Below are 254288 nucleotides of genomic sequence, written 5' to 3' on the forward strand. Positions count from 1 at the left end.
GTGTGAGTCAATGTGACACAGTGAAACTAAATTACTCAGTCCAACAACACAATTAAATTTCCAAACTCTGCTAGACCCTATACCTGTGAGTCACTGTCTGTATTTCAGATTCGTTTGGAGATTCCAGAAGGTTGTAACAAGGATTAACAATGTTAGATGAATCTTCCTGCATAGCTTGCAAGTTAAATTACTATATCTGTAGATATTAAAAAAAATAAAAAATAAAAAACTGACAGAAAAATGGCACCGTCCTAAAAAATAAAAAAATAAAAAAAAAAAAAATTGACTCGCAGGCATCACAGCTGCAGGTGTCACAGGTATTTTTACATCTGCACTTTCACAGAAACATGATTCAATCCCCCCATACACAATTTTTCCTGAGGTAGTAAATAGGTGCATTTGTTTTTGACTTCAGCTGACTTTGACTGATGTTAAATCAAATAAGAACAGCCAGTGACTGCAGGGGTGGAGCCTAAAACGACTGCCATTAAGTGGAACAAATGTTGCTTCCTGTCGCGTTAGTGAGCTCACAACAATGGTCACATTTTAGGCCAATACACTAATAGAAAAACACCGAACCTTTACAAGCGACACACACTTTCCATATAGCTTTTTAATTAGGTGTGTACATCAACATATTAAACTGTCTTGTAATAGTCTTGCAGAATAGGAAGAGCTTAACGCCGGTAATCTTACAATCCCTGATGTAATTATGCTCCAGTGTACACTATTGTTGCATTTCATTGTTCGGCAGTGTGCTGATTTGTGCCTCCTGGTGACATCTGAACCTGGTTTCCCGGCCTATAAAAGTGAGTTCCTGTTACTTTTGCAGTGTCCTTGGTTTGGCTGGTTTTGTTTCTCACACCTTCTCCCTCTTCTCTCTTTCAGGCACACTGACAGTCACGTGAAGACTGCTGCAGTAGCTCTTTTCCACTCATGACTTCAATACACCTTGTAACATCTACACACTATTACTCCTCATGCACACCTTACATTACTGTTTTCTACCATGGATGTATCAAAGAACACTTAAAAAGCCTGCTATTTCAATTGATTAATTTAGATTAGAATTTTAATTTGGTATTTTCTCAATTTTTTGCTACAATTTGCATTTTGCTTTTTCACGTTTTCAAGTTCCTGTGTACATGTATGAAGTTCTACAAAACAATACCTGATGAAACGGGGCCACTGTAGGAATTGTGATGATATTATTAGGCTAGAACTGAGTTTATAGGCAAACCAATGGGACCGTGAGTAATAATTGCATTTAAATGTCTTATTTCCCTAAGCCTTATTTAAAATCATACAGAATGTGGTAGTGATGTTGCATCTGGTAATATGTGTTGGCTTTAGGTTTTATAAAATTTTTTTTAGCATGGAGCAGCTACACATTTCTCAAGTTTAGATATTTTAAAGGGTATTACCACAAAATTATACTGACTGAAATAACACAGTTTGCTTGTGTTGCAAATACATCAAGCTAAAGAGGACATCTTCGAAATCCCAACTTTTCCTAAACAAACCATAGTGACGTAGTAGATGTGGGCGGGGCTGCACCACCAAATTCCGCTTTCCAGCGCGTTGCAGCAGGTGCTTAAATCATTCGTCAACCACACTGCGCTGCATGAAGTTTAAAGATCTCATTGATGAAACGAAAGTGAAACTGTATTGGTCAAGTTAGATTGATTGAACGGCCATCCAGCCAATCACAGCCATTTGACCAACCCTCCAGGCCAGGGAAGAGTAAACATCCGACGTACGGTAAAGTTTGTGCATTAAGACCCGGAGCTTCTGTCACTATCGGTCCGCTGTGACAGCAGATTCTGGAATGACAGAACAGAGGTATGAAACGGCAATGTGGAGAGATTTCTTCCCTCACTTTGTATTGTTATGTGATGTGTCAGCTACATTAATTATTGAACATAAAATCCACAGTGATTACAAATCCAAGCCAGGTGGCAAACAAACTGAATGCAAGGTGAAGGGGGTTGGCATAATGTAGCTGGATAGCATTTTCATAGCTACATACCAGGTTCAAGTCTGAATGCCCCTACTTTTGAGCACTACTATTGCACACTCAGTTTGCAATGTCTGGTTTCAGAAAGCTGCAGGCTAGCAGTGTGGCGCGGACCATGGGAACACAATGAGTTTGAACCTGTTTAACATTGTCATTGTCATTTCTGTTGCAAGTTATGAGGAAATGCACAAGAGGTAAAGGCACAAGAAGACTCTTGAAGGCTCTTGTTTAGGGCAGGCAATCATATCGGGCATCAACCTCAAAGACAGAGGATGAAGTAAATGTTGCACAGGTGAGCAGTCAAATATAATTAATTTTAAGGTTTGCCCTGAACTTGTAGTTATCACTGTGGACATGTTAGAGACGGTTGTAGGGTTAAGGCTGAAGGTGCAGGGGTTGCTTTGCTCATGTCTGACACACTTACAATCACTGGCCCATCTGTGACTTTATTATTCCACTATAATGGCTTCATTTTCAAGTAAAAATGATGTCTGTGGGATGGATCTCTAACTCAGCATCTCCCAACAAGAAATTATATTAACATAAATGCATTGTCTAAAATAATTAGAACGTAATGGGACTTCAATCTCTGTGTGTCAGGCTATTAAACAGCCAGTGTAAGTGGTGTCACTTTCCAAGGTGGTACCACCATAATGCTACAAGTGTGCTTGCCTGCTATACAGCCCTAAATACGGAGCACTACAACCTCACTCCATATTCATAAAGTCAACAACTTCTGGAAAGATGAGAAAGCTCAACTGGTACTTGTAGAAGGAGCAGTACAGCACATGAGAATGTACCTGTTTCACACCGGTTTTACCCAATAATGAGCACTTATGGCTTTCAGACATACTGTAAGCCAGACACTTGTTCTCCACTGCTGTGGCACCAACACAAAATAATGGAAGATGTATGCACCAGTTACCATAGCAACAGACCACCAATCTAGGACAGCAACCTGGGATGAAAGAAGGAAGGGGGAGGGGAAGGGGGCAGGGGGCTCAATCAGGTCATGCCTTATTGACCACTGGGGTAGTAGGAGGAGAGGGTCGTCCTGCTAATAAGCATGTTTCTAATGCTGCTGCGCTTCCTCAAGATCAATGGCCTACCTCAAACACAGGCCTGAAGTTTCCACTCAGACTCCATATGAATGAAGGAGCTCCTGCAGTATCAAACACAACACTGCCTATGTTTGTCACCAGATATCTACTTCATACAGTGTGCAGTGTAGAAAGTTCAACCTTACACCTCTGGGGATGATGTCAGTATAGAGCATCATAAGGTCAACATTGCACCTCATGATCAGAAACATCACACAGGTAATAAGAGGTAATAGGTGAAAGTAAATAACAAGATATACCACAACAATAGGATCTATCATGAGCAGAGAATGTCAGCCAATCTACCGATAGACATGGGAAACACTTTCAGAGTGTCTGTGTGCTACCTCCTTGTGTGCAACCCCATTGTTGTAACAGATGGGTGCTGCTGTGAGCATCTCAGAAAGCCTGTGTGGTTCTATTTAGTATGCCAAGACGTACAAGATACAGTGATGCACTTTTTCCACTCTCCCCTTGGCTGGGTTTATGGGTGGAAAAGCATTCAGCTAAGCCGCCCAACTGCCCCACAAACATTTTTTTTTTTAAAAAGAACACCTGATGTTTTTAGACACAGAGCTGACTGAACAAGACAGCCAGTCAATCCTTTTTTTCCTCAGCACATTGGACAGTCCATCTATTCTGCATTATAGCCTGTAATGGATAAATGAGAACACTTTCTCTGGAACATCCACACTTCTGAAAGGGGCCAGCCTTCACTTTGCGACCAAGGTCAAGCCTATAAATCCCATTAGTGGACAAAGCCTGTGTGAAATAGACAGAGGCTGCTATCATGGTGGTATTCATAGAAATTGAAATTGACTGTGCACTTTGTAAAAGCCAAACTTCACCAAAAATTTCGCAAGGTGTGTGCAATGAATTACATTCTGAAAATGGATCAGTGGATGGATAATTTCAAGTCTTTCTGCTACTCATTTCATTAATCTTTAAGCCCCATGGAACATATTGTTGAACTGATTCTGTAGGAATGTTGAACAGATTAGAAAGTAGGTATGTTTCTGTAGGTGATACAGTTTCTATAATGCTGCTTACGTCACGCCAAACCAGCAGTGTTAAAGAGAGCACTTTGTGTAACCCATTTGGACTTTGTCTGAGGCTGATGGGAATGTCATTGTTTTTGCCGATGTTTAGTCCATAAACCAAAGTATTGAAAAAAATTAAAATGTAACAGATAAGAAATCACTAAAGCTGTTAAATGTTTCCACCAAATGCCGATTTGGCTAATGGTTGAGATATTTAACTTGGAACCATAAATATCAAACCAAATTTTAGTTGACAATTAATTATCATACAAAAAATGTGATTAACAGTTTGTATTTTATGTTCATTTTGTGCTACTATTGTAGATACAGTCTAATCATCCTGAATACACCTCATATACACATACAACTAATGAAGAAGAGCCATTTGGCCATCATGCATATCTATACCAAATTTACCGCCAATCAACCCAATAGTTGTTGAAATGTTTATAATGAAATAGCAGATAGTTTCAGATATTTTTGAAATAGTTTGGACACAAATAGGCCACACAACATTGTCCTTCCTCATGCCTTGGTTAAAGCATGGCTAAAAATACCCACTCAAGCAATTACACTTGGCCATTTTAGGGCCTCGCAATGTCAATGACTTTGTGTTTAAAATACATTCAGGTGACTTTTGTCTGTAATTAAAGTGGTTTGTATTTCATTGCAACCAGAGGTCCTCTACCAACGTATGTTCACACTTTAAGAGTCCTCAGAATGCAGGCTGTTGGTGTGACATTGGAGGGACGGAAATATGAGGAAAGCTGCTCAACCATGCTGTGAGTTGGTTTACATACAATTAATGAAAGCTGGTGGCATTTTAACTTAGCTATTAACTAATCAAAGCAAGCATGACAATGAATAATTCATAAAAACTACAGATCTCCCAGAACAACCAAATGATGTGTAATTAAAATGTAGCTTTTTTTTAGAAGTGTAAAAGTGTACTGTTGTTAAGTGCTGAAAGGAAATACCTGTATTTATAATAACATACTTATTCTGTCATCATGAATACATGTTGACATCTTGTTCCATAAAAATCTAATTAATCATTTATCATGTTGAGATCACTCCCAATGTCTTGTTGTGAGAAGAAATAAGATGACAACAGAGTTGTGAGATACAGTTCTTGCGATCATAGAGAAACTTCATGCTCACTACCATTCTCCTCCATATCATTGATTTATTATTTTCAGATACTTTCCATCTTTATACTTTCATCAGTAAATAGATCTGATTTCCATTTCTGTGTCGTCGCAAATCAGTCAGCATTGTCACATAACTGCAGAAGTGACAGGACCACTGTGTAGGAGCTCATTAAGACAGAATCCAGCCTGTGGCTGAAATGATTTGATGCATGAGCAGCATGTCAAGAGGGGAGGCGTGTGTCTGTGTGAGCAGTTTCTGTGAGCTATTGTCAGAGTGTTTGATAAGGTAGGTGCTGATGAATTGTGGGACAGAGGTAGCTCACTTCTGATGTGGATGGAAGCGGTGACACTTCCTGACCTTCATTTCCAAAGCTTCTCTTTTCAGGAGTTTCAGTTTATGCTTTAAATGTGGGTTTCGGTTCACATAAGCCTGCTTAATCAAATAATCTAATATAAATTACAACAATTCGTATCTCAGCTGTGAAAATTGTTAGCTTCCCAACCCTGTGTGTGGAGATGATCATGATAATCACATTGAATTTAACAGGTAGATCTTATTGGATGAAGTTGCTATAGAGCTTCTTTACTCTATGTAAAAACCAAATTCTCAAATTCCTCAAAAGATTTGCAAAATATAATCAGCCCTCAATTAATATTCTTCTAAAGACTTGGCTATTAAAAACAATATCCACAAAACAGGAGAAACCAAAAGTGAATAATGAATACTATGGTTTTCTTTAAAAAAAAAAATAGCTAGCATGTTAAACTACCAAGTACCGACTTGTTTTGGATTTAAATCTGAATAACGTGCTTTTTGATCTCCTGATGGCTCTACAATAAGCTGCAAACATAACATCATGTATCACATAAATTTGGCTACCTCTATTGAATCCAGCAGATATTTTTCTGCACTTCAGCTAAATGCATATTCTGATATTCACTCTACTTTTTGTTCTATTTTGGTCTTCACTAGCTCCTGAGGGCAATATCTTTCTCTTTAGCTGCTAAATATTCCACCATGTTCAATAGCTTGTTTCCAACTTTAATTGTCTTTTGTTTGGTGCCAGTAAGGTTGCACATGGTGGGTGTATCTGAACTGTTTTGCTGAGAAGAGCTACGTGCTGTGGGTGGTAGAAGTTGATGATAGCGGTACGACAGAGACATACCATTAAAGTTGTAGGCCATAAAATCAAAATAAGTTGAGAGATAATAAGATGTGCTATGGAACTGCGGAGTAACGTCTGAAATGAATCATTGTAATCGGACCTACTGTTAATATACAATTAGTGCTGTTTTGAAGTTGTGCTGCAGTCAAATTGATTTATAAATTCATGAAGACAACCCAGGACAATGATATATAAAGTATAGCAATCACAGGTCATGAAATCAAGCTATTACATGGTCTGCTGTATAAAACAACGCTACAACTCTTGACCCAAACTGTTTCAATCAAGAAACACCACAGGATATTGTTCTTTTTGTCCTACCAGTGCAAACTGATTTGGAACCCCTGAATGGTTGTACTTGCTGTAATAATAAGTGAAAGCCTTTAGAAGTTTGATTGCTTTTGTGCTTGACCTCACAGCCATCCTTATTTCCAAAACACTGTCCCAGCAGAGGTGCAGTAAATATTTTGTTTTCTTTCTCACGTAAAGTTTATTTTGTGCTAATTAATTTGGACATGGGCTGAACAAAGTCACCTTGGTCCTGTCAATATTGTCTTCACAATTTAATTTTCCTGCCTAATTACTAAGGGAGGTAAATACAAAAAAAAAATCTGTCATTCTCGGCACTAAATGGAACAGTCATTAAGCTCACTGGTCTCATGGGCTGACTGTCTTTACTGTGACCTCAAGCTGTAAAAATTATGAGAGCAGAGTTATTTCATGTCATAATTGCTCTAAAACATAATAATTTGGGCAAGGGCAGTGCTGTTTTGAGTCTGATGTGTTTAGTATGTGTGATTTATTTGCTGATCTTATTAGCTGATTATGGATTGCAATTTTATTTTACTTCTACTCTGCTTTTGAAAATGTCCTGCAGTTTCTACATCGCCCCAAGATGGAAAGAAAGATTGATTTATTATATTTTTTTACATCTTTTACAAACTTTACATAATTCAAAACAACAATTTATGGCAATAAAATCCATCAGTCTCAGTTTGGGAATTTCTGATGATAAACATCTTAAATGCAAAAACCGACAGTATCTACAGAGGCAGACATGATGAAATGTGTAAGAGTTGCTCATGAAACACATTACAGCACATTCTGAATAAAAGGAATGAAGTGCAGAATAGTATTTACTTTTATATTACCACATACCACTTGAAAATATTCTATAAAATATCCTCTCTTTAGATAATCCTCATAGATAAATCTATTAATTATAATGCCACACTGATTCAGAGTCAGACAAAATGCATGTAGGTTATTGCATGGGTCTGTTCGCCTAAAGAGAGAAAAAATAATGTTCATCTTAGTTGAAAAAGTTTCCATGACAGTGTTCCAGTACACCATCTGCACAGCTGCAGATTGCACTAACCTACCAAACAGAAGGTTAATGTGGAACTGGGCCACATCTTTTGTTCCCGGGCCACAAATAGACTGGCTGATGTTCAGTCACAGAGCCTTTGACTCCCATTCCACTCTGAAATCTCCAAATGCCTTCTCATTGTTAGCCTATCTAATTATACTCTTCTATGTAAGCAGGTCTTTTTTTTTTTTTTTTTTTTTATAGAGATTGTAGAAATGACTTTAGACTCTAATATTAAAGGAACAATGATAGTTTGTGAAAACCACCTTTTTATATAAAGGTCTCTAATTGTATCAGATTAACATTGTTCACCGCCTGAAGCACCATCTGACTGGGACCTCTCAAAGTAATTACACTGGATTAGCCTTTGTCTACATGCTAAATCCCTAAACATGTGACGTGCCCAACATGATAGTCATTTTGTTCAATATTCAGTTAAACATGCTCTCAATAGCAGCCCACTCAGTAACTGATTGGGTTGCTGTTATATACAGCATTTGGCCTCTGAATACTATCACATACAGTATTTGGAAATTATTTGGTCAGAAAGTTATATTTACATTCACTGTTTCTCTCTAAAAATGCATCCTGTACAGTATATTATAGAGGTCTAATAAAAGTGGTCAGCGCATTTTTTTTTTCTTCCATGAAAAGTTCTGATTTTTAAAAGCATTTTTACAACATTATGTTCATAATCATATATGATTGCTTGGTTGCATTCTTCTTTTTTCCTCTATGATATTGTAATTCTTACAGTTTTACCACAACAAATAGAAGCACTATCCCAATAACAAAGTATTATTGTGAAAAGGAAATTCAGCAGTTCATTATTGCTATTAAATACAATTACTGGTGACTTTATTATACACTGTAGATATTATAATTTTTTCACAAATTATAAATTGGGTGCACATGTTACATGGGATTATACCAACATTACACCTTCTTTTCAAATTAGTGGAACTAACCTTTATTTTGCAGCTTGTTAGTGTGATGACTCCTCGTTTGGCTGCTAGCCTGGCTGCTTGTCTTGGTGTTTTGTGTTGCGGAGACAGTAGATGTAGCCGAGTCGTGGCTTATTGGGAACATTTAGTGCTCACTTGTTCCACAGGAGAGAAAAAGGGGCAATGTCTGTTCCCTATGCTGCACTCATGCATGCCGACACGGCTGTCTTGCTGACAGCCACACCTCATTTTGACACTTGTGGTTTGTGTTCGTTTCAAGTAAATTAATTGTTTCTTTGTTTACATCACTGTGCAACCTCTAGTCATTTGTCATGGTTCCTGAGCTGGTGATAACATTATCAAGAGAAGATTTCAGCAGATGCTTCATTTTGACACCTTATGTGTGTCAATGATTCCCTCAAGAAAGCTATTTCCTTCAAAATACAATCTGGTTTAGCAGTTAATTCCCTGGACTAGCTGCTCAACACTAGGTATCAACATTGAGAGACTGATAGCATTGAAATGTGCCCTAGAAGAAGGGGAGTAAACATGAATATCAAAGCCACTGCATTTTTCTTTATCACTTGAAAGAGAATCGCTGCAGGATTTTTGTCTTTTACATGGTATGTGAATGTGGCAGCAGTTATGTGGAGATTTGAGTAAGACAACTTTGGAGACATTTTCATTTTGGCTTAATCACAGGAACAGAATACAAAACACAACTGAAAATCATTTGCTGCTGACACAAAGAAAGTCTTAAACCTCAGAAAGCAAAGTAAATCCAGTTCAATAACATACTTCTTATCCAATTGACTCTCTGGGTGGAGCTCATACAGAGGAAACCTACAATTTCCCTGAGTAGGCATTTTAAACTCACTGCTTTCATACAGTGGGTTTATGATGACTACACCACGATAGATCAGTTTCATGATGTGACATTGTTTTGGTAAACGTTTGATTAACTTTATGCACAAAACTGAGTTGGTTAGATTTAGTCAGAATGCATGGGATGCTAACGGACTGACAGAACAGCTAGTCAACTAAAATTAACCTTACAAAACTTGGATTCCCCCAACAGAAAGTGATGCAAACTTGGGTGGCAAGCTAGCCAACATAGCTGGACAGCAACCGCAGGAGTACTTATGACCATTTCAGATGTGTTTTCTGGCAAACTTGCGAATATCAACCTGAGATTCGAGGTAGTGGCTGAACCATTATCAAAGTGGGCTGACTTTGCTTGTGATCAAAAACTAGCGAGGTGAAATTAATACTGGTATACTAGGTAAACAGGTATCACAAGTTGATGGTGTGTGATGTAGTGGCATAGAATTGTATGCACTTTTCATGAGAGGGATCGTAGCTAGTCAACCCAAGTTATATAATGCCAGAAAAGGACATTGGGGCGTACTGTGGCTCATATTCATATTCTTCTTCTTACAAGTCTGTGTTCAATCAAGATGATTTGTGAGGTTTGCTACTATAGTCTGACTTGCTCTGTTATGACCATTTGTCAATGGTTGGTATTTTAGCAAACTTTAGACAGATTGTTGAAGCGATGTTTGCGGTTGCACTCTGTTTTAGCTTTAGCAAATGCCGTTAGCCTGTCATTTTGGTGGTAACGGTGGTTATTGCTCAGCAGACAGTATTGGTTGCACATTAAAACCATGTTGCTTCAAATGCAATTCGTATATTGATTTGGTTGTCATTTGTGGTAGATCACTTCCAATTATGAAATGGTTGTCTTTTCAAAAAAACCACCTCAGGCATTGATTGAGTGTGCAGCAGTGGCCATTGCAGCCCATTTTGTCTTAGATGTTTAAGGATTAAAGGAAACAGTTTTCATTATCTAAAAACTCTGGCCAAGAGGGGATCAACACTGCAATTGAAAAGTTGGGGGGGCCTTCTCTCACGTCAAACTAAACTTTCAGCTCCATTAAGTGTGTTGGGAGTGTTGAGAAGGCACAGAGATTGATTACTACAGGAGCTGCGTTTTCCATTAACACTATCTACCCCTTTGTGGGTTTCGGCCACAGGAATACAGTTTTGATAAATGTTGTATGCAGGGTTGTAGACTCAGAGGGCGTGTTGTATACCCTCCTGCGGGATAAATGGCATTTTTGACAATTTCTTTAAGTTAATTCTGCCCAGTGGTTCCTACACATTTATGAGAAATGCCTCTTCTCTTAACCCTGGAGAAACGCTAAAACAAGCAGCTCACAAGCCTCCCTGGGATTGTTTTATTTCTAAAGTGAGTGCTCTTTAAAACCTGGCAACCATTCAGTAAGAGATACATTCTCTGAACTGTATTGATATGAAGTGTTATCTAAAATACAGCTATGATGTGCTGCAAAAAACTTTTTTTTTTTTAATTCTTTAATATTTGAGTGTTCTTCTCAAATACTATAAACTCTAGAAACAGTGGAGTTTTCATTTCAAGACTACAGGCAATAAAAAGCAGAGAGTTGGAGCTCTCAGGGTGCACAATGTTGGTTCTTAAAGTTTACAAGGGGAAATCTTCTACTAAAGGGCTGTCTGGAGGGTCTATAGCTGTGATGAGTAATGTATGAACTGTATGTCTTGCTTTGTTCTGATGGAAAGACAGCAGCAATTAGACAGGTCTTTGCAGCAGAGAGTAGACGAGAGGGAAACCTATGACTAGCTCAGGCGGCTAGACGACGTGTAAATATATCAATAAATAAAAACATGCTAGATTTTAAATAGAAAATCCTTTACAACGTTAACAAAGAATCAGATATGGCTGGAAATATTGAGGACTTAAAAGAAAGAAAAAAAACAGGTCAATAACGCCTTCAAAATTTGCTTATCAGTAAAATATCTTTCCTCTCCATCCTTGTCATTAAACACTGATGGAGTTTCCCTACACTACATAAATAACCATTGATTCCCCAGTGATGAGCTGGGTAGCCAATGGATGCTTTTATTGATCTACTTTTTAATGAGAAGCCCATTTTTCTTTCGATCAGTCAATATGAGTGAAGGTGCATTGAGAGAAAGAGGGAACATCCTTTAAGCCTTGCTGCACCTTCAAGGGTGCAAGTCTTTCCCTGAGTTTAGATTGCACCAGGTCATCAGAAATCTTATTTGGCAAAGAATGACTGACAGAGTTGGAACTCTGCAGCCAGCATTGTGGGAGATAATGCAAAGAAGGCTATTAACATCTGACTTTCTTCAGAAGGGGATGATTAATTGAATAAATACATAGTAATGTAACACATATCTAGTAGACTACTGGCAAAAGGGAAGTAAAAGAAGAACTTCGCTGTCTTCAGAGAGAACAGACTGACAACAGATTTAAAAAAAAGCATCAGACTTAATTTTCTCTTCAATTATTCTTACTTTTTCTTTCTTAAATTGTGTCATCACATTAAATATTGTTCCCATAAAATCAGACATAGCCTTGAGGTTGTTCCTTCAGTTTTGTTGTATATCCTTTTTATTTTGCCTGAAGCATTTCCTATTGAGAACTTTTACAATTGATGCTTAAATCTTTTTCATGATTACAGGCTGATTGAATACCTGAAGTTTCTCTTGTATACAACAGTAATTGATGTCCCTGAGCAACATAGGCTTTCTGCGACTTATTGTCTTCCAACTCAGAGAATAAATAGAGCACCTATAAATAAGCAGACAAAGCTGGCATTCAAGACAGGTTGAATACAGATCTGACTCCCAAAGAGAATCCAGACTGAGTGGAGCCCACGTTCTTACTCGTGTCTCCCTCAGTCTCGGAGGGAGCTCATCTAGAACAGGCCCAAGGCACAGAGTAAGACCTGTGATTGATGCTGTTTGAAGTTTTACATTCAAACGGTGTGCACCTTAACCTTGATTAAGTCCTGTTAGTACTGAGTGGGGAAAAAAAGCTACAGTCGTGTAGAATTTACAGCGATGGAAAAAGATTGGTGTGCAGTGCTTGAAGGCTTTACGTTGGCAGTCACGGAAGATATCTTTTGGTGCCAGGCATGAGGAAATAACTGCTGCTGGTAGTTTCAGACGTTACACATCCTAGTTATGTTATTAATTATTCATGACTGTTTGGCAAAGCTCCAAAGCATGCAACTACACCCAGTAGAGCATTTTTCTGTATTTTTGGGTCACCAAGTCCAGTCCTCTCAGTGTTTGCATTCAAGTCTCATGTCAACTTGAGTCTTGAGACATTTAGGCCTCAAGTATGGGACCAGCTTGGACTGGAAGCATGTGGAAGTTCAGAAATCAACAAATTGCTTCTTGTTTGCTGCATAAACTGAAATGTAAACTTTTTTTTTTCTTTAAATTATATACACTTATGTTTGATAATTAATAGTTAATGCACAAATTGTCATTTATCTTCTTGACTATGATTAAAAAAAGAAAAATGCAACAGAATACATTTGAAGATATTGCCTCAGAGCATTTCTGATATATCACTTTCACAAAAGGTGATGGATGAAAGGATAATCCAAAAGAATAATGGTTACTGCTATCGCCAGCTCAGAGCTATGACAATACTCAAACAATTTAAATTCACTTTTGACAAGAAGAGTCTGTAAACCATGCCTCACAAAGAACAAGAATGCAGAAGTCCAACCATCAAGAATATGTGATTTGCAAAGTAATCTCATAGTGTTTAGATGTTTGTCAGTCTACAGTTATATAGAGATAATTAGGTACCGTGGCCACTCTAAAAGGTACTCAGCTAAGACTTCTAAGGCTCAAAGCAAAATGCGCATTGAGGTAATAAAGAAGCTGAGAGTAACAGCTAAAGGCTCAAAGAAACCATTGGAGGTGGTTAACATCTCTGTTCATGAGTCTACCATATACAAATCAGGGTTGTATGAAGCAAATATATCTGTGAGGCTGATACTTTTCACACCACAACTGTACTGAGGAAATATTTTGCAGACTGATGAAACTCTGGCTGAATTGTTTGGGAATGACATGCAGCACAGGTGGCTGCATACAAACATGAAATCAGTATCTTAAAATAGAAGAAAGGTGCAGAAGCTTTATGATTTGGGCATGCTTTGCTTTGGACACGGGGCTACCCATTCAAAGATCATTGGACATTTTGAATTGACTACAACTCAGACAACCCCATGAAACCTCCTCAATGTATAGAAAGCTGTGATAAGATCATCTTTGCTATGGATAGAGAGTCTGTTGCCCCTGGTGGTTTCTTCCTGTTAAAAGGAGGTTTTTCCTCCCCACTGTTGCCTAGTGCTTGCTCATGGGCAAAATGTTGGATTTCTCTCTGTAATACTAAAAGGTTTTGATCTTATATGCAAAATTCTTCCTCTTGGCACACAATTTGTCACCCATCTAAACTGTCCAATCAGTTTCCTGTCTGATGTTTTTAGCCTGAAGCTACAGTCCTTTCAGATTCCCAACTGTCTTGTTTTCCAAATATACATATGGGCAATAGCGCCAGCTGATTAAAGAGACCAGGTCCATATAATGTCAACAAGCATGGCTGAACGTGTATATTTTAGCGTAACAATTCAATATTGACTGCTGGTTGGAACTAAATCCCTAAGAGAGAAATCTTTCACACCAGGTGCATACAGAGCAGGATCCCTGTGGATGATTTAAAGGCTGATTGTGCTGTGTGTGAAATATGGGCGTCGTTAGTTTCACTGAACGAACATCATGAGAGTTTTTCAGAACAAAAGGAAAACGGAAAATTATGAAGAGACATTCCACCACACCATGGATAGAAAGAGGACACAAACTAGCCCCCGGAATCCCAAGAAGCTGTCACATTAATGCAGTACACTCAGACAAAATGTTCAGTGCTCGTAATTCTCTGGCCTCTCTGGTTTCAAAGGGCTGAAGTGAGAGGAAAAACTGTAAAGGATGTCCTTTAAGAGCATGCAATCACCAAAGAGTTTTATGTGGAAACTTGCACCAGAAGCATCAGATTCAGTCGTTTTGATCTTGTGAGCTATGTTCCTGTGCGGCTATGTGTGCTCTTCGCTTGTGTGTGTGCATGAGTCTGTGAATCTCTGGAAGATGATAAGCCAGGGATTTAGGCCACGGTTTTCTAGGTTATACCTAAAAGCCACCTGTCTGTCTAAAACACAGTCAGATGATTTAAAATATTAGTACACAAATAAGTGCTCATGTGACTGGGGACAAAATCTGTCTTTGTCTCTTTTTCTCTCTTTCTATGTATCAACCCAAAAATCAAAATAACTTGCTTTTCTCAAAATTATAAGCCAGCGCTTTCTTCTGACTGTTGCTATCTCACCATTAAATCCATATTTGGGAATAATTCTTTCAATTTCTCAGACATGCAGGATTAACGCCCACTATGCTCTTTTTAAACTACCTCTTTCTGCTGTCAGAAATCCAGCAATTAAAATCCTGCAGGCCTTTAAAGAGACATCGCTAAATGAGCCCATCAGAGGCTTCTGTGGCAGCATGTTGAGGGATTAACGTAATGTGACTGCTATCTGTCTCTTGCTTTGCACTTAATTTAAATTTAGACTAATTCACAGTGATCTATATTTTTAATTTTTATGTGAAAGCGGAACTTCCATCTTTCACTTGTAGCACAAAGCTAATGATAACTTCACGGTTGACTATTTCAAACTGCTTTTTAAGGGTTTATCATTCTAAGTTTTGAGTTCGGTATTGATTATAAGTGTACGATTGACAGAAAACACTATGATAAAAGCAAAGACGAACTTTTAGTCACTCAAGATGCCTCAACAGTAGTAATGGAGGACATTTTAAATTGGCACATGGAGTTTATATTGTTTTAATTAAAAGTGATATTCTCCATGATTTTTTTTTTTAAGGAGGGAGCACCTCACCAACACTGAATCAGTGTTACTACAGAAAAGTTTGAGAAGCAAAGAATGGGTTTTATTATCAAAACACTAGACACAAAAAAAATAGTCTGAGGTTTCTACTGTAATAACAGAGGACTCTGAGTCACAGTGGAAGTGTTTTCTTCTACCCTGTACATTTATTGGGTTTATTGTTCTTTTTCTTATTACGGTCTCTTTGCAGAAGATGCTAATTTTATGCCATGTTATGCCATGCTGTGTTTTGGATGCCACAATACATTATGTGCTGGCACAATCCACCAGAACAAAGGCCAACCACAGACACAATGCCTTCTGTTGCTTTTAACAGGATTTATTTGCATGCACAGACTCAGACACACTCTCACACAATGATCTAACATAATCCACAATCAAACACTGAAACCACAGGAACAATTCCTTATGGTGCAAATTAATTATTGGTGAAAGAGTAGCATCAAGCCTTTTAAAAACCTATCATGTTTCATCCACCATTGTCTTTCCACTAGTGTATTTATTTATATATATATATATGTATATAAAGCTAGATTCTTCTTGAAAATCCATCCTTTTTTTTTCCAGGAGCCTGGGAGCTGTTTAGACCATGCACAGTAAACATGATTGACCTCTGTAGTTAAGGAAAAAACACTCGACACCAGGATTTGCAATGCAAATTTTCTCCACATTATCCAGTGACACAACTGTGAAGGACACCCACAATCAGTGTAAACTGATTAAAATTGTATTCACACTCCCCTCATTTATTTTGCCTTTGGTTGGCATCTCACAGCACCCTGGTCAATTGTTGCCATCACCTCAGCCACTGAGAGCACTTTAAAAGCCTTGTCACTTTAATTCAACTGCATTGATAAAATTCCAATTTGTTTTCATAATTAATGTTTACAGAGCATCACCATTTAAACCTCACATATGTAATATACCTTACAAATCACAGAAATAAATCAGTTTTTCCTACTGTTCAATTGTTTGGAAATTCTCCAGGATAGGAGAGATATTAATATTCTATTACAGACCAAGAAGCACTGCATGAATGTCAAGGTGAGCACATGGGCAATTGACATTCACATTTAGATTTAGGGAATTCGCAATAGATTAAAGAGAGGCTGGCGTGATTTGCAGCTCACTTTCAGACCTGCATGCAATGCAGCAGGAAGCTTCTCTCAGAGCAAACAGCAAAAATGTCTCTGAGCTGCCAAAAAGGCTCTTGAAGTTCACTCTTTCACATTCTTAAAGACAACCGCTACAACAGTCAATCAAATGGTTGTGCAGTGCTCCTCTTTTTTTTTATGTTTCCATGACCCAGCTCTGGTTAGGTCAGGTGTGTGTTTATTTTTATAGCAGTAACTGAGGCAAGTGAGGCCTGCAGTTCTTTGGATGTTGTTGTGGGGTCTTTTGTGACCTCTCGGATGAGTCGTCGCTGCGCTCTCGGGGTAATTTTGGTCAGCCGGCCACTCCTGGGAAGGTTCACCACTGTTCCATGTTTTCTCCATTTGTGGATAATGGCTCTCACTGTGGTTCGCTGGAGTCCCAAAGCTTTAGAAATGGCTTTATAACCTTTTCCAGACTGATAGATCTCAATTACTTTCTTTCTCATTTGTTCCTGAATTTCTTTGGATCTCGGCATGATGTCTATCTTTTGAGGATCTTTTGGTCTACTTCACTTTGTCAGGCAGGTCCTATTTAAGTGATTTCTTGATTGAGAACAGGTGTGGCAGTAATCACGCCAGGGTGTGGCTAGAGAAATGGAACTCAGGTGTGATAAACCACAGTTAAGTTATGTTTTAACAGGAGGGGACAAACACTTTTTCACACAGGGCCATGTGGGTTTGGATTTTTTTTTTTCTCCCTTAATAATAAAAACCTTCATTTAAAAACTGCATTTTATGTTTACTTGTGTTATCTTTGGCTAATATTTAAATTTGTTTGATGATCTGAAACATTTAAGTGTGACAGACATGCAAAAAAATTGGAAGTCAGGAAGGGGGCAAACACTTTTTCACACCACTGTAAATATCATCCTTATTAATAATTTGGCCAAGCTAGCTCCACGGGGTGACTGATTAACTTCAGGAAAACATTGCTTTGCACCTTGCACTTCTGTCAATGTGTATATGCATAAAGTAAAGGGAGACCAATATAATTAGTAGGAACTATGTGGTTATTGTGGCTTTTAATAAGCAGTAATTATGCACTGCTAATGTGTGACTACATAGCAGAACAGAGAGTTCACATTTCATTAGATGCAAGAAACCTTAAGTATGAGTTAATGAAGAGAAACAATGTGGCTTTTTTTCTGATAATTTACCAAGAAACCAAAACCTCAGAAAATAAGGAAAAGTGATTCTTATAGAAAACAGTGATATGAATGTTCTTCTTCGTTTCTTTTATTAGCTTTCCCATAACAATACATTACATGGAGTTTTTTAACCCTCGTGTTGTCCTCGGGTCAAAATGACCCGCAGCTGTGTTCAACCAAGTTCTATTTTATTTCTATATTTTTATATTTTTTGGGATCATTGGTCATCATTCTTTAAAGAAACCCTCACAGCCTCCTTGTCACCAATGATCCCAAAAAATATGAAAATAAAATAGCTTTCCCACACAGGTCATTGTTCACTATATGGATAGGATAGAAAAGAAATGGTAAGAGGCAAAATGAAAATGAGGTTTTATGCAGCTATATGCCTTCAAAATAATTTTTTTTTTTTTTTATTATTGACAGAGTATGGTTCTAAATATTAGATATAATTACACATTTCATGGATTTTTGTGTAATATAAATCCTAAATATATCTAACAAATATTAAAATACAAACTCTGACCATTTGAGATACATTTTGAGAAATATGGAAAACTACCAAATTAAAAGCACTGGAAAAAAAGTGTTTTTAATAACAGGATAGACAAATGTAGCTTTGATTAAAAGTCCAAAAATATGAAGGCTACGTGTTACTTTGTTTGCTCTTGTGACTCTCGGTTGTCTTCAGAGCAGCTGATGTATAACTGATATGGTATTTCCAGGGTCAGATTAAAGGCGTCATATTTCCACCCATAATGTGGTGCAATGTTTGTTTTGTGACTGACATATTTGAGTCTAACATCCTCAGACTGATGTGGCACTTCACTGACCCTCCAGACACTTCATCAGATGAGAAGCTCTTACCCCTGTCAATACAAAGCCCTCAAATGAAGAGCTATATAAATAGGTTTTGAAGAAGCTGTGTCATCCGCACTAAAAATTATGTGGTCAGACTGGCACACACACACACACACACACACACACACACACACACACACACACACACACACACACACACACACACACACACACACACACACACACACACACACACACACACACACACACTTACCCACACAGTCGTGTCTCCATCGGAGGACATTACATTGACTTGCATTCATTCCCTGGAAACATCCTCCAACCCAAATCATAAACCATGGCATCTGCTTAAAATTTCATGATTTACATTATAGGAACTTTTGTCCCATGAGAAAGACAAGTCTTCAAATGATTTAGGTCCCCATAACATTATTCATTACTGTAGGTCCCCCCCCCCCCCGCATACACACACTTTGTCTGGTTTCTCATATTGCAAACTGTCTTTCTTAAATCATTCAAGTCATCTTCTACCCACAGTCACAGAACATTGATCATTGTGTTGATTTAAGTCCAGGCCACTTTTTGAGACAGGATATCAATTCTAGCCTCTATTTTAGACTTTGAGAATTGATTCATCCATTGAGTCAAAGGGTGTGCTCCTTACCTCTTCTTTCTTGTCTCATCTAGCAGACCCTAGGACACAACCTCATTGTTCACTTATCACTCACAGGCAACTATGTGGGTCAGGGTTACTTACTCGAGCTGTTTGGTTGCCTCGAACGCCACCTGATCTTTACAGTGGACTTTGGGAAATAATATGCTTCTGCAAGTGTAATTTGAGCAGAGCGTCCCCTGCAGCTTGTTACCAGTAACCCTGTAAGACTGTAGGATGCAGAAATGAAAAATAAGCAACTGCAGACGAAGTACTCAGGATCTTCCTGCTCTCCTCTAACCTGTGACCTACTTTAATTTGGACAGAAAACGATACTGCTTCTTTGGTTGGACTGTTTATACGAGTTTGACATGTTCGAGAAACTTCAAGGCTGGGGAACAGTATGTTGCACATGGTTACATCACAAATGTCAATATAGAACCTGAAAATGAAGGCTTTAAACCAAACTATATCTTTGGACTAAAGTGGTTTTGTGATGTGATTTAGCGATAACTCAAGAGTTTATGTTAATGGTGAGTGGTTGAATATTTGAATACATCCCAGTTAAATTCTCTGGTTCACATGAATTAATGCCAGAATAAGATTTATTAACTATGCGCAAAGGTCCATGTTTGTTGACTTTTAATTGTTTGTTTTTTCATCAAATATGTACATATTTCAAATGAACTTCCAGGTCCTGATAAGAACAATGTTCCTTGTTGTCAGTGCTGCTGAATCATCAAATTCTACAAAGCACTGCTGTTCAAAAATGGGTATTCATCAAAATACCTGTTTATATGTGTTTTTGTTCTCCTAAAGCGTTTTTGTTTCCTTTTTGTGAGGCAAAGGCATGACATTGAGATTGATGCCCTCTAGTGTAATGTTGGGTCTAAGATACGCTTTGCTGTTATACTAGGTTGAACTAATATAACTAAACATTAAGAGTTCATAATGAACTCATGATACCAGGATCCCAGACCCACATATATATATTTTATTTACTTCTGGTACCTTGTGATTGATGTTTCTGTTACCATTGATGCTCTGGAGAACATTAGTCACTGTTGTACTGTGGGTCACTCTTCATCTAATTACAAGTTGCCGGGAACGTGATCCTTTAAGTGTTTACACATACAGTGCATGCACTTATGGGTGCACACATCCTCATGCTTGGATTGAAGCTCACACACATACGCTCACAGACACAAGAAGAGGGTGTCATGTTAGGTCCCTGAGCAGCCGTAGTGTGTCTCTTGGGGGTTTCACTAGAGGGCAGAAGTTTCCCTAATTACAGTTTACAGAGCAGACGGTACACAGGCCATACATTCTCTTAATGGTTTGAGAAATGCTCAGAAAATCCAGGCAAACTTTAAAAAAAAGTTTTCTCATGAACTAAGAGGTCTAAGTTAGTTAGAATTTTAGTTAGTTGTGTTTACAATATTGAATAGAAGGGCTTAGCTTTGATTTAAAGGACTGTGGTTTAGTGTTGTATCACACTGTGAAAAAAGAAATCAGTGAATAAAAAAGACACTATGGAAGTTTAAGAGATTGCCAAGAAGAAGGAAAAGCTGAAAGCACAAGGTCAAAGAAAAAACAACCAAAAGAGATTGGAAAAGATCAAAAGCGCAAAGATAATCAAAGCATTCATTGTCAAAAAAACATAAAGAAACAAGAGAATCAATGTTGAAACCAACAAGTCTTGGAGGACATAAAAGAGGCCAAAAGGGATTCAAACTAAATTAGATTCATGTAAAGCAAGAATAGCACGGGAGTAAAAAGGTCTGTGAACATGATATTTAAGTATGGTGGTGACAAAAAGACCTTTCAAGTATCACAAGTCACTAAAACCACTTGGACAAATTCTCTACCAATTCAATACCAATCCATACACCCACGTGAAGATTGGGAAAAGCATATTGATTGACCATATAATTCAATCCCTCTGCCAGAAATTGGCACTTGATGAGATATCCAGTTAATACAATGGATAAGGAGATGATGAAGAGTCATACCACTTGACAGTTTATTTATGGAGCACACTTTAACAGCAAATGTTGGCCAAAATGCTGGGCAGCAGCTCAGGATGAAATTCCAATGAAAATGATATATGGTGATAGGGCTAAAAAAAAATATATATGGGCAGATGTGGATGACAAAGGAATTACTGCTGTATTTGAGACATGTGGGGGTGGAATAATGGCTGAGGCCAATCTGTGAAATGTTATTTTGAAAACAAAATATCTTTAAAATAATGTTTTATTTTAAAGGGAGGCCAGGACAGTATTGCTTTTTGGATCTTGATAGCAGAGAGGGTCTTTCTTGCTGCACACAAAGCCAAAGTAATCAAGATACAAAATGATGAAAGTGATGTGAAACAATAGACTATTTTTTTCGGCAGTCATTTTGACTCATTATTGCAGGTAAAGCAGAGGCAAATTCAAAAGAAACAGCTTGTTTTATAGTTAAATATGTGGATGTTTAATGCTATAGAATGTTGCTAAAACCTCTAAATGAAGTTTAAGGACTGACTATTGAGGACCTCTGTGTTACTGTTGTGTAGCTTTGTATGTGGAGGTTTTGGCCATGTAGAATTAGAAGCAAAGTGTATCAACTTTCCTTGTTGTACAAGGGACATACACAGCTGAGGTTTCAGCACTCATGGTTAGTGAGCCACAGGAAATTTAAGGACCCAGTGAGTGGACACAACATCTATTGACTGTTACTGTTACCTACATCTGTAAAAACAACATGACTCCAAATATCAATGGAAGGTTGTATTAGCTCCAGCTATCAAGGTGATTAAACTACATTTAGCTACATCCTCTCCAGTTGACTTATTCACGTTTCCAGCTGATGAAAATAAAGGAAACTTCATCATTTTTCTATGGCAGCACAGAGCTTCAATCCAGTTATTTGAGTCTAATATAATCTTGCTGCTAAACTTTGAAAAGTGCTTGTATTTTCAAACAGTACGTGATCATGGGTGATGCGGGCTGTAAACTTATAAATCCCCCAAAAAAGAGGAGGACAATGCTGCTCACCTTTTCACTGCTAGTCTTGCATGTACTCCCTTTATATCATTCTGCTATAGGGGGACAAAACCTTTGTTGCTTGTTTGTATTTCTTCAAATCTTTAAACCAATAACAATAATCTTGGGCAGTAAGCCCATGCAGCAATGTTAAAATGGCAAAAAAAAAAACCTGAAAAGAACCAAGCAGGTCTCCTGTAATTCATAATCCAAATCTTTGCCCAAACTTTCATTTTCAGCTTGTAGGTCGCTACTCGAGGATTGGCGTTGTTGTTTCTTGTTGGCGACAGGGGTTTGAAAGCAGCAGCACACAGATAGTGGAATGAAAGGTGAATGCCGACTGAAACAATCATCCAATGGCAGGTTTATACCCACAATCTACCTCCTAACTCTACATTGCTAACTCCGGTAAAATCCAAGATTAGAAATATTCAGAAATGCCACACAATGGATATGCTACTTGTGAAGAAGCCTTTTTTTTTTTTTTTTTTTTTCCAGTGTGACCTGTTACCAGGAATAAAGTAATTCTGATATTTTTTCCATGATGTCATTCTGACATATGCACTTACACTGAATTTTTGATTGGGTTTCTTGTTCTGTGCTGAAAGTTTCACTTCCCTTCATACTGGTTAAATCCAGCTTTTGATGTCTTATGTGTGTCGCCTGCAAAAAGAACCAATTAACTGTCATAGTGAAGTCGATTTCTGAAAATCATCACCTTCACCTGACTATTAGATTATAACCAATGTGCTGACTGACAACTGACAACGCATCTTAGCTGAAGCAAAGTGATATGGAAATGGGTTCCATTGTTCTCTGTCTACAGGTGATGTTACATGCACCAAATCAATACAATTAATTTGTCAGATGTGTGCAGGCTTTATGGGCTTTAAAGGGCTGACAAAGACTTGCATCTCAGTTCTAAATTGTAATCTGACATCTATGTCTCAGGGAAATATTACCTCATATAAATGTCAAACCTGCACTTCCTCCCATTTATTAGGTGCCCATCTTGTTTGTTTGGCCATTAGCCAGTGCATTAAAACAGTACTGAGTGAATTTCTATTTGTCTGTGAGTGAAAGTCAGATGCAAAACATTATCAGACAATAAATACCAACATTATTGAGTCCATTATGTTTTTTTTATATATATATATAAATGGATGTGTTTGTTTCCAGTGTTCACTGAACCTATTTGGTTTCTTCTCAATATGAACATTATATTTCCTTTTTTTGTCATGTCTATACTTTACATAAAATAATTTGACGGCCTCATTGAAATACTTCACTGTGGCAAAATAATATCAAGCTTCATTTGTCAAGGAAATGTGTTGTACTACTGAGCGTGCAATCTGCAGAGATGAGACACAGAAGGCTTATTTATCTAAACCATGGAAGGATTCTTTCAGATCTAATTTCCATTAGGTCTTACATTTCTACATTTTTATTCTGCTGTTGCTTTTGACTTGTTCTTTTCTTATCCCATGCTGAAACTAATTGTTCTTTCCTGTGGTTGCTGAGGAAAAATTGACTTTTGGCAGAGCCATCAATACATAAAGATACACGCAAATCTTGAAAAAATTCAGTGAAGGGTTTTAAGCAGAGCCAATTTGGACTTTATTGGATTTTACGACGAGGGTTTTTATCAGGGGACCTGAATGTGAACCCTCCTTGGACCCATTTTATGGACCTGCCTCCAATGTTATCATACAGGAAACATAAATTCATGGATTGGAATAACCAACTCCGTGTGCATGGATGGAAAAAATACTCGTTTACTTTATTTTAATAAAAGTACCATTCCTTTTTGCAAAGAGAAATATGTAAAAATAACACTTACATATGTTACATACATATGTTGCTCTTTTATTCTCCATGCATTTATATGCCACCATTGCATCTCATTATCTTTATGCCTTTTCTCTCTTGTAGTTTTGTTTATGTTTATTTATGTCTCTGTTGTTCTCCTCGCTGCTGTAGTTTTGTATTTGCTTTTGGAGGTTTTCTTGTTCTGGAGCTGCATACTTCTCATTTGCGGTTACTGCCCCCACCAACTTACCTAGTAATTGTTTTCTGTTGTTTCTCTATGCTGTTCTTTTCTGTCCCTGCACTCCCCTCAACCCAACCAGTTAGTCAGATAGTCGTCCACCTCTGAGCCTGCTTTTGTCTGAGGTTTTTTTCCTGTTAAAATGGAGTTTGTCCTTCCAGTTATTACTCATGGAAATTTTTGAATTGTTCCCTCTATAAAGTTATAAGCTATTGTTGTAAGGTAATTACCATGTTCAGTGCCCTGAGTTGACTTGTGTTGTGATTTTGCCCTATATAAATTGAATTGAATTTAACCCAAACCATGACCTTTTCCTAAGACATATCTTAGGCATATCTCTAATATTCCAAAGGGCACCTTGCCAGAATGACATTAATTGACATTCTGTGTTGAAAATGTGTTGCTAGTCTAGTTTTTCCCAGTTTTTGGATCATGCCCCCTTTCAACAGCATTTCATAAAAAATGCAGAAGTTTCTAGGGAGCACCGTAATTCTTTAATAAACCATTTGAGCAGGGCTCTACATTTCAAAACATTTTACTTTTAGAGTGAAATAGGCACCAAATATATATATATATATATATATGTTTCTTTGACTAATCTGACAGAAAGTCAGCAGCAGGTGAGTACAGCAGCCAGAGTTCCTGCTTCTCCTGCTGTCTCACCTCAGATTGACCCTGCACATCTCCAATCATCACTATGTTCTCTATGAGCAAACAGACTCACACATATACCCCCCCCCCCCTACTCCACACATGCATAAATATCTGCTGCTGTGTCAGTTGACAGGACTTGTAATCTGATTCCCCAGTTCCTGAAGGCATCAAAGTGCAGGCCACTGTCCACCGTCCTGCCACTGATAAAACATGGCTGACTCCCCGTGTCGTCACAGGGCAGCGCTCAGAAAAGACAGCACAGCATCACGGATTCAGTTACACCACCTCCACCTCTCTGTCAGCCTCCCCTACGAGCCAGCTCCTACTTCAAATGATGATTCAGTGGGAGAAAGAGGCCTCTGCTTAGTTTGGGAGGGGAGGCTACAAGAATTATTCCCTATCGGACATTCACTTTGCTCCCAGGCTGCAGAACCAAATGAATTATTTATACTCAGCACTGGCTATAAACAACATTTCTTACCTGCTGTCTTTATCGTGCTTTTTGAGGTGTTGTAAGGACTTCTGTTGATGTAAGCAGATACAGGACCATATTCCTCCCGTCACCAGTTTCAGGTATTCTATCTTGATATTAAGAAAGAGAAAGGAATGCTATGGTGTACTCTTCATGACAAATTTAATGAATAGCCTTTTTTTTTGTGACCATGCAGACATGAGGAGCCCTTTAATTCAATTCAATTGTATTTATATGTTGCCAAATAATAGCCCCGATATAGAACCAGGTGGGCAGCCATCTGCTTTTTTGGGGGGGTCGCCATCGAGAGAAGCTGCAATCAATACAATACACAATAGATACAATACAGTGCAGACAGACAGTTCAATAAATACAGTACAATACAGGGTGGATACTTTACAGTATAGAGAGACAATACAGTACAATACAGCACAGACAGACAATACAATCAATACATTACACAATAAATACAATACCATACACAATAAACATTGGGAAGGTTGATGGGGCCAGTAACCGACTATAGTGAATAGAACGGGGGTCTCAAACTTTTTTTCCTCTGAGAGCTGCTTTGACAAAAGGAAAGCGTCCGAGACTTACTCATATCTAATAACATTTATTCACATAGTTGAGCTCCACCCAAACCAGCTTAATATGGTTCTTTTATGTGGACAATAACAAATTTGATACTCTTCACACATATTTTATATCACAACAGCTAATATTCAACAGCTTGTGCATGCTATATAGCTCTGGTGCCGCTGTTTCAGTCCAGGCAAAAATATTGCATTTGTGTTTGTTACCTAATTTTATGAGCACCCGTTTCTTTCCAGGTCAGTTTGAGAGTCTCCGCTGCATTTTCCAGATGTGTTGCAGGTCACTGGTCAGATCTCTGTGTGTTTCAGGGCAGAGCTCTACTGCACTGAAACAGTGCAAAATAGACACAGGTGAAATAAAGTGGACAGGTTAAAAAAGAAAGAAATAAAAAATAAAGAAATTGATTGCCAAATATACCTGGGCAGCCTGTGGGAAACACTGCATATTCTTGGAACCTTCGGCAATGTTCTCAGAATGGAGTTGCGGGCTACTCGTAGTTTGAGAGCTACTAGTTATAGACCCCTGGAATAGTTTAATAGAAACCCCTATTAATCATCATTAGGTAATTAGAAGGATAAACAACCACATTAAATGATCAATGTTAGATACCAATATCAATAAAATATTAATGTTAAAGGAAACAAGAAAACAACATGCAGTAGTAACATAGCAAAGGGACAGCTCAGGGTCGATTTAGCCTCCCCTATTATAACTTTATCTAAAAGGAATTTTTAATTCTAATCTTAAAAGTCGAGAGCTTGTCTGCCTGCCGAACCTAAACATGGGAGCTGCTTCCACATGAGAGGAGCCTGAGAGCTAAACGCTCTGCCTCCCAATCTACTTTTAATAACTCTAGAAACCATAAGCAAGCCTGCACTCTAGGGACTAAACATTCTGCTTGGATAATAGAGTACTAAGAGATTTTTAATATAAGATGGAGTTAAATTAAAGGCCTTTGTATCTTAGAGGTAGATAGTATTGTATAAATCTACTCTCAGTTTAACAACGTAGGGAAGCTAAAATAGGGTAAATATGTTCTTGTACCACTTGTGGGCTTGTGTTCCTGCATTGCATAATGTATTTCACGTTAACCTGTGGTTGTTTGCTTGGCTGCAGGATGATAATACATTTTGCATGTCTCCATTCTAATGAGCAGTTGACAGTCAGTCATTATAAAATCCTATCAGGAAATGTTGTGGTGTTTGTCAGATGATCAAAACTTGATAGTAATTCCCTGATGGCTGTGGGGACCACAGCAGTCAGGATACAACGTGATTGTCAACCTGATTGGTACCTGATTGGTACCTGATAGAACGATCAACAGTGGTCTTGTGGGACTGAATGGCAATTAGCAACTAGCAGGAAAATATATCGGATTATAATTGCATGCATTCAGTAAGCATAAACTGCAGAGTATTTAGTTTTTTAACCAGAAGGCTGCTCAGTTAGTGTCTCCAGATAGAATGGATAACATAACAGGTTTTTGATTAAGGCTTTTTTCTTTTCTTTTTTTTACCTCTTTCTTTAGATAAATATTGTCGGTGAGCATAAACATGTTTAATGCTGAGAGGGTGCACACACCAATTTGCAAAGCTCTTTGTTATCTGCACTGCTTGACAAAATCAGGTTTGTAAAGCCTGACAATCTAATTGTCGCTTGTTGTGCTGAATAAGATGATAATGCCCTGTCATGCATACAGTACAATCATTTGTGACAATAGTATTAATATCAACCTGTTTCTGTCCATAGCAATAATCCAGAAAATCACCAATGTTCACTTCATTGTGAACAACTTAACTGGATATGTTGATATGTGATACATGGAATTATTGTAGGGTAATCACTGCAATCAAACCGCCTGGTGGAAACAAACGCCTGGATAATTCAAGGTCATCTCTCATTTTAGACTCAGATTATAAACATTTCCATTGTGGGCCGTCAGATGGAAGTAATCTTGTAAACCCATGCTGAGTTGAATCCATACTGTTTTAAAGATTAATGAAGATCTTCATACATCATACTGTATCTGCCCTAGTTACTGGTTTAATAAGTCATCAGCTGATATGATTAATTGTCTGAAGAATAAATAGTTTCAGCAATGATAGAAAGTAAATTGTGAAAAAGAATAATGTGAATGTAAATTTGCCATTTACTGTGTAAATGGAAATTACATTCAATAGGAATCCCAAAACAGGAAATGACCACGTCAGAATGATAAATGTCAAGCTGACAATAATAACCACATCTATTTAAAGACTCTACACTACTTCATAAAGTTAGGTTTGACTCTTCATCGCACTAAAGTGCAGCAGCATCCAAGCGCATGATGTGAACTTCAGTTATTAATCAGGTTCAATGTCCATGAAAATGTAATTCTTGAATTTTGACTCGATTGCTCTCTCAAAGAAAAACACAGATGCTCTTTGCAGGCACTGAACAGCATAGTAAGCAGGAGGGTGAACTTTTGTGGGAGGAAAATATTGACATTAGCTGAATAATTTTGGCAGAAGTACAGGTCAGCCTGTTAGAGGCACCGCTGGGATTAGACTTTCGCTTAGTTGTCATTGAAAATGTCTGCACATACTGCTGAGGACAGACAAGTGTTTCCCTTAAAGCAACAGAAGGATATTTACAGAGTACTTCCAGGCAGGACTTTATCCCTGAGGATCTCATGAAACTTTGGTCAACTTGTCATGGAACTGTCAGAAATAACAGCTAAAAACGGCATAATGTCAGCAGCAATAAAAAAAAGTTATAATAGCCAAATCAGAACGTGACTTCAACTGAGAAATTTTCTTCCATTATGTGAGGGCCAATCATGTTCCAGAGACTGTTCCCGTTGTGTGCAAACAGAGCATGGTACTGTGATGTGCACAGAGCAGGGAGTACCAATGATTTGTGCACAGTTGAGATTTTATCATTGACCGGAAACTTGACCAGAAAACACGCATCAAACTTTGGGGATGCAACTTTTTCAGTCCCCTGTTAAAATGCAAATGCCACTTAAAACACCTCACTCAGCTAATTGTGCATCATTGCTGTCATTTTCCTGCTGCATTGTAATTTCCTGAGTTTGACACAACATTTGACATTGAAATGAAAACTGAGCCCATGAAATAATAGACTACAAAAGAACATGTTTAGTTGGTCTTAAGATGCATGCTCGCTGCGTGACTCTTTGTATGGTAACACCTGTATCTTAGCCTGTCAGTCCACCACTTTCATTCATTTTTAGTCAGTTCATTGTCATTGTAAGAATACAACGAAAATAAGTTGGCAACTCAAGATCAGCAGCAATGAACAAGATAAAAACAGATAAAACTAAGATAAAAAATAAGTGTAATAAATAGATACAAAATAAGACGCAGTCAGCAGCAGCTTTAAAGTGCAAGGCAGTGCATTGTAAAAGTGTCCGTTTTTGCAGTGTAAAAGTTTTTATTGCACATCACTTGTCTTTAGCAGCATTGTCAGGTGTGAGTAAGGGGAAGGGAGGGCGGTGGTGATGGAGGCAGCAGCTCTGGGGAAAAAGCTGTTCCTCAGCCTGTTAGTCCGGCTTTTGATGTGCTGTATCGCTTTCCTAATGGCAGGGGAACAAACAGAGAGTGACCTGGGAGTGTAATGTCTTTGCAGATGCTGCTGGCTCTCTTCTGTAGTCTGTATTCAGACTGAAATATCTTGAATTGTTTCAATTGCCATGAAATTGCTATAAATGTCTACGGTCCACAGAAGATGAATGACTTTAAGGACCCCCTGACTTATATCTGTTGCCACCATGAGGTTGACTTTTGCATTCTTAGAATGATTTTTCAACAACTATTGGATGGATAACTTTCAAAATTGTTGCATTTTGTCCCTTAACTTTTCATCCGGTTCCATCATCCGGTTAAAGTTTAATGTGTTCAGTTTATGAAAAAAAAACAAGTGGCAGCCCAATATGATGTCACCCATCTTTTTGTGAACTGCTGTTTTGAAACCTTGGGTCTGGCATTTTGGCTGTCGCAATGTATGTTAACAAGCTGGGGATGAGCAAGGGCTGGGAGTGACTGAGAACCCAGGGACACTATGGCCATCTACTTATAACGGGAACCCAACTGCACTTCAGATGTGTCAATCAAACCCAGCACGTCATCAAACATACCTCTGTTTGAGGCCTAATATGGAATTCATGATGTAATTGTTTCCAGAAGGACCACCAGAACATTAATTAGAAGAAGTGAGTTTTGCTCATGACATTATATTGACCTGTGGAAATTTTTTTTATTGACTTTGTATTTTTATGAGAAGTTGATGCTTTTTCAATGGTAGTCTATTGGAGCCAGAAGTATATTGGAACCAGACACTAGTGACCCTCAGTGGTATTGCACTTTTAAGCACGTCCACACTGGTTTCACTTTTCTGACCTGAAGATTACTACCATACAGTCTATAAAAAAAAAAACTGAGGACATTTCCATTAGCTTCTGTTATAGTTTCTATTTAGTGCTTATTATTAAATGTTGTCATGCTAACATGCTAAACTAAAATGATAACCATGTGATCGTGAGCATGTCAGCATGCTAGCTTTTAGTTCAAAACACTACTGTCCAAGTACAGCCTTGCAGAGCTGCTAGCATGGCAAGTCTTATTCATCTTTAAATATATAATTAATTATTTTTGACAGCTGTTATTAGTCAGATGTGTAAAAATAATTGCAAGTAGTATAGCAGAAATATGACTGAATTAATGTGGGTGAAACTTAATGAAAAATCCTGAGCACTTTGTTAACTAAAATTGATATTGAAGCTAAAAGACTAATACCTGCAGCCAGGCATGTAATCACTGGCGATTCACTGAGACTTGGTCAATATCCCAAACACAGTCGTCTTGTCCATTCAAAGCAACTGCATCAGAGTCTCAGTCCCTTGATGATAAATCAGCTCTGTCCATCATCAGAAGGTGAAATCAGACCAGACCGAGAGACAATGACTCGTACATGTCTGCTCTGAAATAATATGTTTTATGATAATGAATCACCGTGCTTTGTGGCTGCAATTGCTGTCACGTTTGTCAGTGTCTCATTTCAATCTAGCACTATGTTTGTGCACTGTTATCCTGAAGGGGAAGACCTACCCTGACAGGACGAAACCAGTGCACTCCCCTTTAAAGATGGCGGCTGACCCCACACTGATTTAAGATGACATGTTGGTATCATGTTTGAATTCCTCCAGGATTCAGGTAAGCAGGGGTAACCTTTTTTAGTTTGGTGTTTCATAATGGAATTCTGATGGAAGAATGCAGCTTTGAATTCTGTCTGGAATTCTCTCTTCACATTCCTCCATATCTTAAATTTGACCCAGCTAGTGGTGCAGAAAGCAAACGTTGCTGTCCAACATACAAGCTATGGCTGGAAAAGAAATACATCAAAATGACAAATCAAATTAAGCAGAACAAAGTCAGGAAAAAAGCAGCACTTAAAAAAAAAAAATCACTAAACTCTCTTTTTTTAAAACTATGGATTGCTGCATTTCTTTGTAACTTTGTTTTGGAGAATATAGATACTGATATTTTTTTATGAAGTAAGAGCTCCAAAACGGATTTCAGTGCAGTAGATGCCCACCTGTTTCCTTATTTATACAAAACTACCTCCAATTTTATTTATTATACTAAGGTAGATTCAATTCTATGAATTGTTAAAGAATACAGCTTATATCAGAGAAAGCATTTTCAAATGATACCATGATATGAGGGAGATGATATGATTTAAAACTAAATCAAATTAAATTATTTGAGTTCATAATTAGCAATCAGTCAGAGCTGACAGATGGGCCTGTTTAGCCGCTAAGTGCGACAAATGTGAACATGACCTTGTCATGTGAAAACTGATTTCCTGCAAACCAGGAATCTCTGGCTGATGGATGATAATAGGGAAATGCTGAGTTATGCTGAGTCCTCCAGAAAATATATACAGATGAGTGACTTTACAACAACCGGAAGTGTTAAAGTGGGTGACCTACAGCTCTTTGTCCATACAAGTATTCGGACTCAGCACACTGTTGCCCTCTCTTCAGCGGCTTTCATTTGTCAGAGGGGAGAATTTTACACCACATCCGGTAAAGGTTTGTATCCTTCTCATAAAACGACCTAACTCCTGCCTTATGGCCTTCGCTCTCATATTGAGTCTGTGCAGGTAATTCACCCAGTGGGCCTCCTGATGAAACAATTCACTGCTCCGACATGAAACTATCAAAACCCAGACACAGTTTTAAACATTGTCTTTGTTCACCATGAAATGTGTGATTATATGACCTGATAGAAAAATATGTAATACGACTCAGCAGAATATGGAAATAAATAAGTACATTTCTCCTTGAATCTGGAGCACATTGCATTCATCAAAGGAGAAAAAAAACCTCTATCTTCAATTATCACATTATAATTTCCTGCTAAAAACTAATAACTATGACCTGCCATGTCATAATGACAATACATTTTTCTTCATCTCATCTTGAGCTATCTTGTACTGAGAAGACGATCTGTCAGTTTTCATCATGCAGTAAGAATGGCTTTTATCTGCACAATGACTGAAGATTCCCTTTCAGCTTTACTGATATCATAGCAATGATATATCTTTATAAAACTTAAAGCCCTAAAAGCCTTTTTTAATTATCTTTTTATACTGTGATCAGTATACTCTGTACTTCTGACTGCCAGTCAGTAATTAGAATATTTAAATAGTATTATAACCATACATTTTCAAATCACATCTCGATTGTCCTGTTAAGGTCTAATTTGAGTTTCTGAAGATTAAATTGTTAATAGATAATAACTTTTTTCTCTCTCCAAACTTTTAACTTTAACTTTGATTGTTGCATATTTAGTCATTTATATTAAATATCATACACAAACAATAGGTAAATGCCTTAAATCAAGGCAGAAATATTTGTTGCCTTTAAGATATTTTTTTCTGTGGACTTTGTGAGGTGTACAAATAAAAGAAAAGCTCTTTTACTTCGTTCACAGGGTAAATTTTAGTTGATAGATTTCATTTTCTTTGCAACATTCTAGGATTTGTCTTATTCTAGCCTATCATTGAAATACATGGCATTTTAACCCCTAAAACTGTATGTGTAAAACTTGTGCGAAAGATAATGGATATGTGTTTATTTGTCCTCCTCCCGTATGGCCTAAGAATGGGAGAAATGCCTTGTAATGAAGTAACAAATACTCCAACCTTCTCTTTGCATATTTGGGTGTCTTACATCAGCAGGACCGAGCAGAGTGTTTTGTTCTCCCCACGTGAGCGTTTGTGCTTGCCACGGAGCTAACATTCACAGTGAGCCAGAGGCCTTTCTGGAAAAGAGACACCAGTCTTTCTCTGCATTAAAGCTCATTGAAAGTAACTCAAAACCATAGACTGCGTCAGAGATAGGAAACAGATGGGATGGCAGCAGGAGGTGAAAGACAGAGTTTAAAAAAGAGCAAAACTTCTGCTCTTTAAAGTTGAACTGCTCTCATGCAACTATGCAGCAGTGTCTGGGTGATCTGGAAGAAGTCTCACCTTTAACAATTGTCAAAAGACAAACCTCTTGATCTTGAGAATAAAACAGGCAATCATTCAAATTAGGTGAAGTTGAAACAGTCAATGAAAGTGGAACATGGAGGTGTAGGTGTGTGATGAGAGAGGGAGGAAGGTGAAGAGACAGTAATATAGGCACGGTTTCACAAAGATGCTTTATACTGGTCTATATTGTTAACAAGTCTACATAGGTTTGACGAATCAGAGAAAAATGTAGACGGAATTATCGTTCTGTCGAGCAGAGGTAGTGAAAAAGAAACACTTTGGTGTGGTGTTCAGGAGCAGCTGCAGGTTCCTCAGAGCCTTCATTTGTAAATTCTTCACACCGGAGGCCCTGCCCCTTCCTGGAAAGTGTTCAGCATTTCACATTTCATTTTTGGGACGTTTTGAGTGCATCATCCTGGTACCTGCAGTGCACTGCATGTTTCTGTACTTGACAGTGTGAATGCACTTATGCACTCAAAATAGTGAGTGTAGTGTACAGGTACGCCATTTGGAACGCAGCATTGGTCTCCAGGTCTGAAAAGTCAGATCAATGCGGAAGTACGCTCAAGTTCATACCACAGATGACCATTAGGAACTGGCTCCATAAAACTTCTGGCTTCAATAGACTCCCATTCAGAAACGTCAAACTTCTCGGTCTTTAATCAGTAATTATTTTTCCAGAAGTTATTAGGGTGTCATTCATTAAATCCACTTCTGCTGATCACTGTTCTGGTGTTTTGTTTTTTTTGTTTTTTAATAATTCAATAATTTGTTAGCCATTAGGCCTTAAAGAAAGGTATGTTTGAGAGCCTGCCTGGTTTGACTGACATGTCTGTGGTGTAGTTCAAACTGCAAGCTAATTGGATTTTATTCTCAAATCAGATCTTTAGGACAGACAACCGTTATTTGCAAGTGAACAGATCGGATTTAGTGTATGCAGACATCACCAACATATCTGTGTGGTTGTTATGTTAACGATGTACACGCAGCTACGCTGTTGATGTGACTTTTCGACACGACAGTTGTTCTTGTCCTCCACAGTGGCAAAATCTACACTTTCTACTAACGTTCTGCTAGCGGTGGCATAGGTTCTGCTCACTCTGTCAATCTGAAAATGACGTCATCCTTTGACACAAGAAATCCGATCTTAGCCACCAGAGTGTCTAGACTGATACGCATCTGTAGAAATCTGATAGGAATTGATTTCAAACCACCCCAAATGTGGTTTGGATCTGAATTGCAAAAATCTCACTTCTTGTGTTATTTTTTGCTGCTCGCTCTTCCCCAATTAGTCCAAATATATGCCTGGCTTCTGGCTGCAAAAAAACAAGATTGAAACAGCCAAAATGCCAGACTCTCTGCCTGAAAAAAATTCAATTTATAAACCGCTGGGATGACTTACGTTGGGTTGTCACTTTGTGTGTACCCCATTCATTGGCCTATATCTTCAGCACCCTTTTCATTCTGCTGATACGCTTCTCCTGTAGTTCTCCTCTGACTTTAAAGAAGTTTTTCTATTGAGTGTTTCCTTCTTTGCATCATGCACCATGATTTTGAAAGTCTTTGATGCTCATATCAGCAGTGGGACTTGCACTGTTTACTGCTGTTGCCATTTTTCACCTAAATCTTTTCATCACTGAATTTTCCAAGTAAAATCTATTCATAACTGTTAAATTCTTCCAGGGGGCAGATGGTTTCTTCATGTGTTAGCGGTTTTGGGATTTCAGAACAAATTAATCATCTTCAGCCAAAATATGGTAGCTTGGAACTAATCAGCATTTTGTAACATATCATTGTATCCCGAGGTTTCCTAGACGAATGTCTCACTCCAAGTCTTTGTTTGTGAAGCCGATCCCTGAGCATGATCTGATAAGACAGGTCAGGCTTGATTTAGGGTTCTTTTACCAGCACTCATACAGCAGTGATGAGCTAAAAATGGTGTCACTCAATGTTCAGTGAGGGAGATTATTTTCAAAGAAGGAAACTGGAAGTTTAACTGCCTCTCTACTTTTCCTTAGATGACTGAAATTTTTTGAAGCTAAAGAAGGACGGTAGCATGCTGAGAACTGAGAGGAGATGGTGACAGGAAAGATATGTTCAGTGTCTAACAGAGGAACGGTGAAGGGAGATTCAAACAAATCTCTTGTAACAGTGGTGCATCTATGTGTTTTGTGTGTGTGTGTGTGTGTGTGTGTGTGTGTGTGTGTGTGTGTGTGTGTGTGTGTGTGTGTGTGTGTGTGTGTGTGTGTGTGTGTGTGTGTGTGTGTGTGTGTGTGTGTGTGTGTGTGTGTGTGTGTGTGTGTGTGTGTGTGTGTGTGTGTTTGTTTGTTTGTGTGCGCGCTTGTGTGCTTATGTGCTTGTGTGCAGAAGGAAAGAAAGTGATTTTGATGAATGTGTCCTGACGGATGGTGTAACCCCCCTAAGCCTGCCTCGACTTCCTCTCCAGCTCTCCTGTCATGGCTGAATATCGAGGTCAAACCACCTTTCATGTGTTCCACACTGCAAGGGCACAACACTGAGAACAACGAAGCACTGCGTACCCTGGGAATGCAGCTGCTTTCCTTTATTTCACTCATTTAATCGCCAATTTCTTCAAAAAAAGTTGAAATAAAAAAATAATAATAATCTTCGACATATTCCAGTTTTAGTGAATTTAGATTACCAACAGGTGCATGCAAAACTTTTGGTCTCACAGAATTCTGAAATGATGACCTCCCCCGTTAATTATACCCTCAATACGAGCCCAATTTGAAAAACAACAAAACAATGTTAAAGTGTGCAGGCCCTTTAAGTTTGACCTTAATTGCACCAGTGGCATCTGTGATCTGTAGTTTAATCACAGTCTGACAAGTTGTTGTTAAGATATTGCCCATGTTTCAAGTCTGACAGACAGAACTTGGTCCTGCGGTCGGTCCCCTCGTGTCCTCTCTCATCTGTCATCCCGTGGGGGAAACACCGATCAGCAACAGGACGGAGGTGGGAGGTGTTAACAGTGAAGCGCAGCCTTAGGGCTTCAGTTAACAGGTTTTCTTCTCGATGTCATTTAATCTCATTCCCCTGGCAGCTGTGTGAATTTTCCCTTGAACGTGGGAAAATAACAGATTGTCTTAGTTTCTGAAAAATGTGTCGAGGGAGACGCTTTACAGAAGAACAGCCGTATCATTTAGAGTTACGGCCAATTTACATGTCTGCGTCTATTACATTTCCCTCATTACATTTCCTAATTGCAATGTCTGAGTTTTAGGCTTGTATGGATATTTTCAGCATTTTAATTCAATACTGTCAAATATGGTTTAAACTTCTGTCATGTCACCAAAACTCGAAATGTATTTCCATTTCCATGCTACTTTATAGGCCTACTAATGAAGTATAAAGTAGCATGAAATACAATAAATACTAATATACTAACTATTTACTAATATATACAAATATATAGATAACTGAATGTGCAATTTTGACATGCAAGTACTGTACCTTGTAATGCGTATTTACATTTCCTACTATTTTATACCTCTCCTCGCTGCATTTCAGAGGCTAATATTGTACTTTTTACTTGTACATTTAAATGCTTTATAATAGAAGCATATTATAAACTCAGATGTTCATGCAGTACAGTAGACTGGTGTAGTTTAAACAACATGACAGTATATAAAATAATTAAAATGAGGTTCTCTTCAACAGCTGCCGCAGTAAAATGCTGTTTATTATTGCATCCACATGGAGAAGTTCCCGGGCCAGCGGCCTTTCTGTGTGGAGTTTGTATGTTCTCCCTGTGCCTGTGTGGGTTTTCTCCTGGTACTCCAGCTTCCTCTCACTATCTAAAAACATGCATGTCAGGTTAATTGGTGATTCTACAAAATTGCCCTTAGGTGTGAATGAGAGCGTGAGTGGTCTTTGCTTCTGTCTGTCTATATGTGTTGGCACTGTGATGGACTGGCGACCTGTCCAGGTTCAAATCTGCTGTCTAAACAAACCTGAGTGCAGTTCGACTGCTGTCAGTTTGGTCACAGAGCTAGGGACAGAAGCAGCCTCTGATTTTTTTTAATTTGTATTATTATTCTCAAACTTGTTACCTTGAAGTGACATCACACACAGAAGCACATATACTTTTTGCTGAATTTATGCAGCTCCTTCTGGAAATACAAAAGGCTCCAACTTGTTATTCCTGTGCTGAAGCAGGCTATATACCAACACATATAAACAGACATGGATGTATGAAATTGGCGGTGTATCTATTTAGGTGGCCCATACAAGCGCTCAGTAATTTTTCCACCACTGTCTGCGTACATCATGGGTCCCCATGGAAACCTGGGATCAGAAAAAAGTGCAGAGAAAGTTTTAAAAATTGCAAATTGAGTTATGTTGGTGACAGTTATCTTCTCTATCTATCTATTTATTGCTGTAAATGGCTTCCTTATGTGCAGACTGAATATTTGTCTGTGGTGTAAAAAAAACTGTGCACAGGCTTTTTTGTTGTTCTGTACGGTTATAATAAGCATCGTGTTGCTCTCAGGCAGGGATTGCATTGTTAATCCTGCCCTTTACACAAACTGATTCATCCAGCTTGTTACTAATGTACACCTTTAAAAAGAAAAAAAGCTTTAAACCTGATGGGTGAAGTAGTCAGAAGCCAGAAATCCATCTCGGACAAATGATGGGATTAGAAAACATAAATTGAGATTAATGTATTCATTTACATATATTCAAATGTAAAAAGGTTCTGTCTGTTCACTCAGTGATGAAACAGTGATGGGATTTGTACACAGTGGGTTTTTGTTTTTGTTGGAAGAAAGACTGAACTAACATGCTGTTGGCACTTCAACAAAAATGCTGCAGCTGAGGTATTGTGTTATGTCACTGGCTTTGAGTATTGGTGGGGTTCCACACAAGGTATTGATATTGGTTCAAAGAAGGAAAAAAAAAACAGGTGTGAATGCTGGCCAATAATAGACATCGCTTCGAAAACCAAAGCTGCTACCTCAGGGTGTGATTTACTTCCAATGTTCTCTCTTTTTATTACTTTACTTACACAACTGTGTCACTCTTATCTGCAGGATTCAAACCTCTCTGTGTCTGGCCGAGGAAATATATAAATCTGAGCCTGTGAAGGACAGGTCGGAGTGCCCTGATGGAGCTGCACCCCATCAGATGTGAGTAACCAAAAAGTCCCCTATTTTGGGGACCTGCATTTCCTGTCATCCCCCTCACTCTCTGTTTCTCTGCCAACACTTCCTGTCACTCTCTGCTGTCGAAATGTACATCGCAGGCAGAATACAAAAAAGAGGTGGGTTTGCATATACGTTTAAAATGAAAGTTAAAAAACCTGCAAAGTTTGTTTACTTGTAAAATCTGGTTGAGGAAGATACCAGCGCACTCTGTTCCTCTCAGCATGACGGCATTTTATTAGACAAATGATGACACACGTCACTGTTTTAAAGGACAGCAGTATACATTCAGATCAGGTCATCTGTACAGTACAAAGATAAGAGAGGTGTGGGAGAGGTGATGTATGACATCCTGGTGGCCTCACGTGTGTGTAGACTTTCCATAGCAACTATTCCTTGAGGTGACACTGTAGCCTTATAATGTCTGAGTTATTTAATCACTTCTTGAAGTCTTTGGTCATTTAGGACAGCCTTGATTATTTCTTCTTTTTTTTTCATACAGTAAGCTTTGACTGGTTGATAAAGCAGAACCATTACATTTGTTTTGGCCTCAATGAGAAACAAAAGATCACAGAAAGTGTAACCGTTTTTATAGTTAAATGCTTCTGCTCATTTTTAGTTGCAATTTTTTGCTCACTCCATGTCTTTAGAGCATTAGATTGCGCACTTTTGCACCAAGTTTTACTCCTTCAAGGCCGGTGGCTATTTACTGAAAGTCTAAATCAAAGGGAGTCACAGACCGTGCGGTGAAGAGCAAGTGTGCTGGAGGAGTCACTCAGGTATGTGCAGTGGCGAAACCCTTTAATTAATTTTGGCATCATTTAACTTCAACTCACATTCCTTTCGTGTCTCAAAACTCTTCTGTTAAATAAACTATAAGGCGCTGAAATGACTGCATTTGACTATCTTGCTCACACTGTCTGTAAGGCTGCCCTCAGTTTTCATACTCAGTGGAAAGGCGGGCACTGGATACACATGAGGTTTTTAAGCAGCAAAGAGTTTCCTTTATGAAAACTCTGATTTTTTACAAACATTTTCCACCCAAGTGGATGGACACTGACACTGATGCTCCAAGTAAAGCCTTTGAGTAAACAACAACTTCAGCAACACTGAACCTTTGAACAAAGGAACACAGACTTCACTTGTCATGTAAATAAACACCTACACATTACTTTTTTCAGAACAGGACAACATTATCACATCTCATTTGACAAAGCGGTGGCAGAGGGGCCTAGTGGCTACAGAGACGTGTGCCCTGCGGTAGTCTCCATCAGCAGGTCATTATAAGGCCTGCACCCCCTGCAAGGGCCGCTGTTCAGTAGTTCAAAGAACCCTGACCTATGTGCTCCCTGTGGAGAGGAGCTTCTGGGACAAAGGAGCTGAATGAACAATGACATTTATCAATACATCCAATTAAGCACGGGGAGACACTAAGTGTGGAATCAATGTAATCCATTGGGTGTGAATGGTGACAGCCTGTCAAGACTGATGTCTGCCTCGCAGTCCTCCAAGTCACAAACAGAGTCAGTGGCGTTTTCATTGTTGTGAGAAAACTGTGAAATCCTGTCAAAAGTCTCCTCATGCTCAATACATTCAACCACGTTGGGGATCATGTTGACATAAGCGTTTGCGATTTCCTTGTGGATGAGGGTATCTTGGTTATAAGAGACCAGCTCGTTGCTGATGTTAACAGTTTCCACGGGTGTGTTGGAACAGAAATTGCGACAGCCCAAGAGGCTGGCGAAGGCCTTCCTAAACTCTGCGTTGAACGCGTAAATGATGGGATTCAGGGAGGAGTTGGTCCAGCCGAACCACACGAAGACGTCAAAGGTCGTCTCGCTGACGCACGGCAGACCTGCGTCCCGGTCTGTTGCTGGCCTGTCGCAGAACGGGACCATACAGTTTAGAACGAAGAAAGGTAACCAGCAACACACAAAGACACCCATAATCACCGACAGCGTTTTGAACACTTTGGTTTCCCGTTTAATCGACGTCTTCAAGGTGTTGTGGTGTTGGTACTCTATTCGGTTGGTCCTGCAACTTTGCGCGTGCTCCGCCGCTCTCTCCAGGGACGCTATTCTTCTAATTTGTATTTGTGCAATCCGATATATTCTGGTGTATGTTACAATCATAATCGCCACGGGAATATAGAAACTTATCAATGAGGAGGATATAGCATACTCTCTACTCAGGCTGGAGTCGCAGTTTTCCTCTACCTGCCGACTCGTGGAGGAGTTGTGCGCCCCAGCCATGTCGTCAGCGCTGGCTTTGTGCCAGTTTAGCTGGACCGGTATGAATGAAATGAGCACAGACAACGTCCAAGTTATACTAATCATAACAAAGGCAACTCGCTGGGTCATTTTCCTCTCGTAGCGGAAGGGGCTCGAAATGGCCCAGTATCTATCCACGCTGATAACGCAGAGGTTGAGGATGGAGGCAGTGGAACACATAATATCAAAAGCGACCCAAACATTGCAGAAAGTGCCAAACGGCCAATACCCAGCTACTTCTGCCACAGCTTTCCAGGGCATTACCAGGACGGCCACGAATAAATCCGATAGAGCCAGGGAGACGACGAAAATGTTGGTCACTTTGGTCCGCAGGTGCCGAAAGCGCAGCACCGCGGAGCACACCAAAATGTTCCCCAGCAGGGTCCATAGGATGAGCAGGGACAGCAGACAGCCCGTCACCGTACGCACCACCATGTCCTTCCTCCCGTCGATTGTTGCCTCCGTTTCGGTGCTGTTCCACATATTCTCTCCAAGGGGTGCCGGCACAGAGTCTATCTCCTGCACCGATGAGAGATACTTTGCTGGGTTCTCCATTTGCCTCTTCAGGTAAAACTGCATTCCATTGCTCTTTGCGCCGGGACGGGCTCAGTTATCAGCCGGTCGCCGTAATGTCCCCGGTGACCCGCTCGGCTGGCACTCTGATGTTGAGTGCAAAACAGACGGGAAGAGAGAATTGAGTGCGTTAAAACTGAGCCGAGCGACGTGCCAGGTGCGCTGAGGGGCTGAAAAGCAGTACGCAGTGGCGAGCGCATGTTGCAATGTTGTCGGTACGGTCGTCTGACCTGGCTGCCTCTGTGAATCTCTGTCCAAGATATCCTGAGTGCGGTCTGGTAGAGGAGGTAGTCCGTACCCTGCAGCCTTAACACACACTAACTTAACCAGGGCTGGGCGCATACACCACCACTTCCCCTTGGTGCGTGGCGTTGCACACAACAGTGCACTGCGTTAGGAAAGAGGGGAGAGAAAGCCTTCAGTAATTTGAAGGTTTTCGTTGGTGCATACTCCAAAATTCGCGAAATTAAACACTTAAAATGAGCCGAGAGCTGTCTTCCAGCAGTGGCATATTCCCTGATGTGGTGTTACCAACGTGCATTTAGGATCTATTGTGGGTTGTAGACTCACCCAGCTATTTGACACAATGCAGGAATCAAGTGGAGGTTCTGTAGGAGTAAAACTGTCACATGCAGAAGTGACACTAACAGAGCTGTCCATGGTGCTGAACAAGCAGTTTGAGGCATATTGTATTTCATAGACCCTTCAAAAACAGAAACTCCTATCTGTCTATCTATCTGTTTGTCTGTATATCTGTCTGTCTGTATGTCTCATAAAACTACTTCAGGACTGTTTTATTGCCCGGAAGAAGGAATGAGCGCGGGTTTGACTCATACTTTTATTACCAGCGCCATCATCTACCACATGTACCCCTTATACCAACCCTCAAACGCTCCGAACAGATCTCCAGACTGATAGGAACACTGCAGGTTGTTTGCCCTCCATCGACCGACTGTAGGTCGTAGCTCACCCACTTTTCAGAGCCTACACAGGTGTCACATTCACACTCTCAGCGGCACGTTAAAAGGGCAGCTCCGCGCGTTCTGCGTCGCTGTGTCTGTGCAGGCAGCAGCATCAGCAGCAGTTTCCGGTTTTGAAACGTCATGGATATTTTTAGATGTGTCTGCGTGCCTGTCAAATCGTTGTGACACTACGTTAAAATAATCCCCCGACGACCGATGCCAAATTCTCTGGAGTAGCTTCACCCATAATCCCATGTCAGGGGGCAACCTGTGTCAAGACACAACGTTTAGTTCTTTACGCACAGATGTCACCACAGCCGGTGAATAAAAATGGAAAATCTGCTGCTAAATTCCAAATAATTAATATTCATCATTCAAAATGTCACAGCGGCATGTTTTTTTCGGTTATATTTTAACTTTATTAGTAGTAGTAATAGTAGTAGTAGTAGTAGTAGTTTGTTCTTGTTTTTGTTCTGTGGCTAAAGGTTTTATGTGTTAAAATGTATTTGTATGATTTTAGAAAGTATTTTGTAAGAAGCACGTATTTAAAAAAGATATCGTGCCGCAGTAATTCTACCGAGGCCAGTAGTGCAGGAGCTTTTGGAGTGCCCTCAAGTCTTTAAAACATAAATATGTGGCGCCATCCTGTGGAGCAAAGGTCTACTACAAATGCAGGCTATTCAGAAGTGAACAGAGTCTCATTAGCAAGTATCATTAGAGGAGATAACTTGTGAGATACAAAATGTCCTGTATATGAAAAAAAAAAAAAAAAAGGAAAACTATTCTTTATTTCAATGGATAAATTCATCACTATTGTACACACAATTTCTTATCAGCACCATTTATTTGGAATTTCACAAAATCATATCACAGTGTCTGAATGATTTCGATCAGCATTACAGTATTTACAAAGATGATCATAATATTGCAATCTGAAAAACAAAATAAACACAAGGATTTTATCACAACTTGGCACATATTGAGAACACATACAGAGGATAGCACCAGGTTGAGAACCTGCTGGACGTCTGACTGAAACTATACATTGATTTGATATAAACTTGTACAGTACAACTATCTATCTGTGCTTTATATATATTTAAAAAAAATAAACAAGTGTTGTCACAGACTGTGATGGTTTTTGATGCTGGTCCTTCAGGTGTAAACATCAGTCTCCGGTGCAACATAATTGATATTGGTGTAAATCTGGCAATGTCCTGATATTCAGTGTTATCATGGGAGAAAAAGGAACACAGTTTGTTACAATTCTTATCTCACCTTGCCATTTTCAATATAGAAAATGCTACCCAGCAAAATCCAAGTTATATAAGTTTCCATGAGCTCAACAGACAGAGAATCTGCATGCAAGAGGACACAGATGAACCTTGAATGATGGAGACCCAAGTTCTGAGAACTAAAGTCCAACATAAAGATGATTTAACATATAGTGCTAATATTGTCACTGGCCTTGTAGCTCCACTAATGTACTTGAACTACTAAGAGAAGTAAATGAGAACCTTATCCATATACAGTATGCACATTTTAAAAAGGCAGATAAAATATGGGTCAAGTGGTACATCAGTGTACTTGTGGCTTTGTTAAATACAGTACTATTACCTTATTAGATAAAGAGACTAACAGGTGTTTCAGTGGCTTCACTGTCGTATTTTCAGAAATGGTAATCAAGTCAGTACTCTACTCTATACTTTCAGTCACTCACATGAAACAGTACAAAATCTTCATCTCTGATAAAACATATAGGCCTCTATTGTACATAATCCACCAGTTAGAAAACCTACTGAAATGTGACTACAGAACAAAGAGTACAGAGGGCTCTTTCTAAATTCATGAGACAAGGATTCTTTTCATCACCATCTTTAATAATCCTCACGTTATACAAGGTAATTCTTCAAAGAACGCAGGCTAATAGATTCCTCATCCTCTGTAATCCCCACACTGAGGGAGCAACATTTTGTTTGTCTCCACGGCTTGCTTTCAAGTCTGTCAGAGTGTGACCCAAACTGCCTCCTGAACGGTTGACCTGCGCTGTGAGACACTCTTGGGAGCTGGTGGTGACAAGTGTTCCTGTGGATGTTATCTGGCATAGTCAGTCAGCTGCTATTCTGTCAGACTCGGCGGAAAACCTCGAACAGGGAGGCAACAGAGTGCATGCGGTAGAAAAGGTTCAAAGGAATGGCGAAATTGAGAACTGTGGTCCATATGCTGAAGCCAAAAGTCTCCTGTTCCAGCCCGTTGTCGTATTGTGGCCTGCAGCCAAAGGCAGGAAGGATCCACAGCTGAAAGAATGAAAGAAAGAAACTTAATTAGTTGAACCTGAAGTCACTGATTTTCAGCCACTTGGGGGCAGTACAACAAGCTGTAAACACAGCATTGACATTTCACTACTGAATGAAGTTGTGGCTAACATCCAGCAGAGATGGTGCAACATTAGCATTCTTTTGGAGTTGTGTTTGGTAATTACATCTAATATCCTTTCTTCTTTTAGCTACGGTTTGGTTTCAGGCAGTTCTGTGGGAAATACCCCTTTCTTCAGTGACTTAATGCTACACTATATTCACCCAATAGTGACTAACTTTGTCTGCCTGTTGTTTGATTTCAGGCAGGTAGTGTTTTGTGTAATTTAGAGGTTTATAATTGGAAACAACACTGACTAAGCTGAAAGATGCTAAAACACTTCGTAGGACTGAGGGGAACTAAAAAAAAATGTGATGGAAGTTTTCTTTGGGTTTATCATTATTTGATCTATTGTTATTACAAAATTATGGATAAAAGCATCTTGAAAAAAATCAGATGTTTCTGCTTCTGGTAAAAAAAATATGTTTAGAAAAAACCTCAACATTAACTTGAAATTTAGATAATTATTTTTTCAGGTATGCCTTTAGGTAATTATGCACCAACTAACTGCAGCTCCCATGCCTATTTGCACCTATATCCACCAAATTTGGTAGACATGAGCATCATACCTAGAGCTACAGAAAACTCTCTTGTAATCAAATTGTTTGAAATCATTGATTGCCTTCTATATGAATTGCATTCATTCATGTTTAATTACTTTCATTTTGAATCATCAGTAACTCTTCAAACACTCACCGAAATGTTGCACATTATCAGTAAAACGGCGATGTTCTTCAGGATCTGCCTCTTTATATTTGGGGGCTCCACCACTTTGTTTCCCACTGGCAGCGGCACCTCAGAATGTTTCCGTGGACACCTGAACACCTGTCCACTCTCCTCCTGTTCGTTCTCCATGGTGGCACAGGCCCGGTCCGGATTCTCATAAGCTTGGTTGATGATGCCGTTGTACGGTGGAGCCAGAGAGGAAGTCACGGAGAAAATTTCTGGAGTGGCTGGTAACTCTGGGTCCTCCCTCTCTCCGTTCTCTTGCTGGCGATAAAGGGACTCTATGATGAAGAGGTTCTGGACGTACTTCTCCAACACAATGAGCAGAGAGTAGATGAGGTTGGTCCAGCGGTAAGGAGGGCTGCTGTGGGTACTTAACACAGCCACTATGCTGCACCATGACATGAACCAGGAGCCAATCGAAGATCCAAACAGCAGCTCTGTGTCCAACTGTCTCGACGGGTTCTTGGAGGTGTCCAGCGGCATGTGGTTGGCTCGGTATATGAGTAGACCTGACGCGCCGGCAATGCACATGACCACCAGCATGACAATGCCATAAATGTAGAACATGGAAATAGCCGACTGACGTATTTTGAGGGAGTCCTCTACATGGGTAATGTAGACCACCAGTATCCCGATAGTGCTGGCCAGTGCAAGGAGACCCAGGATGGGGCCCAAGGTCAAGCCCTGGGTTTTGGTAGCCAGCCTTTTCCGGTTTGTAGAGAGGTCAATGGTGCGTCCGATGTTCTTCCACATGACGAAAAGCAAGGCGGAGACAAAGATGTGGTACTCGATGTTAAAGGGGTAGAGATAGTAGAGGCTGCTGGAGAACATGGAGCACGTACTGGTGGTGCAGTTACAGTCCGGCTCTGAGTGCTCTGAAAAACAAATGTTTTTCAAAATATGTGCAAATGTGTTGAGATATATGAATAATAATTATGACACTAACCATAAAAACAATTCTTACAATGCTGTACATTAGCACTATTTTTAGGACAACAACCAAATCACACACATCTATCAGGACATAATACTGGCAGGAAAAGTTTTACATTCTGTAATGATTAGAGTCAACACAAGTATATAATAGAATAAATAAACAGTGCATATTTAATAGACTAATAATCTAATCTGACAGGTTTAACTAATTTACACACTCAACGTCAAACACGTTGCTATTTAGAGCACAAGTCAAAGAGTAACATACTACACTTAGACAGCATTGAATGTGTCTGGACCTATCTAATCAGATTATAACTATTAAAAACAGTAGGGTGTTCCCCATAAATTGGGCCCTAACTATGAAAGTTTTGAAAAAAGGTGGGAAGCAAAATTCAACTACTGAACAATGCAATCCTATTTATACAATTATACACCATCTCTTCTGGAAACTGTTTATTGCAATTAGCATCAGACATGTCTTTGCAGTAATATATACTAAAGCCAGAAAAAAAACTTGATTTCTAAGATTACATTGAACAAACAAAAGATGCTACTTATTTTAAAAGGTTAAGCCTCTTAACCGTTGTGGGCTACCTGTTTGGCCACTTCTCCATTGACCTTATTTCAAATATTTCTTGATTTGTAATGCAAATTCCAGTATTTTTTTAAGCGGTGCGCCTATAAATCATTTTTATAATATCTGTTGCACTTTGTTTTTTAATAAAGATAATGGCCAACTTAATGCAGCACAACACTCCAATATAACTTCCTAAATTGCCCCTTGGTGGTCGGTATTCATTAGCCATATTGTATTAATTTGATATTTTGCTCATTAACTGAACACCGGCATGCATCTTGAATTTTGAATGCACTTTTCATAATTACTCACTCCTAAAGTCAACCACAACACACTGTGGTTATGATGTTGCCCTCTCGAGATCATCTTAACAAAACCCTGCCGTGTGCCCCCCCCTCAACTCACCTCCCACTGGCCCTCACTCCCAAGGGCCACCATTATGGTCCTGCACCCTTTAATTAAAACGGGAACAACAGTCAGGGTGCAGCCAGCCTCACAGTCAGCCGGATATGAGGAGGAGCAGCCGAACCCCCCAACCCTAGGCTTAGATGTATCAGTTACTGTAATTGCAGCACCCTTGGGACTAAGCAGCCTGGGGACAAAGCCGTCTGAGGTCAAGCGGGGGGTTGCCAAAGACGGTGATGGTGGCTGAAGTGTGGGGAAAGGGCCGGGGAGGGGGCCTCAGCGCCAGCAACACTGCGTGTCTCCTGAAACCTAATAGAGAGACATTCGACACAAACAAGACCCGCTGGGCGGCCGAGCTAACCTCCCTTCCCCTCGCAAACCCTCCTCTCTTTCCTTTTTCTTTCATCCATTGAAGCGAGCTCTCAAGTGGACTATTGTACTTTTCTTCTAGGAGCAAGCTAGCAATCGACCCTCAGCCCTTACCTATAGTGAGGTTTCCGTAGCCCAGGGCAGAGAGTCTTCTCTTATGGTTGTTCAAGAAGTGCTCGGCCTCTGACATCACACCGTTGCACCACAGGAGGAGGTTGGTAAAGACCGCGTGGATTACACCAAATCTGAGGAGACAAACAGTTGAAAACAAGTTGGATATGCAGTCATCTGATAGCATGCAAAAGTGTCAGGATTCACTTATATCGATGTGCATGTTTGGAGATTTAATGTTTTACACATTGTTTAGTTGCTAGTCAGAAGTTTTCATGGTGATGGTATCAAAGCTATTTAATATTTATGAAAAATTAAGTATTGTTAAATGATAATAGTAATAACAACACATTTCACATACCTCTCAAATGTCTCAAAGCTCTTGATGACATCTTTGATGTGAAACCAGAGAAAGTGCACCTGAAGAAAATCCCAAAATAACTCACAAAAGCTTAAAAAGCTTGAAGACAAACCATAGTTTATAAGGGAAATATTTATAGTAAAGGGACTTAAACAACTAATTATTAATTAGTTGTTTAAGTCCCTTTACTATAAATATTTCCCTTGTCAGTTACACTCAAATAACATGGACAATGATAGGACTATATTGTTGCAGCAACTCTGTACTTGCATTAACAACAAAGAGCACATTATTCAAAGACCTTAAGTGGCGCGCAGGAGGGGAAAAAGACACGGTTTCTAACGCTGCTGCACTTTTTTGAAATTAAACTGGGGTTGTAAACTTACCTGTGCTATGGTGTGAGTTGCATGGATGACAGGATATACCCCGAGCACAGCCGACACACACGACTGATAGCCAACATAATACCCGATTCGGAAAGCGTCCATAATCAGTGAAAGGAGTGCAAGGAGAGTCAAACCACCTGGCAAGAAAAAGAAACAAAGAGCAGGTTATTAATTGTACCAATTAAAGGAAATAATTCAAACGTTTCATCAGCTAAACAAATTAATTTTCAGGTTCTCTTGAAGTTGCTAAATAAAAACACTTTGATCTACTAACGATTATGGCTTTGGATGGTGACATGCTTAAAGAAATAAAGCGCTGTATTTTACAAACAAATTAAAAAGCATATCATGCGTATTTTAGGCATTTTCTTCGGTAATCTCACCAACTCACCTCTTATCCAGCATGTTGTGGCGTGGACATCTTTCTCAGTCCGCGTGTTCTTCTGCCTGTCCCGCACCAGGATGTACCACATCATCCAGATCAGCTGGAGGATCATGAGGCAGGTGGCAAAGGCCAGCAGGTGCTCTTCCTTGACAGAGGGATCATGGTGCGCAATGGCCAGCATCAGCGCCGCCCCGATCAGCAGTAAATTGGTCCCGTACTGACCGCTGAGGATCTCCGCGTTCTTCCTCGGGTACTCCCGTGACAAAGTGAGTTTAAGTTTGGTGAAAATCTTCTTGTCGTGCTCGGAGCTGGACGACGACGAGGAACTATGGCAATACTTGTTCAAACACATAATATCCAGGCCGCTGTGTTCCACCATGGTGGGAGTCATGTGTAAAAACCGCAGTGCTGAGAGAAGAGTAAAGTCAAAGCCGTGCGCTATAAGTGCATTTGAGGGAGGCCAGGTGCGTAACCTGTTTCTACAAGGTGGGGATTCAGACGGATAGGTACCGTGCCAAGCATGCATTCAATCTTCAAGGTCCGGCTCAGTGGTCACGCACAGTTTCAATGTCCAGCCTTGCTGAGGATGGGCTTGATAGATGCCATTGTCATCTTGTAACCCTGAAACTGAAATATCTGGTCGTGTAATAGGCTCGCTGAGTCACTGAAAATAGGAGATTGCGTTTCAGTCTGTGGTGAACCCAGACCCTTGTCCTCTTGAAACTCCCATATGTTTCAAAGAAATAGTTGAACTTGCTGTGCCAACCATTCAGTGCGTAAAGAAGCAAACTTTCCAAGTCCAGGGTTATCCTCAATAACAAAAAAAAGGGAGCTTCGCCCAAATCCAGCTCTTCAGTGCAGCTGCCAGACAGTCTTTCCAAGTCTGCTGAAATCCTTTCAGGGTGGCTATCGGGTGTTAAGCGTACATGCTTGGATGAGATGAAAGAGAAGATGCCATTTCACAAACCTGCGATTTTCGCAAACTGCATGGAGGTGACCTGGTGTGACAGTGCATCAAATCCAAGTGTCACCAACTTAAGTCCTCATGTCACCACTTGAGGGGAAGGTGTAGAGGTTAAAAACTTTACCTTCAAGTTGGGGGGGAAAAGAGAAGAATCAAATTTCAGTGGTCAAATTCATAATGGCTTTTTGTGAATGGATGTCGAGAGGAGACCATGACCATCGGCACAGAGACCTCTTATGGACATGACCATTTAATCTCCTACTCACCACAAGCGGATGTGCCCAATCAGCATAACAATAGGAGGACTGCTCAAAGTAGATTGAGAGCTGGTTGATATGGTGTGACGGGGCGGTATTGTATTAAGGACCATTTAAACATTAACATCTCATAAAAAAAAAATAAGTAACTTCTATTTTTTAAACTATCTCTTTAAAAACGTAGACACAACTAGTGAACTGGTTCATAATAGCATCCACTTTAGGAGCTTGTTCACATCCTCAGCCTTAAAAACATGTTTTAAAACATTTTTAAACTGCACAGTGGTGCAGTGGTTAGCATTGTCGCCTCACAGCAAAAAGGCTCCGGGTTCGAATCCGGTCCTGGGCCTTTCTGTGAGGAGTTTGCATGTTCTCCCTGTGCTTGCGTGGGTTCTCTCCGGGTGCTCTGGCTTCCTCCAAAAACATGCACCTCTCCAGCTCCTCCTGCCCACATGCCTAAGTGCATTGAGCAAGACACTGAACCCTAAATTGCTCCCGATGGTGTACCATCGGTATGTTGTAAGTCGCTTTGGATAAAAGCGTCAGCTTAATGTAAAGAAACACCTCACTGACAGGTTAAGGGTAAATGCTCCTCACACAGAAATCTGGTTGTTTAATAGCGTGGAAAATAAATGACAATTCGTTTGACTCTTAACTTTGAACAGATGTCATGTTGTTTTGATATCAATTTCCAAAACATTTAAGCTACTTTGATCCATTTAAATATCAGCTCCACAAAACTACAACCAACAGCGATGCAACACTTACATAGTTTATTTTGTATTCTACCAGTTTAACAACTTCTCTCACATTTAATTACATTTAATAATCCAAACTTTCAATCTATTTCTTTTTCCTTATTTGAGCGCATGGCACATGGAAGAAACTGAGCGCCGCTGTGGATTGTGCATAAACATGTGATTTTTGATTAACAGTAGACGAGAAATAACCTCCAAAAAAAACCTCTGTCTGTCTTTTGCCATGATGAAAGACTCATTAACCAATAGCGAGTAATTCTTCACAATAACGTCACGACTGAAAGGATGGTCAAATTACGCCCCATTTCAACACCATGCGCTATTGATTTCTCGTTCATTGATACCAGCACGATAAAACAAAGAGTAAGACCTATTCATTATCAGCACACCATAATTGGTTTAATTGATTACATCTGAGCAGTATGATTGAATTTGTAAGTGCTTAAGTTTGCACTCCAGGAACATCACAACAACACATCGAATTGACTCTGAGTGCCTGTGTGGGAGCAAATCAATAGCAATGTGATTCACTGTAAAAAGCTTTAATTAGATAAATTAAAGATCAATTAAAGATAAAAGATCAAGCTGAGGTTCTTGAACGAGGCTAGTGGGCTACAGCTACTTTACACTGAATTGATAAGTTGTTGGAGATTTGAGAAACCCAATAATAATTGTATGAATTATGATGCAATATCATGGGTTAAAGAACACAAGAAAATGAATAAATTTAGCTCTACTTAGATTAGATACAAGAGCCAATAACAAAACGTATTAAATGATATAACACACTGAAAGATGCCAAACAAACAAAGAAACAGCATCATTCCTACCTTTGACATGTACTCAAGTACATTTTCTTGAGAAATATGTGCTTCCACGTGAGGAACATTTAAAATCCAGGACTTGGAGTGATATAGTATTTATTGTGTATGGTAAAAAAAATCTTAATCCCCTACTTTGTCCTCTGCTGACATGACCTTTGCATATATAGTAAACAAACCCGATGAATAAATCATTGTGAAGGTTAACTTTTTCTAATGTATTTCTTAAGTTTTCTACGTGCAAATTCTAAAATGAACATGTGTACCATCAACATCTCTCTTAGGTTGTAAAAAACTGAATAGTATAAGATTAACAAAGGGTTGTTCATTTGTATTAGCGTTTTTCTGGTGTATAAATCGGTGAGTCTATTATATTTAGGTTAAATGTATTGTCAAGAATAATAGGACAGGTGAAAGGAAAAAAAAAACAACTTAAGTACCAATTTGGTCACCTGTGTTGGCCCTAATCTTGGTTTTAAGCAAGTTTTAGTTAGTCTCACTTGTTTGTATTGTGCGCTGCTGTATTTATCTATCTTGTTGCTATAACTGCCTTAAGAAAGTGCAACATTCACTGAAATTAGTCCAAAAAAAGTTTATTGAAGAAAAAAATACATTGTATAGTAGCAGACTTCTTTACATTCGTCAAACATTAGTCACATTAAAATCAGTTCTTGGACGCAGACCTATTGGTGACATGTGTGAGAGTTCCAGAAGGAGTTGGTAGCTGTGGGAAAAGCATTGCCACCCCATGTCTGGTGTTTGGTCCTAGATAGTGGAGACAGAAGGACAGCGTCAGAGGACGGTGATGGAGCTGATTGATGAGAACTTTAAATTGAAGTTGTGGTGGGGCCAGGGAGCCACTGGAGGCTCTTAAAAACAGAGCTGATGACACAACAGTGACCCAATAGTGCCGACCTGCCAGAGCCAAAACCACCAATACGAGCTGTCAACTGCCGTGTTGTCCCAGTGAGTGAGTCTGATATTTACTGATATTTATATATATATATATATATCCACAGTTTTGAATCAAATTGAATGCAATTCAAAACAAAGACATTTTGTGTAAATTAAAATCATCATAGCAGTTAAAAACAAAGAAACAGCATCATTCCTACCTTTGACATTTATCCAAGCAAAGAGATGATCATGACCACGCCCATGAACTGAGTAAATAGGATGAGTGGAGTGAAGAAGGACCACACTGGCCACAATGCAATGTTAAAGCTGCAGAAGAAACATTGACAAGCACATCAGTAATGCTCAGCTTTTTTTTAAATATGAATGGCATGCAGGTGCCCCTACATGTTGTTAAAGTCGCTGCACAGCAAGAATGTGAGAGAATAAATACATGGTCCATCCTTAAATATTCTGCTCATATACTGCTAACAGAACAAGTATTTAGAAGTGGTGAGAAGCTTACAAACACACAAGTTTACACATTCGAAGAAGCTCAACTTGGCACTCTTCATTGGGCAGCATCCAAATTTACAATCTGTTTGCATTTGACAACTTCCCACTCTCCTCTAAACAGTGTCTCCATTCAGCCATGTAAACAAGACCAGTTCATATGAAAGCCGATTCATCATTTAAACAGGGCGGATTAGTAGATCACAGGACAAAGAAAGCTAAGTGGCCTGTTAATCAACGTAACCATTAAGACATTAAGACTAGGGAGGCTGTAGCTCAGTTGGTAGAGCTGGGTTGCACACTAATCAGAAGGTTGGTGGTTCAATCCCCAGCTCCTCCTGTCCTAAGCTTAAGTGTCCTTGAGCAAGACACTGAACCCTAAAATTGCTCCTAATGTTGTACCATCGGTGTGTTGTAAGTCGCTTTGGATAAAAGCGTCAGCTAAATGTAAAAGACTTGAGACGTAAGAGGTCAAATATACAACAGGAATAATTCATCAGTTCAGAAACTAACAAGGCAATTTTAACTTGCATTTTTTTAAGTGATAAAGCCATTAGCAGTCATGATTCCTGCCTTCAACTCATCATCAGCCACAGACAATCCTATAACCATATAATGAATAGTGGCAGCTATAATTTAGGTTAATATACACACCTATTTAGAGGTGACTCTTACCTGATCCGTCTGTCATGATCTTCACTGATACACAAAGAATGGATGGATAATACATCTTTTTAAGCTAAAGAGTTTGGCTGGTGCAATATATCAGACCAGCAAATATTCTTTATACTGTACATTGTCAATGACAAGTCAAGTATTTACATCTTATTTATGCCTGAGATAAACAAAGTAAAAGCATGAGGCAATTTAGTGTGAGTGATCTTTGTAAGAACATAAGAAAAACATATATTTCACACATTTTTAAGTGAGTTTTAAACATTACATGGCCTTTGTTTAAGTATTGCTAATTACATATTAAAGTGAGAGAGATGTAAATCAGCTGCAGCCTGTACTCGTCCATGGGGTTCTTAAAAGACACTTATTAAGGCAATCTAACCTGGGTGAGGTACAATTGAGCTTTAAAATAGTTTTTTTCCAGGACTGATTACCAGTGACCATTTTTGTGTCAGACCTCTATGAATGGTATGTATTAACATCTGATAACAGGGAATCTGTCACTCAAAACAAAATGCTATTATTGACAGATTATTTGTGAATCATACTTCACCGTTGCAGACAGTTTCATTCTCTGCGTGGAAGACAGAATTAGATTCTCCCATAGAAAAGCTCAAGGAGGGGGCTGGGCATTGGTAAAGAGGCAGAGCAGTAAACCAGGTGCACCTCTTCAAGCAGTTAGTACTCACTTTTCTCTTATAAAATTGAATTTGCTAGGTCAAAACCTTGTATGTGTCTGGACTGTGTATAAAACACTGGAAGGCTTTTGATCAGAAACTAATGCAGGAAGTCTCAGTAATCGGCCAATCAATGGTGTAACTTTGTTACTCAGTCACTTAATCAGTGACGGACATTTGTGTTTAAACGGCTGAACCTGCAGTCCAGTCAGAAATGCAGTTTGAAAACATGTCTGCTAAAAGAAAATCTTATTTTGGCACCTCTTGGCCAAGTTATTTTTTTCCCTTCAGAGTGTGGTATTAGCATTTTTTGCCCCTTATGGCTGCAGGGATGTTTATTATTATGCTAGAATATGGACAGAAGCAATAAGAGACTTGAAAAAGCTTTCAGCCTCTGTTGAATGAAAACCTTTATTGCCTTTTATTAAAGAAGGGCTCTGGAAAGTTTGCTGATTGATGTCTCCTTTTTCTGCAAGTGTGTTTGTGCTACAGCCATACATAAAAAGTTCAGGCATTTTCAGTGGTTAGCCCATAAAAACTGAAAGTCAGTAGCATGATCAAGGAAATAGACAGGATTGTAATGCTTATTGCAATATTGGCATGCAGTAGTGGGATGTTTCGGGCAACTTCAGCGACAACTACATTACTTTCGAAAAATCAACCTCTCATCTCTCTTTTCCTTTCCCCCATAAAAATTAAGTAGAGTTTATTGGACATTTACTTGGACATCAAAAATGCTGTTGGTGGGACATTGAGAAAGACTACATTCACTAACTATTCACAGAAAGACAGATGTATCAGAGATACAGAAATCTACTTCTACACTTTATTTGATGAAAACAGTGTTGTAGTTTATATGTAATTACATACTATAGGGATAGTCAATTTGTTTCTTATTTCTGTTTTACCTGCATGATGCAGCAATGAAGGCTGCAGTGGTGATGGGAGGGATGGCAGGGTACTCTAGGTCATAGTGTTCGATGCCTCTGAACCACTCCAGGTACACGATGCAAAACATGGCCAGAGACAAACAGATCCCCAGTAGTATCAGACCGACATTGAACCACCAACTGCAAATAAAAAAAATATTTAAAAAATAAAAAGGGGGGGGGGGGAGGGGGGGTAATATGAGGTACATTAATACCACAGCTAAAGGCAGTCTATTCAAATACACATCATGCTATCAGCAAAGTTACTAGTAATGCCACTGAAAATGAAAACACCATTTTGTGTGTCTGTGTGTGTACGGTGACCAAGCATCTTTCGTGGCAACAACGCTTTCCAAGAATAGTGTTTATTGTTTATAAGTTATTTACAGGGAATATATTGATGTCTCTTTACTGGACAGATCATAGCAATCTAATACTTCTACGATGTTTTACCAACTTTATCGTATATCTCACAGTAGCCGTGCCCTAAATCTGAATCAATTTGCTACATATTGCTCTTGATTCGCTTCTGTCTGTTTATAACATAGGAAATAGAGAATGTGTGAACAAGAGTGTGTCTCTGACCCAGTTCACACCCAGCACTAACATGCATCTCAGGAGATCCGATCACAAGTGGGCAGCTCTAAGTACATCAGTTAACACCTGTCATTTAACGCCACCCCCACATAAATATCCAGTAACCACTTGTGATCAGATCTCCATTCTCTGGTCTGTATGCAAAATAAACACACACATCTCAATGCATCTCGGGTGCATTCACACGTGTACTTAAAGAATGGATCACCCAAGACGCATTTTAATGCCAGGTGTGAACAGTACCTCCTTCAAAGCTCATTCACCTTTTGATATCATCATTTTCCATAATGTTGCGGAGGAAATCCACGTAGTAGGTCACTACTATAGATGCCACGATCCAGAAAATGGAGTGTTTATTAATGGGAGGGAGTGGTTTGGCATCTTTTCCCTCCTGACCTGAAAGATAATAGAAAAGTAAGAGTTTCAACTCGTGTCAAATTCAAAGGTCCACATTTACATGTTTCCAGTGTTTTATTTGCAGTCTTGATATCCATGACAAGATTATTTTGAGGCTTTAAATACTAAAAATCATTTTAACAGTTTTTCACCTCCTCTCTAAAGCTTCTCTCTGAAGCTCTACCAAGAACAGGCTCTTTGGTGGCTGTCTTTGAGGTGCAGTGATATTAATGACCCTCTCTCATAATTGGCTAAATCTTTTCTGAGTGACGCACGCCCAGGCCAATCACAGGTTTTCTTCGGTTTTGTAGCTTGCTAGCTCCACGACAGAACGACTGCTTGGTGTTTTCTTCCTGATAGATTGGACAGTGGGTCTTGCTGAGGGCAGACATATGACATGAGCATAAGTTTTGTGACATCACAAACACACAGAAGTCCAAACAGCACAGTTGCTGAAAATGGGCTGTTAGCATTTCCCTGTGGTTTTAACAATTTCACAGAATTGATTTTGCATTTGGACCTGCTATATTATCAGAAAAGACAAGGTAACCTGAATTGATGCTATATACGGGAATTTACTGAAAATTAAACTTAATAATCCTTGACAATTCAAAGATTTGACGACAGTTACAGTATTTTACCATTAATTATATGCTCAGACATTTGGCAAAACTAGTAAGGTTCAGCACTTAACACACAGTAAATGAAAACTCAGAAAGGGTATGGTATAGAATTTTCTACCAAATATGAGATTTGTCTTGCCTTAACAGAATGTGCTAAATCCCTGCCTTTCAGATTTAAGCAGCTTTTGAGGAGAAACTGATAGGTTTCTTTGAGATAATCTTGCTTCTCAGGGAGCTATTAATTGCTATAATTTACTGGCTGATTAAACGTATCAGAACCTGTAGTTGGCTGCTGAAGTGGTTCAGCATGCTGGTCTACTCTGTGCAGAGTTCACGATGAACTCGACGCCCTGGACAAGTAGCTGGCATACATCTTTAACCAAAGTTATGCCTGATGGTACTTTTTTTTTTTTTTTATAGGGCATTGACAACACAACAATAAATCATCTTGACAGAAGGCCCACTGATAGTATGCATGTATGTGATTGATAAAAAAAAAATAAAAAAAAGCTCTACAAATGTTTGGTTGTATTACAGTTATCAGTTTACACTGGCAGAGACATGTCTTGGACTGGCAGCAGTCTCGGAGTAGGGTTTCCCTGTATTATGTTGCTGAGCTGACACAGCGTTTGTTCACAGTCAAAACAATCAAGAATTGCTGGGTTTCTGCCAGTGAGGGCCTCGAAGTTGGACAATTGTCCACTGTACAATCTCTACAACTGTGCCTACAACACAGCATTAGATTAAACCTGATGTAGTCCCAATTACCACGCGTTCTGCTACATTTTAAAAGGCTCAGCGATTCATCAGCTGTCGCTTTGTGGAGGAAACGTTGTTGAAAAACTAGATAGCAAGTGTACAAATAACACTTTGATAACAATAATGTTTGCTCGGGTTAGCAGCATTCGTGGTGTTAAACGAGTACCGCTTGTTGTTATTCAACACGTACAGGGACGCACTACAGCAGACCTTTGTTTATGACGTCCAGTTTTAATGTTTTTGTCAGAAAACCTTGAATAAAATTGGCTAATGAAGCTTTTTTTTTTTTTAAGCTTACTCTTTTTATCTTCGTCAGCCGACGTCGTTGTTTGCATAAGTAACTCCGCATCTCTCTTAAACCGATTCCGCAACGTTGCAAGCTCACTGTCGTTAAGCATTGTTGATTTGACCATAAACTACATTAGCTCTAAAAGCTAACCGGTCATTAGAAGGCACTTCCTCGTCGACACCGAGTCGCTTTTTTATGACGCGTTTGAAACAAGACAATTGTAGTTTTTCTTTTAGAAATGACCGAGTTCAACAAATCCCAAGTAATTACAAAATAAAGAAATAATACATTAATAAAAAAGTAATCAATGACCATATTTCAACCTTTAACTTAAAAGTTATCAAAACATATTGACTTATAAAAGAACACAAGTAAAATATTAAAACACAATGTAATTTACCATGTCATTTTCAAGTGCCGTCATCATTTCAAAAGTTAGTTTGAAATAATAATAATAAGCTAATCTTTTTACTTCCTTAATAAGAATATCCCCTAGCCCGTTCTTGTTTGTTTTTGTTTTACAAAATGAACAAAAACACAGCAAAACAGTGACATTTTTGGTAGTTAATAATGTGAATGAATATCAAACAAAATCTAAACCAGACTCCAAACTTAGCTGAACTAACACTAACATTTCATTTTGAATTAAGTATTGCTAATAAGCTTGTTTACTAGTGCAGAATATTACATTGCATACTTTTTGTCCATCTTGTTTTTTTTTTTTTATTGTATTTTTGTTGTCTGTGCAAATAAATAGACTAAACTGAAGTGTGATGGCCACAATGTTTTTCTCCATATAAAACCCGGCTAAGAGCAATTCATTTAGGAGCAAACTCAAGAACTTCTAAAGCGTGCCTTGTGTACATCCTCTTTAAAGACCATCCTAACAAAAAGAGTATCAACCTCACTGGACCATCTGGGTGAAAAGGGTAACTGAGAATATTTGCATAAAAAAAGTCTGACAGGGTGCATTTGCTGCCATAACGTTGTTAGCAGAATGCATAGTAGCTGCCTTTATTCCAAAGCTCATCTTGAGTGTATACCTTTACATAGCGCTGGCAAGAATCTGACACTGCTGATACCGTTGTCCTACTTCTGAACTCGCTGAATTAAAAACTTTCAAAGACCCAAAGACAGGGCATGTACGGCAAAAAAAGGTGAATACTTTATGGTTGATTGCTACCACTTATTCTTATTGAGGAAAACAGGTAAAGTTGCCCACTTTTGCCAACTTACCTGTATCTGCTAGATCATCATTGTGATTCAACACGTACAGGGTGCAGTGCTAAAGAAGAGTCCTGCAACAAAGCTTATGATTATGAAGGTTATAATATCCAGCTTTTGTTGAAAAGATGTTTTTTCAGAGCCTATAATTTGTAGTTCTGTCGGCGTGAAGCCTTACAAAAGTTTTACTGCTGAATGTCTTATTTATAGGGTAAATTTATCCCTTCATGTAGTCAAGGTGTCATGTAGAGACAACTTAAGGTGAGATATATTGCTTCCATAACACTCCCTGCTCTTGAGCAAATGCACCTGACTATAATGCTACGTCATGCTCTGAGACGGCAACCTCATGTTTTTCATACCTTTCTATCACACAAGCACACAATGATGCACAATGCTTTGTGTGTAATGACAATGTTTAAGTGAGACTGTGTAACTTGTGTTGAACACAGCGGCCGTGTAACAATCATGCCAGAATAGTTGACCTTAGAACAAATAAGAAGGAATATTGACTAATAGTTACACAATATCAGTCTATCAGCTTTACCTCATATTAACAGACTAAGGGCCATAACAATTAGCAAGGCTTTAAGAGGGGGGGGGGGAAACTGAGTGTATATTCATTTACAATTTACAAGGCTGCATTTCATTAATTAGGAACTAAACTTCCCAATCAAATAATGTGTTAGGTGTCTTATTTTAATACCCAAAGTAACTTGAAAATGATATCTTTTGAATAACTACAGCTGTCATCAAAGACCAATGCAAAACATACTATCCACACAATCCTGGAATATATATATATATATGGGAAAAATAAAATATTGATTTGAATTGTTTTGCAGCAGTTATCGCAGGATTAGTTTCAGTAACCTGTGAGGTCTGGATTAAAACAAAAGACTTAAGCACTACGGAGTCCCAGTTGGACTAGAAAACATCAGTTTAATACTAGCAAACTTGAGTAACGGCTTGACTAAAACCCAAAGATGCAATATACAATTACAGGTAAGCAGCGTGATGAATGAGCAGCAGTGTTAAACCTGCTGGGATTAGCAGAGCTTCATAAAGCTGGGCAGATTTCCTCCTGTAGCATCTTGTGTGTGTGTGTGTGTGTGTGTGTGTGTGTGTGTGTGTGTGTGTGTGTGTGTGTGTGTGTGTGTGTGTGTGTGTGTGTGTGTGTGTGTGTGTGTGTGTGTGTGTGTGTTTGTACAGGGTAAAGAGACTGCTCATTCTAGCCGTGGAAATCAGACAGCATTAAAACTTCACCTGAGGCTGACACCAAGCGTCTTGCTTCTATGGAGCTTCTGTGTCCCGGGCCAAGTGAACCCCGTTCGGGGTGCCGAGGAATGTGCATTAGCGTCGTCCCGTGTGAGAGTCAAATTCACCTCAGGTGCACCTCTACGGTTTCCCTTCCCCCACTCCAACATCCAATCCCACAGATAAGGTGCCATTTCCCAGCCTTACTGTGAGCTTGGAATGTGTAACAGAGGAGCCATCTATCACAATTGTCATTTTATACATTTAAACAACACTGGCACGTTCGAAAGTAATTTGTAAAAGTCATGCTACAAGGCCCACTGCAACCCGTAACACTACTGAACAGGGACAGGACACACAATGCCGGCAGACAATCATTTAATCTTTAAGATTATGTCATCTGTATAAAAACATCCAGAGGAGAATGCAACATACAACAATGGATTTTACATCTTAAAAGTTTACTAACATGCATTAAGTGCCAAAAGAGTGTGATAAGCATGTCTACTTTACAAGTTTGACTCTTTCTTTCAAAACTCTAAACTTGGGATTCTTGTTGACCTTCTTGTTGAAGAGCACTAGCACCTCCTCCTCTGATCTAAAATTCCTTTCACCAGTGAAAGAGTAGTAGGCTGCCAAAACCTGCAAAAGATAGACAAGTCCTTAGCATCCTATTAAACCACAGACGAGTCTTATTTTGAACAACATGCAGGGTTTAGAAATTAAATGAAAACACTCTGTTACCCACCTTTTTCCTGAGTTTCTTCAGTGGCAGTTCCTGGTCAGCTGATGCTCTCAGTACTGCTGTGATGTTTCCCTTCCAGTTAAATTTGCCTGTAAAGGTGTTTAGAAACATGAATAAGCTTTCAGTATGGAAAATAGAGAATAATTTCCTCAATGTCAACAACAGCAGCAACACTGACCTCTGCTGGCTTTATCATTCATCTACAAAAGGTACATCTGTCTAATGTTACCTTTAGAAACGGCTTGATCCTCAGTCTCCTCAGATATAAGAGTATCAGCGGCCTCCGTTTCATCAACTGGGGGGGGGGGCAGTGATAGTCAGAATAGTAAAGTAAATCCTGAAATACATACTTCAAAACTTTTTAAAACAAGATGTGTGAAAAATGAAGACACTGGATTTGAATTATAAAGATTATGCTTTCAAATGCATGACCAGGACTGCACAATGCACACAGGGGGATGTTTTAATATTTAAACATTTCCTCCAAAGTCTTTTTTACCTACATTTGGTAACTCTGTAAATGTGCATTTATAAGTTACACTACTCTTAAACACAAACTGACTTACTCTTTGCTTTCTTGATGGATGTCTCACTTTCAGCACCGTGCCCGTTCTGCTCGTCATCTTGGTCTTCATCGCCCTGCTTCCTCTTTCTGTCCTTTTTTTTCTTTCTGCCGGCCTGCTCTTCCTCTGGCTCCTGTGGGACTGCTTTTTCAGCACCTTTCTTAGCCTTCCCATTCTTTTGCTGACGGGCCTCTTTACGCTCCCGTTTGTTCAGCTTCTTCTTCTCAACGTTTGCTTGGCCATTCTGATCTCCATGGCCGTTGGTGTCCACTTGGACTTCAGCCACTGTCTGTTCTTTTGTTGGCTGGCTGCCCTCCGGAGCCTGTCAGATGGTTGGTGGAAAACGAAAGTCGTTCAAGAAATTGGAAACAATTATTTTCTTTCATTTGTGAAATTTATTACAACCACACAGCAGAAGAAAATCCATTCAAAGGAGAATACTGCTGCCGTGTTTCTTTTCATCTCTTGGCAACATTTGCATTTACAAACAACAAAATGAATCCAATATTAGAACATCAGGATATATTATTATCTGGTTAAGATAAAGTTTTGGTAGCATGTTGCTAACACCTCTGGAAATCACTTCTTTTGAATTTCATTCTTTTGAATTAAACTACACTTAATAAAACTGGTTTTGTACTTTATCTGCTCTATGATAGCAGATTCATGTTTACAAGAAACAGTCAAAATTAAAACAAGAGTAACTTGTAAGCAGAGCAACTTACATTGTCAGCTGCAGCAAGTATGTCCCACACTTCATCGTGAAGGCTGGTGTTGGCTATTTTAAGACTGTTTCTCATCCAGTTCTGTTGAAAATAAGACAAAAGGTTATTAGTTTGTTCATACAAGTCTGTTCTACACAAATTACACACGTTTCCCTTCAGCCACCAAAAACTCCTACTAGGAGGATGCAACTGACTACTAGATGGTCTGAGGGACAGAATTTGCATTACAGTTTTAAATAGTACGGACCTGAAACTTGGCCTTCTTTCTCGGCACGTTGTCATAGGCACTGACTTGTCCGAGGACGTCTTTCAGCTTTGCACTGACTCCAGGTTTATTCATGGCTTCATGGACTCTCTTCAGAAAAAGAAATGGTTCGAAAAATGAAAAGAAAACACTTTCCAGACACATAGAAAACGTGAACAGAGATGGGTGTTGTTTCTCTGTTTTACCTGGATCCACTGCTGCTGTTTCACATCTCCTTTGTTTGCCTTAGCTTCGTAGCCTTTGCCTCCGTACTTCTGATCTTCACTGATACATTTAATGTGGTTTTTGTAATCATTGCCCCTGTGAAACACACAGACAAAAATTTTGCACATGCAAGTAATGTTAGCCCTGCATGTTTGGAGGCCAAGCGGTCACATCAAGCTAGACTGGATGAACAGAGAAGGAGAACACATAGTCTGGCCTGCAAGGGTATGGCTGCTTAGTGATAAATCAACATACGGTGTATATCGCTAAGATACTCGAAGACATCTGAACCAAAGAAAAGGATGGAAGCATGTAGAAGTGTGGCATCCTGATCTTTGTGTGTAACCATGGCAACCAGACATTGTGACCGATGCCCTGTGTGCTCCAGTATGTGTTGGAAGTGACTGCAATGGACCTGCTAAAGAGAGACTTACATCAGCTAAACAACAAGCTTAAAAATGTCATCCTCAAAGCCAAAGAGACAGAAAGTTTTTTTTTTTTTTAAATGGAGCTACATTTGCCATAGCAAATGGGCTGACAGGTATCTATTTGCTTTTCTGGCTGCAACACTAACAAACCGATGTGTTTGTTGTGCAATGAACGCATTGCTTTTGTTAAAGAATACGATGTGAAAAGAAACTACAAGTCAAATCACGGCTTGTTCTCTGTCAGTTTTCCTGCAGGGAAGTACAGAGACCGCTAACATCTTTTCATCAATTTGCAATCAAAGTGAGTCTAGCTTTTCTAATGTGAAGGGCATGTTGTTCCCATGACAAGTTACATGAAAGTCTCAGGGTTGCCCTGATTACTTTGGGGACTTGGGGAACTATGTTGAAATAGTTTGTGATGATTCAAACAGGCTTCCTTTTTGTTAGTTTGGATATTGCTTCACTGTTTTCATCTTCAACAAATATACATGGATCTGCTATAAGCACCTTATTTCTACTTGGAATTGTTTTAAATATGTCATAAACAGTCCTATACTGTATTACTCTGAAAATTGATAACAATGTGAAATAGAAGCACGTGATTAGTTTATTCCACGTGATAATACATATGTTTAATGTTAAGAATTTTTTGTAGCCATTAATTGAATAAATATTTTGTGTGGCCTTTGAGCACCCAGTGGTCTTCTGTCCGGCCATGTTGCTGTTGAGTTTAAATCGGGAAACACTCCGTGATTACTTACCAGAAGTCCTTTCCACAGTCGATGCAGGACAGGACCTGACACCCCCGGCACATGTTCACGTGTTTATCAACCTGAGCCTTCTTCAGGGATTCACCACACGCGTTGCAGGTGAAAAACACCATTTTGAACCACTCCTCTGGTTCAAAGCGATAAATGTAGCTCAACTGAATCGCTTAACACAATGTGTCGCTGAAACCAACGGTACCAACGTGTAAACCGAACTCGGTATAATCCTCGTGCGAAAGCTGTTACAAGCTAACGTTAGCCAAAGAAGAGTAACTACTGCTATCCAAAAGTTAAAAAAAAAATAAAACGTTTCTAGAAAAGTATTTAGTTAGAAATACCAGATGATCAGCAGACGTCAGCAGCTGAGTTATACTTGCTTTGTATCTTTGGTGCATTTGAAAACTAACACTCGCCTGCTCCGTTCCATTCCTATAAACTTTTAAAAACACACGTGACAACACCAACACTTCGGAGCTACATTATTTATCTTCCGAGTGAAAGTGTAACAAAGGAACTGTTGTGTGGAGGGTGTAAACGACTCTCATATAATGCTTTGTGTAGTTAAGAAGTTAATTGTGGCTTTCAGTATTTATTCCAGTTACAATAACTCGACATGTTTCGGTATCTTACACTATTGTTGGTTCTAAATGTATTAATAACCATTCATTTAACCTGCTAAATGTTTAAGCGGCTCCAAATACGAGATGTACCAGGAAGTGATGTAATGTTGTGACTGTCGAAAAGTGACCCATCATCCAAATATAAGGTAGAAGCCTTTAAAGCAGGTTTGGACTTCTTTTTTTTTTTAAGCCTGTTATCACTGAACCACGAATAAATAGGACTAAATATTGGTTGTAAATGTCATACTTTGTCATATTTTGTGCAGCACTGCTGCATACCACGTAACTGCTGTGGTTGGTTAGCATAGCTTTGTGGTTAGCTTTACAGTTTTCGTCCAATTTTTGCATGGGTGGTCTCGTAGCACAAGCTCTTTGGATTCTGCGCAGTTGTTTAATTATATATATATTATGAATATTGTTATTTTAAAAATGTTGCCACCACTTGTTGGCTAGCTGTGCAGGGGTATGAACAATGAATCATGTTAGTCACTCGTTGGTTTTGACTTGTGTACCCTTGGCTCGCTTTTTGATGGAGGAGTTGGAGCTGAGAGGTCCAGCTGCTGAGTGACCATGGACACCCTGTCCAGCCACAGCTCCTACCTCCTGCAGCAACTTCAGGAGCAGAGGATACAGGGGCTGCTCTGTGACTGCATGCTGGTGGTCAAAGGTGTCTGCTTCAAAGCCCACAAAAATGTCCTGGCAGCTTTCAGCTCCTATTTCAGGTGCCTTTATGTAATTTTATATGTAATATAGACACATCAAAAAGTTCTGAGACTGCTCCTGTTGCATGTGAATGGCACGCAGCACTATAACATGCACAGAGCAGCGGGAAGCTATAAATCCCATGAGTAAGTATTCCTAAGTTTGTTTGCTGGATCAAAATTGGCACTAAATTACACACAGTTTCACCATGCAAGTGAAGATTGAATGCACATCAAAGTTTGTGTACAATTTGGGAAGTCAGCAACGGAGACCCTTGAAATGCTTCTGAAAATCTACAGCAATGGAGCAATGAGACAGAAGAGGTGTTTTGAGTGTCTCTGCTTTTCAAAAGGGGCAGAACGTCCCCGTCCCTGAAATCCTGCACGTACTGATGCCCAAGTGACGTAACTTGGAAAACGTACTCACAAAGATTATTGCTTCCCCCTGCTCCGTGCACATCGCAGTGCTGGGCACTGTTCATACGCAACAAAAGCAGTCTCTGAACTTTTTTTCACCCTCGTATCCTCATCATGTAGCTTTCATCGTTAATCATTCTGAGCTGTTTTAAAGTAAGCAAATGTGGGACTTTGGTATTTCTAGGTCTTTGTTCCAGAATTCCCCCAGTCAGAAGAATGAGGTATTCAATCTGGTTATCCAGGATGTCGGTGGCATCGGTCAACTATTGGACTACATGTATACATCCCATCTTGACATCAACCAAGACAATGTGCAAGCGCTCTTGGACATCGCTCAGTGTTTGCAGGTTCCAAATGTGCAGAGCATGTGTAATGCTTTCCTCAAGCCTTGTCCTGCACCAGTGGAAATACCTTCATTTTCCCTCCCAGGCATGTTGGGTTCAGAGCATGACTGCCTTTTGGGGAGCAGTCTTCCTCACGATGTTGACCTCCATTGTCCTTCAGAATCCCAGAGGCCTGGTTTCAGCAATGACATGGATCACACCAGAAGGATGCCAGTTTCTGTGCCTAATAGCAGCTCAAACTGTGACATAGCTAGCAGCTCTCAGGCACCTGTAGAGAAACAGCTTGTTCACGGATACAAGCTCCGTAACTTCTACAGTAAGCAGTACTTCAAACAAAGTGCAATTCAGACTAATAGTGCTGCCTCAAATCAAGGCCCAGGCCCTTTGGTGGTAGTGGAAGAGCAGCAATGTCAACTTGGGATGAGCCAGGGAGACAACAACACCCCTGTGAACTCAGGAAACACTATTCAGCCTAACCCACCTTGCACAACTATAGGAGTGGAAAAGAACCCTGTCTCCTCTTTAACACCCTCAGATAATTTAAACCCCCCCAACTCTGAGTCAGCAGACTCCATGCTCAACAAACCAGTGCGGCCAAAGAAGGCTGTATACCTAAAGAAATATAACTATCTCCGCTCTCAGAAGGCTTTGGAGGAGATGTGCACTGAATCAGTCATTGAACCGGTACTCAGCTGTCCCAAACAGAGTCATCAAGAGGAGCCTGTTGTCCAGACCGAAGCTCCAGAAGCACCCGTAGAAGGCAGTACAGGTCCTCAGGGGGCTCCTGAAACAGCAGCAGAGGAACAACTTCCCAGTCCTCTACCTGTCAACCGAGAGGAGCAAAGTCTGACACCTGTGCCAGAGCCAGCACCGCCAACAGGTCACAAGCAGTATTGTTGTGAGGTGTGCGGGAAGATCTTCAAACACCCAAGCAACCTGGAGCTGCACAAGCGCTCACATACTGGTATTTTCTTGTTTTTGATTGTTTTAACATTACACATGATATTCAGTAACACAGTGGAGTTAAAGCATTTGGATTTATTGTAATATTTTTAGACACAAACCTGAACTTTGTGTTGCAGGTGAGAAGCCCTTTCAGTGCAATGTTTGTGGAAGAAACTTCTCACAGGTATTTTTTTGTTTTATTCTGATTTGGCAAAGTATTTGTTACACAGTCAAATTCTATTGAGATCTACTGATTTTTGTTTTACAGGCGGGAAATTTACAAACACACTTGCGGCGACATTCTGGAGAGAAACCGTACATCTGTGAGTTATGTGGTAAAAGGTAAAATATTTGTATTATTTTACCATTCCCCTATCCTTTGTTTAGATATTTTGTTGTGTTTATATTTTGTTTGTTGTAAGCTTTTATCTCTGCGTTTACTAAGAAAAGGCACTTTATAACTTCCAAAGCTAGGCACTGTGCATTATTGAAGGCACACCTAATAATAATCTTACAATTTTTACTATACTGTCTTCAACCATACACATAAATATATTTTTCTATGGTAATTGTAGCTGCATATTGAGGCAATAATAAAGAATTGGCTGTATTAACTGGAAAAATGAATGGACTTTACAATTATAGCATAACCGTTTCAATATGATATAATACATTATATTTTTTCCCAATAGTAACAGCCACAATAGTTTCTATTATTTCCTTTTAGTTGAATAATCATCTGTATTTTCCAGCTTTACTGCATCAGGTGATGTTCATCGTCACAAAGTGGTTCACACAGGAGAGAAGCCACATCTGTGTGACATATGTGGTCGAGGTATGTGACATCTATCAAGATTAGCAGTAGTTTTCATTATTTCGTTGATAATCTAAATCTCTGTCTTAACTTGGAAAGGTGTGATTCTTAAAGTGAACCTCTGCCAATGCCTAATAGTAGCTAGTTACTTTTAGTGGGAAATAACGCATTGTGTGTGTAAGACAGATATTTTCATCGCTACCTTTTTTGTTTAGGATTTAACAACTTGAGCAATCTCAAGGAGCACAAGAGGACTCATGCAACAGACAAAACCTTCACCTGTGACCAGTGTGGAAAGTCCTTCAACACGCACAGAAAGCTTCTGAAGCACAAGGCTCGCCACGCTGGGGAAAAACCACACAGCTGTGCAACCTGTGGTAAGGAGCCCTCTCTGTTTTAACACTTTATTCACTTTCTGATTTAGTGGAGTCCACAAGAGACATCGATCCATAAAACAACTGACAATCATATATTAGGAATACAAAAACATCCAGATTATTGCACAATAATCTATTTTTACTCATTGCAGCTTTAGATGCGCATGAAGGATTTGTCTGTACTGTTTGAATCTATTTTTGGTGTTCACGCCTGTCACAAATAGCTCAATGTGAGCATCCGTTTAGAATGCTATTGGGCTTTAGTTCATTTTGTTACATTTCTTTCCCAATCTGTATGAATAACCACCAGATATGAATGTCAGTCCTCAGACGTTGTGCCGTTTCTGACAGAACAGATGGGCTCCTTTTTTTAATAATCAATCCAGCTGGTAACACAGGCAGTGTCACGGCTCGCACATTACTCATGGTTTATGCACCTTTTTATACTTCGAGTCCATTTGAGGTATTTTATGTGTATAACTACTGCAGCGATGGAGTGCTGGGCTCTGAGCTGACCTACAGCTTTTCACGGTGTCTGAACACATCCTGTGTAGAGCTGCTGCGGCCATCCTGTTAACATGCTGCTCACGCTTTGTGTAAACACAGTTATTGCTATAAAATGTTGAGGTGTGTGGTATTTGCAATTGTAGGGTCAATCATTTTGAGGTGATTTGGTGCCACCTAATGTTAAATGGCATTGTCCTTACCTGGTGAAATTAACAAAACTAAAGGCATACAAATTTTTGACTGCACGTTGTCAACCATTTTCAAAATTTAGTTGGAGATAATGTCCACACAGTGTTTTACATTAAAGATTTGTTACTGTAGGGAAGTGCTTCATTGGCTCAGGAGACCTCCAGCGTCACATACGATCGCACACTGGTGAGAAACCCTACATCTGTAATACCTGCGGAAAGAGCTTCACCCGTTCTGCCATGTTGAGGAGACACAGCAACATGCACTGCAAGGGGCCTCCAGTCGACAGCTCGGTTACCGTCAGCTCTGAGCAGACGCATAGCTCAGATGGAGAGGCCGCATTCCCCAAAGCTGTTAGCCACAGTAAAACTCCTGCTGCTACCTCTGAGCAGCATTTCTCTGCTATGATCCACCACACGGGGTTAGACAAACCCTCACCACCTACTCCTTCGCCACCACAAGTAACACCACATATAGAGACTCCACCTCCCAGCATGCAGCTCAGCCCAGCATCTACCCCTCTTCCAGAGCTGCGCTCTCTGGTTCCCCATCACCTCCTCTCATCCAACCACCAGGAGAGAAGCACAGCTGTGCCTGCCACAGACCGCATGAAGCTGACCAAACCCCACGTGTCTCAGGAGGCTGTGTATGGTCCGTATGTGGAGAACGGGAACATGTCAGTGGACAGAGGCCTGGTGGGGAGGCCCTACCTGCCTCCCACAGACAATCACTGCAATTCCCTCACAGGGTCTAGCAGACCCTATCGGTCTAGTGAAGGCCAGTTTATCTCCAGTGTAACTCTGTGGGGCCTAGCAATGAAAACTCTGCAGAATGACAATGACATGGAGCAGTAAAATGTTGCATCCCCTTCAGATTATAAAAGCATAGACAGATCAGTGGGTGGGAACTTTTCAAGGATTTTTACGCAGTTGTTGAATTCGATTTTTATCACCTGGATCATGATTGGTTAAAACTGACTTAAATCACAGAAATGTTAGCTCTTCAGAAGAAGCAAGCATAAAATGATAATTTTACAAATTATTTATACCTGAAAATGTGTGTTTAGATTTGCTGATCCTAAAAAAATTAATTTAGTGCTTCCTAATTTTAGTGATGATGATGATCTTATGGGGATAAAAACTGCTGGTGTGCTGCCTTTTAAAGTACAGAGTCATGTTTTTCTGGTCACACCCCAGTCATTGATCTCACAGCAGGTGTTGAGCTTTTGACTTCTAGAGGAAGACTCTCGCTATCATATCACTGATTAGGGTGTGTGGTATAATCAATGACAGCACAAAGCTTAAAAGTTTTACTATCTAGTTTGACTATAATGGACAAACATCCCAGGATCCATCACACCAAATAAAAAACAACATTGTTTTACTTTGTACATACTGCACTGCACTTTAAAATGTAAAACCGTATTTTTAATAATCAGTGTCGAATATCAATGTATTTTATTCATATAAGAATAAAAGGAATATCTTCAGTCTATTATGTGTCTCATTGTTATTCAATGGAAATAAAACTTATCATATCACTTCAGGTTTCCAGTAGCTGGGTTGCTAAATAAATTTAAAATAAAGACTGTACACTGAAAGAAGAATGTGTTTATGTGTCATGTGGCAAACAAATTACTCATTTTAATGTAGCTTTATTATTATAACCTATATTTGTAAATGAGGCTCAAGATCAGCAGGTACTCAATATTATAGGATCAAGATTTCTTTTTTTAAACTGATCATGGGAGCCCAAGGTTTGAGTTCTGATGGAACATGTTTGTAACTTCAAACACACTAAGTTTTGCTAAGGGGCCCTGTGACTGCTTTGGGCCCCTGGTTCTGGGTGACTTGTAGGTCCATCCAATGATACACGTGTTACAGTCATTTGGTCCACCAGATGACCCATTATACTTTCTTTGAGTTCACAATGTTGACAGTAAAATGTCTATATAAGCTCTGCCCCACTGTCATTGTGCCTTTTAATCTTTGCATTGATATACATTGTGGGTGCAGCAGAATGATGCTCCTACATCCACGTAAACAGCTACTGCGCAGCTAAAGCTTGCGGTTGTAAAGTGTCATGCTGTCAAATAGACTACAGAGGGAGCTGATGAACCACATGTTACAGTTCGTGAAGGCAAAGAAAAGTTGAGCAGAAACTGAAATCTCTGCAGATCTGTCAGGTCACCTGTCACCTGACATTCTGGCAGGATACCAAATCTATGACAGAGTGTAAAACAACATAATGTGCATACAGAAGTAGCATGTAAGGCCTGTCCACTCTGATCATGCGTCTCAAGGTATAAACAGTGCTGATTGATCGATTTGGTTTTATGGAGACTGTTTGTGAATGTTGGTCACAAGTGAGATTCACACTCACCGTATGTTATGTAAACATTTTGCAGAGCCACTGTAGAATATGAAACAAGGAAACGTTCCACTGAGGAGACGGCATTTGCCACAAGATAGGCTGCTGATAATTGTCCGTCATTGTCACAACATAGAGGCCCTGTTACTCCATGCCTGCTGGATTAGTTGCCTAGCAACACATAGGATACGTCTGTTATCACAGTGTTCATTCTCCTTCATTGCCCTTTCCAGCAGTCCTCCAAACTGTCATGGACAAGAGGCAGGAGCTCTGGGTAGGAAAGTGTACTTGACCCTGAAGCACCTCTCACACCCTGACAGGAGTGCCAAACACTGTGTGTCAGATATGTGAACACAGTGGGAATGTCACATTATTGTTGAGTTTCTTCTGCTCCTGTGATATAACTAGATGAGGAGATTTTTTTGTGTGATTTTTCCTTCGCTGGAAGCTGTGAAGATTTTCCCACATGAAGAAGTTACTCAAACCGCGGTCAGCTTGAGCGTGTTGTCACTTCACAGCAGATACCAAAGTGTGAGAGTGTGAAGAAATCCCTTCTGTCCTTCACAACATGGAGGCAGAACGCAACAGCACACTAACACCAAACCTGGTTCCCAGATTTCATCAAAGTAAATCTCCCCGTTATCATTTAGCATGAGCTACTTAATATTATAGTATAACAGGAACACTGTGCAGTAACATGGACATGATATGCTCCTTTAGAGTAGATTGTATATACAATATATAAATATGATCCTAAGTTACCTAAAACATATAGTCCTAATGTGTTCCAGCAGGTGCTGCTTGTATACCTTTATATCTGAGTAATGCTAATTATTTAGCTTGTTATCTTTTAGCTGTATGTCATTCTGTAAAGTTCTCTACATGTTGTGTGCAGTGTGAATAATATACAAACTGTTTTTGCAGTAAAAATTATCGTAATTTTTAAATTCAGCTGTTCACCCCTACAATGATGTCTGAGAGCTCAACAGCAGAAAGTCAGTTACTAAAAAACATTTCATATTCATATCTGGTAGATGAGGCAAAATAATGCTCAGTATATCTCCATATACTATGTCAATTATACTTGCAATACAAAGTACTAGGATAATAATTTATACTTGCTGATAATATTTGTATATTTCATATAGAAACAAAAGTGCTTCTTGATTATTTATTACAAAGTAATAACTACCGTTGTGTTAATCCGTCCCTGCAAGATGAGTGACTTTAAGGGTGAATCCTCTGTGCCCATTACTCCCCTCTTCTCACACCGTCTCTCCTGTGTCGCTCTCTCTCTATCATGCTAAAGTTAATCCTGATTATGAATGCCGTCTAACTGGTGCAAAATGAGACCCAGCCTAATGCCATTTTATGCAGAAATATTTCCAAAGCCCGTCTTTTGTTCCAATATCTAATCATGTTTCATTGCTTTGTGTTGTCGCAGAGATACGCGGGAAGGTTTAATTAACGAGTGTGAAATATATAAACCTGCATCATATTTGGCCGACTGTGACATTTGCTTGCAGAAAATGAGCAGTCATGTTCAACCTCAGGCGAATATTTGATATTTTTACTGTTTTTGTTTTTTTACCTAAATGTACATTGATTGTTTGTCTTAACATTTTAAAGATTCTGTTGAATTTTTGTTCCAACAAAAATCCCTCATTCCTCTCTTTCTGCTCCTGTGACTAACAAAACAAAAACTCAGTTTGAATATCATGGATGTTTTTGGATATTCGACCTGTTCTGAAACACTGTTATAATTGCACTTGTGGCTGCATCAGCACCAGGAGATGTGGACGTGTTCTGGCAGCGGTTCCAGCCGAGCAGTAATTGCTGTGGAGCTGCGGCTTGTTGCTGTGTTGGATGAGATGGATAAGTGGCTGACCTAGTCTCTGTGCTATAATTCCTCTGTGTCACAATATAAAAGAGACTTAAACAGAGGAAAAGAATGGTGATTGTTCCTACTGTTGCTCTGCTGTCTCTCTCTGTTCGGTTTCTTACTGCTTTTCTCTTCTCCTCAGACAGAACCTGCTCAGCTCCAACTGTTCAGATGGCCTCTTAGCCTTGTAACTCTGTTCTAAAAATTAAAATAACCCTCTGTGAGAAAATTGAGAGATGATTGGCTACATCTGGGATCCCCTTGGGTAGGCTACTTTTTGTCTACTTGTGGATTGTAATGTCCCCAGCATGTTAAAGACGTGACAGCAGCTCTCCACCATGGGTGTGTTGACAGGAACTCAAGCTTCAACAAACCAAAATATTCGCAGGCAGGAAAAAGAACCAGATCCTCTAGATGAGCATAGAACAGAGTAAGAAGAAATATTGTGACATTTTGGGATTTACAGTTATCTTCTTCATTGCAGAGAGTTTGACAACAGAACTCTTGTCTTTATGTTAACTATGGTACCAGAGCCTGGAGATGGTTAAACTTAGCTGAGCACAAAGACAGGCCATAAATTAATAAACAAATGTGATAAAACAAGTAAACTGTTGAACTTAAGAGGAGATGAAGAATTGTGTTACATGTGGGGAGAGCTCAGCTGTTTTCTGATCCATTTCTTTGTGCTATGCAAACCGGCTAACTGGCTGAAGACAACTGTTTATATCGTTCATCTAGCTGTCCCACAGCTGCCGTTGTTAGAACTACATTTAAAAACAAATGTTTTACTTCAACGTCATCACACTAGTCGCTGATTGGTTTTCCTCTCAGAGTGGCTGAGAAAACCTTTCCAGGGTTTCCAGAAAGCAGCAGTTTGGAACCAGAAAACTAATAAGAAGGAGTGACTTTAGCGAATGACACCATTTTGACTTTGGGGAAATAAATTTGATTGTTAGATTACCATTTTATATCAGTTCAGTGGAACAAAACAAATTGTACATTCTGTTTGTAAAAAGTTAGTTTAGATGCTTTATGAATTAGAATACACCGGCAAAACTGTCTCAAAGCCACCTGCACTGTTGACAGTGATGCTTTCTTTAAATTACCTAAATCTGCTGTCCACATATCAAACTGTACAGTCAAAGCAAATGGCAAGCCCACAGCAAAACCTATGGACAAGCCTCAGCTCATTATGTGAAACAGATTCTAAGAGGATGAAGTGCACATGAGAGACTTTGTTCCTCTAGTTCAGATCCTTTTGATTTCCTGTGGTGAAAATATTAGCCAATCAGATCCAGTGATTCTCTAATCGCTTGGACAGAGCCCTTCAGGCAGAGTGTGTGTTCATATGTGTGTGTGTGTGTGTGTGTGTGTGTGTGTGTGTGTGTGTGTGTGTGTGTGTGTGCGTGTGTGCGTGCGTGTGTCTGTGCGTGTGTGTGTGTGTGTGTGTGTGTGTGTGTGTGTGTGTGTGTGTGTGTGTGTGCATGTGTGTGTGCATGCGTGCGTGCGTGAGTGAGTGAGAAAGAAAGGGAGGGATGGGGGGGGGAGAGACAGTACTGAGAGGAGAGAAAATAAAAGCGGAAGGGACGATAGAAGAGATGTTGTAAAATTAGCCACGCTGTCAGAGCAGTTTGCACTTGGCTTTAAAGGAATTGTCATCAGTTTAGCAGAGTCAGGGAAGCCCCCCTCGCTCTCTATCATCTCGCCTGCAGTGAGCCTCAGGCTTCCTCTCTCCCTCTTCTCTCTCTCTCTGCCTTGGCAGAGACTCATTAAATGACAAACTTCCCCAGCTCATTGGGACCTGGATAAATACTACATTCAGACAGCCAAGGATCATCACACAAAGTTACCTACAGTATATGTGTGTGTGTAAGTGAAAGAGAGCATGCATGAATGAAGCCCTTGTTGTTCCTGGTTGTCACAGATTGCATAATGTTAGTCACCAAACAGTGAGTCACGTTTTCAGTGGGTGAGTGCTTTGACTTATTTTGTGGGACTGCTGCTTCTGAACAATTATTCCAAAGTTTCAAAGGTAGCAAGTGGGTCTGTCACACACCACAGCATTTAGCTCCTCAAATGAACCTCTGTTTTTGGACTACTGGGGCATAAACTTGACTATTTTTGGACTATTAGGACAGTTTAGATAATTTTTTTTGTATTTCCATCTAATGCTTCTTTATACGTCCTTTCCACATACATTTCAGAGGGAAATAAGATACTTTCATACTCTACTACATTAGTTTAACAGTTGTAGTTGCTTTTAAGATGGTTTGACACAAGACAATATAACAAGCTTTTTTAAGACATCACATTGTTGAAAATTAAACAAATTGTTTCCAACCTTTTTCCCTTCAAACTTCTCACCAAATATCAAAACGTAACTTTTACTGAAATAGGATTTCAATGAAGCACTTTTACTTGGAATGGAGTATTTTTTAATTTGCTTTATTGGTACTTTTACGTAAGTAAAGGATCTCCATATTTCTTTCACCACTAGAAATGTCTGCTCACAAGCAGAAATTCACAAATGAGTTTATATATGTGTAACTAAAAAATTATCCTGTAATGACATCAGGGAACCTTATTTAGTGTACTTTTATAATAGGCTACATTTATATTTTTGAGCTTCATAAACATGCAGGTAATTTCAACCTATAAAAGTTTTATTATTTTACCAGGAGGTCCTTCATTAAAACAGCCCATTTAATCAGAAAAAATGCGCTGTCAATTTGCTTAAAACCATGAACCAAAACCAGAGCATTATGTAATTTATTTAAGCCATGTTTACAGAGTGTGTATGGAAAGCTGACAAACTAAATATCAAATGCTAAACTGATAAAAGTTCCCTCCAATGGCAAACAAACAGACATCACTCCTTTTTCAGGAGGCCAGTCCCGGCCTGTCTCCATGGCAAACTGCTGTCCCTCCCAAAAAAAATAAAAAGTCGACGATGTGCTCGGGCTTTTCCGGCCGGAGTCGGAATCAGAGCCCAGAGCTCCTGACTGTTAACGCGCGACCGACACATCAATCGGGTCTTGGCTTGCGGTTTGAGGTTGTTCGCATCCAATCTAACATTCATCAAACAAAGTGCTCTGCAGCTGAAATGGACACCGCAAACCAGGTGAGCAAATAAATAAACAAAAAGATAATTTTGTCACGGGAGTGTGTGTAATTACCGCCCAATTGGTGTCGTTAATTGGTGAAATTAGTGACAATATTTTCCTTCTCCCTCTTTGTCTTTGTGTAGCTTGCATCTACAGGGACATTTCAAGTGCTAAAATTACCTCTGGGATTTATCCGTGTTTTGGAATGGGTGAGTTGAAACTTCATTGTTTTTCTTGCAAAAACTTAATAATGCAATGTAAATGCATCATGAATTACATAATGTGTGGTGTCTGCTGTGTGGTGATATCACTAAAGCCCACATTTTTCACTCTGAGTATCTGGTTTTCATCAAATTCCCGCATCTGTGTGGTGAAACTTGAACTTTACCGCAGCCGTTGTGTTTTGCTCTCTGAATTGTGGTGTTTGTGATACTTCCACACCTTACCCGCAACCATCACGGCTATGGTCCGTTTCGCCGTGACTAAATGGCTGAAGTTTATGTAAGGATTTATAGCTCCGTGAGAACTACATGCCAGGGGAACCCGCTATGTAGCTTTTCAATTATGCGTAATTTGGATATGCGTTGTGCCAACCCTGTGCGTTTTTCCACAGTCCACAAAAAATGCCCCAATTTACCATTTTTGAAATGATATAACAGGAATCAACAATAAGAACGGGGTGTCCTAGCTTTGACTAAATTAAAGCTTTACTACCTCAGCCTGTCTGGGTGCTGGTTGGAGATACTCGTGTTTATTGTACAGTGCAGAGAAGCCCTGAGCCAAAAAAGATAAGTGAATTTCTTTGATGTGAGTTTAGAGAAATTACTGTAGCCATGAGGGTATTCAGCTTTTGCTCAGCCAGAGAGGGAGAGAGAGAGAGAGCTTGTCTTTCCCAATTTTGCAGATGTCATCAAATGTGCAGAGAATCCTGGAGCACCTGTCATAGCTCCATAAAAATCTAATAAAACTGTTTTATTTTTACATTCGGATGGTGTGAACCTTGGTCAAACTCAGTTTCAACAGACACAGGACATTTTAGCTGAGGTAACAGATCAGTGAGGTGAGTTCCCGAGTGCATTTATCTGTTTGTGAGACCAGATTCTCTGTGATTTTTGTGTACTAGAGCCAAAGATCAAGCAGATGATCCAAAGCACCATCTGAATGATGAAGATAACATTCTGTCATGGCTCCCTATGTGTGTCTCCTTTTGACTCTGTGTGTGTGTGTGTGTGTGTGTGTGTGTGTGTGTGTGTGTGTGTGTGTGTGTGTGTGTGTGTGTGTGTGTGTGTGTGTGTGTGCTAGTATGTGCGATCGTGTGACCATGACTGCACACCGTCCTGTGACATCCAGTGACATATTGATGCCCTGATTACATGATAGTGTTCGCTCTGATGTAATCAAACACGATCTTTTTTTACAATTTATCCAACCACCCTCAAACTTAGAGAGAATTATAAAAGTGACCTTTCCTTTGCTGCATTTTTTTTTTTTAGTCCCCCACCTCAAGAGAGGGAAACTCTGCTAATGTCTCCGCTGGGCTCATATAAATGCATACAATTCAAATTATGACCCAAGTATTCTGATTTATTCTGCGGCACAACGGTGGTGCAGTTGTCAGACTCTAACACCAAAGAAGAAAGGGATCTCCATGCAGCCTCGGTCGGTTTCATTTTTTCTACCTCCATCTAGAATTTTGTCAATGTAACTTGCCCTCATTTGGCCCAACATCAGTCTCTGACTCCAGGACAGTTGTGCGCCAGCCTGAGGAGACTTTGATAGATATATGGAAACATCTGATGGAATTGTTCAAAGTACACAGGAGGACCATTTTGTTTCTCATTAGACTCATTAACTGGACAATCATGGCCTTTGTAACAGCAACTGCACAGGTAGTCCTGCACCGGGCATGTTCATGATGTGCATGTAGAAACACATCTTATACTCATCCTCCGGATTTTTCTCTTTTTGCAAACTGTCACGTAACAGGAATGTGGATTCCTGACAATTTTGTCAAAAGCAAATATAGAATTATAATTACAGTGTTTTTCATACATCTATTGCCAGTGTATTTAAAACTAATTTAAAGGCTGTAAATTTGAGTTAGACAACTAAATTTGAGGTTCAAATTAAGGAAAACTGTGATTATAAGGTTCCCTTTGTAGGTCACATGACATTTCTTTATCACACAAAGGCCACACCAATAACAGCGCTGTTATTAATTATTGGCATTGGATGTCAACTGTGAGATGCAGAATTGTACAGTATGAATGTAATTCCTGGGGATGCTGTACAGGAGTTTTCAGATCAGCATTCAAACAGCAGCTTTTTTTTTCGGCTGACGTGGCAATCACTTGTGAAGCATCTGCAAAACCAGGAAAACAATGTCAGCCACAGTATTTTCGGTGTTTATTATAATCATGCTTCATTATCTAAACGGCCTGCAGTAAAATTCTTCCCACAGTATGACACCAGCAGAAACTCGTGTGTCAGTTTGGTTTGTTTACTTGCCTGCCGGTATTGAAGGCTTTTTTTTAGGCAGCAATTGACATTTACTTTGGTAATGATGGACCCTTGTCTGTCTGGCTGATTGGTCATGTGGACAAACAGAAGGCTGTTTAAAGGTTATGTTAACTTTAGTCAAGATGTTGCAGTAAACTAGTAGGTTTACAGCATCGTCAGTCAATGCTGGATCGGCACAAGGATATGGCACATTCATAATCAGTTATGTCTGCAGGATAGTCCATAGGATGGTTTCATGGCTCAGGCTATGTGTGTTCATGTGCGTGTGTGTGCATGCGTGTGTGTGTGTGTGTGTGTGTGTGTGTGTGTGTGTGTGTGTGTGTGTGTGTGTGTGTGTGTGTGTGTGTGTGTGTGTGTGTGTGTGTGTGTGTGTGTGTGTGTGTGTGTGTGTGTTTGGCACACTGTCCGTGGCTGACATATTCTGCTCCAAACAGCTGTAAGGTCCCCTCCTCTCTACTGTGGACCAACTCATGCAGAAACTGTCCTTTGAGATGTGCCCAAACTCTTCACTGTGTGCGTGCGTGTGTGTGTGTGTGCATGCGTGCCTGCGTGCATGTATGTGTCTTCATGTGTGTGCATCTGATGGAGAGATGGAAAAAAGGAAAAAGAGAGCAAAATTGTACAGTTGCTTGAGCACATGATGCAAATGATAAACATGCAATTTGTTACGCACTAAAGCATCGCCAGGCTGTTGTACCATCACACAGTGCAGTTCTACAAGCACTATATCAGCTCATTGGCCTCCTATACTGAAGCAAAACTCAGGCGGATGAGTCACAAAGACTCCATCATGAGCTGAATTTATGAGTAAGGGTCGTCCTCTCATCCACAGCCCATGACCTACTGTCCTGTGATCGTACCAAACATAGGGCAGTAGGTCAGTTACCGTTACTGAATGCCAGTTTACTTTGACTTGGTCAGCTCACTGGGTGTGTTTGTGTTCCTTTCAACAACTGCTTGGATCTGACAAGTTTAACATACAAAATGTTTGAATAGTGAAAAGTGGATCAAATTCTGATCATGATAATGATGTAAAACAGCAGTTTTACATCAAGCACAAATTACAAATACTTGCTAGTTTTAGCTTCACATATGGTCAAGCTTGAAGTCATCAGGAATAATTGATGTTTCCCAACTGTTTCTCTGTTTCACACAAGTTTGAAAATAAAGACAGAAAGTCAAACGGCTAAACAAGTATACATGCATAGGTTGCATGCCAAACCTGTACATATTGTTGGGAAATGCTCAAAGCTGTGATTTACAGCATGTTGGTCACTGTCGGAGTAAATATGTAATACCTATTATTAGAATTATCTCAAGAAAGCATAAAATCAAAAGATTTCTTTGGTAAATGCAGACATCATTTGTATCACACATTCAGAGTGAAACCCTGATCTCAAAACATGTTGCCAAATGAACACCATTTTTTTTATTGCAATACTGAGACCAGCCAAAATTACTCTGTAGTTATGCAAATATAAAACCTCATGAGTAGAACACAGAACAGACTCAACAGATTTAAACAAACTTAGATGGCTCTCTTGCATCCTGCTTTTTCTTTCACAACCTATTTATGAGCCGATCCACTAGCTTGCAAATAACAATGCAGACAGTTTTTACTAAAGATTGGATTTGAGAAACCTTGGACAACTCTGTGTTATCCCCAACCCTGACTGCTAGGAACCTCAGCGTGACACTCGACAGTCAACTCTCTTTTTCTGCCAACATCACTGCAACAACACGTTCCTGTAGATACATGCTGCACAACATCAGGAGAATACGTCCTCTTCTCACTCAGAAGGCAGCGTAGGTTCTGGTCCAGGTTCTGATCCAGGTCTGGTCATCTCACGTCTGGACTACTGTAACTCCCTCCTGGCAGGTCTACCTGTCAGTGCCATCCGACCTCTGCAGCTCATCCAGAACGCCGCAGCTCGACTGGTCTTTAACCTCCTAAATTCACTCCCACTACTCCGCTCCTCCGCTCCCTTCACTGGTTACCAGTAGCTGCCCGCATCCGTTTCAAAACATTGGTACTTGTGTACCGTGCTGCGAACAGATCGGGTCCAGTCTACATCCAGGACATGGTCCAACCCTACATCCCAGCCCGCTCCCTCCGCTCTGCTTCTACCAATCGGCTTGTTGCTCCCTCGCTGCGAGCTAAACACTCTACAAAATCACGACTGTTTGCTGTCCTGGCTCCTAAATGGTGGAATGAGCTCCCCAACGACATCAGGACAGCGGAAACTCTGTACATCTTTTTTTTTTACATCACCAGTGGCAATCATGTCATGTTCAGTCTTTTCATTGACCAAATCTGATTGAATAAGTAGTCACTTGAATCTAGAAATCAAAGTTATTGTTTTATGGAACTTAGTGTGCTCAAACATCCCTCTAAAATATAACAGAAAAAAGCAGAGCAGTTTTGTCAATGTATCTGCAGGTCTGACAAACATCCAGACATGATGTAATCTTGCCTTGAGGGTTTGCAGGGTAGCTGGTCAGCTCGTGGATGTGACATGGTCTTTTCTGACCCTGAATATCAGACCTGGTCCTCTGTGTCCCTCTCAACCCTGAGAAAATGGTTCACCATCTGTGACTCAGACAGGAAAAGGTTAAACTGTCATCTCCTGTAGGACATGTCTGTAAAAACAGGACATCCCACACACACATATTGCCCGGAAGAGCACAGGTGTTGTACAGAGACTAGAGCATGAAGAAATAGAAATGTTACAAAGGGACACAGAAATTGTTGTAATTCACTGAGGTTAAACACAACCAGGATAATAAGCTTGCTGGGATCTAGTAAGATTCTTCCAGAGGATGTTGTGAGATCTTGCAGACAGGGTAACACGTACAACAAAGTCCATCATCAGCATGTTTTGATTTCAGGCAGTCCACCTTTATCCTTAATTATTCTTAATAGAAACTCCATTACTCGCAGGTATTATAACAAAATACTTACTCCCTAAGCTCTACACCAACGGCTTTGTTCAGACTGCAAAAATCGCAAAAATCTAAATCAACACTTTCTGATAACACTGCTTGTGGTATCATAGATTCTGCTCACTCTGTCTGACGTTGTCGCAGGGTGTCGCCTTGTGAGTGAAGCAAGAAATCGGATCTGAGCCAGCAAAGTGTCCAAACTGAGACGCATCTGTAGAAATCCAATTGGAATCGGATTTCAAACTACCTCAAAATGTGGTTTGGATCCGATTGGTACAAATTCCATTTCATGTGTTTTTTGTTGTCCAGGCTTTCAAAAATCAACCAAGATACAATCTGGATTTGTTTATTTGTGTATTGCTTGTGGGATAAAAGTGGATATAGTCGGAAAATGGTCCAAAAGGTGAAGCCAGTATAGAGGTGCCTTAAAATGCAATTCTACTGAGGGCCACAAGCGGCTGGCTCCCAATTACACTTTGTATGAACTAGTTAGGTTCATATGTCTTTACCATAAACCAACATGTAAACCCTGGTCCAAAATATTTAACCCATATAAACACACCGTATAAATACACACACAACAAGTGGGTTTGTTATACATTCTTATATATATTCTTTTGGGTGCTCCCAGCTTCAAAATTGGCAGGAACTGTCCCCACAGAAAACGGGACAGGTTCCAGCTAGGTCACCTGACTAACTTGCCATGGAAACCCCACAGGGATATGAAGAGCACCAAGAAGGGACACTGTTACAAAAATAAATGGAAATTTTCTTGTGGTCAGTGAAGCTTACAAAGGGCGAGAGCAGAGAGATAGAGGGAAAGATGAATCTGGGCTGCGCTTGGCACAAAGCACTCCCTGTGCAGGGGGGATTAGCCGCCGCTAAATGAGCTACTGATTTTGTTCTGTGATGCTGCTACTGAAGCAATGATCAGACAGCTTTCCACTCTAGGCTTTTATTCTTTGCTTGTTCTTTAGTCAGTGAAGTAAGTGTGTTTTTCTGACAAATGCAGATCAATATCATTGAAGTACCGTCTAATCACATCTGTATGTACAGGTGGGAAGAACTGTGTGTTGGAAAAACCTTTTGTCTTGCGTGTAAGAGTAACAATGTAATAGTTATCGTATAAATTCTACTTTAATACATTCAAGTAAAGCATTGTTACTTACTTTACTAGTTTTAAGTGAATTAGAGAAGAAGAAAAAAAATCACCAAAACTAAATTCTTTTTTTTTTTTCACACATCCTAATACTATATCAGTTAGCTACCACGTCACTGTTGTGTAAAAGTTCAGTTCAAATGTCCATCTGTCTGCTCGTCACACTGTGCTTCCATTTCTGATCCTTGTTTGTTATTTTGTTTATACTTAACTAGCTGGCGTAAAATCGCTCGTGTTTGCACACTGGAGCAGTGAGAGCAAGTGAGACCGTGTGTTTGTGTGCATGTGCATGTGCATGTGCATATGCATAGGTGTGTGTGTGTGTGTGTGTGTGTGTGTGTGTGTGTGTGTGTGTGTGTGTGTGTGTGTGTGTGTGTGTGTGTGTGTGTGGACTCTGGCTAATGCTTCCGCCTGACTGGAGAGAGTGAGATATTTTTATTCTACGTTTACATACATACACATTGCCCGCTCACATCTAGGCCCTTAAACGCTCATGCACTGAGTGGCTATACTAATTCAGAGTCACACGTGCAGCCATGCACACACAAACACGGACATCTAAATAATCGGAAATACTGTATGAATACATAAGCATGAAAACACATGACAATTTCAGACAGATGGTTTTGTAGATTAGTAGGTCATTCAGATTCCACATTTGAACATTATTGGCTCTCAGGCTATCAGATACAAAATGTTTTTCTGTTATTCACACTAACATTGCCTCTATTGTCTTAAGTGGTCTTGGATTTAGTTGTTTTTATCAGCCACATTCGAAGGAAATCTTTTTTTAGATATTTTTTTTCATAAATGGGGCCATTCTGCTTATGTGTCATGATAACTTGGCACTTGCAATCCAGAGATTCCGATTCTAGAAATTCAGACAAAACAGAGTCGAGCAAAACAACATTTAAAAAAAAAAGAGAAAGTACAAACATTTTCACCCAAAAATTCAGTTTCACATTTGTTTGTAAGTGCAATCAAAAGTAACCAGAGAAATGAGCCAGCCCCCTGTTGTCATTTTCTGCGTTTCATGGGATCATGAAGTGTATATAAATGTGGACATGGCTTCCAAGTCTGAAAAATGAGGCCAATGCAAAAGTACCTTAAAGTGTAATACCACCGGCGTTGGCTCCAAAAAGCCTCCGGCTACATAGACACTTGTCTCGTGAAATACAAAGTCAATCATTTTTTTCCACAAGTTGTAATGCTGTTGCTAGCTGATGTCACTCCTTATTATGTTTATGGAGGTCCATCTAAGAATAATGCCATCATTTATTAGAATTTAAGCCTCAAAAAGACATATATTTGGGGGGGGTGTCTGTTTGATTGACATGCCTATGGCGCAGTCAGGTTTACGCTATCAGTGTGCTCGGGTTTCCAACCAGATCGAGTCAGATCTTCCATTCGCTCCTCCCCTGCTCGTCCAAATATGGTCACATCTGGCTCCAAACTGCTCTGAGCTAGCAAGTCGAGGCTTCATAACAGAAGTTCACAAACCAATGGGTGAGGTCACTGTCGATTGCTGCTTGATTGGGATCTATTTTCAGGGAAACTTGTTGGCTAACCAAAACAGCTGCCTGTTCATCTGTGCTCTAGTTTATGTATCTGGTTGAGGCTGTTTTTGGATCAACTCAGATAAGACAAATTATTTTTGTGAGGTTTATCTGAAAAACTTTAGGAGGCTTGTCAGTGTCAAGTATACATTGTTTCCATTCAATCTGTATGGAAGTGGCAAGTCCTGAGCATTTGCCAAAAAGTTTGTTCCCTAAATTGCACTGTATTTCATATTACTATTTTTAAAATGTTCTTAAAATTTCAGAAACCTCTTTCTGATCTTTTTTTTTTCTGTTCTCTTTTCAAACTTCTATGTGGTTGGTTTTTGATAGTTTTTAAGAGTAGTTTTATTATCAGGATAAGCAAGAGTATAATCAATTTGAAAGAGATATGCCTCCCTTTCTTAATCTGTCTCCCCCTCTGTTTCATTTTTCTTTCTTTCTGGATTCATATAGAGTGTCCTAGTTTTTTTTCCGCCTCCGAGTCAGGCAGGGAGGCGGCTGAAGATCTGAGGCGTTTTACTCCTCCTGAGGCAGCCTCTTGACACCGCAGTGATTCCTATCAACATGAATAGAGCAGGTGGATGATGTGTGTGTGTGTGTGTGTGTGTGTGTGTGTGTGTGTGTGTGTGTGTGTGTGTGTGTGTGTGTGTGTGTGTGTGTGTGCGTGCGTGCGTGCGTGCGTGCGTGCGTGCGTGCGTGCGTGCGTGCGTGTAGTGTGTGCAATGAAATTTGCAAAAATGTCAAGTGCAGCTCATCAGTGAATGCGTCTTTTAGCTCATTTGCTGATCGTCACCTTCTGGCCTGGTGCCGCCTCTCTCACTTCCTCTGTCCGTCTAATCACGTCCTTGTGTTTAAGCAGCTCTTCAACTTTCTCTCTATTTCTTTGTTGCTTAATTTATTTATTTTAGAGACACATATTCCTAATTTTACAAAGCTACCACTCCATAAATATTCTGTTGCTGTCCCCACTGCACCTTCTCTTGTTGTTTCCCTGCCTGGATCATCTCTTCACTGTGAAGACTGTGTGTACTGGGCAGTATGTCTGGTTGCCGGTGGTCAAGCCTGAAGCTACTGAATCAGTTTCATAATCCTCAGCCTGCCTCCGCTCCTCCACAGTTCTCACTCACATCTTCATTTGAGCTTCAAAACCCTGCCTGAGCTGCATCAGACAGAATCCTTGGATTCTTATCCACATCCACTCATTTAAATAAAATATCGCAATAACAATAATATCGCAAGTTGAGTTCTTCATCTTTAATGAAACTCCAAAAATATCTTACAAGCAAATTATGATATTCACATTTGTACTATGTTCTTCAATGCCATGTAGGTCAGTGGAAATGAAGGCAAACAGGGAGATGTTTCAGAGCTTTGTTTGCATTTCATTTCTGAGCCCTGGCTTTTTCCTCTTCTCTATCTGTCGCTCTCTTTTGCTTCCCCTCCTTTCCCCCCACTCTCTCCCTCTCTCACCCTCTCTCTATCTCTTGTTCCCTGAGGAGCCCAGCTGGGAGAGGCAGATAAACACACAGAGGCGCGGGGCTTAGCATCCACCCTCCTTCCACAATGCCACGCTCTCCTGTTCAAAGGCCCCAGCCAGAAATGAGAGGGGCTAAACCCGAGCCGAAAATCACAGGCAGAGGAGGCAGCTGCAGGAAAGACTATCTAGACATACAGTGAGAGTGAGAGAGATGTTTATCTTGGGGTGTTTGTGATAATTAGGAGGGAGTTTATATTCTGTCACTCTTCTGGTCACTTTTTTTCTCGTGTTTGTTCAGACAACACGGGGGTCTCGAGGGGGGTACAAACCTCCCTGGCTTTCTCTGAAAATTTAGAGTAGATATATAATTCATTTCATTGTGCTTTTAAAAAATGTCATGATATTATTAGACAAAAGACACTGATTGAAGCACTAAAGCCTTGTACTTGTTGTACTTGAAAGATATGACAGTAAGCCAACTTATTTCTTATTTGCTCCCCGGTCTGTTTGACACCAGCAGGGCTGCAGCTGAAGGAATATGACTCAAACTGTCAAACACACCATGAGAATACACAGCACATTAAATTCAATAATCTGATTTTGAACATCTGTGATCTCATCACATCTAACAGAGCGTTACATTAACACACTTATTAGTATGCTTTGTATTACACTGCACCTTACATATATAGTTTGTAATGAGGACATTTGCACTACTATGCATATTTTAGTTTTTTATTGTGGAAGTTAATTTATATACCTCCTGCCTTACCTGAGTTGTATTTTTCTCACTGCTTGATTTCTAGCTTAGTTTTTTTTTTTTTATTATTGTTCTGCACCACTACACCAAGAAAAATCATTTGAATGTGAAAACTTACTTGGCGATAAATCAGATTCTGAAGAAAACATTAAAGTAAAATGATTTTAATGGAATGCAATTATCGTCAGATGTACTTGTGCTCTGATGACGGAGAACATGAAGCCTTTAAACTTCAGAATCACAGAGTGTGCTTAGTTGGGCTTAACCTATGTGTTTAACTTCTTTATATTTATCTAATAGTATAATTTGCTCTTTGTATTTAAAGTATGCTGCTCTGGTACCAGGAGACTTGTCCACGTTTGTGATTGGTCAGATGCTGCAAACACCACCTCTTTTAAGTGAACACGCTTATAGCTGGATTTGGAAATCCTAGGTTGATCACCACCTTCCTGTGACCGCATGTTTGTTAGACTTAGTTAAGCCACATAACGAGGGGACTTCGTTGGTTTGAACCCACAGACCCCAAAACTAAAGACAGCAAATCACTGAAAAACACTTTAATAGAAGCATAGCAGAGGTTCCAGCTGTGTATCATTACAGCTTTCAGCCTTCACCTGAGGCCTGAAGCTGCAGGAAACAAGTGGAAATAGGATCTCTCTCTCTCTATCATACAACATTTGACATTAATCTGGGCTGATCTAACCCAGTCAGACCAAGTTTAGTCCTTTGTAACCCATAGCAGCTTCCCAAAGCATCACCTATATTGTGCCTATATGCCCCTGTGAGCTAACAAGAGACACTTAACTGTAAGATCCTTTTCACATTTATTGACTGATTTATTTCCTTGTTTCTTCATATGTCTGTATTCTGTATGTTTATGTCACTGTCAGCTGTGATAACAATAATGTGACAATTCAACTGTCAGAAGATCCTCTCAGACATTCCAGTTATAAAAACTCATCTACTGTATATTTAAGGTCATCCCCCATTTACTGTGCTAAAATATTTTAAAACTCAACTGTGAGCATAGAAGCTAAGAAGCTCTAACCCATAATTACAGACTGCAGTCAGTACATCAAGTTCATAATAACAGAACAGAAACATGATGTTGTATTTATCAGCGAATAACAAGCTGCATGTAAAAGTATCCCCCAAACTCTACATCGAACCACAAGGTGGCATCAACCATCTGATAATATATTTCAGGTGGTGCACTCAGAGTTCATGAAATACGTTTACTGGCTTCCACATTTCCAACTTTTCAAAATGTGTCAAATCTTCTGTGTGATATTGATTTTAATTGTTAAATTACAGCTTAAGATAAGCCGGATTTTCCTTTGCAACAAGGGAATGTGCATTTCTTTGTTTGATTTCACAGGTTCACTGCTTTGCTGTCAAATTGTCCAAGACTAATGTAGTGCTCACTGAAGTCAGCACATCACAGATGCAGTCTATTAAGAAACACAATTTAAAAAGGTCACATCAGCGAGCAGAAGGAAGTAACAAAACCAAGAGCATTAACTCAGTCAAATCAAACTCTTCGCTATCTACATGGTAACACCTTAAGTCCTCCTTTTTTTTTTAATCATTTATAAGCAGTATTTAGGCATTTAATCAATATTCTATAACAAATATGGATATTTCAGCAACTATAAGTCTTGGATCTGGTGTATACCAGATAATGAGACAAAACAGTAAAACACTGTTGTAATTATAGAATATATCATGTAAAATATTGCAACAAAATGACAACCTTCTGTACTTTATGCCCTTTAAAATGTCCTTATCAACACAAACTACATTTCTATGTATGTTTGCATGCTACACATGAATGCTAAATAGGCACACATAAGGTGTTACTGTGTTCGTCTTTTGAAAAACAAACCTCAGAAAAAATTAATCCAGTGTATGTTATTTCTTTTTCCCTACATTATTTCTAGTTAAAAAAAAATATTCCCTTTTTTACATTGCGGGTACCTGCCTAGTGGGTTTTATTGTGATATATCCTGGGCTCTTCTCCTTAGTCAACAGACTTTGCAGATACAGAGTAATACGTAGCACCTACTTTTAATATATGTATTGAAATTTGATGGGATACAATTGTATAGCTGTAGTTTTTCCCTAAGATCTACCTCTTGGTTTCCTTCCTCGATGTAATATAGTAGCAAGTAGCATCTCTTTTTCTTTTGCTTGTTGCACAGCAGGTCAAGTTATCATTGTGTTCAGAGGTAAACTGGTAAGTTAGGTGATAAGTGAAGTTAGCTGAACTGATTTCTCAGTTTTTATATTATCTCTGGGATACTAGTCGCTGTTATTAAAGAGCGAACCTGATAGTGTTGTTGGCGTAGCTGACCGGTGGTGGTACTGTGCAGCCCGCCTGCCTCACACAGGTGTGAGGGACTGGGGTTTACTGATGATAAAGCTTTTGTCTGCAAGATGACATGTACACTTAATCTGTTTTCACTTTAAGAACATGCTCAAACACATTCCCAGTATGAGTGTGGGTAGTCCAGCTCAGTGATCTGATAGCGCCCCCCAGAGGCTGAAGGGCTTTCAAATAGAGAGAGACAGTGTATATCCTGCTTATGCTGCTGGCAAGCTGCATGTGCAGCTGTCTTTTATATGGGAGAGGGGAGGTTCATGCTAACTAGGCGTCAGGTCTGATTATGGTGATTATGGTGGTGAGAGCTCTTGAGGCTACGGGGAGCTTTATATGGACAAGTGGGCTAAGAGAGAGCATATAAAGGGCAGAGCATGTATGTGTTTATGATTATGTGTTTGCTGCATGTTCGTGTTGGTTGATTATAATGGCAAACCCGTTTATTTGACTGATCTTGACTTTGTGTCCTTGTTTTTAATGGTCCAAAATTTTCTTCATATCCCAGAAAAAAAGTGTCAACTTCCATTTCTCCATCAATTTCATGGTTTTAATCCCCACCCCCAACTACATACCAGGGAAAAAAGGGATTTAACTCAGGAGTATGAAGTGAAAGAAATGTGTTTCCATTAGTTTTTATTGGAACGGTAGAATGAAAGATCTCCCCATGTTGAAAGCTCCTAAGTTCCAATTTTTCGTTAGCATCAGTTTCATCATTGTATGCCTTGATGTCCATAAAATATGTGGCTTTAGGTTTAACATTTTTATTCTAAACTGCATTGTCTCCACTTAATCCTTTATATCATACAATATAATGCACTGTTGTATTGAACCACTTTAGATAATATCTTGTCGCACACATTATTTTACATCAAGTATTCCTGTTACAGTATGTTGTCCATGAACTGCATTCTTTGGTTTAAACAAAAACACAAATGTCATAAAGCAAAATTTTTAAAAGGGAACTCATTGCTTTGTAAAATCACTTGAGTTGTAACAATTAGCTTTCAACATTTACAAAATCAGTTTCCATCTCATCTCCCCATAGGGAAAGAGCAACACGTCTTCCAACCTATTTCATATAGGTTCTTTGTTTCGATCCTCTGATGTTAATCATGGAAACATTACTTTAATAAACACCCCCACTGGCAGCAGGAAATTCAGCACAGATATTTTTTTCCTCTGTTTTGTTAGGTTTAGGGAAAGATTAGGGTTTGAGTTCAAATACAGGACTTCCACTGTCATGGTTGCATTAATAAAAACACGTTAAAGATTATGGAATGGTCATGGTTAAAAAAAAAAAAAAAAAAAAAAGCATTATTAGTCTGAAACAAATAGTCGTAGTAGGAGGTTTTTGATTTATTGACCCATCCATCCACCCCAACCTCCTCTCTACACGGGCTGATTATATAACTATTTAGTGTGAGTTTTAGTAATCACTTATATAAAAATGCTGAACTTCATGTCATTCAATATATAGTCATTAAAATGACTGCTCAGATTTGAAGCAAAGTGACGAGACAATAAGACAGTGTCAAACACACACACACACACACACACACACACACACACACACACACACACACACACACTCACACTCACACTCCTGAGGCAGCCTCTTCCAGCTTCGGTGTCATTATCTGAATAATTCGAGGAGTTGCTGCATTACAAAACTGGATTAGAGCATCCCATCTTCAATGTGCATGGCTATATCTGCACCAGTAAGTTAAAGTTTTACTAACGGATATACTCTTTATAGCAAACATTGTTGATGCTTTTTTACAACATTATGGACATTCTTTCTGATCTTAGTGTCATTAAAATGAGAGTTGGAGCCTATAATCATTAGGTCATTAGGTTTAACTATGGATTCTGTCCTTATTTAATTGTAATCGCCTACCATCTGTGCCAATGCTGTTTCATTTTACAGATTTTATACTATAATTTTAAAATTGTACCTGTTCATTGTAAAACATAACGTGTTGCTTCTTCAACTTAAGCAAAATAGCATCCTTTAACTTTTAGGTTGAATCAAATATACTTTGTTCTTTGTTATTTTGACCAAACATTGTATTAGTGTAAATCCTATAGTCTCAGTTGGGCTGACAGATTTGTAAATTTATTGAACTGTTCAGACAGTTGTTTGAACTTGCAAATCTATTTCAGCTTAATTGAAATGATCTGTTGAGCAAACCTTTATGGTTTATTTGTTTTAAACTTGTTAATTCATTAATTGCATGCTGGGAAGTCTACTAATATTCAAATTATGTTTCATTAGAAAATGTACTGACCTTTAACAGTTCAATAGCTCAACTCTGTCCGAAAATAAAACCTAGGCATTTGTTAATCTGACTGGAAATTAATAAAATTTATATATTTACATGTACATTATGTTAATGAGAAAGGATTGGCTAATTGCTATAAATTCCTGTCTAATATTTTGCAGCGTCCATATGCTTTATTCGTAGAGTTGTTGTTTTTTCTTGCTGTTCTGCTGATGTGTTTACACACTCAAAGTGTTCAGGGGGGAAGTCATCATCAGGTGACAGTGGAGGGAGCACAAACTGTGGTCTCTTCCTCCAAACTCAGAGTCTGTGTCTGTCCAAACTCAGCACACCCCACACTCTCACTGCAGCTATTGTAGTCAAGGTGCTGATGTGGCCAAATTGCTATCAGCTGGTGTTCAGCTGGCTTCACGGCATAGACATTGTTGAGATGTCCCTAAGCAAAGGTTTTAAATGGCGGGACTGCTGATATTCACTGTTTGTCTTCATGACTTGGTACTAGAAATTCATTCCAGGTTCTGTTTTTTTGTTTACTCTGAGTTGTAAAACTCTTCATGCAAAATTTAAAAAAAATTGTGAGTTAATATATTGTTCAATATTTTTATATTAATAATAACTCAGTTTAATATGTTAAGTCAGCAGCTCATAATGATGAACCAACTAATGTGACAGTGAGCCAGCAGGCGAAGAGGCTACATCCACTCCAGTCATTATTCATTTTATTACTTAAACCTGTTTTTTCATGCTGTTAAATGTCAAAATGTCATCTGTGAAAAAGACCTGTTTCTACAGTTCATCTGAGCAGTACAGAGCGTTTTAGCCTCTTTCAAACCATTGTTTTGTTTTTTCTGCAGACATCTTTTATGTTTTGCTTCGCTTCTGCTGATGTCATCAGTGTTGGCCGGTGTTAGCTTTCGCAGAGGGCATTATGTTTTCAGGGTTATCTGTCTGTCCAGTTCTTGTAAACATGATATCTCAAGAATTGTGATAAGATTTTAAAGGTCAAAGGTCAATGCGACCTCGCATTATTCCCTTTTTATGAATGCAATATCTCAAGAACTCCTTGAGGGATTTTTTTTTTTTAATGTGGCACAAGCATTCACTTTGACTCACGGATGAACTGATTAGATTTTGGTGGTCAAAGGTCAGAGCCGTGGTTTGGTCTCACTGTGGCCCTCAGTAAAACTATAATGAAACAGATACAGGTGGACTGAGAGAAATCTGTGCTTAAGAGAGCATTGTTACAGAATCTACTTCTGGGTGGCTGTATGTGACTGTATGAACATGCCTGTGATCAGGTTTAATATTGCGGCAACATATTGTGGTCAGTTAATATTAGTTGTAGTTGTCATTGTCAGAAAAGCATCAGATTTTTTTCATCTTTTTTCCTTGTTGCTCCACAGCTTTTTGCCATTTTTGCATTTGCGACATGTGGTGGCTACACTGGGCAGCTGCGGGTTAGTGTTGACTGCATGGAGAAGGCCAGCAGCAACCTCAGCATCGGCATCGACTTTGCTTATCCTTTCAGGTGAGTGTGCTTCATATTTGCATCTCTGAATTGAGAATTAGCCACTGTGACATCCTTGGATTAAGATTCTATAAAAAAAAATACTGCTATGGATCTCTTTCTTCAGTTGTAGGTAGGTATTGACCATTGTCCCTTCTTGTGTGTGTGTTCCAGGTTGCACCAGGTGTCCTTTGAAGCACCCGTGTGTGAGGCCATGAGGATGGAGCAAGTGTTCCTCGTTGGAGACTATTCATCCTCTGCAGAGTTCTTCGTCACTATCGCGGTCTTTGCCTTCTTGTATTCCCTCATGGCCACCATTGTCTACATATTCTTTCAGAACAAGTACCACGAAAACAGCCGAGGACCGCTCATTGTGAGTACAGTGGACTCTACTACACTTTTTCAGTGCTTAGTAGGAAGTTACTCAGCAGTGGAAGCTTATATAAAATCTTATCCTCTAGTCCCTTTGGTTGATTCATGTAATAATGAATTCTGAAGACTCATTCAAACAGTATTTTCAAAAGGTAATGACAACAGTAATTTTATGGTTTCTTGAGCTGAATTTTTTTTTATACCTGATGTCTTTTCTCTCTCGCAGGACTTTGTAGTGACAGTAGTGTTCTCCTTCATGTGGTTGGTCAGTTCTTCAGCTTGGGCCAAAGCTCTGTCTGATGTGAAACTGGCCACTGATCCAGATGAGGTGCAGCTCCTCATCTCTGCCTGCAAAAGCCAGAGCAACAAGTGTGGCTCTGTGCATGGACCTCGCTGGTCCGGACTTAACACCTCAGTGGTAGGTTCAGAGAATGTGTGTTCCAGATAGTGGGAATGAATGAAAGAAATAAACTAGAAAGGGCAAATTTTGTTCTTACTACAAAAATTTTGAAATTGTTAAAATAATGAAGCAGTTTAATATGAAGATTAATTGATTTCAAATGTCAACTTTTTCAGTGTTAGCACTGAGTGAAGTTAAAGTATCAGTTAAAGTGACAGAGCTGAGAGGAAGTTAACATGTCATTTGGAGTGTACAGTAAGTGATAAGTGAAACTGTGAGTTTCAGCTGATGTGGAAGTCTTAAAATATATTATCACCAGTTGAAGTGTATCTATGTCATTTGAAGTGTTAGCACTGAAAGCAGTTGGAGTAAACTCGATATGAACTGTGGAAGTTATGGGAGCCAAAAGGTGTGAAAAAGCTTTTCCTATGGTTGTGCAAAAGCAAAAACGTTTAATTTGAAGTGTAAAATTAAAATCAGAGAGGCATTGAAATGTCTGTTTATGTGTGATCAGTGCAAGCAGCCAAACTGTCAATGAAAGATAAATTGGTGTGAGGAGACAGAAGTAAAGTTAAAAAGGTAAAAATATTCATTTAAAATCAAAAACAAAGGAAAACTTGAAAATATCAAAAAGATTGAGTGAAATGAACATTACTTGCTTGGAAGGGGGGAAAGGGGGGTGATGTGGAGGGTGTTCAGTCTTCAATCTGCAACCTCTAGATGCCACTTAATCCTACGCACTCCTCCTTTAATATAATTTTGCTTTGTTCTCTCTCTCTTCAGGCTTTTGGGTTTCTTAACTTTGTACTATGGGCTGGAAACATCTGGTTTGTCTTTAAGGAGACAGGTTGGCACAAGGGTGCATCAAAGTTCACAGGCGGGGCATCTGAGAAACAAACCAGTACCGTTAACCAGCAGACCTACAACCAGGGAAGTTTTGACCAGTCAGGGAACTACAACACACAGGGAAACCTCGGCCAGCCGTCTGAGTACAGCCAGGTGGGAGGGCCCACCTCCTACTCCAATCAAATGTAGCTGTGCCTTTTCAATTTGTGTGTGGCACCTCTGCATCTTTAACCAGGGCAATCAGGGGATGAGAGAAGTAGAGAAAAGGAGAGTTTGTCTTTGATCCGTCTGTGCAAAAAAACAAAAAGGTGGTCATTAAAAAAGGTGTACACCAAATGTAAATATGAGTATTGTTGGGTATTGTACAAAATGATTAGATCTAGTCTTTTACTCCTTCTGCTTCAAAGGTGTTGTTTGCTGAATGTTGTATTTCTTGTAGTTAGAAACACATTAGTGACAATTTCTGTCAATGTTCTTGGTAAGTGACCTACACTGTTTTGACTGGATGTCTTTTTCAAACTGGTTTTCACTCTGTTGTGGAAGAAAAATAATGCTCTATGTTTGTACAATTCTTCAAGTTTTTAAGTGCATGATGTTGTATGTGTGCTACTTATCTCTCTGTGAAACTAGGGGAGAAAAAAACATGCATTTTATCTCTGAAAGTTTACATAGTTCACACTGCCCTGACTCATCACTGAAAGTTGATCAGATATTTACATCATTTTTTATTCTAACAGGAAATATATTTTGATAATAGGTATTTGTAATTCCAATATGGATTCAGAAAATAATTTAGTGAATTTTCTGTTATATTTGTTACAAAAACAGTCTAACTCATTTCTAACATTGTTTTTTGACAATGTCAGAAAGTCTAAAAACCTAAAGCAATAACTGCATTCTGCAAAATACACGATACACAGTTTGTGCAAGAGAAGAAAAATATATGCAACCATTGCAGCATGCAGTTTCTGTTTCCATGGTTTTCATTTCTTCTGCACAGACATGATCACATGGTCCTTTATTTGAATAATGTAAGGAAGGAGATTGTCTCTGTTGCTGTTTACAAGTGGTCACTCCTGCAATAATTACTGTGAGTGTTTTCTAAACTACCCTCAGACTACTGGGATATTCCAAACATAAGTTACACCTCTGTGAAGCATGTTGATCGTACCCATATCCACTGCTAAAGCCAGGCAAAAAAAAAGCATTTCAGTTCCACATTCAGTTCCACGAGCTCATTGGTGCACTAAGACTGGGCGTTCATCTACTTTAAAATCACAGTTCAGTTTTGTACAACAAAAGTCTGCAGTTCATGTATTGTATAGTCATAATCAAAGGGTAATGCCTAATTGCTGTTTGTTTACATTAATATGACTTGTGCAACCCTGTTTTGGACCTTCTCAGCATGTGGCTTGCATTGGTATTATAAAGTAGATTGAACATCCATGTATGAATAATAGTCTGACATCCATGACAAAAGTGTACAGGTCCCTGTACTGAGTGTGGATGATATTTTACAGGAATTAATGCTATTAAAGATGTAAAGATTTGTCCATAAATGGCTTGTCTTCACGTATCTGGTCAGATGTCTCTTTTTTCATTGGGTTCCATTACAGACAGGCCCTTATATACACAACCTCATCAGAATTTAACTAATGCTTGTAGTTATTGAGCTCTGTTGTTGCATGTTATTTCCCTAAAGCTATGGAATTTTCTCACTAGAAATTCTCACTGGAAAAGAAAATTACCCACTGAGGGAATCACTCATTAGTTGAGGGATAGAGCAGCATGACAGCGAGAATATTCTAATACCCCTAACATTAAACATATTGTGAATGTGAATGTGCTGAGAAGTCTCATATGTCCAGTACACCCGAGTAGTGTCAGCACATGTGATCAAACTTTTATCAAACAGCAGAGGAGCTTCTAAACCAGGGGTGGGCAAACTTTTTGGCTCAGGGGCCACATTGACTTTTAAAATTTGACAGACGGGCCGGGCCAGCACCAGATGCATACATATCAAACATAAACATAAAAAAGGCATTACCGTGTTAATACTTACATTCACTTTTAGTGGGAACAGTGTTGTTGATCACCCTTCTTTGCCAGTGCATCTAAGTCTGGTGTTAGTTTTGTTGTGGCAATTCTCAGAACAGATCTGAGGTGTTCATCACTCAACTGGGATCTGTGAGGTGCTTTGTTGGTGTTCATCACACTAAAAGTCTGTTCACACACGTACGTAGAGCCAAACAACACCAGCATCTTCTGTGCCATCTTCTGGATGTTTGGAAATTTGGCTGCTTTAATGAAGCATAAAACTCATCCAGTTTAAGAGAGTTGAACTTCTCCTTTAAGACGGTGTCACATTGGAGATCAATCAGTTCCAACTGCAACTCCTGTGGCGCCGTTTCAGGGTCTTGTGTGAAGGGACACGACACCAGCTGAAGAGACAGGACACCAGCTGAAGGGACATGACACTAGCTGAAGGGACTTGTCAATTTTTCCAAAATCAGAGAACCGATGGCAGAATTCTCCGTGCAGGTCGTCCAGTGATTTCCTGTATGTCTTCATGTCGAGGACGTCTTTCAGCGTAGCCAGCGTGGGGAAATGAGCGAATGACTTGTTTGACATTTGCTTTGAGAATAAAGCTAGCTTGGTTTTGAAGGCTCTGACGTTTGTGTACATTTCATGGACAAACTGGTCTTTCCCTTGTAGCTTCACGTTCAGCTCATTCATGTGTGTCAGTACGTCCTCAGTAAAAGATAAATCACAAAGACAATCTGTGTCACTCAGCTCAGGAAAATTGTCAGCTTTCTCAAGTAGCTCCAAAAATGAGATAATCTCCTGTTTGAGCTCCAACACTCGTTGACATACTTTCCCCAAACTTAACCAGCGGACATTGGAGTGGTGAAGCAAGTCCTGGTGATCAGCGTCATTTTCTTCAAGAAACTTAATAACCTGACGATGGTGAAGTCCCCTCGCTCCAATAAAGTTAACCACTTTTACAACTGGCTTCACTACGTGGTCGAGCTGCAGGATGGATTTACACAGTGCTTCCTGGTGGATTATGCAGTGTAAGAAAATGACCTCCTGCTCAGGGTTGTCCTCTTTCACCCCCTCCTGGATTCTTTTCAGCAACCCGACGTTTTTTCCAGTCAGATTTGGCGATCCGTCTGTGGTAACGTTGGCGAGCGTACTCCAAGGTAGCTGGAGCCTCTCGATGACCCCCGACACGCCGTCATACGAGTCCTCTCCCCGCGTTTTCCCCTTCAGGGGTTCCACGGCCAAAAACTCCTCTGTTATCTCAAAATTGTCATTAATCCCTCTGATAAAAATTAAAAGCTGAACGGTGTCCTTTATGTCATTACTTTCGTCCAGTGCCAAGGAATATCATGTAAATGACTCCGCTTTTTTGTTTAGCTTGCTAGCCAAGTCTTCGTCAATCAGCTCAACACTGCGAGTCACCGTCCTGCATGATGAGCTCATGTTTTCTAATTTGTTCTTGCTCTCAGGACACAAGATGCCTGCTGTCTCTACCACGCACTCTTTGAGAAACTCCCCTTCGGAGAAAGGCTTGCTGGTCTATGCTGATTTGAATGCCAGCAAATAACTTACTTTCGTGCTTGATTCTTTATTAAAGGTGTTTTGCTGATCCTGCAAACTATCTGCCGACCTCTGAGCGGTCGCCGTCCGTTCTTGCGTTGACTGGTTGTTCGCGCAATTAGCATGCTCGGTGGAAAAGTGACGGCTGATGTTGTATTCCTTTAAAACCGCAACGGTTTCTTGGCAAATAAGACACACAGCCTTCAACCGGACTTCAGTGAAAAAGTATTTAGTCGTCCGTTCCTTATTAAACACTCGGCGCTCGCTGTCGACTTTTCTTTTCTTTGGCCCGTTCATTGTTGCAGATGTGTTCAGAGCAGCAGCAGAGTAACAACAGAGAGCAGCCCGGCCTCCGCAAAATCAAGTCAATGTATCACTGCGCCTAGTGCGCCACCTGGTGGACCGCTAGGTATTACAGGACAAGGTCAAATGAATGCAGTCATAATTATGATATGATTTGATTTGGGCAATTCTGTACCAATCTTCGGCGGGCCGGATTAAAAAGACCAACGGGCCGGATGTGGCCCGCGGGTCGTAGTTTGCCCACCCCTGAATTTGGAATCTAAAGCCATCTTCATAGTTTACTGCCACACATAAAATGTACACTGACAAACTGTTTACAAAGATAAAGAGGCCCGGAGATCTGCACAGTTTTTCCAATATGTAGAGTTGATGTGGAGTTTATAACCAGCATTGTCTTTTGTAATAGCAATATCAAAAAATATTATTTAAAAGAATATTTACTCATAAAAAAATATTAATATAAAATTGAATAAGCACTAAAACATCAAAAAGAGGAGTGTCTTCTTTGTCTGGCATAATACACTTTGGCATTGGATCACGTGATGTCAAAGTAGTCATCTTAACCGATGAGACACTGAGGGCCATCTGGCTCTGGAGATTCCTCCTGGTGTCAGGAGCACTTAAAAGAGACATGTCATGCCCTTTTTGGCAATTTCTCCTCAACTTATGTAGGATCATGATGTCAGACACGTGTTAAACCTTGTCAGACTTTCAAAACCTGATGCCTCCATTAACCCAGGTCTAACCCTCTCGGCCTGAATGCTGTGTACTTTTGAAAGAGGGTCCATAAACTTGCCTCATTTCCAGGTTCAACTCAATATATATATATATTTATTTATTTTATTTTTTTACACCAAATGCTCTCTTCCAAGCTATTTTGGGGTGCTGGCAGCTGTTTCCAATGAATGAGCTTTAATAAATTCACTAAAACTGCCCGCCCAGCACCAAACATTGGATAACGCTAGGAACTAGTATATGTTATTAAAAAACAAAAACCTGCAAAGTCTGCCAAAACATTTGCCATATCATGAAACATAGTAAAATAATGTCTAGAGAGCATGATTCTGCTCATGGATCCCTTATAATTTAAACTGTTAGTCTTTTCCAGCCATTCAAACTTAGCACTTGGTCACAGGCCCATCATGCTCCTGATCAAGAACCGCTTGCTTCTTTTGCCATGAAGGCTATAACTGCCCCATGACTCTTCTTGATTCCTCCTGACTCACCTAAAACACTCTCCAAGACTGTGATGTCATATAAAAATAGATTTTTGAACTTAGTTTGTGTTTTGCCTTACGCTCATTGTACTTCCCAACACTGTTACAGATTATTACCTGTGTAAGGTAAGGACTTCTTTGTTCACCTGTATTCTTACCAGATTCTCTTTGTTTTATGCGGCAGAAAAACTGAGACCTCCAGACAGTTTCTACCTTGTGCGATTCTGTGCTAGGCTATGTTTACAACAATACAATATATATATATATTTCATATTATATTTCTTATATGCAATCTCGTATTAATCAACTATTAATCCTCAGGCTATGCAACAGGCTGTTTCTGCTGAGGTCAGCGATCCTGTTGGGGTCAGCATGGGGTCAGCATGCTGATGCGCATAATAACAAGGCCACAGGCCGTTACCGGGCGGTAACGGTTGATGGCATGACCACTAGTTTGATCTTTTGTCTTTCTTATATCTTCCAAGTCATAAAACAGGAATAAGTTATTGACCTGAACAAACACGTCCCCACAAGGCAAGACCCCCACCTCGACCAATCAACAAAGGACACATCACCATACATTATTTTTTTGGTTTTCTGTACTATAAGAAGACTGGGTCAGGGAGAGTCAGACTTCAGACTTCGTGAACTGACACATACTCTGTTGCGGTCAGGGAAACATAGTCTGGACCCAGAGCTCTGTAAACTGGTTATTCTGCTGCTGTTAAATAAATATCTTGAAGCCTGACATATTCTCCTATTGCCTCAATACACGCAGGACTGGGGGCTGACACATATTGGCTTTGTACTAGCAGGAGCCCAAGTCCAACAACCTCCATTTTCCTCCCCTGTGAAATGTTTTGTTGCTCAGTCTAGTCATGGTTAGGGATTCAAGAATGAGGGCTTTTCATCAAAGTAGGGCCAAGTGTCAGCCAGTCCAGAAAGGGAAGACCACAAAACAGCAACTACACAGAGGAAGAAAACGTAACAAAAAAAACTAATATTTAACATGTAGTTATTATCTAAATTTACCTGGACAGCGACTTGTTGCAAAGAAAGGACATGTCCATCGCACCTGAACTGATGTCCTAGCTACATTTTCCATTTCAGGCTCCTCACTGATTGTTATGGCAGTGTCCACACCTGCATGGATGAAGTGACCATCAGCACTCTTGGGCTGTTCCTTTGATTCCTATCAGGCAGGCAGGATTTCTGAAAGCAATGTGTGGCAGTTTACAAATAATCTGTTATGAAAACAGGATATACTGTAGGATATTTGTGACTATATGTTAACTTTCCCCTGCAGAGTCAGTAATATTAGTTTGACCACTGTTTATGAGGGAATGCGAATACCTTTGTCACACCGCTTTAAGTGTAGCCTACTCCAACCTGTTCTTTTTTAATTGAACAGGAAACGCCCTAGACACACGGACATGCGGGGAAACGAAACCTATCTAACAAAATTTGGGTCATGCACTGTGTACAGATGGACACGCATCTAATAAAACAAAGATAGACTAAGTTAATAAATAATAATAACAATAATAATAATAATAATAATAATAATCCCACCGAAATCAATAGATTCCATCACCAGTGCTTGGACTCCTAATGAATAATTCCCCCTTGGTAGCCGAGTCATGTTTTTTCATCAGCGGCAGAAGAAATGAAAGACAGGGAAACGTAAACTAATATTAGCTTTCAATTTAATTTATGGGGTTTAGCTGTAACATAACTTTCATTTTTTGACCCAAAATGCAGAAAACGAAACCTAACTTTCGATTGGGATCGTTTTTTCTCGCCCGGGTTTCTTGGTTCGGCCCACAGTGTAGCCTACTCTTGACAGAGTAGCTGCAACACACTGCACTTATTTGATTTATTTCAGGAGAGAAGCTATGAGCACCATGAACACTCTGAATCAACAGTATGAGGAGAAGGTGCGTCCCTGCATCGACCTCATTGACTCTCTGCGCTCTCTGGGTGTCGAGAAGGACTTGGCGCTGCCTGCTATCGCCGTGATAGGAGACCAAAGCTCGGGGAAGAGCTCCGTGTTGGAGGCGCTGTCTGGGGTGGCTCTGCCTAGAGGAAGTGGTAAGTCTTTATTGCAACACTTTGCCTTTGGGCTCCAGTAAATACTTTATCCCTCAAATAAATGGCCATCTGAACAGTTTATCCTGTTTTCGTGCGTAACACCGGAGACCACTTCCTTGTCTTTTTCTCTTTTTTTATATCGACGGGGGAGGGGGGGTGTTCTGATTCTCATTCGTGTGAAATTAAGATAACAGAAATAAAAACTGGAGTGATTTCTTACGGGACGAATAAGGAAAGGATCGGAGGGAATTGGAGCAAGTGATGAATATGATGAGGATTTCCATTGCTGAAAATGCACAAATGAAGTGGGCTCGAGGTTCATGTGAAAATATCAAAAGCTTAAAAACAAAACAAAAAAGCAACTAAAACAAAAAAATCTAAGAAAATGGCATATACAACTGCATGAAATAAAAGCTTAATCATGAATGTATTTTTTTTTTATCAACATGCAAGTATGTGAATGATGTAAAAAGGGATTTAACCGATGAGATAAATATAAACCACCAGCTCAAACTTAGAAAGTTGATAGATGTTTTATTTATTTATTTTGTATATTTGAGATCAGTCTTTTATTTGAGCTATCTTGGTGCTTTTCATTGGCCAATTTCGTCAAGTTCACTGTTTCACTTTACCATTCTTCTCCCTGCCTTGTCATTGAAATACAGGCATTGTGACAAGATGTCCTCTGGAACTGAAGATGAAGAGAAAGAATGAAGGAGAGAAGTGGTATGGAAAAATCAGCTACCGGGACTGTGTGGAAGAGATAAAAAAGCCCGCAAATGTGGAGAAAATGATAAGAGAAGGTACACGTTATACAGTATACAGCATTATCTCATGACACTATCAAAAGTCAGGTATTGATGGGAGGTAGTTTTCTTGTTAAGGGATTCATCATATAGCATCTGTCTCTCTCTCCAGCTCAAGATAAAATTGCCGGTGCCGGGGTGGGGATCAGCGATGACCTCATCAGTCTGGAGATCGCCTCCCCTGATGTTCCAGACCTGACGCTCATTGATCTGCCAGGCATCACTAGGGTGGCTGTACAGGGACAAAACGAAAACATTGGTGATCAGGTATGCTAGTGTAGCATTTAGTACTATGGTTGTGTCTTACATTGTAGCAGATAGAAACACAGTTTAACTCATTATTTACCAATTTGCTCTTTTCATTTTTGAAAGCCAAAAAAAGCCAGCACCCTACTGCACCATTGCTCTCAATATAGACCCATTTTTAGCATGAAGAAAAATCCAAAGTTGAATTGCCTACCGTACCTACTTCATTGCTGACCTATGATAAGACAACTCCTGATAAGAATGTGTTCAGCGAATCAATGTCAATATGAATGTAGTACAACCTGAAATAATGTAGATTTGTTTTAGCCAACTCCTTACTTTTATTGCACCACTACAGTCTCCATTTTCATCCAGAGCCATCAGTATGGAAAGATGTTTACTGTTGATATAAAATGTTTGTTCAGCATTTGATCAGAACAAACATAAGCAGTGGTGATTTGATAACTGGACACTTTTCAAATATTTGTTATATAATTAATTAATACTTTCAGATAAAGAGACTGATCCAGAAGTTCATCACAAAACAAGAAACCATCAGCTTGGTGGTTGTTCCGTGCAACGTGGACATCGCAACCACAGAGGCTTTGAAGATGGCACAGGAGGTAGATCCTGATGGAGAGAGGACTTTGGGTAAATAGAACTTAGGTTGAAAAAAAGACTACCTGCTAGGATTTATTCTTAGATAGTCTGCTCTTTATGTCGTGCAGACTGTCCAGTTGTGTAAATCATGTTAGATCTGTCTCCAGTTAACCAATTGCCTGTGCAGAAGTAAAAGATAGTTTAAGTTTTCTTTGTCCAATTTGAAGTCACTATCTAGAAGATTTGTTTTGCTCTTTTTGGCGATACTTATGGATTTCACTTCCCAGAGATCCAAACATGCAGCCTGAATGGCGAGTGAGTGACAACTACCTCGCTGAACCACTGCGACTCACTCACGTGTGTGTCTGCACTGCCCGCTTGTCTGCCGCCAGCCCGATCTTTCTACATGGAGTTTCCGTGATTTTTTTTTTTTACCCTCATTTATAGCAAGACACACAGGCTAGAAGGAGAGAGAGACACACTGGAAAAGCTCTGCCCTCCACCTGTCAAATTATTAATATGATTTAATTACCAAAACTGTAGATCACGCACCGCAGCAGCAAGGTGTGACACGCATGTCTCACGTAGGTTGCATGACTGTTCTGACATGTTAGCATTGGCGCAGAGATGAAAGCCAAGACGTTCCGAGACCACCACGTGCAGGCCATTCAGGCAGTGTGTCTTCTTGAGATTTCCCCGGGAATTTTGCCACTGACACGCAGCTCATTTAGTTCCCAGTACTGCAAATGCAGAGGTTTTCATCAGTGGCCCACAGGCTCAATCTCTGCAGTGTGTTCGACTGTTGATCTCCATTGTGTTACCTCATTTAGCTGTAGATAGTGACTTAACAGAAATTTATTGAAGTGAAAATCTTTTTTATTGGTACTTTAAGCTATTTATCGAAGTAGTATTGTTATGTTTGAGTTATTATCATATTGTACAGTTGATTTAGCTTAATGTATAGTTCATTTTATGCTGTCATTCTTGCTATGGCAATCTTCGTTTCAAAATAATTAAAGCTGCGCATTTGGCAGTTATTTATTAATGTCTGTCAGTTTGTTTGTTTTTATGTTCATCCATACGTGTTTGCGGCTTAAGAGGAGGTGATTCTCTTATTCTCTTTCTGGATGTTTTATTTCCAGACACCACTACCACCATGCAGCTTTGCAGCATATAACCGTCTGAAATGTAATGACGTTACCTTTTTACCGAGTAAAGGCGCTGAACTCTGTAACAGTCAATACAAATTTTCCAGCTAGTCCTATAGGGTTAGAAATCCAACACTCTACTTCTCTCTCAGGTGTCATGACCAAGCCCGACCTGGTGGACAAAGGCACAGAAGGGACGTTGGTTCAAATTGTCCATAATGAGGTCATCCACCTGAAGAAGGGCTACATGATCGTTAAGTGCAGGGGTCAGAAAGAGATCACAGAGAAGGTGTCTCTTACTGAAGCAATAGCAAGAGAGGAAGACTTCTTCAGAGAGCATGCATATTTACAGTAAGTTATTTATTTTCAGTAATCATGCAAACAAGTGTGTGCTGTGTGTTAGACTGTGTTCATTGTATTCTGCAACTACTGATATGTGCTGTAGGATTCTCTATGATGAAGGTTACGCCACTGTTCCTAAACTAGCGGAAAATCTCACCCTGAAACTGGTGGATCATATCCAGGTGAATAATTCTCCCTGCCTCATCTTAATGGTTCACTGTCAGATAATGTTACCCACTCCCGCTGTTAATGCCTTGACCCCTGTGTGATTTATAGAAAACTTTGCCTCAACTGGAAGAGCAGGTAGAGAAGAAACTAAAACAGAATCATACAAAGCTGGCAAAATTAGGCAAAGGACCCCCATCTGAAGCAACTGGGAGAATTGGTTACCTCATTGATGTGAGTTCACTAGCTTGCACTTTTTGCTTCTTCATACCAGAGGTGTGACTAAAGTGATTGAAGGTTCTGTAAAAACTCATTCACGTGTTCTGTTCTTTTTATCTGAAACTTGTATCTCTTAGAGAGTGACAGCATTTACACAGGATGCTATCTACCTCATCAAAGGGGAGGACCTGATGTGTGGATTCAAGTCCAGTATCTTTCCCTTACTCAGAAAACAGTTTGTAGGATGGAAAGAAACCATAGACAGCTCTGGACTAACATGTAAGTAGTCAATCAACACCTTTATCACTTTTGATTTATCAGCTGTTGCTTCCACACTAAACACTGTAACTTTAATCTGATATGAAAAGCAAACTGCTGAGTAAAATAGTCCTTCTTACAATGACGGATGGAACATTTTGAAATATGAAATTATGTAACTTTTATTGCAATTATAATGCAGTCAACTGGAATATTCAGAAAGAAGTGACTCACTATGAACGAATGTACCGCGGAAGAGAACTGCCAGGGTTCATCAACTACAAGACCTTTGAGACAATGATCCAGGAGCAGATCAAACAGCTGGAAGAACCCGCTGTCCTGAAACTCAAGAATGTGGCAGGCATGTATTATCATGATGCTACAATAATTGTAGGCTATGAGAATACATAATTATAAAATAATAACTTATGGATATTATTTTGTTTTGTATGTTTGCCTCTTAATTTGTATTTATTTGTTTATTTTCTCTGTAGAAATTGTGAAGAAAGAGCTGTTTGAGTTGGCAGAGAGCAGCCTGGTTGGATTTCCTAACCTTGTCAGAACAGCCAAGGTATCATCTTTGTGACTTTGCTACTGTATAAAGGTCGTTTACTAGTGTTGAACATTTACTGACATTTTTTTTTGTGTGATTTAGCTGAAGATTGAGGCCATCACAAATGTGAGGGAAGCTGTGGCAGAGTCCACCCTGAGGACTCAGTTTCAGATGGAGTTGGTTGTTTACACTCAGGACAACACATACAGCAAGAAGTTAGGGAAGCGGAAGAGGGAAGATGTGTTAGATCCTCTGTCGGTCTCCTTCCAGGCCACCCTCAAAGAGATGATGAGACACATCAGAACCTATTACCAAGTATGTGTCATTTAAATGCTGTATATTTTATGTTGGCACCTCACACTATTTAATACATGCTGTCAAAAAATAAGCACATCCGTGGAAATCTTTAAATATTTATATATATATTTGGACCAGCAAATATTTGATATTTGATCCTCATTGATCAGCTCCCATGGCGAAAAGTGATACACTCAAACAACTGACACAACACTGACACTTTGTAGTCATTTTCACAATCTAAATAACTTAAAAAAAAAAAAAAAAAAAATGATTTAAAGAGTAAGCACACCCCAACTTTGATCACATCCTCAGATCCCACAAAACTGTAAACCAGGGTTCCAGATTAGGTGTCAGTGATAATAACGTCCTTAGGGAGTGACAGGTGGAACTTGCCTTATTTAAACCGCTGACATTGAGGGTCCATTGTTCTCTTTGCTGTGGAAGTGTGTGGTGTCATTATGCCAATATCTAAAGAGCACTAAGGCCTTCAGAACAAAGGTTTCAATGCTTATATGTCTGGCAACAGAATTAAAAATATCTCTTTGAAACAAGTCATTCCGTTGTAAAGGAAATCATCTACCAGAAGTGTAGATGGCCATGAACATACAGAGTTTTTTTGGCCACAGCAACTAACAGGAGATGTGTAGTCTAAAAATTTGAGCGAACTGATGTCAAACACTGGTGGACTATTATGCAAAACCCAATGTGTCACATCTGCTTAAGGGAGCAACACTATCTTCTGAGGTCAGGGATGTACTCACCTATTGAAATTTTTGTGTGATAAAATAGGTAATTTACCTCATGGTGATGTTCAAGTATATCACTTTCATCTGTTTCAACTAGGAGCAAATTTTTAATGGTTCAAATATGTCCAAAAATGGACAATTTACATCGGATGTACTTTTTCACATGATTGTACACAGTTTTTAAAGATATATTTTATTTTGGTTAATGTAATATTACTTACTAAAAAACATTTGGCTGAAATCATGTCTACTTCTTGTACAGTCCAAATGAAGATATACAGATATGTTACATATATTACAGAGAAGACAATGTAGTAGAAGCTTTAAGTTGCCCCTCTATTTTCCATTCTCCGAACCACAGATTGCTGGCCAGCGTCTAGCTGACCAGATCCCCCTGGTGATCCGCTACCAGATGCTGCAGGAGTCTACCACTCAGCTGCAGAGAGAGATGCTGCAAATGCTTCAGGACAAGGAGAGAACCGAGAGCCTACTTCACGAGGACAGTGGCATGGGAAATGAGAGAGTTCGCCTTAAGAAAAGCCTAAAGCGCCTGTCAGAGGCACGCAATCTGTTGACTGAATTTGGGTTGACCATGTAAGACTTCAAAACAACACAAAAAGCCTAAAACCACATTTCAAGTTAAAGAAGTTGCCAAATGATCAAATTTATGAAAATTCTACTTTTTTTGGGACAAGACGACCAGTAGTTAGGAAGCATACCTATTCTGTCCTCAGAGTAGGTGTCAGACCACACTTCGACAGATAGCGAACATACTGTTGTATAGAGAGTCAGACGAAGAAGTAAAGTTGAATGAACGTTTACTGTTTGTTTTCCTCTTCTCATGTACAACAATCTTTTTTGTAAAACTGAAATAAGGACAAAAATAAATCACTCAATCAGTATGTATGTCAAAATAAAATTACATATATTTTCTGATGTACCACACATAAAACACTGTGCTAAATTACCTTCCTTTTCAACAAACAAGGCATGGCTTGATAATGCTGAGTCATCACAATGCTTTACCTTAACTTAGATGCTAAAAAATACTAGCTCCATAAAAACGTCCCTCTTTATGTTAAAGTTCTATGTAAACATTCAATAAGCAGTACAATTCAGCACACATGATATTTTGGTACTCACAAGCATTGCTTCTCAAGGCACTCAACGTAAGAAAGGCAGAGGATTAGCTGCTCACATGTGATCCCTCACCTCTGCTGTGCGCTGGAATCAGTGCTCTGGCCACATCATGTGACCCTATTGGCCAATGAATGAAAAGAAGACTTCTGCTAAAACTAACTGCAATAACACATGCAACCACCAGGGGGATAAATTAAAATAATCTAAACATCAACCCAATAGACAGAACAATACCACAAGGTCAAATGGCGTTGTTAGTGATTCTTAAGTTCCGCACTGCAACTATGTAAATATAGGCACACAAAAAACAAAACAAAAAATTCAAATATTCCAATATTTAGTAAAATACAAAAACGTGTTACATGTTCTATCCATGTTAAAACTTTTTATTGAGACAACTCAAAGACAGTTCATTTTCTATATGGATTTCATAAAGGTTTCCAGACTTTATTCTTCATTGTTAGTTTTCCATCCTGTGTTATTATTGTTGTGAAAGAAATGCTTAAAGGGGATTTAAAAAAGATAGGATCTAATTCTTAGAAATTACATTTTTAACTTAAAAATAAGAAGATAAGGTTGTTGATATTAGCTAGGTAAAAATGATGATAGTCCAGAACAATAAATATGTTGGTCCTGAATTGTAAGATAAGCATATCTTCTGAAATAAAACTTAAAATATACTGTTTGAATGCCTCATTTAATGTCAATCCTAGAATCATAGAACAAATTGGATTAGTCTAGTAAAGATGGTCTTTCCTGCACCAGAAGGTCCAAAGTTGGCTTGTTGACAAAAAAAAGACTGAATAAACTGATGAGGAATTCCAGCTATGTCCTGTGGTACCCCCATGGACTCATTGGAGGACAAAAGGGAGAGGAGAATGCCAGACAAGTTATCATCCATCTTGGACAACACCTCCCACCCCGTTTGCCATCTGCAGTTAGAGATCAGAGAGTAATCTTGGAGTTTGACCTGCAGCATTTAAAGGACTCTGGGAAACAGAACTCCAAGCACCATGTCTGGTGAACACCAAAGCATGGTCATCAACACACTGAGACCACCACTATGATTAATCATTGTGGTGGCAGCATCATGCTAAGAGGGTGCATCTAGGCGGCAGGTACAGCAAAGGAGACTGGTCAGATTCAAAGTGGAATGAATGCAAAAGAAGACCTACTCCGAAGTGCAGCGACCCGAGACCGGGGCGATGGTTCACCTCTCAGCAGGACAGTGTTCCAGATACGGACCACGCTTGATTTTCTTTAGGACAAATTCTCCCTGTTCTTAAGTGGCCCTATGTAACATCTGTGGAGACTTAATGGCAGCTCTTTAATGCCGCCCATTTCAATCTGACGTACAGTGCATCCGGAAAGTATTCACAGCGCTTCACTTTTTCCACATTTTGTTATGTTACAACCTTATTCCAAAATGGATTAAATTATTTTTTTTCCCTCAAAATTCTACACACAATACCCCATAATGACAACGTGAAATACATTTTTTTGAAATGTTTGCAAATCTATTAAAAATCAAAAACGAAAAAATCACATGTACATACTGTAAGTCTTCACAGCCTTTGCCATTACACTCAAAATTGAGCTCAGGTGCATCCTGTTTCCACTGATCATCCTTGAGATGTTTCTACAACTTGATTGGAGTCCACCTGTGGTAAATTCAGTTGATTGGACATGATTTGGAAAGACACACACCGTCTATATAGGGTCCCACAGTTGACAGTGCATGTCAGAGCACAAACCAAGCCATGAAGTCCAAAAAATTGTCTGTAGACCTCCGAAACAGGATTGTCTCGAGGCACAGATCTGGGGAAGGGTACAGAAAAATGTCTGCAGCATTGAAGGTCCCAATGAGCACAGTGGCCTCCATCATCCGTAAATGGAAGAAGTTTGGAACCACCAAGACTCTTCCTAGAGTTGGCCGCCTGACCAAACTGAGCGATCGGGGAAGAAGGGCCTTAGTCAGGGAGGTGACCAAGAACCCGATGGTCACTCTGACAGAGCTCCAACGTTGCTCTGAGAAGAGAGGAGAACCTTCCATCCAGAAGGACAACCATCTCTGCAGCACTCCACCAAGCAGGCCTGTATGGTAGAGTGGCCAGACGGAAGCCACTCCTCAGTAAAAGGCACATGACAGCCCACCTGGAGTTTACCAAAAGGCACCTGAAGGACTATCAGACGATGAGAAACTAAATTCTCTGATCTGATGAAACAAAGATCGAACTCTTTGGCCTGAATGCCAAGCATCATGTTTGGAGGAAACCAGGCACCGCTCATCACCTGGCCAATACCATCTCTACAGTGAAGCATGGTGGTGGCAGCATCATGCTGTGGGGATGTTTTTCAGTGGCAGGAACTGGGAGACTAGTCAGGATGGAGGGAAAGATGAATGCAGCAATGTACAGAGACATCCTTGATGAAAACCTTCTCCAGAGCGCTCTGGACCTCAGACTGGGGCGAAGGTTCATCTTCCAACAGGACAACGACCCAAAGCACACAGCCAAGATAACAAAGGAGTGGCTTCGGGACAACTCTGTGAATGTCTTTGAGAAGCCCAGGCAGAGCCCAGACTTGAACCCGATTGAACATCTCTGGAGAGATCTGAAAATGGCTGCGCACCGACGCTCCCCATCCAACCTGATGGAGCTTGAGAGGTCCTGCAAAGAAGAATGGGAGAAACTGCCCAAGAATAGGTGTGCCAAGCTTATAGCATCATACTCAAAAAGACTTGAGGCTGTAATTTCTGCCAAAGGTGCTTCAACAAAGTATTGAGCAAAGGTTGTGAATACTTAAGTACGTGTTATATTTTCGTTCTTTATTTTTAATAGATTTGCAAAAATTTTAAACAAACTATTTTGACTTTGTCATTATGGGATATTGCGTGTAGAATTTTGAGGAAAAAAATGAATTTAATCCATTTTAGAATAAGGCTGTAACATAACAAAATGTGTAAAAAGTGAAGCGCTGTGAATACTTTCCGGATGCACTGTAGTTTGACAGGATCTGCCAGGAGGAATGGGGTAAACTGCTCAAATTCAGCTGTATGCAAAGCCTATGAAGAGAAGACTGGAAGAAATGTGTATTTTAGAGGCTTCACAGAACTGAATTAGGGATCTGAATTAAGATAAATCAATTAATACATTTGTAAATTGATAGATTTTAGTTTGATTTTTCATAAATTTGTTAACAATTCTAAGCGTGTTTTCACTTTGTTATAGTGTAGTTGGGCAAACATGTCAATTTTATTCATTTGAAATAAAACCAACATGATAACGTGTGCAGACGTGAAGGGGTCGTACCCTCTGCACGGGTAGACATGCATTGGAAGATGGTAGCTACGTCATGTTTGTCCCATCAGCAGCAGGAGAAATGAAAGACAAGCAAACGAAACTTAACATCCTTTTGATTTCTCTGACGGGGATTGTCTGCATTACTGCAGCTCGCATCCCCCCCATCCTGATGCCTGCAGCCGCTGACCGCTGACGGACAGAATATTTCAAGTGAAGGACTTAAATCAGTTCCCTTTTAAACAAATGTGGTGAACACACACCTGACACTTGATCTATTTAAACACGCCCAAATGCGGGAAACGAAACCTAACTTTTCATTGTGGGAATTGTTTCTCTGGTTCTGCCTACTGTGCTCTGACTGAGTATATAGGCTAGACGATTTCCTTGTTGCTCGATTAGGTTTTTGTCAGGAGAGAAGCTATGAGCACCATGAACACTCTGAATCAACAGTATGAGGAGAAGGTGCGTCCCTGCATCGACCTCATTGACTCTCTGCGCTCTCTGGGTGTCGAGAAGGACTTGGCGCTGCCTGCTATCGCCGTGATAGGAGACCAAAGCTCGGGGAAGAGCTCCGTGTTGGAGGCGCTGTCTGGGGTGGCTCTGCCTAGAGGAAGTGGTAAGTTACAACCTAGAATATCTATCTATCTCCCCCCCCCCCCCATCCTTTTTTCTCTCTCTCTCTCTCTCTCTCTCTCTCTCTCTCTCTCTCTCTCTCTCTCTCTCTCTCTCCCCCCCAATCCATCCATCCATCCAGGACCACAAATGTTTGGCCAGGTGGCAGGACAACCCAATGCTGAAACACACATTACACAGCAGGTGTAATGCCTGGATGAGGCACTGTGCCAAGTTGAAGGCCACAAAAAAATTCCAGGCAGCAAGAATGCTACAATGAAGAAAAAAATAATCTGCCTATATTTAAACAAAAATATCTACCTGCTAGTGGTGGTAGAGAAAATACCATCACTGTGTTGCGACTCTGTTTGCACTTCTGCTGGCTTTGTACAAAAAAACAAAAAAACAAAAAATGTCATGCCCTACTTTTTTGTTTGTCAGCAGGTAAAAACAGACAAACTACAGAAGTATCCCTGTTTACATTTGGAAATTTCATAAGCTATATAAAAAGGGAAATATTGATGTTTGATTAAAATTCTCTTGCACATTTGTACTTCCTGTAACATATTGTTAAACATTAATTTTGATCCAATTTTTATTAAATTGATTTCTGTTATCTGACATAGTCTACTGTTTTTCACAATTTCATCATGCACACTTGGTCTCACTTTGAGTCTTTTCCCTCTCTCCCCATTCACTCGTCATAAATCCAGGCATTGTGACAAGATGTCCTCTCGAACTGAAGATGAAGAGAAAGAGAGAGGGAGAGCAGTGGTATGGAAAGATAAGCTACCAAGACAGCGAGAAAGAGATAGAGGACCCTGCAGATGTGGAGAAAATGATCAGACAAGGTACAGTTTACAGTACATCCTTCTTGCATATCACTATAAAAAGCCTGGGGTCAATGGAGCTACTGGATTTTTTTTTTTTAGGTTTGAGCAATAATATCATGTCCTTGCTCTCCAGCTCAAGATGAAATGGCCGGGGTCGGGGTGGGGATCAGCGATGACCTCATCAGTCTGGAGATTGCCTCCCCTGATGTTCCAGACCTGACGCTCATTGACCTGCCCGGCATCGCCAGGGTGGCTGTAAAGGGACAACCAGAGAACATTGGTGATCAGGTAGGTTAGTTCTGTGGCCCAAATCAGTGTGCCACAGTTTCTTTAGGACAATTTTTTTTGTAGTTTGTTGACATTGTATTTTGTGAATGATCCAGATCTATCAGGATAGTAATCTACAAAAATCTTGAGTTTTAACCTGCAACGTGATGTCTCATGAATAACTTCCTGTATTGGCCACCACCCTTGCAAAAAATAAGACTGCTATTCAAATCTCTGGACACTTCACTCTCATGTTAGGATTAGAAAAGGCAAAACAACCATTTGATAGTTGTGTAAATTGTACCTTGATGTGCAATATGAATTAATCCTTTCAGATAAAGAGACTGATCCAGAAGTTCATCACAAAACAAGAAACCATCAGTTTGGTGGTTGTTCCGTGCAACGTGGACATCGCAACCACAGAGGCTTTGAAGATGGCACAGATGGTGGATCCTGATGGAGAGAGGACTTTGGGTAAGTAAGACTGATTTTGAAAAAAGGGTCACTTGGCTCTTTGGAAAGTTACTCAACTCTAATGCCCGGGACATACAGGCTGCGTGGAGTGTGTGTCCACTGCGTATTACCAGATATGCTGTGGCTGAGAGTCGTATCATTGAATCAATCAGATTCTTTTTGACTATTGATTGTTTGAGGTCTGACAAATGGCAAGTTATAAACCAAAAAGCAGGCAAATGATTTTTGTTTACCCTCGTTCAGAGCGAGACACACCGACACAACACAGAGGAAAGAGAGGGAGAGGGAGAGAGCACCAAGAATATGCTGCCCTTCACCTGGAAAAGTATTGCCATGAAATAATTAGAGCCTACACTGAGTTTTTGCTGTGATTAAATAGTGTGCACGTGATTACAGGGATTGCTTCCTGTCGGGAGAATCCTACAAATTATCACTCGACCTGTGTAGAGAACAACAAAGAAGTCAGACACAGAATCTTACTTTGTACAAAGGGCACCCTGCACAGCGCACACACGTCGCTATGACAGAGTCGCGCTGAACAGTTCCTTCTTCCTTTATTTATAGCAGAAGCTTATGTACAACATAGCTGAGCAGGGGCAGTCCCTGTTCATGGGAAAGTGATAACAGTTGGAAGGAGGAATACAAAACAACGGTCTGTTGTGCGCAGGCGGGGGAGGCCGGAACTACCTGTTCCAGCCTTGGAGATTGTGGGTTTGCTTCTCACGTTAGTTTGTGAGTAACAGAACAATTTTCTCCTAACACTTCCTTTTCTGTTTTGGCTGGAAACTGTGGGGCTGCATGAGTACAAAAAATAAGCGGTGGGTCTATTCCTTTAGATGATGCTCCACATGACTCGCATGTGAGACACAGGCAGTATGGCTGCTCTAACTTGTTAACATGGACGACAAAAAGAAAACAAGTCACGCAGGCCATGTGTCCCTTGGATTAGGTAGTCTACTTTCTCTCTTTCAGGTATCTTGACCAAGCCTGACCTGGTGGACAAAGGCACAGAGGAGGTGGTGGTTGAAATTGTCCATAATGAGGTCATCCACCTGAAGAAGGGCTACATGATTGTCAAGTGCAGGGGTCAGAAGGAGATCACGGAGAAAGTGTCTCTTACTGAAGCAATAGAAAGAGAGAAAGACTTCTTCAAAGAGCATACATATTTCTAGTAAGTTCACCATACTGTATAAACACTACATGGTAAAGTGTTTGGCAGGTTGAGCAGCATGTACTCAGTAGCTTTTTGGTTTTTGCTGTAGCACTCTCTACAGTGAAGGTCAAGCCACTGTTCCTAAACTGGCTGAGAAACTCACACTGGAGCTGGTGCATCACATTGAGGTGAATTGCTCTTATTTCTTCACCTTAACAATTTATGGTATGAATCAGTGGTTAGTTTTCTCACGTTTGACCTGTGCTGTGATTTACAGAGATCTCTGCCGAGACTGGAAGAGCAGATCGAGGAGAAACTAGCACAGACTCAGGCAGAGCTGGACAAATATGGCAATGGCCCCCCATCTGATGCAGCTGAGAGACTGATGTTCCTCATTGATGTGAGCTCCCTTACGCAACATCCCGATTACAGCACATGGCTTCATTTGTTTGTCCATACTTATCTTTAAAATGAAAAAAAAATACTTGTTTGTGCTGCAGAAAGTGACAGCATTCAATCAGGATGCCATCAGTCTGACTTCAGGAGAGGAACTGATGTGTGGAGAGAAGCTCAATGTCTTTTTTGTGCTCAGAAAAGAGTTTGGGAAATGGAAGGTGCACCTGGACCACTCAGGAGAGAAATGTGAGTACATTATTTTGATCTGATGTACAGCTGTTCATTGGCACAACTCTGACACATATTTTGGTGCGTTGCAGTTAACGAGAAAATTGACCAAGAGGTGGAGGAATATGAAGAAAGGTACCGTGGAAGAGAGCTACCAGGCTTCATTAATTACAGGACCTTTGAGGTCATGGTCAAGGAGCAGATCAAACAGCTGGAAGAGCCAGCTGTCAAGAAACTCAAGGACATTGGAGGTATATTCTTCTTTTAGTATGTTTTTTGCAACTTTCTCTTTTGAGATTTCATTGTGTTGCTGTGGAGTTAAAAAAAATAGTTTTTTCATCACTGTTAAAATGATTGTCCGATCTTTTCAGATTTTTTTAATATTATTTTTTACAATTAGTAGGGGTGGTGCAGGGCAACTATATGGTTTTTGCGGGTGAGAAACTGCTTTTTCAACGTACTTTGAGCAGGCATGTTGGAGAACTCAAATGCCATCGTGCCACAGAACATCAAAGTAGACCTCAGTGTTGACAATCTGACCAAATTCATGGTGTACAACACCACGAATGTCCAGAAAACACCACGCTGCAGATGGGCCTTTGTCTGGTTTTGGACAGTGACGTTCTGCTTCTTTTTGAAACACGAATGTCCCTTAAAAAACCTTGCTCGGCCCACTGCTTTGTTGTCATAGGCTTCATTAAGCATTTCAAGGGTCGTTGTTGCCTATTTCCTGAGTTTGGCACAAAATTTATGTGCCCACTCTGGTCATGTCCTGGAGAAATTGCAATGCGCCCGCAGCAACTTTCACAAAAATGTGTAAAACTCAGCTGCTGATATCCATCAAGCAACAAAACTTGGTATGTAGTCTGGAAGGTTATAGCTTCCCCTCGCTGTGCTACAGCTTTCACGTGCACCAGGAGCAGACTCTGAATTTTTTGATTGACACTTGTAAAGCTGAGTCTTGCCACTTTCATTTACTGTTCATTAATTTAGTTCAGATTGAATGTGGTGAGCCTATGTTCAGCCTGAAGAAAAAAATAAGTGTGTAACTGATGGTTTAGTGTCACATTTACCCAGTACTATGCTCTTTCTTTATTGTTCCAATACAACCACCAATGAAGTGCTCAATGGAAACAAAGCATTTGTATCTTGTATTTCTGTTTTCTCCAGATGCCATGAAGAAGGTGTTCATACAGCTGGCCCACAGTAGCTTCATTGGATATCCTAACCTCATGAAAACAGCCAAGGTAGTCATCTACTATGAGTTTAGCTGCTGCCACTCTTAAAAGTTGTATTTATTAATTTAGTTATTTTTTTTCTGTCAACATAATTTGCATTATCATTTGGGAATGTTCACACTGACATGAATCTTTTCCAGGCAAAGATCGAAGCCATTAAGCAAGAAAAAGAGTCCACTGCTGAAAACATGCTGAGGACTCAGTTCAAGATGGAGCTGCTGGTTTACTCTCAGGACAGAACCTACAGCGGGAGTTTGAGTGAGCGCAAGAGAGAAATGCAGGATGAGCAGGAAGACATACCTGAAAGAAGCATTGTGTACTGCATGGATAATCATGCAACACTTCAGGAGCTAATGTTGCACCTTAAATCTTATTACAATGTAAGTTTTAATTTAGATAAAAGATTTAAAAACAAAACCAATGACAGTATGGTTTAGACAGAGCATGTTTTTCAGGGACTGTTCTTGTCTGTCAAACTTTTCTTTCTCCTGCAGATTGCCAACATGCGTCTGGCTGACCAGATCCCGCTGGTGATCCGCTACCAAATGCTGCAGGAGTCTGCCATCCAGCTGCAAAGGGAGATGCTGCAGATGCTTCAGGACAAGGAGAATGTGGAGTCCATGCTGAAGGAGGATTTTGACATTGGCACTAAGAGGGCTAGTTTGCAGAGTCGCCTTGAACGACTCCTGAAGGCCCGCAAATACCTGGTGGAGTTCTAGAAGGCAAGACCTTGCAGCATGAGTCTGTTGCATGTACTGCTTTCATCTGTTAGGTACAATGTTTACTTGTTTTCCATGTACCTACTACATCAGAAAGTTTATTTTTATGTACTGTAATATATTATTCTATTGTTTCTATTATTGTCTTATTGCTTCTGTATGCTGCTGTTGCGAAAAAATGTCCCCTCGGGGATTAATAACGTAAATACCTACCTACCTACTCCTAGTTTCATTACAAAAAAGTCAGTCCAAAGTGTTTGATTTTTATTACATGGCAAATACAACGTAACTCACTATGTAAGTCATGTCCCCTGTTTCGGTTTAGTTGAATTCCTTCTATGAACTTTATTAAAGATTTAAAATGTATCCAAAGGTATCTTTTTGTTAAAATGTGTTTATTCAAAGAATAGATTTGTTTAATTCAACTTGATTTTATGGATAAAACTACTCAACCTAACAATCTATTTACTATAATTTTAAACAAATTTAGAACAACCCAAAAGATAAAAAGATAAAGATACTTCATTTTGCCTGAGACTTGTTTCTACGAGGGCAAAAGTATATATCAATAGTAAGTCTAAAATCCTTGTAATCACTTTTTTTTTTAGTTTATCTAACAAAGTACTCTCTCAGCTATTGGGCTCAAACTACTGTACTCAAATAGTCAGTATGAGTAGAAAACTGTACTTTAGCGCCCCCTTGTGAATTTAAAGAGGAACTGGAACAGGGAAACTGATCAGACATTCTAATACTCTAAATATATGAACATAAAATATCTTCCTCCATAAACAAAAGTGATCCTCAACTTTCAGCAATCAAAAGACCACAGTTCAGTCCTGACTTCTAGCTCAGCAACTAATGAATTATATTAAATACACCAATCAGCCATAACATTAAAGCCACTGATGCTGATAGTCAGACCGGACTTCTTAATATTTTTTCACTTCCATTTAAATGAATGGGGTTGACAAAAAATTAGGAACACCTCTCAATATAACCCAATGCGGTTCAAAGGCCCCATTAATTACAGCCTCCAAAATGACCATACACACAAGTTGAGATTGAGCAAAAAGGTTAACATTATGGTTGGCTGTTGTACTAAATACTTTATGCTTTACTTGTCAGTTATTTTAATGTTGTGGCTAGTTGGTGTGTACTTATTTTACATCAGTCAGAGGTGTCTCTCTTTTGTACAGTCTGTACAGTTTCTACAGTCAGTTTACATACTTTACATGTCAGTCTGACAACCTTGGTTAACTATTTCAAATAAAAAGTTAAGGCAAAAAACAACTTGGTAACAAAAAAAATTAACAAGAGAGGTGTGGACAAGTCGATTTTATTCCAAAATACATACGAAAGTGTTCTTAGACAAAAATCTAATTCATTTAAAAGGCGGTTTGCTTTGCCTATTTCTGTCTGGATCTCCATTTTCTCATTCACAGTTCTCTGCAGGGCTCTCTTGAATGTTGTCATCGTTGTCTGATTTCTCGTCATCTAGGAGAGATTAAAAAAACTATAAGCGAAGCAGAGTTGACACTACTTTTCCCTAAACTTTACAGATTCATCTTTTTCTGGTTTGGTGGATCAATAGTTAAGAATTAAAAGTACTCACTGTCAAGGGTCTGCTGTAGTTCCTGTATGGTGCTGAGTAGCACATGAAACTGCTTCTTCCTTAACTCCAACTGAGTGGGGAAAAAGAGGAGGGTTTAAAAAGGAAGAAAACATTAAATAATTGAAAACATTAGATGTTACAATAGAGAAGATGATAAATGTATTTGATTTTACCTTTGCATCCACATTCTCCTTGATGTGAGACAGTTGCTGGAGCTCTTTGTCAAGCGCCTCCAACTGCCTGTAAAAGAGCAAAGCAAAACTGAGCTCACAATCTGATTATCATGACCAAAACTGACTTTACCCATTAAGCAGGGCAGTTTAATCAATATGTAGATGAAACAGAAGCCACAGGCTGACTTACTTCAGTGTTTCATGTCGGTCTGGGTGTTGCTGGATAACCTTAGCTAAAGCATCATACTCTGAAAGGAAGTAGGAAGGAGGAAACAATGGAAATGTAGATTTTTTTTTTTTTTTTTTTACATAATTTGGACAATTTACAAGTAAAATGTTCCATGACTTCTGTATAAAACATGAAAAAAAGAAAAGAAAAGTGCTTTGCTCATTTTTACCTTTGAAACCTCAAAAATAAGCAAACCTGTTACAATCCTACTCAAGGAAATAGGCTGTTTCTAAAGTCAAACTGCACAATAGTTTTTGGCATGCTGCTTCAATAATGTCTTTGATCTTCCTCAGAGTACATAAAAAAAATACAAGCCATATATCTCTTACAGGTACAATAACTGTCCAACAGAAAATATTCTTACCTTGGCGATTCTTTCGTATCCTCTTTGCCCTCTGAATTTCTTTTTTGCATTCTGCTATCTTCTCATGTGCGGATGTGATGTTTTGTTCTTTCATGGGGGAAAAAATGTGGATTACAAAAATGAGCAGTCATCAACAGATGTAATTAAAGATTAAAGGTAAGAGTCAACAAAACCATCCTTACCTATGTTAGTGTAGATTTTCTCGTAATTCTCCATTTCTCGAAGATTCATGTCGTACACCATCAACGTCTTGCCCATGGAAAAATCACACTGAGCCAGGATGCCCAACATCCTCTGATACTGCGTGAATCTTAACAGAGGTACGAGACGGTTTAGGACTCAGAACAAGTTATTCACCGCAGTTTTATAGAACTACTTGGCCTCAGGGTCCAAGGCTTTAACCTCTGCGGAGCCCACTTACGCTTCCTCCGGGGTCCCAGGCGAGGTGCACCATTTGGTGAAACTCTTTAGCAGCACATTGATTTTTCGGTCATCTCCGGCTCCGTCGCCGTCAATAAGAAGCCGTTTCCGGATAACTTCATCTGTAGCACGCATAAAAGAGGGAATTTACCAGCCGTCTAGCTACATCAGGCAAACCCAAGCTAACTGTTAGCCAGCTAACATTAGCTGTTTAGAAAACAAGCGGCTTCTCCACGTTGAACTGGTTCATTTTTGATCGTATGACATGTTGATACTTTAAGAGGTCAGAGGAACATTGCTACTCGTAACTTTAACCAGTGAGCTAAAATCACCGAATTGATTATTTACTTACCATCTGTAACAGCCCCCATGTTTGTACTATGGCTGTACCAGCAAGATCAACTTTATTGAACAGCAGGAAGTGAACAAAGCCTCGCGCTCCGCCTCTGCAGACAGACGGCGGTGATTGGCCAGAATCTGTTTTTAAACCTTTATTCATAAAGCGCATTCACAGTTCAAATTGATTGTGGTGGAAGGAGAATTCAGATTTTCTATTTAAGTACCAATACATCAGTGTAAGAATACCCAATTAGAAGTAAAAGTCCTTCATAAAAAAAATTCCTATTTTACAAAAGATTGCAAAGATTTTATTACATTAGAAAAGCAAGACTAAAACTTATAAGAACACAATATTACAGGAAGCAATATAGCATTGATTGAGATTGAGTTGTAAGAGATTCAAGAACATCGACAGCTGTCATAAACAATAGCAAAGTACATAGATGGGTACATGGAAGTGCAGATAAAAGGACATGAGCTCCAAAGAAAACAACTGTTTCATAAGCACAGAGACACAAATATATACTGTTGTGGGTCAAGGGGAAACTGTGTGTTCTGAAAAAGTTTGCTGCAGGGTATTTTTTTAATGATGCTCTTAAAATTAGTCTTTTGTCTTGGAAGTACAGAGGTTAGTAATTGTTTGAGTGATAAAGTTAGGCTATAACTAGACTTTTGCCTTTGATTTTTAAATACATGAAATGCAAAGTCTGACTTTTAAAGATTTAAAGAGGAAGTAAATGGAATGGTACTCTAATCTTATCTCAGTTTTGTAAAAATAAATATATAACAATTTGTTTTAATTCTTATTGAGCTGAGTGGCTCCTTGTCTCCCTCCCCCCTATTTTCTAAGAAATGTCCAATACTGTATACAATGAAACAGAAAAATATAGAATGCCAAAATATTGCTTTAAAATATTTTGAAATTAATACACGGAGGAAATAAGTAGGAAACACTTCACTTGTTTAGGTCACAGAAATTCCCCCTGTAACCAAAAGACCATTCATTTGAAATCTTTCATATATGAATTGGTAATCTCTCACAGACTTAGTTTTGCCTGTCACAAATCCCCCAAGCATCATGCCATTGTATCGAACTGAAGATAATTGGACCAAAACTACTTTGATGATGGAGAGGCTGCTGTAACTAACCAGTGCGTGCGTGCGTGCGTGCGTGCGTGCGTCCGTCCTGGCGCAGTGACGTCACTGTCCCAGAATGCAGTCTGGTAAACAGACATGGAAGCACCAGGTGAAGACCTCCACAGAGGCTGAGCACTGCACTCGCTCTTTCCCACCGTCTTCTGTCTCCTTCGCCCCGTGCATCCAGCTGATTTATATCAGCCTGGTGTCACATCACAGTCTACAGCATCCAGAGCCTGGGTAAGAGTGAGGTTGTTGTCGATACGAGACGGCGGTTGATGACTTGTGCTGTGCTGTCAGGCTTCTGCCAGCTGCCTCGCTAACGCTAGTCATGGCAGGCTACAGGCTTCAGCTAGCAGGCTAATGTAACAGTTAGCCGCCACTGCTGCTCAACACCGTTTGTACCAGTCACAGACTCACACTGCATGCAACCTGTTTCCATCACTCAACTCTTCATTGACTTTATGCACTTTTTCAAATATCGTATTTTCGATGAATGTTGATTATGTCTTTTCTGTATCTAAATCCCAAATAATGACGGTAGTGTAGTTAGTGTAGTAGAGGTGGGAGCAACGCTGGCCAATCAAACAACTGGCTCCTGTTAGTCTCTGCTAGCTGCTATCAGCTATCTCAGTTGTCAGACTTGCACCTACTTGTCAATGACAAGTACTCTGTTTTCAAAGAAATTGCATGATATTATCTTTTCCACTTTCAGAACCTAAAACAAAGTATAATTCAGGCGAAGCGAGGGACAGGCTACTGATATATTTATAATGTCAGAAAGCACACTACATGGCAGAACAGTGAACTTGTAAACAATACAGTCTGATGTGACAGTCCTACTCAGTGTACAAAGAGTAAGGGAGGGTGACATTTCAAGATGACCTTTAACAAATGTTTAGTCATGTGATCATTTGATATTTCATGTGTTATGGTTGTCTGTGTCGTCCAAATTGCTACAGAAGGAAGAGCTATAAATACAAAGTTCTGAGTTCTGGCTTTAGGGATGTTTAACAGTGTTCTTATTAGTATTGTGGACAATAATTGTAGACTTTTTTTTTATGCAATGCAATCTTAAGACAGTTCATGTTCAATTGTAGGACAAAGCCATTGTTAATGCTGTTAGTGACAACAGTGTTTACAGTTAAAATATCTTCTGTGCCAAAGGTTTGTTGTTTAACTTTTGGCTATATACTTTAGTTTTAGGGGATTCTGAAGGATTTATGCCTGAGAAGCACTTTTGACTACACGTGTTTGGAACATACTAAGTTTACCAGTGAAGGCTTAAGACTTAAGGCAGCAGAACTACTGAAAATACATTTTAAAGTTGAGATTTCCAGTTTCCTTATAAGCATAACTACTTCTGCACTTACTTGTTCCTCTGAGAGTGCCAGTCGACAGGCTGAAGCTCAAGTTAAGTGCTGTACATTTTCAGTATTTGTCATTCTTTTTTCACATGTTTAGGAGCGCAGCACTTTCAAGGTGTAGTGTCTGGCACTAATAATGGTGGCATTCAGCTCAGGCTTTCCACTGCCGGGGGCCTGAGATGGTGGTGGTGAAAAATGTCTGTAGGCTAAATCTTAGTTGTACTGCAGTTATGGTGTGTTTTGTTCTTGACATAGCTGAATAATAAAACCTCCACATGTTGATACAGCATTTTTATCTGGCACACTCACCCATGCCTGACATAGCTTTTGGCAATTATGGTGTCTGGTTATTATTTTCTATTTTACTAATAATGTAAAATATTTAGATTTCAATTTCTCTTGAGTTCCTGTAGTCTTGCACTGTCACTCCTGCTACGAGTATATGAATAATTAAAAACAAAATGTCTTAACCCCCCCAAAAAAATATGTTTTTGTATTTGTAGTGCACAGCATAGTAAAATGTTGTTGTTACACATTGTTTAATTATTTTAACCCAGGGATTTAGGTCTCCTTGTAGCATATTTCCAAATGATAACCAGATTTTTGCAAGTCCAAATCATTTCTTGAATCTTAAAGGAGCAGAAATGAAATATAATATTCATAACTATTTTTTTCATTTGTGTAATCACCTGAAATGAAGAGTTTTCTGTTGTTGTTACATTAGAATGAGATCTTCATATGTACATTGGGAGCATGTCCCCTTCCTACAAGGTCACCATTTTGCATTACCATGTCTCTACCCATAGCACAAAACAGAAAAAGCAAACAGGGATTATTGTTTTGTGGCCACCATAGAGTCTCTAACACGCCTTTAAGGGGAGGGTAAGTCAAGGGGTGTTCAGTTGGTTGCAATCTGCAAACTCACCGCTAGATGCCACTAAATCTCACACACTGACTTTGCAGTTAGTAAATGTAGTTTTGGACTTTTAATAGGCTACAGCAAAAGCTTTTTATAAATTACTTTTGATTGATATGTTTTCGATATTCAAATCAATGTCTACCTCTGTGAATGTATTGCAATATGACCCAAATCAGTTAAAGAAACAAAACTAATGGTAAGCGTGATTACTGTGGGACTGGAGGGGTGGTTAGAGACGGTGCTTACTGGGTTGGATTAATGCATAGTGGTGAAGATCTCCATGACAAGCAGCTTTGCCTACTTGATATTGCCGAATAATTCCACCGATTAACTCAAGATACAGAACAACAAAGAACCTAATACTCACTCATCTTTCCTCATTGTATGTTTGTGTGTGTGTCTCCAGGTTTCCTCTCCAGTGTGCGTGCCTGCCAGCAATCACCCAAACTGATGAGGATCGGCTGATTGAGTTAAAAAAAAAAAAAAGAAAAAAAAGGTTCCTTGTTGCTTATTTTGCTAAGGTAAGATCTCACAGCTGCTCATTATGTGTTTAATGCTTTCTAATAATTGTACAATAATCATAAGGCGTAAGTAAGGACTGTAGTGCTTCTAGATGCTCACAATTGTCACTTACTTGGAGACATTGAGTTCAGCATAGATATACTACGGCCATGAACACACAACCCTGTAATATCTCAAACAGACTTTTATAAGCATTCCCAGCTTTACCTGTCAAATAACCTTTTTGGATTTTATTCAAACAAACAACACAGTTAATATGTATTTTACTGACTCTGTCAGATACTATTAGGTAGTCCTGGTAAAGTGTATGTGTTGGAGGAAAGGAAGCTAGTATCAAACAAAAGAAATAAAAAAAAAGACTGTTACTTATTCACTTATGTTCTTTATAAATTCACTCATCAGAAAAATCTTAACCGTGTAAATGCAAAGCAATTCAATACAAAGTCCTGACTTAAATACTATTTCTAATGTGGTTTATTATTTAGTAATAATTTTTGTCTGTCAGAGAGGTGTGGCTTATTGAGAATCACTGTGTTACGTGTGAGGATATGATTTGTACTGATGCTGTACTGAGTTTAAATATTCAACCTGAGGTTTTTCTTTTACCCGATGTGTTTAGGGACTTTGTAGGAATTTGACAAAGACCAGGTAAATGTAAAGTAATACAACAACAATACCAATATCAAGGAAATACAAGTTTCAAAAATATAGTGTTTAATTATAAGAGTGCTTAATATTGTACAGGTGTTTTTTTTTTAACTTTTCTGGTCACTAGATTTGGTATTATCAGTATATGATGTTCAGGCACTAATAATTAGTTCATGCAATGGATACCAAAATGCCATGTCTTTTTTTATTTTTATTTTTTTAAAGCAGACTTGTGTTTGGCTTTACTGGCAACACCTGAGAGCGATTTTTGCAGGGAAATAACATGTGCTATGTTCCAAATCACCTACTTGCGTACTAACACTTACTATTTTGAATGCATGAGTGTGTTCACACTGTGAAATATGGAAACATGCAGTGCACTATAAGTACCTTAATGGTGTACTCAAAATGGTCCACAAATTGAGAATGAAACAATGGACACTTTTCATTTTCAACGGTCATGACTACAGGGAGGAACCTAAAATATTTTCACACTGCAGCAGATGAGGAAGCTGCAGATGTTGCCGAACATTGCACAAAAGTTTTTGTTTCACCACCATACTGCTGTTGGATAGAAGCTATCAGTGTGCTTATTGTGTGTGTTAAACAGAGGGCACGGAAATATGTTCATCTCTGGGTAAAATAATCAAAGCCGCCAGATATGTTGGCATATGTTGGTGATGCCTTAAAATGTTACGGTTATATCCGATAATTACAGATGGGCAGTGTGCAAAACTCCCCTTTGGGTATTCAAGTACTACACAAGCAAGTGTATGAACATTTAAGTCTGCTATATGAGAATGTACGAAGGGAAGTACGTCATTTGGAACACAGCAATTGTCCTTTTCACACAAACAAAAAATTTCAGCAGGTCAAAAATTGTGAAATAATTAGGGATGCTTTTTTTTTTTTTTTTATATTATTTTTTTTTTAAATAGAATCTCTACTCTTCTGGATTTATCCCAGACCAAAAGTCTCTTCTGCTTATTGAAGATTTACTACATTAAATTTAAAAAAAAGTTTTAATGGGCGGCACGGTGGTGCAGTGGTTAGCATTGTCGCCTCACAGCAAAAAGGTTCCAGTCAAATCCGGTCCTGGGCCTTTCTGTGCGGAGTTTGCATGTTCTCCCTGTGCTTGCGTGGGTTCTCTCCGGGTTCTCCGGCTTCCTCCCATCATCCAAAAACATGCACCTCAGGTCAGGTTACCTGGCGCCGCGCTAGTGGCAGCCTGCTGCAGCAGCTCCCCCCTGAGAGCCCCCCTGCTGTAGTGAAGAAATTTCCCCTCGGGGATTAATAAAGTGAAATAAATTAATTAAAAAAAATGGTTTGCTAGTGAGGGCAATGGGCTCTATATAAAACAGGCAAGGCGAGCCCTCATTAGAAGAATCAATTCAACGAAAAAATTTTAACCATACACCAACACCGTGAACAACACTTGCTGTAAATCATTTGGAAAATGAACTGTTACCGATTGATGTCATTGAGCAAGATACGTATGTTGGTTCAGATACTTTCATTGAATATAGAAGAGCAATTTCAAATCTTGAGTAGAGTATTGTATATTGACCCAAACACGATACTAACTTTTTTTGTATAAAAGTTTTTTGAAACAGAATTAAAAAGCACTAAAAGTTGTTCAAATTACTAAATCACCCTCGGGCACAATACTTGTCATGTCTGCTCACTCCGTCTCTGTGGGTATCCAGATAAATATTAAAGTATTAATGTGAACTCTTATTGACCAGTTGGCTAACCCAAACATTTTTCTACTTGGGTTCAATCCTGGGTGCCAGATCTAGATTTGTGAGTTCCAGTAAATGATCCAAATGCAATCCACAAGCACTCCCTTCATGTTTTAAAGATGCTAAGTCTAATATCTTGTACAGTCACTGTGGTTTGAACATGTTTACAGTTCCTCGCTTTACTGGGTAGAATGAATGCAATAAACAAGATAGATAGGTAGATGATAGATAGATAGTTACTTTATTAATCCCCAAGGGGACATTTCTTTTATATAAGATTAGAGGAAATTAAACATCATATTTCCTCTTGAGGCACGCCGTTGATGTCTTTAGGATGATTTGAATTTGAATGTCTGAAGTTAGTATTGATCTAAAGACAAAGCTGAGTTTCTAAACTGTATAATGGAAACAGAGGGCCATGGTCATTTTTTTTGCTCAAGTCCCCTCAGGGCACATGCTAAACAGGAATACACATTTTAACTTTCATTTCAATTACATTTATTGGAGGATTTTTTTTTTTTTTTTAAGGACCTCATAAAAACAGCATAGAGAGTGCTTAAACGGGTCATGTTATTCTGTCAAACTGTCAGAGGGTTTCAGATGGGGGAGAAAAAAAAGTGACACAGAATCAAGCACTGATTGACTCATATAAAATAGGAAGGACAGCAGCAGATGAAGGCCCGACATGTTAATGCCATTTGTAAGTCAGGTCAGTCGGTGTGTTACTGTGGTCTCTTGAGAAGAATCAGCCATCTCTACAAAATCTAGTCTCTGGGAAGACAATGCAATGACCTTCCATTTGTATTTTTCTGGCTTGTCAACTTTTGTCAGTTGAACATGTGCATTACTTGGGTGGGTCAGAAATATATCATTTTGAAAGTGAAAGTAAACTTGGCTGTATTTACTGTAACTGTCTCTACACCTCTGGAAATCTTCGAAATCGCAAAGAAATTAGTTCAAGTGAGTCATGTGTTACATTACGACATCTTAGACGTTTAGTTTAAGTAACCATAACATCAGCTATATAATTGCCTTTGCCAAGGAGGTTATGTTTTTCAGTAAGAGTTGTTTGTTTGCCAGGAGGATTACAGAAAAACTGCTGGCCCAATATTCATACAATGTGTGGGAAGGGAAAGAAAAATCGACCAAAGTTTGAAATAAATCTGAATGACAGGGGGATCCATGATTACTAGTTTTTGTCTGTATTTGATTCAACTGGAAATAACAGTACATGTTCATTATCCATGCATATCAAATCAGTATCTGTATGTGTTTCTCCTATAGTCTTTTATGTGTGTAGAAGTCATAGTAAATATCACATACAAAACACAATATCATATCATATTATGTAAGTATTGCAATGACACCAATGGTAAGTCTATTGATCAGCAAATCTTCAAATATTGTGCACATTCAGCCAACTGGTTAATGCCTACATTTTCTTTTATCATCATCACTGATATGCTTTAGAAGTTTGGAAAGGAAACAAGAAAATATATATTTTGTGCCATATGTGTCCCAAGTGTCATTGCAATATCTGTGGTATTCAGAATTGACATCACCAAAGTTCAAGCATCCACTTGTGTCATACCCACACAGCTGTTCTTTTTTAGCCTACACTGTAAATATAGAAAATAACCACAAGAAAAAGTCCTTATTCATTGCCTAAAATATACAGTCATGTAAATTATTTAGTTGTGATATATGTAGCCCAAACAAATTCCTCAAATTTCCTCATCCAAATGTATTAAAAGACAGTGATTGATAGAATGTTTATTGAGACCATTTAAGTGAGACTGTGAATTAACACAACCTGGCTTTGAATATTGATGCACTTTGCTATCTCTTACATACTTCTGTATATTATTAAAACATTTTTTTGAATGGTTTAATAATACTGGAGGGCTATATGATACACTATTATAAAATCCTACACATTGCTGTGGTAACCACTCAGGGAATCAGAGCTTATCTATGTGTATGAGACAAGTAACAAGCAAGTAATCATTACATGCGTAAGCTAGTTAGCCAGGTAGTCGGTCGGAGACCTGCAGATGAACCGTCAGTCAGACGGTTTATTCGGTATAAACAGTATGTTGTGTAAGCGTTGTACTTGTTGCTTGTTAAGTGGCGGCGCACACAGTTTTTTTTTGGGGGGAGGGTGTTTTTTTTATTTTTTTTTTTACCGAGGGGCGGGCGCGGTGAAACAACACGCGTTTGCCTGTGTCAATCAGTGAAAAAGTCCTCCTATCCCGAGCGCGACCAACGCTGACTCTTATGTTGTTACATTGTAGCGGAAAGAATGTCGGAAAGGGCCGAGGATGACGTCAGGGGGGAGCAGCGCCGAGCGGCCAGGCAGCAGCTGAAGCAGCAGCAGATCCAGCGGGGAGAAGGCTCCACAGCAATGGCGACTGTTGCGGAGCGGAGATCATTGCCTAGTCCTGAAATAATGCTGGGACAGCCTTGGAGCAACTGGGTCGACGCCGCCAAACTCCACGGCAACGACGGTGAGTTCCCCAGCGTCCCGAATGTGCGCGAGGAAGCGAGCGAAAGCGCGACAGTTGCCAGTCCTGTCCTTTTTTTTTTTTTGGTCGATTGCATGCAGTTTTTGGTGGAATATGAAGAAACGCTACTGGTAGCAACAGCACAGGCAGGCAAGCAAGTGCAACTATTTATTTGTCTCTGTGTCGGATCGCCTCATTTTCAGGTGCTGAATCGGAGGAAAGTTTCAAAGACTTCGGGAAAAATCGAGAAGCCATGCGTTTGTGCAGAGAAGGTGAGTGTTTTTTTCCCCCCCCTCTAGGGCCAAAGGTGTATTTTGGTTCTGGGGGGGGGGGGGGGGGGGGGGGGGGGGGGGGGGGGGGGGGGGGGGGGGGGGGGGGTTTGCACAGATACACACACATGGATTCAAACACTTTACATGCATCGTTCGGACTGAATCTACTGTAAATCATGCGCATCAAAAATTGACTGAACAACCGGGTATAATCAGTAAAACGTATCTGCTATTCGTGAGGGAGTTGACATTTACATCTGTAACCAAAAATAACTTAACCGGCAACAACTTAGACTCGCTGTAGTTGAGTATAGGCCCAAAACACAATAATAACAAAAATATAACTTTATTGTTTGGCATCAGGATTTCTGCCATTTTATATATAGCCTATATATAAGCTGTAGAATGGTTTCCTGTGTTTCTTTGCCTTAAGACAACAGAAAGGATTGCTGCTTAAAGGGCTGCAAAGTGAAGTTTAAAAGTAAAATTGACTTTGTAGAAACGTGTGATTTCTCAAAAGAAAAATACCCTAAATGGAAATGTTACCTTTAAAACAGTGATATGCACTTTTTGTAAATTACGTGAATTTTCGGTATAGCCTGCTTTTATTTTACTTGCATCTTAAACAGAAAACATGGTCAACATTAATGTTTTTTGTCCCACACATTTGGATAAATGTTGTGAAGATGTTAAACAAACTGCTAAATTTCAGCAAAGGTTTTAATGTTTTTTGAAGTACTGGCACATCAACTAGCATGTCTGATCTCCCTGGGTGGGATAAATGGATGAAAACAATCAACCAGACTGCTCTGATAACAGAGTGATATGGTGACTGTGTTCCTGCTAGTAATAATGATATCGGGCTAGTCCAGTGTATTTTAAAGCTGTAGCTTCAGCTAATCGTGCCTTTGAAGGTTAATAGGACAGTTATGACAGAATAAAGAGAGAGGACATCATCCGACACAAGTGGTAAAACCCAGTGTCAGAAGCTCACTTCACCTGGCTTCTGAATCACAGAGTGATGTTTCACAGCAGTTTGTACTGCAATTTTATTTTTGGAAACGCCTCGATTAGATTTAGCTGATTTGTCCCGCTGGCAGGCCTGGATTTAGAACGAGCTTCATCACAAAGGTAAATTGTCATAACAATAAAGTGGCATCTTGTTTACCTAAGAGTCAACAAGCACGCTCCATTTTTCCAGCTCACAGAACACACCAGACTCCGTAGATCGAAACATAATAAGTCGGGTGACAGAAAGAGTTGAGGACCAACTTGTTCAGTTGACACAGAATAAAGGGAATGTATGATGAATCAGCTTTGTTACCGCCGTTACACAGTGATTGTCGTTTGGCTTAGCTTGTTTAATGAAAGGATCCATTCTTGGCAAATGTTGTGCACTGTCTCAAGTAGTTAAGTGGGCAACCTGCGTAAAAGTGTATACCAACAAAGACGGCATGTTTATTTGTGGAAAATGCATTGTAGCAACACATCCATAGCTACCTTTAATCACCTCACAGACAGGGCTTTCTATTGCTTACTCAGCGACACACGCAGGGCATGTCACACGTGACCTTGTTGGTATTGCAGTGACCTGGACATCAAAAATAAGATGCATCCTTTTTGTTGAGCTCTGTTTCAAAACTAAGTGTACAGTGAAAATGATCATTTTCTTTGCTGCCAAATTGCTTTTGATGTGTATTATTTAGTGCAGAAACGTGGCACTAGTTAAGCAAACAACATGAGGATCTTCTTCAGATCTGAAACACCATCGTCAGTTCTGCAGCCAACCACAAAGTGATCATTGTTGTGTGCATAATTGTCACAGAATTTGTTATGTCTCTCATTTAGGTGGCTTTTGGGGGGGCACGTGTGTTTGAATGACCGTTTCTGATTCTCATCACTCCTGTCAAACCATGTATCTGCACAGAGCATGAAGTGTTTCTGCCTGTAAGATATATCACACAAAGGAAAACTTTGTGGGAAGGTGACACGCTTCTCTTGAGTCACGTGATTTTGGCCCACACTTATGTATGTTGAGCTTTTTTTCTCCTCTTCACGTGTTGCTGTGAAGGAAAGGATTAATTGCACGCTTCTTGTCAGGGCACTTATCTGATGTTGCATTTGCATTGGTAAACAATGTGGCCTGTGTGCATACCCTAAAACCATTCCAAAATTCCAGTAGCAAGTCCCCTAAAGGCTCCCAGTGACAGGAAAAACACAGTTTTAATATTACATATATAATCTGTGGCTCTTATGAGATGGCATAGCACAAAATATTTAAAATCTATGTGTGTATATATAAGACTGCGTGCAATTTAGGTGGCAGCTAAAATGATGTTTTCTGCTTTGTTTTAAAGAAATACTGTTTGAAAGTGAATTAGATTAATGTGTCTCCACATCAAAGGTATAATTTTAGTAAGGCAGAGAAACCGAATGGTCATTTGAAATTCATGGCTTCTAGGTGACTTGACATGCAGTCATCTTGAATCATGTTTTTATCGTCATGTATGTTCAGTGGCTGTTGTTTGTGTCATAAGGCTCATTAACACATGCTGCTCAGGGCAGAAGTTGGTGTTCATAGAAACTGTATGTTGTGTGCGTGTGCGGGCGTGCGTGTGTGTCTAGTAGGGATATTACAAGTGGATGACTACACCTCTCCGCCATGACTCACCACCAGATTTCTCCTGTGGTGTAACTGCCATTCTACCACACACAGATGATTACACACACACACACACACACACACACACACACACACACACACACACACACACACACACACACGCACATTTGTAAAAATGTATTGCAAATAATGACTGATGAATTCATCACTCTGTCACGCTTACAGTGGCACTGTCACAGTCGTGGAAGCTGGGAAATGTAGTGCCACTGTCAGCCACAGGTCAGATTCAGCCAGTCTGTGTGTGCGGCTCAGAGGTAGCCCGAGCGGCTGCGAGTCCACCTAGATCATTCATCACTGCCGTGGAAGAGGATGCTGAAATTAACTGGACTCTCATTCTCTTCCTCCGTCTCATGCTCACAGGCTCTCTTTCTCTTCCTTGAGCGCCGGTCCTTCTCTCACTCTCTTTGTCTCGCTGAGGCCTCGGCCTGCTTCTCTGCTCTGTTTCTGTTTTTTTTTTTTTTCTCAGTTGTGCTTGTTTCCAGGCTTTGCTCTGTTGTTCTGTCTCTTCTTTCTTCTACACTGTTACTTCCTCTTACTCTTTCTCCCTCTCTGTGCTTTTCGCCTTCTCGCCTTCTTGCAAAGGAAGAAAATGGAGATCGAGAATGGGGCAGACACGGTGGCGTTAGACTGCTTTTGAAGTCAGGCCATTTTAGTGGTACAGTCAAGTTGGTGCCAGTTTGCTGAATGTAGAGCAGCAAGACTATATAGCAGCGCTGCTTTCATAGTTGAGGAACCTGTTTGGAGAACCCTCCAAGTGAGCAGCAGCATTTTAAGAATGAGTCTTGTTTGACCTTGCTATTGATCCAGCAAGGAAATGTGGTTGGCTTGTTGGATGACGCACTTCTTGGCCTCTTTCAATAAAAGATCTGAGAGAATGTTCAGTTTTAATAAAGAATAGATGGGAAATTACTGATTCAACAAATATGTTTGCGCTCTCATTATAACTTCAATTATATGTTGCTGTTACATGAGGAAGGTTCAGAGACAGAGTGCAATGAAACCACTATTGTGTAGCGGAAAAGTTGCCCAGAAAGTTTAGGGAAGCATTTAGCCACTGCTTCACCGGCTTGTTCTTTTGTAATTGGCAATCAGTGAGTCTCCACATCACATTTCTGCACTTGCTCTCTTTGTGCAGCAATCGGACCCTTGCTCATGCACATCAGCAGTGGGCTTTTCTACTCGGGTTCTGTATAATTTACGTGCCTTTGTCTATCAAGTAAATATGTTTGCCTTTTCCCTGTTGCAGACACCAGCCACTGTAAAAGTTGAAGGAGACACTTAACAAAGTGGCCTCAGACAATTGAGTAGAGAATTGAGGAGCATTATGCTTGTCAATTCATCCACACCAGACTGCCACTGACCTCCCTAAGAGGGAACCCGCCAGGTAGATCCTTTTATATAGTGTTTGCTCAATGGCCCTCATCCCTTCCAGGCTCGGCCAGTGATGTTTGGAGAACCCTTGACGGCCCTGGCAGAGTACATATTGAAGAGGGGCACCACTTCTCTCCTCTTGTATCCTCTCCTCTGCTCGTCTCATCATGACGCCCCTGGCAATCTCTTAATTAGCCTCCTTAATTAGGTGGTTTCTGGTTCTCTGCGCCAGGGTAAATTTTGATCACATTCTGGTGTGATTCCAGCACTTCCCTCTCATTTGCCTTAGAGTGGTCTATGAGGCGTGAGGCTTGGTTATTGGATGGGTAAAGATGCCTGAGCAGAAGACATGCCATACGTGTACCTTGCCACTCATGCTTCTTGTGCTTTTTAATGATCGTGCGCATGAAAGTTATGAACATTTTCCATCGAATGGGTCGCACTATAGGAAATTTCACATCCTTACATTTTCACTTCATTGCTGTCTATTTGAACATACTTGGTTTTTTTTTTTAATTTGGAAAAAGTAAACAAACTGAAGAAACTTTATTTGTACCAGTGATAGCTCCTAATTTAGTCAAAGTCAAAAATCCTCCACACTCTATGTAAGTTGGGCATTTGTGTGTATCTGGGCGAGACGTTCATTCTGTGGCAGTACGTAACCTTTGGATCTCTGGCTCAGCCTCTTCCTGGTTCTTATCACTGGGACATGTTCTCCATGGTGAATGGGGACTCGTAAGAGCTCTGTATTTGTAGATCATTCCTGAGTATGAGCAAAGTTGCATGTGCACAATTTGCTAGTCATTTTGCCTTGAGTGAGTTCTTCAATTTTTGAAAATTATTAATATGGCTAATGTTAAATATGTGTTACCACATGGGTCATGCAACACAACAATTGCAAATTGCTTTCAGGACATGACCAATAACTATTTCCCTCTTTGTGGTCTGTTGTGTTAAAAACATGCTATCAAAGTGTTCAGCTATTATGACAACAAATGAACATTTCAATGTAGATTGTAAGTGATACTTGGCTGAAAAGTGGGCACCAGGTGAACATAGGTACATTTATTTTGCATCTCTTTGAGATGTGCCCTGTCTAGCTGATTCTCCCCTCTGTGTGCAGACATGCCCATATTTGGCCAGTGTCCCGCACAGGACGACTTCTACCTGGTGATGTGCAGCCACTGTGGTCAGGTAGTCAAGCCGCAAGCCTTCCAAGCACACTACGGTAAGTGTCACTCACTCACTCACTCACTCACTCACTCACTCACTCACTCACTCACTCACTCACTCACACACACACACACACACACACACACACACACACACACACACACACACACACACACACACACACACAATATTATGTATGGCTAGTATACATACAGTATGTTCATTCCTGTTTCAGGCACATGCAATGCAGAGCAAGGTTTAACAGTTTCAAATTGTAGCCATAACCCAGAACAACAAGGTGTGTGTGGACAAAGTAGTTCTCGTCTGTTCAGTGTTTCCCACAGCGGTGCCAGGACCTGTGTTTGCACAGCAGCAGTGGACTAACTTAAAATTATTTGACAGTTGTCAAGCTAGTTAGCTTTTGATACAATAAGAGCTTCAACACTACCGGGGGGAGTCAGTGGTTATTTGACCAAAAACAACATATTTACACATAATTTGGGACTTTTATAATTACATGATTATATAAAAAATTCCAGGTTTAACTTTTTACACAGGACACTCAGTCAGGTAGAAAAGTCAAACAAATGTGCTCACTGATGAAGCAAGCTCTATCCCCTGAAGAAATCCTGATTCAGAAAACTATTAGAATTGATTTATATTTTAAATATGTTGTTTGTAGAGAAAAAGCAGCATATTCAAAATTTAAACAAAATCATATTTCAGAAACAAATAATAGATAAAACAATGTATTTTTGGCATCAAAATACTGAGTGAAGTTTAGAAAGAATGAAGGACATAGAAATCAGACGGCCGCTCGTTTTACGGGAATTTTCCAGGTTTTGAAATGCACGACAAACTAAGATAAACAGACAGCTTTTGTTTTAGTTCGTTCTTAACAATTTGCTTTAAGCCTGACGAGCGTAATCGTGGCTGGAGCACTGCAGGAATAGTGGATGGCTTTCAGCTTTTTACACATGAAGGTTTTATTGCACTTTCAGTGACATGCGTAGTTATCGATTCAAGTAAATGTTTTCTTTCACTTCGCCTGGTTCAGTGGCTGCAGCACCACCTCCTCCAGTCTGCTGTTCCTGTGTGGAGCCTCTCATGTTTTGCATTCATTGTCACTGTTATGTACAACGTGAATTTTCTGTGCTGGGGTTCATTTAACAGCGGTTCTGTGCCGCTGTCGAAAGCATATAGGAGAAACACTTTTCCCTCACTATGCAGTAACCCCTTTGTTATTTGACTTGTCTTTCTCTCAAGGCTTCCCAGCATTGCACTGTTTTAACATTCAGCTCAGATCTGATTTCTTCCCCTGTTAATACATTATGAATGTGTGTTTGATTGCATGGATTTCCACTGCTTGGTAGTTAAGATGGATCTTTTGGCAGTGTGCTAAAGAAAGTTAAAGACCCCTTTAATGAAAATCAAGACTTAAACCTTGTTAAAATGTCCATGAGGTGTTTTTTTTTTGTTGTTTTTTTAATATGCTAGATGCTTTTCCACTCTGAAACTGTAGAAATCAGGGTTTCATACCTAAGATACCAACTTCATCAACTTGTGGGGTGGGGCTTTCCATGTCATCTAGCTGCAGGTGAGCAGCAGAGGGGTGGGTACAGATAAGGTGAGGATTATTTAAATATTAAGAGGTCTGCTTGTACTGCTCGAAGGCAAATGTGTATAGTTGCATCCAAGCCACTTTATAGCTTAAGGGGATTTTTTTTCTTGGGAAAAACTTCTAAATATGTAATTTTGATAAACAAAGATGAGTTTTTAGAGGTTTAATCAATGCCAGGAGAGGGACTTTAAAGTCTATTAATATAGTGATCAGTGTGGATTCTGTTTAACTTGACTGTATTCTTCTTGGCAAGTTCACAAACTCTCACAGCCGGTGAAAGAAAAAGGTAGCGTGTTCACTCCTAACTAATTTTCTTGAAATGATAAGAGATAGAGTGACACCTCCCATGTCTTATGTAGGGCTATTTGTTTAATTTAATCTTTACTGTCAATGAAAACTTCACAGTGCTGTGCGTTCGCTGTAAAGTGACAGCAATTACAGTTTTCAAGGTCAGCCACAAGGGGGAGTTCTAACGGCACATGGCTCCTTGAGGAGCTGTCCTTGCAAATGTGTCAACAACACTCAAAGAATGGACTCTTCCCACAAAGTTAAGTCTGTCTGGACCAGATTATTACTTACGCATTCAGGTTAGTGTTCAAACATTTCAGGGGATTTTAAATGAGTTGCAGACAAACACTGGAGGGCAATACCCTGCCTGTAAAGTAAAAGAGTTCTGACAACATCAAAGCAGGTGGCCTCGGCACATTTTGAGCAGGGTGGTATTGTTGATACAGGTTGTGCCTAAACTGATCCATGGAGTATAAACGCAAGTTTTACAGTGATTTCAGTACGTTTATTGCCATTTGTCTCCTCAACTGTGTATTCATTATTCCTTAATGTAGCACATTGTCTGCAGTGTGTTGATATTTATTAGGGATGCACCAATCTGATTTTTCTCCTAATATCTTTTTCTGTTCCTTAACTCGGGGTATGTATTAATGCCAGTGCGACAGTCCCAAGCCAAAGATTTTCCATTTACTGTGATTAAAAACAGAGAAAAGCACTAAATCCTTACATTTGAGATGTTGCAAACAAACGCTGTTTGAAACTGCACTTTTTCTGTCAATGTCCAAACAGTCAATTCATTAAAGTTGCAGATTAATTTTCTGTTGATCAACTAATCGTTTCGACTGCCCAACAGTCTAAATATAATGTGTGGCCCTGCCACACAGCAGCATGGCTCTTGCTGTGCTTTACCCCATGTCTTCCCCTCTCTGAGGCCATTATGGGAAGACCCCGTGTGGTGTTAACACGGTGTAAAGGCACTGATCTCAGTACCGTTGAGCTGGTATCAATATGATTTTTCTTTAAGCCCATCTGTCTCCCGTTAGGTGTTTGTGATTCTCGGTCGAGGTGGAACGCAGCAGGGGTGACACTCATCACAGAACTGAAGCTGCCAGCTTTCATTTATGAACTTGTTGTCTTCTTACACATCTGGTCAAGCAAACATACACTTAAGACATTTTTGGATCATGCACATTGAGCTCAGATCGCAAGAAAATGAATCATTGAGTATTTATTATTTGTCATTAACACAGCAAGGTTCTTATTGTTTGCAAACATTTTACAGAGGCCGTGCTATAGCTTAAACACGGTGCTTGTGAAAATAGCAGTAAGGCCGTCACACTTTTTTTTTCTTCCATGTTTTTCCTCTCACTCGCACAGCCAGGGATTCCCCACACCACCGAGCCATTTGTTTGACAGTGTGAAAGACGACATTAGGTCTCCTCCTATTTCTTGTGTCCTTTGTTTGTGTTTTTTGTCTCCCCCCTCCCCATCTCCCCCACCCACATCATTCTTGACTCCTGTTGTACTCTTCTACCGCTGCCTCTGGTGTTGGCTTTCTCTTCCCAGTATTAGTGCTTTGTGTACAGAGCACTGAGCGTCACGCTGGGGTTTCCTGGTGTAAGTTTGTGTGCAGGGTGTGCTGTTGTTATGACCAGAACAGGATAAGACAGCAGGGGAAGGAGGGATGGTGGATGGCAGTGAAAGAAAGGCGTTTGGGTTGTTCAGCCGCTAAGGAGCGGGAGGGAAAATATGTTGAGTCTGTGGAAGGAGGCCCGAAAGTTTTTTTTCTCCCTGAAATGAGAAATTAGAAGAAATTTGGAGGTTTGTGTGGAATGCAGCTGAGTAAAAGGAGTTTTGCTCTTATCTAACAATCATAACATTTTAGCTGACGATTGTCATACAAATAATTGCAATTCATGATTTAACTGTCTTTTTCCGTTTATTTTATGCTATTAATCATTGTTTAATAATACACTTTATGAAGAAGAAAAGCCATTTACTGGCATTGAACATTAAACATAAAAATAATGCTACATCTCTGTTTGCACAAGTAATAATAAATTGAATTTACAACGAAATTACCGTCATTGAGTAATACCAGTAGTCAAAATAAACATCGTACTTTGGGGTTGCTAATTTTCCACTCATTTACCATTTAATCCCAGCAGAAGAAGAGATGCAATGAGATGACATTATTGAAAGGACAGTCAAACCTCAAACAGGGGAAAACACTGTGGAAATAAAGATGGACGTATGACATTTCTGTTTTTATAGCGATAGATTGAAATGATTCGAACAGTTATGCAAAATAATTGTGATCAGCTCAGATAATTCGATGATTCTGAGGCTGAGTTTTGGCCTATGGCCCTCCTCCCAACTGTACTACGGAGTTAGCCCAGTAAAAGGTTACCTGACCAGACCCACACCTCAATACACAGATGCTCTCTATCAGAACCCTTTAGTGCCCCTGATGGTGTGTGCTGTTATTTTTCATCCCATCATTTTCATCACCTTCGAAAGTGTTGACAACACGAGGGTCTTGTAAACGTTCATGTTGTCTTTGTCCTGAATTCATCAGCAGACACGTCTCTCTCTCTCTCTCTCTCTCCCTCCCTCTCTCTCTCTCTCTCTCTCTCTCTCTCTCTCTCTCTCTCTCTCTCTCTCTCTCTGTTCTTCTATGTCTGTCACTCTCATTCCCTCTCCACATGTTATCAGAGCAGCAGCAGTGTGAGTCTGTCTGCTTGACCTCAGGGGTTCGCTATGTCTGGTAGAGAGCTGCTGTTGGGCCAAGATTCAAAACTGGTCCAAGTTGCACTGAATTTAAAAGATGCCTTCATGACGTTCTTTGGTCGTTTCTGCTGTGGCAGCTAATGAACTCAGGAAATGTGTCTGTGTGGTGAGGAAATTAGTCGGTGTTGTGGAGCAGTAGCTCTTGTTGTACACCGTTACTAAAAATAGCAAATGATGAGAGCTACCTTTGAAAACCCAAAGTGTCTATGGTTGTCTGCTATGATTCTGTAATTGCTGTGTGCACACAGGGGCCTTTGTTTGCTGATTTTGGAAACCATGGTGCACTTAAATGAAAGATATTTAGTTTTGGATCTGAGCATTTAGTGAAGAGCTTTTCCCCCCCGTTTTGTCTATTTTTCTCCTTCTATCCACAGCTAAGTATCATTCTAACCTTTTCTGCTGTCATACTGCCTTTTATCAGTTTGCACAGCAGCTGTTATAAGAAGCTCAGGCAGGATATAAAGCTCTTGACCTGTTGGCTGCTTCTATTTCAGGCTGCGTTGGCATGATTCACAAATGGTGTTTATTTGTTGTTGAGGTAACCTGCTCACTAATGTCAGAAGAAGATTTGTATGTTCTCGTGTGTCGTGACTTTTCTCTGGGCTCTTGACCACATTTACCCATATAGACTAGTCTCTTGTGGTGTGATTCAGATATTCTTATTGCTTCAACTATCATGTTTTAATGCCTTCCTGATTTATGCTGTCGCTCCAGAGAGAAGACACAGTTCCGCCAGCAAGCCAGCCTCCACCTCGCCCTTCCCTGTGCCGGGTAGGAACCGGGGCGGTGGCAGTGGGCTTGGGCCCGGGCTGGGCTCGGGGTCTGTTGCGGGAGTGGCAAGTGGAAGCATCCTCGGCCGACCATCCGCCGCTGGCGCCAGCTTATCCTCCTCTTCATCATCCTCCTCCAATCCCAAACTCGTCAAACCAGCCAAAGAGAAGCTGCCAGGCATTCAGCGAAGACCCCCCTTCCCCCCCTTCAGGATGCTGCAGCTGGACAAGATGTAAGTTTCACTCTGTTGGGTTGCTCAAATCCTGGCAGTCACATCAATCTATTTTATCTTTAAAAAGTTGAAGTAGAATTTCTTAAAAGTTTCAGAACTCCAGAGAAGTAAAATACAAGCACATTTAAACATATCTATGCAAGTGCATTGTCATTTTTTATTCTGAACTCTCCAAAGTTGTCGTTCCTCTTCATTAACATTGGAACTGTGTTTTTCTTTTGACTGAAGTCTTTGATTAATGATGGACCATACCAGATTTATGTTTTGTCCTTCCAGCCCCATCCATACGTCCACATCTGTCTCTTACCATGCGCTTCTCACTGGCTCAGTGTTTCTAACTCTCAGCTTCCTCCTTGCTGCCCTCTTCATCTCTTTAACCTTCTCTTCCAGCCTCACCCCAGCTGTCAAGGTGGAGAAGATGCATCTGAGGGTGGACTCGTCAGCTAAGCTGGTGCAGGCTCCATCTGCCCCCGCCACCACCTCATCCTCCTCCACATCCTCCTCTAGCACCACTGTGAGCTCCAACACTACCGCCATCACGACCTCCTCCTCCTCATCAGCCCTTAAAGCAGGCCTTAACTGTCCCTCCATACCAAAGCCTTCATTGCTGGCCCCAGGTCAGATTCCCAACGGCAAGGGCCACCTCTCTGTCCTCTCGGACAAGAAGCAGGACAGCAGCAGCAGTGCCAGTAGCAGACGCCACCTTAACAAGAAAGTTTCAGGTCAGCTGGAGGGGGGGAATTATGGCAAAATGTAGTCACAGTTTGTGCTATCAGTATTTAGTATTGTCAGATCTGACTCCTGAATTGTGTTTAGATTATGAGAATGTAGAAATACTTTCTCATACAACATTCTGTTTTTACCTAAAATGGTTTGTTCTCTCTTATCTTGTTAAGTTTCTTTCATAATGCGGTAAAAGGTTGAATAACGTATCAATCAGACCACATATAATACCGGCCATCGGTTATCATTTTCTATAATAAAAATAGAATGCAGTTAACAGGGTACAGGGCACATTTATTCAACTTCTCAAAGACTGACCCACTGACAGTTTGCTTGTAAACACAAACTCAGAATGTTGCAGCCAAAGAAATTTCCTGTTTTTACAATGAAACACACATCAGCTAAAAAGTTAAGGCTTATCTGAGGCTAATATTTTGCACAACAATTGTTTTCATTTAAACACATTACCGGGGCAGGTCATTTGACACAATGTATGTAAGTAACAATGTTTTTCTCCATTGCTCTTTTGCTGTGCCTTCAGAACGCGAGTTCAATCCAGATATCCACTGTGGCGTTGTGGATATGACGGCTCGGAAACCGTGCACAAGATCACTAACATGCAAGGTAACTGGTCTCTCTGCTTTGTCTCTTTGTGCCGTGTACCTGAGCTGGATAAGCTGGATATTATTGAAATCTTAAGGCTGGACTTGCTCTGGAGTAGGGGTGGGTGATATCGCCCTAAAATAATATAACAATATATCTGGATATTTTTGCAATGACAATATTCTTGATGACATGACAAAATACAAAAAAAAACCTTTTTTCTAATTAATTATTGCAACGCAGCTTCTATGATCTGCAGTGGAGCCTTTTATAACTTCCTCGCCCCTGTTGTCAGATTGAGCGATATTTTGGCCTGATTCTCTGAAGTCTGTCATCGATGTTTGTCCATAAATAAATAGATTTGGGGCTTTTGTTGCACTTGTGTTTCACTTACAGTAATATGACAAATATTTCACCTGAGCCTCTCATTTGCTCCATGTGTGGGGACCATCGAATGTGTGGGGCGGAGCTGCCCTTTGTGAAGCACACAGAGAGGCGAGAGGAGAATTTGCGTAACTGTCAATTAAACAGTCACATTCAGCTGGAAACCTGTCGAAGACAGCGGCTTTCAGTCATGCTTCTTGCTGGATAAACTTCTAACATGTCTCAAACGGTTACACTGCATAACGGTATGACATCATTACGTCAACAGGTTGGACTTTTGCCATTATCATGCTATTATTTTTATTCAGTTGATCAAAAATTATACCAGTAATACTGTGAACGATATGATATGGAACAGCCCTACTCTACAGTTTTCTTATCATCAGCAATTCCCGTTAAAGGACAAAATTGATGTTCAGCTTTTCAGAGGAGGATATTTACAGTTTCTTCACATACTTGTGGAGGCAGCATTTGCTTCAAACCTCTGGGTGGGCGTTTCCAATGGCAGCAGCTGGCTGACAGTTGGGGGCCGGTGTTTGTGGAACACCTGCTGTCAGCTTCTGTGGGTTCCTACCGACAGGAGCACGTATAATAAATGATGAAGTCTATGTTCAGTGAAAGTAACATGTTGCACAGTGTAATGTCCTCTGTCATAAATGTGATTTTAACAAGTGTTTTTAACTATCAGTGTTTTTAGATTATTACTTTTTTACCTTATTTTTTTATTCTTTACATTTTTTAAAAGATGGTTGTGCTTATTTGTATTAAAGTTGTGCATATTGTCAAAATTTGTCAGATATATCTGGCATGTACAAATTGGAAGAAAAATAAGAGATTTTATGTCATAAGAGTTAAAAACAAGGAGAATCTTTTCCCCAACATTCCCCCCCCCCCAACCTTTTAATGTCCCAACAGACACATTCCTTAAGCCAGCGGAGGGCGGTGCCAGGGCGGAGGAAGCGCTTTGACACGCTGCTGGCGGAGCACAAGAACAGAGCAAAGGAGCGGGAGAGGGAGCGAGAACTCCACCAACCCCATTCCCAGCAAAACCCCCCTCTCAGGGACCCACACCCCTCCTCCCACCTCCCCCCTGGCCATGATGCCCACCAAGTGGCTCATGGCAACGGCCCCGCACCAGATGCCACTAAGCCTTTGCCACTCGGAAAGCCCAAATTTCACAGCCCTGGTCTTCCACGGTAAGTGCTGCGCCACAACCATTTAACTATTTCACTTTGTCGTGCTTATTCTGTGTGGAGTGACACCAGATTAACCAGCCTTACTCACTGAGGTGAGACAAACACCGTTACAATTTAGCGTTTGTGGTTTTGGTTTTCTGAAAAGGTGTTTATGATTGAGGTGAAAGTTACAAGCCGCACTATCTGTCCATCAGACTAAACAGCAGTCACGGAGGTGGCACTTCCGGAGACCCTGGAGTAGTCCACGAGTCCCTACATCATCCCCAAACTGCCCCCGATGGTTTTTCCAGACCATCCAGTGACGAGGGAGAAAATGAGGAGCGTGAGGACAACGCTGACAAACTGGACTGTCACTATTCAGGTTATCACCCACGACCGGCAGCTGTAAGTGCACCCCACCTGTCATTAACCACATACATCTTTCCTTTTTGTCAAAGTGGTTGAACTATGAAGGATTGCAGATTTTATTTCTCACCTGTACTCCACCTCTGTTGCCAGTATTGCACCTTTGGGAGTCGACTGTTTGGGAAAGGCTGCTACTCATTTGACCGGCGATGGGACAGAGTACGATGTGCTTTAACCACAATGATGGACAAGCATGTCAACTCTCAGATGTGGAAGTAAGTCTGCCCGTCTCAGATTCTTCACGTTGATACCGTAGCAATAATGGAACTGCTTTTTCCAAATACCTTTTGAAGTAGTCACCTTGTGCTTACAGTGGGATATAATACCTGACCGTCTTGTTTGTTATAGTGTGAAATTTAGACCTGTTAACAGTCATAGCTAAAGGAGGATATGTTTTCATGTTGCAGGAAAATCCCCTTGGCCTTGGAGAACTCCTCCTCTGTTGCACCAACCCATAGGACAAGCACAAATTCCCACGGTAGCACTCCCTCTTCCGGCTTCCTGGGCCCCCCTGCCACTTTGCCCCAGACTCCTTATAGCCAATCCTATGAGGGCAAGTCAGTGCTCTCCTATGGGACCACCTTAAATGCCCGCAGCTCCCCGCAGGGCGGGGCTGAGCACCCGGCCTATGGCACCACGCAGGCCCGACAAGTGTCTTCGTCGCCACAGATGCCTTCAGCCCACTTGTCCTCATCCTCTTCTTCTTCGGCTCCTTCCCTAGCCTCAGGCCGGGCGCTTAAGTCCCGTTCCTCCAGCAGCAGCACTACCAAGTCGTCATCGTCCTTCAGGCCCAAGGAGATCTCCTCTGGCTCCTCCACACCTGTCATCCCCAACTCCACTGGTGGGGGAAATACTGGAGCGAACAGTAACAGTAGCAGCACTAGCTTCAGCTCGGGGAAGAAGAGGAAGAACAGCTCTATCCTCTCTTCATCCCATGGATCCTCTGAATCCTCTTCTTCTAATGCCAACTTCTCTTCTTCCTCCTCCTCCTCTTTCAAGAAAAACTGTGCAAATGTCGGCAGCTCAGGGAGCACCTACCACCACAGCTTATTATCATCCTCATCGTCATTATCATCCTCCCATAGTGGAGTCCACAGCGTGGGGCTTAACTGTGGCCCGACCGTGCGGACCAACTCTCTTAGTCTCAAGGCTGAGCCTTCTGGAGGTTCAGCGGGCGGCTCCTCTGGGCCACCTGCACGAGGTCCTCCCTCGGGCAGCCCTGCAGAGTCCATTAAGCGTATGAGTGTGATGATGAACAGCAGTGACTCAACCCTTTCCCTGGGGCCTTTTGTCCACCACCAGTCCTCATCCTCATCTGACCACCACACAAGCTTTAGCCACCACTCCTCAGACGGGCGCCTGGAGGGCAAGAAGCGCAAAAGCTCTTCAGCCTCCACTGGCATTATTAGTGGCGGTGGGGGGGTGGGGCTCGGAGGAGGAGGTGGACCTGGACCAGGTAGACCCAAAGTGGCCAAGTCACCTGCCATTAACAACATCCACGGGAAGCATGGGCGGAGCATTCCAGGGACACCGGGTCTACCCAACAACTCCCATTTACATCAGGTTGGTTTTGTACTGGTTTGATACCAGTGAAGAACTTGTCTCTCTGTTGGACAAGTTAACCAATTAAACTATGTAAATATACAGTTCCACTTGGTGCAGCATTATAGTAAGAGCTTACTTAAAAACACTATATAATCACAATTCCACTTCAAATTGCTGTTATAGCTTAACTTCAACCTTCACAGTCAAAAGTCACAATCACACTTTGTCTCAGGTTTGTGAGCGAACTCTTTGTTTTGTTGAGTGTTTATTTTTTAGGTGACATCAAATTTGCAGTGTTGAACACAACTCTGTTACTACCGCCTCACAAAATCCTCGTATCGCAGACATTACAGGCTGTTGTGTTGCATTCTTTTGATTTTCCAATATGTCCACTCTTCACAGTTCACTTCTGCATTGTTTATGACATCCATGCGACAGTCAACATAAAACAATGATCGGGGATGAATATAGCTAAGTTTAGCTACGTGCCTTGTTGGCTCGATACCGACCTTTGAGATCAGCTTAAGAGATCCCTCAGTAAATGTGTGACATTCACTAAAAGCATTGATCAGTTTTGTTATTTAATACAAAATTGTTTATCAATCAAAAAGAGCAAGGTTTGCATCCTCTCAAATGTGAAGAAGTTTAACATCATTTACTGGATATTTTATACTTGGTCAGGTGACACATCTAATTTTATAATGTCACCATTAGCTGTGGTTACTCATATTATCCACTTTTCAGTTTTTTGACATTTCTTGGATTCTATACACGGACTAAGTGATGGATCACAGTACAGCACGTTAACTCAAAATACAATTATTTCTTGCAGGCAAACCTATGACTGAGAGCACCTTCTAGGACTTGCACAGATGTTATTAAAAACATTAACTATGGCTCTGTTTCATTCAAGTGTCCAGTAAGCTGGGGCAGTGATCCAGCATACACACATATTTAACTTTCACATTAAAGTAACTGAATCACCGTTACAAGCTGGACAATGGTGGGTTCACATCATCTCATAGGATGTTAAAGTAGCATGAGACAAGACATGGCTCAGAGGCCGAATCATCTGGGTCTAAATTACAGGTCCTGCAAATAAGACAAAAAGCTGCAAGATGATGTAGAAGAATCGAGACTCAAAAATTGACATCTGCCACACAAAAAGGAACAATAGCCTCAAGTTGTGATTGGCAACACGGAAGTAACTTGTTTGGTATGCGGGTTTTACCTGTTTAGCTAAAGTAGTCAAGCCTGCAAGCACACACGTGCATTTTGTGCTTTGACCTTTTTTTTTTTTTTTTTTTTTTTTTTTTTTTTTTTACTTTGGAAGAAGTTTAGCTTTTTGTATTTGTTCTATTTCATGTGATTTGAAGTTATTGTAATTTACATACATTAAGTTAACATGCCAAAACTGCAGTATCTTCCAGTCCAGGTGGTGAAATCTGTCTCACTTGACCTGAATGTGTTACTTTGTTGAATGACTGCTGTTAATACAGAACCAGCATACAGACAGATTACCTAACAACTATTTTTAACATTATTTTTTTCCCCCTCTTCCTTCCCCAGCCAAAGGCTCGTCCCTGACAGCGGTGCGTGGCTTCAGTGTGTGACACTGGCAGGCGGGGAATAGTCGGGAGCGGTCCGCATACCGCTCTGGACTGCACGAGGCCTTCAAAAATCAATCCCACATTATTCTCAGCTTCCCACAATCCTCAGGGTGGAGATGATCTGGACTGCCCAGTGAAGTAGATGTGGTCCTTACAATTTCTCCCAAAGCCATGTGTGTGTGTGGGGGTCGGTCGGGCGGGTGAGTGGGCGGGCAGGGGCGCTGAACGGGGGACTGCGTGGAGCATCAGGGGTCTAATGAGCGAGCCAAGGATCCCCCACGCGAGTGTAGTCCCGGTATTCTGAGAGGTCTTCCTGTCTTGGGTGGAAGTAGGACGAACAATTGCAACAGCCACGGGCCTCATTGGGTTCAGGTTAAGGGCTGCCACAACAAGCCGCCGTGACGCTGAGCAACTGGGGAGACAACAAGCCGATCTCTTCCGTGTTTGTTAGAGAATGAGTGTGTGAATGTGCGAGTGTGTGTGTGTACAAGTATTTTTCTCATGTCAGATTCTGCTGGACTACTGGAATTTCCAACTTAATTACACCCCCAGCGCCTGATCTCAGAAGCCTTGCAAGGAGAGCAGGAGGAGGAGCAAACTGTTACTTGCAACACCTTAAAACAACTACACAATCACCTTGTTGTGTCACGTTTTGTTAGTCTGACTCTCTCTGGCGACATGTGGCGAAACCTCACGGTTACACGCCGTAGCCTGAGACGAGCCCCGTAGGGATGAACCAGTCAATTCTTTTCTTACCTGGAATAATTATGCAAGTGTTACCTTTTTATGATTTCTTATGAGCTTTTTACACTGAACTACAAAGAGTCTTTGTAGACTTTGGTGAAGACGGTTGTGCTTTTAAATGTGAAAAGGACACCTGATGTGCCCATTCAATTAAATCTTTTGTTGAGAGAGAGCTTGGTCTTGAGGACACCTGTTCATTTTCTGAGTCTTTTTCATTGTGCAGAATGATAGCCACAGTAGACCTACCCCCAACTGTGAACAGCATTACCTTCTCCATTGGCACTGCTTAGTTGTCCACAAAGCTAGCCAAAAGCTGCTATCAGCTTTGCCAACTACTTTTTTTTTTGTTTGTTTTTTAAAGTACAAAGGTGGGCAGTCTTGCTCATGAAGCGGTGATGGTGCATTGTGGAGATGAAAGAAAATCTGTGCAAGCTGTATTGTTATAGCCACCACTTTCCTACTTTTTACCCATACAGCTGTGTGGAATCCACAGCTGCATGTGGGCAGATGTGAATTGTAATGTTTTAACTTTTATTATTTTCCTACGTAGGGAATCAGGTATGGTACGTCTTAACTGGAGCAAACTTGCACGTCACCTGTCTTCTGTGAGTATGATTGTCCCCGCTGTGTGTAACCACTACCCAAGCTCTGGATGTTCATAGTTTAAATGCTTCGCCGTAACACTATGTCGCTGTGTTGAGAAGAGATGTATGACAGTAGCCAGGCATTTTACTCTATTCCTTTGTCAAAATGGAGTCTTAAATCAGGCAATACTTGCCCATCTAGTTGGGATGTTTGCTTACTCAGAGTGGTCTCGGGTGAGTTTTATGGTGCGAGATTCATGGAGATGGCTTCACGGGATATATCTAAACTTTTGGCAAAACCTGTTGATGTGTGGAACCTCTACTGATGTCAGATAGTGTGGAAAAGTAGAGGAGACACTTTTTTTTTTTTTTTTTTAAAGAATCTTAATTTAGCTTCTTTTGTTCTCGTAGCTTATGTATCAAACAAGTATTGAAGTGTCCCCTATTTGAGAAATACTTATTTTGTTAACAAATTGTACATAGTAAAATATGTATTTTTGCACAGGCATTTTTCGTACACACAAAAAATTTTGGTACAATTTTAAAAATCATTATTTATTTAGTAAAAGAAAAAGATGAAAAGTCAGAGAACATGACTATTTGAAGTGGTTCACTGCCAGGTCTATATAATGCAATATGCCTATGTGTAGAAGCGGAAGCGTCTCATGAATCGTGTACTGAGATCCTTTAAGGAAGAAAGGTGAAGTGTTGCCACTGTAGCATGTGTCTGTATGACAGAGGATACCTTTATTCACTTTTCAAGGTCTCCCTCAATCACATGTGCTTTTACAAGACATTTATGTTGCCTATGAATTAACACAAGGAAAACGTTACTCAGTTAGCCTGTGGTTTCGTAATGTTGCGCAGGCTTTAAGCTGTGTCCGTCGGCTAAGCAGTTTCCACCGACTCTTCGGTCATTACGCTTTGTAAAACCACATTTCATTATCGAAACACTTTTGTTCTTTTGTAAAGGCTGAAGGGACTTAAGCAATCATTGCAAGGAAGGGGAACACTTCAAACAGTCCAACTGCTTGCATCATCGTTGCCAAACAAGTAATTAGATTCACAGCTTTTAAAGAATGAATTTAGCAGCTTTTAAAAGAAATATCAAATTAAGAAAGTGCCTGAATTTGTTTCACCCTGACTGTTTGAGGACAGTATTCTTCGGGTCGTTTTACCTTACTTGAATGTTCAAAGTATTTAGGGAGTTTGGTTTTAAATCTGCCTATGAACCCTAAAATGTGGTAAAACCAGAGCTTGTCAGCTGCCCAGCATGAAACACTTTGATGTTTTTTTTAATTTTCCTTTCCTTTATGGAGTTTTCCAGATGAGACGTTTGAGATTTTTTTTTAGCCTCAGTGTGTGTGGCTTAAGCCCCCTCTGGTTTACTGGGATTTGTATGTTTTAAAAAAAGAAAAAAAGAAAAAAAAAAACTTCAATCAAGTGTTTTGTTTACCCTCAAACTCCACTGACATCTTGACTTTGTTTCCAGTACACAGAAACATCGCAAGGATGTTTTCTTTATTAGCACCATAGACTTGGAATGTGAAAGTGAGAGAGTACAGCCCGTGTCTGGGAAGAAAAAAATAAATTCACCATTCATACTATGTAAAAGCGTGTATAGATTTTTTTTTTTTTTTGTATACATTATCAGAATCATTTTCAGCTGGACTTATGTATTGGCTGCTATGTAATTCATGAACAAAACATAGGTTAGAATTAATATTTAAAGAAAAGATTGTATAGTATATTTGTTTTGTAACAAGTTTCTGTAAATAAAATAATTTATACTGCTATTTATATGAAATCACGTCTCGGCCTCTTTCCTGAAATATAAAAACAACCTTGAAAAAGGAAACGTCAACAGTTAGACAGGTTTTATTATGTACACAATATAAGAGTGACTTTGTCAGACAAACGACAGGTTTGGAGATATCAAGAAGAAAAATGCAAGTTTCCCCTTTGCTGTCATGAAAAAAAGTTGGCCTCTGTGGTTACATGTTGATAACTCTTGACAACTTCTGGACTCGGTTGAGCAGCAAGTCGCCTTTCTTGATGGTTTCCTGGTACTGCCAGTTTTTGCTATCGGGTCTGCAAAGAGGAACAGGACATGTTTAGAGCTCTGTGTCATGTTGCCGAGTACTTTAACAGAAGTACTGAGATTTCATGAACAGAAGCATTACCTGTTGGTTTCCACAATCTCATTCACTTTATCAATTTTACAGTGGAGACGGCCAGCAGCTATGAATCGGGACAGCTCCCTGTGAAATGGAAGGAGATTTAGTTAAACCTGTAGTGTGGGACTTTCACATATTACACATTAGTCTGTTACATTTAAGCCAAATGAGTTCACACGATGCTGATGAAGCCTATCAAAGCCAGATAAATCTGTTATTTCACAGTACAGTTTTTTCTGGCGTCTCATCAATTGTTTAACTCTTTTAGACTTTCCAAATATTATCGGCTCAAATGTACAGAATGTAAACGCGGTGAATCAATACTTACTGGTCAATGAACTCTGTGCTGACACCAAAGGCCTCGGCCATGTAGCCGAGGGTGAGGGAGCGGTAGGACTCGAGCAGCTGGCTGTAGGCCTGGATCCTCATCTCCCTCACGTAGTAGCGGTAGTGGGGGGCGAAAAGCCAGTCCTTCTTCATCTCCTGCTCCACCATAGCTGTGGCACAAAGTTTCGCATTCATTGTTGACGCACAGAAGCATGGATTACATGTAATGGCTGCAGGTAAAATGTCATTTGGAAGCTGCAGTGTTTTTGAGGCAATAAAAGAACAGGCATTCTTACCCAGAGACTGGAAGAAGACAGAGTAACGGCACTCGTAGAGCGAGAAAAGATACTGGCGGACAGAAGGCAGACTGTGCAGCACCTCCAAGATCTCAGCTCCCTTTATTACCTGCCGAGAAACACGTCGAACATATTCAACAAACGGTATGCTGCCAATTTACACACAAGTATTACTATTCAGTCTGTTTCTTACCTTTTCACGGAGGTCGGGCCTTTTGAGGGCGATCATGCAGACGTAGACGGTGTAGGTAACGAAGGTCTTGTAGTCCATGAGTTCATACGAGGTGAAGGTTGAGACTGTGTCGAGGAAGAGCTCGGCAGCTTGCTTGAAGTCCCTGATGGCCACACAGTAGAGGCCCTGATAAACCTTCAGACGATTCCTCCTGTCCCAGTCTCCCCCCTCCTCGATAAGGCTGCGGAGAAAAAGAGATGCACAGACCGATGAGTGTTGAAAAGTTTCCGGAAACTGTTGATGTTTCACAACAAAGACACAAGTGCCTTCACCTCTTGGCTTTCTCAGAGTTGCGTGTGATGAGGTCGCTGTCCATGTAGAAGAGGCCGATCCTCAGCAGGTAGAAGACGATGTCCAGTCTGTGACCCAGAGCCACCGTCTTGTCATAGGTCTTCCTGAAAGCTGTTAAGGCGCCATCCTGTGGAGAAGTAAGAAATCGATGTCAATCGATATGCTATTTCTCAGATCCATGTACGACAACTTAGGTGTTTAACTGTCTTTCATAAGGTAACATGAGTAACATAATTTGTTGCCGCCATGCATTCATCGTATGGTAGATTGCAGCATTTTTTTTAAATCAGGTTGTTGAACAATTTAAACAGACACGACTCTTAAGGCACTCTTTGCTTGGCTTGTTCTTGGTCAACATCACTTGGCCTAAATCGTAGAATATTGTAACAACAAATGATTATCCTGTTCGAGGGACGCGCTCATCACCCTCTGCTCCAGGCTGAGTGATTTCTGTTGTACCTTCTGTTGGAGAGCAGACTCTCCATTGTATTCTGCTACAGACGCTTGTATTTAAGAAGGTAACTGCCGCCTGGTGGCTGGAGGACTGTCAGTGCAAGAAGCCTTTAATTGATGTGCAGCACAGCACGTCTTTTAAAAGAACGATAATGTTCATCCAGTTGTGGGAGGCCAAAAATCGTGATGGAGGTTAATATTTGATTAATTACGCAGACGTGCTGCACTTTAAAAGGACAAAGAATAACAGTGATTTCCACAGTATAGGGGATGTTAAGAAGCGGGTGTTGCAACGTAACTTCGATTACTTGCTCTTGAAAGTTATAGTTACTCCATGCACGTCAAGGTGCTGCGCACTGTTCACACGCAACAGGAGCAGTCTCTGAACTTTCTGATCCGGCCTCGACCAAATTCACGTTTTAGTGAACAGGAAAGGCAGCTGACCAGTGTTGATACCACACGCTGCGAGATCCTACCTTGTCGCCGATTCTGATGAGATACTCAGCTTTGGCCATCATGGCGTCTCGGATCTCGCTCTCTCCCAGGCTCTTCTCCGCGTCCTCCAGCACATCATCCAGACGTTTCAGCTCCTCTTCGTTGGCCTTCTTCATTTTACTCAACAGGTCGCTGTCCAGCTGCCACTTCAGCTCCTTACAAAGACCCTCGTAGTATGGCGCCATATCTACAACAGACAAATCAAGACTGTTTACCTTTTTGATCACCGAGTTCAAATCAACCAAATCAACCATCTTCTACGTTTCATAATAATGAGTCGGGAAACATGTTAAAGTGTTTCTCCTTTGCTAAAGATTATCGCTTAAAAACGTAACGTATTGTGAACTGAAATGCGATTGTTTACAAATCTAGTGAACCTTGTAAACATGAAGACTAAATTTATAATATTAGGCGAATTTAAAAAAAAAAAAAAAAAAACAGCTGCGGTTAGCCAGGTGACGTTTGCTAAAACCGTTAGCTGTCAAGCTAATATCCGCCAAAGCTAGTTTAGCACAAGTGACGTTTTTGTACTTCACCTGCATTTATATGGCGATCATGGAAGCAGGGTATTATTTATACCGAGTTACAGAAAACCCCGTTAAATGTGTGCGTGCAATGAGAAGTCATTTTCGGCGAAGTGAAATGCGAACTCACTGTTAGCTTTGATAGCGTCCATGAGCTCCGTCTTCACTTTAGCATCCTGTCGGTGGCTGAGCAGAAACTTCAGCTGTGCTATCCGCAGGTCGGGGTTTTTGGGCAGACCCTCTTCCTCCAGATTCTCCAGCGGCATTGTTTTTTTTTTTTAACTCTAAATATAAACTAAATACACAAAAGGAAGGCTTTCTTTGTGTAGACCAGGTCCACTACTCACTGTTACCAGCTAGACAACGATGACTACGGAAAACACGGGACTATGTTGCTTCCGGCGGATCGCGTTTCAGTGAGAGGAGAGAAGAGCGGTGGGGAGCCTTACATTTGATCAGCACGTTTTAATTACTGCCCTCTACTGGACACGAGTATGAACTACACCTCCGTTCAACGACTAGTTTGTCTGAGGCGTGTGTAAAAACTAGGCTATATACGTTCTAATCTTTATTGTATGTCGTTACTATGCCCGAAATGAAGATACAACATACGTTGTTGAATTGTAATAATTATTAATTATTAATAATGCATCCACTGGTACACTGGGCTTTTTTCTGGTGGCTATGTAGTCTCTTCTTCCCCCCCCCCCCCCCACCAGCCCGGGCCTAATGCATATGCAAATTTGGTACACGTTCCCGAGGGTTACGCCTGCGTTCTTTTCTGTCATCATCTTCATGTCTCTGGTCTTTATTGTGTTAGCGCATCAGAGCGATGTAAATAAAGGGCTCTTCGTGTTGCTCTCCTCTTCTGTAGCTTGGATGCATGCAATGATTTTTAAATGACAGTAAAGTAGTTTCATATTCTGATTGTGACTCTGAAATCCTGCCGATGTGTCCAAACGTGATATTAGAGCTGGTCTTGACACGACAGCTACCTGAGCTGTCAGTGCACACGAAATTGGTTTATTGAGAAACATTTGGAAAAAATAGTTTTACCATTTATTACATATGCTTGTATTTCATCAGGGGCCGAGTTTATACCGGTCATAAACAGCGGCATTGATATTGGAGTTGAGAAAGAGGTATTTACAGGAGCAGGGTCTTTTTTTCTGCCAGCAGGGGGCACTAGCCACATAAAGTAGTCATTCAGGCATACCAAAAGTCGAAGTGCCATCCATACCACTAGGAAACGGTACGTACCACTTTCCACAAAGTGACATACCAGCTCCCAATTTGGGATCTTGGCCCTTTTGGATATGTGGTTCTCACAGAGATGCTACAAATGATGTTCTTATAGAATATGATCATGGGCATAACCACTGACTTTTTGAAGGGGTCTTGTCTACCCCAATACTGAGAAAATACCAATTTGTCCCTCCAATATAGAGTAGAAAATATGTTAAGTACATTCTGCTTTTATGAACACCATCAAAAGTTCTGTCTCTTGTTATTTGCTGTTTATTTCCAATGTATTTCTCATACATCAGATATATACGTAGACGCCGCGTTGGCCTCTGGATCGTACGCCAACGTGGACGATATATTGGTCTTGCCAACTTGCCGCATCTCTCAGTAGACACAAATGGAGTGAGGATGCCGAAGTCGTGTGTTGCTTGGGATTTTTCAAATCGCCGCACTATTCAAATAAGCTCTCGGGGTATAACCTTTCACAGGTACGGCTGAGTGTTTGTAGCCATTATGTTTATAGCCAACTAATTGGCCACAAGAGTCAGACGTCATCACCCATTTAGACCAATAGGCACAACGCCCTGCTTTAATTAGTATAAATGAGTCATAAAATGACTTATTCTTGAGTTGAGCAAGTGTATCTCTCCCTTTCACCACAAACGTTGCCATGTCAAGTGACGTCAGACTTACTTAGTGCTCAAAATCTGAGTTTTTACAATCCTTATGACAATGAATCTTTTCCACCATATATGTAAATCACTTCATGTAATACACAGTCCTCTCTTGAGTGTCTTCAGATTATGGTATAACTCAGGATTCTAAGCAACTGGAGGGAAAACTTTATTTTGAACTCCACGTTGATAATAAACATTGTAATAGAACTAATTGAAGGCAGTTGGGAATTGGAAACGTTATACTGTTTTTTTTATCCGTAAAACTCCACCTCCCCCGTTCACCCGTGTCTGATGACTGCCCAGTCTAGCCCGGACCAATATGGCCGACGCGTTGGCGTATCGCAGCGTCTATGTATATATGTCTGTGGTGGCAGCGGCAGCTAGCTGGGGAACTTCCGGTGGCAGTCCTGCGGTGGCACCTGCCACAATTCAGACTAGCTGCCGCGGCTACTTCTGTAATGTAGGGCCGCTGCCGCAGACCTGCTGTGATTTGGGGCAACTGCCAATGCTGCAGAGATACCGAAGACTATAGGTTATTTCTATAGGCTACATATAGGCTATTTATAAAGCCTATACCTAAGCTATAGTTTGTTATAGTTATGATGTGAAAGGGTTGTGGGACTTTTTATATATTTCATAGCCATACAGTGATACACATGTCCACCGAATTTCGTGCATATAGGTAAATATAGCCTTTCATGAGTTTTGGAGTATGATAAAGTGCAGTTGTTTACGAATAATAATAATAATAATAATAATAATAATAATAATAATAATAATAATCGCTTGAATACCAATAGGGCTCTCGCACCATCGCTGCTTGGGCCCTAAGAAAGCCTGTTCACACCTCAGGGCAAATATGAACTCCACACAGAAAGGCCCAGGCCTGGATTCGACTTGGAACCTGATCACTGTGAGGTGACAATGCTAACCATAGAACAACTGTGCTGCCCACAACATGCACTGTATGACATTTTTATCATATCGTGGACGACACGCTATATTACGATTTTTGTATATAGTTTTGAGTAACATGCTCTACTATGATGTTTTTATGACATTTTGGTTAACATACTATAGAATGACATTTTTATCACATATTGGACGACATTTGAGTGATATTATCCCCAAAACATTATATAATAACAAAAGACGACAGCGATCATTTTACTACACCGTGAATCATTTTACTTTTGATACTAAGTACATTTTGAATTAAGTTTTTGAAAGGATTACACTTTTTAGTCAAGTATGTTTACAGTGTGGTGTTTCAACTTTTACTTATGCAGTGAACCTATGTACTTCTTCCACCCCTGATTATAATTGATTCATTATACATATTGCATTCTGCTTGTTTCCTTTGGTTTCGCCTTTCAACAGCACATGCATTGCTCATCATGCTCAGCAATGTTTTTTTTGTTTTGGAGTTTGTTCCTCTTCCCAATGTTTCTGTGTTCACAGTCCAAGACATGCAGTCTCAATCTAACTAAACTATAAATTCTAACATGGAGGTGTGATTCTCCATGTGACCCTAAAGAACAGGCATAGGCAAAAAGACAACAATTAGCTAAGCGCAAGCAGGAAACACAGATTTTAAAACCTCTGCAGCTTTGTACTAGTGTTATACTGTGCCATTATCTGTCTGAAATATGCCAATGCACTTACATCATTGAAACCCACAAATGTGGATGGATATATGAATCTTCAAGCTACCGCAGTATAAATTAATCCCTTTCATATTGATTTAGTCTTTGCAATTCGAGAAAAACGATCATTCAAATACCAAATAGTTATATCAGTTCAAATGTCCTACACAGTAACAGTGACTCAGAAGGGAGGTTATTGTCATGGTCGCAGGAGTTCTTTATTTCGAGTCTGAAAAGTTAATGATAACTAGCCTGAGATACTTAACAGAATCCCCACAGTCTGGACATATGTGCCGTACGGTCCATGCCAGTAAAGAGGGAATGGAAACTTTGCTTCAACAGCTGGTAGGCCTTGACTGATTTCTACTGAATATAACATAAATGTCAGAATAATTTCCGCATACATACATGTTAAAAGAATAGTTCAACCAATATCAAAAAATATGTTTGGGTCAAAATCTTTTAAAGTTGTGATTATCCTAACTCTAACTATTGTTACTCTAACAAGATTTTATTAACAATAAGAATGTGGGGGAAAAAAAAACTAATATAAGAAAACCTAACATGTTTGTCCGAGCTCAGCGAATCCTCAAAACCAGAGTTTCAGCTGACTCATTACACTTTGTCCATGTCTGAGTTATTGTTCAAACTTTCACTTTGATTAAAAAAAAATTGCGACACTGAACCCAACTAGCTCTGAGCAATCTAAAACAATGTCAACAAATGTATTATAACAGAAACATATGTTCAGTTCAAGTTGTTTTTAACTGACATCATAAAGAATGAATTTCTTCAAACACGATTGAAACTGAAAACTCTTTTTGAAATGATGATAGTATTAATTTTTTGCATAAAAACACTTTATTTTGAAATCCAGAACTATTCAAATAATGATTTTTGACGATATCATATTTTTTTTAAAGGATAATTTGTTTTATTTGTTTTTTCTTAAAAAAAAAAAAAGAGTAGCTATGTCTCCTCCCTCATTAAGAAATAAAGAATTTTAAAAAATACAAATATTTCTAATTTCAAAATTAGAAGATGAAAGTATTTTCTCAGTCTTTGTGTAGGCCTCAAGCTTATTGAATATACAAATGAACCGTCTTAAACTAAAACAAATAATCTTATAGAATTTTTTTAAAATTTTGAGGAAGGGGGGACTTCAATAATATGAACTAGATTACACAATTATAAAATAAAGGAAAACATAAAGTTATTTTTGGTGACAATAAAAACATCTGATTTGTGAGTCTTCTCTCTCTTCTTCACTGTGCTCTTTAGACCTGTGGGAATGCTCTGTTCCTCATCATTATTTTGGGAATTGGAGGAAGCTTTCAATGTGGCTACCATATCACTGGACTGAGTTCTCCGTCACCGGTAAGACACAGCACCTGCAACATGTCTTCTCCACTTTATCCTCCTTTTGTAATCATTTACAAACTGTTGTTTAAAACTTTCTCTGCAGTTCATTCAGCGCTTCATCAACAGCAGCTGGTATGACAGATACAAAGAGCCTCCATTGCCACAGACGGTCACAATGATATGGTCTCTTATTGTTTCCATGTATGCTGTTGGGGGTCTCTTCGGTGCTGTCAGTGTCAAATTCATCTCAGGCAGACTGGGAAGGTAAATATGAGACTTCACATAGTGCTCAGTCATACACCCTAAAAACACCTGAAGTAAACATGTGTTCCTTCATCAGAAAAAAGGTGGTGATTGCCAACAGTTTCATTGCCATCGTTGCATCATTGTTCATGCTGATAAGTAAAGGAGCTAATTCTTTTGAAATGATTATTGTGGCAAGGATCCTGTTGGGCTTCTCAGGAGGTAAATCAACATATTCTGCACACTTCTCAAAAATACATCTTGTGTTTATCTACACTTTCTAATCATACATACCTTACATGACCTGCAGGCTTGGGAACAAGCATCCATTTGATGTATTTGGGGGATATTTCACCCAGAAAAATAAGAGGCATGGTGACTCTGACCTCGGCCAACTTTACCTCACTCGGCAAACTGTCTGCACAATTATTTGGATTAAGGTATGCACTCATTGTAGATATGTGAGGAGACAATGAATGGTTGAGCACTGTGCAAAATGAACTTGTACATAAAGATGTAACTTACTACAGCAAAATAAATAATAAATGAAATTAAGCTAAAAACATTTCATTTTGTTATTTTCAGTGAGATGCTTGGTCGCGAGGACCTGTGGCACATTGTCCTCTGTCTTCCTGGGATTTTGTCAGTGTTTCAGGTCATGGTGTTGCCTTTTCTTCCTGAGGCTCCCAGATATTTATTCATAGAGAAAGGTGATAATAAGGCCTGCAAAAAAGGTTGGTATATTTCCTTATATTCATGCAGTTCCCAGCAAAACACTCTGAGTATCAAACATAACTGTAGTGATTTGGGGAAAAATGTAAACCAATAGTATCTTTTTAATGACTGTCCTCTAAAATGCCATTAATATCCAAACAGACATACCATCTGATTGTTAGAAGAAAAGGCGTTATTAAATCATGAAATCTACATTGTGGCATGTCCGTGTTTTTAGCAAAGACATTTTGTTTTAGCTTTGTTCCATCTTTATCTCTGGTTTGTCTCTGTCCAGCTCTCCAGACTCTGTGGGGTCCGGGTGACTATAAACAGGAAATGGATGAGATGCTGACTGAGCAGGCAGCCATTGAGGCAGCGCCACCAAAGAGCACTCTGCAGCTGCTGAGGGACAGGTCGAACCGATGGCAGCTCATCACCATGTTTGCCATCAACTGTTGCAATGGGCTGTCAGGCATGTCTGTGGTGAGAATAGCCTTTATTTCGGCATCTACAAAATGCAGAATCTTTTTCATTAAAAAATATATACGATAAGATGCGATACGATGCAATTCGTTGTGATATGATACTTGTATATTTGTTTTGAAAAGTGCTGTATAAACAAAGTTTATTATAATCATTATTACAGGATGTGACATAATACGATGTGATTCGATATGATACAATATGGCACAACATTATATGATGCCATACAAAACAATGCTATATGATACGATATGATATCATATGATGCAATGTGATACACAGTAATACAATGCTGCATGATACAAAACAATGCGATACGATTCGATATGATACTATATGACACGACATGATAGGATGCAATACAATGCAATGCCGTATGACACGATGAGATATAAACAATACGATATAATACAATGCAATCTGATATGATACGATGCTACATATGATATGACATAATATGATGGGATACGACGCGATACAATATGATACCACATGATATGATACAACACGACACAGAATGACAGGGAACAACAGAAGACAATAAGATGCTTGGTGATATAACACAACAGAATACGATACAATATTATACGCCATGATATGAGAAAGTACAATAGGATACAATACAACACGATACGACATGATACGATACGACACAACGACACGACACGATACAATGACACGACATGACACGATATGACACGATACGAAACGACAGTATTATACGACACAAAGCAATACGATACAATGCAAAACAATAAAATACAATCTGATATGCTAATGCTATATGATACCACGACACGATGCAATACAATATCGTATGGTAGGGTTGCAAGCAGTTGAACACACCGGACATTCTATAGACATGCATAACAGTTATAATAATCATGTATCACATTTAGCAGCACACTGGTCCTGGTTAAGCAAAGAGATGTGACACTATCGTCGTACTGTCGTACGATAAAGATTATACTGTAGTAGCCTCTTAATATCTAACAGTACTTTTCTTTTTCCCAGATTAGTGTCTTCTCTTTTGACATCTTCCTGAAGGCAGGCATACCAAAAGACAAGAGCCGCTACGTCACTCTTGGCCTTGGGATATCTGAAATCATCACTTCCATCTCCTGTGTGAGCAAATCCCTCATTCGGTACCTGAGCTTGCTTATGTTTATGAGTGATCTTCAGTGTATAGCTTTCATTCCCTGTTACTATCGTTCAACTTCTCCAACAGAGGGACATTTTTCTCATTTACAGCTAATACTAGAATAATTTGTAAATTCAATCTTTTTTTCTAACTTCTTCCCAATCAGGGTCTTCTGATTGAGCACACAGGGAGGAGGCCGTTGTTATGGGGAGGCTACAGTGTCATGTCTGCCTGCTGGGTGCTGATCACCATCACACTCAACCTGAAGGTAAACCTATCACGAGTGGTGGAAGAAGTACTCAGATCGTTATTATTAACAAAATCGACCTAAAGTAATTAAGGAAAAGTATCGTGCAGGAAAAGGTTCATCTGACAGTGTTGTATTATAAATACATATACTGGGCAGTTTCATCTGCTGAACTCCAGATCTCAAGCACACACTTCTGAATATGAGTTTTTACTTTTAGATCAATAATGAATAGAAAGCCTGTTTGCAGAAAAAAATTAGGCAGGTTGATGCACAAACTGCATTAATTAAAGTAAATAAGACACTTAAAGGAATTACAATCTAGTCTTTATAAGAAGGAGACCTTGTGCATCAAACAGTATATTTTTCATGTTTTATATGAAAATCCTCATACTGCAAACTAGTAACTAGAGAAGAGCTCCCAAGTAGTGAGTATAAAGTAGTATAAAAATAGAAAAAGTCAAGCAAAGTAAATGTACTTTAATGTGTATACAAAATACATAAATTAAATATCAGTTTACCTCTGTTGTATTCAAAAACCTCAGAAAATATATCTCTTAAGCTCATCAAATCAAAACTACAGCATGGTTTGGCAGGGTAAGAGAGTAAAAATGTTTTTATGGTACAATTAAAGTAACTATGAAAAAATACTGCCAACAAAACCGAAGCTGAGCTTGTTTACATGCAGACGAAATGTATCAAAGCTTTGACTGCTGCATTGAAACTTGTTCTAACAATCATCTATAAACAAAAATGTATTCATATAAAATGATCATTCATGCAGGATTCAGGCTACTGGGTTTCATACATTACCGTTGGTTTGATCATCCTCTTCATCATCTTCTTTTCTGGAGGCCCTGGTATGTGCTATGCAGTTTACACATGATGCTGAATGTTTAAAAAAAAAAAAGAAAGAAGGAATTTTAGTAAATTATACACTGAAATGGTAAGAGAAAAGATATCTGTATACATAGATAAGTAATTCAATCTCCTGTGTCCTCCCTCTGTTTCACAGCGGGAGCTACAGCTACAATCAACAGTGAGCTCTTCATCCAGTCTAATCGACCGGCAGCATTTGTCCTCATGGGGATGCAGCGCTGGCTTTTATTCGCATTGCAGGGCCTGATCTTTCCATTCCTTATTGTGAGCACAACCAACCTGAAGATAAGCAGCCCATTATGGCATGCACAGAGATGTGTATCAAACTGTGTAAAAACATGAATCTCATTCTGATGCTTTACTCTCCATTTCCTCTCACAGAATGCTCTCAACTCGTACTGCTTTGTGCCGTTTGCCTGTGTGACCCTGTTCGGTTGTCTATTCACCTTCGTCATTCTGCCTGAGACAAAAGACAAGACGCTGCTGGAGATCTCAGAGCTGTTTAAAGCCATCACTGTCTGTGGGAAATCCTTCTCAGAGGAAAAGAGAGCCGAGACCAAGTTGTGAGGAAGTCCACAGAGTGACACAGTTGAAATAACTGAAAAATGCACATCAAATTGCACTCAATGACTGAATGGAACATCCTTCTATTTATACCTGCTTTATCCTTAACTGCATAGAATAAAGCAGTATAGATAGTGGATGGAGGTAATAAACAGCTCAAATCTTTACACTTGATTAATAGATCAAGTCCAATTAAAAACAAAAAAACAAAACCAGATCATACCAAGTAACAAGAAACCTGGTCAGATTTTGTAGTATCACCAGTAGATTTAATAGAAGACTCTGGAGTTTAAGGACATTATCTTCATCTTCTTAAGGTTTACTTGAGGTTTTATGTGAACCTATTAAATCCCTTTGGGTTACATTAATGACTGTAAAAATTGTTGTCAGTTTTAAGGCTCTAAAAATGTAACTGAATGATGAATCAATGCATTTACAGCATATTAAAGTAATAAAGGGTCTCAATTAAATGTACAGTCTCAGATGTGTAGTGTAAATTGTCAGAGGTCTTTACTTCCTGGTTGGATGATGAGAAGAGGATGCTGCATTAATGCTTGTAAAGAAAAGGTTGGTAAAGTATGTTGACAAACAGATAAAACGAGGATTTCTTGGTACACATCATCTCTAAAGGTGTCAAGTGTAGATATATGCAATTGCAACCTGCTGGTATTGTTCTTTTATTTGGAAAGAATTTGTTTAATTTATATCACTTTCCTGTACACTGCAAGGTGTGTATCAAGCTAATTATTTTACTCAATATCCTCCATAATTCTTCAATTGTTACTCAAAGCAAAAAACTCCCAACAACACTCCCAGATCAATCCCACTTTGCTGTCATATACCATTCCTGGTACGACTGCACCTGCAGCTGCAATGTAAGAGGTCAGTAGTTTCCTTCCTCCTGCCTCCCAGCAATAAATCATTCACTGCTCCCTTTGGTCCCTTTGGACTCTACTGTCTGTTCTTGGAGCGCTGAAGGGGATTAAATTAATGGAAACTGTCCCACAAAGTCTACCAACATCATGGAGCACCATTCTCTTCCGTTTATTTTGACTTTCTCACGGCCTGTTGATTGGGCTCACGAGAAGGTGGGCATTTGTTTTAGAGGGTTCTTTGGAGGCATGTTGGTGACCTGGTTATTAATTTCTGTTACAGTCCTGCTAAGGTTTAACTGGTTTCCTTAGCCCTTTAGAATATACCAAATCATCAAAGAGTGACTGCATGTGAAACTTTAGCTGAACAGGCACTGCAGCTACAATTGATAGTATGGTGACATTTAGCTAAAAGTTATTTTTAAAACCCATTAAAGTTTGCTATACAACAATATTTCCCTAAAGTAAGAGTAAAAATATGTCATCCATCATCTCAAACATTACACAATCTCTCATCAAAGCTTTTCTGATATCTAACTACATGGACAGTCATGCCAGATTTTATGATATGTTGCATTCATGTTGTCTTTTTTTTTTTTTATGTTGTAAATAGGCTATTGAGCTCTATGCTGTTCTGCTTGCTTATACAATTTGCATTGTGCTAATACACCACACTGTCAGTATTTTACAACAAGAACACCAGAATCACAATACTGCACATTTTCAGCCTCAGGATAATTTTCACTTCTGTCCTTGTGCCTTCTTCTCCTTACTGCAAATCCTGCAAACCACAGTCACGTCCTGGCCTGGGAGTTTTCCTCACCTTCATTGGGCTCTGATAGTATGAATTTAAATCATTGAAGGTCTCCTCTTCCTTATCACGAGCCAGCAGCTGCTAACAGCCACAGGGTCTTCATTAGCCACCAGAGACACTCCACTCTCAGTTTAGCACTCTGGGGATGTGAGCTGTGATTGGCAGTGAGCTATACTGGCCTGATCACCCTGTACTGATATCCTGCTGTGCCTTGTTAACACTGCAGAAGGATTAACTGAACATTTAATTAGTGGAGCCACTGTGGATCTTTTACTCCAGTAGACCTGGCAAAATAATGAAAAAGTATAAATATTCAAACTATATTTGTTGTTTTTGAATTAATCTGTAATTAACATTCTTCAGAGCCACACTCAGTGAATAGAAATGTACCTATGTGTGGGAATGTGTATGTTTGAGGGTCGTCAACTGACTGACAGAGTTGTGTTGATATCAGCAGATGGCGCTGTTGACCTTCTGCTGAGCTGCAGTGGCACAACCAAGCTTTCACAGCATGCACACCAACACGTACCTGTAGCCCATAGCAACCAACACAAATAAATGTCCACAAAATGTGTGCTTTAAAATCAGTTCATAGGCTACTGATATGATGGTAGTAAAGGAAGGCAATATGAATTTAAAGTGTTGCGTTAATTATTTTTAGCGATGTATATTTCAGGATTTGATGTGGTTTCATTCACATTTTGATGCCTAATTTGATGCCAGAGAAGCCACTTTCAATCAGTATCTGTTTGAATCTTTTCTCAACTCACTCTCATTTCCTCCTCCTTTCATTGTTTTTACTACAGATGATTGAGCAGAGATAAAAACCTCAGTGATTTTGAGTGTTAAATGTGCTACTTATGTATTTACCTCTATTTAAGTAGCTTTACTTTACCATGCTTTCATATACATTCACAAGTGTACATACCAGCACTGACTTTCAGCACCTAATACTGTATCTGATGTAAAAACACACAAAAAAGAGTGGCTTCTCTGGCCGTTTCTATCTTTCACTGCATCTCAAACACGAAGTAAAATCCTCCGGAGGAGGTTAACCTATGCAAAGCAAAGAAAAGGTGAAATGAGGGCCATTATTCTCCTGTCTCTCCGCCTGGCAACACTGAGCTCACTGGCAGCGCCGCAAATCAGAGGAGAGTGCACACAATTGGATGTGTTACAGATTAAATGAGTCACTGTTTTATAAGTCTGAAGATTTCTGGACATGCAGTAAAGAGGCTGATTTCTCCAGTGAATAGGGTTACACATGCTTCTCTGTGTAAGCCAATGTGCTTACAAAATGACACAATGTCAGTCAGTCAGTGCTCAAGGCAGCACACAAATTCCACCTGATTAAAGCGTCCATTGTGTCTGAAGATTATCTACTTTGTGTAAGTGGAAGAGAATGAGGAGCAGATGTCAGGGGAATTAGCAGGTCATACTGACACTACTCAGAGGCTTTAGTGAAAGACAATTTCAGTTTGTGTCAATGAAACCTCCTCAGCAGTACTTCACTTTACAGCTTTTGTTCCGTTACAATCATAACACTCCTCATATCCAACCATTAACAATAAACAATATGTACAGTTTACACTTGAGGTTATCTGATACTAAAGCCATTTTGGTACCATTTAAATCACTTACCAAAATTTGAAATGTGGTCAGTCATGCAGAGGTCTGCCACCAGACGACACACATAGAGGAGAGTTTAGAAAAAAATAACATAATTTATGATGAGCCTATTTTGACTGGCTTCCATTTCATGGGCTCACCTTACAATAATCTGGAGGATGGAGTCAGGTCATCAGCCAGAATTTGGCTCACTGACTGCCACTGTGCAGATGAAACTAGCAATATTTGACTAAAAGGGGCTTTCCTCTCCTTAAACTGCTTTCTGCTATTTGTTTCCCAGCTGACTTTGGGCAAAGGTGGGCTACACCCATCTACCATAGAAAGACAGCCAACTATTCACACTTACATAAATCACGATGTAGAATCACCATCCAACTTAGTGTGCATGTTTTTGAACTATAGGAAGCAAGAGCGCCCGAAGACATGCAAACTCCCCACAGAAGGGCCCCAGCAGACCTACAGGTTCGAACCCAGACATTTCTTGCTGTGAGGTTACCAAGCTCAACCACTGCACCACTTTGCTGCCCCTTTTCTCCTTCAGTTAATTAAAGATAAACTGTTTTAGTTCCAAGATATGTGTGGCCTGTTCTTCTTGTTATTTCAATAGGATCATGACAAATAATTCCCCACTGTCTACTATAAAGGTCTGGGAAATTCAGTGTTGGCATGGAATTGAGGCTCATTAGTGAATATGAAACAGGAGGTGGATATGTTATAAACCTTAAAATAGTAGTGTTTTAATAATAATACGTGTATGATACACAATACAAGCTGTATATGCCTGTTGAAAATGGCATGTTTATCTCTATACATAGAAGTTTCATAAAAAAGACATAAGAGGACAGTCAATACACAGCAATACTGAATTAATGACTGAATGTTATCTTCTGCGTAAAGTGACATATACACCAGCTTTTGTCTTTGGTTTCCTGTGACATCTATGTGCAAATTGTATCTTGCGTTTAAAAGGCTGACTCTGCCACAAACAATGAAAACAATTATATAGAGGACATTGCAGAATGAAAATAGGCTACCATGTAAGAATTAGAGCCAAAAAATGCATATAATATAGTTCATCCATAACAACAACAAGACTGCACTGCAAATGTTGTAAGACCAAAAGGCCCATTTATCTCAATCACAGCATAACAATAATTTGTAGGTCTTGGAAAGTCTCTGTAAATGTGTCACTGCAAAGTCAACACCACAGACTTTCTCTGCCTCAGGTACAGCTGGAGGATTAATCAGTCCATCCATCATCTCTGCTAGACAGTGAGAGAAAAGGGGGCATAGAAAGAGAGGGAAGAAAAGGCAGGAAATGAGTGAATAGACACAACATGATCTTAAGTATTACGCTGAAGGGAAACACTGAGCCAAAAGTGAGCGGTGTCCTACATTAGATGTTGCTAGGAGTGGAGATTTCGTACAGGTGGCATGCAGATGGGACTCCTCCTGGGACTTAAGCTTGTTAATGAGTCACGTTGGTGTGCAGCGGCCTGATATCATGAACCAGACGGAACCCTCTGGCAGTGCAACATGGAGGTACCCAGCATGCCGTTCTCCTTTATGGCGAGGTGCCCCCTTGAGCTGTTGGATCTGCGGATTAACCCAAACCTGGCATGATTTCACTGTGCCACGTGTCAGACACAGCAAACACTGGAAATGAACGATTATTTTCTCTCACTCTTGCTGAAACACAACAACCAGGCCTAATGAGAGCCCCCATAGAGACTTATTATGAGCCCTAATTAACGGTGCAGAGTGCATCATGAGTCCTATTTACAGTCTTTAATTGCTTTTCAAAAACTTGGCGTCAAGTCTATTGATACAGGGGATTAGTTTGAGAGGTGAAGCCGAGTCAGATATAAGGTCTTGACCAGTCAAACTGGAGGCCAGTGGGAGGTCAAAGGTCATGCTTAAGTGGATGAGAATACATTTTGTGATTAGAGGGGTTAGTCAGGGTCTACAAGTCCAATACTTTGCTTAACTAGCCTACTTAATGTCTTTTACTATTTTAGCTTCGTTTACAGACAATTTGGAGCTGTGTGAATAAGAACATTTTGGGTGTGGTAGTCACCTTTTTGTTGGAGGAGAGGAGAGGAGAGGAGAGGGAAGGGGAGGGGAGGAGGGGAAGGGGGGAGGAGGGGAAGGGGGGGGGGCAGAGGGACAGCAGGGTTACTGTCTCATGATATTAAGACATCCACCTCAGGAGAGACTAAAAAGAGGGGATTGTGTGAGTGAACGATCAGGGAGGAAAATCCCTTTCTGCCCTCTTGACCTTTTATTCGGATTATGGGCCATACAGAGTGATTTATAGATATAATGTTGGCATATTGGGATTCACACCCCCAGGGAAAAGAGAAATGACTCCAAAACACTGAATCTCTGGTGAAACTGAAACACCGTGATAGCTGTGTTTGGGCATTCTTGGTAATTGAACACACATGATGAGGCTGTCGGAGGAGAGACGGCTGCTAAGGCTTCAGTCTGTCTTGTCACGCGTCTCCTATTCAGTTAAGTGTGTGTTTGTGTTGAACAAGAGAGTTTACATCTTCCGTGCCTACAACAGCAAGTTGGCTGTGTGTGCATGTGCGATAACACACCATTGGCATTCTTCATTTGTAAATAATTGAATCAGGCTATTTTAGTTTGCTCAGAGCGCAGCTGTAATTTGCAGCCGCTCTGTTCTTAAAGACCGGTAATTATGGCTTTTAGAGTCAGCTCAAACAACTCCACCGGCTTCAACTCATGACAGCTGTGGATCTGGGCCGTCACACATACTGTAAATGCACAAATATACTGTATTCGTGGGTGCGAAAAGTAAACTGCTGCATCTCTCCAACTGAGGTGGATTTTGACATACATGGTAGAAACATGATTTCTGAACCAAATGGAAATCTCCTTATCTACATTTACGGAAGATTAAACAGGGAGTTAAATAAATACATAATTTCTTTTTATCTTTGTGTTGTAATCTTTTGTGTTCATTTTCAAGTCATTTTAAAACACTGAACCTTATGCCTGTCTGGTTTCACATTGTCACCTGATTTTGCTTGTTGTTTATGCAGCGCAGACACATACCTCCAAGTTAATGAAAGCATGGCTGTCTGTTCTCCTGACACTGGCTTCTCTGTCAGAACATTAATGAAGCAGAGTGCGAAAGTAACACAAGACTCTTCAACTTGTTCTCATAATGTTGCAATGCGATCACAGGAAAACCTCGAAAAATCAGTCTAAAGCTGCTTTTCCAGCTGAAAATAAAAAATCAATAAGACAATTAAATTGGACCTGCAACTAATCAGACTGATTTTGTGCAACAGTTTTATTTTGCTTCAATCAGGTGTTTTAGGTGTAATTAATTCTTGTCATTAGACTTTTAGATTACGTTTTCCAAAGTAAGTAAGTATCATGTCAGCCTTTCATTATGCAATTGTTAGTATAAAAAAAGTATTATGTAAAAATACTGTTTGACTGGTAATGCGGTGGTAAAGTGAAATTAAGTAGAGGGAAGGTAAGAGAGAGTTTTGTAGTCATTCCAAAATGGTGCATTTGTGCTATATTTCATGTTATGACCAGAATTATTTTACATTATGAATAAGATAGACCTATTTTAAAAATACAATACAAAATACAAATGCTTTTCATCCACATGATCTTGAAAATGTTACTGTTCAAATGAAGATTAATAATAACAGTCACGATCAGAAAACAATAACAAAATCTCTTCTCACTGACACTAATTTGGACAGTGTCACCTAACTATAAGATCTTTGTGCAGCGAACGACCACTCGAGGCTCTAATTTGCTGGCTGACAATTTGACTGTCACAACTGGAAGCATCCACACAATTCGAGGATTATCTCCCCACCATCCGCTACCTTGAATATGGCACAGCCTGGCAAGCATATGGCTGCAATCTGTGGCACCCCTCACCAAACTGCCTCCATTTGCTTTTAATTAAACACATGGAGACACCCCACACATGCATGCATATGCATGCACGCACACACACACACACACACACACACACACACACACACACACACACACACACACACACACACACACACACACACACACACACACACACACACACACACACACACACACACACACAGGTAAGAGACTAATAAAGAAGCACACTAAACGATGATGTCAGGGAAGCTCATGTGTCAGGGGTAATAATACGCACATTACTGAAGACAAACTGAAGAGTGTGTCCTATTGTCTTATACCTGAAGACAAAGATCAGTGATACACAGCCCAGCTTTCAACTAATTTAACGAACAGGAAAATTCCAAATTAACAGACCAGGCCATCAGCAGTCTGACATAATGTAGCTCACATGTTGATGCAGCTGGTTTTTGACGTATCACGGCCAATGAAATCAGGTCTATTTTCATCCCAGTCTGCGAGTGTGACCCAGAGTATATATGAAAACTGGAACACACACACTTTGGGAAGTTGAGGTGAGGTGAAGTAAACACTAATTTGCGAATTATGTCAGAAGCATTAGAGCTTCAATGGCGCTTATCAAGAGATTGGCTTTCACACACCCTGTTCCAAACACGTTTGTGTGTATGTGTGGATTATGGGGGCTAGCAGCAGTAATCTCCTGACCACATGGGCGTCAGACGCAATCCAATTTACAGTACGACACTCCTTAACACTTAGCAATACAACGTGTGCAGTATATGCCAATAAATAAAGCTGTTTTTCTAACACTGTTAAATACTTTTGGTCTCTAAACACCCTTCTGCATGGTAAATTAAGGCATACAATAAAATTATATTACTAGTAACCTTTAACAATAACAAATATGCAAAAAATAGGTTTTGTCAGTTGTGAATTCAATTGTGTCCAAATACAGATAGATGAGGCATTGGACACATTTTTGGGAGAGAGAGAGAGAGAGAGAGAGAGAGAGAGAGAGAGAGAGAGAGAGAGAGAGAGAGAGAGAGAGAGAGAGAGAGAGAGAGAGAGAGAGAGAGAGAGAGAGAGAGAGAGAGAGAGAGAGAGAGAGGGAGAGGCGGGAAGACAGGGGTAGGGTGGGGGGGTTAGCTGTTATGATTCTGGATGATATAGAAGCTTTTAGGGCATCCATCATCATTTGAAACTTGTCTCTCCAGCTGTGGCCAAATTTGGACAAAAACTACATGTCAAGGCATATGAGGTTATGCCTCATGAGTCCTAATTTCCCATGGGACTGCAAACAGGAAATATTTTGTGTCACTCAGGCCACATATCAGATGAATCACTGTGACTTCATGCTCCAGTTCTGCCTTTAAACTGGGCAGGCGTGACGTGGAGGTCTAGAAGCAGGGCTTTAAACCAAAGTTTGAGTTAGACATCTAATATGCAACTGTTCCCCGTGCTGCAGCTCCCTTCTGCTCTGGTTGTGTTCATTGCTCACGGATGAGCTAAATTCAGAGGTGAACTTCCCGTGTTGCATGTAAAATGTTTTTACTGTGTGTCACATACTGGTAAATAAAATGTTTCTTCATCTAAAAATGATCTGATTTGATTTGGGTGGTGCAGTGGTTAGCACTGTCGCCTCACAGCAAAAAGGTTCTGGGTTCGAATCCGGTCCTGGGCCTTTCTGTGCGGAGTTTGCATGTTCTCCATGTGCTTGCGTGGGTTCTCTCCGGGTTCTCCGGCTTCCTCCCATCATCCAAAAACATGCACTTCAGGTCTAACAAAATCAAATGACAGGTCATCATTGTAAATGAGAATTGGTTCTCAATTGATTCTACCTGGTTAAATAAAGGTCAAATAAATAAAAATCTGATTTATAAATTGCACAAAACTGAATTCATCATCATCAGTAGCTGAAAGCAGATCTCCATTAATAGAGTTGTGGTTGTCGACCCCCCTCGAAGTATCAAAGAAAATTATGCTCTGAACTAATCGTGTAACCCAGTGGCAGCACCATCATCAAACTTTGACAATAAGCCAAATACATCTGTGAATTGTTAAAATAGTATGAGGACTAAAAAGGAGCTGGGTGCTTAAATGGAAAAAAATGAATTAATTACAGCTAATTCAGTTCCAGGTCGCTAATGACCCAATGTATGCATATGAGGGGTAAACAAAGGGCAAAGGTCGACCAGTTTATTACAAGAAGACAAGAGGAGCCATGGTAATGTCCAACTGAAGCAGTAATCAGTGCTTTGGCTGAAATGCCAGCGGCCGTAGTCAGATGCCTTCCCGGGGCCAGAGCGGGCTACATTGAATCTAACCTGAAACTGCTGGCTCAGGCTAATCGTAAATACAGTCAGATTGTAAAGTTAATGTTGAATCGGTGTGCAACTTTGCAAAAACAATGTCGGACTCCGTAGTTTTCTCTGGACCCCTTCCTAACCGGACCAGTGATGATATGTTTAGCCGTACGTCTTCACTTCACCGCTGATTGTCGAGGTGGTGTCCCGTTAACAATGTGGGCTTCGTTGACAATTGGAATACTTTCTGGGGAAAACCTATCTTGGAGATCTTATAGAACCATATAATCCTAGCAGAGCACTTCTCTCTCAGTACGCTGGTCTACTTGTGGTTCCTAGAGTTTCCAGAAGTAGAATGGGAGGCAGAGCCTTCAGTTTTCAGGCTCCTCTCCTGTGGAACCAGCTCCCAGTTTGTGTTCGAGGGGCAGAATCCCTCTCTAGCTTTAAGATTAGACTAAAAATGTTCCTTTTTGATAAAGCCTATAGTTAGGGCTGGCTCAGGTGGACCTGAACCAACCCTTAGTTATGCTGTTATAGGCCGAGGCTGCTGGGGGACCTTGTTACATGCTGAGCTCCTTTTCTTTCCTCCTACTCTTTAACTGACTCATACCTCACCATCTTTTTCTCTCCCATAGTTTCTTCTTATTATCTGTTGTCTCCATTCAGTTCCTTCGCTCGTGTAGTTTCTCTTCTTTCTTTTGCAGATGTCTCGACCATGGAGTTGCATGTCTCTGCTCTGTGATTGTCAGCCCCACAAACAGTTATTCTCTTATATCTCTATGCTGTCCTTTTCTCTCTCTCCTCTCACCCCAACCAGTCGAGGCAGATGGCCGCCCACCTCTGAGTCTGGTTCTGTCGGAGGTTTCTTCCTGTTAAGAGGGAGTTTTTCCTTCCCTCTGTTGGAGGTTTTTCTCCCTTAAAGAGGAGTTTTCCCACCCCCTCCTAGTTTATGTGGGAATTGTTGAATTGTTGGGTTTCTCTGTATAATATTGTAAAGTCTTACTGTAAGGACTTTAATGTGTTAAGTGACATGAAATAACCTATGTTGTGATTTGGCGCTATATAAATAAAGTTGAATTGAATTGAATTGAACATTAACAAAATACTCAGAATGACAATGCCAACAGGCTTTTAGCTTGTCTAATGTTTACCACGCTGAACATATTATTTCGGTGAGTTAACACTTGCCACTTAGAGCTGAAAATACAGCTTAGACTAAATTAAATTAGACAAAAACTAAAGTATTGGAAAAATGTAAAAAAAAAAAATTACAATTTGCTTAATTAAAAGTCAGGGCATCACCAAAGTCACAAAAGTTCATAATGAGAAAGAAGAGTATGATGGTTATGGAGGAATGTCTAAGCTATGTCATAGTATAAAGAAATATTTAAAGCATCACCAGATTTCAATAACTGCACCTCTAGACCTTGGTCAGCTGTTTGCAACTTGTAGAGGCTGATGCAATAAACTAGGACTTCAGTGGCATCTGTTCCTGGGACAATGAACCTCTGTGTGTTTGAATGTGACTGCACCCAATACCATCTAACAATCCTTGAATCAACCTCTACACCGCATTGTCATTCATTTATGCATTAAACAGATGGAGAAAGTGACTGTTTTGCACACTTGGTTACACATGTGTTGTCACTCTCTGGAGAGAAACACCAGCTGTCAATCACAAAACTCACTGAAGTACTCCTTTATTCCAAATGCGGGACCAGGTCAGCCAAATAACACATGCATACGCTGTTTTTGTCATGTTCTATCTCTACATTATAGATATTTAATACATAAATGATTCTATCCATACAAAATATAAAAATATGAGGCCTCATTTACAACCATATTTACACTGAGTTCCTTAACTTAAGTGAAATTATTAGTTCATTCATCTATGTACATACTATGAACTGAATTCAGAACAGTACAGTATATCCTATATTTAAATCACATTGCATGAAAAAGCAACTGTTTCAAACCGACCATGTTGTACACTTGTTTGCCACATGGGAAAGCAGTTATTATAAAAAAAAAAAAAATGCACATCAGCTTTTGATTAAAGTTGTGACCTGATAGAACTGCACATGTAACTGCTGGCCTTAATACTCAGGAGATATTCTGAAACATTAAAATGAACAAACATGCAAACATGGTTGCTTTTTCACTGTTTATCAACTGCAATTCATCACTGACTTTCAAATACATGATAATCAACACTCAACAACACTGAATCAATGGACTGGGTGTTTGAGTTTTGTTCCAGATGGAGGATGTTAGTGTACAAAAGCTGAACAAATTGTCATTTGCTGTGTTAAGAGATGATGCAGTTCTTGCTTTTTCGGCGTTTGCGGGTGTGTAACTGCCCGCTGCGGCCGGGTCCTCCCACCCCTGTGTTGTTGTACTTATGGACCAGCTCCTGGTTGCTGAGGTAGCGCAGCTGGATGGGCCTGGGGATGGGCTCACCCAGGAAGTAACCTTCGTCCTCTGATTCGGAGGATGAAGAGCAGGTGGAGCACCAGTCATCGTCGTCATAATCATCCCAGGAGTATTGGTTCAAGCCAGTACGTCTGCTGGCCCCGGGGTTCTGCAGCGTCAGGTCTGAAGTGGTCCTGGGGCACTGTCTAAAGAACTGGGGCTGGTATCTTCCTCCTGCTCCTCCTCCTCCTCCTCCCACTCCAAACTGGTCCCTGGCACTCCTTGGTGGTGGGAAGCGGTCGTAATCCTCTCGCACACGCATCTGTGGTCTCTCTTGAGGTCTTGCTCTTCGCTCTGCTACCAGGTGGAGAGCGTTCTCTGAACGAGAACGACGGGACCTCCGGGAGCGGTGATGGTGGTGTCGACGTCTCTGTGGAGTCTCTTCTGGAGTATCTATCCGGATACTTGCATCCCTTCCTCCACCTCCGCTTCCAACACCACCCACCCTGCGCTCACTAATGGGTGGCAGGCGGGCAGCATTGGCGCTGCTAACCAAGCTAATCCTATCCTCTTCCTGGAAGGTGAAGCCAGGTGGTAAATGAGCCATGCCCACACCCATGCCAGGAGGGTCACAGTACTGCACCTGGTACTGGGAGGATCTGGGAGGGTTCATTTCCATGTAGGACTGACTAGTGGTGAGACTGTGAATGGACTCAGAGCTACGAAACTGCCCTGAGGAATTGAGAGTTCCCATGTTACTTTTCTCTGACACATTCATTCCCGAGTCTTTGCTCAGATCAGGCATGGAAAAACGAGAAAGGTGCTCTTGACGCTTTCCTCTGCCATCTGCAGAGTTGCCTGTAGGGAAATAGAGATGCATTAGATTTGAACTTTGCCTTTGTCATTCCATTGTAAATAGACATGAAATCTTGATACCAAGCAGAAACAAGTCAAATCAAACGACTACTGCTACCCTACCCACCTGTAGCATTCGACAGAGCCAAAGACTCCATGGAACCTCTTGGCGTCTGCTCTATCGGGGTCAGTTGTTCTGTGAAGTTAAGTGCATTAATGGGGTTCCTGCTTCTTGCCACTTGGGTGGTTGCTGGAAGCCCGGCATCTCTGTCCCTATCCCTTTGAAAACCGTGCAAACTAATTGAGCGCTTGTCTGAGGAGAAGCCGTTGTGGTGCTGAGAGCAATGGGACACCTCTGTGAAGCTCTTTTGGGTTCTCAGTTTGGGTGGATAGTACTCCTCTGGAGCTGGCTGCTGGAACCACGCCTCATTCAGGGACTGGCCTTTCATTGTCGAGATAGGGGGTCTCTTTAAACCTCCGTTCTCCTTGATCCTGTGATCCTGCTGTTGATTATTCTGTCCAGAGCAGGTAGGGTTATACCCACTTCTGATGTTGCACTGGCTGAGGAGCTGGAGAGGAGTGGGGTTGGCAGTTGGGTCAGATTCATAATTATATACATCACCTGCTTGCTCGTGGTTCTGCCAGGACGGCGGCTCGCGAGTCAAACTTGGGGTTTGGCTGGAAAGACTCAGAAGATCCATTTGTAAAGACAGTGGGTCCACCTCCCCTGAAAATCTTTCAGCCTGCACTCCACCCCCCCCTCCTCCACTCTTTGTTGTCTTGGAGCTCCGTCTGGACTCTCTGGTGGAGCGAGCACTTTGGAAGGCCGAATCAGAGGAGTCAGAGCCATTGGGCTCTTCCCCCAGACTGCAGGAGCGTGAGCAGAAGATCTGACCCTGCTTGGGCAGGAAAGGCCGACCCAGCAGAGAGCGTTTACAGCGGGCACAGCAGAAGCAGCCCTCTGTGGCGTGCCAATGCTGCCCGTCATACGTCATCTGGCCTTGATCAATGCCTGCAGGAAAGACAAAAAACACATGAATCCACAGAGTGTAGGTAAAATGACTGATTGTGTTACAAATGTACAGTTAAAATTCAAAGCACGACGTCTTCATCAAAGGGCTCACAAATTTTATTTTAAATCTTGAAAATAGTAGCATATTGCAAATAGCTTGTTGAGTCAGAAAATGAAGCTTGAGGCGGTTACTGAGCTGTGCTTTGGGGCAAACTCATGGAGCTTGCCAAGCATTGTATAAACACATAGCATTTTGAGAATGTTTCCAGTTGTTGCAGGGGAAAGAAAACCAGCTATTTGCTAATGGCTGCCATCTGGTTGGAGGGTGTTTTCTGATGGTTTCAATTTATAATCAGTTGTATTTTTTTAGCCAAATACTTCTCGGTATCCTGTCTGACAAATAATTACAGAACAAATTTGTTGACAGATATATGCCAAAAATCACACCTGGGCATCCTGTTGGGGGATGGACATGGACACACACACACACCACATACACCACATACACACACGAGGTGGCATGAGGCCAAGAGGTGCAAATACGAAGTTTCCATCTGAATAATACCCTAGTTACCTCTCTCAGTGGGTTTGCCTCTAACATTAAGGGTTGTGGGATGTTTACATTTGTACTTAACTGACACTTGCATATGTCTGTAATAAAAACAGATCTTGAGGTTGAAGAGTCACTTGGTACAGTCATGTCTTTGCCCCAGGTTGGTTTCACACTGCATGATGTATTGTTCATATTTCTGTACTCTGTAAACTGGGGTCTCTGTGGGCCTCTCCTGTGGACCCTTACCTCAAATGCCTAACCATGGATGACATCGTTTGATGATAAACTGCAGAAAACTAGGACAGATCTTTTCTGCTCTTTTCTCGTCTGAGCTACTTTATGAAAAAAAATGAGGTCACCCTTTCATCTTCTTCTCTTTCCATGTATTTAGCATTATAAAATTAATTTAGTAAGGGTTTCTTTGCATGACCTGCTGGCGGTTAATGCAGTTGATCTAATGGGAGGCCTGATGGGGAAAGCAGCATACCAATATGTTCCCCGCAGGAGTCGCAGTATTCGGCGTAGAGGGACTCGAAGCAGGAGCAGCAGTATGGCCGTCCCTCCTTCATGATATAACGCTGGCCCCCCAGCACCGTCTCACACTCAAAACAGCAGAAGTGCTTCATGTGCCAGTGACGGCCCTCTGCCTCGGTGCACTCATCTGCAAAGATGATCTAAGAGGGGAGAGATAAGAAAGAGTATCGTTTATCACAGGTCCGCAGAGGTAAAACCTCCGTTGGATTATTGCTGCATGTTGAATGACAGGACAAAGACTTTGCTTGCCCTCCCTCCCCCTCCATGTGCACCAGTTACTCTTCTGCAGCTTAGTATTCTCTCTTTGTCACTGCCTTGTGTTGTGGGCTAATGTGTGTGGGGAAATCTAGATGGTGCATTTGCTTTTAATTATGCTGCTGTTGAACCACCGGGGTGCTTTTTAAGTACAATCAGTGTCCTTGCCCCCATTTGCAGAGTAAGAGAGTAAGTCAGTGTTAATGGTTGCGAGATAAGGCTATTGATAGGCGACCCTGTTAAACTGGAAAAAGCTCAGCACGCAATAAACTGTGACAAGTGTGTGTTGTGAGCCCATGAGCATCACATGACATCGATTTGGTGTGTATGCAGGCATGCATACTGTAGACTGCATGTGTGTAAAGACTTTATAAATAGCTCTACCGACACAGTTACAGGCACAGTATGTTCAAGGCTGACATGTATCTGTTTATACACGATCCTCCATCTGAAGGCATGTGAGTCTGCATGCGACTGCCGTCTACCTCATCGCAGGCGGTGCAGCGCGGCTTCAGCCTCTCGGCGTGGTGCCGACCGCAGAAGATCTTTCCATCTTGGTAGAAGTAGATGAGGTCCACCAGGAGCTCGTTGCACATGCTGCACACAAAGCAGGCAGGGTGCCAACAGACGCCATGACCCGCCCGGGATGTAAACACAGCGATGTCACCGCCATTTATCTGACCTCCGCACTAAAAAGAAATTGGAGAAGAACTTGATTTTTTAGAAACAGGTTGTTGAAACGCAACTTTTTTAGTATTTGTAACTGTTTAACTCTCACGTTCTTCTAATTCTGACACGTAAACTCAAGGCAGTGCAGATACCAATACAATTTGAGCCTGCTTTTTTCTTATTCAATTTAAAATCAGTCCAGCTCACGGTGTAGAACTGCTTGGAACCTTTCGATTTCTACACGAAAAATGCAGCAAAATTATTAATATACTTTTCTGAGCACCAAAAACACTCTGGAAAGATTTGTTTGATCACAATGTGAACCATTAAATCCAATAAAAAATAAAACTCTCCAAGACTGGTATGATTGATGTTTGCAAAGCCAACAAGGAGTCACCCAGCTCAGTCAGGGAATTTCCCTCACGTGCATGTCTGGAAAGCAACGCTCTTTGAAAAGAACAGACAGGGCGGCATTGATTCCTTAATATGAAGTAAATTCCTGTTACAACAGGTCATTGGGGCAGGACATAAGACAATGTAATCAAATGGGCTATCATGTATGGAGACCAAATTGCACTATACTTTGAAAGAACGTGTAGAATGGTGGAACTGGTCAGACTTGGTTTGTTGGATCTGTTTGTCACACTTTAGAGCAGCAGAAGATATTTGGTTCAACTAACAATCACTTCCATTATCCCCCCAAAAAACCTGACAGTTTGGTCTAAAAAATGTTGCAACCTAGAAAAGAAAATTTCTTTCAGAGTTTGCAAAAGCCTTACATTTGTAAATAGTTTTCTAAAACCCAAAGAGATTCTGTTTTCAATCACTTAAGACAAAGAAAAGCATTCTAACAACAAAGAATTTTCCAGAGAAAGTTCAAACAACAAACTAATTAATCAACTAATAATTTCAGCTCTACAGTAGATGCACTGTTCCCAAATAAGTAAGAGTTTTCAAAGAAGTCAAAGCTTCTCTAATAGGATCTTTAATAAAGTCCGTATCACAGCTGACAATGATCCAGTGTATCAGATTGGTGCTTCGCAGTCTGCAACACAATTTTGCATAAAGATTTCAGTCAACTGAGAGCACAAAGTTTGTGTGTTTATATGTGTGGCTGGGGAAGGCATGTACAGACCGAGAGGGGACAAACGAGATGAGTAAAAAAAGAGATATACGGGAGGATAAAAAAGGAGAGGGGGATACACGTCAAGGTTTAAAGGTAGAGAAGATGGAGAGATAAACAAGAGGGAGCACTACTGAGACAGGGGGAAAGGTCAGGTAGGTAAAGTACATTCAGCAGGGTGGGAAGGTGGAGACGGAGGTAGAGTTACAATCAGGTTATCCAAATGGCACAAAGCCTCTTGCTGCCGGGAGGCCAAAGGGGGATGGGGAATTCAATCAATACACACTCTCCATACAATCTGCTCCTGCATGTTTGCGTTTGTGTGTGTCTGTGTCTTCTAACTGGATGAGATGCACAAGCTGTAAAGCAGCTATACACCTGGGGCGCTAACACAACGGGGAGTAACTCCACCTGGGTATGAACCTGCTGTGCACACAATAACAAATAACTAGCGGATGCTGAAGTGTGCAAGTTAAAAGGACACTCCATTGCACTGTGTAGTCCCATAAGGCAACTACAAGAATACATGTAGCAACACATTTAATATTTGATGGGACACTCGGCACCAGTGTGAAATACTTTCAGGAAGATATAGGGCAGATTCAACTCGAACTTAGCTCCCTGACGTATTATGTAATGCTCTTTTTTTAAAGAAATAAATTCTGCGATTTTATGAGGCTGTCGGCTGGTGTGTCACAGGGAAATATTACGACAAAGCACACGCATACATACCGCCTCAAGATCCTTGTAAGAGCAAGACTCTGAGGTAGGATTGACAAGGTCACAACATTGTCGTAAAAGCAGGCAGTTGCTGCTTCTCTGCCCTTTATATGTCAACATGAAGCACCTCTCATACATCAAAATACCTGAAATGCCATCAGGCTGTTCGTTATGTCTATCACATGATTCATTGCTTTCATTTCACTGGCCGCATCACGCACCTTTGATCTTGTCACACTTAATCCACTCTTGTCATGGCACTCAGTGCAGAAATGACATTTAGGAGTGGAACCGTGCACCAATGTAAAAAGTGATGTTTCTGTCAGCTACCTGTTCGCAGATGGCCCCGGTCATCGTCACAGGGAATGGACGGACATTGCCGCGACCCAGGTTTTCCTGTTTCCGTTGGTTACTGAAGAGCTTCAGTTCTCGCTTCTCCTCATCGTCCAGACTGTTACAGTACCGTAGCTACAAGATACACATCACACCATATGCTAAACATACATTTTGACCCAATGTCATTTTTCTATAATGATTTCATTATTACCATAATTTTCCATTCTAAGAGACTGAAATATAAATTTTTACTGGAGGAATTAGAAGTAAAAGAAGAAAGAATCCCACCTCTCAACACATCTGATAATCCATTTTCCCACTGCATGGTGTAGCTTAACACAACTCATCTTTTTTTGGTTTTCCATTAGGCAAACCTTGTGTATAGTATCTGCTACTATTTTTTTTTTTTTTTTTGGTGTCACTTCAAGTTCCAAGGGAGCTGAGCCCATCCTAAAAAGTGATGTGAAAACACTGCAGACCACTGATTGGTCAGCGAGAATCGTCACTAGATTATACCTGCATCTCTATGTCATCATTGTGCGATACAGGGCATACTACACAAACCCACTATTGTTAAACAGCCAAATTATTATAGCGGCCACAATTTCATCTGCCACATACTGATGAAGAAGATAATGTCACAGCAGCCAAATGTAATGTCTCTTTGACCACCAGCTACAGTGGAAAACAAAATCTAATAAAGATTAAGAGTTGAGTAAAGTAGACTTGAGTTGAGTTGAGACATACTATGTGGAGGGACAGGAGCTATATTGTGTTTCTTGCATTTGCTCAGCTAGAGATTCAGTTGACCAATCAGATTAATAGTCAGATTAAGAAAGAAAATAGCTCCATAAGGTCACACTTTATAAGAAAGTAAAAATAAATGGCAACCCAGGCTGATTATTAGCCTACTGTAAGGTGTTGAAGTGTGCCAATCTTTTAAGGGATTGCACCGTGTCTATCAGTATCTCAAGATCAATTGTGGTAATGACCTATTAATGTAACGAACTTTAAATCGGCAGCTACACACACACAGGCACTTCACTATCTCCTCCTTGCCCATTAAGAAGACAGACACCATTTTTCCTGTGTCTGTCTCCTCCATGCTTCCCTCTTATCTCTGTATTGCCCTGAAGGAGAGGAGGGAGGGAGGAAGCGATAGATGGATGGACGGAGGCGGTGGGGGAGGGCGTCAGTTTGGACTCTCACCTCATTGTCGTGGGGCGGGAGCTGATGGAGCAGCTGTTTGATGCGGTATTTCTCTCCTGGGCTGTTCACATAGGGCACCTTGTCCTCAGGCAGGGAGCTGTAGTACTGATGAACCTGAGGAAGAGACAAGAGACGGTGAGGATGAGAATGATGAAGGACCGCAACATGCCTGACAAACCCCCAAAATACTAAAGCAGACGTGATTGTTTTGTCTATGAAACATCACAAAATAAAATGCGCATGTAGACTTCCCATAGCCCAACATGTTGTCTGCCAGTTGCATGTTTTCTCTGTGCCACTTTAAAAAAAAAAGGTAAAAGCATTCAGTTTATTATAAGGGATCGAAAAAATACAAATCCTCAAATTCAAGCAGCTTTATTTGAAATATTAGCTCAAATGATGAATTTATTATTAAAACGCTGTTGACTAGTATTTTCAGCAGCAAAATGACAACTGTACAAAAACTGGGACTCACCAAAACACACACACACACACACACACACACACACACACACACACACACACACACACACACACACACACACACACACACACACACACACACACACACACACACACACACACACACACACACACGGTTAAAATCACTTTGATTTATAGCCCACCAGCAGAGACTTAATGGAACCTCACCTCTCCATCTCTGCACACTGACATGGTAATGTATGACTGACCCATCAAATGAGCACACACTCATGCACACGCAAACAAAGTAGTGATTAACGTCGCAGCGTTCGTGCACTCGAACGCGGGCGGCAGCAGGATTAATGTTAATCTGGACATTCCAAAGTACTCGGATATTCTTTACATTACCGAGGCAGACAATGAGTGTCATCTCCATGTTATTTATTACAGTCTCTTTTTTTATTACACTGTAACAGGGGGCCGAGGTATAACAAAGGTCAGGCAGTCATATATGAATGTGACTGGAGGAGGGTGGAGCAAACTGAGAAAGTCAAAGGGTTTTAAAGGAAGATTTTAGGATAGAAAGGGAGAGAGAAGGAAGAGGAAGAGAAATTAATTCAAATGTTAAATGAAAAGTAAAAGTAGAAGAGTGAATCTTTCAATGAATGAAATAAATAGAAACAACAGAGCATAACACACACTGAGGACTTTTGGAGAGACAAGATCCATGATCGATACTTGCTGACTAGGTCATACCACTCGTATTGACCCACCGGTCACCTGAATGGATTTACTGACTAGAAGCTATCAGCTTTGTCCTTGGCAATAACACAGAGTCTGTCACACAAAAACAGATTAACCTGAATATTGCAGACATCTTGTGTTATGCTCTAATTTTGTAAAACCAAAATTAAATATTGTCTCAAAGCTGTGGCGTCATATTCAGCGTGTGCAGCATGAAGCCCCTTTAAGCAGCCTTTTACACAAGCATGCTTGTTGTTGGAATGAATTTCCAGCAACAGTCTCTTGTTTTTAAATGTAACCTAATTCCTTCGTATCTGCCTTTGTTGGCTTCCACTGGTGTTGGCGAGGGACCTGGGATCAGTGTCCTGTCGGCAAAACTCAGGACGGACGCCGGTGGGTGGGGTGAGGTGGAGTCTCAGGATAGCTCATGAAGGACACATACACATGCAAGCACGCATGATGTGCGCACACACACTGCTAATGATAAATTACGAAACATGCTTCTAACAACAACAGGGTTACAATCTGGAAGTGAAAGGCACACTGCCCTGAGGAAAAGATCGAAAGGCAGATACACACACACACACACACACACACACACACACACACACACACACACACACACACACACACACACACACACACACACACACACACACACACACTTGTATGTATACACACCACACAATGGACACAAAAAAGAGCCAGGAGAAGCTTGTGATAATAACTGTAATCGAAAGCAGACGAAACTAAAGACAGGGCAGCATTTCGAACTGTACCGAAGAGTGTTTTTAAAAGCTAAAGCAAATGGGAGGACTTTGCAAATGAGTGACAAGAGCGATTGCTTCCCACAGCTGGTTTCTATTGCTGTTAATGGCCAGGGAGGCCGAGGAAAAGACACCACCAGGCACCAGTTCTGACGTTCTCTCTACAAGCCACTTTGCGGTGGTTAGCAGACGTAGATATTATATTGGTGAGAAAACACTAGTAGTTACAGTCAAATATGGTGGGAAAGACAGCATGTTCATGGCATGAGAGAGAATTTAATAGCCGTTTTCTTTCTTCGTCCTTTTCCTTTCACATCTTTGCTGCGACGTGTGAATGCCCGCAGCTCAGCACTATTACTAGTTAACATGCAAGCCTTTTTTTTTTTTTTTAAATGCTAGATTTTTACCCATTTGCAGTTTAGGCCAAAGACTAACAGACCACCCAGCTGACACTTGCCTATACTGACCGTTTATCTCCCATTCACAGCTGTTGGCAGTAATCAGGTCAGCAGCTGGCAGTTTTGTTTGACCTTGATCTGTGATTGTCCTCAGGTCCATTTTGGAGCAGGTCAAGTTGCCCTTCCAGACCGGCTATTTGTTGTTTGAAAGTTAATTTATCCACTTCAGAGCTGCGGGTGCATTGCAGAACCTGGAAAGACCTCTGGTTTGCATGGATAACCTTGAACTGGATTTCTATTCAAATATCCCACATGCAAGTGTTTGCAAAAGCATACCTCATGTTTGACTGCAAAATAATATCAGATCTTTGTAGATGATGAGCAGATTCTGTTTAAGCCCTTGCTACATGACAGTAAAAAAAAAAAAAAAAATCACCACACACATTATTGGCCATGACAAACTGTAACCTGGCAACAACCAATAATTTTATTTTAAAAGACGAGAAGATCAGCTTAAATTTGAGGCATATAACTATAAGCTTTGTGTTACTAGAAACAGTCCCATATAAGTGCAAAGTTATCCCCCATAATCCCTCAGATATGTCTGATTGAATGCCTTAGTTCTGCTTAGAAATCTCTTGTTACAGACTGGTGATTTTACACCACTACTGGCTGAATAGCAGACTGACACAGAGCACCAGCTCCTGGTGGGGAAATCTAAACCCACCGCTTAGATCATGGAGCTTTAGCTTTAGCTTTGTGTTTACATCCGCTCCCCTATGAAAGGTCACACAACCAGTTTCCACAGCTTGAATGACTTTCGATGTCAGTTTCAGACACATTTAGTGCACTGTCAGTTGTTATAAATGAAAAAATGATCACTTTATAATTGTAATTTAATCCTTTTTCCGTTCGATTGTTTGTCAAAATGAAAAAGAAAATACTCGGTTATTTTCATGGCAGTTTAACTTGGATTGTGCTCTTGCTATAGTACCCAGCCCAGTTCCCATTATTGACTGACTGTTCCTGAGGTCATATCACCACAAGACGAGAACCTAATTGAGTTTGGGGTCAGAAGTGTGACCCTGGAGAGGAATGAAAAATAGCTGCTCTCAGTCCTTCGAGGTGAAAACAGGGGGCTGCGCCAACATTGTATTGACCAGCTCATTGCTCTCAGCTCATCAACAAAATGAAACCAGCTTCCATAAACGTATCTATTGTCCTATAAAACTGGCAACCTGCCCATCTGTGCACACCTACGCTTCAGTGGAGTATTGTAAAAGAGGATTTTCTTCAACAGACATGGGGCCATTTAATGGGTTTCTGTGTAATGCAGGCCCCGCTTAGCGGTAGTGAGGGCGATGAAACCTACTGTAAACATTTTTGCAGGCAGAATGAATTGGAGATTAATTTGACCACTGGAGCCACATAATCCTTGTTATCCATTAGCCTGCAGAAGGCACAGTCAGCATAACGGGCATGCTATCACATGGCGACATGCAGCTCCCAAGTAAACGGTTACAAAATACAGGCATGATGTGTAACAAAATACACAGTGCAGAGCTAAGGAATTTTTATTAGATTTACACCATGTTACATTTTATAACGAAAACCTGTCTGTGCATATCTGTAGAATCCTTCTCCCCTTCTCGTCGGCCTTTCACCCACACTGAGAAAATGTCTATTGGCCACCAATAACAAGACTAAAATGCTAGGTAGGAAAACTGCACTATACCGAACTTTGGAATAGATCTCAGTGGTTCAAGCGTCATCCAGTGTTAATATGATGTAGCGCAGATTAGAATAAGAGGGAACATGCCGATACCTGTTCGGGTTTGAGTCCTGGTGGCACCCAGGCGTACTCCTCCAGGGCACAGCCCGAGTCGTCATCGGAGGTCGAGTTCCTCTGGAAGTCGTACATTAGCTTGGTGACCGTCTTCTCCATCTCTACAGGCATGGCTGTCACTGCATGCTCCTCACGACGACACTTACAGTGCACACAGATCTTCCTGCCGACGACAAACAGACAAAAAACACCTGTCAAGCCAACGTCGTACGTACATGCATGCATATAGACATGAAACCAGCGCTTAAATCGGCCTTCTACATTATGCTGTGTGGTTTGTGCAGTTGTACATTTTACATCCAAGAATAGGCCATCATTAGTGTGAAAACAAGTACTCACTTTAATAATCTTAATGTAAATAGAACTACATTTAGATCCACTTTCAAGAGAAACAAGACTATTACACAGTGGCTGTTTGGGCTTCTAAAGTTCGCCCTTAATCTTGGAAAATGTAAAAAGATAATATAAAAAAAATTGTTGATGAATTGGAAAAACCATCATACAAACGGTGTGGCTGTAAACATATTAAAGCCCCCTGGTAAAGTTTGGTGAAACACTTTTCTGTGCATATTTGCAGACCTACAAACTCTTCAGTTAAAAGGCCAAGGCTTCCCACTGCGGCTCTCAGTAAAATTCTGGTGCCACAAACGCAACGCTCAACAATCCTTTGGGGTATGGAGAGTATGAAGATATAACCACAAATAGGCAATGGAAATTAGCAGTAAACAGCCAGTGACAGTGATGGAAAACAGTACTGTACAAACACACCAACACGCAAGCACTTTCCTTTGTACAAGGTTAGCAAGAAACACTAGCAGATGCTTTGCCAGGACAGTGCTCTACTCTCATCAGCCAAGCTGACCCACCCACCTATAAAATGGAAAAGTATCCATGTGTGAGTTTCCACAGCAAAAATGGTTGGGAGTGTTTGAAACACTCCTCCTCTTTGCTGCATGTTCACAGACTAATAACGAGATTTGTTATATTTCATAAACTGTAAAGGGATGTCTTCCAAAATACTGAGATCAACACCCATGAATTACTCCTGGGAGATGTCTCAGAAAAGAAGAACAGGATGTGGGTTAAATACTTGAGTGCATGGATTAAAATAAAAAAAAAAAAGACAGGCCACTTTCACCAGGTCTGTAGTCTAATACAAAGGGCGGAGACACCGCAAACATACAGATCCCTGTGTCCTTGACAGCTCTGAACTGTGCAAGTGGAAACTGGGTGGCCAGAAGGTCACATCCCACTAACCCTTGCAGCCCCTCAGGCAGCCAAATCAGGGAGACAATCCCATTACCTTCCCAGATGGATGCCGGCCTGCCTGACAGACAGAGGAGCTTAAGGACTCTCAGGACACTGTTTGACAGACTGACACCTTGGTTAGCTGAGGATCTGTTACAGTGTGTTCACACATTGGATACAGAGTAGTTGGCAATATCTGGCCACTTAAGAGTCTGTAGTTCTGGTGTTGTGTTGAGCATTTAACTGCTTGTTTTCATGTTGTACTGTTTGTTGCCTATATTTTTCCTTCCTTATGGTGATTGTTGGAACTGTTAATACCATGTCGGGCATTTCGGCCCTGCACATCGCCAGATCCATCCTATTGGCAAACACTGCATCACTGGATATTTCCAAATCGTTAAACCTTTCTCAACTTTCCCCTGTAATGATGATGATGAGCTCATCGGAGGAGCGTACGGCTTGCAACATCATGTCTCATTCACAATGAATTGCAGTTGGCGATGTCCCAGCTTTCTGAATTCGTACGTGTGGACTGCCCGTTAGTGTAAAGTGTGTGGAGCGCAGACCAAGGATGTGGAGAGCTGGCCAAGTCTCATCTTGTCTCTTTCTCAAAGGAGCACTTCTTGTCCAAGGGTTGATCCTTGGTTAACAAAGCACTTCAGTCTATTTGACTTGGCACTGATGGATTTTGATGATAGAATGGAGTCTTGAAATACATTAAGAAAGCTTTTACCTAGTGCAAGTAAAACATCCCACTGACATACCACAACTCGTCATATGACATGTAATCCCTAAAAGGAAAACATACAAATATATAGGTCAGATTGGATGAATTCTCCATCAGCACTTGAGATTCTCCACCATCCGGCAGAAGCCTAACAGGCTATTACTGTCAGCTCCAGCTTTCAACACTAACCTGTGCAGAGAGGCAGACCTCTGCAACTTCTGTTGTGACTATGGAGGACGGGCAAATCACAGACTTCACAAACCAGTCCCATAAATATTAACGAAATACACAAAGTGGCCAGATATCACTGCCATGGTTATTGATGGGTATGATAAACTGAGCAGCGATGCAGCACAGGCAGATAAAGTCATTAAAGAGCTGTCAAGCAGGCAGACTGGAAGAAGGGTGTTTAGCGAGTCCCAGTCCCCGCAGCAGGATGCTATAGCCCGGGGCAACACAGCTTGCCTCATTACAGCCCAGCACCTTCACCATCATTACTAATTTAAAGCCGATTTTCTGGCACACACAACACACACTCGCTGTGAGGATAGTGTTTGAAAGTGCAGGAGAGAGGCACCACATGTGAAGATACAACCGTTTCAGCCTGTGTGGACAATTCTGCTATTCTTCTGACATGTTGCCAGGTAAACAGAAGTTATTTCTGCCTTGGGCTGAAGAGGGACTCTCGGAGATAGGAGTATACAAATAGCCAGAAGGGGCTCCGTGGACCTGATGGAAAGCATTTCACACCACATTCCTCCTGAGAGGATAAAACATAACTGTCCTCGCTCCCACACTTTGCCTGTTACAGCCTCAGTGGAGTTCAACTCAGTCACAGAAGCTGGTGACCGTTAGAGAAACACGCCTCTCTGACACACTCTCTCAGTTCAGAATCGAAATTATGATTCCTCTCATAATCTTTCTGATCTCACAAAGTCAGCGTTGGCAGAGATGCTGTAGACCTTAGAGGGGCTGTTGCTCCTTCCTTCCCCTTTACCATGCTCATGATTTACAACATGCTTCATGAACATGCTTGGGATTTCCCCTCCTCTGTAACTTAATTCCAGAGCTTCCCCTTGTAAACTTCATGATTTCAATTAGATCGGATTTAGGGACTCGAGTAATACAAGTCAAGAACATCACTGATGCCTCAAAAATGACTATGAGGTAAAGAGAAGGAAGGACAAGAGGCTTGTTTTTTCAGTTACACGTGCCTGGCCTCTTTCATCTCCTGGGAGATGCAAATGCTGATGTGTCATTGGTGGGTTGGAGTGTGAGGTTTGCTCAGGACCTGGGGGGTATGTTTTCAGATTGAAATCACTGTGACCATGAAGTCAGTGGACAATGATTCACTGTTTCGAGTTAATTATCATCATCCTGTTCTCCCAGATTAGCGCTGTAACCCAGGTAATGGGTGGTTTTAATATGTAACTAGGGTCTGATAGGCCACTCTGACAGCTGCAGAGAGTTGGCTCAATTGTTGTAGCCCAGCATGGCAAGATTTTAAGCAAGCATAGCCTACAGTTAGAGCAAGCAGGTCTTAAAACTAAAATCGTATGTGCTTCAAACCGAAGCAAAGGTTGGTTTGTAGAAATTATCTTTGAAAATCAAAAATGGGGCAAAGGTAGTAATCCTAATTTGAAGATTAGGACTAGGAGAGTATTTAAAACAGACTTTAGAAGACCATCTGATTCAAGTGTGTCCAAGAGCCAGTCATAGAAGTATAGCTTTGGTGGGTTTGAAACTGACATCTCATTTAGCTTTAATTCCCAAGTAGCTCCCAAAACCGCTGCAGTTTTTCCATAGCATCACTCTAGATGGTCAGATTAAAATCTCATTTTTAAATGGCAGCTCTGCACAAAAGCAAAAGGTTGGAGGACTAGAGAGTAGAGAACAGCTGGGTGTAGGAGGCAGCCAAGTCAAGGCTTTTTTTTCCTGCCTCTGCTTTTGTTTTCTTTGGAAGAAGTGGGGGAAGAGGATGGACTCTTTTCTCTTTAACTGCCTTTTTTTTTTTTTTTTTTTTTTTTTTTTAGCAGATACAACGTTTCCGTTCAGTGCTTCTTCAGATTACTTTTCAGGGGCTTCAGAGACTAGCCCTCCTTGCACAAATTACCAAAATACACACAAACAAAGCCTTTGTATCCATGGGCTACATTTTGACTTTGGAGACATTTGGAGTTAATCACAGATAAACATGACTTGAGGTGTTCCTGACAAGAATCAGGCTTGAAAAAGACATTTTCCATTAGTGGCTAATTAGCCAGAGCGTCATGCAACGTGTTGCTGGGGACAGAGATTAGGACTGCATCCACCTGTCATAACCAATTACAGACAGCCAAAGCCCTTTCCAGCTAGCCTGTGGTCTCTATTCTAAAGAACAGCAACATGTAGGTACCTTTGTACTTCAACAACAATTAAAAAAAACAATTTTGTTACAATGACTGCTTGCACTAAGATCACTTTATTTGTGACAATAAGCCCTTCACAGCCTTCTGAAAACACTTCAATAATGTCTTTTAAAGCTTTGGACGGGGCATTCCAGAGTCTGAACACATAAACCTGGTGACATCATATGATAGACATTTTTCCAATTGCATCATAAGAAATGTAGGCTAGTATGATCTGCACTAAAGCAAATACTTCAGTCCTTCAAGATTTTATTTTGACTGTTCATTTATCTACTGGTCTCTCATGGGCCCAACTTTAATAAAAGCACAACACAAAACTGTTGTAGTTGTATCTTCAATGGTGCTCCTACGATTCATGGGATACATAGCTGTTAATTAAAAGCTAGTCACTGTTTGATCTTTGGTGAAATTAACGTTGTTGTCCAATGCAGTGGATCACCGTTTAAATTGAATGGAAAATGGTGTTTCATGTTAATGTTTTAGATTAAAAAAATGTGTCACAAAAAGAGTTTCTTAATAAATTCAAAATAATGTAGAGCCAAAATCAAAAATTGGGGAGGGACTTTCAACTGTATAATCCAACCGGTAGTATCTATTTGCAGATAGGTAATACACACACTAGACCATGTACAAACATGTCAGGGCTCAATGGTTAAACAATTTGTGTTTTTAAATTGTAGACTTGCAAGAGAGTGAGCTTTTTCTTCCATGTTACTCAGGTGATTGAAAAAGTAATTTTCTGTCTCTCTCTGAGCACTGAATGATACAGTATTTGTACAGGATAGGAGAAGCAAAAAAAAAAAAAAAAAGTTATTTATGTAACATCAGACTTTTCACTTTTCAGCTACACTATACATGAGACGGGATCACATTACTTAGTCATTGTGAGTTAACTTGCTCCATTAAGTGACTCTACTTTGGATGGGGGTTCGTGGAAGGAGCAGGCTTCCAAAACAACCTACAGACTTCAAACCATAATCAGATGGCAGAAAAGCGGTGACAGATCGTCCGTAAGTTTGTGAACCGACAACATGTATTAAATGGCTTTGGTCTACTCTGGTATATTTTGGAAAACGCATCTTCTTTTCTTTCAGTCCTTTTGTCCACAGGAAGTTGTGAATGTCAGAAATTATGTTAGTCTGGTGTTTTGGGCTCCTGTCAGTTCAATTAATGTTTGGGCTGATCTCAGACCTGAGGAGCCCAGTGAGCCCGCAGCCAGCTGCTGAAACCACATTATTCATTACTCGCCTGTCAGCCCATTCATGTGCAAATCGAGTGTCCCCTTTCACTGCTAAAAACGATGTAATAAGTGAACCATCTTAAAGGGTCAATTAGCCTTAATCGAGTCTTGGAACGTTTTCTCCAAAACAACTGCAACGGACCTGCGATTGTGCCACTTGTTTCGAGTGCAGCCAACTCCAGGAAATACTTGGGAGCATTTTAACCAAGAGGACTCAAACATTGGAAATATAATTAACTGGAAAAACATTCTAAAAACGGTTGTTGTGAAATTAGATTTTGTTTAAATCGACACCCAGAGGCCGATTTATTCATTATTTCAGACGAGACTATCCATATGGCACAGCGGCGCACGGTACACAGCACACATTAGACTGACCATTGCGCTACAGGGGGTGGAGTGGGGGTAGAAACCGGTGAGAACACGTCCACAGAGAGAAAGCTACAGTGCGAGTTCAACAACTCTGCAATAACATATTATAAATACGGAAAGCGACGATTTTCTCGCAGTGGAAGCCTCTTGAGTAATGCAAAAGTTTGTTTAAAATCCCACAGGCATCTGCAAAATGGGCGACTACTTTACGCATACATTTAAAAGAGAATGCTACAGAGGTTAAAATCAGACATGAACTGGAATAAATAAGCAGACACATTTGTGCCACTTACCATTACGCATTTAAAGCCCCGGAATTGGTCATCGCTTGCGCTTTCAATAGAGCCACGAAAACAAACGAGTTCATATTATCTCCTGCTTACCTTCTTATAAACTGCGGCGGAGAAAAGCCATAGTCCTGACCTCGGTGGTTGTGGTGTTGCGGGTTTTAGAATACGTGTTCCTCATCGCAGAATTTGTCACAACTCCAACGCCAAAGCTTTGCCACGAAAACACACCAGTCTCGCCCGCTGTGATCCGCACCCCCCTGCAGCATCTATCCCGTCCGTTTGTAAGCCTTCCTGTCAACCCCCTGCTCTCCGCTGATACACTCTGGAGTTCAGCAAACGGAGAGAAAGCGAAGACGAAGCAACAACTTAAAACGCGTAAAAACGGATTCCTCTTTGCGGTAACTCACAGGTCCAAACAAGAGCGCAGGTACAGCCAAAACAATTTCCAATCCCAAAGAATAAAAGAGAGATCTCCTTTGGTAGTAACTGCTGCCGAGTGGTAAGTGAAGATCAGCGACTTTCAGTGTGTAAAAGCACGGAGTGGTCGAAGAACTCCTCTTGCTGCTGGCCTACCCACTGAACAGCAGCGCTTTAAGCCTTAACTGAAGTCAAGCGCACATAAATAACTATACGGCTTCCGGTTTGCACTTTCAAAGTAGAAGTAGTGTCAAATGTCTGAATATGCTGTATTTGGTTTATAACTGAAGCTATCAAAATGAGCATGAATATGAATCTACACAGGCTATGTTATTGAACTTCACATATTAAACATGGTTATTCTTTTCTTTAGATACCAAATTAAAAAGACAGACTGAAGTTTACAGCAAAGCAAAATAACCATAAAAACTAAGAACAATTTTTATTTTGGATTTGGCTTCTATGAACTTCTGCACAGAGTGAAAACTAATAGTCCATCAAAACCCCTAATAACTTATCTGCTGAGGATGAATGACAAAAGGCAAGGAAAGTTCCAGAAAAAGTTCATTATTGGACCTCAAGTTAAAGTTTTAGTTATTTTAAATAAAGTATTGCTTTCAAGGTCAAAACTGAACATTCACACTTAACTCTAGAGAAATCCAGAGCAGGTAAGTTGGCTTCTAGTTAAGTCTCTCTCTCTCTCTCTCTCTTTTTTTGGTTTAATGACATGGTGATGAATGATTAAACCGTGAAAGATAAGACTACATTTATACCTTGACATTTCACCAGGATGCAAACTACAGACTGTATATAAAAGTCTATGGAGCTTTCGGGTCTGAAAAATGAGGCTAACGTGCCATAAACTGCAATACCACCAATGGCCACAAGGGGTTGTCTCCAAAAAGGCTCTGGCTCCACACGCTCCTATTTAGCTTCTCTTATGTGATACAAAGTCCGTAGTTTTCCCCCCAAAAGTCATTGGTGTCATTTACTAAAGCAGTTGTCAGGGAGTCCATCTGAAAATTATCCCATCATTAATTAGGCCTTAAAATGCATTTGGGGGCATGTCTATTAAATTGACAGACCTTGGGAGGTCACGGTTGGTTGTTGCTTGATGCAAACAGAAGGTAAATATCTGTTCTCTGAAAGCATCCATTTCAAACTAAATAACTAAGTAAACAAATGTATATTTCATTTGTATTTGGCTTCTTTCAATTTCTGTACAGAGAAAAAAATAAAGAGTCCATCAAAAACTTTGAAGCTTTTATTTGAAGGCAAACGTGTTAACTTCCTGTCTCATTCTGGGCCCTCTCTGGCTGGCTTCACACACACATCCACACACCCTTGCTCTCCCCTTCTGTCCTCCCTGCATGCTAATATCCTGGTGTGATGTCAGCAAGTCAGCATCCCAACACTGGTGTAATTAGCAGTAGAGAATGGCTGGTGTTCTGGCAGGATGTGCATGTGAATTAAACCACTTCCCTCAGTCAACTGGCTCGGGGCAAGAAGAGAGATGGGGGGGGGGGAAGCAGTGACCTGCACGGGGAGATGGAGAGGTGAGCCCCTGTAAGCAAAACAGTGCTCTTTAACATAAGAAACAGACATTAGCTAGAGAGAAGACAAAAGACTTAGACCAATGAAAATCCACAGAATCCAAAACAAATGAAAAGCCAAATTAGCAGGATCTTAACACTCCAGTAGCCTATTTCCTCAGTGCATCAGAGTACATTAGTATTTTAGCCTGATGTGTTTTATAGCAAATAATCACAACCACTTCTGCTTTTTTTTTTTTTTTTTACTACGCTATTAGAAACCTTTACAGTTTCTGCTGCAGTTTCAAGTCACGTGAATCATTTTGTCACTTTTGATTTAAAAAGTGCCATAACTGACTAAAATACAGTGAACCACAAGCAGGTAACTGCTAGATATGATCAACAGGTGGAAGTTAGCCCAACTATTAACATAAACAGCACAACAATTGTTTCCTAACAGACTGCCACCATCTCAGCTATTTTGGTTCCTTCTTAATCTCTCAAACACTTGGTTGGCTCTTACTTTTGAAGGGATATCAGCTCTAGTCTTCCTCCTACAATGAGTGTTAGTGTTTAACATTTTCCCATTGCCGATCCCCATTTGTTTATTTATGAAATGCACAATATGTCAAGAAAAAAAGAAAAGCGCCCATACATTTTCTGGCAATCCAAATTGAACAGATTTGTGGTGGATTTCAAAAGGCAACTTCAAGGATGGAAAGCACGGTAGAGAGTAATTAAATTAGGATTGTGTGTAAAGTGCCCGATGGCTGCTTGTTAGTTAAAAAAAAAAGAAAACGATTTGGAGAGGAAAATTAAAAAGCTTGCTTTGAAATAATGTCTGCCAAGTTGCATAAGGAAGGATTTTTTTTGCCGCTATTGCTGAAGTCAGTCGGCAGCTCTGAACGACCAAAGATAGCACTTTGGCCTCTTTTTGCCTTTCCAGAACTGTTCCTCTGGCTTTCCTAGAGTCAGAATAAAGTTCAGTTTTTCTTCTTAGCAAAAGTCGCCTTTCTGACCCTCAGTCTCCTCTCACACGTGGCGGGGCGACCGTCTCTATGTCTCATATAAAAGGGTTTAATTGCCAACTCTTTACAAACATAATATCAGTTACAACTCAGGCTGTTTTTTAGGTCACTGAAAGATTTTATAAAGAGCCCTAAGTGACAGTGTCCTGCACTCATAGCAACCACAGAGTGGGTCAGCTGGTTTGGGCCCAGCTACTTCCCTCAATAAGTCATTCCCTTTTCCCTAATAAACTGCTCCCAGACCTGCAGTGAGCAGTTTCAAATGCCAGGAGAGGACTGAATAAAAACATTGAGGCCAGCTTGGGGGACATACCACAGATAGCATTGCCTGCATGGGCTCTTGGCATGCACAGAGAGCCTCTGCTTGGTAATTTTAGACAGAGAGCCAAACAGGTTTACTCCCTTCCCAAGCATGCATAAGCATATTGTGGCTCTTGTCTTTATCAAAGCACAGGATGAGCGATACTGTAAATACATGTTCCCGGGGGCCTATCTGAAGTATGCAGGAAAGTTGTAATGACTAAAATGATTTTATCCTACAAGAACATTATTCACATTTTACCAAGGACGGAACTGATTTATTTTCTATCTGATACGGTCAGAAAAATCCTGCTGATAAATCAATGACTCTATCTCGATTTGAAATGTAGCCAAGCTCCCAACATGGCCTCTACATCTTTACTTCTCATCTGCTTTTTTTAGGAACACCAGTCTACTCTCCTTTCATGTGGCAAATGCTGATGGCTATCACTCTAGAGTCAACACACGAGGCAGCTGGGACTCACCCCAACAGCTGATAGCTCAGACATGTAGGCAGGCAGGGGGAGAGAACCAACTTCCCAAAGAGATTTTCTTCTCACTGCTGCAGAGGCTTTCTTCAGCACATTTCTAACAACTGTAAGGGCCAATTCATACTTTATGTGTCTGTGTGTGTACGAGGGCCAGTGTGGCAGATAATTTGGCAACTGCCCTCAACCGCAACAGTTTGTGTGGACCCCTGTGTGGATGTCCATGTGAAGCCAAAAACCTGAAGCTGTCCACCCTCCAAGCGTATACGTGCGCCACAAAAGTAAACTGGAATCTTATTGTGTGCATATTATGTATATACTTTACATTCTCTATCCTTATTTCCTGTCTTATCTGCTTATCATTCCCATTTATACTATTAATTATGTGCCCCCGCCCTCTTTTCATGGCCATGTTTATTACTGAATATTGACACTTTATATATGTTTCTATCCACTACTGAATATTAGAGGAGTTGGCTCATGGAGATGAATGGCTGGTGGTGCTATTTCCCTACTCAGGTGCCATGAAAGTAAGAAGATGCAACAAGAGGACGCAATAAAAAGAGTGCCAGTTGAATATCAAATAGTGGAAAATCATTTAGAGAATATGAATTGGAAATATGATTTTTCTGTTGGTTTCCTCATCACTCAAGACAGAGCTGATGTCTGCCGCCATCTTTAGGAAAGCAGAAGCTTCTGTTTAATTCATGCTTCTTGTTATTGTTTACTCTCAAAGTCTGTTATTGTTGCCCTTTATCACATCATACACTTTGTGACAGCTGACTTGTACCTTTGCTTTTGAGTGTGGCCGTTGGAACCAGGATGTGTTCTGGTGACACTTTGTTTGAACCAGCTAGTTCCATCATGACCTGTTCTAAAAGAAACTCTGAAGCTGTGTAGAATACATTTTTCTATGCAAGCAGACAAAGAACAAATTGAGTAACCAGGGTACAGCACTGAGTGAACAGCACTTTGGAGATGATGTGGAAGTTGTTGTCAAGCACTGCAGATAATCCTGCTAAGTTTCGGACTGATTGCGACCTTGATTGTTGTTTGCTTACAAGCTGCTGGTTAACTGCCCTTACGCTACATTGAGGGTGTAATGATTCATGTGAACCCTTCCATCCAGTTAAAAATAAGGAGGAACAAGCTGCCAGTGAGTATAAAGGTTTAGAATGATCTCCCTTTCACCATGACCTATCAGTACTTTGGACCAACTACTCTGCCCAGGAAGCAGATTTACTGAAACATAAGACCAAGACTGGAGGCTCACCACGGGTATTCTAACCCAGGAGCCCCTCTGTACCCATGTTCCCAGTAGATAAGTGGCCATTATTCATCCTGTGTTGAACATTAACTGGATTAATTCTGCACGGGTTGAGGGGTGAAATCGTATTTGTCCAAAGGGAGGGAAATGGCAAGGAAATGAGGAGAGTAGCCAGCTTGGCTGAAATTCTAATTAGCCCGGGGTTTCGTTAGCACGCAAATTATTCTTGCTGCAGAGGCCTTGCTGATATGAAGGCCTGTGTAAGCCATTAAGCCAAAAAATAGGGAGACAGAAAGAAAGAAAAAGTAAGAAGGAGGGAGAAAGAAAGAATGCGGACACTTCGTTTCACGCTTAAAGGCCCAGGGCAAGGAGGTGACCTTGCAGAGTGACTCCTCAAGGGGACTGGAAGCTATTTTTTGCCCCTCCTGGCCCACTTATACAAGGGCTCTTCAGCACAGAGGAAAAACACACTCCAACCCCTCCACCTCCATCTATCCATCAGACCATCCATCTCTCCACTGTAGACAGCACTCTCCAGGGTGATGCAGCTCAGTTTCCAGCTCACTGTGCCCAACAACGGCGGTTTGTCAATGAGCATTTTTCAGCCATGTGTACATGTGGATTTTGATTCAAAGCATAATTAGGTCAAGCTCTGGTTTAAAAAAAAATAAAAAAAAGGTAGTGGGAGAAACAGTTGTAGGGAGTAAAGAAATGACTGCAGTGGGAAATGGTGAATGGCAAACGAGCGATGATGAAAAATACTCAGTATTATTATTCCTGTGCCGGTGCTTTAGAAATAAATGGAGATTGTTCGGGTGACGAATATTAGTCTCTTTTTAAATGCGTAATGCGCAAACATCTTCTATTTCTCTCCCAGCAACACAGTCACAAACTGTGATACAGAATGAACTTGTGGCTCCATGAATGAACCACCCACATCTAAACCTCCCACATTCAGCGCCCTGCAGCCATTTCTCTGACTCAGCTCTCTCATTCAGCCTCCACTGATGTTCCCGCTCCTCACCTTGTCATCATGACCCAAATGAGAGACGTAGATGTCGATACCGTTTTGTTGACTCTCCCCCTCTCTCTCCGTCTAATGGTGTAGGCGTTTGTTTCATTCACTACATCGCCTTGTCAAGTAAAACCTCTTCAAACTTTTATTTCTGGTATCCTTCTGTAACAAATCCCCTTGCAGGCCTCACCCTTGGCCACAATCACATGCCGACTGACCAGATGTTCCATCATTAATAATTGATATTAGCATACTCATTAGCTGGACCACAAGTGCAGGGGGAGCAGCCACAAACTTGATATATGATCCCACCACTTGCTCTCAGAAAGCTACATAATGCCAAGCCAACACAAAAGCCTCAATGGAAGAATTGAGGGCTTGTACGCAATGTTCAAAGAAGACACGTAAAAGTGATACAACCAGTTGGGGTGAGAAATTGTAACAAAAGGAAGACAGGTTGAATGTGTATGAGGCTGGTGAGCCTTGGGAGCAGGCCTGACGCTCACTGGGTTTATGGCATTTCCATGACTTTGAACTCAAGAGATAGCATGGGATACAAATAAAAGAAATGAAAAGTCCTGTCAGGTATGAGCAAAGAATTGTGGAATAGAAGGTGGGGAGTAAGGAGACTACAAAATGTCTCAGTCCAAGTGCTCTAAACATCGTTTAATGTTTTCCAAGGAGGTGGTTTCTCCAGAGCTTTCCTGTGACGGCTCAAACCTTTTGTTAAATAAATCCCAACACTCAATTATGATATGTTTAAATATTTAGCTTTAGAGAACTTGTGGGTCGAGCAGCAACAGACAGGATCAGTCAATCAAATGGAGCTCAGCCTGAGGGCATTCGATTCACTCTGAAGCACATATGAAAAATATACACAAAGTGGGCACTGTGCTTATGTAAAACTACACCATAAGTTAGGTTTACAATTTGTTATCCACATAAATTCAACTAGATGGACAAAAAAAAAGGAGATTCTTTCAACACACTAACTGGACGTCTGAGTTTTCCCATCAGGACGCCAGTCTGTGTTTATGTGTGGTTTTGGGTAAAATAATTAATGAAAAAAAAAAACCTCAACAGGAAAGGCAAGTGGGAAATGACCTTCAGGTTTGATTTTCTGGCCTTAAAATATATCTACAGACCAACTACAAGCTGTAACATATTTGTGGTGGGAGGAGCAGCACTGCCATTGTTCAAAGCATTTTGGTCTTTCTATGAAGAAGATTTAATTAGCAACTGAAACTTGAAGGACGACATTGCTTACATACATACAAACGGCTCTATGATGGTAAACGCAGACAAAACCACACAATACACTCAAACCATGTTTAATGAATCAGTACAAGTGCTGGAAGGGCTATCGTTATGGGGCCTGGAAAAGACATTGGAAAGTACAGAAATAGAAGGTGTTTATTTTGTTGAAACACCTGAGATGCGCAGATCGTTGAAAACTTGTTTGAAATCTAACCAAATATTTGTGTTGATATTATCTTTGGTAGGATTGTGTGTGTGTGTGTGTGTGTGTGTGTGTGTGTGTGTGTGTGTGTGTGTGTGTGTGTGTGTGTGTGTGTGTGTGTGTGTGTGTGTGTGTACGATGGACATCGTCACCCAAGGTAAGTAAGCCTGGCTCTGCCTGCGGCTCACAGTTTCAGTCTTCTCTGTGGTTGTAGTCTGGAAACCTTGCTCATATATAAGTTTGCTCAGACACTCAAGGGAGGACCAATCAATGACCGGTGGGTGTGGGTAAGTGCGATGAAGTTCGAAGTAGTTTCAAATAATGATGGCAGTGAAAGACTTTTGGCGCACAACATACAGTAAATGGGGTCAGTGCTGATTGGTTGGGCTGCTACAATAGGTAGGTAGGTAGGTAGGTATTTACTTTATTAATCCCCGAGGGGAGTTCAAAGTTAACCCGAGGTCTGCGCCAACTAGGATGCAATGGCTGTAAACAATCCCCAATGGAGCATGGTCAGACCATATCTACTCATGCAATGAATTTGAGTCTAGTAATATCAGGCTAATGGTAAGTAGCTGATTGAGGGGAGGCTTTTTCAGAATTGTAACATTTTTGTATTAAAATGCCACTTTACTGAAGCCTTTGTGACCTTACATGTCACCATATTGTGGGTCACTGTCATATAGAGAAATACAAAAATATTCAGACTTGAACAGTTTAAATTGCCTCATGGCATCCCGATAATGCTGATCAAAAAGTTTCAATAGAAACAAAGAGATAATCTCAGGATGAGGTCATGTGGTTGTTTAAATAATGAGCAGATGGAACTGGAAGAAGGAATAAGAAGATTACACTCAGAACAAAAAACTGGAGTCACTCCAGCCAAATGAAATGCCACAACATACACTGACTGCCTATAGTCCTTTAATTCAGGTTTGGGCTATTTAATTCCCCTTCATTTTCACTTGTTACACTGTTTACCCTAACACATGCGGATGGATGAAGAGCAGATTTCACACACACAACACATCACGTCCCTGTCAATAAGGCCAGCGCAGCCCTCTCCCCTCAGGGTCCTGAGGGCCTATGGACATTGATGTGGAGAAATTGCCATTTCCAGGACGTGACAGACTAGCAGTGTGTTTCATTATGGGCCAATAGAAAGGATGAATTCTGAGCTTTATTGAGTGGTTGCTGCTAAGAGCTGAGACTGTAGGCAGCAAAGACACACACACACACACACACACACACACACACACACACACACACACACACACACACACACACACACACACTGCTGCAGAGAAGGCACAGGAGAAAGGATGAGTCATACACACATATACACACACGCACACAAATTCCATTAAACGACTTTTATCAAACCGAGGTCAAACTTTCTCATCTCCGAGCAAAGACAGACCTTCAATCCAGCACTTCTGATGGCTTTTAAAATGTACTGTGGGCATATTTTGAATACCAGGTCTGAGCAAATTTGTTAGTCACAAGGTAGTCACACTGCAGTCTCTACCCATCTGTAGCTTTTTCATCACCCACTTCATTCCCCTCTGTTCCCTATTTAAAGCATGGCCCATTAGGAAGAAGTGAAAGAGAGTGGTACCCTTAGAGAAAATCATCCTGGCCTGCTGCTGTTTACACCAGATCTGGCCTGCTGCTTGAGTCCCTGTTTATTTGAACTGTGAACCTCCATGTGTGTGAAAAGGAAAAGTGTAAGCGTGTGTGTGGCGAAGGGGAGGGAACGGTTCCACACAAAACCCAGTGTCTCGCCCTCCGATTTTCTTTCACACCTCTCTTAACACAGTTTTCAAAGCGGATTTATTCGCCCCACGGGCTCCTGGTGCTCCTCGGGTTCTCCAGGCCACAGACGGGCCTCTGTGTAGCCCATTCAGGGCTGCGCTGCTCAGGCAACAAGGAAGCCAAAAACAGACCTCTTACACCCCCCGTGGAGCTCCAGACACAATAATAGTAATGTCCCTCTGCTGACCCACATATGACATCACAGCCTGGTTCTCACACATTCACATATGCTCACACACACGTTCACAGAAAGCACACAGACGCTCCTGCTACAAAGCATTCACACATTTATACGAGCAAGAATGCACACAATTGTATGCATGTACAGAGATTTCCATTTAAAGGTGATTTTAGACAACCACACACACACAAACTGTGGAACAGTAGGGTTAGTGTGGGATTGGTTAAAAGTGTCCAAGGCAGGAGCAAAGGATGGGAAGACTTAGGAATCAATGAAGTCCCTGTTTGAAAGGTGCACACTGACTGGAAGAACGACGAGGAATATGAAAGGCTGCCAAATATTCAGGCATGAAAAAAAAGGGCACACACTAAGGGAACACATTTATACACATGAAATAAGATCACGTGCACAAACATACATGCACAGAGAAGGGCATATATCATTTCTCTGTGAATGTACTGAAAACACTTTGCTTTTACCTGTTGGTGGTGCGTTTTTCAAGAGACAGTCAGTTGCTCTTTTAGCCCTATTTATGTGTATGTGGCACTGCATATGCAGCATAAACATGAAGTGAAAACCCTGATTCTAACATGTGTCGAGCACCAACATGTAAAGGACATCAGGATAGATAGATAGATAGATAGATAGATAGATAGATAGATAGATAGATAGATAGATAGATAGATAGATAGATAGATAGATAGATAGATAGATAGATAGATAGATAGATAGATACTTTAATAAACCAAACAGATAAAAATGTCCAGCTCACACATAGAAATCTGGATCAAAAATAAAATAAATAAACAATTAAAAGTCAATTGTGGTCCAAAAACAAAAATAATTACCAAAAAAAAAAAATCAACCAATCAATAAATCAATAGATGCATCAAATAAAAAGTACACGAAGTAGAGACACAGTCCCTTAATATCCTCAAAATCCTGACTTAATGTACAATTTAATAGAATGTGGAGAGAGAGCAGAGGCAGGAGAAGGAAGGGGACAAGCAACAGTCCGGGTGAGCCACTGCCCCTGGCTGAGGTGTTGTAAAGCCTGATGGCTGAGGGTAAAAAAGATTATCTGAACCTTCCAGTCTTGGTGCTAAGTATCTCACAGCTGCTCTGTGAAGCATGGAGCAGGTAATCACTGTATACCATTCTTCATTCCACTGCTGCTGGGCTCAACATGTGTCGCTGGCGATGGCTGCACATAAACACATATCTTGGCCAGACAAAAACATGACAGTGAAACATGATGCTGCACCATCACGCACTGGTCATGTGTGTGACAAAAAGCACGTTCCCTGTCTAATAAACAGATGCAAACTCACAACCAAGTAAACAATCGTTTGAGTGCCTTTACATGATACCGTTTTCTGCAAAATTCATGGAAACTGATTAGCCATGGGTAGTGTAACAGAGAGTGACATACTAATCTGTTGAAAGGCACATTCACTATCCGCCATGTCTAATCACATCACAGCACTGTAGCTCAAGTGTGTTCGGTGCCTATTCTGGCTTCTCTCTGGTATCTGGGGCGGCATACCAGCCAGCAGAATAAACTCCGGTCAGGATAGGCTGCTGTGTGTGTGTGTGTGTGTGTGTGTGTGTGTGTGTGTGTGTGTGTGTGTGTGTGTGTGTGTGTGTGTGTGTGTGCGTGTGTGCGTGCGTGTGTGCGTGCGTGTGTCCGAGTGTGCGCATGTGTCAGTATGTGTTGCAGTTGCGTGCCAAGACAGTGCCAGCCACAAGACTGATGCTGGCGTCAGACTGAATCATGTTCAGTCTGCTATTCCATCCCGGCAACACACCAAGCGGTTCCCTAAGAGAGAAAGGCAGAAACGGAGTGAGAGAGAAATCATAAAAGCAACATCAATGGGTGATAGACCGAGCGACAGAGGGAAACATAAAAGGGAGTGTGAAAAGCAGGAGGCCTTGTGAGACAAAGCTTGAGAGGGAAACACATTGAGGAAGAAAACACACACACACACACACACACACACACACACACACACACACACACACACACACACACACACACACACACACACACACACACACACACACACACACACACACACACAACGGGGAGGGCAAGCACATGGTGTCACCAAGCCCATCCATCTGCAGACAAGCCACATGCCAATACATGCATGCATTCTACAGATTTAACCTATGGATTTGTCTCATTGTTGGTTGACCCAACATTGTATGCAAACCTTACAATGGCAATGAAGAAGACATTGTTTAGTAGATTCCCTACTGGCGTGATTCACTCTACTGGCTACTGTGATGACATCAGTCAATATATGGGCAGAATATAGAAACTTTCTGCAGTCCTATCTTTGCCCATCAGCCTGCTGTCATCAGCATTTAAAGCAGCAATTTGCATCAAGATCTGTTTCATTTATTTGCTGTGATCAGTAGAGTTCCTTGCAGAGGCAAAATAAATGAGAAAATCTTTTCGCTCTACTACATTCTGATATGACTAGGCCATAGACTACATTAAACTGGTAAAAGAAAAATTGTGACCACACCGTGTTTGAGCTTATTCTGGCAAATACTTCTGTCCACATCAAAAACGGGTTATTCTACTTCTCCTGGTCATGCCTGGAGGGCCCATGAGCCAGCAAGCCACAGAAAACCACCAAATAAGAAGGTTGAATTTGGTCAGAAGTTTATTTTTCCTGTTTAAAGGGAGTTTTACTTCCTTACTGTCACCCATGTGGGAAATGTTGAATTGTTTCTTTCTATAATGTTGCAAGATCTCGACCTTAGTAATCCTGCCGAGCGATGATTTATGTTGTCATTTGGGACGACATTAATAAAATGGAAATTAACTGAAATCTTAAGGTTTTGTTAGATTACATTTTGCGTTATGGCTTTGTCACAGAGCGACTGGAAGTTCAACTTCTTTTAAGAGTTGCCAGCGATTATGAAGTCGGCAGAACATTGTTGTCATTTTGTTTCTTCTTTTTCTTCAATTTTCTGCTAGTTCAAAAGAAAAGAAAACAATGACATGTCCTGCTACAGCTATGAAATCTCAGTTTTCCCTGTACACATTCTGCCAAGCTGCTGTTTTCAGATTTACACACTGTGGAGCTTGTTTTGGAAATGCTCTGCATTTGTGGTTGAAAAAAGCTATTTCAATCTGGACGGAGAGTCAAAATGGAGAGAAAAGATGCATTTACAAATCCATCTTAGCGTGGACACGGTCTTCAGTCAATACGACCATTCGCGGGCTTCCAGCCTCAACACCAAAACCTGGCACTGATCTCTATTGATCAGAAGCTATTTTTCATTTGTGCGGCTGACCTGGCGGCTTGTCCATCTGATCCTCCAAAGGCCTCCAACAGTTCAGGGTGCTGCCTCACCATTGTGAATTTTATTGATTGCAAATAAAAATCAAGAATGAGAGTATTTCAACTGATACCACTGGGATGGACTTTCATTTTCTCAAACAATGTCCGATCAATACATTGGATGAGTCAGCAGGGTTTACTGAGAATAATCACAAGCTAGCCTGGATCTTAATTGGAAAATGAATATAGATCTGTAGAAATAAACAATTGGTTATAAAAATGTCTCCCATGTTGGGATGCAGATATGAGACAGCACCATTTTTGATGACACTGCACAGATCTCCGAGTGCAGACAGCACAGCCTGAACAATACATGAACCCCTCACATCTGGGACATATTTAATGCCCATGTGCAATGTATTACATATTTCTGGAAACGAAGCCACGCTCGAGTCTGTAATCTGTTGATGGGATTTTTATTCCTGTTATTCATGGTTTGGTCTCTTGTGACTTTAGCGTTGTACGCAAAGTTTCTTTGGGAGGAACTGACAGAGAAAGATTGAGGGGTGACAGAAGAGGGGAGATGAAGAAGCTATAAAAAAATGTAGAGACTGTCAGACTATCAAATATTTTAAATCAACTACGTAACACAAGTCAATGTAGCTCTTTCAACACTGAGCTTTTCACACTGTCAGAATTCTCAGCTCCAAATGACTATTTTAGAGCACAGAGGTGAAATTCGTCACCCTAATGGTCGGCAGGCTCTGCAAACTTTAGAGTTCCTGTGTCGGCCTGCGAACTCTAATCATCAACTTGAGGAGTTGAGGCTAACTTGGCAGTGAGGTGGCTGCAGCCTGGAGCACAGGAGGAAGACAACGAGATTAAAAACTGCTCTATTTCTTCAATTTGGTAAAATTCTTGCTGACAGTTTGATGAGAGGATCAAGACCACACTCATGTGTGTTTGTTAAATATGAAAGCTACCGTCTTTTGTAACAGATTAACAAAGACAGAGTGGAGGAAACAGAGTGCTGGTCTAAAGATGAAAACAAAACAAAAAACTATTCACTCTAGCTCTAATACAACAGGAATATAATACTAGTTTTCCATTACAACATCAAAATTGGAGATTGTATTAAATCTTACATTAAACCGATAACTTTCCCTGTGCTGCATGAATAAGAGACCATACAAAATTGATGCTCAGTGTTTCTTGATTGGTAAATACGAAGTGGGAAATCTACCATGAGGCGAATTTCTGTTTCTATTTTATACTAGATAAAGTAAAGAAGACAACGAGTGCTTACAAGGGGTAGTGGAATTTCAGGCATAAAAGTCATTACATTATGCAGTCAAACTGCATCAGTAATTCATTATGCCTCTGCTGGAAAAATCCACAATTTCCCTACAAAATATTACTGAGTACATTACGATTCAGTGCTGTTAATAATGAGCAAAAACAGCATGAATCCAAGACAGCCTGGTTCTGCCACTGACCCAATACCACAGTAAATCCTAAGAGGCAGCACACAAACCAACAGACATAAGGATGTGGCTTTGATAAACCTAGTTAACATGCAGCTTTAAGACGGCCCGCCCAGCCCCTAAACATTACTAAAACACCTCCTCTGTTTAGAGTCAGCACCCCACTGCTGGCCCGCTACCGTGACCAGTGGCTTTTAGGCAGAATGCTAAGCAGCTGAGCGGCGGTGAGGCTACAGGCCAAGCAGATCACTTGTCAGGTCTGTGGGGTTTAGACAGCCACATCTGGTCTGCCTGCACCCACTTCGAGCTCCACCATGGTCGCTGTTGAGCCAAACCTCAGAGGTCAGTGACACAACCAGGGGCTGGGTGTGTCTATTCCAGTGTGTGCGTGCGTGCATGCGCATGTCCCCGTGTGTACACCCCTAACCCTCCTATGCATCCCACAGAAATAGAAACTGGATGTAAATCTGAAGCAGTTGTGCTCTGCCATAAATAAATATAAGGTTCTCCTTTAAATGCCAGATTAAACATAGCTACTTATCTCTTTTTTGGAAGGACTGACATTTATGTGGGCTTGGTTGAGGTAGAGGAGAATAAAAAGGAACAGACAGGCACTGATGTAGAACCAAAAAATAAACAGACACTCTGTTGCACTGATGGAGATAAGATATTCACAATCCTGTCCTTGAGCTTTATTGCCCTGAAGCACAAACTTGAAACCATAAATTTACTGTAAAGACACCAGTGAGCAATAGCTTCACATTCACAACTAGAAATTATGATAGAGTCTTATCACCAATAAAAACCTGCAGCTTGAATCAGAAGCCGACTCTGATCAGTGCTAACAGTAATTAGCATGTGTCTGTGCATTCAAGTGACTAATACATTTTCTGATCCTGCATGATACAAGCATAGCTATGATTAAAACTTCATATTATATCATGGCAATAACAAAAACCCAATGTATCACTATGTTTGTGGTGTCCACCAACAGCCACAACTTGAAAAATATGTGGTGCCACATTTATGATTGTGGATATTGATTTAACTTGTTTACAGATATTCTACTCATAACTGCAGAGCTTATGGAGGCCAAAGAACGCAAATGACAAAGAGACTGACTGATAGACCGACAACAAAAGCTGACGTGTTTTATGAAGTGCAGAAAAATTAAACACACTGAACACCTGAAACAAACCAAAGGAAGAGAGAGAGACAGAATCCCACAGATGATGCTGGTATATGAGAAACGGTATGAAGCAAGCTTTTTGCTGTGTCCCACTTCCATACTACTTATTGATTTCATAGGGAGTGCAAACAAACTAACTGTCATAGTTTGATTAAAGTTACAGTTTAAGTCCTGGGAAAAACAACACACATCTTATCAAGCTGAAACCTGCAATTATAGCGTTGTAATATACATGCTGACCCTTTTTAGATAGCATTAGATAAGTCACTTTTCCAGGGTAATAAACCTGTAAATCAACTAGGTCAATATCAGATCATTGTCATAATCAGTAATGGCACTTAGCTAATCTGTATATACTATATGTTGGCTGGTAGTTAGTAAGAAAGTCCAGAAGTGTGCAAGAAATGCTTGAGGTCATTAAGAAATATTGGTACTATAAAAGAAAGGATATATTCGAGGGAAATTGATAGTGGATGTGGATTTCGTTTTTACCAAAGTTTGTGTCCGTGTACAGGTACGTCTTCACATAAGCTTGTCAGACTCATGAAAAATATGTAATATGTAATTAGCACTCAGGAATCGCATGCAGTGTAGAATTTGGACACGGTCTTAGTCATCTGGAAGATTGTGGCAGGGAACCAATGTATCATCATAAAAAATAACACCATTAAAATGTTGTATTCTGGTCTTTTGCTGCAGTTCATTGGGCTAATGATCAGCACATACAGTGTCTGAACTGCACTGTGCCGGGATGCTGTCACATTCATCTTACCCGAGATGTGCTGAAAAGGACAACACTGATGCAGACTGTACAGAACATCAGGTTTACTGTGTGAAAAAGGATAATTTTTAGAATGATGAGAAAGACAGCAACCAGAATTGGACTGTAACGCTGCACAGATTGTGAACAATTAAGCTGTGAAGCAGGTGGTCACGAATGTTTCATAGACAAACATGAAATCTGGCATCAGAAAATAGAAAAGCAGAGTATGACATGTGCTAATGTGTTTCCTGTTTTAAAATCCATAAAACAGTTAATAGGAAGTATGCAAACCAGTGGCAGTGAAGGGCAATGATTCAACAAGTAGCAGTGCAGGATTGTTTGTCACAGCGGGGTATCTGGTGAAGGTGATGTCAGGTCTTGGTTTTGTTTTTGTTTTTTTCCAATTGAAAAAAGCTCCAGGTGGTCGCATCTTTGTTTAGTGTGGAGTGTGGCTGATTTGGGTTTAATAAGCTTGGCAGAAAGATATGTGCCAGTTAGAGCCCATGTTTGTGGCTGCAGGTGTGTGTGAGAGAAAAGGCTTCAGCTTGATGGTGAGTGGATTTGTGAAAATTGCAAGAGAGAGAGATAGCGAGCGCAGGACAAAATTGAGAAACAGATATTCAAATCCAAGTGGCTCCATCTTAACACCTATGATGACCAAAGACAACCCACCTGCCAAGTAACACACACACACACACACACACACACACACACACACACACACACACACACACACACACACACACACACACACACACACACACACACACAGAGAGAGAGAGAGAGAGAGAGAGAGATAAACACATACATTAAAGAGCGAGGGAGGACATAACTGCTGATAAATAGAGGAAGCTTTAGAGATATGCAGCAAGTATACTTCCAACATATCGACTTGAGTGCCGTGCATGAAAGTGTGTGTTCTGCGGGAGCCGTGCAAGGGGTTCAACCAGAGTGTCGTGTCTTCTTTTTTTGTCTTTTAACATCGATTTTCTCTGTTGGAGCTGTATGGCCTGCTGCAATATTCCTCCAATAACTAGGGACACATAACTGACAAGTTCAACGAATAGCAGAGGAACTGACTGTGTGAGTGTGTCTCGAGGGGGGGAGGCACTTAGTGTGCCAGATACCAGAGCATCTAACTGTATTATGTAGATTAATTAATAGCCTGAATCTGTTTCCTATTTTGTTTGTAAGCTTGTTGCTGGGGGTCTTCAGCCACATGCTGCGCTGTGTGGGGGGCTGCGGTCTGCTCCGATTAAATCAGCTGAGGCCATGAGGGATCATTTTCTCTCTCCATGATGCCCCTATAGCCAGCAGTAATTACTCATTGAAAATCAACAGGCTGCAAAATAAAAATGAGGAAAAAACCCAAGTGACTAGTTATTTCTCCTGAACAGATCTTTTTACACTGAGTCAGCAATCAACACAGTGCATCCAGGATGTGTCTCCTTTTACAGGAGAGGGATGTAGTGGAAGTGTGTGTGTGTGTGTGTGTGTGTGTATGAATATAGAGGAAGAGAGTCAGCAGAAACCAACAAGTTGGAGGTCATTGTCCAACTTCAAAGGCCCCAGCCATCCCCCCAAAACTCCTCTGACTTTACACGCTGCTTTACGATGCAAAGGCAGACAGACACCGTTGAGCTTCTGGCAGCATTTGAGTGTGTGTGTGTTTGTGTGTCTGTTTCATGGTGTTGGGCAAGCTCCTGCATGGATGGATGGACGGAGGGAGGAGTGGGGGATGGGCACTAGAGCAGGGGAAACCAAACTTTCTCTACTAACTAGCATTGACCTGCAGCAAACAGTGGGGCCCTTTTTTGACTTCTGGCTGGGGGTTAAAGGCAGTGACCGCTGTAACACCTTGATGTCACCAGCATATGTATATATATATATGTGTGTGTGTGTGTGTGTGTGTGTGTGTGTGTGTGTGTGTGTGTGTGTGAGAGGGGCAGAGGTACAACTATAAAAGAACTTTGCAACTGTGAGAAATTGCAGGCAGAAAGAGGAGGAAGAGGAAAGCGACACCGCTGAGAGCGGCAACGGTTTGAGCTTTATTTTGAAAATGGGACAGTTTTTGTCACACAGTAGTGGGTGTATGAAGATAAGAGACTGGGGCTATCTTATCTGCAGCGAGGACTTCTGTTAGAGACTGAGAAAATTCAGGGGTGATCTGAAAATTTGGGTTTTCTAGAGAGTGAAATCTGCCGTCAGACGTAATAATGGTGCTCACAAGGCAACAATTGGTAAAGGTCACTAATAGACTGGGCTGCTATTCTGGTGGGAGATAATTCATAAAAGTGCCTTTATAAACACACTTTAAATATGTACATACCAAATGCCAACACTAAATACCAGACATTTTGTTTTATAGCATGTACAAACCAGAGACATTTATTAACTGGTTTAGTATTTTATTTACATATGTAAACTCAATATGTAGCCGCCAAATATCTCCACATGGCCAATGCTTCATCCCAAACCTACACACATTTCCATTTCATACGGGAGTCATCAAAATACACCTTCTTGCACACTGTCAACAATTTTAGCCCAGTTAGTATGCATCTTTGTGGGTTTTTTTTTTTACAGCATTTGCACTCGCATGTTTATTGTCTTGGAGTGTGTATGTTCATGTCTGTGTGTGGATATATAACTTTGCTTGAACCCGCAGTATCCTAGCCAGGTCTACACAGAGCATTTATGTGCTAATTAAGGTCTGGCCATGCTGGAAGGCTGGTGATAAGGCCTGTCTCCGGCCCTCTCATTAACGTTACATGCTCCGCTGGGGTTGCGCGCACGCACACGCACACACACACACACACACACACACACACACACACACACACACACACACACACACACACACACACACACACACACACACACACACACACACACACACACACACACACACACACACACACACACACACACACACACACAGGAAATGTCTGCCCCCTAGCAGCATTCACTAATTTTTAAGCAGGCTTCGACTTTTGATTTTGCCATTGAGAGCCAGACAGAGGATTCTTCATGAGTGACATAAACTGAATAAGGAAATGGAAAGGAAGTGATATTGTCACAGACTGTTCCACTAAACACTAAAACTGGTGGCTAAATTCTGTGTGACTAATATAAAGTGTGGTTCTCCTTTAGTCTCTTTATACACCTGTAAGGAGTTGTGGACATGAGGTTGCACAATAACCGTGTCAAAACAATCTTTGAGTAGAAACTGTGTGCACATGACATCGCAGAGGATTACTATTAAAAATGTTTTCACACACACAAAACACATTTTCAGCAGTTGCACCAAAAAGCACCTTTTGCCATCTCCCTTTTTCTCCCCTCCACTAAACTTTATCACTCACACTCTTCAGCTCATTCCTCTGCTCTACATTCCTCTGTGTTTATCGCTCAGTCCATCATTCTTTAAATAGAAATCTACATGCAAACTCATTCTTGTAGAGAAACCCCACAAAACCTCAACAGACTGACTGAGTGTTTATGTATTAATTTGTGTGTATAACTGAGGAACTGAAAGAGTGTGAATTTGTGTTTTAGGATTCATATATGTCTGTCTCTCTGTGTGTGTGTGTGTGTGTGTGTGTGTGTGTGTGTGTGTGTGTGTGTGTGTGTGTGTGTGTGTGTGTGTGTGTGTGTGTGTGTGAGCACATACTTTGGTTACAGTGACTGCAGTACCAGCCAATTTGATAAGCAGCTTCCACCTTGCCAAAATGGCATAGTGGTGGGTGTCAGGGGGCTAGATAAGGTCTCAGGGGGTGCTGTTCAAGGTGGTGATGAATGAGTGGGCACTGGACTGGTCTACATATTGGGTGGGTACATATTATTTGTGTGCAACATCTAGGACACATTAATTCAGGTCATTCTGCAATGGGACACGTGTTAATGTCAAATATTTATACTGCGGAGGCCTCTGATTCCAATTCAGGGTACAAAATTCCCTGTGCGAATGAGAGGCATTGGATACTATGCCTTAAAATGCGAGAACAGGCACATAGAAGAGATTCTGTGGATAGCCATACACAAAGAGAGGAGAGTGAGAAAGAGATCCATCGTCCCTGTCCTACTTTCCACAACAGTTCTCCTTCTCTTTCCCGGCTCTAGTCTTTTGGGAGGGATCAGTAAAAAACAGCCTGTCAGCAAAGTTCAGTCTATACTGTACATCCAGTGCTTTTTCCTCCTAATTCAAAGATTCCCCTCTGTAACACTGCCAACGGAGGGGAGCAGAAATTTATTTCGCACTGCAGAGGAAACTTCACAAGACTTCGACTGGCACTAAACAGCATCTAAATCCATGTGCAAATATACATGCAAGTGTAAGGAGAACATATATCCTCCGCAAAAGATTTCAGTCATTTTCAGAGGAAGAGATTCTTTATAAGTCAAGAATGAAGAACACCATACTGTATCAAATGTACAGTTCAATAGAAGTTTTTGTTTCTTACAGAAACACATGTCATATTATAATTACATTTGTGGGGTGAATGAGAGAATTCAACTGCCTACACCTAGCACAATCAAGGAGGCAGGTAACCACACGCAGATACTGGTAGAAAGGACAATTTCAGATTCTTCTTTTTGTTGACATTAACCTGCATGTACATCTTTGTGGGTGAAACGCACCACAAACCACAGCGTGAAAGCATTCTCTCACTCTCACACTCACTCTCAAAGCTTTTTCTTAATTTCAAATATCTGTCTTGTCTCTAGGTGGGCATTTGTCGGTTGCCTCATTGCAAGGCAGCACAAGAAAAAAATATGCAGGGACATATGAGGAGTGATCAAAATATTCAGAGACTGCTCCTGTTGTGCATGAATGGAGTGCAGCATCTTGACATGCAGAGAGCAGTGGGAAGCTCTAAACTTTGTCAGTGAGTATTACAAGTTAAGTTGCTTAACCAATGTCAACCCTTGACCTACATGCATTTTTGTGACCACTGGTTTTGGGAAACACCTGCAATTTCACGATAGACATGAGCAGAGAGTGGACATTGAATTTTGTGTTAAACTCAAGAAATTGGAAACGGAGACCTTCGACAGAAAGCCTACAGCAGTGAAGCAATGAACCAAACGAGATGTTTTGAGTGACATATGAAGAGGGGCAGAACATCACTGTCCAAGACTAAAAAAGTGTGCATCAGGTGATGAGTGCAGCCAGGTGGGTTTTCAACAACATTCGCAGGGTTTTGCACCTTGAATTAATTCACCAGAGTCAAAACTCTCATCAAGAAATTCAAATTTAATATAATGAGATGTCAGAAGGAAAACATTTGCCACTCTGGTTCTCCAACATGACAACGTGCCTGCTCACAGTGAGTTCGTTTCTTACCCGCAGCAACACAATCATATCTAAAAACTCAACATGTTCGATGTGCACTTTCTGCTCAAGTTTCAGGTTTGTGGAGAAATGGTTAAAAAAAACAAACAGATGAGCCCACACTGGGGGTCACAAAAACATGCCTAACTTGGATGCTGGTGTTCATCAAGCAACATAACTTGGAGTACTTATTCACAAAGGTTACAGCTTCCCACTGTTCTGGGCACATCACAGTGCTGTGCACCATTCACGAACAATAGAAGAGTTCTCTGAACTTTTTGATCAAGCGTCGTACAGAATAAGACCCAAAGAGCTTTTACACTGCACATACACACCAATTCACACACACCCAGGTCATATGCACATTCCTCATTCTCATCTGTCAGATCTTCACCCACTGACACTAATGTTTGGATTTTTCATTTGGCCTTTGTGGCTTGGCCTCACCGCTGTCAGCTGACATCTGGGCCAGCAAGACGTCTGCACTTCAGAGAATGTTTTCAGAATTTTCTTTGGATCTTGTTGACTTAATTGTCATGGTCAGTTAGCTCACAGAAGGAACTATGCTGAAGTTTGAAACTTTCTGTCTCCTGAGTTAATTTCCTCCTACCTAAGTTTCATGTCTACAGCAGAAGACTTTGCTGATCTTTTAGGTGTTGAACACAGTGAACACAGTGAACAAGCAGACACATGTACAGACATATGCAAGGGTGAAGGACTGGAACACGGCCTGTTAGCCGCTGTCTCATTTGCACACTGAAGATGCATTGTTTGTGCTCTGATGACAAACTTTCAGGCTGACAATTTCGGTGTCTACTGGTGACAGCAGCAGAAACCGCAGGACAGCAAGACTTGTTTACCGCAGAGGAGGAATTTACCATTTGTCTTAACTCCCATCACTCGCTGTGTGCATGTGTGTGTGGAGAGCCACACTGCCTTACTGAATGGGTTGTGTTCCAAAACCCACACTGCTGCCACCCCTGGTCCGGGTGGAGAGACGGCAACAGAATGAAGGTAAAAACGTGTGTTTTGTGTGTGTGTGTGATGGGGACACAGTGGGTGGTAGGAAGTGTGTGTGTGTGTGTGTGTGTGTGTGTGTGTGTGTGTGTGTGTGTGTGTGTGTGTGTGCGCGCGCACGCGTTCTCCTGGCATGATTGAGCGGGTCTCGCTGCTGTGCCAAGGCTGCGGTTATTCTCCAGCCAGCGGCAGAGGAGCACAGATACTTCATTATGGCCTCATTCATCACCCCTGGGACAGCTTGGCACCACCCCCCCGCCACACACACACACACACCTCCCTCTAACCTCACCTACTTACAGCTGCACAGGTCCCTCGCCCTTCATCTCTCTCCCTCAGTACCTTTTTCACTCTATGCTCCCAACTCTTCTTTCCCCTGGTCTTCCCTCTTGTCCTGCTTGTTGCTTCGCTCCAGTATTTCCCCGCTCTCCATTTACTCACCTTTGTATAACCTTCACTCCATACCTTCTTTCTGATTCTTAATTAACTCTATGTAATCCTCTGTGTCCCTCTGTCTTGACCCATCCTCCCACGCTTTCATTAACTCCCTCTCTTTCCTGCTCATTTTTCATTCCTGTTACTCCTCCCGGAGTATTACTGATCTTCAGCTTCAGCTGCCAAATTAGCAAAGTTGTGGCCCCCACTGCATTCTCACCTGCTCTCACTAGACACTGTGACAGTGAGAAGATTTAGAGAACATCCAATGCATAATGGTGGTACTTAAAGAAAAAGGTTTGACATTTTGGGGAATACATAATTTTTTTCTGTTTCTAAAGCAAAATAAGATATAGATGAAAAGCATCCCTTATCTGTTCCTCAAGTAGAGCCAGTATTAGGAGGTGATTAGCCTAGCTTAGCATAAGCACCAAAAGCACAGGGGACCAGCTAGGCTCTGTCCAAAACTAAAAAATACAGCACTTCTACCAGCACACATAAATGTACTTCCAGACAATGGTGAGGTTTCTGTGCAACTGCGCAACATGGCTACCATGTGGCCATGGCAGCTTGCTGTGTGACCATGGCAACCAGAAACCACAAAGATGAAAATAATAGCTGAGGCTGATTTTACTGGCATCTGAGCTCCCTGTATGACACACCTCTTCAACAGCAGTGAACTAAACTAGCAATTAACAAAAATGGCTTTCAAGAAACATAGCAGTTTGATTATCTATTCTTTTCTAATAGACACAATACATACTGTTTCTATTCACATATTAATGTTCCATATTAACTGTGTCATTGTGTTTACTATTCTAGTTTAAGCTGTAATCTTTTCTATTAGACTAAAAAGACCATTTTGGATTTTACCAAGAGTTATGGGCTCCAACGGTTTCTTGGTGACAAACAAGAGACTTCCCAGTCAAGTCATCAGTAACAGAGACACTGCACAGAAGTACAGGGTGGATAGATTAACCATAGTCTGTTAAAAAAATAGCTACCACCTAATTTCCCCAGAAACCACAAATAAGCATTCTTACATTTGTTTTTGCAATGATTAAGCAAAGAATGAATATGCTAACTAGTGAGCATCTGATGTGTTATTTTTGAACTTTAGCGAAAGACAGAGAGGCTACCTTTTTCTATTCCGCTTCCAGTCCCTATACGCTTAGGCTAATTGTCTACTGGCGCCAGCGCCATGCTAATGCACAGACATGAGAATGGTATTAATCTTCTGGTCTAACTCCCAGAAAGAAACCAAATACACATAATACCCAAAGTGTCACACTATTTGTTAGTGCAGGCGGTACTTGGATCATATATCATCAACACTGGGGAGACTTTAATCTTTTCCGTGGCATAAAAAAATACATAAAAATGAGCCTACAGCACAGAATCTGGTGCTTGGCCCTTTACACTACTTTCCTTAACCTCCTTAATGTGTGTATGTATGGCATGTTTGTCTGAGTACGTGCGTGCTTGCTTGGACCACACGAGTGGGGAGCCTACCTGCTGTCCCATGTGTTTGGCATTCAGCCTCATTAAGGCTTTTGTTGCCCCACAAACTGGGTGTATTACCATAAGTGCTCCTCAAAGTCCTGTATTTATGGCAACTTGGCATTATAAACGAGGATAAAAGGAGAGCAGATAAAAGTCGGGTTTCTTTGCGCATTGCCATAGAGACAGAAGAAAAGTTCCCAGGCAACACAGCAGCTAACCAGCAATGCCAGCTCACATGCCCACATTATGACCTTAAATGGTGCCACTGTAATGTAAAGGACTTTGATTTCATCGCTAATCCGGTTTCAGTTAACTTGTGGTCATAAAGATGTATCTTTATGTGATGGAAAACAAAATATGATTGAATACAGAGTCATTTAAAGGTTTTAATAGCAAACAAAATCCTTTGAATATTCAAAGAAAGCCAGTCCAATGCTGTTTCGGAGGAATAACTGATGTGCCTCAACCTACCTCACACTTCTCATCCATGACACTCATCAAGCTGACATATAGTCTATACTGCACTCGTCTGCAGCATTTTCTACTCTCTAAGCTTACCCCACAGCAGTCATACTCCTGGGATGAGCTGGGGGTGACCCGAGCAGAAGACTTATTACACTGAAATATTAACACATGAGCCTGAACCCGCTGGCTGAGGTCAGCTGCCCTCAGACTCACCAGGCCAGAATCATAAAGTATATGAAGGCTGAAACCTCAGTGCTCTAGCAGACATGAAAGAACTGCTATCAACACAGCGAGGAAACTCTGTAATTCAGTTCATCATTATTCTCCATCAGGACTTTAATGAACTGTGCAGAGACGGCACTTCCTCTGCTCACTGTGAAACCAAAAATAGCTCTGTTTTGTGTGGCACATGCAGCAGATGGATCAAAAACAAAGAATTTCCACTGCCAAATTTTCCACCATGAAAACTTTTTCCGCACAAACAGGTGGTGCTATAGGGCTCTGTGTTCTTGACCAAACATGATGGAAAAACACGGGAGGTGCGGAACAAAATCAAATTAGCTTGTCGCTAACGCTGTGGCTCAGCTGCGTGTCTCGTTTCCTTATTAGCTCTTGCGGGAGATCTAAGGCCGCTCCGCATCCCATGAAACTTCAATCCATCTCCTGGTGTGTAATGAACACTTAACAGGACTGGAGGCAGTCCTCTGCTCGATGAACGCTGCTCGGGCCACTTTCACAACCATGGCAAGAGATGGTGAAATGAGATAGGTGAAGAACAACATCTGGGGCCTCTTTGATCACTGATGACTCTACGTGGGAGACCAAAGGAATGAGAAATAAAAAGAGTACATATTTTCCTCTTTGTGTATGTGTGTTATCAAAAACAGAAATGACTAAAAAAGTGACACGAGCATCCGCTGTTAAAAATATGGCATAGGCAAAAAACTAATTTCCTCCCTTGTCAGCAAAAATATGAAAAAAGTTCAACTAAAGGATACTGAAAGCCTCTATGCTTCACCCTGGTCACCTTGCAACAACATAGCCACCCTTTGTCTCTCAAAAACTGCAGTGATAAGGCCTCATTTTACATTGTTGAATGTTTACCAAAAGTGTCTTCTGCTGTAAACCATGAACAAAGCGCTATTGTTCTGTCCGGGTCTCGGCATGAGATTTTTATGGTAATTGTAACCTAATCAAGGCTTAAGGCAGTAAACATAGGAAAATAAGAATAATGAGTGAAAGTATGGAGCATAGGTGGTTTGACTGCCACATGACAAGATGACCGCATTCATTGTTACCCCCCTTCCCCCACCACCATCACACACCTTCCATTTTCACTTCCTCCTCATTTTACAAATGTTTTATGGTTACATGGGTTCCATCTAGTTCCATTTTTCTTTCCTTGACGCCCTTTCTCTTTATCCATCTGCTTCAATCCTCTTATTCCCCAGTCACTCCATATCTGTCTCCCTGCCTCTCCATCTTTCTCACTCCAAACACTCCTCCCCCTCTAATCACTCCCATCACTCTCTTGTGAAGTAGGGGCGGAAGCAGACTTTCGTGTTTGATGGACAGGTCCTGAGTGCAGACATCTCCCTGTGGTCGACCTTATCAGTGGCTGGGCTTGGCAGAGTTGAGTGGCAGCCTGCTTTTTCTTAGCTGCACTCTTCACCTTCAGCAGTCTCCAGAGACTTGTATGTGTGTGTGTACAGTACATGTGTGTTTGTGTTAATATTCAGATACATACAAGACAAGTCAGATAAAATGTTAAATACACAGACAAATTATAATGGAAATCGTATGTTGTTAAATTCAAATTAGGCTGGTGCAGATATATCTTTTAATTTGAAATTACTCCACTTATCCCACTTCCTCCCCCACAAGGAGTTTATCTTAACTGTGACACAACCCAGTTACCTAATTTCTTTGCCGTTTAATTCCACCTACATCATATACTGTCTAATTGAGCCAAGCTGAGAGTTCACATCTTGCTACGTGTCTCAAGACTGGTGTTATCAAGTACTGAATGAAAATTAATCCTATGCTTGCCCACAATCCATAGACAGAAAACAGTAAAGAGGCCTTCTACAGAAACAAAGGGAAGATGGAGAAAAAGAGCAGACAAACAAAAATGTTTTATCTTTTCTCCCCAAAGTCATCTTTTAAACTTTGGTGTAATCTCACAAAATATACAATCTGGTCTGCTGTCAAATTATTGCCTGAATGTTTGAGAAACAAAAGGTAGCCATTTCAATGAAAGTTGAATCCATTTTTTTTTGCCACGCTTATCAGCAACTCGGCTACTCATGATGTTGATTATCCCCTCCAACACTTTGGTCTACACTGAAGTTTGCAAGATGATAAAGCATGATTTACATTGATATTTTGTAAAAAAAAATAAAAAAATAAGATGATACAGAGGAAAAATCCTCCTGAGTTTACTCTATAGCTGCATTTGAAGGTTTTTACTCCTCCTGTCTAAAATCTACTAAAAAGATTGGCGCAGACATTCATGATGCCCAACTCACTTTTGTGGGCCTGTTTTTGATACACACAATCACAATGAACCGTGATCATTTTAGTGACTGCTTAACTTTTCATGTAGAGCTATCAAAATATCTGCTAAACACCAGTATGCTATCGTTGTCTAAATGGACTTGTGAGCATGCTGACATTAACATGTATGCATAGCTGCCTATACATACAGCATCACTGAGCTGTCAACTCTTAATTTTACCCTTTAAATTACAGATAACATCCCGGCTGCAGTGAGGCTACACGGCCAAGAGATGATGTGTCTTTCTGAATGTGAACATTATCGTGGGAGGTGAAATTCACAAGATGTGGATTGTGAAAAAAAAGTTGAACCGTCACAATAACATATCCTGAAATCTGTTATTTATACAATTGACACAGTGATTAGTGAAAAAGCCAAAAAATTGTTAGTGTAGCAGTAAAACTATTTTTCACTGGGGCAATGAGACAACAGAAAGTGGATGAGTGGCACATTTACAGCCCTTTCAGAGATTCAGATAATGAAACATAATTAGGATTAAAATCAATGGGACTGATCAATGCAGTTCTAAGTTGATACATCGCTGTGAGCTAACTCCTTCATATTGATTGGTTCACAGTGCACAAATGCAGGCGGTAGAACTGGCAGCAGGAGGAACGATGGGGGTTGTGGATGGGTGAGGAGACCACTCACTTACTAAATCAATTGCCACACTCGCCGCCTGAGGAGCGTCTAAAGATCTAATTCATTCTTCCCTGAGTTTTCCATCCCCCTCCGACCCTCCCTGACTCCAAACGTTAATTTCCCTTCTGCTTTGGTGAGCTAAGCAGATTCTGGCCTTTTACGCCAGAGAAACTTTGAAGTGAGGGATGTTTGTCTTGGGGTCGGGAAGGAAGTGGTAATAGAATCAGAGGACAAGTCTTTCCACAACTGTCAACAAATATATTTTATCTAGTCATTCCCGTATGATTTGATTTTCAGACACACCAAAATATACAATCCGTTCCCTGGCAACACATTTAAATCAGTCAACGCAGAAGCCTTTGTTTTGTTTTGTAGGTGTGTTTGCTGTGGGTGGGTGCTTGCAACCCAGGTGCAGACACTGTGAGCTGCATGGAGTGCAGAAAGCTGCAGGACTGACTGTGCATTAAATACCCCCCCACCACCACCACCACCTCCATCCTCTGGTTAGTGTTTTACCATCCTCTCACAAAAGGGTGCCATCAACAAAGCTGGCAGCATGTCTGTGTGGAATGCACACAATTTACAGACACACTCACATGGTCAATAAAGACTGTTGAGCCAGCACTGGATCTCGCACATGTAATCTGTTCTCAAACTTGTCACATCTGACAATGTTAGTATTGCCTGGTTAAATCTCAGAGCACTGACATATATAGGCATCTGTTGACATAGTCACACAAACAAACAGAGCCTCCACACCCACCCTGGCACACGCAGACCCAAACACACTGAAACCACACACACACACACACACACACACACACACACACACACACACACACACACACACACACACACACACACACACACACACACACACACACACACATATATACATATATATACAGACTTTGAGAAACAATGATTCGGACGCTGCCTGGACCTAGCAGCCTAATATAGGTGTCCGGGTTAAAAATAAAATAGGGAAGGCATGTCGCACAGCTGTGAGATTCTAGGAGCTTTGTGTGTTGTCAGCCCACTTAAATCACAACAGCTGAGATGACAAGGCGCCGCCTCTAAACTGCCTTTTCCTCTTCTCCCTCCTGTCGCTCACTTGGTTTATATTCCCTTACTCCTCTAACTCAATCCATCACTCCAACTTTGGCCATTTGTATTCCTCTGTCTCCCCTGACACACATTTTCTCACTTCTCTCTCTTCCCCTTGTCTAAAGATAAAGCCACCCACTCTTGACAACTACATTGGCAGCCCAACAAAGCAGCACCCGAGGGAACGGAAAGACAAGATTCAAGTGACGCTTTTACTCAGTCGTCACTACTCATAATTCACTGAAAAACACATCACAGGGATGCAAATGCACACTAACTCGCTGGCACAGTCACTTAAAATTACACTCACACTTGTGAAAGCACAGCAGACATAAAACACATGCACCATAGATAGCCCAGAATGTCATGGTATGCATTCCCTCTTAAAAAGTAAATATTCCATAAAGTCTTAATTGTCAAGATAAGTCAACAGTGTCCTTAAGAAAACTAACCAATCACTGAGGGAATTAGCTGCCCAGAAAAAAAAGGTGTCAAAATGCCAAATTTACACCACCCATGCAGGGAAAAATCTTGACATCCTGCCAAAGACAGCTCCTCTCCACCAATCAGCGCTTCCGAAGCTGGCAGGAACAAATCAGCAGCTGAATGAAAAGGATGAATATGTTTAAAAGTTACTCACCGCTTCCCGCCTTCCCCCTGGCTGTGCTGGGAATGAGGTAGAAGGGGAGAAAGAAACACACTAAATGACAAGATGATCTCAAGAGGGGGGCAAAGAGCGTAGCAGCAGTGAGGCAGCCTGAAGCCAACACTTTCAATGGGACTCCCTAATTTAAAAAGTCTGTTTTCATCTCCCTCTGATCTGTGAGTGCAAGAGACGAGAGGGAAAAGAAATGAGTGCCTTGAGCTGAGGTGATGAGGAGGAGACGAACGATCCTGCCTGCAGATGGTCAGCAGGGTGAGAGCGGGTGAGTATGAGTGAGGCACCAAGAGGAAGTGACAGAACGACAGAGTTTTTCAACAGACGAATGCAATCAGGACTGACCACCAAGCTGGCTGCTGAGAGGGCAAACAGTCCACAACATTAACCCCACCCACTGCCTGCCAACAGCATTCAGCGTTTTTCCAAAGCCTATTCCCCACTTGTACTTAACCCGTAAATGTTCTGGCAGTTTTCTGTGCTGACATCATGTGGGAACAGGAAGCAGGAGCGGACTCCATGTGCGTAGATTCAGAGGACAAAGAAAGATTTCAACAAGTGTTAATTGGGTCAAACGGGAAACATTCATGAAACATTCCCGGGTGAAGTAGGCAAATTATGTCATTTTTTCAGAAAGATGATAAGTACAAAACTTCCAAGACTTAAGAGTTGGGAGGAAGGTTTAGGATTAACACAGTATCCACGTATACAAGGACAAGTGAATGATTTCATTTTTTAACACATCTATGACTTTTCGTCAGTGCTGGCTAAAAAACTAAGCAAAGTTTATTCTTTCAAAGTCTTTTAACAGAACAATCCCATTTTTACTTACTGGCTTTATCCAGCGTTTTTAACTGGAAAAACAAAATCACAGATGACAATTTAGCCAATTTCATCTGGTTATAGAAAAAGAGATGGTAAATAAACTTTGAATTGGGACTGTTTTGTCAAACTACATTTTCAAAGGTCAAGAATTAATAGAATAATAATATAATTGAATATTTATCCCAACCCGATTCCCTTGAGCCTTTTTGGGCAGTCTCTCAAATTAATGGAATAGTTTGACATTTTGCAAAATCATTACTAACTTTCTTGCAAAGAAATGAAAAACTAGCTCACATTTCTATGGTAAATATGAATATCAGCCAGGAGACAGTTAGCTCAGCTCAGCACAAAGACTGGAAGCAGAGGAAAACGACCACAGGTAACACAATCCACCTACCAGCACCTCTAAAGTTCAGGACTTGACATTATATATGGTTTTAATCTGTAAATCGTCCAGAAAATGCGACCATATAGGTCATACGGCTCACGGGAGTGTTTCCTAATTGAGGTTTGGGCACAGAAAACATTTGGTTAGAGTTTTTGGGGAAAGATAAGGATTTGGGTAAACATTATGACTGAACCATGTTGTGCATCACCTTTGTTGTCATGGCAACAGTAAATGCCAATTTATAGTTGGAAAGAAGAAGTAATCCGTGATCTCCTGCACCCATGTCTGCTGTCGTATCGAAATATCCATCCAACCTGCGTCCTCCTAACAATGAAAAACTCTGAGTATATGGACACCATGTGAACTGCTTTAGCTTTCTGGGAAAACAGATTGTCGTTAATTACAATGACCAGTGGCTTAACTTTAAAACGAATACTGTGGATTGTAAAAGGCTGCTTGCACAAAACGTACAAACAACACACTGCACACACAGCAGTTTTATATCCTGGACCATTCCGGGACTATTTCTTGGCCGGGAGCAGTGACGCATCTTTGCAAAAATGTCAAATTATGTGCAATGAAAGACATTCATTTATCAAGTTTGAATCAAAAAGCATGCATTTAGAAGAGTTGATTTTATCACTTATTACTTTAGAAGACAAAGAATAAACAATAAGAATTAATGTAAATCGTGAATCGTTTTTCTAATTTATGTGGCAGCACATGAATGTATGAAACCGGCAGACTTTACATGTATATCTTCCACACCGCATCTCATTATCCGAAGAAGTGGAAATTATAGTTGAAGTATTCTGCATGAATAAGCAACAACTGTTTCACTAAATTCAATATTAATGCAAATTAGTTGTCTGCAGCTGTACAATGACAGATCTTTAAGTTTGTAGTTGAGTACGAGTGTAGTATTCCCTGTTAGGCAGTTAATCAGTCTACTCTCCCTCCTCTAAATCTACAAGGCAGCAGTCTATGGAAACATCTGCTAGAGCACTTTCCAAAAGCTCCTCTGTCCAAATTGCACTAATGTTCATTCAGTGAGCAGCGGATAACTTAAATCAGCCCAAGCTGACTCTGTCCTTGTAATGGGTCTCAAGATGCCAAATTCTAAACTAACCATAGCCCAAAATGGCTGACTCTGAAGGGAGTCCCCCCCCCCCTCCTCTCCCTGCCAGTCATATGTCAAATAAATACAGGAAGAGAAACGGTGAGGGAGAGAGTGAACACAGGAAAGAGCGATCTATCTCCTTGTAGGACAGGTTTGAAGTTTCTGGCACCGTCAGCAACTGTGATGTGGGCAGAATGTCATCACTTCTTCTGTGGCGCGCACACTGTGCACCTACTGTTCTCAGGAGGGTGGCACAGCCAGATTCCCAGCTGTAAATCTTTGGGGGGGATTTCTGGAGAACAGGCAGGGCAGCAGCCAGGAGAGGAGGCTCCTGTCCACACCTGACAACAAAGACGTACACTGTTTCTTCTGAGAATATGCACCTACTGTATATATACCTATATATGCTCCTAACATTTACACTTCACAAACACAAACTAGACTAAGACACAGAGGAAAAACAAAAGACCATCCAGCAGGGACAATTATATGTACGCAATGGCATTCACAAGCCTTAACAACATATAACGTTTGACTATATTTATGGAGATCAGTTACAGGCAACAAGTCACAACGTCTCATGTTTCCTTTCTGGCTATTATGGAAACTGAACTGCTGCAGTCCACATCATTCAAGTCTGGTACAAAAGCGAGCCATCATGCCCAAAATATGCTGCGAATAACCCCGCTGTGCCAGGCACAATTGCTCCCACTTGTACAGGAAAAAAATAGCAGAAACAACTAGAAAAAGGGGCATCCCCTGAATGCATGCACAAAAAAAAAGCCCTCACTCCTCACTAACAACCGACCTAATGCTTTTCAAAAAATTAGATCATTTGTCACACTTAAAAACAAGATGTGCGTGAAGAGGGCCTGAGGTGCTTAAAGGCATATAGAAAGAGAGAAGGAAAAAAAAAAAAAGCCTCCTCATCCCTCCATCCACACACGCAGAGAGGATAAGTGATGTACTCATCCCCCTTCTTCCCTTCAGGAACAAATGAAGTTATCAATCAATCCCACGGTCCCATGGAGAGAGGGAAGTGAGGGCCAGAGGCAGACGGAGAGCAAAGCTGAGGTGGCCAAAAAACACTGCAAGAATAAAAGCGCAGTGTTTCAGGGAAGAGGCCTGCAGCACAGGAGCAGAGAGGTGACGCACAGATTACATTTCAGCTTTGTGTACACACTGAATATACAAATGTAAATCACACACTGACATATTGCTGTTCCAATATGTAGAAAAGGAGTTATTCCAACACATTACGATTCATGTATTTAAAAGAACCAGTGATTTGTTAGAAAACAAGAAAGGTCAGAGTTGGCTCTATCTGCTGAGAAGACTGAGGTCCTTCGACTCTGCTGAGGACATTCTACGACTCTGTGGTGGCGTCGGCCATCTTTTATGCAGCGGTCTGCTGGGGCCGTGCAGGTACAGAGAGAATAAACATGCTGGTCAAAAGGACCAGCTCTGTCCTGGGCAGTCCTCTGGAATCCATAGAGGAGGTGGGTGAGAAGAGGATGTTAGCCAAGCTGACATCAATCATGGACACCACCTCTCACCCCCTCCATGAGACTGTCGGAGCTTTAAGCAGCTCCTAGCAGACTGCTGCACCCTCAGTGCAGGAAGTTTGTTCCGACGGCCGTCAGACTTTTCAATACCACAATAAAATAATGTTGCACTTGTCATCTTATTCCACAGCACCTGTCACTTTCCATTCATCATTCCAAACTGTATTTATTTATAGTTATTTTGCTTGTTTTTGTGTATATAGTCTCTGTGTGTGTATTTTTATTCATTGCTCTTGTTTTATTTAATTTTTTTCTTTGTATTTGTATTTGTAAATTTGTTCATATTGTGTGCACTTTTTTGGTCTTTTTCTATGCTGCTGTGACGAGTAAATTTCCCCACTGTGGGATTAATAAAGTCAAATCTCACTAACATTTTTAAACCTAGAAAAGTATTCAGTGAGATTTTTACAGGTATATACATCAAGTTGATCCAAACTTTAATGAGCTCTAAAACGGGCTTTTCTGTTCAAACTCCGCTATAATGTTCTGCAAACCCTGAAGAGACGTACAAGATTATATATACTAGAAACTTTCACTTAACACCCTGATACTGCTCAGAATTTTGACATAACAGAATCTATGCAAATGTAGAGAAAATCATACGTAAAATTAGTCTCGTCAGGTCTTTGGGATACACAAACAGCATGAAGACAACATAGTAGTTATCACACCAAGAGGGCTGCAGCTATTTCAGTCAAATGTGAAGTCATTGTCATGTTGAAAATGGACCTTGGAGACAGAGACAGAGAATGATCAGCATCAAAATCATCGATTGTGGTGCAGCAAGACAAACTCTCCTATCTCGTAAAATGCTTTGCTGAAAATAGATTATCTTATATGAACAGATAGAGACAACAATGCAAAATTTCCATCAAAAAAGTCTGCTCCATGAAAACAAGTGAAGCCAGAGTGTGAGTCCTGACTCGTCCAGACACTTTTCAAGGCAACGCTTATCGCATGTAGCCACAAAAAGGCCTGGAATTTGCCTTGTGACCCAGTATGTCTGCACAGCTCAGCAGTGAACTCATCGTCTCATGGTTTCTGGCTGTCAGCTCTCTCTGCTTATTAGCTTGGCTGCGTCTCTCTCTCTCTCCCTCTCTCTCATACAGTGCGATGGGTGATGAGAGGACTGGTGAGGCCTAAGACCACAAGCTGAACATCAGCCAAGAATGATATGGAGAGGAAAAAGAAAAATGGAGCAGGGCTGAAAAAAAAAAAAAAAAAAAATGAACAAGAACACAAGAGAAGACGGGAGACAGATTGAAATATCTGTGTTTTAAAAAAAAAAAAAATAGAATAAAAACAGCACGATGAGGAAGGAGAGAGGAAAATAAATGGGCTGTGTTGTTGGGAGAGAAGTCAAGAGACTGAAATAGAGAGGGATGAGAAGACAGAGTTAGCATCCTTTTTTCTCTCTGGCCTGGCAGTCAGCCTTTTGGCCGAATGCTTGGTATCCATTGCATATGGGTAACCCTGTAGACACACACACACACACACACACACACACACACACACACACACACACACACACACACACACACACACACACACACACACACACACACACACACACACACACACACACACACACACACAAATGAAGGGAGAAACGTTGAAACAGGACTGCAAAGTTTGAGGGGATTTTCAAGGCAGAGTGTATTTTTTTTTTCCTTTTTTCAAAGTCTGAGGCAAACCAAGAAGCCAAGATCGGGCTTATTAGACATAATAATTTTCACAGCTGTTTCCGATCTGTTTGTGCTTCACGTGGACCCAGAAGAGGAGGGGAGGGGAGAGGAATGGAAACAAAAAGGAAGAAAGGGAGGGAGGAAGGAAGGAGAGAAGCCCAGGCAGAAGAAAAGAGCAAAAGAGAAGAGATGCTGTCTGCCACTTAACTATAACTCAACAGCCAATCGCCATTTAACTCTGCACACAAACAGTCCTCCAGGAGATAACAATGTCCTCAGTGAGCACTTGAAAGCCAATCCTACTGCTTAGAGGGACACTTGGATTTCACAACATCCAGCTGTTTTACTTGCACAAGTAAAGCACATGCAAATTCCTGCTTACGGTGAGCACACACACACACGCTTATACAGGAGAATGAGCTCAAGGCAGTGGAAGATCAAGATCAAGCCATTAAGTTCATAAAGGGTCTTGTTTCCTCTTTAATCCCTTCTTCCTTTTCTCGCTCATCTTTCAATTTGCCTCGCTCTCATTCCCTCAGTGAATTTTAGAAATCTCTTGGGAATAACACACACACACACACACACACACACACACACACACACACACACACACACACACACACACACACACACACACACACACACACACACACACACACACACACACACACACACACACACACACACACACACACACACACTTTCATAGTCTCTCCAGTCAGATGTAGTCAGATTAACTGTTCAGTCCATCTCCAGCAGAGTACACACTGGCTAATAACCTGTCCCCAGTGGTTGATAGAGCCGTCAGTCAAACCAAACAGGAAGATAGCTCATTAAAATAAGGGAACCGTCCGTCTGTTTTAATGGTAAAGGCTTGTTGCGATGAGTTTTATTTTCAATAAAAGGGATGCAAGATGTCAAAGAAAGTGCTTCTTTGCAGAAGTTAGAATAAAGACATAATGAATAGAGATTTCACTTTGACATTACTTCATCACTTCTAATCACTAGGTTGTGCAACACAAAAGCATCAAAGCAAGTACAACTAAAGATGATATCTGGAAACTAGCAGATTACTAAACACTATTACAATGTTCTATATCTCACAGGTTAATTCTTTGACCACTGTTATTACATATTTGTATTGTATATTATATGTATATTATATATATAGATATATACTGTACCGTATGTATATATATATATATATATATATATATATATATGTTGACTGTGTTTATTGGTTTGTTGTATATAATATATATAGATATTTAATGTACTGTATATATACTGTATGTACTGTGCATTTTATATTTATATTTTTTATTTTATTGCTTTTCTATTATATTATTCTATTCTATTATTATTTTATTCTATTGTTTCTATTATTGCTCCTGTATGTATGCTGTTGTGGCGAAAAAATTTCCCCTCGGGGATTAATAAAGTATATACCTACCTACCTACCTACCTACAAATACAAAGGATTTACCAGATGTTTCCAACTTCCTTCCTTCCAACTTACTTTCTTCCATAATGTTTTATAATGTCATAATATACATTTTTTCCCAGTATTATGTATTTCAGAGACAAGATACATTTCATAAAGGGAAGTCTTTCAGGTATTTTTGAGCTTTATTTTCTCATAGTTCACATTTACGGCTGCTAAACGACACATCTTCACAGCCAGAGGGCATTTTTCAATCAGAAACATGTACTTTGACTTCAAAAACACAAATTCATTAAAGAGCAAATTCAACGTCAAACTCTTATTTTCTATCTTTTTTTGTATTATGTATACATGTATTTAATAGTGTGACTTTATTTTGTATTATTTCAGTAAAGGTAGTTTCATGTGATTTGTTCGTCTGCTGCAAATGGACAAAACAAAACTTTGGATGTCTATGGTTTAAATCGATATGAGAAGAACAGTTGAAAGTAGGTGAACTGTAGTGAAGTGGAACAAGGAAGCAAAGTGGCTAAACACTACAACAAGTGTTAGAGGTTCAAGCTATCATTTGTTAAATGTCTAAAATGTCAAATGCTCAGTGAAGTCTCCAGTCGGGGTCATCATATCATCAACCATTCACAGCAAGAGAACTCCTCAGCGGGAGGTGGGAACACGGGCACATAAAATTGTGCACACACACAATGTAATGAGTAATCAACCACTGGTTGTGATTATAGACAGTCCAGCTGCACTAGGTTTTCATGTGGAGCATTAAATAAACCAACATATCACACATTAAACACCCACATGCACGTCTGATTAGGCTATGACTTGAGTTGAGACTTGGGTGACCTCTGACCTGTTTGAATTATCTGTGTTTGGGGTAATAATTGTGTGTGCGCATGTATCATAATGATGCATACACATATAGTCACCGCTTTCTGACTAACTTCTGAGTGATGGTATCTCTCCCTAAAGCTGTAATCTGTGACCTGACCACAAATTTATAAACAGATCTTTCCAAATTTCAAAGAGATCTGTGCATGTCTCATCCGTGTGTTCATGTGCACAGCTGTGGGTCTGTGTGGGCAAGATGATGCCTTTGTTTATCACCACAGCCACAACTGTGGCTGAAAGCCTCATGCCATGCAAATCCTAAAAATGAGTCCGATCTGTCTTCAGACCTCAGGAGGGGAAAAACGGGTGGAAACCTCAGTCAATAACCAGTTCCAAGCGCAACACTCCAAAGCTAAACCTCTCACCATCCACACAACATGTGCTTTGCGCTCTGGTATCATTAAAAAGCCATCTCCTCACTCTCTCTTGTCCACCCAAACAAATACAATCATATATTGAGACCAGGGTGGAGGAGCAAAAGAAAAATTCCCACAAAATGGAGGCGCTCCCTTTGTGGTGATTGTGGTTTCACAATATGGGATTTCTGGAGTGTTTCCAAAAGAGGCGCGTGGCCCCCTGTTCTGACAACAGCTGAGGCCCCAAGCTCCCTCCTACCCCACCTCAAAACACACACACACACACACACACACACACACACACACACACACACACACACACACACACACACACACACACACACACACACACACACACACACACACACACACACACACACTCCAGGGCTCAGCTCTGTGTGACACAATCAATCAGAGGTTATTGCTTATATTGACAGCCCCCAGAAGAGTCTCCTTCTGTTTGATGATCTGTCACCCTTGTTTTTTCTTTTTTCACTCTTCTGTTCCTTCCTCCTTCTTTCTGTCTTACTCCAACCTTTGAGTCAATTTCTCTTTTCCTTCTGCTCTTTCATCCTGTACTTCTCGCTGTCACCACCATCCACTTTGCAAACCCATCTTTCTTTTTTCATTTCCGTTGCCATTTGAAGAAATACCACACACAACCAACCAGACACGGACACGGACATGGACGCACAGACACGGACACACAAGAACAATTCATTGATCCTTGCCTCTAACCCAATCAGACAACACAAAATTATTCCTTCCTTTGGGGGGTAGGAATGAGGGAATGGGTCATTGCACAAAGGCTCATGCATATTTCATATCTACTATGATACACTTTCTGGTCTATGAATAATGTAGACACAGTTTAAGCATGAGCGTCGGAGCGTTGGGGGTTTAAGTCGGGGAAATGAAATGGAAAATGAGATAGCAACAGGTAATGGACGATCTCTCTCTAATTTGAAGGCAGCGTGTCAGCACACAAATAGCAAACGTCCAAACCCAACGTTTGCCTCAAAGCTATTTGTCAGAACACAGAGGGGATGGTTGACTACTTTAAAGTGATCCTTCTATTTCAATCCAAAGGAGACTTTCCATGTGGTGTTCAGGATGTGTTAACTGGACCATCATGTGTATGTCTATTCAGTGAAAAAGAGACAAAGGACAGTGATTGCTGTTGTGGAGTAGTTATTCCTGCTCCAAAAACAACAAAGCAGGCAGTTTTTGTAGATGTTGGCAAATGTAATATTTCAGTTTAAAAAAAAAAAACACTTAAAAAGTGTCTTTCTCCTAAAGCCATTCTGGATCACTTTAGTCCAGGCTGAAAAATCCCAACAACTACTGGATGGAATATCATATTCATGCATCCATGGTTACAGAGGATAAATCTTTTGATGACACCTTGATTTTTCCTGGTGCGCCACCTTCAGGTTAGTTTTTGACAATATTGTGGTTTATGACTATCAGCTCAGTTGTATTTTGTACTACCAATTACCAAATGTTTGAATGATAGCATGAAATGTTGACCGAAGTAACAATTAGTTGCTAAACATTATTAGCATTGTTATGGTGAGCACATTAGCATGCCGATAAGAACAAAACCTTGACAATTAAAATGTAATCGTTAAAACATCCGTGATGTCAGGCATTGGTATTTTGGTCCAATCCTTACGCTTACTGGAGTTTTAAGACTGATTGTCATTGGATATTTTTAAATAATTTCATGGAGCTCAGAGAAGCAATCGTACCAAATTTGGCTCCAATAGCACCACCGGTTAGTTCACATTGCACTGCCAATGGTGACTGCAAGGGTCCCCCATAACTAAGCTTCAGAACCGCTCCTCGGGATACCTATGGGGGATGTCACAGACATTGTAAAAAAATGTTATACTGTGTGCACTCTGGGAATATAGGAATTGTGATAAAACTGGTAGTCCATTAACCTTTCATCTAGAGCTATCATCAGGTCAAATCAGAAGTTTTCCTGCTACTTTGGTTTGTGGTCAAATACCAGCAAACCTAATGACATTATGTAGTGCTAATTAGGACATTTTAGCATGCTAACACACAAAATTAAAATGGAGAATATCATAGGCTACCTGCTACATATCAACATGTTAGCATTGTCATTATGAGCATCAGGAAAGAAACACAACATGACCCCAATGTTCCTAAAATAAATGTGGAAGTGAAAGGCAAAGTGAAAATTAAACTTTATAGACATCCTGCTAAACTTTGATCTACAGACACGGTTTTCCTGTACACCGATACCTGATTTAGATCATCTGGCTGAACTTTTAGCTTGTTAACAACTTGCATCATCTGATTGCTTGTGTTTCTTGCTCGATGGATATTTTTGCAAGATCTCAATAGTTACTTAAGTGCTGACATTGCTATCATAACAGACAGTGTAGTGAAGTGGAATCCTTGAATAGAGAAAATGTATAATTCCCCAAACACTCTTTCTTATTTTCCCCTTAAGTGCCTGATCCAGGTCCAGTCCACCATGTGTTGTATATCAGCCTCTATGTGAGGAAACCATGCTACTTGTTCCATCAGTGAGGCTCTCAGGACATATGGCCTTAACATCCTCTGTATTCTGACTTAACACTCAGCAGAAGACTGGAAGTAAGAGGGGGTCAAAAACTCCACCCTGACAGAGGAAATCCCTTCTCTTTAGTGGGTTTAACAGAATGCTGTTAAAGTACCTAATTCCTGTACTTTATCAGTGGATGTACATTTAGACAGGAAACCGAGTCAAAGTGGATACTGAAGGAAGACAAGAGTTTAAAATGGTCTATCACTCGGATGGAAACAAGGCAATAAGCTTTCTGGCAGCAGCGTGTCGGTTTAACGAGGCTTGGTGTTGGCTTTCCTCTCCTTTTACAGCCTCACTTTTCCTGCATTTCTCAATGAATGATTCTCTCACGTTCTCCGCTTTCATATTTTTCTGGTTTCTTCCTTTTCCCCTCTTTTCTTTTTGTCGCTGTCTGCATTATCTGTTGGTTCAGGGAGCCGTTATAGTGGTGAATGGGAACGTTTTTTTTTGTGTTTTTTTTTTGTTATTTCTTTTTCAATGCAAACCTCCTCCTTCCTTCTCTAAAGCCCCATTTTTCCACCCAAATGCACAATGCATGGAGAAATACCGGAGATGCGTTTCCATGTGCCACAAGGGATGTCCACAATCCAATTCCAGTCAAACAGATGTCATATATCAACCTCTCTCTGAGGCAGCCACACTAGGAGAGAGAAAGGAAGCGAGGGAGGGAACAGGGAGAAAAATGAGGAACAAAGGAATGATTGGGAAGGCTTTTGAAAAGCAGCAGGCAGCTTCATTTCAGACCCCACATGCAACAATGCAAGCACACACACAAACACACAGTGGGACTGTAACAATGGTAAGGATGTGGTTACCACCATTATGCAAGCGCTCTACAACATTCATCGTTTTATTTTGTAATTTTTTTTTTTTTTTTTTAAATCTTCCCTATACCTTCCTTCTCCTTCATCCCTCCCACTGTCTACAGACCTTCTCTTGTAAACAATAAAGAAAGTAATTTGTGGTGAACTCACTTTTCCATTGAGGGACTTCCCATTGTGCTTTTGCTTTCAGGCTAAAATGCACCATAAAGGTTGTCAGATGGGCTCATTATGATTTGTTGGTGCCGAGCCAAAGTCATCAGTCATAAAGAAAGGAGGGGGTTGGCTGGCAGTACGGTTAGATGGTGGTTAAATAGATAACCAGATTAATGAACAGATAAATGACCCCAATACATCTGGTGTTAACATGCACCCTGGGTAATTATAGCCTAATTAGATAGTGGGAAAATGCATGAAATCCAGTTGTAAATTCACTGAAAAATCTCAGAAGACCAAATTATCCAAACATTTGGCATTAAGGTTGTATATATTAAGTGTTTTTGCACTGTATTTAATTTATAGGAGCTATAAACAGAGAGAACAGAAATGAGACCAGAAGTGTGGTTGAGCTTTGAGATAAATGCTAAAAGCTCATTAAACCAACATAATAATGTTTAGCAGGTCTAAGGTTGACCGTGTTCACCATCTTAGATTAGCTTGTTACTTGCTAACAACTAATAATTAACAATATACACAAAGTACAGCTAAGGCTGTCAGTTTTGTCATAAAACAGTATGTATTGAACAAATTAAACAGTTGACCAGATGATAAATTAATCATCATATTCATGAAGCTACATCATCTGGAGAACATGGGTGTCTGCCCAAAATTCTGTGACAATCCACTCATCAGTTGTTGAGATATTTCAGACTGCACCAAAACATTGGTCCATCAGACCATCTGACATTACCTATCCTCCAAGCCATGCCACTTGCATGACTTACTCTTCCACCACCCTAGATTAGACTGAATAAACTACAGTTACATAAAATTACTAAAATGTGTTACTCTTGACAATCAACCACCCACTTTGGCATCAGATTTCAATGTATATAGCAGCTGTAGACCCAGTATCTGTATGGGCCTCTTCTGGGTGCTCTAGTTTCCTCCTGCACTCAAAAGACATGCAGAAAATAAGAAAATCAGCATGCCTGGGTCTCTACCTAATGTACGTTGGATAATGTTCTGGCCTTCCACTAACCTAAGCAGCAGGCAGAGGTAAAGGACAGTTGGATGGATGTAAATATGGTCCAAGTGCATCAGCTCCAGACTGAATCTGGATATAATGGATGAATAATGGATGGGGTGGCGCGTGACATGCGTTATAAATGTAACTTCTTACTGAAAATGTATTCAGATGAAATCTGAACATCGCCCTGACAACAGAGCTGATATGTACTGTACATGACATACTGATATAATTAGTACTGAAATAAACAGTTATACAAGGTCACAAAAAAATAGATTGTGTTACTTAGATTAAGATTAAACAAAATGTGGCTTGGCCTGATCTGGCAGCTACAGCAAATTCAACTCATGTTCATATCTGAAATGAACATCAGGACCTCGTCTGACAGCTGTTCAGAGGCAGAGAGAAGAGATAGGTGTCTGTCAAGATGACAATGACTAATTTCTCCTGGCTCTCCCCCCTTCCCTCACATTCAGTGCCCGTGTTTCTCCCCATCCCTCCTTTTATCCTCCTGTCCTTCCCTCTCTCGTTCCCTCCCTGTCTGTCTCTGAGCTGGTGTCCTATCTGCATCCAGGCTTTTCTGTTCATGGTTCAGGGCTTCTATCTGACTAAGATGATTCCCTTGTGGTGCCACGAAGCGAGACGAAGAGAGGAGGAAAAAAAAAATCTCATTAAAAAAGGGATCATCTGCTGTCAACTAGCAGCCCGGCCCCAGCCGAGCTCGGACAGAGGAAAAATACAAATGGCCAAAAAGGCCCACCAGTAATTTGGAATGCTGCCATGCTGCACTCTTCTGTGTGCCAGCTGTATATTGGACAAGAAGTGTTTTAAGAAGACAGACTGGAAGCACTCATGGTACAATGTAACATCTGCCAATGGACATAACTGTCATCAGAAGTTTTTGTTTTGTTTCAGTTACTTTGTGTAATACAACACCTCAGGAACAGTTAGAAAAATGAATTTAGAGCTGTATCAGACCATAGAAAGCCTCCACACACACTTCCATCTTCAAAACAAAAGCCCAAAACTTTGCTGAAAATGTGGGGGTAAATGAGGAGAAATGTTTCTTCCTGTTAAAAGTCTAAAATAATTGCTGCAGTTGAGGCACTGACACAAATTGGAGGCTTGATTAGATCTCATGAGAAACTACATAACAGAACAGAGACGAGAAGAGAGCGGTAATTATATTATGCCTGCAAATGACTATTTTCATTATCAATTAACCTATTAATTATTATATTTTGACTTTTTGATCAACTTTAAAAGAATGCAACTTTTAAATTTGCAGGAGTAATACATAACAATAACATCATAATGCATTTAGGTCTTCCATCATTAAAGGGTCAGTCCACCGATTTTAGAGTTCAGTTCAGTTCAGTTTCTCGTCCCACATGGTATCATTCAACCTGTGAAAACAACAGGGATTTCTGTAGTTCTGGAGCAGCAAGAGTAAAAAAAAATAACCCTGATGGGATCATCAATGCCACACTTAATCGATGTGAAAACTACTATTTTTCTTATGACCGCAGTACATCATGAGTGTCAACTAAACAGAAAAGAGAGCAGTGAATGAATGAACAAAGGTATAGTTTCATACACATGCCAAGGCCGAAATTGAAATTAAATTAAATTGAATTATGAATGTCATTTGTTAATGTAGTTACACATTTTACAGTTACATTTAATGAATTTTATTTGAATTATTTTCTGTATTTAATAATTTGATGTAATTCATAAAAAAAATTCAATTACATTAACCGTTTCATTAAACTAAATTGAATGTATAATTCAATTGATGTTACCACGTTCGATAGTGAAATTTTATTTTGTATTTGTTTAATCAATATCAATTTCTTGAGGTAACTAAATATTCAATCTAATTTAGTTATGATTATCATAATTCTTTATTGATTAATATTTAATTTCACAGTTACTGACAGAATGGTCACCTATCAACATGACCACCCATTGAAACAGGGGCAGTGAATATGGCCACAGTTCCACCAGAGTCGATGAAGCAACAAATGAAAAATTAATTAATTAAAATCAAGCAATAGACAGTTTTTTTCCCCTTATATTGGTTACAGTCTACTTTCAGGTAGCTCCTGTTTAACTTCAGTAATATGAAACTTTCAGCCCATTCACAAAGTCTCTGCTGTGACCCAGCCAACCCATGTTGTTTTGAATTTATAACTTTTATTTGTTTTATAACTGAAAAAAGTGGTTATCAAATCATTAAGTTTGCCAAGTCTCTCTTTTTTTCCCGCTTTTACTATCAAAGAAATAACTTCTTAAAATCAAAAATAATCTAAATGCTCCTTGCTGCCCATTTTTTTTTTTTTTTTTTTTTAATTACCATTCACACCACTTGCATTGCAAATTTTCACCTGAAAAGGGTTGCCTCATCCCCCCAAAAAATATCCCTTTCCCAAACTCAGCACTCATTAGCTAAAATTAAAGCGAGGTTTCCTTTTGCACTACAAAGGTTGAAAACATGAAGATGTAAATCAATGCAAAAGTGAAGAGGGGAGATCAAGAGAAGAAAAGTGGGATAAAGATAGAAAGAGGGACTTCAAAGTATTGCCGTACGGAAAGATAATCATTCCTTCTGGTGATGGTGCAGCAGGTCAGCAGCCAATTAACACTACCTGGGTACAAAGCGGATACACTCGCACGCTTTTTCCTCACCATCAACGCTCTGCCTCTGCATCTTCTCAAGCTCATCCAGATGATTTGATCTCACCTCCCTGGTGCCTCCAAGTCAAGCCTCATTTCCTCTACATCAAAGCCCCACCCCTGTGAGGTGCTCTGCTCGGACAAACCAGCGCCCCTCTCAGGTGCTTTAATTAGAAAGGATGCTCCGATAAAGCCAACGTACTTTATGGTTTTTGGCAGACAGCAGGCATCCACAGAGGCCGTGTCTTGTTTCCCACATATATACAGAGCTCCAGATGGGCCTGAATGGCAAAAGAAATCCCTTACTTATCATTAAATCCAATCTAGCGGATTAATGATAGTTGATCAGGACAGCAAACCTGCATCTTCCTTTAGAAACTGCTGTCTAACAGGCAGATGTAAAGCGCATGTGGCTCTGTTAATACACAAAGAAGAGAGATGGAATAAAGGTCGGACTGGTTTTGCTGTGTATGTACGTGTGTGAGTCAGTATACATATATTTGTCTGTGCATGTGCATGTGTGTGTGCACGCCATATGGAGGATAAATTAGACTCCATACAAATCATTGGTGAGTCCGGTGTGTTGAACAGGTCTGGCCTTGAATGCTTCCCGAGCTGTGGGATTTGAACAATGCTGAGGGGAACTGTCCACATACCTGCCAGGACTGTAGGACTGTTGTGTCAAGGCAGGGTGTTCTGTTCAGCATTATAAAAGTGGAAAAGAGTAATTCTTTAATTGAAATTCTGTTTCTGAAAATTGGCAAATGAAATATGTCAATAACAAAGTCTGAGTGAGTGGCGTTAGCTATCATCATCTTCTACATGTACCTCATGTTTCACACTATTTATGTCCTCCTAGTCCACATCACTAGCAGCATAAGACACCATATAATGCTTCGATCTACACTACCAAAACTCTGCTGTAATCTTTTCTCCATTAAAGGGCTAAAAACTGTCGCAATTCAAACCTATTTCAGGACAAAATTGCAGTGAGATGGGATGACTCATGCCACAAAGACTGTCAGAAATATCACTGAGAATAGTTGAAGAACGAGCTGCCGTGACGCAAAACTGGAAAAAGGGAGAGCAGCAGCAGCGTGGGTGTAAAATAACAACAGCTTGAACTTACAAAAACGAATTTTTCAGCATGACAACAGAGAGAACAAACGTGTCTCATTAAAGCTGTCGGGCTTAATCTATAAAAAACCTGCATACGTAGAGACTGACTGAACTTGCCATCCACCAACTGGACTAATAAGTTGATCATGACACAACATAAAAATGTTACCAACTCTGGACTGCATAGATTAGCTTGCCCACGCACAGTGCTCGCTGTGATGTCAAAGAAGGGCTCCAACTTGTATCTTTGACAACTCCCTCCCCCCTTAAACTTTCCTGCCCCTTTCGGAAGAAGCACCTTGAAGTTTGAAAATCTATTGCTTAGCGCAAACACTAGAAACAACCAAGCCTGGCTCTGCCCAAAGGTAACAAAGTCCCCCAATGAATTCTTTGAGTTTCTGCTAGTTGCCCAACAACCTTGCAGTGATGACTAGACAGGAAGTTACTTCTCCCAGCTAAGAAATGGTCTCATAACCCTGTTAAAACCCCACTGGTTTTCCACTTTGGTTTAAAAAATAAAATAAGATATAACATGTTAATTTGGGAGCTTTAGAAGTGCTCCTGGGTTACCTTCAAACAAGGCCCCATGCTTAGTTAACCTAAATGGCTACTGGCAGTTGACTGATAACTTCTCATTAACTCTCTGCAACAAAGTGAATAATATCAAGATAAATTAGGTTGTCATACTTAAAATCAGGAATATGTCCCTTGAAATGGAAATAAAAACATTGTTGAACAAGTTCTGATTGTCAAATTGCATTAATGACTTTAGAACTATTTAGCCAAAGGTATCTTCCAAAATAGCAAAGACAAGTGAAGTGGAAAAAAAAAAAAAAAAAGGCCCAGCATGGTTTGCCCAAAGAAGGCCAAGAGTGTTCAAGGGTCTGTGGTAATGATTTTCTGAGTTTGATACAAAATTTGATGTGTGCCTTCTGTTCATGTCCGCGGAGAAATCGCACCCAAATGCACCCAGACCACTGCTCACAAAAATGTGTGTAACTCAGGTGCTGATGTTCATCAAGCAACAAATCTTATAATACTTACTCACAAAGGTTATAGCTTACCCCAGTTCCATGCACATTACTTTGTTACTTACCATTCACACACAAGAGCAAACTCTTTTAACCCATGTTGTAGGGGGGGAAAAAAAAATTATGTTTTGCAATCTGTACCAAGTACTAAAACATCATAAATGTAAGCTTTAGTGAAGCCTCTGTTAGGTGTCCAAATACTTTTCAGTCTTTCATTTTTATTTGTATATTTATTATTTTATCATTTAAAACCTAGCACAGTTATTTCTGTGGAATAGATTTTGTGACTAATGTTGTGCTATCTGCCATTGGCTTTTACATTGTAGTTTTTGTTATTAACATACACAGTGTGAGACAGCCAGGATTACGGACTCCTGTTGATCTCATTCAGAGCAAAAAGACAAAAGCTGGCATCCACAGTTATGTTTGAATGCAAGTCACAGAAACGCAAGAGTTAAGAGGCTCAAACAATGTACAACCAAAACAAGATAGCAATTCATCTCTCAATGGCAGTTGTTCATTATTTCTTCATGCTGGCTTTTCCAATTCACGGGATGAATTTGAATCAACTTCCTGAATGATAATGAAAGCTGTCTTGCACCAGTGAATAGACGCATGCTGAAATATGATCATGACAGATGCCCGCTAAACAAGTGAACCCACTAGTCCCCCCTTCTTCTGCCAGACTAACCTATGGACTGAAATAAGTCCCACATGTGCACCTTTGGCAGGAGCACGACCCTATTAACCCCAAACAAGGCATTTGCTGGGTCTCTACTAATGACACCCACCACCACCACCACCACAATCACCACCCTCGTTTGGTTCATGATGGCTGACTGACAGTCATGCTCTGCACACAGAAACAAACACATCACATTATTGGGCATGGACACACAAATACACACTGGACCTGTGGAGGCTGGTTGTGTGTTGATAAGGAGGAGGTCAAACAACAGATGGCAGCCAGAGGATTAGTGCAACTCTGTCACAGTCAACTTCTAGTTACACACAGCTGAGACACGCACACAAACACACACAAAGTTGTCCATTGTTAAATTAATGCTAGATAATAGAATTCATTAATACTTTTGCTAAATTAGACTTTACTTTGCTAGAGATACTCACACGACATCATGTTTTAACTTACTAAAAATTTGATTTATCAATACTATATTTTAGTATATTAGTAGTGGGGGCTCATTTCTCATTAATGATCAAAACATCCATCTTAGAAGACACAAACTGACAAGTCTGATGGTTCCAAATTCTTTAGATTAGAACAATTTAACAATGAGAGCAGTGCATCACTTGTTGGTTAGACTGTAATTATCAAATTGTTCTCAAAAGTCAAAAAAGTTGATAACCAGTGAAATTGGAGACCTTTTGCTGGAACATTAACAAATATTTGTATTTGGGAAAAGGAGATGACAGAGACCGAGTTGAATAAAAGCAGTACAATGGTAGTTAATAAAGAAAAAAAAATGGAGAGCTGAACTAGATAAGAGAATATTGTTTACAAATGATAAATGTTATACCCTCTGATCACAAATTAGTAATGAAGTTAGAGATCAAATTAGAAAATAGAGACATTTCCATTCACGCTTTTCATGAGCATTTTAAAAGGTGCACTTCAAAAACCTGAAAATGTTATTTATGATCAAAAGCAAAATATTTTGCAATATTTATTTGTATTCACCCAGCTGAGATTTTTTGAAAGTTTAAAGATTTAATTTTTTTTAAATGGATAAAGAAATAAATTACTGTTACATGTCTTATATCCACCAGAAAACAAAATTAAAAAAACAACCAATGTGGATAAAAACATTACACAGTCAGGATAAACCGTGTAATTTTCAAAAAAATCAAATCAAGCAGCAATGAAATTTATGATGTACTCAAAATTATGACAGCACTAAGCCTTCTGGGAAATGAAGCTGATGACAGATGATGTTTTAGGTATTGTGCAACTATGAAGGGTTTTGACAAAAATTGAGCATGACTATAAACCAGTGCAGCAATTACATGGCAGCTAAAATAAAAACACCATTTCACTGATTATGAAACTGACACTTCCAAGCAACAGCACGGATTGGAAGCTTCTTACAACAGAAGTGATGCTCGACATGAGCGGGTGTAGGCATTGATGTTTCTTCTTTGTTGTGCAACACTGACTGTAAACTTTTAAAGTCAAGCACACTCACGCTCCTCAAGCCCTGCCAAACCCTCCAAGTGCTCTGTGGATGCTTCACAGATGTCAGGCAGTTATCATCAAAATCGCTTCCACACGAGACCCGTGAAACTCGATGTCAGCCAGCATTACGATTCTGTCCCTTCTCGGGTAGATTTCCAATTCAGTTCAGACATTCAGGATTAATCTACATGTGCAGCCAAACGGATGGGTAAGACTCGCTCCCTGACTTTAGATCTTTAGAGATTATTTTTTTTTGTTATCACTCTCTCCCTGTTATAAACTGCTGGAGCTCAGAGGTGGCGACTGAACAAAATCCAAATGCATCAGGCAGGAGGGCAGTGAAGTAAAAGCAAATTACTTGTGTGTGACTGTGACTGTGTGTGTGTGTATGTGTGTGTGTGTGTGTGTGTGTGTGTGTGTGTGTGTGTGTGTGTGTGTGTGTGTGTGTGTGTGTGTGTGTGTGTGTGTATCCTAGCAACTGTCTAGTGTAGGTCTATTGTGTTTGGCCCATCCACTCTCCCTTCTGTTGTCACACATCATTAATCAGTCCAGACAGAGGATCGTCTCTCTGCCAATAATATGCACCGCTAGCTCCTAAGCTAACCCAAATGACTCTCCTTGCGCACAATCTGCCTAAACACAGTTGAGGAGATTCAACACACTCAGTATAGCATTATGTTGATTTTATTTCCCTCTGACCTCACCACTCCATTGTTCATCGTCACGTTGATTCATTTAATATACTTGTCTTGTGAATAGATTAAGTATTCTCGGTAGTTATTTTAGTATTAGTGGTCTTTGTTCTAGTTTATGAGGCCGACTCTATTCTACATTTTTTCTTACTTCCTTACTCCAAACAAAGTAATTAAAAAACCAGCAGTAAATAGAGAATTGGCAACAAACTATTTTATACTGCAGAGTAATACTTATTAGGTGCGATGCGAGTTAAATGCAGAACCAGGGTGTTTATTTTAAATTAGCTTGGAATTTTATTTGTTCTCTTTGCTTGCCAAGGTTTGGATGACAAATTCAGACAATAAATAAGAAGCTGGAGTTAGCATGTGTTTGGTTTAGTTTAGAACACCACTGGAAAAAGGGGGAGCTGGCTCAAGGTCCAGGGGTGACAGATCCAAACCTCCCAGTAACTCTAAAGCTCACTGATCAACTTCAAATCATATCTTGCTTCTTATAATGTGCAAAATGTAACTGTAAAAACAACAGGTTTTTCTTTTGCTGTGGGTTATGAGGTGTTATATGAGACAATTGCCTTTCCAGGAGCAGTGACACCAAGTCACAAAGGCAGCCATGCAACTGGAAACATTTTGAGTCGTTTCTCCCTGCTTCTGGTCTGGCAAACTGACTGCGGTTGTAGCTTCACATACAGCTACATACATCCATGACAGCAGTGCTGATCTTCTCATCTCGGCTAACTCCCACTGAGAAAGCAAATACTTGACTTTTCCAAAATGTGTCAACAGTAGAGGTCTATGGTACAAAAGAAAAGTTAATTAGAGTTGGACTTCACCGACAATACTTCTTAGTTGGACTAATTTAGTGCTGCTTTGATGCTTTCCTAAGATTCGCTGACAGAAAATATGCAATAACCTGTAATAGTAAGTACTATAGGTTTTACTTTTTGTACTTTTATTATTACATGTGTCCAGACCTGGTAACGAATAGACTTCAAATTACTGCAGTAAGTATCACACCTCTGCTGATCCACTCTAATCTTTCAAATATATTAACTGTCACACACTCACACAGCAGTGAGTGGGTGCCCCAGCGACCGTGGAGCAAACACAACAGCATACTAATCAAACCTAGCACATGCAAACAAAGGCAAAAGAGTCATAGACACACACACACACACACACACACACACACACACACACACACACACACACACACACACACACACACACACACACACACACACACACACACACACACACATCATCCATTCACTCAGTGTTCGTGATTCATTATTCAGGGACTTGAAGCACAGCTTGTCTGAGTTAGAACATCTGCAATTCAAACAGGCCAGAGGTGGAGCTGGAATTCGATGAACAGCCCCTTCGGCCTGTCTGACGTACTTTCAGCTGCACCTTCAACACACACCAAGACGTGATGGGCTTACCTAAAGAGAGACAGAGAGAAACAAAGAGACTGCTTAAAAACAGTGAGACAATCCAATTAAGCTGACAAATTATAAACCTCTCAAGAGGATATGTGCATGTTAAGTGTGTTCTAAATGAAAGTGTAGGCCAGTCTTGAAAACACACTACAAACAGCACACAAACACCAGAGGGAGAGGCGTTAGTGACTGACAAAGATGATTTTCTTTCCACAGAAATGATAACAAAAAGGTCAAGACGCAGAGAACAAGGTTACCATGTGGTATCAGAATAAACAAAAGGCTACTTTAACAACACTCACATGCTTGGAGTCCCACTGCTGTCCATCCCGTCTCACATCGTAGTCGGACTGCAACATGAGATTTGCAGTCTGCAACACCATCTGACCCAAACCGAGGCACACTTCCCGGCTCAGGTGTCAAGCTATTAAATATTACAAGTTTAAACTCTATTTAGGCCATTCTTCGTATGCTGAGGAGCAACATGCAAACGTGTGTGGCAAACACTCACAGGTGGACACGGCCTTACGTGGGCTACACCTGCTTCAGGCTTCCCTCGAGTTATACAAAGAGCGTCCAACATTTAGCACCTGCTGTCACACACATACGCCGGCCCGTAGCTGTCACCTCGCACGCGTCTTTAACACACACTCCGCATTCCACCTGTGTGAGGACTCAAATATCAATTTAGAAAACACAGGAGGTGAGTGAGGCTTCCTATTTGTTCCACATCCCCCTGCACATTATGTCAACAATCGCTGCCTGGGCCCATTGTCATTACAATATATTTACTCTCGTGTGTCAATCAGAGACAAGAGCCTCAACCCAACTGAGTGGGAACCAGATCAGGAAACAACTGTGGTGTCATTACACACACCCGTGACAGATGCGGATCAAACGAGGGCTCATAAAGGGCTCAGAAGATGAAAATGGCCTAAAAACACATTACAGGATAAACAAACAAACAAAGCCAAGAGTCTCATAAGCCAACCAGATGGAAGGTAAAATGTACCATAAAAAAAACAAAAAAACATATACAGGCCTGAAACTCAGGCAATGTGAGCTCCATGTTCCCACATGACAGGAGACAGGACTTTCCATACACTGTGGGTTATCCAATCTGTCTCCCTCCTGTTTCATCACCAGAGCTGCAGGCAAACAATTTACATTTTACTCTCGGTGTGCTCGCACGGCGTTCGTTATATCTCAATTAGTTTCTGCTCGGCAAAGACATTAAAGCAGCTGTAATGAGGTAGGAGTTTGGTTTAAACAGATAAATAAATAAATACATAGATAAATAAAGGGCAGACGGGGAATGGTCTCGTCAGAATCAAACGAGAAACAAATTACACCCCAAGACCACTTATAAATATTGGAGCCTTTGATCTCCACACCAAATGAGTGATTCGGTCTGTGGGGAAAATGATGAGTGCATCGCTCTCTGTGTGTGTGTGTGTGTGTGTGTGTGTGTGTGTGTGTGTGTGTGTGTGTGTGTGTGTGTGTGTGTGTGTGTGTGTGTGTGTGTGTGTGTGTGTAATGTAGACTGTGTACGCCAGAGGCTATGTTATTTTACAGAGGGGGTTGAATTGAGGCAAAGCTAAGCTCACTGTTAAGGAATGCAGAGATACACAGTGCAGATCTCTGGCCTCCCTGACTAAGCAAGTCCAGTCAGCTTTACTGGCCAAAACTGCTGACTCTCTATGAACAAATGAGAACTGATGATACCACCAGTGGAGAGAGAGAAGTGGAGGAAGCCTCATTGGGCATTATGTATGTGCACTGCCACCTCCAAGTTCCCATTAAGTCTGAAGATCACAACAGACAACTGTACGTGGAAACTTGCCCAGAAAAAAAAGCATTCAGCTCTCTTACAGAATGCTACAATAGTACCTGCAGTGTGAGTGAGTTCAGGGCTGTTTGATTACACCCAGCTTTATTTAGGAATATGCACTATGAGCAGGAGTGTAGTGCTGTTTGATGAAATACCGGAGTCCATCTGTGACGAGTGCATACACGAGTGCACACATGGCATGTGCACTGTTAAGTTGTGGCTTGTTTTAAAGTTTGTCTAACCACTGTGAAGGCAAGTTTACATACGTTAACAATACGATCCTGCTCTTTTCAACGCTTGTTCTGGATTATCATCATAACCCTGATTGCCTTTTGAAAATGAATTTGACCAGATCAAAAGAACTGTGAACATTTTATGTACTCATTTGGAGAAAAAAAGAGTGGCAATGCATAATTCCTGTATGCTCCAGCAGCACTACACATATGAACTAAAATAATTATTGAAATGGGATCCCCATAAGCCAGGGCCAAAACATTGGACAGCAATGTAGGCTCTGTTTCAGATAATAGACCCAGACAAAAAAAAAAAAAACTTCTTTTGAGTAGCAAAGCAAATCAGCGATGCGTAAGCATAAGTACTGACGTTCAGTACCCAGCCCTGCTGATGACTGACATGCAGAGCAGTTAGGACTTTTAGTGACCTGGAGAAGTGGGCTCTGTGGCCCAATTTCCAGAATGGAAGTCCCACTTTGTGTAACAAAACAGGACTACCAAAACTTTTAAGCTAAATTAATTACTGCACAAAATGTTGCTCTCTTGCCATTCTGATCATGACAGAAAGGGAAAGAACAGGAAAACACCCAATTATTCTGACTCGGCTGTGTTCATGTATTGTTCCAGTGCTACCTTGACAAAAGCCTCAATTGCATACCATATCCATAGTAGTTTTTACCAACAGAAGACATATACATAAAACAGTTTATTACTTCTTTTGAATGCCACCACTTGGTGCTGTTAGTTTTACACTGAACTGTATTTAACTGTAGCTGACAGTGATGATGACTTTACAGCAAGATCATTCTGGTGAACTATCATTGTTATTCAAAATATAAGTTTAAGCCTTGGGACAGACAGTAATGTGAGTTCAACAGTAAAAATAATAATAATGTGGAGTTCACATTACAATAAACAGACAAATATTTAGTATGTTTAACACTTAGCACTTCCAATAAATTGGAACCACTCTTCTGCTGTACCTGCAGGCCATTCGATTTTTGTTGGATACGTGACTACTTGTGTATGTTGTCTGAGGAATATAGAGGCTATCAGGAGCCATCATGCCTGCTTGTCTGTCTGTCTGCGCTCTGGTTGGTCCAAGATGAGCCCTGTGGTGTGGGAAAACCCCAGGGCAGGGGATTAGACGGTAGAAAGGGGGATTTGCCGGTTAAAGGTTGACCTATGACATGCAAACATCCACCCTTTGATTCAGCAGATCAGCTCATTGTGCTCTCCACCTCTGGACTTTGTCGAAACGCTGTCTCTTAACTGAGGTCAAATTCACTGTCATGTCTAAACAGGATAACACAGGCTTATAAGAGGGTTTGTTTTGCAACAGAAGACCAACGAGACCGTTGTTAGTCTGGGATGGTGGAAGTCAAGAGTGAGTCTGCAGGCTCTCAATATGATTACATTTCGAGGAGCATATTTGCCTTTCTTTGCACCCAAACTTGTTAGAGCATACATGTTTCCAGTAGTGGGTATCCTAATTATAGTCAAAGCTAATTTGAGCTCTTTTTTACATCACATACACAAATTGTTAAAGTCCGTCTGCTAGCCACAACTACAAGAGTATCAGGTTGAGAAAGAAAAAACAGAGGGGGTTTACAATGAGAGGCTACCTTGCTGGTGAGTTACTCTGCTCTCTGGTTTCACGTGATTTTTTAAACATTACAAATCGAAGGCATACCTCCACAGCTTTGGCCCATTTGAGGCCAAGCTACCCAGTGAAGAATGAAACAGGGACATTTCCTAAAATACATATCCAACCATTGCACTCCACAAAAGTCTGTTTTTTATTCTTTTGATGTATGTGTCCGTTTTGTATTTTACACAGGGGAGTTGATCAAATGTCACTGGCAAAAATGCTAACTATTTGGTATCAAGAAAAGCACTAGATTCTCCTGCTGATTAGAGTGAAGACAAAAATTAAAATAACCTGTTAGGAAAACAGATGAACACTCTGTTTGGAACTGACAACTTTAAATAACTTGGTTAACTCCTGGCCTAGGTCTCAAATTCAATGAAAGGATTTTCTTTTCTTTTTGACTGAAGCCACTGAAAGATGTTCTTATGATACTGCACATACTTGTAATTCAATTTGATGTTGTTCATAAGAGAAAAATAATACACAGAAGGGTGCAATATTTCCCCCCAGAAATGCACATTGATGAAGGGTCAAAGAGCTTTTAAAACATCATTCAGATCATTACATGCAGCAGTTCATGGAACTATGGCCACAAGCAATTTTCAGTCTCTTTAGCCATTTCCTCTATCATACTACCCTTAGCTCAAAAAAGTCTCTTGACATCATATGAGCAACACCAACCTCTGCCTCTCTTAGTTTTCTCTTTCTCTCCCATGAATGCTCACTCTGTCTATCCCTATTTGTTCTCCTCCTATTGTCATGCTGGTAATGCAGTACTTTGTCTGGCCTGTTGTCAAGGCAGCAGGAAACTTACAGCACACTCATTGCCTTGGCAACTGGTCAACCTGCACAAATAAACTTAGCCAGATGAGTGATAAAGAAAGATAGAGAAGAGAAAGAGCAGATGAGCCTCGCATTCAAATATGCAGAGCTCTGCGTGATCAACAGAGCCATTATTTTGTGAAATAAGGGCGATGATGGCTTCAGTCGAATCACCGTCGTCAGGCATCTGTATTACTGGCTCCCAATTCTATCCATCTTATTACACTGACTCAAAGTCTGGGGCTTGCATCACACAGCCTTAAAAACACACGTCAAGGTACTTCACATCCTCATGTCTGAGCTGGCTACAGCATGAGTTATTGAACTGAAATGCGTGTAAAAAAAAAAAAAAAAGGGTTTAAATTCAAAGAGAGAAGTTTCTCATAAATCATCAATATATTTGACTCTTTACTCTGTAAGCACAACAAAACAAAAAAAAACCCTTCAAAAATATAGAAGATGCCAAACAAAGAACCAGATATAGATCGAACCTGGGTTATTATAAATATATTAGTAGTGGCATACACTGATGAGCTTAAACAATAAGACTCAAAGATCACTTCTCACAAGCTACCAGTACTCTTTTCTTCATTACCATTTAGGTTAGCCATCAGTATGTTTATTGCGAGCCCTAAACGAACGGCATGAAAACACATTAATTTATGGGCAAAATAATCAAAGCTGCAGATATGTTGGTAGGTGATGCCTTCAAATACAGTGGTTATTTCCAGTAAGTACAGAACAGTAGTGTGCCATTTGAGACAACACAACTCTGTGGAAATTCTAGTACTACACATACACAATATAAGAGTACTTAAATGTAAAAGTATGATATGCGAGTGTATTAAGGAAGGTACGTCAATTGGAACAACATATCATTATCAGTTTCTTAGATACCAACACACAACAAAATTAGGGTTTGTTTACAAAACATCATAAAGGAAAGGATTGTGGTTTACTTATCGAGATCAGCATTTTTTTTAAGCATTTCAGAGGAACACCTCAAAACAACAAATCACAACCACAACCATTAAAATGAACAGTTTCCTATACGTTTTCTCCCTGGTTGCTGTGTGCGTGTGTGTTGTCTCAGTGAAGCAGTGTTACTTCAGGCCTTTATCAGAGGAAACTGGCGGTGCCTCAGAGCCTTTTTTCTTCTCCTGCTTCCTGCCCCCCCATTCTCTCTGCATCCAGATCAGTTCATAGATACCAGTAGACCTTGGCACCGAGAGCCAGCCTACTCTCCCATCCATGAAATACAGGCTTCACTTAAGAGCCTCTGCTATTAATACTCTCTCTCAAACACACACACAAACACACACACACACACACACACACACACACACACACACACACACACACACACACACACACACACACACACACACACACACACACACACACACACACTTACCCTTGTGTGTACACAGGCACATTGGCTTAAGAAAAAAACAAATACACAACAAAATGTGTGTGAACCAGCTGAGCAGAGGCAGAAGAGCATCACAGCTCGTCCAGCCTTTTAGATTCATTCCTTGACTCATGCAGGACTGAGAGCAGAATGAAGACGACACCTCGCCCACTCTTCAGATGACGACAAATCGCACACAGACAGGGACCGACATGGTGACGGAAAGAGAGGAAAAGATGGAGAGCAACAGGGGGTTGAAAGGAAGAGATAGATAATAAAGGGTCAAAACTGTGACAGTGTGTGACAATACATTTGATCAAATTATGCAATTGAGCAGACACAAAGGTTCAACCACACTTTCCAATTTGTTTTCCATCTGACACACTTAGTTGTTTCATAAGGAGGTATCAAAATGGTCCATCAATTCATCAAATAAGCCTTGAGCTTTCTCCTCACTGTTGTTTGATGGAGTAGCTGTCTGGGCCCTTTCTTCAATATTAGACGGCAGCGGTCAATTCTCTCTGGTACTGGTAATATGGTACTTAAGCCAACCAATAATCAGAAGGTTGGCTGAATCAATAGACCAATCAAATAATTTAACACTGCAGAGTCATCAAGCTCCTCTTTCACAGTTCAGACAAATTAGTCTTTGGATTCATCTGGGATTTTAGGTCTGTAATGAAAATTGGGCAAACTCATTAAAGGTAACAGGAGAGTCAGAAGGAAACTGTGAGCATTCTCCTAACTTAAGATTTTAAGCCAATAAACAAAGTGATGATCTTTGCCCACTGTCCTACAGTACTGTAGTTAGGAGAGTTTGACTCTTTAAACAAGGATGACAGTTTGGATAAAACCACTTTGCTGTTGTACAATGCTGACCTCTATTGGCTGCTACAAACATAAAATCAGACAAACCCCCCCCCCCTCACCAAATCACCACTATTGAGAAAGTCATCCAAACACACGAATCCATTGAGGACTGCGTGTTCAAACTGGGCTGTTAGCACAGCTCTGATCAAGGATTTTCTCCTCTGCACTCACCCCGAATGGGAACAGGTGGCTGAACACCAAGAATCAGGGTGGAGGGGTGGGGGATAAAACAAGAGGAGGAGAGAATCAAAGAGGTCTTTGAAGTGGTGCACTGTATGAACCTCGCTGCACTGGCCTGGCAGTCTTTAAACTAGATGGATGAGATGCACGGATGGACGGGCGCCGGGAGGAAGAGAGACGGGGGACGCAGGGGTGAAGGGTTAGTGAGGTGGAGAGTGATGCATCTCACACTGAGGAAGAATGAGTACAGGTTTGTGAGAGAGCAACACGGGATGCAACTGAACAGTGGAAATAAACAGATTACCAAAAGTGGCATTTCAGTTAAAAAAAAAAAATTTTTTTTTTTTAAATTGTGCAGCTGTATAAGGAAGCAACAACAAGTACACGGTATTCACTGAATTTCATAGTCGGTCTTTCACTCTTCCATCAGTCCAATCTTCGCTGCTCATCTCACCGAGTTGATTAATCAATTGATAGAGCTGACAGCAAGAAAATTCTTTATTAACAACCTAAGTCATTTTTAAAGCCATTTATAAACCAAGAAAACAAAACGTGTTGATTCCAGCCTCGTAAATGTAGGAATAAACAGTTTCTCTCTGTAATTTGAGCCATGCCGCATGACTGTAGGGATGGTCAGATAACGGAAGGTCAGTTGGTCCACAATCATGGAAATTTTGTAACGTTACTCCTGTTTGAGACTTTGATGTGGGAGATGTTTAAGTGATACTCAGGCAAATCTAAAGCACTAAATGTTTTCACGCACCATGTTATTTTTTTGTATAGCTGTTAAGACTGTTGAAAGCTTGTGCACCAAGCAGGACACAATAAAGCTTACACAAGAGGATGTGAATGAGAAGGAAAGTGAGTGGATGTGTGTTTTAACGTAATATAAAAACTGCCACAGTCACTGTGTATATGTGGGTAACAGATAGAAAAAAGGTGGATGAGATGCAAATTGCTTGCACCGTAAACTTTAAGTAACATAAACAAGCATCTTTACTAAACCATTAATGGAGTACACACCTTTGTTCAAAGCAGAAGCAAAGAACAAAATACATTTGCAGCTTTAGAGAGTGATGACACCAGGGAGCTAAGAACAAAGCTGCACGATCAACCAGCCAAAGTGCAGAGTAACCCCAGTACCCCGAACAGTCAGGATAACATGAATTAACTCTCTAACCAGGGTGGGCGGGTTGGAGTAGCAGGCCTGTGCACAGTAAATGCTAACTTGCTGTGCATCTGACAGCCGTGAACCTGCCTCCCTTTATTCTCAGTGACAGTTCAAAGGCAGCTTAGCACGCTAAGCCTTCATTAAGGCATGGATCAGCACAAGGGTAAAAATTGGGGTGAATTAGCATCGCTAGCGCACAAGTCAGGGAGAATTACAGATATTTTGCTGGTGTGAAAAGGATGAAAACTAGTTTTAAGTGGTACAAGGCTACAAACATGTTGCGCTAATTTAGAGCACCAGCAAAGCACGACACAGTAGTACAAAAGTTGATGTCTGGATTCAGATGGAGATTTTTTTTTCACTCTTCATTTCAGTTATGTTGTATGTGTCTTTGATGCGCTTGATAAGCCTGAAATTTAAAAAAACACTTTAAGACCAAAAGCTTGCATTAACCTGCATACACACTTTATATATGAGAATGGGTCTGGATTTAAATATATGAGACATGACTGTGAGACTGATGTCATCGATAGTCAGTAAAAAATCAATTTAAAAAAAAAGAGAGATAAAATTACTTTCTAGTTTATCGCCATGTCTGAATATATATATATATATAATATACACACACACACAGTGTGAGTGTTTTTTTAAAGCACACGTGCCATTTTCTGTGTTGACCTAAAAAGGTTTTTTTTTTTTTATGCTTATCAGTCTTAATCCAAATGCATGAGCACCTGTTACTGATGACCTTGATAAGAGCAGCAGAGAAAATACTAAAGATGTGGCTCAGAGAAAAGCTACTGACTTTATTGCAGAAGCTGCCAGAAAACATCACACAGACTCACAGCTGTCGCATATAATAAATGTCTATATTAAATAAAATATGCTGGCTTTGATTAGATAACAGAGTAAGGTATACAATCCTGCTGACATACAGTGATGCACTTTGTGCAGATGAAGTAGATTAGTTTTTGTTTGTTTATTTGAATCAGAGTTTAAAGAGTCATCTCGTATGTTGTGGCTCAGGATTATTGTTTATCATACCTACACTTGAATAAGTTTGAATGTGTTTGTTGCTACCTCAGAAACAAATAAGAGGGTGCCCTGATGTATACCATATCATGCCAATCTGGAAAATGTTTACTTCTCAAAATTGTCTCTTAATTTTTCATCATATAATAGTGATTGTGTGATTGTCCCCATGCACCAAAAACTGGAATCAAATCAAATCCCTGGAGCCCTCTCTAATAGTTTTGATCTTGGAGCTGAGGGACCTTGCTGCAAACAAATTGGAGCTCATTGTGTCTAAATTGGATATGTTTGCCCTCTGCTGGTCAGTG

The 254288-nt window shown here is 40.5% G+C and overlaps 14 protein-coding genes and 1 long non-coding RNA gene across 17 annotated transcripts; 7 read left to right on the top strand and 8 right to left on the bottom strand.

The window, feature by feature from the left end:
- Positions 1-39244: 39244 nt before the first annotated feature.
- Positions 39245-42030, bottom strand: drd5a (dopamine receptor D5a). The gene has a single exon (XM_069712569.1). The coding sequence runs from the start codon at positions 41734-41736 to the stop codon at positions 40330-40332; it is 1407 nt and encodes a 468-aa protein (XP_069568670.1). The 5' UTR covers positions 41737-42030; the 3' UTR covers positions 39245-40329.
- A 1890-nt stretch (positions 42031-43920) lies between these two features.
- On the bottom strand, positions 43921-50618 carry otop1 (otopetrin 1). The gene is made up of 6 exons (XM_069712558.1): positions 49376-50618; positions 48985-49121; positions 48599-48657; positions 48241-48371; positions 45804-46711; positions 43921-44989 (listed from the first exon to the last, which is right to left on the bottom strand). The coding sequence occupies exons 1-6, from the start codon at positions 49893-49895 to the stop codon at positions 44819-44821; spliced, it is 1926 nt and encodes a 641-aa protein (XP_069568659.1). The 5' UTR covers positions 49896-50618; the 3' UTR covers positions 43921-44818.
- A 2128-nt stretch (positions 50619-52746) lies between these two features.
- tmem128 (transmembrane protein 128) lies at positions 52747-58695 on the bottom strand. 2 transcript variants are annotated; one of them, XM_069715478.1, is made up of 6 exons: positions 58531-58695; positions 56718-56850; positions 55837-55998; positions 54252-54275; positions 53285-53393; positions 52747-52934 (listed from the first exon to the last, which is right to left on the bottom strand). In XM_069715478.1, exons 1-5 carry the CDS (start codon positions 58643-58645, stop codon positions 53294-53296), a joined length of 534 nt encoding a protein of 177 aa, XP_069571579.1. In that variant the 5' UTR covers positions 58646-58695; the 3' UTR covers positions 52747-52934; positions 53285-53293. The 2 variants fall into 2 exon arrangements, with proteins under 2 accessions (XP_069571579.1, XP_069571587.1); XM_069715486.1 differs by lacking the exon at positions 54252-54275.
- A 2668-nt stretch (positions 58696-61363) lies between these two features.
- On the bottom strand, positions 61364-65152 carry lyar (Ly1 antibody reactive homolog (mouse)). Its single transcript, XM_069715499.1, has 8 exons — positions 64694-65152; positions 63486-63600; positions 63283-63390; positions 63036-63116; positions 62314-62632; positions 61977-62042; positions 61751-61836; positions 61364-61644 (listed from the first exon to the last, which is right to left on the bottom strand). Exons 1-8 carry the CDS (start codon positions 64813-64815, stop codon positions 61507-61509), a joined length of 1035 nt encoding a protein of 344 aa, XP_069571600.1. The 5' UTR covers positions 64816-65152; the 3' UTR covers positions 61364-61506.
- A 272-nt stretch (positions 65153-65424) lies between these two features.
- Positions 65425-71101, top strand: zbtb49 (zinc finger and BTB domain containing 49). Of its 2 annotated transcripts, none has more exons than XM_069712580.1 (8): positions 65425-65484; positions 65855-66041; positions 66622-67745; positions 67864-67910; positions 67995-68068; positions 68479-68561; positions 68756-68917; positions 69746-71101. In XM_069712580.1, the coding sequence occupies exons 2-8, from the start codon at positions 65890-65892 to the stop codon at positions 70465-70467; spliced, it is 2364 nt and encodes a 787-aa protein (XP_069568681.1). In that variant the 5' UTR covers positions 65425-65484; positions 65855-65889; the 3' UTR covers positions 70468-71101. The 2 variants fall into 2 exon arrangements, with proteins under 2 accessions (XP_069568681.1, XP_069568689.1); XM_069712588.1 differs by having other exon boundaries at positions 65430-65465.
- Positions 71102-76824: 5723 nt separating this feature from the next.
- Positions 76825-96746, top strand: synpra (synaptoporin a). The gene is made up of 6 exons (XM_069712599.1): positions 76825-76986; positions 77113-77178; positions 93453-93577; positions 93731-93929; positions 94155-94346; positions 95112-96746. The coding sequence occupies exons 1-6, from the start codon at positions 76969-76971 to the stop codon at positions 95361-95363; spliced, it is 852 nt and encodes a 283-aa protein (XP_069568700.1). The 5' UTR covers positions 76825-76968; the 3' UTR covers positions 95364-96746.
- Positions 96747-97583: 837 nt separating this feature from the next.
- LOC138631050 (general transcription factor II-I repeat domain-containing protein 2A-like) lies at positions 97584-98492 on the bottom strand (the record flags this gene model as incomplete). Its single annotated transcript, XM_069715768.1, has 1 exon — positions 97584-98492. A coding segment is annotated over one exon (909 nt), but the record flags the coding sequence as incomplete, so codon positions are not given.
- Positions 98493-102159: 3667 nt separating this feature from the next.
- LOC138629112 (interferon-induced GTP-binding protein Mx-like) lies at positions 102160-109587 on the top strand. The gene is made up of 12 exons (XM_069712608.1): positions 102160-102388; positions 103054-103191; positions 103307-103461; positions 103953-104091; positions 105341-105539; positions 105634-105712; positions 105807-105929; positions 106052-106193; positions 106375-106533; positions 106667-106743; positions 106828-107040; positions 108133-109587. The coding sequence occupies exons 1-12, from the start codon at positions 102193-102195 to the stop codon at positions 108367-108369; spliced, it is 1857 nt and encodes a 618-aa protein (XP_069568709.1). The 5' UTR covers positions 102160-102192; the 3' UTR covers positions 108370-109587.
- A 2939-nt stretch (positions 109588-112526) lies between these two features.
- LOC138629120 (interferon-induced GTP-binding protein Mx) lies at positions 112527-118256 on the top strand. The gene is made up of 12 exons (XM_069712622.1): positions 112527-112829; positions 113539-113676; positions 113792-113946; positions 114261-114399; positions 115372-115570; positions 115662-115740; positions 115830-115952; positions 116053-116194; positions 116269-116427; positions 117347-117423; positions 117555-117794; positions 117909-118256. Exons 1-12 carry the CDS (start codon positions 112634-112636, stop codon positions 118131-118133), a joined length of 1872 nt encoding a protein of 623 aa, XP_069568723.1. The 5' UTR covers positions 112527-112633; the 3' UTR covers positions 118134-118256.
- A 1197-nt stretch (positions 118257-119453) lies between these two features.
- Positions 119454-121349, bottom strand: thoc7 (THO complex 7). Its single transcript, XM_069712658.1, has 8 exons — positions 121284-121349; positions 120933-121053; positions 120694-120821; positions 120512-120598; positions 120109-120166; positions 119919-119985; positions 119746-119815; positions 119454-119627 (listed from the first exon to the last, which is right to left on the bottom strand). Exons 1-8 carry the CDS (start codon positions 121300-121302, stop codon positions 119566-119568), a joined length of 612 nt encoding a protein of 203 aa, XP_069568759.1. The 5' UTR covers positions 121303-121349; the 3' UTR covers positions 119454-119565.
- Positions 121350-122508: 1159 nt separating this feature from the next.
- On the top strand, positions 122509-147969 carry LOC138629125 (ataxin-7). The gene is made up of 13 exons (XM_069712634.1): positions 122509-122647; positions 125100-125214; positions 129900-130112; positions 130313-130381; positions 135559-135663; positions 141022-141310; positions 141701-142032; positions 142575-142657; positions 143936-144216; positions 144411-144600; positions 144715-144836; positions 145029-146184; positions 147736-147969. Exons 3-13 carry the CDS (start codon positions 129908-129910, stop codon positions 147751-147753), a joined length of 2850 nt encoding a protein of 949 aa, XP_069568735.1. The 5' UTR covers positions 122509-122647; positions 125100-125214; positions 129900-129907; the 3' UTR covers positions 147754-147969.
- LOC138629150 (uncharacterized) lies at positions 126967-172196 on the top strand. Its single transcript, XR_011311517.1, has 2 exons — positions 126967-127064; positions 172128-172196. It is a non-coding gene; the product is annotated as an uncharacterized lncRNA (long non-coding RNA).
- Positions 150967-154292, bottom strand: psmd6 (proteasome 26S subunit, non-ATPase 6). The gene is made up of 8 exons (XM_069712646.1): positions 154030-154292; positions 153357-153562; positions 152409-152554; positions 152098-152317; positions 151905-152013; positions 151610-151778; positions 151288-151365; positions 150967-151195 (listed from the first exon to the last, which is right to left on the bottom strand). Exons 1-8 carry the CDS (start codon positions 154163-154165, stop codon positions 151099-151101), a joined length of 1161 nt encoding a protein of 386 aa, XP_069568747.1. The 5' UTR covers positions 154166-154292; the 3' UTR covers positions 150967-151098.
- On the top strand, positions 157780-163551 carry slc2a9l1 (solute carrier family 2 member 9, like 1). The gene is made up of 12 exons (XM_069715510.1): positions 157780-157812; positions 158749-158844; positions 158933-159093; positions 159170-159294; positions 159383-159512; positions 159658-159806; positions 160082-160269; positions 161284-161394; positions 161577-161678; positions 162442-162517; positions 162673-162800; positions 162918-163551. The coding sequence occupies exons 1-12, from the start codon at positions 157789-157791 to the stop codon at positions 163101-163103; spliced, it is 1476 nt and encodes a 491-aa protein (XP_069571611.1). The 5' UTR covers positions 157780-157788; the 3' UTR covers positions 163104-163551.
- Positions 172197-174664: 2468 nt separating the features above from the next.
- prickle2b (prickle homolog 2b) lies at positions 174665-193353 on the bottom strand. Its single transcript, XM_069712688.1, has 8 exons — positions 192871-193353; positions 186472-186655; positions 182315-182428; positions 181100-181237; positions 178743-178946; positions 177956-178142; positions 176031-176915; positions 174665-175906 (listed from the first exon to the last, which is right to left on the bottom strand). The coding sequence occupies exons 2-8, from the start codon at positions 186601-186603 to the stop codon at positions 174945-174947; spliced, it is 2622 nt and encodes an 873-aa protein (XP_069568789.1). The 5' UTR covers positions 186604-186655; positions 192871-193353; the 3' UTR covers positions 174665-174944.
- Positions 193354-254288: the final 60935 nt, after the last annotated feature.

This window comes from Brachyistius frenatus, unplaced genomic scaffold (genome assembly GCF_029030835.1).
Source record: "Brachyistius frenatus isolate BFR_SWC_R1_liver_20210118 unplaced genomic scaffold, ASM2903083v1 Contig_4, whole genome shotgun sequence".
Classification (NCBI taxonomy): domain Eukaryota; kingdom Metazoa; phylum Chordata; class Actinopteri; family Embiotocidae; genus Brachyistius; species Brachyistius frenatus.

Coding starts and splice junctions, on each gene's coding strand:
- drd5a (XM_069712569.1), bottom strand. CDS start 41,736: ATGCAGTTTTACCTGAAGAGGCAAATGGAGAACCCAGCAAAGTATCTC.
- otop1 (XM_069712558.1), bottom strand. CDS start 49,895: ATGCATGCTTGGCACGGTACCTATCCGTCTGAATCCCCACCTTGTAGA. Junction 49,122..49,375: donor CACAACATGCTGGATAAGAG/GTGAGTTGGTGA, acceptor TTTTCTTGCCAG/GTGGTTTGACTCTCCTTGCA. Junction 48,372..48,598: donor AGCTTTGAGACATTTGAGAG/GTATGTGAAATG, acceptor TTGTCTCCTCAG/ATTTGGTGTAATCCACGCGG.
- tmem128 (XM_069715478.1), bottom strand. CDS start 58,645: ATGGTCAAATCAACAATGCTTAACGACAGTGAGCTTGCAACGTTGCGG. Junction 56,851..58,530: donor GGCTGACGAAGATAAAAAGA/GTAAGCTTAAAA, acceptor ATTATCTTTCAG/GTCAGGAGGGAAAAGATGCC. Junction 54,276..55,836: donor TTCATTGCTGCATCATGCAG/GTAAAACAGAAA, acceptor TTTGTGTATCAG/TGAAGATCATGACAGACGGA.
- lyar (XM_069715499.1), bottom strand. CDS start 64,815: ATGGTGTTTTTCACCTGCAACGCGTGTGGTGAATCCCTGAAGAAGGCT. Junction 63,391..63,485: donor AACAGCAGCAGTGGATCCAG/GTAAAACAGAGA, acceptor CTTTTTCTGAAG/AGAGTCCATGAAGCCATGAA. Junction 63,117..63,282: donor GAAAGAAGGCCAAGTTTCAG/GTCCGTACTATT, acceptor TATTTTCAACAG/AACTGGATGAGAAACAGTCT.
- zbtb49 (XM_069712580.1), top strand. CDS start 65,890: ATGGACACCCTGTCCAGCCACAGCTCCTACCTCCTGCAGCAACTTCAG. Junction 66,042..66,621: donor GCTTTCAGCTCCTATTTCAG/GTGCCTTTATGT, acceptor TGGTATTTCTAG/GTCTTTGTTCCAGAATTCCC. Junction 67,911..67,994: donor GTGGAAGAAACTTCTCACAG/GTATTTTTTTGT, acceptor TTTGTTTTACAG/GCGGGAAATTTACAAACACA.
- synpra (XM_069712599.1), top strand. Junction 93,930..94,154: donor ACAGCCGAGGACCGCTCATT/GTGAGTACAGTG, acceptor TCTCTCTCGCAG/GACTTTGTAGTGACAGTAGT. Junction 94,347..95,111: donor CCGGACTTAACACCTCAGTG/GTAGGTTCAGAG, acceptor CTCTCTCTTCAG/GCTTTTGGGTTTCTTAACTT.
- LOC138629112 (XM_069712608.1), top strand. CDS start 102,193: ATGAGCACCATGAACACTCTGAATCAACAGTATGAGGAGAAGGTGCGT. Junction 104,092..105,340: donor TGATGGAGAGAGGACTTTGG/GTAAATAGAACT, acceptor CTTCTCTCTCAG/GTGTCATGACCAAGCCCGAC. Junction 106,194..106,374: donor AGACAGCTCTGGACTAACAT/GTAAGTAGTCAA, acceptor ATTATAATGCAG/TCAACTGGAATATTCAGAAA.
- LOC138629120 (XM_069712622.1), top strand. CDS start 112,634: ATGAGCACCATGAACACTCTGAATCAACAGTATGAGGAGAAGGTGCGT. Junction 112,830..113,538: donor GGCTCTGCCTAGAGGAAGTG/GTAAGTTACAAC, acceptor TCATAAATCCAG/GCATTGTGACAAGATGTCCT. Junction 113,677..113,791: donor GGAGAAAATGATCAGACAAG/GTACAGTTTACA, acceptor CTTGCTCTCCAG/CTCAAGATGAAATGGCCGGG.
- thoc7 (XM_069712658.1), bottom strand. Junction 120,599..120,693: donor GAAAATCTACACTAACATAG/GTAAGGATGGTT, acceptor CCCCCATGAAAG/AACAAAACATCACATCCGCA. Junction 120,167..120,511: donor GATACGAAAGAATCGCCAAG/GTAAGAATATTT, acceptor ACTTCCTTTCAG/AGTATGATGCTTTAGCTAAG.
- LOC138629125 (XM_069712634.1), top strand. CDS start 129,908: ATGTCGGAAAGGGCCGAGGATGACGTCAGGGGGGAGCAGCGCCGAGCG. Junction 130,382..135,558: donor CATGCGTTTGTGCAGAGAAG/GTGAGTGTTTTT, acceptor CTCTGTGTGCAG/ACATGCCCATATTTGGCCAG. Junction 142,033..142,574: donor CCTTAACAAGAAAGTTTCAG/GTCAGCTGGAGG, acceptor CTGTGCCTTCAG/AACGCGAGTTCAATCCAGAT.
- psmd6 (XM_069712646.1), bottom strand. CDS start 154,165: ATGCCGCTGGAGAATCTGGAGGAAGAGGGTCTGCCCAAAAACCCCGAC. Junction 153,563..154,029: donor GGACGCTATCAAAGCTAACA/GTGAGTTCGCAT, acceptor TGTCTGTTGTAG/ATATGGCGCCATACTACGAG. Junction 152,555..153,356: donor TCATCAGAATCGGCGACAAG/GTAGGATCTCGC, acceptor ACTTCTCCACAG/GATGGCGCCTTAACAGCTTT.
- slc2a9l1 (XM_069715510.1), top strand. CDS start 157,789: ATGGAAACTTTGCTTCAACAGCTG. Junction 161,395..161,576: donor TCATCACTTCCATCTCCTGT/GTGAGCAAATCC, acceptor CTTCCCAATCAG/GGTCTTCTGATTGAGCACAC. Junction 162,518..162,672: donor CTTCTTTTCTGGAGGCCCTG/GTATGTGCTATG, acceptor TCTGTTTCACAG/CGGGAGCTACAGCTACAATC.
- prickle2b (XM_069712688.1), bottom strand. CDS start 186,603: ATGCCTGTAGAGATGGAGAAGACGGTCACCAAGCTAATGTACGACTTC. Junction 182,429..186,471: donor CAGGACTCAAACCCGAACAG/GTATCGGCATGT, acceptor TCTCTTCCTCAG/GTTCATCAGTACTACAGCTC. Junction 176,916..177,955: donor CTCCTGCGGGGAACATATTG/GTATGCTGCTTT, acceptor TCTTTCCTGCAG/GCATTGATCAAGGCCAGATG.